At 36.1% G+C, this 234,491-nt stretch overlaps 12 protein-coding genes, 2 long non-coding RNA genes and 1 other non-coding gene across 22 annotated transcripts; 6 read left to right on the top strand and 9 right to left on the bottom strand.

Annotated features, from left to right (window-relative positions):
* The first annotated feature begins 9,826 nt into the window (after positions 1 to 9,826).
* On the top strand, positions 9,827 to 14,914 carry LOC127808094 (rop guanine nucleotide exchange factor 1). The gene is made up of 5 exons (XM_052346459.1): positions 9,827 to 10,401; positions 10,741 to 10,857; positions 10,962 to 11,500; positions 13,223 to 13,576; positions 14,185 to 14,914. The coding sequence occupies exons 1-5, from the start codon at positions 10,113 to 10,115 to the stop codon at positions 14,587 to 14,589; spliced, it is 1,704 nt and encodes a 567-aa protein (XP_052202419.1). The 5' UTR covers positions 9,827 to 10,112; the 3' UTR covers positions 14,590 to 14,914.
* A 1,512-nt stretch (positions 14,915 to 16,426) lies between these two features.
* LOC127808095 (uncharacterized) lies at positions 16,427 to 18,242 on the bottom strand. Its single transcript, XR_008024860.1, has 2 exons — positions 17,773 to 18,242; positions 16,427 to 17,074 (listed from the first exon to the last, which is right to left on the bottom strand). It is a non-coding gene; the product is annotated as an uncharacterized LOC127808095 (long non-coding RNA).
* Positions 18,243 to 26,062: 7,820 nt separating this feature from the next.
* LOC127807538 (probable alpha-amylase 2) lies at positions 26,063 to 39,543 on the bottom strand. Of its 3 annotated transcripts, none has more exons than XM_052345470.1 (14): positions 39,353 to 39,543; positions 39,084 to 39,242; positions 35,208 to 35,282; positions 35,019 to 35,052; positions 32,506 to 32,543; positions 32,169 to 32,295; positions 31,842 to 32,068; positions 29,877 to 30,022; positions 29,475 to 29,587; positions 28,365 to 28,453; positions 27,934 to 28,056; positions 27,420 to 27,455; positions 26,532 to 26,630; positions 26,063 to 26,452 (listed from the first exon to the last, which is right to left on the bottom strand). In XM_052345470.1, exons 3-14 carry the CDS (start codon positions 35,223 to 35,225, stop codon positions 26,258 to 26,260), a joined length of 1,245 nt encoding a protein of 414 aa, XP_052201430.1. In that variant the 5' UTR covers positions 35,226 to 35,282; positions 39,084 to 39,242; positions 39,353 to 39,543; the 3' UTR covers positions 26,063 to 26,257. The 3 variants fall into 3 exon arrangements, with proteins under 3 accessions (XP_052201430.1, XP_052201428.1, XP_052201429.1); XM_052345468.1 differs by having other exon boundaries at positions 39,120 to 39,242; positions 39,353 to 39,542; XM_052345469.1 differs by having other exon boundaries at positions 39,120 to 39,237; positions 39,353 to 39,542.
* A 1,492-nt stretch (positions 39,544 to 41,035) lies between these two features.
* Positions 41,036 to 43,514, top strand: LOC127807537 (uncharacterized). Its single transcript, XM_052345467.1, has 2 exons — positions 41,036 to 42,566; positions 42,658 to 43,514. The coding sequence occupies exons 1-2, from the start codon at positions 41,140 to 41,142 to the stop codon at positions 42,974 to 42,976; spliced, it is 1,746 nt and encodes a 581-aa protein (XP_052201427.1). The 5' UTR covers positions 41,036 to 41,139; the 3' UTR covers positions 42,977 to 43,514.
* Positions 43,515 to 48,235: 4,721 nt separating this feature from the next.
* On the top strand, positions 48,236 to 49,782 carry LOC127807214 (F-box protein SKIP23-like). Its single transcript, XM_052344892.1, has one exon. It carries the CDS (start codon positions 48,337 to 48,339, stop codon positions 49,510 to 49,512), a length of 1,176 nt encoding a protein of 391 aa, XP_052200852.1. The 5' UTR covers positions 48,236 to 48,336; the 3' UTR covers positions 49,513 to 49,782.
* A 9,080-nt stretch (positions 49,783 to 58,862) lies between these two features.
* Positions 58,863 to 60,146, bottom strand: LOC127808971 (uncharacterized). Its single transcript, XM_052347734.1, has 3 exons — positions 59,863 to 60,146; positions 59,456 to 59,720; positions 58,863 to 59,328 (listed from the first exon to the last, which is right to left on the bottom strand). Exons 1-3 carry the CDS (start codon positions 59,996 to 59,998, stop codon positions 59,109 to 59,111), a joined length of 621 nt encoding a protein of 206 aa, XP_052203694.1. The 5' UTR covers positions 59,999 to 60,146; the 3' UTR covers positions 58,863 to 59,108.
* Positions 60,147 to 62,872: 2,726 nt separating this feature from the next.
* On the top strand, positions 62,873 to 66,763 carry LOC127807303 (high mobility group B protein 9). The gene is made up of 6 exons (XM_052345020.1): positions 62,873 to 63,721; positions 63,979 to 64,057; positions 64,163 to 64,325; positions 65,526 to 65,881; positions 66,047 to 66,251; positions 66,475 to 66,763. Exons 1-5 carry the CDS (start codon positions 63,570 to 63,572, stop codon positions 66,206 to 66,208), a joined length of 912 nt encoding a protein of 303 aa, XP_052200980.1. The 5' UTR covers positions 62,873 to 63,569; the 3' UTR covers positions 66,209 to 66,251; positions 66,475 to 66,763.
* Positions 66,605 to 66,757, top strand: LOC127809052 (U4 spliceosomal RNA). The gene has a single exon (XR_008025058.1). It is a non-coding gene; the product is annotated as a U4 spliceosomal RNA (small nuclear RNA).
* Positions 66,764 to 70,085: 3,322 nt separating the features above from the next.
* LOC127808466 (mechanosensitive ion channel protein 8-like) lies at positions 70,086 to 71,456 on the bottom strand. Of its 2 annotated transcripts, none has more exons than XM_052347029.1 (3): positions 70,962 to 71,448; positions 70,456 to 70,529; positions 70,086 to 70,220 (listed from the first exon to the last, which is right to left on the bottom strand). In XM_052347029.1, exons 1-3 carry the CDS (start codon positions 71,111 to 71,113, stop codon positions 70,216 to 70,218), a joined length of 231 nt encoding a protein of 76 aa, XP_052202989.1. In that variant the 5' UTR covers positions 71,114 to 71,448; the 3' UTR covers positions 70,086 to 70,215. The 2 variants fall into 2 exon arrangements, with proteins under 2 accessions (XP_052202989.1, XP_052202988.1); XM_052347028.1 differs by having other exon boundaries at positions 70,110 to 70,220; positions 70,431 to 70,529; positions 70,962 to 71,456.
* A 3,908-nt stretch (positions 71,457 to 75,364) lies between these two features.
* Positions 75,365 to 114,414, bottom strand: LOC127808459 (mechanosensitive ion channel protein 6-like). Its single transcript, XM_052347013.1, has 6 exons — positions 114,015 to 114,414; positions 78,125 to 79,305; positions 77,521 to 77,644; positions 76,477 to 76,770; positions 76,152 to 76,354; positions 75,365 to 75,952 (listed from the first exon to the last, which is right to left on the bottom strand). The coding sequence occupies exons 1-6, from the start codon at positions 114,363 to 114,365 to the stop codon at positions 75,664 to 75,666; spliced, it is 2,442 nt and encodes an 813-aa protein (XP_052202973.1). The 5' UTR covers positions 114,366 to 114,414; the 3' UTR covers positions 75,365 to 75,663.
* Positions 98,608 to 107,536, top strand: LOC127808467 (uncharacterized). 3 transcript variants are annotated; one of them, XR_008024951.1, is made up of 6 exons: positions 98,608 to 98,933; positions 102,861 to 102,930; positions 103,769 to 103,866; positions 104,768 to 106,122; positions 106,367 to 106,428; positions 107,332 to 107,536. It is a non-coding gene; the product is annotated as an uncharacterized LOC127808467 (long non-coding RNA). The 3 variants fall into 3 exon arrangements; XR_008024950.1 differs by having other exon boundaries at positions 102,861 to 103,866; XR_008024949.1 differs by having other exon boundaries at positions 98,608 to 98,939; positions 102,861 to 103,866.
* LOC127808458 (mechanosensitive ion channel protein 8-like) lies at positions 110,059 to 192,010 on the bottom strand. Of its 3 annotated transcripts, none has more exons than XR_008024946.1 (6): positions 190,137 to 191,933; positions 189,534 to 189,657; positions 188,498 to 188,791; positions 188,181 to 188,383; positions 187,424 to 187,983; positions 110,059 to 110,117 (listed from the first exon to the last, which is right to left on the bottom strand). XR_008024946.1 is itself a non-coding variant. In XM_052347012.1 (6 exons), the coding sequence occupies exons 1-6, from the start codon at positions 191,777 to 191,779 to the stop codon at positions 110,382 to 110,384; spliced, it is 2,553 nt and encodes an 850-aa protein (XP_052202972.1). In that variant the 5' UTR covers positions 191,780 to 192,010; the 3' UTR covers positions 110,059 to 110,381. The 3 variants fall into 3 exon arrangements, 2 of the variants coding, with proteins under 2 accessions (XP_052202972.1, XP_052202971.1); XM_052347012.1 differs by lacking the exons at positions 187,424 to 187,983; positions 188,181 to 188,383; positions 188,498 to 188,791; positions 189,534 to 189,657 and adding exons at positions 110,866 to 111,068; positions 111,189 to 111,482; positions 112,230 to 112,353; positions 112,834 to 114,014 and having other exon boundaries at positions 110,059 to 110,670; positions 191,318 to 192,010; XM_052347011.1 differs by lacking the exon at positions 110,059 to 110,117 and having other exon boundaries at positions 187,388 to 187,983.
* LOC127807596 (mechanosensitive ion channel protein 5-like) lies at positions 164,787 to 179,003 on the bottom strand. Its single transcript, XM_052345592.1, has 6 exons — positions 178,913 to 179,003; positions 167,263 to 168,289; positions 166,707 to 166,830; positions 166,204 to 166,497; positions 165,881 to 166,083; positions 164,787 to 165,502 (listed from the first exon to the last, which is right to left on the bottom strand). Exons 1-6 carry the CDS (start codon positions 179,001 to 179,003, stop codon positions 165,214 to 165,216), a joined length of 2,028 nt encoding a protein of 675 aa, XP_052201552.1. The 3' UTR covers positions 164,787 to 165,213.
* LOC127808460 (mechanosensitive ion channel protein 5-like) lies at positions 181,262 to 185,409 on the bottom strand. The gene is made up of 5 exons (XM_052347014.1): positions 183,744 to 185,409; positions 183,188 to 183,311; positions 182,685 to 182,978; positions 182,362 to 182,564; positions 181,262 to 181,983 (listed from the first exon to the last, which is right to left on the bottom strand). The coding sequence occupies exons 1-5, from the start codon at positions 184,967 to 184,969 to the stop codon at positions 181,695 to 181,697; spliced, it is 2,136 nt and encodes a 711-aa protein (XP_052202974.1). The 5' UTR covers positions 184,970 to 185,409; the 3' UTR covers positions 181,262 to 181,694.
* A 5,341-nt stretch (positions 192,011 to 197,351) lies between the features above and the next one.
* Positions 197,352 to 231,103, bottom strand: LOC127808604 (serine/threonine-protein kinase STY46-like). Its single transcript, XM_052347176.1, has 14 exons — positions 230,534 to 231,103; positions 229,901 to 230,015; positions 228,568 to 228,665; positions 228,354 to 228,461; positions 219,153 to 219,207; positions 204,533 to 204,643; positions 203,058 to 203,108; positions 202,796 to 202,968; positions 202,476 to 202,671; positions 199,224 to 199,319; positions 198,955 to 199,035; positions 198,744 to 198,797; positions 197,785 to 197,919; positions 197,352 to 197,704 (listed from the first exon to the last, which is right to left on the bottom strand). The coding sequence occupies exons 1-14, from the start codon at positions 230,719 to 230,721 to the stop codon at positions 197,624 to 197,626; spliced, it is 1,542 nt and encodes a 513-aa protein (XP_052203136.1). The 5' UTR covers positions 230,722 to 231,103; the 3' UTR covers positions 197,352 to 197,623.
* Between the last annotated feature and the right edge of the window lie 3,388 nt (positions 231,104 to 234,491).

Here is a 234,491-nt window from a genome sequence, read left to right as displayed (position 1 = left end):
ATATCCACTCGATAATTACTAAATATAAACTTAACTCACAAATAGCATAAACAACGATAATTACTTATTTCTCTACCATGAATATGCAAAAAGCTTTTGAGAGAGAAAGATGGAGACAATAAGAACTAAATTGATCTTGTTCTTATATATTGATAAACTTTTATTAATTGTTAATATATTTGTATATATAAACTGTATTATTTCACACTAATGCTAATGGTATTACTATAATAGTTACTAAATTCACTTGTTTCATTTTTTTTTCTTACTCATCAGAAGAAAAAAAATATTATTTTTTACTCATTTAGTTTTTATTACTACTTAACAAAATATTTATGTTTGATAGAAGGAGATTATCTTATTTTGATAAATTTAAATAAAATATGACTCATGTTATGTACGTACAAATAAAATGATAGAATTTTTTTAAATATAAATTAGTTTTGACTTTTTACAGACAATATTTTATAAAACTAAGACTTTTGATGTAGTGATAAAATTATTTTTTATTAAAAATTAAAGGTCATGAGTTAAAATCGATCTTGTTGTTAGTATTAAGTTTAATTTTTTTTAATTAAAATATATAAAAATTATTTTAATAAATCACTCTATTGATAGGGTTTTGGACACCAAATGCAATGTTAACTTATATTATAGAATAAATATAAAAATTATGTTTAAATTGATATGTTTTTTAGTGAAGAAAAACTGAAGATGCATCCCAATCTCTTCTTAAATAGTTCTTTTGTTGAATAGGCATGGAAGAACCAAGGACTAAGTATGGGGTCTTTTGACCTGCATATATTGTTAAATAAATTTTATTATTTGTTATATACACATAATCTTGTATTTCTATTTAGATGTATGATTTTTGCCTAAAATATAAATCTTTTCAATGTTTGGACCTTCTTGTTCTTATTATTAAATTTGATAATATAATACTTTATACACGAGAAATAGCATAATTAAGGATATAAATAATTTTAGGAATAAATTAATTTAAGATTGTTATATAAATTTAATCAAATAAAATACTAACAAGAATACATAAGAAAAAAAAAAGGGCCAAAAACATATTTATGCCCATGAACTTTTTTTTTCTTTTCTTGTGAAACCCTAAATTTTTTGTAGTTTCAAATGTGCTCATGAACTTAGGTTAAAAGTATATTTATGCCTTCAAATTTTTCACAGTTCCAAATATGACATTGAACTATGTTAAATCACTAATTTAAATACCTGACCAGCAAATTATATGCACATGCATTGATGTTGCAGTTTTCTAACGTCTCTTCAACTATATTTCTCTCTCCGATTGAGTCTCTTCTCTTTCTAATATCTCTTATGTCTCATTCGATTGAGCTATGTGGGCCAATTGGGTTAGACAAGTCACTGACATGCTTGAGTCGATGATCATCTTACTATCTAGGGGGATTAAAGATAGGGCTAGTTTGGGGATAGCTAAAGAGATGTCGTCAAATAGAGAGAGGGAGCTAAGACAAAGTTGGAGAAAGTAGAAAAAGAAGAGATGTCGAAGACAAATAGAGAAAGTTGAGAAAATGCTTAAAAATGATTACGTTAGTGCACATACTTACCAGTTGCTGACCAAGTATTTAAATGAGTAATTTTACACAATTTATGGGCACATTTAGAATCATGAAAAATTTAGGGTGTAGGATTATAAATATGTTTTTGATCTGAGTTTAAGAATGATAGTAATTTTTCGCAAATGTACGGATCGCACAAGTAATAAAATGATGAGTAGAAGTATTAACAAATATTGATATTGTTATGTTGCTGTTTGTTTTTTTCTTCTTCTTCTTTTCTTCAGCTGCGGGCATTCTCTGATGCTGATTGGGGATCTTGTTTAGACTCACGGAAGTCTACTACTGGTTTCTGTATCTTCCTTGGTGACTCTTTGGTTTCTTGGAAGGTCAAGAAGCAGAACACTATTTCCCGTTCTTCAGCTGAAGCTGAATACAGGGCTCTTGCCATGATTGCCAGTGAACTTACCCGGCTTACCCAATTGTTATCAGATTTTCAGCTCAAGGCTTCCATCCTTGCTCTCATCTTCTGTGACAACCAAGCAACAGTTCATATTGCCACCAATCCGGTGTTTCATGAACGCACGAAACACATTGAATTGGATTGTCATTTTGTTTGTGAGAAGATTGTTGCTGGATTTATTCGGTTGCTTCCTATTCGCACTCAGCACCAGCTAGCTGGTGTGCTTACTAAGCCTCTGCAAGCAGCCCAGCTTTCATCAATGTCATCCAAGATGGCTATCCTTGACATCCATGGTCCATCCTGAGGGGGAGTAACAAATATTGATATTGTTATGTTGCTGGTTGTTTTCTTTCTGTATTTCTTTCCATTGTACAGTTAGAGTACGTAGGGTTATTTTCGTCTTTTCATTCCTATTGTATTTAAGTTTGTTGTAAGGCAGCTTTGTAAACATGGAGAATATTTCTTTCTCCTGAGTTTCTTTCTCTGTTCTTAATAAGTATCGTTCTCACAAAGATCGATTGATAATTATCAAAATTATATTAACTCAAATGTTATTTAAACAATTGATTAAATGATGGATTAATTAATTTAAGAAAATAAAATAAAATAATAACACTGAAATTAAATATAAAGAAGTTTAAGTTTTAGAGAGCCTTGTGATATTTCAATTTCATCAAAATAATCTAATTTAATTTAAATGGTTGACAATCCAAATTTAATTATTCATGCAATGATAATTAACCACACAAGTCAAATTTTTACTTCCATTCCAATTATATTCTTATGGTGTTTATTATCTAGTTCAAGTTGTAGATTTTTCCTTCCGTCTAAATCTATATCAACATATCAATCAAATATTGGTCAAATATTTAATAGTATTAAACACAATAATAAATGCTTGTATGAATAAAGAAAATCAATCTATAAAAATTAAATTATCATATTTAAGTTATATCAAAACACCCTAGTTATAAAATTTAGTTCATACCACAAATGATAAAATTCATAACAAAACAAATGAACATAAATATATAATTTAAAGAAAAGAATAAAAACTCTTTTGATGTATAAAATTTATTCTCTAAAAATATTATCACAAATTCTTGAAGAAAATACAAGAAATCCTTCATCAAGAATGCTCAAATTCTCCAATCCTTCAAGCTCTCTCACCTCAAACTCTCTCAATTTTTCAGCATTATTTCTCTTTTTATACTCATCACTTTATTCTTTTTTTTAATTTCCTCTTTAAAACATGAATCAAACCATATCCTACCTCCATAATTTCATCTTCATGTTTTTCTCTCCATGTTTCATGCCACCCATACTCACTCAAACTTTTAAGTCTCACACTCAATGAAAAATACAAAATAATCCATCAAAATATCAAAAATTACAATTTAGAGATTTTGTAATATATGGGCATGATTTGATTAGACTTTTGGGCTATACTTCTTTGGTCAATTTGGACCTAATTCTTTTTGAGATAGACAGCTCTAATAACCCTTAAAAAGACCCTTTAATTTATCTACAAACCAGGACAATTTGGAGAAAATTGAATGAAAAATTAGTAGATAATGTTGATTTTTTACAATTTTGACATTCTCTCACTCCAACAGTTATAATTTTCTATAAAAAATTTAGATTTACGTACCGTTTGAAGGGTAAAAAAATAAGCATATAGAGTTTTCACATATATTTTTTTCAAATTTTTTTAAAATTTCAATTGATCCAATTTTTATTTTTAATTGAATGCTTAAACAGTAGAAATCCATAATTTTTACTTTTTTTTTTTTACTTTTCCTTCAAATTCTATCATCATGAAAAGTTATCTAAAATTAATATAAAAAATATATATGTTGTTTCCAAAATACAACAATTAAAATTTTGTGATGTGGGGTCCACTCGAGCTCGGTGTCGGGTGAAGTTAGATTGCCGTAAGAGATGTTACTTTAAGGGAGGTTGCCGTTAGGATGCTTGCCGCAAGGATTTGCCGCTAGTTCTCACCACTAGCTTTCGCCATAAACTTCGCCACGAGCTTTGCCACAAGCTTCGCCACAGGGTCTTGTCACTAGCTTTGCCACAAGCTTTGCCGCTAGCTTCGCCACGAGGTTCGTCACAAGGCTTCGCCGCTAGCTTCGCCACAAGCTTCTCCGCTAGCTTCGCCACAAGCCTTGCCGCTAGCTTCGCCACTAGCTTCGCCACGAGCTTTGCCACAAGCTTCGCCGCTAGGTCTTGCCACTAGCTTTGCCACTAGGCTTCACCACAAGGTTCGCCACAAGGCTTCGCCGCTAGCTTCGCCACAAACTTTGCCCCAAGCTTCGCCGCTGGCTTCACCACAAGGCTTCGCCGCTAGCTTCGCCACAAGCTTTGCCGCAAGCTTCGCCACAAGCTTTGCTACTAGCTTCGCCACTAGCTTCGCCACGAGTTTTGCCACAAGCTTCGCCGCTAGGTCTTGCCACTAGGCTTCGCCACAAGGCTTCACCGCTAACTTCGCCACAAGCTTTGCGCAAAGCTTCGCCGCAAGTTTCGCCGCTAGCTTCACCACAAGCTTTGCCGCTAGCTTTGCCCTGTTAATGCTGAGAAAATAGGTTAGAAGGCTCGCGAGAATCTTCCCCGCGAAGGCCCTCCGATGCCAAAGTCAGTCTCGAATCCTAATGAATATTCACGAAAAAATAGTCAAAGTATATTCAAAGTGATAATATTTATCGAAGTTGGAGGTCCCCATTAATGTCCTGTGGCTGGGTATTTATAGGGCACGATTCTCAAGGGTGTTTGGTGTCGACACGTGGCAGTTGCTGAATAGGTCAAAAATAAAAGAATGGGGAGGTTGCCACCAAAACCGCCGCGGGCTAGCCCTCGTGGCGAGCCTTGGCTCGCGACAGGCTGCCGCGAGCCTACCCAGCCTTGGCTTACGGCAAGCTGCCGCGAGCTTGCCTTGCGGCCAGGCAGGCTGTAAGGCCATGCGGCCTTGGCTCGATGCAGGTTGCCGCGAGTCGCGAGCCTGCCTTGCGGCCAGGCTGGCCGCAAGGCCATGCTGCCTTGGCTCGCGGCAAGATGCCGCGAGCTTGCCTTGCTGCCAAGCTGGCCGCAAGGCCATGCGGCCTTGGCTCGCGGTAGGCTGCCGCGAGCTAGCCCTTGCGGCCAGCTTCGGCTTGCGCCCCTTCCTGCCGTGGGGCTGGCCCTCGCGGCTAAAAACTTTTTTTAAAAAAGTCTCTCATTTTTTCTACCAATAATTCTTGGCACAACAATTGCCCCCAACTCTTTTGTTTTGTCTTTAGACGAAATTGAAGAGTAAAAATATTTAACCAAGGAGTCGGGTCTGGCACTTTGACTCAACCAAGTGTTTCAGAATGCCCAAAAAGATCTTACCTCGACCAGGGGTTGAAGTACCAAATTATCTCTGGGCAACCATACCCCTGGTAGATAGACTTCACTATGGAATTCTAGTCGGGTGTCCGAGCTTGCCGAGAGGTTTAGGCGTCGGATCAGCTAAGGAGTCGGGTCTAGCTCGGGAGCACAGCACCGGACTTAGTCAGTGGATCCCGACAAGCCCACGGGCACAGTTTTCGGAGCATCCGATGATACCATGATGGGTCATAGCGCTCTGGCTATTGTGTTCTCCATGTCTGTCTTTCAGGGTTAGCCTATTTCAGGGAATCCGGGTTTGGCCAGTTGTTCGGCACGAGATTCCGGCCAGACATCCAAGTTTGCCGGGAGACCTAGGCACCAGATCTACCAAGGAGTTGGGTCTAGCCAAAAAGGCGTAGCACCTAACTCAAGCGAGGGATCTGGGTGAGTCTGCGGGCATAGGCATCAGATGTTTTGGTGATCCCGGGCCAACTCATGGTCATAGGCACCAGATTCCACTTGGATGGATCAACTCTTATAAGCGGGGTCATGACAGAGTTGTTTTCTTTTCATGCCTTCCTTGGGCCAGTCTACCTCAGGGGATCTGGATTTGGCCAATGTCCAGGCGCGGGATTCCTACTAGGTATCCGAGTTTGCCGGGAGACCTAGGCGCCAGATCAACCAAGGAGTCAGGTCTAGCCAAAAAGGCATAGCACCGAACTCAAACGAGGGATCCGGGTGAGTCTGCAGGCATAGGCATCGGATCCTCTAGTGATCCCGGGCCAGCTCGTGGTCATCGGCACTAGATTGCCACTGGGCGACTTGACCTTCGGGAGCGGTCTTATGCTGGAGCTATCAGGTGATCACTTCACTTCTTTTTCGCCTTCCTAGGGCCAGTCTACCTCAAGGAATCTGGGTTTGACCAGCGGTCCAGCAAGGGATTCCTATCAGACATCCGAGTTTGCCGGGAGACCTAGGCGCCAGATCTACCAAGGAGTCGGGTGTAGCCAAAAAGGCATAGCACCGAACTCAAACGAGGGATCTGGGTGAGTCTGCGGGCATAGGCGTCGGATGTTCTGGTAATCCCGAGCCATCCCCTGGTCATCGGCACCAGATTGCAGCTAGGCGACTTGACCTATTGGAAGCGAGCTGTGCTTGGGCCGCTATACCTGCAAGACACATACAAATAATCTGGGCTCCTGTAGATTTTACGTGGTTCGGCTTATAGTTTTGCCTACTCCACGGGAATACATGGGATATATTCTTTTATTTATCGGGGGATGTCATTACAATGGAAAATTCAAAGATAATTCCGGCCTCTAACCAGGTCGAGGAACGCTTCTGACGATAGGCTTGACTCTATGTCTCGTGCTTCGTCCTTTCCCCTGGGGCTAAAGCCGGGAAGTACCTCTCGAGGTGCACGGTGTTCTGAGCTTTTCCTATCGCCTTGCTTTGTGGTGTCGGTAGTGTGTACCTGTTGGTGTTTACCATCTTCTGGATTTCGTAAGGTCCTTCGCACTCCGGGCTGGGTTTGCCTTCCTCTTCTATTACCTTCCCCTGCGTCCAAAATTTCTATTTGGATGACAAACTGTTCTGCTTGGTCGAACAACTCAGTCACTGAATTTGGCTCGGAGAAGGCTAAGGATCTTCTAAGTGGGGCATAGGTAGTTCCGTTTAGCAGGGCTGACACTGCCAATCCGATTGGGAGATCCCTTACTTCTTGTGTCGCAACTCTAAATAGCTCGATGTATTGCTTTAGCGATTCGTCCGACTTCTACTGTAAACTCATTAGATATATTGCACTCTTCTTCTTTGGAAGATAGATAGAGAATGCATCTAGAAATTCTTTCTTCAACTGTTCGAATGATCGTATATGTCCTGCCAGTAATTCAGTGAACCACTGCTGAGCTTGTCCTGCCAGGGAGAGTGGGAAAGCCTTGCACCTAGTGACCTCATTCCATCCATGTAACACGGCCACTGCGACAAAATGTTGTAAGTGTTTTTCGGGGTCCTCCCTTCCTGAGTATACCGAGAGTTGTGGTAGTTCAAACCCTGGTTGCACCGGTCGCCTCTGGAGTTCCTCAGATAGAGGGAACCCTTTCGAGGGAGTTACTTTTGGTATCATCATTACCTGTTTCTGTTCTAGCACCTCTTTTATGAGGCGTTTAATATCGGACACGCTAAGTGTTTCTTGCTTCTTTTTATTTTGGAAAATAGATGGGTCTTGGGGCACTCCCGAGTAGGTGTTTTCTGCTGTCTATCTATACTTGGGAGCTTTTCTCACCCTCCTGTAATTTTTCCTTCTTGAGTTCGTTACTTCCGAAACTTTACTATTCAGCCATGGAGTTCTGATTCTTGTCCCCTACCGAGGGGTTCTTGAAGGGTTGTCCTGGAATCTCCGATGTTCTACCCTTGTATTGATTTGTCCCATGCGGGGAATATGAATGTCCGGCCCTAGTTCACGTAACAAAGCAGTGACCTCCTGTAGTCTTCTCATATTCTCCTCATTGTTCACCCTGAGCTCATTATTCTGCTGCTTCAACTCCTCAAAGTTCTTCCGCAATAGTTCATAATCTGAGAGTAAGACTGTGGGTGGAGCTATTCTTGAAGTTTCCACGAGGTTTCTATTTGGAATTGAAGACTGTCCAAATGAGTGTTGTTCCTGGTTAGCGGGCGCTGTATGTGGGACTTGTTCCCCTCGCCCTGTCGCGTATCCGTCTACGTGTGCTTTTTCTTGCTCCAAACGCTCCATGCCCCCCAGTCCGGCGATATGGTTGCATTTGAGCACAGGAAAGTTCTTGGAATGCACTTCATTGTTAGGGTGATCTACTGAAAATTCTGGTACTTTAGAGTTCGCTTGGTGGGAGCTTTTCGTGGCTCCCGTCCTGGTATGAGCGCTCCTTCGGGTGGGGTCAGGCGGGCTCGTCCAACTGGCTGATCTTGTCCCTCTCGGCATTTTGTGTTGAAATTGGCTATTTGTTGCGTTTCCCACAGACGACACCAAATTGTTGTTGCCAAAATACAACAATTAAAATTTTATGATGTGGGGTCCACTCGAGCTCAGTGTCGGGTGAAGTTAGGTTGCCGTTAGGATGCTCGCCGCAAGGATTTGCCGCTAGTTCTCGCCACTAGCTTTCGCCACAAGCTTCGCCATGAGCTTTGCCACAAGCTTCGCCACTAGCTTTGCCACAAGCTTTGTCGCTAGCTTCGCCACGAGGTTCGCCACAAGGCTTCGCCGCTAGCTTCGCCACAAGTTTTGCCACAAGCTTCTCCGCTAGCTTCGCCACAAGCCTTGCCGCTAGCTTTGCCACTAGCTTTGCCACAAGCTTCGCTGCTAGGTCTTGCCACTAGATTTGCCACAAGGTTTCGCCGCTAGCTTCGCCACAAGCCTTGCCGCAAGCTTCGCCGCTGGTTTCGCCACAAGACTTCGCCGCTAGCTTCGCCACAAGCTTTGCAGCAAGCTTCACCGCTAGTTTCGCCACAAGCCTTGCCGCTAGCTTCGCCACTAGCTTCACCACGAGCTTTGCCACAAACTTCGCCGCTAGGTCTTGCCACAAGGCTTCGCCCTGTTAATGTTGAGAAAATAGGTTAGAAGGCTCGTGGGAATCTTCCCCGAGAAGGCCCTTCGATGCCAAAGTCAGTCCCGAATCCCGATGAATATTCACGAAAAAATAGTCAAAGTATATTCAAAGTGATAAGATTTACCGAAGTTGGAGGTCCCCATTAATGTCCTGTGGTTGGGTATTTATAAGGCACGATTCTCAAAGGTGTTTGGTGTCGACACGTGACAGTTGCTGAATGGGTCAAAAATAAAAGAATGGGGAGGTTGCCACCAAAACCGCCACGGGCTAGCCCTCGCGGCTAGCCTTGGCTCGCGACAGGCTGCCGCGATCCTACCCAGCCTTGGCTTGCGACAGGCTGCCGCGAGCCGCGAGCCTGCCTTGCGGCCAGGCTGGCTGCAAGGCCATGCTGCCTTGGCTCGCGGCAGGCTGCCGCGAGCTAGCCCTTGCGGCCAGCTTCGGCTCGCGCCCTTTCCTGCCATGGGGCTGGCCCTCGCGGCTAAAAACTTTTTTTAAAAAAGTCTCTCATTTTTTCTACTAATAATTCTTGTCACAACAATATAAAAGTATGAGAATTAAGCATAAAATTAAGTAAGAATAATATAAAAAATATTAGCATGAGGAAACATTTAAAATGATAAAAAATTTAAAATTTTATAAGAAAATATAAAAATTCAAAGACATAAATATATTTTTGGCCAAAAAAATAAAAAAATAAAAGCAAGAGTGTGTACGTGGACGGGTAGGATCGCACTCCTACTTCGGCTGTACCTTACTAGGGTGGAGAAACCGGTTTAGAATATTCTAATTTATTTTTAATTTAATTACTAAAGTTGGAGATGGAGTCATGTTTGTTTTTTACTTTACTCTTTACTCGACGACGGTCTCGGAATCGGTGAACTTAGCATGGAAATCAGTTATAGCGAGCAGAGAGTGATCTCACGCGCCGATTGCACGTAATCATTGCACCACCCGTCAGCACCGCTTCCGCCACAGTGGGGCCACCGTGTGCCATGGAAAGTGGAGACTTCACTTCCCCTGCCAACAGAGAGACAGAGAGAGAAGCGGAAGCGCTGTAGTGTAACAGTACAGTAAGGGAGTGGCTTTATCTTTCCCTATGCTTCCTTTGCCTTTTACTTTTCTTCATCCTTCGCGGTTCGAAAATTCTGATTCGGAGATCGCCGCTTAGTTTCATCAACAATGGGGAGTGTTTCGTCGGAAGAAGATTCCGATCACAAGAGCGAGAGGCTCGACAGTTACAGTCTGAGTGCTGACGTCAGTGAATCGGAGACCGAGAGCTCCAGCTCCTTCTCCTACGATCCTGAAGCCGCTTCGTCTTCCCTCACTGCTTCGCCGCTCGCCGGATCGGACTCGTCCGCCAATTTAGATTTCCTGGTGCCGCCTAGAGTGACCTTGCCGGTTGTCGGTGGGAGACACGTCATCATTCCAGAGGATAAGCCGGAGAAACCTGGTAGAATTGACTTATCAGGCGAGCTTCAATTCCTTGTTTTCTTTTGCAAATTCAGTTGTTGTCACCCTTATTGGCCGCTCTTATTCATAATTATCAATTTATTTGAGGAAGATTTGATGTTGATTCTCTCTGAAATGTAACTCATTTTGCTGCTTCCTATTCCCCCATTTTGTGCCGATATCCTCTGTGTATGTCCGCCATAAAATTCAGACAACAGAGAAAATAAAATATCAAATGAACTTGAATCGGCAAAGGGTTTTATATAAAAACCCCAATTTTAGTTTTCGGTACTGTATGTATGTTTTTTAATTAAATTTATTAATTTGTTTCTGTATGCGCTTGTTCATGTGATTACAGAGGTTGAATTGATGAAAGAACGTTTTGCCAAGCTTCTGCTTGGAGAGGATATGTCAGGGGGTGGGAAGGGAGTTTGCACTGCTCTTGCCATCTCCAACGCCATTACCAATCTCTCTGGTTTGTTTGTTGATTACTCTGTTTTTATTCTTTAACAAGGGGACACTTTTTGTTGCAAATTTAGCAATTAAATATATATTTTCGTTTGAATGGTGAATTGGCAGCTACCGTGTTTGGGGAGCTATGGAAATTGGAGTCATTGCCACCACAGAAGAAGTTGATGTGGCAACGAGAGATGGAATGGCTTTTGTGTGTCAGTGATTCCATTGTTGAACTCATTCCATCATGGCAAGAATTCCCTGGTGGTGGGACTTTTGAGGTCATGGTGACTAAACCTCGCTTGGATCTTCATGTAAATCTTCCTGCATTAAAAAAGCTAGATGCTATGTTGATCAGCATACTTGATGGGTTTGATGATTTTGAATTTTATTATGTCGACCGTGGCATGGTTGTTGGTAATGGCGAGAACTTAGGAGCACATCTTTCATCCCCATCTACGGGAAGGTCCTCTGTTATGATGGAAGAGAAATGGTGGCTGCCTTTTCCAAAGGTCCCACCTGGTGGCTTGTCAAAAGATACAAGGAAGAGATTGCAGAAATGTAGAGAATGCACAAACCAAATATTTAAGGCTGCCATGGCAATCAATAGCAGCATACTGGCTGATATGGAAATCCCAAATATTTACCTGGAGAGCTTGCCTAAGGTATGGGAACTTGCTATCCATGTGACTTCCTGTTAAGATGTATGGTTTTGCTCACCATTGAAAGGCATCAACTATTGCTTATTCTTCATTTGTGACCTATAATATTTCAAATTCTTGGGCTCAAACTAAATCAAAAACTATATTTTAGGATACATGCTAGTCAAGGATCATTAGTTTAGTTGTTTTTGTCATGGTAGATCAAATTTCTCTAGATTTGGTGACTGGCCGATATTCTTTGAAAGACACTAGACACAGATACGTGTTTATCCTAGTTTGTTGTGTTACTGTTGATGATTATACAGCAACAATGCTCCTGAAATGGAACAATTAGTAAAAAAAAGAGGTAGAGTTAGATCCAAAAAGACTTTGGAAGAGACATTAAAGTTTGATATGAAGTGTATGGGCCTAAATGAAGATATGACAAAAGACAGAAATACATGAAAGTCTAGAATTTATGTAGCCGATCCCACATAGTGGGATAAAGGCTGGATATGTTGTTGTTTATATTTGCTATTACTTGTTCATATAGTTTTATTGCTGTTTTGATCCATGAATTATAGTACCAATTGAAGAACCTTAACATGCTCTTTCACAAGAGTACTCTCAAACTCATATAGGAATCTACCACTGTTTTCAGTTGTAACAAGTGGCCCAAATTGCATTCTCCACTTCTTTAGGTTGTGCTATGCATGAGATTTGATATTTAAGACAACCATGTTAATTTGAAGTCTTTTAATTCTTTTGGCTTGTTAATATTTCTATGTTTAATATTGAAATTGTGTCATATATTTTGTTCTTCGTAGATGTTTTCATAACCTAGAAGAGTAAATTGTTTTTTTAGCCTAAATAGCTTATAATACGCACGAAATTTGATATTTAGGATGGTATGGCAACATTCATGTGAAGTATAGGATTCCTTTGGCTTGTGAATTTATCCATGTCTCCGTGTAGCATGTTTTGTTATATATATTAACTTTGTAGTCATAAGTAAGAAAAATATATAAACAGATCATTCTTTTATTGTATCTCATTTGTTTAAATAAGATACAATTTTGTTCAAATTGTCAAATTATGCATCCTTTTCTTATAAATTCACATGACCATAGAGGCACAGATACCATGACATGCATGTCAAATTGAAAGTGAACCTAAATCCATGATGCATGTGAGAGAGTTCTGTTGGTTGCAGCATGGATAATGCTGTAGCTCCTCCAGGCAGATCAGCAGTCAAAGCTTGTAGGTTGATGTTCTAAAGGTGGCACCTTGCTCCACACTCCCATTCAGGTTGTATTGAGGACCTTATTCACATCATATTGCATCTGTTTAGGCACGAACCATTCCTATAGGAATGACCATATATGCTTTAGACCTCATTCACAGAGTCGAGTGGAATGGGGACAATCAAATTAACACTTACGCGTGTGTGAATTCATTTGAGCCATTTCAATCTTTTGCAATTGATGGATTATCAATTTAGGCTTGATTCTTTTAGTTTACCAATATAGCTTTAGAATGATGTCTCACAATTCAATTGCACTGATGCTATTAATTGTGAAGTTCTTTACACCATTTTATTTTGTCATTATAAATCACATGATTTATTCACATTTAGACGTCCTTTTACTTCCAGTGATGGTAATCTCTAATTTTTCATGAATCAAATCTGTTGGTTAATCAAGTCAACTGGATTGACTGTGGTGCTACTGATATGTATTTTTACAGAGTGGGAGATCTTGTTTAGGTGAAATTCTTTACAAATTCATGACTGCTGATCAATTCTCCCCAGAATGTCTTCTTGATTACTTAGATCAATCATCGGAATACACCACATTAGAGATAGCAAACAGGATTGAGGCTGCAATGCACACTTGGATGCAGAAGTGCTCGAAAAAGCATTCCAAACCTGTTAAACCTTTAAGATCCTCATGGGGTGGCAAGGTTAAGGACCTTGTTGCTGATAGTGAAAAGTGTAAACTTTTAGCAGATCGGGCTAAGACCCTCTTACAGAACTTAAAGCTGCACTTTCCAGGTCTCCCACAGACTGCTCTGGATGTGAACAAGATTCAGTATAACAAGGTACAGTCTCAATCAACACTGAAGTTGTGCTTTTCTAAGGCTTTGCTATTTGCTGTAAGATTCATCTTTTACATTTCCAATATTTAAATCGCTTTTATTCAGTCTGACTGAGAACTGGGACTCAAAAGAAGTTTGGCTTACCTTGTCAATAATCAATGTTCCAAACCATTACATAAACTACTTTGGTTTGCTATTTTTATTGTATAAATACATATTCATGAAAAGTAACTTAACAAATCTGGATTAGTGAAAATATGGAAGTTGAGTGAGAAAATTAGGCAGAATATTGTGGAAGGCATCACAAGCAAAAAAAGAATGGACTGCATTACCCATTCTTCTACCCTCTCATCATCATCAACTACAACTTATCCTAACCATGTTAGGGTCAGTGGCACTAGCATGGTTGAATGAACAAGGAAAAGGGTAAACAAAGGGTAACCATGTGAAATTGAATGTCTGAACAGTTATGCCCTCTAATAAATAGCACAAGCATTCAAGCACTAACTGTTATATGGAAAAATAAACTTAGCCATTTTTGCTATCAAGTAGCCCTGCAACTTTTTACATTGTTTCTGAAAATATGAAGAAATAAATTAATTCTTCTACAGGATGTTGGACAGTCAATCCTAGAGAGCTACTCAAGGGTGATGGAAAGCTTAGCCTACAATATAATGGCAAGGATAGATGATCTCCTATACGTTGACGATGCCACAAAACAACGATCTGTTTCAGGGTCAGTGACGATGCTTGACTGTGGAGGGTGTCCGGCTGTTCTTCCAATGCAGACGACGATTTCTCCTAGCCCATTTTCGGTGAAACCAATATCCTACAATTCCCCATTGAAATCAGTGGCATTCACCTCTACGAAACAAAGACTTGGAAGCCCCAGAGCATTCACGTCGTTGAAACAAAACTTCGAATTTGAAAGTCCCGGGAGGGCTTATTGTTCGGCAAGCAACAGCAGCAGTCTAAGTGACTCCCTGAATGAGAATTTGGAGAGACTGACTTTCTAATGATTTGCAAGGAGTATTATTCCATCTAAGAAGAGCTCATCTGCCACAAAAAGTTGGCTCTGATGGCTCTGATTCTTCCAGAGACCAGAGTCTTAGTGCCGAGATTGTTCCATTTAATGTACCCTACAAGCCTGGGCTTGTGGCTCTTATTAGTGAAGTAGTACTAGATATTGAGGCTAGCTGGTAGGAATGGTTTATTGTTTAGTATTTAGTGAATGGTAGCTGAAACCAGACAGATTGTGTGTTCAAGTCTTTGATGAACTTGTATAAACGCAACGCGGGAAGCAGAAAAAGGCAATGGCAACGCTTGTAATGTGATTTTTTCTGCCTCTATTTTTTACTCACCTTTTCTAGTATTGAAATTTGGTGCAAAGGTTTTAAATCCTTTAGGTCGTGGCTCAATTTCTGCTATAATGCAAAATTGTATGTACTTTCATAAATGATTTATATGCATTAAAATATTAAATATACTTGTAAATGCCCCTAGTTTTGATACCGAATGAAAGATCGCCTTGGGATACTTTGGAACCAAAGCTGTTACCCTCCTCAGTCCATCATCTATGCTCTTTATCTTTTTACCAATTTTTTTTTTTTTTTTTTGTATATCCCTTCCCATTCAATTTTTATTGCCTTCTCTCTTTTACAAACTTTGTTGGACATGATTTTTATTTTCTAAATAAAAATATTCTTTGTGTTTTCATTCAGCTTTGTTGCATATGAGCTCCTTTTATTTTGAACGTGGAATGTCCTGGTAAAAATTGGATCAGTTTCATGAAGCATCACATTGGGTCGGCCCGACCAGTACAGCTGGGCCATCTTTGACAGCTACTGGACACTCCTTTTTCTTAGAACGATGTACAAAACTCTTTTTTTTTTTTTTTGGGCCAAATGCATAAATTCATCTCTTTTTAATTTTTATTTTTTTTATTATGTCATCTTCAACTAACTTTGATTGGTCCCAATTTTACCTTGCCAATTTCATGCCATGTGAACATTTGACCAATTATGAAATTTACGTGCCCCTGATAACTTAAGATTCGTTATTTCAAGGTTTAAATAAGTCGTACAATCTATTATCAATGTTAATAAGAACAAAATTTAAACATTCAATTAATACCATTTTTGTTTTAATTTTAAAATTTCTCAATCTAACATATTCAAATAATACTACTTTTGCCAATAGAAGTGCAGTGATTGGATTGGGAGCTTGGTTAAGGATTTGCCTGATTTGTTTGGCTTTAGGAGGTGAATTTTAGTGTTACAAAAAATTTTCATTTAAAAAGAAGAAGAAGTTGATTTTATTTTTTTTGTTATTTAAAATTTTTTAATATAAAAAAAATTCAGATCATCAATGTTAATAAAATATCACTTTTTCTTGAACGAGTGCACATACAACATTGTGAACCACCCTACTAGCTAGACACTCACTCTTTTTATTGAGCGAGTACATATTATACATTGTGAACCCCCCCCGCTGGCCAAGTGTCTTTTATGTAGTGTAAAACTGACTAATTCAAGAATACAATTAGGATTAAATAAAATTGAGGGTGACAAAAAAAAAAAAAAGTTGAAAGGTAAATTCATGCCATATTAGCGGATTAAAAAGTGCAATTAGAATTAAATAAAAGTTAAAGATGGAAGGATAAATATATGCATTTGGCCCTCCTTTTTAATTAAATAAAACTACTACTATTACCTTAAACATCATATAACATACCATGCAGATAGAAAACATTTTCCATCAAAGGAGATCCCCAAGCCATGCAACAAATTCTTACAAAATAAGAACTACAAAAAAAATAAATAAATAAAAAGTACAACAGTAGAAGCCACTAGATTCACGAAGCAAATTTAGCCTCTCATAGAAAAGAAAAAGTTACAACCGAACCGAATTAGAACTACTGATTGATGCATACAACTCGATCCATTTTATTCCTTTCTTTCTTTCTCATCTTCACATAGTGCTCGTTAATGGGGTTACCAGGAAACCACCATGCGCACGACGCATCGCAGTGTCAAAAGTCATGGCGAAGTGAAAGGGCTCACATTGCACTAACAACTATATATGACAATTCCCTATTGCATTTGGGCTCAAAGCCGAGTTGACTTGTGTGTGGTAAATGCTAGCTACTGCAGACTCTCGATCCCTTACATTTAAAGAGATTCATTGTTTCAAAGAAGCCCAACAAACTGCCTCCTTATTCTTCGTATATAAAGTATACATCTTAAAGATAAAAGGTCAGTTCAATTCCCAGTTTGAAGTCAAGCAAAAGCCCACTTCTTATATGACAACACGCGTTACACTCCAGCAGCTTCCCTCACTTGCCCAACTTAGAAATGGTCTCAATTCACCACCAGAAACCTGCAACCGCAGAGCACAAAGAAAAAGGCTTGCAATGCCATCAACATCATCCACAACGAATTATTCAAGGATGGATCTGAATACAAGATAACCGGAATGATATATATGAATGAAAAGGGAAACCTGTGAGAAAATACAAATCCAACAAACGTTTAGTTTTGAAGCCAAACTATCTTCTGTACAAAGATCCACACAAATATATATATATATATATTCAGTATTCAAGATCTGTTACTTCCTGCAGAAAGTAGAATCAATAACCCATTGGTCGTCACAAACCAAGAAACATCTGTAGAAGCAAATATGCATAAAATCTGATGGTTTGGTTTGCGAGTTCTCTGATGGATCAGAATATGAATGCATGCCTACACAAGTGGGTGTTCCATCATTACCCATCCACAAGATATTGGACGTAGCTTTACTTCAGATATCGCAGAGAAAAGAAAACAACAGTGTTTGTGGGTGTGTTTGAGAGAGAGAGAGAAACTAGGGTTGCCAAGTTTTTTTCTTAGGGTTTCTGAATTACAGTAATGAACGTTCAATCAAGCAAAAAGAAACATGAGATCTAGGCACGAGGCCTGCCATCAGGACAAATAAAGATTTCATTGCATGCAATACACCTTACAACACAGATCAAAGAAGAAATTTTTCTTCCAGGAAATAATACAAAAACAAGAAAAAGATACCTAAAAGATACCCAGAAAATAACTGTAAAAGCACCAGGAGCGAGAAAGGGCATGATGATCGCGCATCATGACAGACAAGGAAGCGTGAAAAGAGAATAAAAAGAAGGGTAAAGCTCATAATCATGGAGAACATACGCGGCTGGGTCTTTACTCCTTGGGTAACTGACTGAGTTCGATCTCCACGCGAAAGAACAAACAAGGAAAACATGGTTAGCGTGTTTGGGCCATGGAGATCATATTCATACATCACGAGGGTTTTACAGAGAGAGACCAACAGAGTTCAGTTGGCAGTATGCCCACCTCCATAGGAGAGTGTTCTTAATTGTTATTGGCTTGCTTTTTCTTTCCGATTGGAGGTGGACAGAATGCCAAAAAACTCTGTAGGAAACCCTTTGTTAAACCCACATGAAAGCTGGTAACACCTTCACCATAGAAATTCCACAAAATCTCATCTCGCTCAAAATCAAGAGACAACGAAGGGGGAGGCATAAAAGAGTGAGACCTCATCAGGAACAGATTGGGAGCTGGCTGGAGAGTGGCAGTTGGGTTCTATTTAAGATGCGATGGGGCTACCACAGTAAATGAGAGAGAGGGGGGGGGGGGGGGGGGGGATGGAGGGTTAATTAAGACGCACTGGTGGTGATGGTGAGAGGTGGGCTTGTGAGAGAGAGAGAGAGAGAGGAGATGGGGGTAATAATAATAAGACGGGATGGTTCATTCTTTGGGGCATATTTAGAAGGAATCGATGATCAACAGAATCATCATAGTTATTCTTCTCTCCCTCGTTTCTGATGAACAACAAATCAAATCAAACACTCTCTCTCCATCTTTGCCTAGCTACAAGAACAAGAATAGGGCAAAACTAATTAATTTTCAAATTCTGAAAAGGTAGATATATGTGTGTGTGTGTTGTGGCTTGAAGCTATCTAGTTTGTGTTCAATTTTTGTATGCTTCCACTCTTTTTATCATGTCAGTTAGGGCAACAATCATTACGTGCGAGGGGAAAAATGAATTAAATTATGAACCGGTAGTAAAGAGCAGCAAGGGGCCGTTTACAGGCTGTCTTGACCGTTTGATTGCTTGATGAAGATAATTGGCAGAGAATGCCGAAGCCTGAAACCATACAACCATTAATGTAGCAGCTAAAAAGGCAGCCGAGTTCGTCAGCTACAAGACAAAAGAATGATAAATGAGTCTCCTTAAGAAATTGATTACGAGATTCGAATTATTGCTTCAGCAAACAAAATATATATATATATTTGAACAATAAATCTAACATAATTGCAGATCTTTCTTTGCCATGAATCAAGATCTCCTGCAAAGCTAGAATATAGCAAATTCAAACTGCTGTTTCCTATTGATTCATAAGTTGGGAAAGTTTATTTCGATTTAAATAGTTTTTAATGGATTTTTTTTTTTCATATTTCAGATGTACCCAAATGACCAAACTCAAACAAATTCTTTTTTTTCTTTTAAATTATTAATCTTGAACCTTTCAAGATTTTTGATGAATTAGAATTTAAAAAAATCACCAAGCAAAAGAAGAATTAATATTAAAACATAGTATATATTATTATTTATCATCTTTTTATGTGTATATGTAAGCTTTCAAATTATGATGAATTGGGCAGAGCTGAATCTATAGTTAGAAAAGTGGCATCCGAGGAGCCACTCCTTTTCTTCACCATCTCGAAAAGTAATAGAAATATTTTTCTCTTCTTTTTACCAAGTGGAATTTTCAAAAGATAAAAGTTTTGACTTTTGACCTATATGTATATATAGTATGAGGATAGATCATTAAACAAAGGAAGCAAATTAGAAAGGCGAAAAACATAGATAGATAGATAGGTCAAATCGTTCCAAATTCATTATATATATTATATTACATAATAATAATACTACTCAGCAGCAGCTAGAGTTCTCTCTTGTCATCCCCTTTTCCGAGAAATATTTATTCAGAGAGAGAGAGAGAGAGATAGAACCACGATACGAAAATCCTTCCTTTTGTCGACTGTTACGTCGCCCTCATCATCTTCCCCACAAACCCCTCTCTCTCTCTCTCTCTCTCTCTCTCTCGTGACTCTTGTTTTTTATCCCCGTTAATACATAGCAACAGTCAAACTCGCCCTCACCAAACCCGGAATGCAGAATTTGAATTTCCACAAAGGTATAACAGATGAAAATTATATTATTTATCTAAAAATTACTATTAAGATAAAGGAAACTGATGTTTGCATGAACAATATGTGTGTTTCTCAATAAATAAATACTAAAATTTAAACTAATTTGTAAAAATATTGCACATCATCTCGCATATGAAATTGTACGTCTAAAATGCTTAATTCACCATAATTTTTTTCTACATGGGTAGGTAAAATTTTCAGAAGAAATGTAGAGTTCGTATTTATTGAGTCAAATCTACCCTCCAACTATAACATTTAATTTCTCTGTCACTGGGTTTCAGACACGAAACAACAACAGCAACAACCACCACCACCAAAGATCAGAATCCCACGTAGTGTGAGTGTGATAATACAAAGGAGGAGGAGTGTGATTGACGTTGTTATTCCTTCAAGAGTTTGATCTACTCAATTAATTAACCCCTCTCTCTCTCTCTCTCTCTCTCTCTTGTTATTCATCTCGATCGTATAAGGTACAGCAGAGACCCAGTTGTCTACTGCTGGGTTATGTCAGAGCCATGATTGAATCATTGGAACAATGGAAGACGAAAAGAGAACCAATACAATCCCCATTTAATTACCGCATATATATATATATTACCATTTAATTTCAATAATAATCTCAACTTACTTTATTGACTTTCTTGTTGGATAATGCCACTGTGTTGTTTGTTTATCTGCTTCAGCAGATGCAAGCCACCTTCTGCTCTCGTTAGTTGCTGCTAACTTTGGTTTTGCTTCCCAAATTTATTTGAAAGTTCATTTCTTCTATTTTTTAGCTAAACAAATAACTATTTTCTAAAGTATACTTGTCATTCTAAAGATGTTCATTACTATATTAAATTATGATATTAATCTCATTGCATTTTGCCATTTTCTATATAAAAATTTAATAGAAATATCAATTTTTTCCAACAGCTGATGGGCCTGAGGCAATAGGGGAGGAGGGGGCCATTCGATTTAGCTTTAAATTTTAAACTTACTTTTTAGTCTTGAAACGAGATAATTAGCTGATAAAATAAATACTCTTTTCGTTAATCTTGTTACTAAAAAGCTTAAGTTTTAAAAATAACAATTAGTATTTAGTAGAACTATTTCACTCTGTAAATATTTTCAAAATTCTTAGCTTTCAATTCGATACCGACGAACACAGAAAATCAGAAGATGGAAACCACTTTTGTTTTGCCTTCTCGATCAGAGTTATTTGAATGAAGACGTTAATAGTTTGATAAAACAAACAGAAGAATAGTTCCGCTCTTGCAGGAAAGCTGGTCGGGTCCATTACAGTTACCTCAATTAACAACAATGGAGTCTTCTCTTCTTCCTTCTTTTTCGGCCTTTTTCACGGACCTAATTCAGTAGAGAGTTGCAGGTCAGACTTTCATTCTGCAGCGTAAGAAAGAGTTGAATCAATCGTCTTTAGGACCTACCAGATCAGATGTAGGATTCAGACAGTTTGTGTGTGTGTCTATGTGTCTATATATATATTCACACTAGTATAACTTTTACTACTGACCCATTATTTTAGTAATAATTAAACTTACATATATAAGCTTTGCAAAAGTTGATATGCCCTCTAGGGTCGTGTCCCTCCACTTTATTCTTCTTCCATTCTTCAGCTTCCATTATAGTGAAAGCTTCTAGGGTTGTGGTGCCCAATGATGGGGACCATGCATGCATCGATCTTGACTTCCGAATTAACATGCTAAATTAATTCTTTTTTTAAAAATTTATTTCCTTACTTTTTTTAATCTTATAAATGCTTTAATTTTTACTTAATATTTAACTTGAAATATTTCTCCTTTTTTAACTTGAAATAACAGTAATATTTTTTCTTATGTTAAATTATAGTCATTCATGTTTAATTACTTAACAAAAAATATATAATCATTCAACCCATACTGTTAAATAAAAAAAATTAAAACTGCATTTTATTTATTTATTTTGCTAAATAAAAACCTCGTTTTTATTGAAAAACTTGTGGTAATTTGAATTAAAATTTTGAAATAAAATTATTATTTTATTTAAATAAAGATAAGACATTTTATGATGAGGAAATTTAATTTTGTGATATTAATAACACAAAAATTTAAATTGAAAACATTAAAACAAAAAGATGAATGATAGAGCAAAGCATGACTACTGTTGACTGATCTTTCAGTTTGGCATAGGCATAGCGATCACATCTCTCAATGCATATGCATTATGCAATATTATATATATTATTGCGTCTTTCATGATTGCATTTGGAATTTGCAATTGCTATTAATTAATTAATGGGGCGCGTTGCAGTCCGGATTACTATTGTCTTGACGTCGTACGGTGGTGCCTCAAAGCTACTTTTAAAGCCTTCTCGCCCTCTTCCATGTGCATAAAGACATGCATGCAAACTGCATCATTGGCGATCCTTGTTTTGCCATTTATGCAGTGTCCACCATACATACAAGAGGAAAGAAAAAGTATCAATTGTATATATACATACATATGAATAATATGATGTAATTTAGTTGTTTGTGTGTGTGCGTGTGTGTGTGTTCTCTTTTGTTATCTGTTGGTCTACTGCCATTATAGGTAATGAGAAATTTAATTTGACACGACACGTTCCTTAATGAATGATTAAGGGACAGAAAGCACAATGGAGCGCTTTGACAGAAAACAAACAGATAATAATACACCCATTTGTGTGTTTTGTCAAAAGCAGCAGCTTCCCTCGCCTTTCCCTCCAAACTGAATTATATGTGCCTTCCTAGACGATCTCCAACCCATTCCCAAATTTGGGCGAAATTCTTAAACTCCTAAAACCCCAAATTTGGGGTAATATGTTTAACCCTAAACCAAGCATTTTCTGTCCATATATGGTGAGATGATGAGAGCCCATTTATAGATGGGTTTTATTCTGTTCCTTCCATGGTGCCCTTAAACCCATCTTAGAGGGTGAAATATGGATGGGTTTTACTGTATAAAAAACGAGGGTGCCCATATGATGAATAAATAATATTCTTTTGTTTTGTAATTGTTTTATGCAAAAATTTGTGGAGATAGAAATTAAGGTCCAACTATATATGTTAAATTTCTTATAAATCTTATTTTTCTTTTCTGGTCCAATCTCAACAAATTATAAAGAGATTTTTTATTTTATAGAAGTAGAAATTTTGTATTTCTATGCTATTCTTTTTAATTTTTTGTTTCACAAAGAATCTGTCCTTATATTTAAACACAAAAACCCATATTTTTTTTACGGTAAAAAAATAACTTGATCACTATTACTAATAGTAACGTGTCCTTATTTTGTATAATTTTTATATATGTGGGTACTTGAATAAGAGCTGGCACGTGAGATGGTCAAATCAAATCAGGTAACCCATCTCCCAGGTGCTTATTAGTTTTGTAGGACAATTCATGAGGCGGCATGGGCACAAATAAGAGAGCCACAGCGTCCTGCCATGCTCACTAACCATGTATCTTGACAGTTGACAAAACCTAAGCTTTCTTTGCAAACAAGATTAATTATATGCTTCTTTCTTCCAACTCTTAAGCTTTCTTTTCACTCCCACTCTCTTTCACTTATATTCGTCTCTCATTCTTGAGATGTCGCCTAACTTTTGACGTCAAAGGGCAAAATCCCAAAGAAAGTCTCGAAACATCATTTTATTGAGATTGCCTGCCAAGCACTCTAGCTAGCTACCCACCCAATTCATCTAATTAATTCTTGGGGGGAGAATCTGAGGGCACCATCCATCAGTATAATTGCCTCTTGTCGCTTGTGGATATAAGTTTTCACTGGATCTAATGTGATCAAAGAGAGGGTAATCCATCCATATATGTGTGCGTGTGTGTAGGCGCAGTGGCAGGCAGGCAGGCGTTCGTTGACACAAGAGAAGAATTTTACTAATCGTTAATCATTTACGGTAGGAACTAAGAACGTGTGGCCACTGAATTAATTAGCAGGGATGCAAGTCCACAAGATGACGCCTATACACTTCCTGTGGTCGGTTCCCCAAAGTAGTAACTTTTGTCTCTTGTCACTGACTTACCAGTCCATTAATTTTCTCCCTGGATAATGATGCTAACTATTTGCTGCTTAATATATATATATATATAATGCACTTAATTCCAATTGGCTCGTGCATATAAATTTTCCCCTTTAATTATCGTGTTGACTTTCGATGTTCTATTTTGTTTAAATCAATAAAAAATGAAGCTTTCCAATCACATTATTCGAAGGCATCTCTTAGTTTTTACTTAGCATTTACACTATGGCATGCCACATACATGTGATCATCAAGATTGAAATATTTTTTTCTCAGCAATTGGTTTGAAGGTATATCGTTCATTTATTTTTCTATTATTCTATACAAAATTAATATATTATTCAACGCAATCTCTACCCCACCTTAACACTCCCCCCACCTTACGTGTGTTATCCCACTCTCTTGCACTTCATCCCGTGAAACATTCTTTTTAGAGTTCACATCGGATAACATATCATTTATTTTCTATTGTGTTAGAATATGTAACTTTTTTTTCTTTAAATTAAATAACTCTATTTGTAGTTTAGATGATTAATATCCAAAATATGTAACACAAGGCCATTTCCCATATACTTGTACAAAGCTTGAGAGAGCAGATCATGAAGAATTAATTGCCAGCCCAAATCCATTTGCCAAATTTGTCTAATATTTGCCCCTAGACTAGATATATATATATGTGTGTGTGTGTATATGTATGTATTCCCCCACGAGGCCGGTCGAGGGAACAAATCAAAATAATATTTGATTGAGAGCTTAGAATTATGAATGCATATATATATAAACAAGAAGATAAAAGCTTCCCGTAGAAAATGGAGGGGAGGTGGATTTTAATGATGATGCTGAATCCTGGAGCAGCGTGTGTCAGTCACGTGACACCAATAGAGAGAGAGAGAGAGAGAGAGAGAGAGAGATTGGCTTCGTTCGTTTGGATGGAGGGAAAAAGGGAAGGAATATATATAAGAAAGAAAGAAAGAAAGAAATGTGGTGGTGACAGTAGTGGTGGGGAGAGGAGAGGAGAGGGGCCTTTTTTTTTTTAATTTGGTGGGGGGGGGGGGGTTGTTGTAGTCGTAGTAGTTTCAAGACATGAATCATTGGGTGGACGACGAGGCTCATGATGGCGATCGCTATTGTCATCACACTATCTTTCCATCAGCCTGTCACGTTCTCTCTCTCTCTCTCTCTCCCTCTATACATATCATGGCTTTCCTTTCCTCAGGTCGATTGCAGCAGTTTCTTTTTTTCCATTCTCTTTCAATCAATTTACCTCCAAAATTCTACTTACTAGTTTTATATAAAGATTTAGTCCGACTAACTACAAATACTGCCAACAAATAAAACAAATACATACACACATCCATCCTTTTCTCTAATGACTTGGAGCTTTTTGGATGAAGTTGCATCTACTTTACATAATTATCTTATGATAAAAAAAATAAAAGATAAAACTTTACACTCGCAATTGGTAATCAACAATTTGGCAGAAAGCTAGCCTATTAATTAAATATTTAAAATAGGCTACTTACTAATGTTTTATAGCCTTTTATTATTATTAATTAATCTTCAATAAAGGACAAAAAAGAATTTAAAGTGGGCCAAGTTAATGTGTTTGGGCCAACAAACAGATTACCTACCTAAGAATATAACATAATTTCAACCTCAAATGTTGGACCTTCATCTTATCTCAACCATAGTAGAAACCAGCCCAATACTACTTGCTGATACCTGATAAGACACATTTATTTTATTCTTATTTTCTTCCCTTTTCTATTTTTAGAAGATAGACAAAAGGCTTAAACCAGTGCTAAAAGAACCCTGTTATCTTCAGACGCGAGTTTGACACTTCTACTCACTTTTCCCCGCAAGCGCTGGCTATTTGGACCACTGCAGATAATGACATCATTAATCTTATTGTTCTTAACTCTCACTTCAACAAAGGCTACTATTCACTACAATGGAGAAAACTCTAGTCCCCATCTAGACTTTGATAATGATAGGTGAACTCATTAAATTTACAAATTCTATGAGATGACAATTACGTGTCACTTTTCAATTAATTTAATAAATATTAAATATTAAAATTTACTAAACCCTAATCAGTCTAGTGAGTTTCCCAAACTTTTTTCATCTAGACTCTCCCCCACTGAAAAGCGACTTTGGGGGTGAAAAAGAGGCATGTTTCAAGTGCACAAATTCTTTAACATAAACGGCAGGAATTAGTAAATATGCCTTCACCACTATCTTTTATTCAAATTTCCAGAGGATACATAATACTCAACTAACTCAATCTCCGCAGCAGCCTGGAGAATTGCACGTTTTATTGAAACTAGATTTGTGCTATTATACAACGGAAACATCAACCTAGAACGGAGTGAGTGAGATGGGCAAGAAATAAGGTGAGAGACATACGTTTAGGACTTGTGCCAGACTGCATATCTATGGCCAGAAGTGGCTAGTGTCCACTCCCTGCCGGCAGGGCACCACGAGCCATCTCCAATCTTCATGCACACTTTCTCCCCGATAATTGCGGAGTAGAGATTCGACTGCGCTTCAAGAATCTTAATAGATGACCGGCTGTTGATATCTTGACGCTTCCTAACGTCGATCTGTAAATTTGGCGAAGAATCTTTATACAAAAGTTCAAGAAAAACCAATTGAGTAAATCTTAAAAGGAAAGAAGCATACCAGCTTCACAATTTGGTCGTGAATGGAGTTGCCCCAATCGTAAAAATGGTCATAGAAAACTGATGGCATCCCTGGGTGAGTGAGTACATATGCATATCCCTGGATAGCGATGAAGATGTCAGGATTAGTGAGCCGGGAAATGGAAAGGATTGACATAATGTGAGCGGGCCAGATTAAAGAGATTCTGCGGGTGCATCTAGTACTCACGAAGGACGCTGAATGAATACATAAACTGAGCCCATATACTCGCTATGATGCATGTTTCATAAATTGCTGGGAGACTGATTCATGTAATCATAGAATTCAGATTCTCTTACAGAGAAGTAAACATCTAATGATTTTCTCATTCATCTGAAGTGCTGCAATAAAGCAACATTGCGTATCTCACCATCCATCCAATGTTGCATCTAAAGGAGCTCTTCGTCCCAAAAGCATTACTATCCTATCCCCTCCAATTGAGTCTCATGATTCAATAATCAAAGGTCACAAAAGGACCAGCACATAAATAGCCCATACTAACTACCACCTTGTTCATCGTATCCGTGCTGTTGCTATATGTATGCCATTCTTCCAAAGGTATAACCACAAAATCATATTAACTCGTGAAATATATGACCTAAGAAACCTCACATTCTTTCACAGTGTCCGAGGTATTAGTTCTGAATTAAACATGAAAAATATATGGTCGTGTAATGATGCTGCGTGACACAACCAACGCAAGGCACATAACCTACAATTCAAAAGCTCTGGAGAAATATCATTTCTGGAGAAAAGTAAAGAAATTTAGAAACACCAACATCTTTCAAATATATGTACATAAAACTCATATAGTCATGTGCACTTTCAGTTCTATGTTGGTAGAAACTCCAAAAACGGAGAAATGAATACCTCCATGATATGATGCGAGGGAAAAGGCCAATGAGCCTGCAACAGATGAGCAACCAACGACCATAAGCTTGATTGTAATATGCCAGCATAATAACAAAAATGAATTACGATTTTTATGATAATCAAGCAGAAGGGGACTAGCATCCAGTATCAAAAATTCAAACCTATAAATTATTCAGTGGAATGATTACTAGAGATGATACCCTAATGGTCATTTATTAATTGTTCTGTCCAAATACAACTATATATTTTAAGAAAATAAAACAAGAAATCAATGTCATGGAGACATTTCTCTTTTTTCTACAAATATCTAGACAAAAAAGAAGCTTGTAAAGGTAATGAAATAATGTGGTTATTGAGATATGTTGTCAAACTATTCAACAAGAGACATTAAATTTTAGACGAGTTCATGTGAGCACTGCGCGCATTGTAATTAAGGAAAGTAACTCCTGCTATATAGTCTCAGAACCTTCTGCTCTTAACTTGTCTCACAAAAATCTAGTAAACTTATTACCTGAGTTGAGCCTGTATCATGGTTATCAATGAAAGTGACAGCCCTTGAGGGCCACCATCCTATCACTCCCGGTGGTTTTCCTTGAGGATCACGTAGGCGCCAGAATTCTCCCTTCACAGCTTCCTGCATATTGATATAGGGATGAATAAGAGGAAGGAGTTAGGTCCTTTGAAAGTGCCTATCCATTGATAAAATGAATTATGAGAAACACATAAATTCCACAATCTCTAGATGAATTTGGGAGAGTGAATGAACCTTGATTGATGGAACTAACATGCAGAGATGGGTAGCCAAGGTTAAGTTTTGAATAGAAAATTCATGGGACAACATTATTAACATAATAAGCAAATAATTGCCACATCGAGAATTCAACTATAGGGTTCCTATAGAAAAGACGGATTTATTGCTGCAAACTGCCTCAACGAAATTACCTGAAGAATCCCCTTTGTTGTGAAATCAAATGCAGCTGAAAGCTGCCCAGTGCCATCAATCCAATTGATAATTCGCTGCCTATGACTATCTGCACATGGAATTAATCACCAGAAGGGAATAATATTAATAAATGAATTGAACTTTCTTCTAGATGAAAATGTGTATCTCCGGGGAAGATTAGTACTTTTGGCTTATTTGCAGAATAGGTACTGAGACAACTAATGGAAGTCATTATAGATAAGAAAACTAATCCAGAAAAAAGAAATATATAAATGCATCAAATCTACCCAGCAGGTGAAAATAGTGTCATGGATGCTAATCAACAGGGCAAGCTACTCAATTATGCCTTTTTCCAATTACTTGGGTTCAGCTACATGAATTCACTTTCCCATCCCTCTCCATCAAAGGCCATAGTTTCAATTACATCACGGTTAATGTCTCAACCCATTTTCATTTTGGCCTCTGTTGTCCCATACCTTAATGTGGATAGTACCACCTTATGACAATTGGGGATTTATTGGGCAATCAGCAGAGCTACGCTTGGATGGTTTTAGTCAAAGCATGCCAAGCAATCTCTACTCTGACAGTGAGTGCAATTTAAGTTTTCATGGGTAAATGCTTAATACATAAAATAAAACCATAAATAAGAATGAGGTTTTGAATTCATAGAGGAGAAGTTTATGAAAGAGCATGAGAAATCTAATATGTTGAACTTAAATCATGAAACGGAAGCAAAAGTTCCAAGCAGAAAGGCAGTTAAAGCCAATCCCACTGATGAAGGTAGCTGTTTTCATTTGCTCTAAAAGGAAGGTATGGAGTGGAGGTCAATTCCATATCTGCAAATACAAAATTTAGTATTTCACGCACAATGTCCTTTAAGGACAAAATTACAAGAAAGAACTATCTGTTATGAGAAGTTGAGATAATTCCAAAATCATGAGAAGCCTGGCACTGCTTCCTTCTCTTATACCTTTGTTTGAAAAGAATATAGTTTCAAATTGTTCTGAAGCATTATCAAAGTTATCAACTCAATGTTCAGCTTATTTTTTTCCCTCATAATAATGCTATCCTTGGTATTTTACATAATGAGAATAGTAAAAATACAATACCTTGGTTATAATCCAAGCGGTGACCATTGTAATTGCACGAATCCCAATATTCACCAACAGAAAACAAAGGCTTTGTGCCTTCAATATATTCCTTGACATATTTTGCTGAATAACTGATGAACAAAAGGTTGACCAATGATGTAAGTAAAACTTTACAAAGACCAAAGTTATAAATAAATAGAACAGAGGACATTTGTTGTGACATAGTTAAGTTAGGGCTGTCAAAAATAATATATTGGCAACTTGGTGTCTACTACAGATGCTCATGACCAAATAATGCCTCTAGTTACATCCAATAGCACCTGGCCTTCGTGGGACCAAGTCATATTGCTCCCCTACCAATAAAGTGGGAGGGGGGAGATAGGAAATAGAATAAAAGATAACTCATTGATAAAAAGTTACCCTCTTGCAAAATCAAAACGGAAATCTTGGAAGCCAACTGTATTCCGTAGCCATTTTAGCCATCCAATTATGTCTTTTCGAACAAAGAGCTGGGTATGATCAATATTTGGAACCCCATGGAAGTTGTCCCCAGTGCTGTGACTACCCTGAAGGTGGCATTAACATGTATAAAATCAATGGCAGTAGCAGATTATATTTTATGGCCAAGTCATGCATAGGAATAACTTGACCACCTAAGTAATGTGTTCATTCAGCCTAAGTTACACATGCAGAAGTTCATGGAAGGGGGTAGGGAAGGTTGGGAATGGTTGCTTAAGAGATCAAATGATTTCACTGAATGGATAAGGATGCTAAGCCAGGCTCTTCGGAAAAACAGTAGTTCATATGTTTTAGCATCAATCTATAGGTAAAATGGTGTTCACCTGATATCAATCAACCTGCTTATCCTATGGATCAAAGCAAAGAATGTTAAATTAAAATGGCTTAACTAGTAGGGGAAAAAAAGTAAAGACACTCAGCTCCAAGCTCAAACAACTTGGATCCTGGAACCTGGTCAAAATCTTAATTTCCAAAGAAAAAACTTCTTTGATCATTGCATATTTAAAATCAAGAAAATTAATAAGTCCTGCACATGATTAGTGTCCAGACAACCAGCTCCACTAACTGCATAAATGCATCCCTCTTCACGCCCTTCCCAGGGGGGAAAAAACAAACAAATATATCATTTCACAACAAACTTTTTCATCTTTTACTTCCTATTTGATATTGAGAAAGAAATTATAGAATGCAACAACCTCAACCTGTTACTGAATTCCAGAGCATCCCAGCAGTTAAAACTCTATGGTAAAACCAGATGGCTATACTGAAGCCAGGATGCAAAATATTGTTATGTTCATACTGCCCATTATTGATTAATCAATATCAGTGGTGATGGAAAACTCTCCAAGATCCTCCTTATTAAAAAAAAAAAAAAAATGAGAAAAATTCAAGTGGACTACTTGGCAGTCTCTTTCTAACAAGTAAACATTCAATATCATTCTTCCAGGTATTAAAAACCAAAAGTTTTTTAAGCATTGCAATGAGCACACAGAAAAAAAGTATTTGACTAATAGACAATTAGAGTGCAATAGCGACAAGCCAGGATTCTAAGATTCATCTAGAGCTCCAAGATAAATTAAGTGAAATCAGTTTAAGCCAAGGGGCAATATTTATCAAACATCCATTAAAAAGTAAACGACAGTATATAAAAAAAATCAATTTGATGTGTGCACATGTGCACATATTATTTTCACTATAAAAGTTCGGGAAAAATTACAAGTAATTTGTCAATAGGTTCTATTCTGTGGGGAAAAAGTGACCACTAGCTCATGTGTCTGTGGGTGACTATGTCACAAAAAGTTCTGAGTGAATCCCTCCTGTTTTAAGACCCATAATAAGCGATTCGTTGGCTTTCTTACATTACATCCTTGTCCAAATTTTCTAATAGATTTCTACCATCTATGAGGGGTCATTGTCACAACTTGGGTAGTATTGCCTGTGCTATTGCTATCATCAAATCTAATCGATGTTTGTACAGGTGGCATGGATTATTAAAGATGCTTACACATAGCTGATGGTAAGTAAACCTGCACCTAAGAGAGGACATTGCAGCATTTCTATTCCAATTTGGGGAATAAGTAAATGATGTTATATAAGAAAGTTCCTTGAATAGGGTGTCTTTGGATCCAATAAACCAACTTTCTTCCAAATTTAAGAGGACGATAAAAGGGCATCCCCAATAAACAAGGCTCCCCACTTGTCAGAGTTGGGGGAGGGTTGTATTTGTATGCAACCTTTCCCTTGCCTTTTTACAAAGAGCATGTTTCCAAAATCTAAACCCATAACCTTTTTGTTGCTACCAAGACTCGCCTTCTAAATTCAAAAGGATGAAAAACATAAATATTTTGCCTACAAAACTGCCCTTACCAATCCACCAGTACAATGTGTCACAGCACGTTCATCCCACGATAATGGAATCCCATCATAACGGTTGTACATGCCACCATGGCCAATGGTAGTCCCAATGCGATGATTGATGACTATGTCAGCCATTGCTCTAACTTTGTGTTGCTTCATTTTTGAAAGTAAAACTTTCAACTGATGTTTAGAGCCATATGAAGAATCGAGAGAATATAGATTTTGAGGAAGGTACCCTGAAATGGAAAAGTGGGTCCAAGAAGTGAGGCACTTTACCTAAGCATGAGTAGAGAAATAAGACACCAATTCAAGTTCAAAAGTAAACTTTCATCCGACCTTCAGGTGAAAAGGAATGAGTTGCTGGTGGTAACCATGCTGATGTAAATCCAGACTTCGCAATATCAGGAACCTTGTTCTCTAGATTTCTCCACCAATCATGTTTATGAGCCTCCCAGTTGAAGGCCTGTTAAGAAAATCATCAGTCAGTTTTGACAATTGAGAAACTGAATCTGCTAGGGTGGAAAACTGAGTATAAGAAAACCATTCCTCAGCTCTCATAGAAACCACACCTAGACCACTTCGATTCAGTTCGTCATAAATATAACTGGATGTTGAGTTAGTAGATTTCTACATTTCCTCTTGTAAAACTACAATACCCAACCATTGGACTCACCTGCAATAAAATTTCTCTCCCACCGCGTATCACTGCTCCTGAAATTGAATCCAAATCATATGTTAACCAGCATTAGTAAGACTAATATTTTCTCTTTCACCAAAAAATAGCAGAAAGAGAAATTGAACATCAATGTGAAGATGTTACAGCTGACAATTTCTTTCTATATCATAAACAGATAGTCACATGTAAAAGAGGTTACAGTGTCCATTCACTTTTTGATGTACAGACGTCATAGCACTAAAAGGCCATTCCCCAAGCCCCAAGGATGGTTCCCCAAAATCAAGAGAACTGTGGCAGACAGAACAGTTGAAGATATAATGTTTTACAAAATAGGACGTAATCAGCCTCTCTTTCTCTGTGCACATTAATTTCTAAAAAGCTTGTCATAAAAGGAAAAAATATATTTCTTGGGGGTTAAATGACATTAACAAACTAATTAAAATCAAAGATTTTCAGCTATTGTCTACTGGTAGTCTGCTATTACTTCTTTAACATGTATCCAAAGCATTTCCTTCACCTCATAAGTCCCCATTGGTTTTGCATAATTTAGCATGATATAAAGTCAAAGCAATGTATTGTCATTAGTTTTGGGTGTGTGTCCACATCATTTATATCTATGTAACAAGAAAGGGCAACAGGAACCTAAGTTGGTTATCTTCAGCAGCAGTGGTCTTGTCAGTTCGCTCTGAAAAGCCCATTCGAAATTTCTTGGGGCTCAGAGAATAAGGCACAATGAGTGTGATTTTGTTGGGTTTAATTTGATGTTCTTTGAAGCGTAAATACACGGACATTTATAGAAACTTAGTATCAAATTCATGCATCCTACAAAAAATTATGTAGTTACCGTTCAATATGTTGACTTCTACAGTTTTTTTAGTAATGGATATAGAGAAGTAATCCTTACAAATAAATTAACCAATCCATTCTTTTTCCACATATCACTACTTTTTGCTGAGCATAGTTGCCAAAACAGAAGGGGGAAGTGGGAAACTTAGGGAAACTGAAAGCAGGAAAAGCACCTAAGAAACATAGGGAAAAAGAGAAATAGGAAATGATCAACAATCCAATAATGCACTCAATAGTAATTTTAATGGGAAGTTTTACTGTACTTAAAGGAAACTTTTAGTGATGTTATTAAAACTTACATTAATACTCTAGAAAATACTTCCATAAAGCATGATAGCAGGGTAATAGAAACCTAAAGAAAAATAACATGGAAAGTCAATAAAATTTTCAAAATTACTTTAATGAGTTTTTTACAATTTTTCTTGGCTTTCTACAACTTCTCTTAGTATCCTAACTGCATCCTAAACATTTATCCCAAGTTTTCTAAATGTTTCTCCACAAGTTTAAAAGAATATAATCCTACACCACAATTACAATTTCACAGAAGCATGTCTGAAAAAGGGTTTCCTACTAATTATGCTTCTTAACACTTCTTAGCATATCATGATGTGCAATTTGATAACTTAGGATGAGGTCCAACCGAAAAGGATAACACGTTGGAACTTCTTTTCTTTTCTTTTTGGCTAAAATATTGAGACTTCTTTTCAGTTCAAGGAAGTTATATAAGCTTATAAAAAAAAATAACAAAAAAAACTATCATTCCTATAATGCTATGAAATATTTTCGCTTACCAAGAAATTATGATATCAAGACCACAAAATATTAAATGTCTTTGCTTTAGGAATATGATGTAATACAGTCCCCAAAAAATAAATAAACAAATGACACAATATCCACTGGGAATGTATTTAATTCAAGACTTGAACACTAATACACAAAGTGAAATTGAACAAACCATAGAAGTAGAGCTATGCTTTGCTTCTAGCCAGATGGTTCTGACAAATCAGGCTTTAATTGAATGCGATTTTTACAAGTATATCAATCAAAGTCCATTGGAAACTTACACACGTGGCTTTTATAAGTTGATTTATCTTAAGATCCAGATTGCAAGTAATGATAAATAGATTTTTGCTATATAGTAATGGAAAAAACAACACAATAGTACTAATCATTAAAGCTAGGCAGATGCCATGTTTGTCATTATGTTCCAAATAACTGAAAACATTGAGTGAACCTTAAAGTAGCATAAAGGAAAAAATTATAATTTTTTATGCATATAATCATATGATTTATAATTTGTAATTTTACATGAGTATGAGTTGCTCCCTACCTAAAATCACACCAGCTTTCTAGTATAAGAAAACACAAAATCATATCTTTCAAATTGTCTATTTGGTTATTTTCTAAATTAAGTAGAAGAAGAAGAGGGAGGGAGGGAGGGAAGGCATTAGTTTAAAATTTAAATCCATATGCTTAGCCTTTATAAAGAAATTCCAACTGCCAACTGCTGGTATTAGAGTATAGAGAGTCAGTAAAGCAGATGGCTAGATGCTACCATCTAAAAGGGCAAAGTCAAGAAGAGTAAAATATTGCTCTTTTTGTATTGCTGAAAATTAGAAGGTTGTCAAAGAAATAATGGACGCATAGGAAAAAGAAAAACATACCAACATCAGTCTGCTCAACATTCTCCTTGAATCCCTGCATTTGAAAGATATGGTTAGACAAATGAACCCAACAAGCAGGTTATCATTGCAAAATGCATAAGTATCAGAAACAAATGAATAATTCATAGCAAAGTTTCCCAACTCTGTAACTGCTAAATGGAAAGAGGAGAAATTTAAGTAGGACCGTACATCACCCACGAAACCCATAATGGATTAGAAGTTGTTGAAACTCTGACACTGGATCGTAAAAGATGCGGAAAAACCCTGCACCCATAACAAACTAATTTATGCCTTGAACCAACAGTTCCATTAAAAGAGTATTTTAGCCATGTAAACAGGAGCGATGAGTTCAACTTTGAAACAACTAGAACAGTTAAAAACACATATTGGCACATAAATCTAGGGGATCAAAACAGTCAAATCCAGACTAATTGACCAATAGATTGCCAAAGCTAGGCAAGAATTACATATTTTTATAAGCAAATGTTAAAAAAGAAACAGACTCTTCACAACAATCTAATTCCAAAGGCAACAACTTTTTTCCCAAGAAAATATTAATCCTCTTGTATTTTCTGAGAAGTATGATCACTTATAAACAAAGTACTTCACTTATAATTGTTTCTAAGCAAAGGAACATCTTCATCCTGTTGCACATCCCTTTTAATTGCCGTGTGGAAAATAAAGTCCCATTGAAGAGCATTTTTGAAGTAGCATAATGAGAACACATATCAAAGAACACTGTTTTAGCAATGCAATTTCCAAGAAACATGCCATAAATTTGAAAAGAAAAGAAAAAAATTTGCTGTTAGAAGATGAATATTCCCCATCCCTTGAAAATAATCACCCCATGTAAAAGCCATGCTAATGTGTTCATTTTTGGACTCATATAGGAAACTGGAATGCTAAAATCCTATACAAAAATATGTAACCTAATTTGCTTTCTATTTGAAAACATGCAGAAACCCACAAAATACAATCACCTCAACCCAATAATAGTAATGTTGGTTGTAGTAGTAGTAGTAACATCATTCTCAACTGTTAAAGAGTACAAAACAAGAAAAAAAAAATAATGTATGGAATGAATATGGTATAAATCTTCTCCATCTGTAATGAACAAAGTGATGTAGGACAGATCTGGTATTATAAGAATTCCTACTGATTAGAGGCTTATTTTGGGTTAGAAGACTAGGGAAAATTGTTGAAAGGGTTAGGGTGAAGATATGTAATGAGATTGTGACAATTTAGGGGTGAAATAAGGCTAAAAAGATGAATTTCAGGGGTTGAAAACAGGATAACCTGAAACTGAAAATTTGGGGTAGGCATCACAACTACTGCTCCATAAGTATCACACTTGGAGTTAGAATTGAACATTCATGCAACTTCATCCATAATAAGCTTCTTACCTTGATCTCTGGAATGAACCAGGATATGAAAAATTGAAGTGAGTCTCCAGTCTCTTTTTTCTACTTTAGGGGCTACAAGTATTCTTCACAAAACAGATCACAGTGACAAATCTTTCTTATCTTCTTCCAAATAATCAGTAGCATATATCCCATGATCAATTTCACCACCATCTTCTTCTTGTTTCTATTGTTTCAACATCCAACATATAACTCTTCAAACTTCCAATTCAACCTCACCTTGAACCATTCAAAATGCTTGGATTGACAAAACTATAATTCCAATAACTCAAAGGTGCCTTCTTATGCATTTCAAGTAGCTCTTGATATGTAAGAGTACTTGAAATTCCCTATTAGAAGACAGCTTATCAAGCTGGGGAGACTGCCAACCATGCATCATGGCCCTAGGGTTATAACAGTAATCACAATTTATTGCAACTACTGCATTGTACCTTGCTGTAATATTTTTGCTGCTGTTACAACCTGTACCTTTCAGTTACAGTTACAACTGAAAGCTGGAAGGCCAATAAATAGGCTACTACTTGGAGGATGGGAATTCATTGTGAAAGAGCAGAATTCTTTCCCTCTACAAACTTCTCTCTTCTCTCTCCCTCTCTCCCTCTCTCTCCCTCCCTCTCGATTTCTTCCTAAATACCTAAAGAAACCCTAGGTCAGGTCTAGGAACCTGACACTACGCAACAGAATCCATCTTGTTACAATCTAGCAGTCATCCCACAAGCTCTAAATCTGCTCCCTATAGATCTGGTCCTAAAGGCAAAGTTGTAATGACAAACCAACCAAATGAAAAGGACAAACTACATGTTTCAAATGTGAAGAACCTAGTCATATGGGATATCAATATCCAAGAAAGAAGAGCTTACATTTTGGGGTTGAACAACATTTCATCTTTTCAGCATTGTTTCACCTTTAAATTCCCACCAAACCATTACACACCCAAACCCTAGCCCTTTCAACAATTTTCCCTAGCCTCATGACCCCATGTAATCCTCCAATCCATAGGTATTCTCATAATACCATTTCTATCCTAAATCAGTTTGGTATCAGAACCTTAGTTTGCAATATGTCAACTCATACGGGAAAGCCCTTTAGGGGAAATTGGCTGACTATCAACACAATGAGATGTTTTATTCAAGATCATGGAGCAACTTGATGCAATAACTGTTTGTTTGGATGATGTGGAAAACTAAATTTCTCACCCTACTTGCAATCAAGCAGCTAGGACTCAAAGCGAAGCATATGAAAGCAACAATAATGCTGGAGAAAAAGCATGTCTATTATGTGATTAACAAAAGCCAACTTATTTATAAGAGAATGTGGCAAAACAATATGGATGGGAATATAATCATTTATTAATGAGAATAAAATTTGAAGGATTTACTTACAAATAGTAGATAAAATTATATGATAAAGGAGTACCAGAGGGTCCTAGAATATTTGAGGGAGTTGCAAAGGATTATACAATATCAGAGGGAGATAATCTAACATCCCCTGAAACTCAAAATAGCCAATGTGATACCAGCTTAAGTTTGAAAAAAGAAGTCAATAAGGAGTAGATGGATTTGGCCAAAACTGACTTGAATGATGACAGATGAGGACGCATACAGAAGTTAACAAAGCAAACCAAATCTATGCCAAGACTAGATAACAACAGCTGTGAGCATACAGAAGAGTAGTGGCATATGATCTTGTAGAACAGGACAGGATCATAGAATAAGAGAGTAAAAAATAATATTATAAAAGATAAACTAACTCTCTATCTACAAGCTTAAGCTTTTATATGAGATGATGATTAACAATTCAACAAAGACACATTGGAAAAAGAAAACTGACTCTTTGTTGAAGAATAGAGAAGAAGAAGAATGTGTATCGAATGGTTATCTATAAACTTCTTTATATGTTTATCTGTTATGAAGAAGGATAAAGAAACACGAAAATAATCTTAAAACAAAAGGCCATATATTATATTCAATGAGAGGGCTAGCTTTGTAGCGACAATAAGGTTGGTCCTTCGTGATCAGAAGGTCATGGGTTCAAACTGTAGAAACCACCTTTTTGCAAAAATATATAGGAAATGTTTCATACAAATTGGACCCTCTCCAACACTTGTGAAGCATGTAGCCTCATACACTATTATCAATGGAACTGGATAAAAAAGTAACGTAATTTTAGGAGAAGGTGACAAGTTAATAGGACCATAATCCTACACTAACAAGAAAATACTAGAGTATATAGTGGAGATGACAGAAGATTCTAAATTTTTTTTCAGAGAGATTTTAAATTCACCACCTCCACCACAATCCACCAGCAACCGCAACCGCAACCAGCAGACAGCTGTGTCCATGGGCGGAACTGGAGGGAGCCGGTGGACAGGCGGGATTCAGGTCCCTCCAAAATTTCCAAAAGTTTAGCGTTAACGTTAAATATCTTGAACTTTTCAAATATAATTACGTTTTAACCCCCCTAAAATTTGTAAAAATACGTCTTAACCTCTTCAAAATGGTAAAAATGAACTTTATCCTGTAATAAAGTTCGGTGTAAAAATTTGTCTTCCGTCAACACGAAGCTGAGAGGCATAAACACGGGAAATAAAACAAGAGACATAACAAACACGATCAGTTAAAAGAAAATAAATACGGAAGCAAACCCTAGAGAAATTCAATTTGCGAGGAGAGACACCAACCGTACTCCGACTCTTGCACATGCGATCGCAGCGTGGTTAGCCTCTAGCGCCTCGGGCACTTATATAGTGACGAAAAGCCAATAATTCGATGCAAAAGCCGAACATTCGACAGATAAAGCTGAACTGGAACCACAATTTTCCGTCCATAAGAAGAGAAATGGCAAAAGCGAACTAGAACTCGAATTTGTCCGGGGGAAAATTTTTTTTAAAAAAAGAAAAGATTCGATCATCACCAAGTGTAGCACATGCACTGGCTCTGAATTCCGCCGCTGCTGCACAGAATGGAAATGAGATTCGAGACTTTGCAAAAGGGAAATCGCTTTTCAGATTCCTTCTTTCTGGTTTTCGTGGGAGGGAATGTTCTTATTCAACGGCAACCGGCAGATAGGAACACGGCTTCACTTAGGCGTGGAAATTGGAGAGTGACATCAAAGATGCGAGAGACACCTATTCATAAGGGCGTGACCGACGGTTGAAATTCACGACGGTGATTGGTGGGGCATACACATTGTATGTACAACTTTTTAATGACAATAATTGACCATTGTATATTATTTTTAAAAAAAATTAAGTCTTTTTAATTTTTAAAAATTATGAACACTTTTATAAAATAAAAATATTAATTTTACATTTTTCGCTTCAGAGCATATAAGTTTGCGATCGCATCTAATTTACTCTAAGGCCAAATTAAAAGAAAGGTCAATCTTCTCTAGAATGAGGCGAGCAAAGTATGAAAAAAATTATTTTTAAAAATTGAATGATAATTTATGAAGAAATGCTAATATTTGAAAAAATATTTATAATTTTATAAATATCAAAATTAATATATAGATTATATTATAAAACATAATATTATTTTTTATTCTTTTATCATTACAAATTTTAAAATTTAACCAAATCAAATTACCTAAAAAACTAACAAATTTTTTAATTTCTAATTAGAGCCAGGTTCAGAAAACATTTTTAAGTTTTTTAATTCTAATTTGTATTAAATGAATTAATTTCTAAAAAAAATTAATTTTTTAATTCTAATCTTTATACTGTGAACTAAAAAAATATCAACAGACATTTTTCCAAATTCTTTAAAAAAGTATGTTTAGTTATAAGATTAGAATTAAAAAATAAAAAATGTGTTTCAAAATGGAACGGTTCCTTACATTTCAGGTCCTTTTATTTCTTTAGTTTAAATTCGGATTTAGATTTAAATCCAAATGTTACTAACAATTATGTAACTAAATAATAAATTAAAAAATTCAAATTCTAAATAAGACTCAACCTAAATTTATTATTTTTGGTTGAGAGTAGAATTTTTATAGAATGACACTTCACCGTTACAAATATTTATGTTGGGCCCCAAATTAAGAAGAGGCGGGAATTAAGGCCCAAATACTTGGCACCTGAAACCCAATATGGGACCCAAAAGGCCACTAGGAAGCTAGGGCTTTGTCAGCCCAATCTCCATAATACTACAAGAGACCGACCCACACTCTGAAGTTCAAAGTAGATTATTATAAGAGGGCGTCTGTTAAGAATTTTTTTAAAGAATCATGTCACATGTATAATTATTTTGTACATCTTTGATTACATAAGAAAGGGTATTATGACCAAAATATCCTCATCTCACATGTGCCTCACGCATTTCTAAGCGACTTATAAGAGATTTTTTTGTCATTAATACAGCTTTATATAGTCCAAAGAGTACACAAAGATGTATCAATAATATATATATTTTTTTAAAATTTCCTATGTTCAGTTAAAATTCCCTCGAGATTAACTAATAAAACTCATTTTGTCACATATTAAATCTTTTTTAAAACTCATCTAAAATCAAATTAAAAGCAAAGAAATCAAGTTTAAAATTAGGGGGTGGGAGGGGAAGAAAGAGTTATAACCTTTGAGTCTTCGGGAACCCAGTATTGGGCTGGGGCAGTTCAGTTTACAGCCCAAGCGCAACAAGTACTGTAAAACCCGAGGACTTCGTCGCTGGAATCAGAAACTCCTTTTTCCCCTAGCCTCAAACATGGAAAACCCTGGATCACCCCCCAAAGAGCAAGAGCCCGAAGCGAAGAAGCTCAAAATGTCAGCCACCGCCTCCGACGACGACGACGACGCCACCTGCCCACCAGCAGAAAGAAAGCAAAGGTTCAAGCGCCGCAAGATCGCCATATTCTTCGCCTACTGCGGCGTCGGCTACCAAGGCATGCAAAAGAACCCGGGGGCCAAGACCATCGAGGGCGACCTCGAAGAAGCCCTCTTCTTCTCCGGCGCCGTCCCCGAGCAGGACCGCGGCTGCCCCAAACGGTTCGACTGGGCTCGGTCCGCTCGGACGGATAAGGGCGTCAGCGCCGTCGGCCAGGTGGTCTCAGGCCGCTTCTACGTCGACCCGCCCGGTCTAGTCGATCGGCTCAACTCGAACCTCCCTTCCCAGATTCGGATTTTCGGGTACAAGCGAGTGACGGCGTCTTTTAATGCCAAGAAGTTCTGCGATCGGCGTAGGTATGCCTATCTTATACCCATTTTTGCGCTTGATCCTTCCTCACATCCCAATAGAGAGACTGTTTTGGCTAGTTTGGGTTCTGAGAATGAGCTTCCTAAGTGCTTGGAGTGCTCAGAAAGAGGCCGTAAAGTTGTAGGAGTAACGGGTAAACGCAACTTCGGATCCAGTGCAGTTGATTCCGAAAATGCGATTCCTGAATCCGTTATTGATTCAGGCATTTCGTCGAGCAATGGGAGTGCAATAGTGAAAAGTGAACTTCAACACCTGAATGAGAAACTTTTGGATAAAGATGTGATTTCTGAATCCGTTATTGATTCAGGCATTTCATCGAGCAGTGGGAGTGCAGTAGTGAAATGCGAAGTTCAAGAGGTAAATGAGCAGCCTTTGGAGAAAGATGACAGTAGCAATAGAGATTCTGATGAACACAAGATGTGTTTGGGCAATGGAGCTGGAGCAAATGAGGGTGGCTATTTATCTGGGGAAAAGAAAGCTGAAGCCAAGCAGTTGGATGAGTGTGTAAACAATGAGAAGAGGCCCGAAGATGAAGTCCAGCAGTTGAATGACTCTGGAAATTATGAGAAGAGACCTGAAAATGAAGCCCAGCAGTTGGACGAGTGCGGAAATGGTGAGAAGAGACCTGAAAATGAGAGTCAATTTTGTTACGGGGAGAAGGAGAAAGAAAGATTTAACAGAATTCTGAAGTGTTACGAGGGGACCCACAACTTCCATAACTTCACAACCAGAACCAAAGCTGAAGATCCCTCGGCGAGGCGCTACATTGTCTCCTTCAACGCAAACACCACCATTAATGTTCAAGGAATTGAATTCGTCAAGTGTGAGGTTGTTGGGCAGAGCTTCATGCTTCATCAGATTCGGAAGATGATTGGTCTTGCGGTTGCAATCATGAGGAACTGTGCTCCTGAGTCATTGATCGAAACAGCTCTACAACGGTAAGTGTTTCCTTACTTCTTGTTGATTCCATCATCATCTGAAACCGGAAAAGAAATTTCTTTTCTCTAACCGTAGCTTTAAAATCTTTAGGGATGTTAACATAAATGTGCCAACAGCTCCGGAGGTTGGTTTGTATTTGGAGGAATGCCTGTTTGCGTCCTATAATCAGAAATGGAAAGACAGTCATGAAGAGTTGTCTATGAAAACTTACGCAGAGGAGGCCCAAGACTTCAAAATGAATCACATATACTCGCACATAGCATCGACAGAACACAAGGAAGGCGTCGTGGGCCTCTGGTTGCATTCGCTGAACCATCGCAACTATCCTGATTTACTCCTTAATAATGGAGAAGCCTCTTACTTAAACGAGTCGGCAGGGCAGCAAATACCATTATCTAGCAGCCAGTAGATTTTCAGAACTCCAATCTGCTTTTACATAACTATATATTTAACCTGCAGAAACATTTTGTCCGATTACTTGTGGTGTAGCAGAAAAATGTGCTTTCTGCTTATCCATCTAATGCCTATAGAGCTCTAGCCTATCTGTCTCTTCTTTCTTTCCTGTATCAGGGCTCTGTTATGTTGCCCAATGTTACCCGACGCAGGCTTCCAAGGGGGGGGGTGGGTGTGTGGGTCTGACTCGCCCCCCTCCCCCCTCTCAATTTATGTTGCCCGCCCGAGTAACTTTGAAGGCATTCTTAAAGACATTATCTGGGTTTGTAATTTTGTCAAGTTTTGGGGGTATTATTGCAGTTTTCCTAAATTTTAATAAGCTAGCAGAGGAGATCTTCCTTTGCTTTTTCTTGTGTTATTATTACTATTATTATATCAAGTGATTCCTCAGAATAGAATAAAACTGTGGACTCCGAAGAAAAATCCATGCCACCACCTTATGGCTATGGGTTCGAATGTGATATAATCTCAGCATTACGATTCTATGAAATTTATCTTCTCTTTTCCATAATTATATATTTGGTGTCGGTCTGTTCACGCCATCTCTCATTTCACAATTTTATGCTTAATTTGTTCAAGGGTGGATGAGTTTAGGCTCGTAAATTTATTTGAAATTTGAGTACATTTTTATTTAAATTATTTAGGTATTGGTCTAAATTCAGCTTGAATTTGAAAATAAGACTACATTTACAGTTGTTGTTCTTTTTAATTTTTAAGTTTTGAATTTATTTTTTATTTTTAATATTTATTTTGAGATTGTTGAAAATGCTATTTTTTTTGTCCATAACGTTTTTCTTATTTTAAAATTTTTTACTATGTTTGTAATAAAAACATGTCAGAGTACTTTTTATTGTTTTTTATTTTTTTATAAAATTTATTCTTATTTTTAAAATTATAAAAATAAATACGTTTTTACTATTTTTAAAAATTGAAAACAAATTGAAAGAGTAAAGAGAATAGGAACTTAGATTCTAATTCTATTGAGAAGGTGAGGAAATATTAAATCTGTGAATAACATATTTGTTCATTTAAATAATTATTTAAAATTAACAAGAAATTTGTTCTTATTATAAATTTTTAATTTTATTTTTATCTAAAATTAATAACATATTTAAAAAAATTCATAAAACTTCTACTCAAAATTAACAACAGATTAGATTATATTAAAAGAAATTCACAATACTTCCAAAACTAACAACAAACCAGCTTATATGAAGAAAAATTAAAAATAGTTATGCTAATTAATAATAAATTTATTTATATAAAAAATCATAATAATTCTATCTAAAATTAGCCATAAATTTACTTATTTAGGGTGCTTGTTAATCAAAATAAGAGAGAGAAAATGTCAAATATGATAAGCATTTCAGATATTTGATTTTTTCAACGTATTTGTTAAACTTATTTATCCATTTTCGAAAAAACCTCACGTGATCTCTTATCTTCATATTTTAAGATAAATTTATTCGACCTCTCCCATCAGATAAATTTATCTGGCTCTTTCAAGATAAGGTTCAATTACTTATATACCCATTGTATGATAATTAATATCATTTAATGTATTTTAAATATTTAATAATAGGAATATTTTGATAAAAAAAACTCTTATCTTGGTACTTATCATATGTATTAACAAACACATAAAAAGACAAAATACAATTATCAGTGGATTCTAAAAAATTTAACAAATATTTTGATAGAAATCTTGAAATACTTTTCAGTCTTATCTTAATCATTTCATCTCTTGATCTGGAATACATTTTAACTTTATCTTGATACTTCTTGTGTTACTCATTTTAACAAACGCCCCGTTAAAAAAAAATACACAAAATTGTCAAACGGGTTGAGCTGGCCTAGGCATGAGCTAGCTTGCTTTTTACAACCCTAGGGGCCAGCTCTACTCACGAGCCTACCTAGGGCAAGCTAAAAGCCCATTGAGCTGAGCAATTTTAAATTTGTATTAAAATTGAATAAAAATATGTATTTTTATTTAATAAAAACACTTCTTTAAAAGAATTACACTTGTAATTGTAATTTTCAAAGTAGCTAGATAAAAAGTTGAAATGATAATGGTCATATATTTTTTATTGTTATTGTTGGACCGTCCAGGCTTAATCTCAGTCTTTTTCTTAAGCCCAATCTCGATCTTCTCTTTAGGTCCAATATTGGGTTAATCTGGTCTTCCTTCTGGACTCCACCTTGGCTAAGTACCAACTTGCCACAACATCATTAAAATTTCACTGGATATTTGTGCGGTAGTCTCAAATCATGTTCTCATTAATGGCGAATCCCATCTACATTCCGTCGCCACCATGCTATCACTTGGGAACCTCCACTTGAGCTGGATACCCAGTCTCATTACCTGCAAACGCACAACTCATGTATGTAGGAAGATATCTCCTCCTTCTATATCAACTAGCTCTCTTCAGAACCAATGTATGTTCTAAACTCTGATCTACTAATACATTGCCACTCTTTATTCTCTTACTCACTCGATCGTTCAAGTGCTACCACCTCCTCGGGATAGACTCAGTTGTCGGAGCCTGCACCCCACCTCCAATCGTCCTCTTTTGGGTCAGGAATGAACAATTGTATTGTGGTTTTTTATAATTTATAAATTTTAAAATATTAAAATTATTAAATTATATATCAAAAATTTAAAATAAAAGTTATAATGTAAAAGATTATAACTTTTTTATTTTTAAATATAATTTATTAGGGTTGGACTTGCCAAAGTACTGAGTTAGTGGAGTTAACTCGAGTTGGGTCATACCTGAATTGTCCTACCTAAGGAGGTGAGATTAGACAATTTATTTAACAATCTTAAAAATACATAACAATTCTCCTTAAAATTAGTAATAGATTTACTCATATAAAAAAAAATTATACTGCCTCTAAATTAACATCTTGAACTCATATAAAAAAAAATCATAATAATCTTACATAAAAAAATTTATCCAACCCATAATAATAATACTCTAAACATATGATTATCCGATGCCTCTATTTCATTCTCCAGTTTTTGTGTTGGTTATTTCGTCATTGTCTTGTCAAGCATTCTGTATCTTCTCCAGTCTCATTCGTCTTCCTTTGTCTCAAATTGCTGTGGAGTTTTAGTATTTATTAATTAAGATATAAATAAAAAAAATAAGATACATAAAATATTTTAAATTTTTATACTTTTTAATGTGTTTGTTAAATTTATACGGTGACCTTTGAAAAAGAAGACACTTAACTTCTTATTTGACATTTTTCAGTTATATTTATCTCTTTCTTTAGATAAACATATTTTGAATCTTATAGATAAAAAAAAAAAAAACGCATATATCATTTAATGTATTTAAAAAAAATTAATAAAATTTTGAAATATTTTTCAATTTTATTTTGATCATTTCATATTATAGTTCAAAAAATATTCAAATTTTATTTTAATAAAACTGTATCTTACTCATCTTAATAAATGCTGCTCAATAAAAAACAAAAAGAAAGTAAGGTTTGGCCATCTCCAACCAATTGCTATCTCCGATCATCAAGCCATTTGTAGTGATCCAAATCCAAATTCATCACTCCAATGCTGGTCACCGTTGCTAAGATGCTAGTCACCATCGCTAAAATGCTTCCCAAAAAAATTGTCAAAGCTCAAAATCATTGTCAAGCCCACCACAATGACCATCTATGTAACATTCTGCATTAAGTGATAGGAAATACTAGAATAACTTATCCTGATGGATTTGTGTGAACTTCCCAGGGATTACCCATTCTTAAGCTTTCTCAGCTTAAATACGCTTAACTCAGGAGTTCTTTACCAACATTCAGTCCAAAATATATCTAGTTAATGTTGTTTCATTTCTTACTTATACTCAATATATACTTTCATTTTCTGGGCTCTTGGGGTATTACATTTTCATCCTCTTAAGCAAATGACGACCTCGTCATGCGACCTTACAACTGATCCCAGCTCTCCATTGTCTAGTGTTCTTGGTCTAGTACCCATAGCCTAAAGCTAGTACACAGTCCTAACACATCGCCCGGGTTACTCTAATACCATCTGTAACATCCCACATCAAGCGATAGGAATGACCGAAATAACTTATCCTGATGGGCGTATGTAAACTTTTTAGGAATCATCCATCCTTAAGCTTCCTTAGTTCAAACACGTTTAACTTGATAATTTTTTAGCTATATTCAATCAAAAAAAGTATCCAGTTAGTGTTATTGCATTTCTTACATATTCTCAATATATACTACTATTCTCTGACCTCTTTGAGTATTACAATTTAATTAGAAAAATGGCCGATGCATGCGGGGAAGGCAAAATTGGCAGTCGACAAAAGTTGCAAATGTGGCTGAAGACAGCTTCGACCACCAGATCCAACAATTGAGATGACCAATAGAAGTAGAACGGTGACAACATCTTGTTCGAGTAGATGGAGCAGAGTTTTTTGTGATCTTGAATTTATTTATTTATTTTTTTTTGTATTGGATGATTGATATTGTTTATTTGATTATTGATTTGTGTATTTAATTATTGATTTTGTATATGTGTGTATTTGATGATTTTTTATATTTAATTATTAATTTTATTTATACATGTATATGATTATTTTGTGAATTTAATTATTAATTTTTTGTATTAGTAAAAAATATAAGTAAGGTAAAATAAATAGAATTGAAGTTTATTAATAAATAAATAAAATATAAAGTGAAATAGAGAAGAGAATATGGACTCTAGTTGGAACATGTATAATTTTTAAAATAAAATAAAAATAAAAATAAAAAATAAAGAATTTATAATATAATAGAAATAGAAGTAGAAGGAAGAACTAAGTTGGATAACTTAGCGTTGTGTATGGGCAGACTTGCCTGACTGGGGATTCCCAATTTCTCATCTTTTTCTTTTACCCCAGCCTATTATGAAGTTAAATTTTGAATTCAAAACATTTTTATTTGTTGTATATATATCACTATTTATAAAAATAAAATTTAAAATGATTTGTGTTTTATTAATTTTAAAAATAAAAACTAAAAATAATGTTTAATAAGAAAAAGTTATGTATTCTGTCAAATAATTGAATTAAAAGTAATTTTATTACAGAAAAAGAATCTCTACGAAAAATAATCGATGGACCATTAGACACGAGCCGATGAAAAAGGTGTGATTACGAGCCTATGTATATTATCAAAAATTATTTGTAGGCTTGCTGTTGCTGCCCGGCCCTGCCCTTTCAAATTCAATCCCACTCCCTATCTACACGAATCTTTCTGTTTCGGACACAGAAACAGGATTTGATTTGACCTCAAACAAAGTCCAGAGAAATGGCGGCGGACTGGGCCGGACTTCCGCCGGACTTGCTCCGGAGCATCGCCGATAAACTCACACTGCTCATCGATTACGTCCGATTCCGAGCCGTATGCTCCAATTGGCGATCTTCAGCCCCAACTACTCCTTCCCGCCTCCCTTTTCAGCTGCCCTGGCTGATGCTCCCCCACCACCACCACCACCGCCGCCGTCGCGGCTTCTTCAGCCTTGCCGCTAACAAGGTCTACTTTCTCTACCTCCCGGAAACAGCTAACAGACGCCGCAGCCGCGGCTCCTCTCTCGGCTGGCTCCTCATCCTCGACGAGTGTCCGGACATCTTGCTTCTCAATCCGCTCACCCGAGCCAAGCTCCATCTCCCTCCTCTCTCGGCGTTCCCAAATGTTGTCAATTTCAGCTTCAGGGACATCGGCCGCGAGTACACAGTCCGGGCCCGCAACGGCGATATTTTTAGTCATAATTTGGCCTATATGCGTGATTATTTCGTCAAGAAAGTAGTTCTCTCTTCGAGTCCTAGTAATCAGAATTTTATTGCTCTGGCGATTCTGAACCAAACAGGTGATCTCGCTTTCTGCAAGAAGGGAGATCAATCGTGGAAATTCATAGAAGACGCCCAATCTTATGGCGAAGACGCTATATATCATAATGGATTGTTCTACGCTGTAAATAAATTTGGGCAAATTGCTGTTTGTGATGTTCATGGTGAATCCCCTAGGGTTTCGCTTATTGAAACGCCAACACAAGTCGGGGGAGATATGCAATACCTGGTGAGTTCCTCGAAGGGATTCTTACTGGTTACGCGATATTTAGACTTCGACCTCAATGATCATCAAATTGATATTGTGTATAAAACTGCGCAATTTCGAGTGTATAAGCTGGATTTGAGCGGCCCTAACTGGGAGAGGGTGACGAGCTTGGATGATGAAATGTTGTTCTTAGGGGAAAATTCTTCATTGGCTTTGTCCGCTCTTGATTTTCCAGGTTGTAAAGGGAATTGCATTTACTACACTGATGACTATTCTGAATCCGACTACGATGGCATTTCTGGAGGTCATGATTTGGGTGTTTACAATCTAGAAGATGGTAGTATTGAACCGTTACCATGTTATCCCCGCAACTTTCCTTCTCCTCCTCGATGGCCACCACCAATTTGGATTACCCCCAATCCGTGTTAATGTTGTAAGTGCACTTTTTATCCTGTTGGTTTCTCATTCTACGCTATGAAATTGCTCCTAGTCTAAAAGTGTTACAATAAGATTATTCCATCTGCTATCTGATGGAAAGAGTTTGTGCATTATTTATGCAATGTACGTTGTATAGTGGATGGTGTTGTAATCTTTATAGGACCTTATATTTGTTTGTTGTTCATTATGTGACTGATACTGTTAATTTGTAAAACATAATTGTCATTTTGCAATAGTAATTTGGATGTGATTTTTCAATAACTTTCTGCGATTTAAATCATAATTTGCAAGTCCCTGTTAAAACACTTATATTCACCACGTTGGTTGAGAACTGTTGTATCTGCGTGTATGTGCATTTTTAAGTGCTTCATGTTTGGAGCTCCACAGCATAGAGTATTAACCTTACCTCGGTAACCATTAGCCAGACCTGATTGACCAGTGAAAGAATTGGAATTTGCAGGGAAAACTATATTTGTGATGTACTTGTTCTTTTTGAGTGAAATGATCTTACTGATCTTGTTGCTCAACTCTTTGAGGACTTTCAAGCTGTTTGTATAAAAAATAATGATTCTCTGCATTGATAAGAAAATGGTAGATTTTCTTCTTGTAATTGTTGTGTCATTTGTATTAGATTAGGATATATGTGTAATCAGAACATTGTATTGCAGCATTTGTATTTCTCATGTCATAATGTTTGTCTTCTAGAGGGTTTGGTTTTAAGGAGAATGACTGACCGGTTGTGTTAGTTATCTTCCGGTCAGTCGGGCAGTTGGTTTTTTCTGTGTAATCCTCAGCTCTATGGTTTATAAATAGAGATCGTGGGATAGGGATAGAGATCAGTATTAGTGCGCCTCATTCCAAGAAGGGTTTGTTCCGGTTTCTGTCTTGTGTTTGGGATTGAGAGAGAGAGGAAGAGAAAGGCTGGGTATAGCTCGTAATCTCAGAATTCTGCTAAGCTTTCAGGGCATATGGACTGGGTAGAATTAAGGCTCTCATTGTAATCATCCTAAGGGTTATCAAGATAGTGGATTGGTGGTGCTCTGGCAGTCTGGACGTAGGTCTCATTTTGAGACCAAACCAGGATAAATCCTTGCGTTTTCTTGCTGTGTTTGTTATTCTCTTATGTGTTTCAAATATCGTTGTGTTCTTGAGTGTGGTAGTGCCTAGGGTGAGCTATTTGACTTGAGAGAATCTAAGGGAGTGCTACGAAATACTCTAACAGTAATATCTATGTTTCAATGGATTTAATATTGAGTTTGAAGGCTGAGTTCTTTGTTGCATTAGCTTCTAGGAATTCAACTCATGAGTGGGTGGCTTTGTTTGAGCTTCAGCAGGTGCACTTGAAGGGTATCCATGTTTTTATGAATTTCATGTTATTGAAAATTTGAAATATTTCCTTCGTGTTGTTTGAGAGCTGATGCATTTTTGACCCATTCTTGGAGTCCAGAATAATCAATATAAGGTTCTGAGTTGTTTTCTCAATGTGAATTTCTCGGTATGTTTTGGTTATTGTTATTGTTGCACCTCTTCTTTTGCTGATACCACACGTATCATATTATGATGCTTGTGAAAATAGATGTAAAAATAGATGGCACTGGAGGCATGCCTCAGAAGAGGTGAAAATTTTAAAAATTTGACAACTATAAAAAGTTGAAGATTAAAGGAACTACTTTATTGCTGTTCTAATAGAAGTTGCATACATGGAAAACATGTCGAGCATCATATACAACATTATTCATGCAATATATAACATTTTTTTTTTGGGCAATATATTGGATCATAGGTGAGGTGCTCGCTCACTACTTGAGCAATTCTTATTTGTTGGGCCCCTACTTCCTGGCTTCATTATAGAGACCCCCGGGGGGGGGGGGGGGGGGGGCAGGGTGTTAAAAATTTAACACATTTTAATTTCTTTTATTTATTTGTTTGTTTGTTTGTATGTTTACTTGAACAAAGATATCAATTTAAACAACCAAATTACAACAATGAGCACAAAGCAATTTATAGTGGTTAAGTGTCAGGCTCACCTAAGTCCACAACACAAGGCTAACTTGCCTTGTGTTCCGTTAATCAATCTACCGAGGTTTTACACTCCAAGTTCACCTTAGAAACTTGATCATTACATCCATAGATTTAATCAGGCTAGGTAACCAAACAACACAATGAGAGTTTTGAAACAAATGGTTAAAACTTGTGCATACTTTGACGGTTGGACCAAATAATAACATAGAGCTTTTAAAGCACAAAACAACAATACAAAAGAGATAGAATAATTACTTTACAGAGTTGTACAAGAAGATTTAAGGATGAAGACTTTATGGCACTCAACAATGTTGTTTCTTTAAGCTTCATGAGACTTTTTTTTTTAATATATATGTACGTATATGCTTCATGAGACTTTATTGCTTTTCTTCAATGTAAAGGGCTATAAGCTTTAGAGCATTCAGATAAATCTTCCTTTGTCCTTATGAAGGCTGAAGGCTTGTTTATAGCCCGGCACCCTTTTGAAGCTTCTCCAATGGCTATTTGCATTTAAGAGATTGATAGAGACAAACTTGCAAAAATCAAAATGTACAAAAAACTAGTCCTCGTAACTCGATAGATGACTATAAAATTGATTGCTGTCAGGGATAGTTTATTCCTAGTTCAACTAGGTAGGTGATTCTAAATAGAGCTAAGTCAGGATCTCAAGGAGATTGACATGGTCATCTTGGACAATTGACTCTTGAGTTGATTCCTGAAGCCTGAGTGAAAAACAGATCTCTTGGAAGGTTGGTCGAACCTTAATATCTTATCTATGTTTAGAAAAATGGGAAGAAAAATAAATAATTAATACATTAAAAGAGTATTAAGTTATTTATGTTTTAACAGTGTTGTAGAATTGATACAAGATTGAAAGTTCCAGTGTAAAATTGATAAGTTTTAAAGTTTGTTGTAAAATTGATGCACTGGCCAAAGTTTGGTAAACTTTTAGTTATTGACCCATTAATTTAAGTGGCGAAACAAATTTGAAATGACCTGAAATTTGGGTTAATTGTACCTCTTTCAAAGTGGATTCCAGTGAGATATAATTCATAATTATTGGGTAAGATTTGACTGGTCAAATAATTAAATTAATTAAGAGGGAGTGTCGGTATGGTACTACATGATGAGTATTAAGTAACAAGTGACTTGTACTATGAAGTTTAGTGATGCCACACCAAGGGAAGGTTTTTATACACTGAAGGGGATATTTCTATTTTCTAAACATAGATAACATATTAAGGTACAATCCAACAGTCAAAAATTTCTTTTATCACCCTTTTAAACCAATTTGGGATAATTATGAGGATTTTCATTGAGGGTGCCACCTACTAATGGATTGGAGATCAATTTAAAGACCAAGCTGACCCCTAAAGGCTAAGACAGCTTGGGTGGGTTAAATTACCTCTAGTCAGATAAGAGAGAAATTAAATTTAAAAAATTCCTATTTTTTGGAATAGTAATGTGCCTGGGAAACAAGGGTGTTACAACATCAAATGAATGATCGGAAGGCTTTATGCTAAAACAACTATGTCATGTCATGATTGGAATGGATTACCTATTATAGGTATTATTGAGGGGTAGGATCAATTAGATGAATGATCAGAATAAGCTACATGGATGCCACTTGGCAACATGTGATGAATAACTAGAAGGCTCATACTGTAGTTCTAAGCATACCAAAACACGCGTTGGGGTTACAAAATCTATCACAACACAATATGAACACCACACTAATGATTGAATATACCTCTTATGCATATCATATGAATTGCTCAACTGTATATATAATACTGTGTGCAAATGTGGGGCCAATGTACAGTAACGTGATGTATGTGTCCTATAATATATACATCCTGAAACGTGCTTACAAAATACTGGATGAATGGGTAGGACCATTACATACATCCTACCAGTCAGCATTGCTAGTAGGAGGACTGACTATCTCCCACAAGACAAAGATCTGAAAAGATAAACAAGGTACATGGTATGAGTCACATAGACACAGTGAGTACACCCTACTACTCAACATTACTACTAGGAAGATAAACAAGTAACATGGTATAAGTCACAGACATAGTGATTAGAGTATGCTGTGAAACTTGGAGACAAGATGCAAGGAAAGAGTTAAAATGCTTACAAAAATGATTTTACATGATTAAAAAGAGTTACAATTAAAAGATCACATTTAACGCAATACATATTTATATAGGAAAAACAGTGAAAAAACACGAGTAGACAAGTAATCTATATCATATATGCAGGCATACACCTATGCTATGAAGGCTCAAACACGGACACAGGACACATGGACATATGACATTTCTAAAAAGTAAGACACGACATGGTCGAGATATGTTAATCAATAAAATATTTTTTTATTTTTAAAGCATAATAAAGTATCAAAACTATATTCCAAATTCACATATATGCACTTAAACTTCATAAGCCAAAATTCTAAATGAATAACTCTAATCTAATTAGCAATCAAGTCACAATCTAGTTGTCGTCATCCCTCACAATCTAGTTAATGTTTAAAGAGTTAGAGAATAGAAGCTTGAATAGTATGAAACTATACCGTCGTGCAATCAAAACATGGAAAAACAAAAGAAAAGCATGCAATTACCAAGTTGTAAAACTAAAGTGTAAAAAAGAAAACCTTTACTTTTTAGTCTTCGAAGTGTTTGCACACCATATCCTTTTAACAAATTTTAAGCAAGTATTGGACATGCTATGTAGACATGTCGAAAAACAAGAAGATTGTAGTTTGAGTAGAGTTTTAGTTTTACCTTGATTGGATGGATCACCTCTTATTTATAGAGGTCGAAGTTGACAAGTGGATGAGCATCCAAGCCTTTTGAATAATCTATTTTAGATTTCTAGGCAAAGATGTTGAAGGTGGGTTTGACACATTTTTGGACTTGGGAGAGGCCTCTGGGAGAGTCTCTTGGGGGCAATTCTATCGGGAGGGCCTCTCGGGCTTCCCTTTTTTGGGCTTTTTCCTCTTGGGCCTATCTTGGGTTTGGGCCCACTTTCTTGGACACAACAGGTATGATAACCCCTAGGAAGTGTTTGTGCTTTATAGCACCTATGTGATAGTGTCGTTCAATTGTTTATGTATAAACATCATGGCACATGCCCTAACCCACATTTGGGTTAACAACTCCCTGTTAGCTAGGGTAAACATTGTATGCCACAACTAACAATCCTATTGTTAGCACCATGTTGTACCTAGCCAAACTCCTAAGTACATGCCAAACAATCTCAAGTTAACAAATACAAGCACATGGATCCATACTATAGTAACATGTCATGCCAAAATTGCATCACAAACGTAAATCATATATCAACGTATATATGACTATATCTCAATGTAAATGCATCATATCAAGATACCATCATCAAGTAACATGTTCATCCCTAGAGTTTTAAGATAAGTTTGTGTATGCACCAAAAAGAATGTGTTCATGACAGTTCCAGTACAATAATAGATAAAAATGTGAACTTGCAAGAAAGGAAGTGCATGCAGAAAAACTCATAATATAAACCATCTACAACAATGCTGACTGGGAAAGGACTGACTTAACTGAAACCTTTCCTGGGCATCTTGGACATGCCTAACCACCAAATAACTATACAAGTCCAACTTTGTCATGCATATAAATGAACTTAAAATAAACCCTAAGTGTCCTAACCTAAAATATGAGCTAATATGTCGTGCATTAACCAGAGTGGAAAAAACTGCTTGAAACACATAGTGAATGTACCTTGGAAATCATGTTGAGCAGTTGTTGTTGTCAATAACATCAATTGTTGATGTCATTACACCGACATCATAGTCAACAATCAAAGGCCAACTTTCATAGAGTTAGTGTTGATCTCCGCATAATGTCATGATTGGTTACCAGATGTAGGTTAACTTGGTTAATGAGTCGACTAATTAATCTAGTCAGCTATAGTCAACTTGAGTTAGGTTCGGATTGGATTGAGTTGATAGATCTAGACTTCGTCCTGGAATAGTCTATACGTTGACTAATTTGGGCTTGGGCCTAGACTTGAATTATCCTAATTGGGCTTAGGCATGGCCCCCAAGGCTGGCCCAATTGGGCCTGGCTTTTTTTTATATAGATTGGGGTTTAGGGTTTTAATTAGCCTAAATTGGGGCCTATCCCCAATTAGGCCATAATTCAGGTTGGGACCAATTAGCCTAAATTGAGGCCCATCCCCAATTAGGCCATAATTCAAGTTATGGGTGTCCAAAATAGGAACAGGGGTAAGCTATCCTTATAGCCAAACAAGAGTGGGAGAATATGTTATCCTCGCCACCAAATAACCCCTTTCTGGAATGTTCAATTGACATTAGGGATTGTTGCACATTGTTAGGGTTCCCTCGATTCTTGTGAGGGTTTCTTAGGGTTCACAAGCAACTAAAAATCAGCTTTTTCAACCATTTTGTTGGCCATATCACCTCCTCCCATGACTAATATTCCAAAACCAGACATGGACACATAGTGGAGGGTTGGGAATCTACATGTATTCATGTCTAGGGTTTTTGGTCAGAGTGTAAACATGCACACATGGTCACAAGGTTCATGCTAGGAATGCTCATTGGTTCAGGTAGACCAGAGAACTAAATCAAATTAATGTGATTGGTTCGGTTTTTTGCTCTCAATTCATTTTATTTCTTGGCCACGTTGTTTTTTTGCATTAATTTATATAACCAATGTGACTTTTAGAAATCGATTGATATTATGAATGTCATGCCATCAACCCTAACTTGGTTAGGATAAGGTGCAGTTCATAATGATGGTGGTGATGGTTTGGTTCCAGTTCTAATTATCTATAACTTATTGACAATGGGTTTGGTCCAGGTTAGTCTATCGGGTCTAGAGACCTGACAGGTTCCAATGTTTATTAACAAAATAAATCATAAAAGGAGCGTTTTTTTTTTTTTTTAATTTCTTTGCTTTATGACATGGTTTATTTATATGTAGTTTAAGGAGCATTTTGCTTTCTTTTTAACTTTTTTCCCAATGTTATTATTTTTCATTTTATTCCCAATGTTTCCCCCAAAGTGCCAACTGCTGAAGCTAAAGTTTGCACTTGGTGAAGCTAAAGCTGAAACAACTACAACAGTTTGCTGAAGCTAATTTTGCTAACAGAACAACAATATTTAGTTGCTAAGTTAAAAGTTGTATTTTATTTTTTTTATTCTATTTTATTGTGTTAAACTCTATTTTCAGGAATGTTAATTTCAGTCTTATTGAATTTATGTAATCAAATTTTGATATCTCAACCTGAATTGGATTGGGCTGGCTTGGGTTGGTTTAGTTTTACTTTGTGATTAGGTCGGTTTTGATTACAATTTCACAGACCCGTTTAGGATTGTTTTGGGTCTGGGTTTAAATGCTATTTAACCACTTAAGTTTGACACTTTGAATAACATTCTGCATTGATGTCTTGTAATTTTGTATTGATATGACACAAAGTACAAAACATCAATACAGAATGTCACTCAAAGTGTAAAACTTGAGTGTCCAAATAGCATTTCCATAATATAAAACCTAGAGCAACACAACCCATGGCACCCCTAATTCATAAACCAGTAGACCTGACTTTGGCCTTGGTTTAGGGAGGTCTAAGCATGACAGTGAAAGGAGTCCTGGTTTCATAGATTTATTTTATATTTGGATGTGGATGCTGGAATAGCATCCACATTTGATCATAGACTAGGAAGACCAATTTCTCTCAATCTATCTTCTCAGAATTTGTAAAGTTGCCTTTACCAAATCTTTTCTGTTTTCTTTTAATTTTTCTATGCAAATGCTGTGAATCTGCAAGTTGGACACGCCCGCCCGCGCACACACATTCATTTGTACTAAAGTGTTTGCTTGTTTATCTGCAAGAAACAAGAAGATTAACCATAGGGATTAGTTGCCAACTAACAGCATCTGTTATAGCAAATAGAGTATCACCAAAGATGTAAAGGTAGGTACAAAAGTTTATTTTTATTTTTTGGGCCTTTTTGTATTGTTGACCTTTGACTAATAGATAAGTAGCCAGCACGTTAGGCAGGGAATAACATGGCAGTTGTCAGGGATGATTCATCTTGCAAATGATCAGTTGTGAAATTCCTTTCTCAGGCTAACTTCAGTGACTGGGCACATATCTACACGCCACCACCCACAAATCTTAAAAAGATCCTCTATTGAAATGCAATATGGTCCCTATCTACACAATGATGGTTCTCTTCTCTACTCATTTTTGGTTGGGGCAGAGTATGGCATTTGCTTGCTTGATTCTAATGCACTCATTTTTGGTTTACTTTTTAGGCACTTGAAGGTGATGAACTTGTTTCTCTCCCTGGAAGAATATTATAACTCTAAAATATTTAAATGTTGTTCAAAACAGACGAGATGGAAAATTTGCTTGAATCCAGGCCGGTCCTAATCACACGTCTTTTTGTGTGGTTGGTGGCTGGTTAAGCTAGATCATTGTTTGATTATAAATGTGTAGGTGTTAGTTGGAATTCAACCTGGTTGCTTCATCAATCGTCCTCTATATGATTTAAACGCGACTAAGTTGATCATGTTGGCTAGCGCTTGAATTCGTAATACTCTTTGTTGTAGCAACACATCAACTTTTATTCACACCGCCACCTGGGCTCGACACTCAACCGAATTGAGCCGATTTTGTGCATTGTATGTTTTCTTATGACACGACGGGGAACTCAATTCAAGAGGCTCGGAGTTCACCTTCTACCCCCAAATTAAATGCCGTGAGTCTTGGTAGACTTGGGAGTCAGTTTGAACCAAGGTGGTTTGAGTCAGTTTTGCCCATCCATTATCCTACTTTGTTCGCATATAAAAGTTTTACCAGTTCCTTTCTCGTCACTCCTCGTCAGTGAGGGGGGTTTTGGGTTTCTTTAGTTAGCATAACATTTTGCTATTTTGTTAATTGTTATTTTCCAAAATTCAAACAGGGAAACTCACACGTATTTCTTGGATTTCCTCCTTTGTCGTCTTTGCCCCACCACCTTAATCATTCATTACTCCCCCACGTATTCGTCATTTGTCCCACCACCTTAATCATTCAATTCAATGATCAATTTTAATATTCCATGAAGATTCAAAATTGCACTTCATTCAATTCTAAAGGACCACATTTCATTTTTATTTTTACCTATCTATCAATTGTAGCATTCGGTTGCTTTTTTTTTTTTTTTTCCTTTTTTTGTTGTGTCCTCCTCTCTACGTGCCTTTGATGGACCAATTATTGATCTTCACTGTCGACCATTATACTGGCCGTCACAATAATCGTTATTCCAATTCCATTTTTTTTTTTTATCAAACTCCATTTCTATCGTCACTGTATCCAACCATAAAATTTTGAACATCATCGTTCCAAGCTGGCTTTGGCAAACCCTTTTGTACAGTATGAAACAGATTCCATGAAAAATTTACAGAAACGAAGCCAGACGAGGCTATTCATCAATTTCAAGGGAAAGAGGATTTGGAGAGATGAACAAGCCCTCCCGGCGCAACCTGGAGAGAAACAGAGTATATCTATGCGAGACCCCTCATGGAGTAAGTGGAAACCGGATAGTCCGCCTCTAGCGCACAATAGCCTCTGGCATGATCGCTCTCCAGCCCGTAGTCCATCATCGGACGGTGCTCCATCTCCTCGTCGTGATCGTAAACGTACTCCGGCATCTCCATCTCGTTCCTCCTCACGTGCTCCCACAGAAACTCCAACCTGCTCACGTACTTGAGCTTCCCGTACAACCTGCGCACTTTTAACGGTCAATGTTACTAACGGACGCCATCCATAGCCAAAACCAAACCCAGAAGCCAAGTTGGTTACTATTCACATGCTTGTGGCGTAATTTAGGTTTTTGGGATGGAACGTTTACCCTCCCGTGAAGAGGAAACGGCCAAACGTGGCGAGGAAGAGCCGCGACTGTAGGCCCGGGTGTAGGAAATAGACAGCCTCGAGACGGTTTCTGACATCGATCGGAATGAACTCGGAGATTGATCGGAGAGCCAAGATTCCGGGAAAGTTCTCGCTCCTCTGAACACCGGTGTGCACGTAGACCACAGAGAACGGGCGTTGATCTAAAAGGGGGAAAATCTTCGCCTCCAAGTACTTCTTCAACACATCAACAGTCACAAGCTTCGCTGCTCGACACAACAAAATCGATACAAAATCAAGACTGACTTGAAATCAAAACCAAAATCCAAAACCGATGATCAAGACGGCAAACAAGATGACAAAGAAACGTGGATGTATATAGAAGTATTATATATATATATATATTACCCGGGAAGCATTTTCCGATAATTCGGAGAACTTTACGGCCGCGCCTGTCTCGGCCTTGAATCTTGAAGATTCCAAGCTTTTCAATGAGGTGTTCTTGCTCAGATTGGGAGAGGCCAGTGGAAGAGTTCATGGTCATAGGTTTCAGCGCAAATTTCTGCAGGTGTTGGTGTATAGGCAAGGAAATTCAGTTTGCTGCTTCCTTTTATGGGAAGATTTTTGAGATGAAGGAAGAAACGGCGGGGCGCGGAAGGCTTACACGGGTCCAAATCCGGAGGGTCCACAAGTATGGGGGTCGTTTCATTTTGGTCGGGGAGGGGGAGGGGGACAATGATTAAAGGGTATATTCTGAAGAATATTTCTCCGTGGGCTGGGCCGGACCGGACCGGGTCTGAGTACTGACTACTGAATCTATCTAACTACATGCTGTAAGTCTGTAACTGCCATGCCTGGGCCCATTTAGTCCTTATCATGATTGACGCCTTTGTAGTGGGAGATGACTGGGGATTCAAGTTAACTTCCCCATCGGTGAGTTATATAACTCTACTGCTCATTCGTTATTTCCTTACAACGTTGGACCAATAAACTCCCGGACACCAAAAATTAATTAATTAATAAGAAAGTGACGTAAATTCTTGCTTATTGGACTTGGTGAAAGTAATTTCACATATTACTTTGTGCGTTTGAAATTAATTAATTATTATGCTATTTAATAAAGATAATTAAGGTACCACATCAAGCAAGATGACCGAGGGACACGTGGATTTGTGTTCAGTGTTGATCTCGTGGTTGGAATAAAAAAAGAGGGCGGACCATGTCATAATTCACATTTTATGCTAAAGTATAAGGTTGTAAGTTTGATTTTTTTTTTTTTTTTTGGGTACCTTTTTTGGTGTAGGTTTTTTTTTTTATTCACTAAAAAAATAAAAGAATTAAATTAAATAACTAACAAATAATTGCATAGAGTAAGAAGATAAAGACTTAAGTCTATAGTTGTTTTATGTTTAAAATTTGGATCCCTTGTGCTAATAAATATGGGGGTTGAGTGCACGAAAGAAAATGTAAAAAATAAAATAAAAGAAGTGGTGGAGGATAAGATTAAGATAACCATTACATTAGGGTAGGATTCAATGAACCATTATTTTATTTGGGATGATTGTGGGGCATAGGATTATTAGCCTAAATTATGCTTTGATGATCTATTTCAGTTGTTGATTTTTAACGTGGGACAAAGCTATAAAGTGTTCCCCTACTTTAGCAAAGACTGGTTCTTCCTTTTGACGAAGATGAAAGAGAAAACCACGACACAAAAAATAAAATATATAGTACCAAACAACATTAGCATTAATTAATTAATTAATTAATTAATAATATTAAGATAATATAGGCAGCACAGTTGATGATTGGATGGGAAAGTGGATTGGATCAATTTTGAAGGTGACGTACGGAACGCTTCCTGGACAATCCTTTTGTCACCCATTGGACCGTATATCCCATCCAATAATTCATGGAGAGAGAGAGAGAGAGAGAGAGAGAGGCACAAATTTGAAGATTCAGTGTGATCGGGCATCCTCATCCTGGTGCTCCTGCTCCATTCAGTGAGCCACGTGGCTCCATGTCAGCAGATCCACCCCGATGAGAGAGAGAGAGAGAGAGAGAGGAAACAATTTTTTTTTGAATAAGACATGAATATGATTTTACTCAAAAAGATTGTAAATTGAGCCAGCCAATAAGAAAGTAACATCTTACATTGTCATCATAATTTACAAGAGCTGAATGAATTCTATCAACAGCCGCAGCCACCACATCGGGAGGCGTGGGAATTATTGAATGGGATTATTAATGCATGCTCTGCTCTTACAGTCAAATACAATAAAATCTCAAGATGTTTAAAATATCCTCAAAATAACCCTTCTCTTCTCTCTACACCCTTGCGATTATATATACAGGTGCATAGCAGTAGCCGGGGGGGGGCGGGGGGAATAAAAATGGTGGATTTATTTTATTTTGATTAATTACTAAAATATAATAAACTTTGATGCGTGTATCAGTTTTACAATACCACTTTAAAACTTATCAATTTTATATTTAAAATTTTAATTTGTATGAATTTTATAATAATAGTATTAAAGTTTACATAATTAATGCTCCTTTGGTGTATTAATTAATGATTTTTGTTTTTCAATTCTTCATATTGACCACGTATATAATTAGAGTTTATCATTATATACATATAGTTCATTTTAAGATAAATGAAACTGGCAATTATAATTTTGATGGGTATATACTTTGCTTTAAGTTGCATTTAATTAAAGAGATTTCATGCTTCTGGTGGAAAAGAAGTTTTGGAAATCCAATAGCCTTCTTGAGAAGAAGCCCCACAGGCCTGGATTGGGCTCCACGGGCCTCCTCTTTTATAGAAAATATATAAGCATCTTCCAGAAGCCCATTAATGCCCCCAAAAGACCAAAAGTCCGTGAATGAATAATAATCCCAATCTGGGCCCAACAAGCCCAGGGCCAGAATGAAAGTCCTTCAATTTTGTAGAATTTTTGGATTGGAGTTATGGTGAGAGAAAGAGAATAGGGATGTGATATTTGCTTCCAATTCGAACAAACCAGATTTTAGGGGCCGAATGAGATGAAATTCCCATTGAGCCCTTTCATTTTAATGATTTTTCATCCTATTTCGGGAACTAAAAAAAAAAAATCATTGTCCGAGAAAATGGTTAATAGAGAAGGTGGGACCCGGTTTTTGAAAACCACTGGGCCCACGAGTGCCGTCTGATTACAGATGATGGAAATGGAAGGGATTTTAAGCACAAGAAGGCATTCGTCCGCAAGTTTAAACCACGCAATAAAGCTCACATACGATAGGCTGAACACTACACTACTTGTCTAAATACAGACAAAAATAATCCCCTTGGTTTGCCTTTGCCAAGACCGATGCCGCCGCCAGAATCACATCCCTTTTGGATTTGGTTTGGGTTATCCAAAATCCAAATCTTTTAAACAGTGGGCGGTCCAGATCCCATTGCCAGATCAAGCTCATCCTGTAAAGCTACAACCACACACACTAGAGCCTACCTCTCCCCTGGCCTTCCTTCAGGTATCTAGCCACAGATGTACGTCGAGATATGATCAGATACTACTCTGCAATTGCATGTCAAACCTCTGCAAAGGAACGAGAATCGCAGAAGTAGCAGTTCTTCTTCACGACGTTGCTTCATACCCACATTATTATTATTATAATAGCCTTTGTAGTTTGTCAGACTTTGAAGGACACTTTGAACTGCGCCAGAGAGACATTAAGTACCGGAGAGCAGAGAGAAAGAGAGGGGCAAAGAAAAACAAAGGGTGGGAAGTTAAAAGTAATTATGAAGCATCGCCGGTGGAAATTAAATGACCATTCAGGAGAGGTCCAGTGCTTTTCTTCCTAGGCCAATGCACAATTGAGACTCTGAGCGAGAGAGAGAGAGAGAGAGAGAGAGAGATTTCAGAAAAAGCCAAACTTTGTGTAACCGCTGGCTTCACCTTCACGCGGCTCAACCCCTTCGTTTGTGATATATCCGCCTTGGCCTTCCCTTAGATTATAATCTTATTTATCTTCAATACTCTCTCGTTATCTCCTCTCTCTGTTTACTCTCTCTCTCTCTCTCTCTCTGTGGCTTGTTGGTTCTCCGCCGAGCTGTGGAAGTTGCCGGTTACTCAATGTCGTCGACGGCCATAATCACCGCCGAGAATGAAGCGGAGGGTTGGCGCTACCCTCCGCCGCTCGCCGCTCACGACGACGTCGTCGGAGACCCCACTCTTTTCTGGGACACTCTCCGTAACTTCCACTTCGAGTTGGGTACCAAATATATGTAAGCCCCTTCTTTCTTCTGTTGTATCTGATATCTATAGACAATAAGTCTACTTTTTTCCGTTCTTTATTATTCATTTTTTTTTTATCTTCTCCACTACGTCTTTGATTATTATTATTTCTTTTGTTGTGTGAATCCATTAATTAATTAGATTAACAAATTAGTTTGAGAGTTTTTGGTGGTTTTTGGAATATGGGTGTGTGTTTAAGTTTGTATTCTTAATATTTTTGAGATGTTGACGTTGATGATGTTGTAAGGGTTCCTGTGATTGGAGGGAAGGAGCTAAACTTGCACGTTCTGTATGTGGAGGTGACCAAAAGGGGTGGCTATGACAAGGTTCAGATCCTAAAACTAACTTTGTTCATGAAATGATTTCTTGTCTAGTTATATTTACTCGTGGCATCGAGAACAATGATGGAATATATATATGTATATATATAGGTTGTATCAGAGAAGAAATGGAGAGAGATCAGTTCAGTATTCATGTTTTCTCCAACAACTACTAGTGCTTCGTATGCGCTTAGGAAACACTACTTTAGCCTTCTCTATCACTACGAACAGGTTTACTTCTTTAAGCTGCAAGCTCCCTTCATTGCCTCAACTGGTAAAACACTCTCTCTCTCTCTCTCTCGGCCTTCTTTGCATGGCTTCTCTGCTACTTTTTCACTTTTTGACTTTATCTTGCAAAAGCTTTCTTCTCAGATATCGGAGTGCCTGTCTTAATTTATTTATTTTGTTTAATCTTTAGTTTTCTTTCTTGCGGGTTTTCAATTTCATTGCGGCTGCATATCCTGTTAGTACTTTTTGATGCGTACCGGAAGCTGGCCCATCTCAAGAATATTCCTCTAAAATAGTAAGAGGCTAGTATGCCTTTGTTGTTCTGCCAATGGTGCATCGATCCTATTGTGATGTGATGAGTCCAAAGTTCACTGTTCGGTTCCTGATCTAGTAATACCGGGTGGTCCCACGCCTTACGATCCACTAGTTTAATCGCTAGGCAATGAGGTGCCTTATAGCAGGAAACACCATGTTTCTTAATCCATCTATAAATTCCTTCACAAGGTGACCTTAAGTTGTATTCTTAACGCCTTTTTAGAAGCTCCTTTATTCCACTAATTGCTCTGTTTGATCATAGTCCACAACAGTACAGTTTAATTTATCAATAGAAAATTGCGAGCTGATCTCTCTCTCTCTCCCTCTCATCTACTACAGCTGTTTCAGTTAATTTCATTTGTGTGTGATAAACCCAAATCAGCTGATAACGTATTGCTCGTGGGGCAACTCAATAAATTAAGACAATTTTGAGTGCTTCAGGTTAATCGCAACTAATCTTTTGGATGGGGTCCAGTCCATCAATTCGTGATCTTTATTGTTGTGGCTGTTGTTTAGGTTTCTTTTCTGTGGCATGTGTTAGTTTGAATTGTTTCTCTGTTTTTTTCTTTTTAATTAAAACTTTGAATAGTTTCTTAGCAGTTCTTATATATGAGTTAATAATCAGTAGGAAATTGTTGAATAAACCCATGACATGTAAAACAAATAAACTGTTTTATGGGGTAAGGCTATACAAGTTAAACAATATTATGTCTCTATATTCAGTCGAATTAATTCTAAAAGAATAGTAGATGTCCAGAGAAAAGAGTTGATCGATGCTTTTAATGAAAACTTGAGAGAATCCTTTGATCTTCTGTAAAATTCAGTGGATATAGAATCAATCAACTTGAGCCCACAATGATGAGAAAATTTTAATAGATATTTCACTGGATTTGTTGTGATTTATCTTTTTTCTTCTTCCCTTGTTGAGCAGCCATTGGGACAATTGATGGAAAGTTTGATTGTGGTTATTTGGTGTCTGTGAATGTGGGCTCTGAGAGTCTGAATGGAGTTCTTTACTATCCGGACCACCCCGGCTCTTCCGTGTCCATTAGCCCGCCATGTACTGCCATTGTTCCGTACCATCCGAAACCTCGTCATCATTCGGGAAGGAGGAACAGACGAAGAAGGGGAGGAGACCCTAACCGCCCCAAGCCAAACAGGAGCGGATACAACTTCTTCTTTGCCGAAAAACATTCCGAGCTTAAATCTCTCTACCCAGACAGAGAGAGGGAGTTCACAAAAATGATAGGAGAGTCCTGGAGCAGTCTCAACCAAGAGGAAAGGATGGTAAAATTTAAGTGTTGCAAGAATATTTATCAAAAAAATCTCATTTTTAGTTATAAATTGCTGATATGTATGTATATATATATATTGATGAATTGCTGGCTTTTTAAGCAGAAACATACATACACGAAAGTAAGAGTGGAATGTTGATGGGTATTGTGTATCCAGGTTTATCAGAGCTATGGGTTGAAGGACAAGGAAAGGTACCAGAGGGAAATGAAAGAATACCGAGAGAGGGTTACGATCCAGCAGCAAAAAGAAACCCAGCCAGCCTGCTATTATGCGCAAGTAGCAGCAGCAGCAGCAATGCAAAGAACTCAAACTACATAGTTTTCTATGGGCGTGTAAATATGTCGGAAGACTGAATCAGATGGTATGAATTACAAACTATTTTGGATCTATAGAAAGATTACAAGTGGATGTTTAATTACCCCTCATTGCTCCTGTTAATTTCTGGTGATTTGCTTGAGAATTTTAAACTTTTATTTCAATCTGATTGTGAAGTGGGGACCCATTCACATGAATTTTACCCTCTTTTTTGGGGAATTGATTAGACTGGGAAAGTAACATTGGTGGATCGATTTCCCTTGTTTTAGATCAGAATCCATTGGGAATTGTGAAAGAAGTTAAAGTAGGTGATAGTTCAAGAATCCCACATCGGTTGCGGAAGATGAAGAGAGGGGGATGAGATACTGATAAAATGCGCGGAAGAGAGAAGGAGAAGGTATCTTTGCGCTTGGGGCAATGACGCAGCTAGTGAGGTTCTAACCGAGGCGCGTCAATTGCTGGTTGAAAACTATTTCCAAACCCCCTCTTAGGCCTGGGTTTGGCCCTGGCCTTCGAGAATTTCTGGAAGGGCTCCCTCTCCTGGGTAAAGCCCTACAACTCTTTAGCCCAAAGCTTTCAGCTCCATACATGGCCTCGTCTGTAGTACTAAATATACATGTTTCAAAGTTAATGTAGTATGGCATTATTTTATCGAGCAAAACTTGGCCTACGCCTGCTGCCACTGGATCTTTTCCTGATGCCGCCTTTTGTGTTTTTATTTATTCCTTCCATTATAGGGAGGTCAAGATCCCTTGCAAACGTAGAATTAAATTTAACTCTCTACCCAAACCTAATTTAAAATTTTCTTACAAATTTTCTGTTTTAAATTTTCTTATAAACTTGAACCCATTTTAATTTAAAATTAAACTGAATTATACTATATGCAATTCTGACAACTTGGGGGGGGGGGGGGGGGTTGTTCAGAAACAAAAATATGGATACTTTTTATAAATCGTAACTAATGGTTCCTTCTAACAAAAAATAAGTAACAAACAGATAAAAAGGAACAAATTGAATGTGCTTAAAGAAAGCAACCAGAAAAAATATATATAATGGAATAATGAAAAAGGTAAGAAATGAAAGTAATAGCCAATATTGAATCCTCTCTATACTGGCGAGCGGGGTTGTCCTACTCTTGCAAACTTTTGCACAACATAATGGGTTTGTATGGTTTGGGTTAACAGCAGAAATTCAACATGAACTAATTGCATCAGGTCTATCATTTTGGGCCTTGGCCCTGAGCAACCTGACCCAAAAAAAAAAAAAATAATAATAATCGAACAAACCCAACCCAATCATCTTTGGTAGGATAGGTTTTCGAATCTACCAGAATATGAGCACCCTTTTGCCTTTTCGCACTAAAATCCATATGGGCCAATTTATGCACTTCTTACCGGAAGAAATAAATCAAGTGTGTCATTTCACACTAATGATCGTCGACAAACTAAGCATTGCATGCAATAGCATAGCTGATTGTCAATTTCCATTACACACATTGTTATAAGCAAATACCAGGGCATATTATCTACATAATCCTGGGAAACCCTTGTGGGACTTCTTATCTCTTCATGCAAGTGCATAATTATCTCTCTTCTCTCTGTATCAAACTCAATGCCATAGCCTCAGCAATGACTTATTTTTGCCATCTATGAGAAGATTGCCAGCATTGCCCTCTTCTACACCTTGGGCATTGGGCAACCATTGCCTGTTACTGGGCGTATGATCAGCTAGAACAGGCCGCCCAATTAGAGGGAAGCCTGCTTGAATCCGCTGGTGGCATGTACCGGACATTCATGTCGAGGGGCAGCATTGGATACTCAATATTAAGGTCCCGGAACACTTTGATCATCTTCTCCACCAGTAAAGCTCTCCTTGCGCACCTCTCACCCGCATGCTGACCGTTGATGCGGTGTTTAACAGCCACCACCATCTTCAGCCTGTTCATGTCCTCCAGATCTGTCATCACCGCAGCTGGACTCTGGTGCCAGTAGTCACTCCTACTCTCTACAAACCTGCAAGCACAACCACGAGCCAAAAAAACAAGTATGGGTATGATCAAGAAGTAGATGAATAGCACAACATAACAATTTACAGCACACACAACATGACATGCTTTTATCCCTCTATGTGGGGCTTGCTAGATCCATTTTAACTCACTAGTCATTTCTATATATGACCTTTATCTGTAAAGCTCATATAACTCATATCAATTAACATGTTGCATTTTTTATTTATGAAAGGTGCCCAATTTTTACTAGCAACTGCCAATCCTGAAGCTCTTAATTTGGAATTATATTTTTCTTTTATAGTTGAACAAAAGATAGGAAAATGGTCTCGGCAAAAAAAAAAAAAAAAAAAAGGAGAATGGAAAATAGTGGTAAAGAATTCAGATGCATTTTCAGTAAGCACCTTATAATTCTTTTCTTCATTTCAGCAATCCTTTCCATTGGAGTCGAGATGTGAATAGAGAAATCAACTGTATCTGCTATCTCCGGACTAATAGTTAACAATGGGCTTTGAAGCTAGAACACTATTTGGGTATATATACTTCTGGTTGTCAAGTCTTAGAAACACGGTTGTTAATATGTTCATCTCTTCATCTCTTTATAAACACGTTTTATTTTTTATTTTTAACCCCCAGAGCATAACTGGATGGCAAATGAGGAGGTTGTAAAATCATGCTGGAGACCGCCAGTGTGGGATCGATTCTTGGGAAAAGCAAAAATTTACATCCTTTTGGGAGTGGTTATTGATAAGTGTCAGTGGACGCAGTTTAAAAAAAAAAAAAAAATCATAGTTATCCATATACATTCCTGATTTACCTCTCTCGTGATGATCGTGGGACGAGTTCGATCGGGGCTCGAGTGATAGCACGTAATCTAAAAAAGAAATAAAAGTTTTTAAGTCTACTTTCTCATGAAATAGCATGATATCTAAGAAAAAGATGAAAATTGTTGGGAGGAGTCAAATAGCAGCGATCAACCCCCTTAATACTCAAATAGCAGCGATCAAAAACATATACAAAAGAATGGACAGAAAACCATAAACAAGCATAAAATAATAAACACAATATAAACACAAGAGATTTACCGTGGTTCACCCATTAAAGAGGGCTACGTCCACGTTGAGCTCCGATAAAGAGAGTTCATTGTACTATAGGGATAAAAATTTACAGCTAGCGAGCCACCGATTACAAAACCAAAACAACAACTCTCTGATCTCACCGTACAAAGAAAAACCCTCTGAAAATTAGCTCGACCCCATAATCACAATTTAAGGTTAGAGGCTTACAACTTAGAGAATAGAGCAAAAACAGAGAACATCCAAAAACTAAGAGAATGAGAATAGAAGAATAATCAGAACAAACCCTAATGCAGCAGATAATCGGAGGCCGTCACTCTCCTGATCCCGAGGAGACTATAGCTGATATAAAGGTGACTCAAGCGGTGGAGATCGAGTCGTATAAAGGAAAGAGCAGAGCATTGACGATCGGGAAAAAGGCAGGCTAAAAGACAAGAACCAGCACGCCAAATGAAATGACAGGGAGGTTGCCATTTTGGCCCTCCACCTTGGGCCCAAAACGCTACCGTTTTGGGCAGCCATAGGGGTTGCCAAAAAGACCCTCCTGCCCCTGCCAGAAACGGTGCTGTTTTTGAAGCTTCACTTACAACAATAATTTTCATAGAAAATGAGATATATCTGCAATTCTGTATTTGCTTACCTGCATTCCATCAATTTCACAACGATCACCCACATGAAATGGGTGTGTTACAAACAAGAAAATCATTGCTTCAAATATTCTCTTGCAGGTGTCCCCGAAGATGAACGCTGCCAATAGAAGCAGGGAACTTACCAGCACAAGGAAATGCGATATTGGAAAATTAAATATGAAGAGCCATATTATCACGATAACAATGGTTACAAGGACGCTCAGTATTGTGTGGAGTTCGTCTGCTGCTGTTTTTGTATCATCAAGAGACAATGCAAGAGACCTTCTTTCTTTAAATGCATCAACCTTTAAGAGGAAGCAAGGATAGATGAATGAGAGAAAAGAAAAAGATGTAGCTAGAGTATTTTTGGAAGATACGGACAGCAACACCACGATAGAGCCCACTCTAAATGTTGGACTTTTCACTTGTCATGGGAAAAAGTTAGGGGTGTCTAAATATCATTTTTGAGCTCTTAATAAAGAAAAAGGTAAAAGAAAAACGAGGATATCATTTACCATCCATTTAGTGAGATAATTGCACCTTTAATGAGCTGCATGGTCTTCAGAACACTTTCATCCTTCATAAAGCGCTTCAGATCCACTAAGTAGATGTATCTTTTGCAGAGAAAGACAAGCAGATAAGGCATACAATGGCAGTAGAAAGCAAAAGAACAGGATGAACGATTTCAGTATTAAGAAGACACAAGAAACAAGAACTCTTCATTCCACATTGCAAGTAGATTGTTTCTTAACATCCAATAAAAAGTCTTCTGTATCAAAACCTAGCAAAATAGAAGAACTCTACCAAGTTTATGTGATCTACAACACTATATTGTGAAAGAAGTACAGAAGAATGAACAAAATTACAACATGGTCGCAGTATGTCTGCAACAGGATAAATTCATCGTTTGGAAGGAAAAAGATCTTGAAATCATGCGTGTTATGATGGGAGCGTAACTACATCAATAAAACAAGAAAACAAAATTAATTTACCACGAGGGTGATGAATAAAATTTGATGTGATTATAAGACAAGATAAGGACTCACTTGGACCCTTCCCCAGCCACATTCAGGAATATCTTCTTGGCTGAAGACTTTGCCTCGCATTCATCTCTTATTTGAAGGGTCGTAGCCTCATCCTCATCAGTAGAGGTAGGCAGTTTCTCATCCAAAGTGGACAAAAACCCATTTTGAACCATACTTTATCAACCTCTTCATGCTCAAAGCCGAGATATTCTTCTAATTGAGCTTCTGTAGGTGTTCCATCGTGATCCTCTGACCTTTTGTTGATTAAGTGATTTATATCTTTACCCTTCTAAAACTCTAATTTTTCCTTCTCTACTCTTAAACATTATCGCCTCCATTGACACCTCTTTCCTATCTCTTTCTTGTCCCCACCTCCATCAACCCCATGTCGGCTACCGCCTCCAACCCCATCACTATCTGTTAGGTTGTGTTTCCGAATAAGACCAAAGGTGATGACAATGTTTCGGCTGGGTATGATCTTTCATAGTTTTTGACCCATGATTGAAGTATAACCCAAATATCTACACTTATTGGTAGCTCAATTAGAAGTTGGGCCATAAGCTCATTTATCATCTCTTTGGATCGAGAAATGAATCTTAACTCATTTGCTCAAGAGATGGAGAAGCCCAACCCATTTCCTTTGTGCAAGCCCATTTTTTGTATAGCCTATTTGCTTTGAGCGACCCATTACTTTGATGCCCTAGTTGCCTCATATATATGCCCTTTTTTGGAGACTATCTCTTTCTCTCCTATTCTTAGTCGGCGATTGATTTTCTCTCTCTCCCTCGGATTAGTCCTGAATATGCTCATATTCGATCTTTCCTTATCGCTTTGTGCGACATTTCCTTGTTGATTCATGCGATGATCTCTTCTCTTTATTGGGCCGTGCTTAATCGATTTCCCTCTATATATATTCGGTATGGTCAATCCGTGGATGTAAGCTTTTGACGATTGATTCATTCTTACTTCTCACTCTATCTTCGTGATTTTTATTCCTTTGTGGACTCTATTTTGTGTAAAACATTCTGTTGGCAAGAGGTTTTCATTTTTTGGCCAAGAGAGAGGGGCAATTTGGACAATTCGGGGCTGAGTTTTGTTGGGACTTGTTGGCTCTATTTTTAGTGTTGCCTTAGTGGTGATTCTATAGCCTAGATCTGAGTTTTGAATGTGTTCATCACGATTGCCAGGGAATTTTTTTTATTAATACTTTGTGTATTTTCGTTTGATTATGTTTTCGATGATATTGTACTAACTTTTTGTTTTGTAAATCTTCCGCTCACATTGTTGCCTCCAGCCCATCGCCGTGTTTTCTCCATCGTCTTTGCTTGCATCACGATCGCCACTTGTGATTGTCGTCTCTATTGTCGTCTTGCCCTTCTCTACAAAATATGTTATCAAGTTAATTATTAATTACCTTAAAAGCTTTATACCGTCTTTTTAGTAGGACGACTTAAAAGTCATATCAAAAAAGGGCAAGCCAAACAGCCTCTGGGCAGTGAAGACGAATCAAAGACGCTTGTTTTTTGGTTGTGAAATTCTTCTTCAAACTACGAGAATTGGCATTTTCCGGGTAGATGGCCATTAATGATCAAGTCGTAGAAAAAGAAGGAAGCATACTACGTCTCATCAGCGCTAGGGAAAAGGTTTACTGCTGGGAGTGGGAAGATTGATTCAGAACTCATCAGAAGTCTCAACAGATGATGAGTTTCGGTTTTGGAAGCTCGCTGCAATGGCACTCCAATTAATAACTTTAGGCACTCCAATTAAAACCAAATGAAAAGAAAAAAAAGAAAAAGAAGAAGAAGATAACCATGCCTTTCTCCTTAATCTTCTTCCCTTCATTACTATCCGTCTATTGGCTTCCATAGGTAAGTTCCAAACGCGGCTTTAATAAGGTCCCTGACCCTGTCATTTCTTTTTTTGGTAATTTCAAATTGCACTAACGTTGCAGATGGGTTTATAAAAAACAAGCTTTCACATGTGACGTGACCATTCAAAGTTGTCCATGATAAGTATTAGCAACGCTTTCAGATTTGTCCATACTAATAATAATTTATAAATTATACGTGGCCTGGCCGTCCTTAATGGCAGGTGCCGCGGTGGTGGTCGTTGGGTGGGTAGAGAGAAAAGGGCATTAAGGTGGAGAGCCAGAGCCGTGCGGGGGATGGGTTGACATGTGTCCTTTCTTTTTGTCTTTAGTTATTGTCTTTTGGCGCGCTTCCCACTGCCGGATGCCCAGTAGCGGCACCCAATTAAGCTGACAAGGTTGATGGCAACATATCTTAATTTTCTTTTTTTTAACAAATCTTAATCTTTGGTTGCCCTTCCAAACACAGCACAAAGGATTAGGTACAACCGTACGAGCATTTCGTTACTTTCTTTCAAAATGCCTTTTGCTATGTATATGTATCTATATATATATATATGATATGATTTCCGTACATCCAGCTAGCTAGCGACTATTTTATATATATATATGTATATATATATTTATACACAAACACACACATGTTCGATACGTTTGGGGCTGTGACTTGACCCGAATCATCCAACGGCTGGATGTCACCAATTTGAATCGATGGCAATCGGCATCGCATGCCATTAACTCCATAAACATGACAAAAGATCCGATCCTGATTAATAATGGATTCAAATCAAGAGATAATTGAACGTTAATTAAAAAAGTAATGTTATCTATCTTCACTAAAGATAGATGATTAGTAGTAATATGTAAAAATATTTAATTGGGAAACATAAAATGATACTTAATAAATTTTATTATTTATATTCTTTAAATAAATATATAATATCAATAAAATATTTTTACATAAGTTGTTACATCACTATTGGTCGTATTTAAAAATGAATAGCATTATTCTTAATAAAATGACAAAAATCTGTTCCAGTTCATGCTGTTTTTACTTTTCCAAAGGAAATTAAAGATTTTATGCTTTTAAAGCATACAAATGAAAAAATGCTTTACTTGGTTACACATATTTAACGCACCATATAAACAAAGGCTCTGTTTGGTTACTCGTAAAATTTTTCTTTCATTGGGAAGATGTTTTCTACTTTCTTTCTTTATTAAAATAGTTTGAATGAGAATGCTGCTTTTGCTCTTCATTTTCCTCTGTGTGGCTTAGATGTTGGATGTTAGGGAAAGAAAAACCCTTTCTTTAAGTTATTTGGTTAACAAAATTTTAGGAAGCTCTTTTTATACTTAGGATGCATCAATGGGAGGGAAGGGGATCTACACATGAGCTGCCCTGCTGGCAGCTCACAATTAAAATTATTTTTTAATATAAAAAAATAATTTTTAATAATAAATTAATTAAAAAAATTACAACTCACTCTAAAATTTGTGACGTATAATTTTATATCTAAAAAAAAATTTCAGTCTTCTCCGACATAAATTTCTCAACTCCCACCAATAAACCCTCAATCTCACCAAAACAAATACTCAAAAAATCCAAAAAGCTTAATAGAACAATCATGCAAAAGGAGAAAAGAAATGACGAGAGACTTAAAAGTCTATCGAGACTCTCTCGCATGGTATTTTCTAACACCAAAAATCCTTCTAGTAATCTCGCCATGATAATCTCGTGAAGGATAAGAAAATGAATCCTAATCAATTTTGAACTATCAGAAATACTTATCACAAACTTTCAACTCCCGTAAATAAGAGAGCCCTTATTCCTAAAAAAATAAATCATTGCTATCCAAAAATAAATTATGCTATCTCTTTTAGATATGAAAATCTAACTTAAGTATCAAAGTGTTTACATGAAAAATGTTCTGATTGCCTTATTTTTTACAAAATTTTGACTACTCAAAAATGATTTCTCAATATTTGAATTTATTATTGTATCTAAATAATATCAATACTCTTCAATTAACACAACTTAGACTTGCAATAAATGCTTTCTTTTGATCAAAATATTTATAAATTAAAAATAATTTTTTTGTTTGACTGTATTTACAAAAAAAAATTGCTAAGAAATAAAATTTTTACATATTGATGGGAAAAGTTTATGCTACATAAAATATTTTGTAACCTTAATTTTACAGAAAAAATTCATATTACAAAAAAAGAGTTAAATAAACATTTTATGTGATCGTAACTCTCAAATCTCAATATCAAAAAAGGTTTACCCTCTGACTAAGTGGTAAATAATTGAGTGGCCAGGTAATTTGGTTAACTTGGAAGAGCTAAACTATAAACATGGAGGTGAGGCAATAGGAATCAAGAAACATCAATTAGTGCCGCCTATTCATGAAAGTGTTCTATTGTCAATGAATGCTTATTTGACATATAGTTTAGGTGGTGGTGCCCCTCCACCTCCAGACACCTGTTCCATTATTTATTCAAATCTTTTTCAACCATATCTGAGACTTAGATCAACAACAAACAGCCAAGACCAAGATCATCAAATCAAGCATACTTTTTAGTTTTATACACCTTAACTGTCACATCCATCTGTTCTAATATATATTAATGTTGCAAAGTCAATATGCAACATTAATATATATTAGCCCTTTTTCACATTATATCAAGGGGACATTATAATATGCAACTTCACCTGTGTCCACATTTTAAAATCCCAGGCAATTAATTGTGGGTTGCTCTTTTCTGTTCCAGCATTTGTTTTCCATGGCAGAGTGAGCTTTGCCACAGGTGAAGAGCTTGACAGGGAGCCATAATAAGCTCTTTCTTCATGTCTGATCAGGTGGCAGAAATGGCCCATGTTGAGGGAACTCTGTTTGTATTTACCGCCGGCATGTTGCGGACGTTTACGTCGAGAGGCAACATCCGGTACTCGATATCGAGATCTCGGAATATTTTGATCATCTCCTCCAGCAGAAGAGCTCTCCTCGTGAACCTCTCACCCATGTCCTGAAAGTTCATCCGGTGAGAAAGCCAAACTGATATTGTCAGCCGATTCATGTCCTCCACGTCCCTCAGGACTATCATTGGCGCAGGGTACCAGTGGTCGCCCTTGCTGTCGACATACCTGCATTGGCAGCAGCCACAACAAAGAGACCAAATATTTAACAAATTAGGATATGTTTAGGTAATGGAATCTCAAGTTAATTGGCAATGCCTTTGTGTATGCTGTCAAGTAAAGATGAAAGCTACACTTAGTGCCATTTTTACCTAGAATGAGGAGGAGAAAAATTATTTTCTAAGAAGAGATTCATCTCCAAACTTACTTGGTGATTCGGTTTTTCATGGTAGTGATCTTTTCTAAAGGAGTTGCAACATGAACACAGAAATCAATGGCATCTCCCATATCTGGGCTGCGGTAGTAGTTGGCAATGGGTTTGGTCGCTAGAACACTGTTGGGGTATATGATCTTTTGGTTATCGTACCTCAGGAAAACTGTAGTAAGTATATTCGTCTCTTCAACCACCATCTGAGACCAAAAAAAAAAAAAAAAAAAAAGAAAGAAAGAAGCCAGAATTATAACCTCATCCAAACAACATATGTTTACATGCAGTATATGAAAGAACACAACGAGACAAATATTTTGATTACCTGAACTTCATCCACTTCACAACGATCGCCCACATCAAACGGGTGCATTACAAATAAGAAGATAATGGCCTCGAATGTTGTCTTGCATGTGTTTCCAAACGCAAAAACCACCAAGAGAAGCTGGGAGCCTAGGAAGACAAAGAAATGGGTGGTTGCTATCTTCAGTATAAGAAGCCAGATCACCAATATGATAATGCACAAAACTGCATTCAGCATCTGGTGGAGTTTGTTCACAGCTGTTTTTGTATCATTGAGGGACAATGCCAGCGCCCTCCGTTCTCTGAATGCTTTTATCTGGTAAAAAAACAAAAAGCATTTGTAGTAGATGATGTTGGTGGATTCTGGCTTCTAAGTTTAAATCCTATGATAAAACTGACCTTGTTCATTTCTGATTTGGCCATTAAAAACAACAATAGAGGTTGATGAAAACTAACATTTCGGAAGGAGCAGTTATCTTGTAATTCATCAAAGACTCGGCAATTTTTTTTTTTTAAAATAGTGTGGTCAACTCCTGCAAATTATGCAACGGGTGTCGGGCAAATAATGGCTAATCAAATGAAATGGCCTACGCTAAGCTGATATCACGTTCCGTATTAGGTAGGCTAATAGCAACTAATCAAAATTCAATCTCGAGGCAGGATGAAATGGCTAACCACTGTCCATTCACAGTGTAATTGTAACAAGATAGTTAACAAATAAAAGTGTGGGAATGGTATCATGTTACCTAGGGACAGAAGTACCAAACTCTTCTGTGTTCTTAACTACTGCTGGTACAATCTGCATTCCTATCTCCAAGATCGTAACCGTGCTCTGTTATTTCACAAGTTTAGTTTCTCAAGACCATATTCAATCCAATCTTTGTGCTATGAAATTTTTAAATATTCCATCTCATAAATCCAACAATATTAGGCACGAACTGACTTGTTCAAGAAAGGTTATTTGGTCCATCTGAATTCTGTTCTGGAATGACACAGAACTGTAGCAAATATAATCACAGATGACCAAATCAAGAAAAAATAAGGGAAGAAACATAGACTACATTACCACCCAATTCTTCAGAACTCGTTTGCTGATTCCCTTTGCTTCACTTGGTCCTTCAAAGAGGCACATAGTCTTCGAAGCCTCATCCTCCCTCAGAAAGCGCATTAGATCCTCCAGGAAGATATATCTGATCAGAAAGGGCACCATATTCAGATTTTCGAACAAATGTGAACCAATGAAACATCACAGTTTATCAGAAGACGCGCTTATAGATGTGGTGCTCCAATTTTGGCAATAAGATCAGGTGACATATTAGTAAAACACTAACTACCACGACTAGTAAATTCTATTAGCCGTATCTCCTTCCAAGCTGTGGCTTGAGTTGCATTGATAGTACCAACTCCAAAGATGTCACTTCAACTTCCTAGTAGTAAGGCAGCAACAATGATATTTCTAACTTCCATCACTTGGCTCTGTTCAAGCCTGATAAACTAAGACAAAGGCATAAACTACCTAACAATTGAATTATGTTTTTGAGTCGATAATCGCCAGATCTAAGCAAATTCAGTCCACAAATGATTGAAAAACAAGAACCCACAATTCTATCATTCATGGACATAAAGTCCTGAGGAATCACGTGCATTGAGCAATGATATAAAAAGCTTACTTGGACCCTGTCTTCGCCACATTGTAGAATATCTTCTTGGCTGCAGCTTTTGCCTGGTATTCAGTTGTGATCTGAACCGCAGACTCGTCCTCGCCAGTTGAATCTTGGATTTGCTCATCCAAAGTGTACAGGGCTCCTTTCCGGACAATATTAATCAACCTCTTCATATTCCAAGCGGAGACATTCTTCTGGTTCAGTCTGTGCAAGTGGTCGATGGTGATGGCTTCTTCGTCCGCCTCCTGCGACATAGCCCTAGAAAACTGAGGACTCTTTGTAAGCTTGGGGCTCGTCTGATGTCTCCCACTGCCAATCAGTTTACCACCTTTCGGGAAAATATTCGCCCTCAGTTCGGGAGGCATCGTAGCCCCGGCACTCTGAAGTTTGTCAACTTCAGCCATGATACTCTCTTCCTCTTCTCGCTCTTGCTGAATCTCGATCAAGGGAGGGCCAGACACGGTCTCGATCACATATTGATTGAACAAAGACTCCTGAATTCGATCGAAAAACGTGCTAACATGGAAGGACGAAGCCAAAACCTTAACTAGAAGAGTCTTCAGAAGCCATATGAATACACCCACCAAAAGACAAACCCAAATCCGGGTCACATAAGGCAAAACTCTCGCACTAGTCACTCTCTCAACTCTCTTATCAAAGATCGAATGCCAAGCAACCAAGACCAAGCACAACCATAGGCAATTTTGAACGGCATTTCTCACCCCATAGAGAAAATACAAGACTCGCTTTCTTAGTAGAAAATTACGCTCGACGAAGAAGACAACGATTCGGATAACCCAACCGGAGACTAATCGGCCGGAAATTAGAACCAAAACCATAATCTCCCATTTCCAGAGTTCGAGGTCGAACAATGTTTTCCTTCGCAGGATCGGAATCGCGAGGCTACACAATAAACCCGCGATAATCAAAATCAAACTCACTAATTGAACCACTGACAATGTGCTGAACTTCATCTTCTTGTACTCTTCCGGCAAATCTTCCTCCAGGAACGGGTCGTCCTCGTCGATTTCGCTCCCATTGCCCAACATTCCGGACTTCATCAACCTCTGGGTCTGAGTCTGAGATCTCTGATCGTGCTCCGGCGGGTCCAAAAGCCGCGACTTCGTCTTCACCCTCAATAAACTCGACTTCCGCCGGAACGAAGCGTTGGAGCTACAAACCAGAACCTCATCTTCAACACCATTCGATCGGCGCTGAGCCGGCTCCGCGTCCGTCGCCTCGTTGAACGAAACCTTAACCTCCCTCGGCATCAACTGGCCGTGTCCGGGGCTCTCTCCTATCTTCGACAACCCGCCGGCGGACAGAGAGTCGGCAGGGATATCGAACTCCCTCCCGGGCTTCATCAAGTCGTTGGAGAAATCGTAGCTGGAATCTCTCCACATTAGATTGCCACTGGGGCCGTTGCCGCCGCGCTGCGGCGGAGGCGGAGAGGAAGACAGCGAGCGGGAGGCCAACTCGGCCTCGGAGATACGATCTTGGGAGTTGATGTTGAGGACGACGTCTCGACGATCAGTCTGGGGCATGATGGGTGGTCGAGTTGGTGCAAGAGGACGCGGCGCTCTTCAGGTTGGTGATAGATTTCAAGGATTTTCTTTCTGAGCTTGTCCGTCTAAGGAAACTAAAAACCAGAGGAGGAAAAATAGCGCGCAACATAAAATTTGTCCACCGTGGACAAATATTACGGGGACCCACTGTGACACCTTAGCCCCACTCTCGAGTGCTACAGCGTAACCCAAAGTAATAGTCTCGGCTTATCTCAAAGTCGGCGATGTCTCAATAAATAATATAATATAAACCTCTTGGGTGAGGTCCACGTTTTACCCCCTTTGATTATCGAGAACTTGAGTCCCAGGCTCAACCAGACCTTGGAATAGAATTCAATTTTTAGTAATTAAAAATAATTTCTGACAAACACACATAAAATTTCATTGATATGGGTCTCAATCGTCTCCCACAAATTTAACACAAATAGTTAAATAATATAAATAAAATATCATCTCAATCCAAATTCTCTCACAATCTATAATCCTCGTCAACCAGCGATTCGTCTACTAATATCACTTTTCCTTTCCTAAACCTTGAGTCCTTTATATAATTAGTGAGAAAAAAAAGAATAAGTTCTGGAACTCAATAAAAATAGTATTAATGCGATAAATTTAAACTTATGGCAAACATAAAAAAAAGATACGAAGCAATGATGCATGCAAGCTTGTTTATTGCACCTAAAAGATTTTGGTGGTCCCAAGCGATTTTTTCTAAAACCCTGCCTGGAGACTCACATAATTAGAAATTCACACTCTCATGTTTAGACACTCTCCCATTCTTGTATGTAATTCATGATAGAATAATTAAATTTTTATCAAAAAAATAAAATTAACCGTCTATTCTGTTAGACCATCAAGCGGACCGATATTATGTCCCAAATTCCCTTAATAAGTAAGTTAATTAACATAAAATTAAAGAATTAATTAAACATAACTATTATCACTTATTTTTTTGTATTTCGTTTAAGAACTGCCGTCCACGGAAGTCTTTATTTCCTCCTATTCTACCGCCACTTGTCTTCAATTTAACAGCTTCTCCTTTAAAATTTCACTCACCTATTTATACTCCAATTCGTAATCATTCTCCCTTATACTGTCGTGCCCAAAACCCATCATCACTTTTACAATTTCATCAAGCTGTAACATGAATTTACGGCTGAAATTGGAGCTAAAAAGAGGTGAATTTCAGAGCTTTGGTAACCTCTTCCAAGGCATGCTGGCATGCTCTGAGCATGACACGTGGCCATAACAAGTAAGGGTGGCAATACTAGTTGACGAGTCATACTCGTGTCGTATTGAGACACACGTATAACACGTATCAGGCTAACTCGAATACGACCCGTTTAATAATCGTGTCAAATTTCTTAAACTCGAATACGACACGTTTATTAAATGTATAACACGACGCGATCCGTTTAACTAAACGTGTCGTGTCACCTATTAACCTGTTTAATTTAAACGAGTCGTGCTGTGTCACCTGTTAAACGTATTATTTTGTGTATAATCATGTTAACGTGTTCACATCAATCCACTAACCATTTTAATTAAACGTGTTATTTCGTATATAATCGTGTTAACGTGTTCGATTTAATCCATTAACACATTTAATTAAATAAATTATTACGTATCTAAACAAATTAACCTACCTAAAATATGAAAATAATCGTGTCACAAATAAATTAACTTGTTTATGAACTAAACCCTAATCTACTTAATTTGGTGTCGTGTCCAAAAATTGCCAGCCATAGGTTGACAAGGCTTGATGGCAATTCCTTCTTTTCCCTTATGCGCGTGCACACTGCGTTCAAGCTTTGATCCCATGACCCATAAACCGCAAGTTCCCATGCGCGTGAGCGAGGCCGTTCCACCTAGAAACATCCTTATTGTTATTCATGCATAACTTAATTCTAATCTTAGATTTCTTTGTTGAAAATAAAATCCAATATTTTCCTTGCAGGATTAAACTCAAAACGTCTTCTTATATTTTTGCACACACAATCACTAGGCCACTAGCTTCCTTGTTGCATAATCTTAACAAATTAGGTTACGTTCTCTTTATTATTTTTAAGTCATTTTTAATTTTTAATTTTTTAAAATAATAAAAATATATTCTCTTTACTGTTTTTAAAAATGTATTTTTGAAAACAAAAAAAAAAAAAAAATTGTAAAGAAAACTCAAAATAACAAAAAGTTATTTTGAATGTTTTCATTTAAAACAAATTCTAAACTCAAAACACATTTATTTATTTATATTTTATTATTGTAATGAAAAAAAATATTACAAAATTCATTAATTTTAAAATGTATATTTATTTTTAATAATATATTAACATTAAATATTTCTAATTTACTGAATATTCAAATTTATTGAATAAAATATTATTAAAAATTTATTTTCAAAATTTCAAAGAGAACGCGTTTTCTAATTTTCTGTTTTGAGAAATAGTTTTTCAAAATGACAAAAAGAACATGTTTTTAATTTTCTAAAAACAGATTATCAAAACAGAAAACTAAAAATAAATTCAAAACTCAAAATTAAAAATTAAAAAGTAAAGGGAACGCAACCTTAATTTTTATACCAACTTCAAATTATATTTTAAATCCAAAAAATTCCATAATCTTTTCCCCCAATTCCCTTCAACTTAGAAACACAATAAATTAAATATTTTTCATAAATTACCTCTTGATTAAACCATGATAGTCCTCCTTAATTGTCCCAATTAAGCTCTCAACCCCACAGGTTGCCAATTAATCTCCAAGGAATCATTTCAATCACAAGAATAAATTCTTTCCCAAAATACTGGGATGTTACACCCACGCCTCTTCCCCACCTCCTAATGCAACTCGGTCCAACAAAACAAATAACAAATTGTCGTAACATTGAAGACTTCGATAATAAAGAAAGAAGAACTTTGTTACATGTACAAATTGGGTTCCCGAAAGGATGATCAAAATGAGGAAATGGCCATTTTGCCCTCACCATTACAAAGACCAAAATGCTCTCACTATTACAAAACAAAACAACCCCCAACACAATTTACTTCCACCACCATGAAGCCTGACCAAATCTCTCTCCCATAAGACCTGAAGTGCGACCGTCGCGAGCCGCCACCACACAGTTAGCTGCTAGATTGTCGCGAGCCACCACACCGTCGTGACGTGACTATGACTCGTAGACCAAGTAGGTAAGATCGACTATCTGCTCCTCCTTTTGAGTGTGTGTGTGTGTGTGTTTTTAAGATTTTCCATTTACATGTAGTTGGGATGAGATTTAAGCATTTGAGCAAAAGTTTTTGAAACCCAAATGGAATTGGACTTCATCCCATGATAAAGTCTGATTGAACTTAGAAGATTTGACTTCATCATCGTGTCATGAAGTCCAATCAGACTTCATCCCACGATAAAGTTCGATCGGACTTCACATGAATGAGTTGATGAAGCCCAATCACGCATTTATTTTTTAAATACTAAAAAAAAATGTATTATTTTTTATTTTTTGTACATATGGATGACCAGCAGCAAACCACCATGCAATTTACTTATGTTCACGATAGCTGGGTACTACCGCTCGGAACACAGGCTACTACTCACTGTGGGATCCACTAGCTTGGGCCAGTTCATGAGAATTTCACCCATTATGGGGTGTTGGATAGATTCGTGAAAGGTCCACTAGGACATTTCATACAGATCTCACTGTCCCTCCAAATGAGTGCACCATAATTGATCTATCAAGTTCTGCTTATGGAGGTGACATTTTCTGGTGCCTGCGATAATGAAATGTGGTTTGAGATTGGCAGCGCAACATACAACTATGGGAAGCAAGAGTTCATCCTTATTACTGGACTCCATTTTGACCCCATTGATAAGCAAATCTTACAAGTGAGGCTCGTTGGTGATGATAGTTTATGGGGCCAACTATTTCCACAGCAACAAGGGGTCATGTTTGGGGACGACATCGGGGTACTATTGAAATCCAGACATGATCTGATTGCAGATGATGTATTGAAGCTGGGTTACCTTGCCGTGGTAAACATGATATTACTGGGCCACAATGAACGAGCTCATATGGAAGATTTCCTTTGGATTTTGATAGAGGATTTACAAGCGTTTATGTCGTTCCCTTGGGGAACGCACACCTATAGTTAGGGTCTACATTACATCCGTTTGGCTACCAGCAATAGGAAGATGACTGGTCAGGTTGGGAATAAAGTTAACCTGTATGGTTTTGTTTGGGTGTTTTAGGTATAATCAATAATTATTTTTTAAATGTAAAACTTTTTTCTCTATATAGTGGTGGTTGATTGAGACATTCCAATTGGTCGAGAGTAAGTGGGTTATAAGACTACCCGACCTAGCCACGATTCCTAGGTGCAGGAAGTGGTTATCTAAAAAATGTCCAAAACAAATAAATTATGCTAAATACCTTATGAATGTAAGTGTATAACGTAACCTTATTTTTTTCAACATTTTATTATATACTATCTGTCTAAATAATACAATATTTTATAGGCATAAGGTTCGAGTATGATACTCGAGCCCATTGATGGGGAGTGATACATAGATTTTTGGAGGTCCTTTAACCCTCTGCACTCGGTTGGAGTAGACGTCCACAAGCATGAGAGTGGAGGGGGGGACGATGATGAGAAGGCGGGTGAAGGCAGGGATGGTGGGGAGGACGGGGAGGTAAGTGGGATGGATAAGGATGTGGACCTAGGTAGGGCAGGTGGGGAGAAGGAGGAGTTAGGTAGTTTGGATAGGGAGTGTAATACCCAAAACTTTTGGGTTACTTTTAAAATAAGTATATGGAAAGAAATACGAAGTTTCAAAAGAATTGGTATCTGAATAACTTGATAAAATGACCGAATCAATCGGAGGGAATGCCTGAGAGCTTAGATACCTAAGGAAATAGGTATGTCCCTAACGAATATATCGAGATATGATTTATGACATTAAAAGAAATCAGATCAGAGATAGTTTTCGGTACAACTTCGGATCAGGTTACTTTTAAAATAAGTATATGGAAAGAAATACGAAGTTTCAAAAGAATTGGTATTTGAATAACTTGATAAAATGACCGAATCAATCGGAGGGATTGCCTGAGAGCTTAGATACCTAAGGAAATAGGTATGTCCCTAACGAATATATCGATATATGATTTATGACATTAAAAGAAATCAGATCAGAGATAGTTTTCGGTACAACTTCAGATCAGGTTGAAAAATCGAATTATCGTAAGGGATTTCTGAAAAGTCAATGGAACCCTTAAAAGAGTCAAATTCGACTTGATAAATAACCTTTAAGTGATTTTGGGATAAAACAAAGAGGTTTCGCAATCAAGGCATAATTATGGGCCAAAGTGTAATTTTTAAAAATTCCCGATGGAGGTCAAAATGACATTATTTCTGAAACTTCTAGAGTCAAATGAGAATTTTAGAACGTGAGGGTCTCAATGAAAGTGATGAGAAGATCAGGGGCTTAGTGGAAAGGGCTGAAATAAAATTTCTAAAGTTGAGAGGGAGCAAAAGTGAAAATTAGCAAAAAACCTCCAAGAGCCATGACCGACCAACCTATCCTATCACCGCTTTTGGCCACGGGAGACTAGAGGAAATGGGCTAAGGGGTCTTAGGGCTTGGCTTAGACTGATCTATGGCCGATAAAAGGGAGCAAAATGGCCAAAATTACGATCGAAAGTGGTCGATTGGCCATTATAATCGAGTTTTGGGGGCCATTTTCAGGGGGTTTTGGACTGATCTAGGGAAAGAAAATATGTTAGTGGCCTTGGATTCCATAGGGATGGTTGTTTAGAGGCTCAATTTTGGCTATAAATAGAGGTCGATTGGCCAAGAATTCTTCAAATTTAAAGCTCGAAATCGAGCACGTTAGAGGGAAATCGAGCAACAAGGATAAGGGGCTTTTAATCCTTGAGAGTGGTAGAGTAATTCTGAGAATTTTGGAGAGTTTTCGTGTAGGTTTGATGGGGTTTTGAGAGAAATCGGCCGAGACTTTAAAACTCCGGTTGAGGTACCTCCAATCGTCCTTTCGAGCTTCAAGATAGTGCATTGGGATCAACTTGAAGGGAGTTTCAAGGCTATGTGGATGGTTTCATCGCCGGTGATCGCTGGTGCCGGAGAAGACAATCGACGCATGGGTTACATGCGCCAGTCATCACGTGCAGCCCACTCGGTTAGGCGCATGAGGGCGCGTGGCCTATCAAGTAATTTTATTTTAGAAATTATTATGGAAAAATATTTGGGAAAATGTTTAAATAGGTATTTATTTAGGAATATTAATGAAGAAAAATTGGAGAAAAATAGAAACAAATTGGGAAAAAATATGGTTTAATATTTATTTAAATAAATATGATGAATATAGTGCTTTGTGGCTCAAAACTGAGTGATTGTGCGACTTCAAGGCTTAACACGCAAATCGAGGTAATGCGCATTTTTTGAAATATTTTGAATCTTAATTTGAAGGTGAGTGATTTTTACATTTCCATTATTTTGGGTAATCAAAAGTCTCATATCATCATCATGTCGGTCCAAGGATTTGTAGGGAAAAAAACAAATAAAATTAAACAGACTAAGAATTGGGTTTATTCGGCCAATTAAACTCGGCCATGCTATTGCTATTAAATCAATCAATATTTTACACGTTGGGTAGTTGATGAAGCTCGGCCATTCGTCTCCTGGGCTTTATTTTGTGAGAAAGCCCAGGTGACCTTTCTCGTGTTAGGAAGGCTGGCTTACCAGGCTTTATAGGGCGATAAAGCCTAGTTATTTGCTACCCGAGCTTTCTTGCCCTATGAAGCTCGGGAGGCTTCGTGCGACCACAACCTTTCTCTCTTTCTTATGCGGCCATCGGGTTTAAATGGCTAATTAAACCCAGCCATGCTCTTAAACCACTTAATCCATTTTTTTTTTTTTTTGGGGGGGGGTGTTCCTAATGACTCAAGAGGCATAAAGTTAAATTATTGTTGTTTAATAATTACATTTCCATGGGTAATATTGTCATCTTAGTCCAATGTAGTTAAATAGTGTATTGTTCATGTGTGTATTGATCAAGAGGTTTGTGTGATACTTATGATTCTTCTCTTCTCTTCTCTTATGGGAGTAGTAAATTTATATTTATATATTTAGGGCTATTAGCATCAAAAAGTCAAAATTTTTTGAGTTTTGGCAATTTTATCCAATCTTTCTAATTTTGGCAATTAAGATCGAATTTGTAAAGTTAGTAGCAATTTTTTCCAAATTGAAAAAACGAGCTGCCCGACTTATTATTTCATTTTTTTATAATAAAATATTAAATACATTTTTTTGAGTGTTTGAGTTTAATTTTTTTGTTGCAAGAAGACCAGCTAAATAAACCAACCTCACTTTCTTTTTAAATAGCTCCAAACAAACAGTTCCTTCCATCTTAGACCAATTTTTTAGATAGCTTCACAACAAATCACCCTCACTCTCATTTTATTTTTAAACAGTCCCTAAAATCTGATGAAAGTTTAAATACATTCGGTGCAATGGCAATAGGAAATAAGAGTTAAATACTTTCAACTGTCGTCACTGTTATTGATTACGATGGTGGTCCAAGTAGGACAAAAAAAAAAAAAATTTGTCCTACTTAGAAAGTACAAACATAAATTTATGCAAAAAAAAAAAAATCAACAAATAACAAAGTCATTTTATAAGCAATAATGAATAATTATTTCATGAATGCAACTAAAGTAATATACACATATACATTCACTAGAATTTTTTGAAATACAAAATAGAATATTATACTCCCTTAAAAAGGTACAAAAAAAAAAAAAAAACATAAACTCTTTTGCTATATTACACATAAATGTTAAAACAATCCATTTCTTTATAGAATCACACAACAAATATATTACATTTGAATGGTATATTTTTTTTATAATAAAATATTAAACTGTTATACAAAACTGTATTTAACAAAATTGTACGGCCATGACTGGCCAGCCCGTGAGGGTAATTTATTTAGCTAATCTTCCTACAAAAAAAAAAAAAAAATTAAACTCACACACTCAAAAAAATGTATTTAACATTTTATTATAAAAAAAATTATAAAAAAATGAAATAACAGGACGGGTAGCCCATTTTTCAATTTGGATAAAATTACTACTAACTTTACAAATTCGGCCTTAATTGTCAAAATTAAAAGAATTGGATAAAATCAACACAACTCAAAAAGGTTTGGCTTTTTGGTGCTAATAGCCCATATATTTATAGATGTCCTTTTTTTTTTTCTATGAAAGGGTTAATTTAAATTTCATTTATTTTTTATCCTTATGTTAATTACGATCCCATTCTCTTTCTCTCGTTCACGCTCGCTCTCATTCTTTTCCAACACAACTTCTGTAAATCAATGATTTTGTGAAATCCAATCGTCTGATCTTGAATTCGACTGTATTTTCACTGTGAAAGCACCCTAATCTACAGAAAGGTAAGTCTTGAGGTTTTATCAGTGGTTTTTTTTGCATTGATCCATGATATATGTAATATCTTAGTATTTTGAGAATAATAATAATTAATTTTTTAATATTTAAAATATTTTTTGACATCTATTAGAGATTATAATTGAGAAAACTAATGCCCTTAGAGGTAGTGGACTAAGTTGAAAAAAGAAAAGTTAAGTAAATGGGCTTAGAGTTAGTGGGTTAAGTTGAAAAAAAATGAAAGGCTAAGTAAATGGACTTAAAATTAGTAGGTTAAGAAAGTTGGCTTAAAATTAATGAACTAAATAAAAGAATAATCTATTCAAAAGAAGATTTAGTGGAAAATAATTAGGGTGACAAAATAATTAAAGATAGTGGGTGAAATAATTGAGAAATTTGGGAGACAAAGTAAGGTGTGGACAAATAATTAAAGATTATGGGTAAGATTTAGTAAAAAATAATTAAAAAATGTGACAAAATAATTAAAGATAATGAGTGAAATAATTGAGAAATGTGGGAGACAAAGTAGGTTGTGGACAAATAATAAAAAATAATGGGTGAAATAATTGAGAAATGTGGGAGACAAAGTAGGGTGTGGATATATAATTAAAGATTATGAGAGAGATTTAATGGAAAATAATTAAAAAATGTGATAAAATAATTAAAGATAGGAGTTGAAATAATTGAGAAATGTGAGAGACAAAGTAGGGTGTGGACAAATAATCAAAGATAATGGGTGAAATAATAGAGAAATGTGGGAGATAAAGTAGGGTGTGGACAAATAATTAAAGATTATAGGAGAGATTTAGTGAAGAATAATTAAAAAAGGTGACAAAATAATTAAAGATAGTGGGTTACTACAATTATGATAAGCTTAATTCAACCTTCTATAAATAGAGGAAACTTGAAAGGTTTGAGAACTTAAATTAGAAAGAGAAAGATTGTAAGAAAAAATATTTAAAAGTGAGAGAGGGATTTGAAAAAGAGAAAGAAAAAAAATAAGAAAAATAAAATATAGAGAAAAAATAAAAAATTCCTAAAAAAATCCTATAGGCTGAGTTTAGTAGTTCATGTGAAAATTTGTGACAGAAGACATCGTTGGATACGCAAATCAAGACTTCGTCGTAGTATAGAAGAATACCAAATTATTTCGCGGGAAGGTGAATTATCTTCAAAAAACATTTCAAAAATTTCAAAAATATGAGAATGATATTTTAGAATTTTTGATGATGAAATTGGAAGAGAAATGCATGATTGGTATTTACTATGGATTTTTGAGATAATAAATGCTTGAAATTCAAAGAGAAAATGAGAAATAAATAGAACATGGATTCTGAAAATTATAAGAAAATTTCTGGGGCTTAGGAATATTGTTTTAGGAATTATTGTGAAGATAAATTAAGAAAATTTTATAAGAAAGTATTTATTTCATAATCTTGAGGAAATAATAGAAGGAAATGAGAGAAAATTAGAAATCTGATTTTTTTAAGTAATTATGATGCCCAGGGTATGTCAAAGTTCATAATTGATTACGATTGAAAGTTCGACACGAATTTGAGGCAAAATTATGCTAAGGACAAAATTATCTTTTTGCAAGGTAAGTGATACTTTCCAACTAGATTTAGTTTTATGAAAATGCTTGTTTGTAAGTGGTTCTACCCAAAACCTGATTTTATGTAAATGATTTTATCATGTTGTCATGTCTTGATATGAATATGTCATGTAAGTTACATTTACATGTATTGATGATAAAATATATATATGTACACGATGATATCATTGATCATGCATTCGCATAAGGGTTTGAGAGTACGGGCTGGGACTACTGCTCTTCCAAGGTGACTGTACTCTCACCCTGCAATTAAAACACAATAAAAACAAATCATAATAAAACTTTTATATTTTTTTTATTTTAGTGAGAGGTTTATACTCGCCAGTGTACGAGTGTAGTTGTAGTCCAAATTTATATTTATATTTTCTGGATGAATCCAGATCGTCCACTGAGAGATTTATTTATGGCAAAAGAAAAAGAATGTCACACACACGCACACGCATTTGGACAAATTGACAACAAGATTTTTTATGGTTTTGTTTTTAGACAACAGATACTAGAAAATAAAGTAAGGCAAAAATTAAAATAAACATTAAACGTAAAAATATGAATTTGGATAGTGCTTGAGTTAAGACAATTTCAGTACCAACCCGTTGATTCCCAAATTTTAGCATAAAAGATTAGCAACATTAATTTAATTTCAGATATGAGGGTTTGTTATTAAATGCAATTAGAGATGATGATAGTTCTAGGTTAAGCAATCCCCATACATGATATGCGGGATTCTAATTTAAGCAATCACCATAAATCCAATTGCAATTAATACACAAAACAACTAAATTAATCATCCGGATTTGGGTATGATAGCGTTTCCAGTTCTAGTAACTCTCATACATGGCATGAAAGCTCTAAGTTAGGCTTACGCTCCAATCCAAACCTAGTGATTTTTTAATAATTAATACACACTCATACTGAAATTTAAATTAATGTTACTTATTTAAAGCGCAGCTTTCTTTGGGAATCATTGGCGTTGGACACTGTCCTTGCCTTAACCCAAGATTAGATTTAGCTACTCATTTTTATTTGAAAGTTAATTGACAGAAATTTAAATGACGTAATTTAAATAACAGAATTTAAATGACAAGAAATTTAAAAGCATAAACTAACCGGCCATTTAGGCGGTGGATAATTAAATGACAAGAATTAAAATTACAGAAATTTAAAGGCATAAACTAACCGGCCATTTAGGCGGTGAATAATTAAATGACAAGAATTAAAATTACAGAAATTTAACGGCACAAATTAACCGGCCATTTAGGCGGTGAATAATAAAGTAATAATAAATGACATAAGAATTTAAAAGAAGAAAGAAAAAAAAGTAAGATTATAAGAGAAAGTACTAAAGAAAATAAGAAAGAACAAGAACAATTCTCAAAGAGAGAATTATAAGGAAACAACTAAACTTTTATTCAAGAATAATAATCACACTTACAAATGCAATCAAATGATCTATTTATAGGCCACAAGATGCAATACAAACCACACAATTTCAATTATTCAACTAGACATAATTATATCTAATGGGCACTCACACACTTAAAGTTAAATGGATTTTAGCTATAATACACACCTAATATTAAATGGATTTTAGCTAAAATACATACCTAATAAAGCATTCATAAAGTTAAATGGATTTTAGCTATAATATCCACCTAATAGTTAAATAGATTTTAACTAAAAAACACACATAATAAAGCTCTCACATAAAAAATAAAAATAGATTTCTATAAATTGGTTTTTAATCTTCATTAGGATTAAAAATAATGCTTGGGCCTTCTCCAAATAATATTTTCCATGGGTTGCTCAAATTGGGCCTTAATTCTTCATGGGCTTGAATTCTTCATGGACTTTAATTTTTCATGGGTTTGATTTCTTCATGGACTTGATTTCTCCATGGCTTTGATTTCTTCATGGACTTGAATTCTTCATGGACTTTAAGTCTTCATGGGCTTGAATTCTTCATGCCTAAAAAAAATAAAAATAATTTAATGTTATTAATAAATTATATATTATATATATGTATTACACATGGCACATATATATATTAGATTATATTATATATATATTACATGCATGCATATAATGATATATATGTATTATATATAATTTTATATATTATTATTATTTACTTTAGAACTTCATTTCATTCATCTTTCAATTTAAACTTGCATATAACCATAAAATATATATTAATATCTAATTTAAACCATATTTAAGATCGAAAGAAGGGTATAATTATAACAAAATTTTTACAAAATTAACCACTAATCACAAGGGTGCACCTATACACCTCGGCCTAGTAAGGAGACTGTGAAAATGGGGAGTAGCAATAAGGTATGGTTAACTCAAACCGACATAAAATGGAAAATGACATTTTACATAATTGCATCTATGCACGATATATGTTTATTGTTCCCTTACTTAGATGATTCATCATCTAACTTAGGCTTTGCCCCTAGAATATTCAAACGTTCCAAATGAAGATTGTAGCAGAAACGAGGATGAATGATTCATGAAATGACACTTAGCAAAGTGTATGATGAGTTGAATGTATGTTATATAGCCCATGTATTTAAGTTCTGTTACTTTAAATTCTGAACATTTTGAGAAATGATGATATATAATCTTAATTATGGTTAATGAGGATGTAAGAATTGATTTATGATTAGTGTTAAGATGTTATGTTCGATTCTAGTTTCCGTATTTAATGTTATGATGATTCTCTTTCGAGATAAATGTATGGAGATTTTGAGATAGATATGAGGAGTGATATGATTTAACAATAGTTTTTAAATAGAAAAAAATTATTATCTCAGAATTGTCCCAAGTTATAACGAGCTCAGAAAATGGGGTGTTACAATATATATACGCATATACGCGAGGTTGGATTTGGCCGAAAGTTTAGACTTAGATTTATGGGGATTCGACCATTGGATCTTGCTAGTTTTGGGGTATGGTGATCGATGGGGATAAGGGTGTAATATTCCATATTTTTTAAAGGGCTAAAGAGTAATTTTAACTTGGGTCATAGGTGAAATTATCAAAAGATTAAGGACTAAAGTATAATTTCTTACAGTTATCAATACCGAATTGATTGTAGGGAATGCCCTAGAACATAGATGTCTAAGGAAATTGATAAGTACTGACGAGCATTTCAAGATGTGATTTATGAAACTGAAAGCGGTCAAATTAGAGACGATTTTCGGTACAGTTAAAATATAACTATGATTTGGGCTGAAAAATCGAATTGTTATAAGCTACTTTTGGGAAGTCAGCGAAACCCTAAGGGGGGCTTCAGTTAGCTTAAGGTTTATGTTATTTAGATGTTGATGAGAAAATTGATTTTTATATTTAAGTTCAATGTTTAGATGTTTATGTTGATGAGAAAAGTGTTTTGATATATTCAAAACAATATATAATGATAGTCGACTAAGGCATAAAATAAATCGAATATGTTTTGAGCATCGCTCGAGTAAAAATATCAATCTATGCTATTAAGTCTTTGTTCTCATTATATTAGTCGAGTATTTATTTCAAGAGAAATGTCAAGTTTCATTTCTTGTGCATTAGTCGACTAAGAGATAATCTTAATCGAGTAAAATTTTATATTAATTTAAGTATTTCAATGCCATAGTCGAGTGATTTTGATTGGACAATGATGATGAGGCTTTAATCGAGTATTTTTTATGAGCAATCGAGTATAAGTTAATGTATAATTGACTATCAGTGAGTGATAGTCTAGTATCTTATGCAACTCTCTGTAAATCTATTAGTAGTCTATAAAATGAATAAGAGCTTCAAGAAGAGATGATGATGCTGAGCTAATTTCTTCTATAGTTATTCTCAAGTAAAGTGTCCTCACAAGCATTCATCTTTTATAAGAAAGAGAGAGAGAGAGAGAGAGAGAGAATATTTTTACTTTCACATTATTTATATCTCTCTTTCATTAGGAGAAGCTATTTTCATTATTTGAATCTTATTTTGTAAAAGCTTTTCAAAGTGTTTATATTATAAACCTCATTTCTATTTTTGTGACTAGTGCTTGAGCTTTTTAAAAAGCACCGTGTAAGAGGTTTTAGTTGATTCTTCTAAAAGTTATGTATTTGATTACTATTGAACTTGTGAAAAGTAGAGATTACAATTGTAATTGTAAAAAAACTAAAGTTATAGCTGAGCCTACAAAGGTATAGTGGTTTGTTAAATTTTTGGTGATGAGTCAAGAGCGTGGAGTATGCTAGTTGGGTTAAATCACTATAAAAATCTTTGTGTACTGCATTGTTATTTTTTTTTTTCTTTCATTTGAGCCCTTTCATTCTTCTTTTGTAAGTGTTTTCTTTGAGCAAAATTGTTACCAGCTTTAATACTCTCAGCAAACAGATTTTTAAAACTCTAAATGGATATTTTGTGTGTGTTTGTGTGTTAAATTTAGTCAATACTTGTCATTTTTAATTAATGATATATTTAAAGCATTAGTTTGAAAAATGTTAAAACTGTTTTATTTAAAAATTCTTTAAAAAAAGAAAAGTCTTTGTAAACCCAATTCAGCCCCTCTTTAGTGTTTATCATTTCTCACAAGATGAGAAAAATAAAACAAAAGCCTCAACTTGCATTTTTTTTTAAATATAGAAAAAATAATCACATATCTTAATGTTAATTAGTAATTAACATATCTTAATTGTAGAAAAATATCACATAAAAGATTTGAGTGTTATTTACACTTCTATTTTGTTTTATTCTTTTATAGTAATATTCACACACATCCGAAATTATTATTTAGAAATGCATGATTAGAAAAACTATATTGTAGATAATCTTTTGGATTCACTTAAAAGTATTTGTTTTTTTTGTTTAGCATATAACAATGTAAATAATTGTTTAAATGTGTCAACATCACCACTCTTATGTATGAAAACTTTCACTTAGTGGTAACGCAGAAGTCTAAGACATAGGTTTAACACTTGTTAGGTGCAAAATTTTCTTAGAACTTTTTTTTTTTCAATTTGTTATTGTCTTATTTAATTTGTGTTAATATACTTTATTGACTACCATCAAATTTTCATCTTGTTAATTTAATTTATTACATACAATATATCTACCCGTGTTCCTTTCATATGAATCTTTTATCTTTTTTAGAAATGTATCATATGCCCGGGGAGCCCTCATGTGCATGGTTGTAACTTGCCACATAGGCATTATAATAAGCCCGCGTGTGCCTGCACCGCTGCACCACCACCCAGCCCCGCACGTTCGCCCGCACAACCCCTCGTGTGCTCGTGCCCACACCCTCTGAGTGACCCTCACCTGGGGATGGCCCGCACGTACCCCCAAGTGACCCTTATCCAGTGACCCCTACTTGAGGGTAGGGGTGTGCAATCGGTTATAACTGAATCGAACCGAGCCGTACAAAAATTACTAACCAAATCGAATCAAATTATCCCTAATAATCAAACCGAATCGACTGATAATCCTAGTATAACTAAACTAATCGAAATCGAAATAACTGAACAATAAAATGCAATAATCGAACCGAACTGACAATAGCTAGAGAGTTTCCAATCCCCAATCAAAATCGATAATCCTAGTATAACTAAACATGAAACCAAAACAATTTTCTAGTCCCCAATCAGAATTTCCAAAACAAATGAATAAGAATTGGAAATAGTTAGAGAGTTTTCCAATCGGAATTTTCTAGAACAAGTGAATAAGAATCACTGAATCAGAAATACGTGTACTTTCGAGTCTTTGATGCAAGAGTTGAGGTCGCTGGGGATCTTGTAGCGCTTGGGAAGAAAAAAAATCTGGTCGACGAGCTTTGAAGCGCATGTCGTTATTGTCGATTGCCCCTCTGCCACTTCGACAGCCGCTACTGCTAGCGTCGCCACCATGACCCAGATCTTGGAATAGCCCTCGTTGATCGTCCAAGCACAAGGAAAAGATAAAACGAAGGCGAGGGATGGTGGGGTTAGGGTTAGGGTTCGATTCGATCGGGTGTGGGCTCCGTGTTTTGGGGCCGTCGGAATCAATCTCCCAGTCTCGCCTACGAGTGGGAGGGTGGGGAGAGAGAGAGAGAGAGATAGAGAGAGAGAGAGAATGGGGGAGTGTGAGTGTCAGTCGGTGGGTCGGGAATGGGTTCCATGTTTTGGGGGAGGGGGGGCAGTTATGCTAAACTCATAAAAAATTTAAAGTATTGCAAACCAAACCAAACCGTCTCATAAAAAAAAAAACTAATCGAATTAACCGAACTAAATTATTTCATCAAAAACACTGAACCGAACCAATCAATTTGGTCGGTTCGGTTCGGTTAGTTCGATTTATCCGAACTTCTGCTCACCCCCTACTCGAGGGTGCCATGGGTTCGCTTGCGATTTGCGCACCATCACTTTCGCAAAACCCTATCAAAACCACATCCGAGTTACTCGTCGAAGAAATTAGGTCACCCGACACTTGGTTGCCTCTTCCATCACTATAAATAGGGGAGTCCTCCCCCTTCCTTATTCGATATGCAATCTCTAACACTTTTCCTTCTTACATTCAACTATCTCATACTTTTGAGAGGCTAACTTAGGGATCAGAAGTCTGAGCAGGGATCCATACTCGTGCCCCTAATCGATTCTATTTCCAAATAGGTCATCCATCGCTTGGAGTGGTCATCCATCACTATCATTCTCCCCCGGGTAAGTCATCCATCACTTGGAGGGGTCATCCATCACTATTACACTCCCCTAAGTGAGTCACCCATCATTGTCACTCTTTCTCGTGTGAGTCATCCATCGTCTGGACAAGCCATCATTTTGCCAATTTAAGATAGTCTCACATATATAAATTTATTATTGTAGTCGTGCAACAACAATTAGAGTAAACAAAATTCTCAAGTTTGAATCTCACTACAACGACAATGAGGTCAACGAGGTCTTAATCAGTTGTTATGGAATATTTCGAGTAAAAAAATAATATAAAAAATAAAAAATAAAAATATTTAATATTTTATTTTAATTTTTAAACTATTAAATGAAATAATAATTCATAATTAAACATGTATTAATAGCTTTCAACTTTTTGAACAAGATGTCAGAGCTTTTAACTTCATATAAGATGTATAAAAATTGGGGTTGAGGGCCGTCTATAAATAAATAAAGTTAAAAGGCATAAATATACCTTAAAATTTTGTCTTTCAAGTCATTTGACTCCTTCAACTTTAAATTTTAAACTTTAAACTAAATCTATCATGCCTCTCAATTCTTGATTTTGAAATAAACACACCCCTCACTTTATAATTTTTTTACAATTTCAATCATGCACCTCCTGTTCTTGTTAGCATGGTGCGTAAAAACATGCACATATGAGCAGGGTGATGGGTGAACGACAGTCCCCAATGGCTAAGGTTGCGTTTATTTTTTATTTTTTTTTTAATTTTTAAATTATTTTTAATTTTTTAAAATAATAAAAATACGTTCTCTTTGATATTTTAAAAATATATTTTTGAAAAAAAAAATTATAAAGAAAACTTAAAACAACAAAAAGTTATTTTGAGTGTTTTTATTCAAAACAAACTCTAAATTCAAAATATATTTATTTATTTATTTATATTTTATTATTATAATAGAAAAAATATTATAAAATTCATTAATATATTTTTTAAATAATATATTAATATTAAATATTTCTAATTTACTGAATAATCAAATTTATTGAATATAATATTATTAATTTTTTTTTAAAAAAGTGTTTTCTAATTTTTTATTTTAAAAAATAGTTTTTCAAAATAATAAAGAATACGTTTTCAATTTTTTAAAAATAGACTATCAAAACAAAAAATTGAAAATTGAAAAGTAAAGAGAACGCAGCCTAATTTTTGTGCTTAAAGCATGTTATTTCCTCCTTATGCAGATGATCGCCAACGAACGAGGAAGGTGACAAAAAAATGGAAAAGTTGATTCTGTTTATAAATCATAACTAATGGTTCCTTCTATAAAAAATAAGTGACAAATAGATAAAAAGTAATAAATTGATTATGCTTAAAAAATGCAACCAGAAAAAATATATATAATGGAATAATGAAAAAGGTAAGAAAAGAAAGTAATAGCCAATATTGAATCCTCTCTATACTGGTGAGAGGGGTTGTCCTCCTCTTGCAAATTAAGGGAAAGCCTAGATAAACTTTTGTACAACTTAGTGGGTTAGTATGGTTTGGGTTTCCAGACTCGTACGGCAGAATTTCAACGTGAACTAATTGCATCAGGTCTATCATTCTGGGCCTTGGCCCTGACCAACCTGACCAAAAAAAAAAATCAAACAAACCCAACCCAATCAACTTTGGTAGGATAGGTTTTCGAATCTACCAGAATATGAGCACCCTTTTCTCACCAAAATCCATATGGACCAATTTATGCACTTCTTACCGGAATAAGTAAATCAAGTGTGTCATTGACACTAATGATCGTCGACAAACTAAGCATTGCATGCAATGGCATAGCTGATTGTCAATTTCCATTACACACATTGTTATAAGCAAATACCAGTCTTATTATCTACATAATCCTGGGAAACCCTTGTGGGACTTCTTATCTCTTCATGCCAGTGCATAATTATCTCTCTTCTCTTTCTGTATCAAACTCAATGCCATAGCCTCAGCAATGACTTATTTTTGCCATCTATGAGAAGATAGCCAGCATTGCCCTCTTCTACACCTTGGGCATTGGGCAACTGTTGCCTGTTACTGGTAGGGGCGGATCTAGGCACATGGATTGGGGTGGGCTGGGCAAAATGAATAATGGGCTACTACTAAAAAATTAGAACATTTACACTATAAATTTTAATTTTTTTATGAGCTGCACTAGGCTTCACCACTAGATCCGCCACTGGTTACTGGGCGTATGATCAGCTAGAACACGCCGCCCAATTAGAGGGAAGCCTGCTTGAATCCGCTGGTGGCATGTACCGGACATTCATATCGAGGGGCAGCATTCGATACTCAATATTAAGGTCCCGAAACACTTTGATCATCTTCTCCACCAGTAAAGCTCTCCTTGCGCACCTCTCACCCGCATGCTGACCGTCGATGCGGTGTTTAACAGCCACCACCATCTTCAGCCTGTTCATGTCCCCAGATCTGTTATCACCACAGCTGGACTCTGGTGCTCCTACTCTCAACAAACCTGCAAGCACAGCCACGAGCAAAGCAAACAAGTATGGGTATGATCAATAAGTAGATGAATAGCACAACATAACAATTTACAACACAAACAGCATGACGAGCTTTTATCCCTCTATGTGGGGTTTGCTAGATCCATTTTAACTCACTAGTCATTTCTACCTATGGCTTTTATTTTCTGTAAAGCTCATATAACTCATTTCAATTAACATGTTGCATTTTTTCTTTATGAAAGGTGCCCAATTTTCACTAGCAACTCCCTATCGTGTAGCTCTTTGCAATTATATTTTTCTTTAATAGTTGAACAAAAGATAGGAAGATCGTCTCAGCAAAAAAAAAAAAAAAGAATGGAAAATAGTGGTAAAGAAGTCAGATGCATTTTCAGTAAGCACCTTATAATTCTTTTCTTCATTTCAGCAATCCTTTCCATTGGAGTTGAGATGTAGATAGAGAAATCAACTGTATCTGTCATCTCCGGACTACGGAAATAGTTAACTATTGGCTTTGTAGCTAGAATATATACTATTTGGGTATATATACTTCTGGTTGTCATGTCTCAGGAACACAATAGTTAATATGTTCATCTCCGATGATACTGGATCGATCACTAAGATGATACTAGACCGATCACTAAAGTTTGCCTCGAACCAAGTACCTATAAGAGGGGGACTTTATTCCTCCGGGGGGACTCCAATGCTCAAGTCAGTAGGAGAAAATATCCGAAATGAAAAGTCATTTAGTAGTCAAATGCCCATACTTATAGAAGTTGACTTTTATTTATAGATGACGTAATCTTACTCTAAAGAGATAAGATCATTTTTGAAAGAGAATGTTGGAGAGAATCTCGATTGACCGGGTCTCTCTCGTTAAAATTAAATCTGGGATGGAGATTTGGAGGACACATGGCGCTTCCTGAGATAAACATGTGGCGACTGTGTATTAGCACACGCGTCCCCAAGTTGGTAGTCTCTGGGGGTAGTGGAGTAAAATTGCCCTTGTGTAAAATATCCCTTCACCACTTGCCCCTCCCAATTCCTTGAGCTATGCGGGTGAGGAGCTCAGGTAGCTGAAGGAGTAATCGTCCAAATTTTTTTGATTTCTAGCAAAAAAGAGCTCTGCAAAAAAAAAAAAATAATGTTAGTTATCTCAAATATTGGGCTCGTTTCCCAATGTCCTCTCACATTTCCTATACCTCCCATAAAATTCTATAAAAGGGGATGGATATGGTCCCCTCATTGTAAGCATTCTTGGAGCAGAGTGAGAGGTAATAGGGATCTGATATCTCCCATTTTTTTTTTTTTTTTTGGGGGGGGGGGGGGGGGGGGGAGGGGGGAGGGGTTGAGACCAATGGTCTCGGCCTTATTGGCTGAGGCCGCGCGCCCTAGCCGTGCTTGGCTGAGGCTGAGCCCATGCGCTGGCCAAGGCCGCGTACCTAGACCCAGCGCCTTAGCCCCTTGGGGACTGGTTGACCCCTCCTTTTTTTTACCTCTCATTCCTCTAATTGGTTTGTCTTTGTGTGTAGGCTTCTCACAGGGTACGAGAGACTCCAGATAGCGTCTTCAGGTTCAACAGGGGATAGACCGGCTCCTTCCTTAAGTGTTCTCCCGTGCGTTTTTCCTATCATCTCTGGAATTCTTCTAATCTGTCGGTATTTTCTTGCCTCTTTTATCTTATTTTTATGGTTTTTCATCGTCTCTTTTCCCTATGTCTTGTTGTTTTAGTAAGTTGATCCCCATGACCTACTTTAACAACTCGGACGGGAATAGTTCGAACTCTTCTAGCTCCTCTAATTCTTCCTCTTCTCAGTCCGGTATGCGAATAAGAGATGCCGAGACTTCCCAGCCCCATCTTGATGCCTTCTCCTTTGATAATGACATTGACATAGAGCCAGAGGTCGATTGTAGCGTTCTCCCTCAGGACCTAAATCAAGTCTGTTCTACTTTAACCGTGGATGAGATCTTTGAACTTGTCAAAAAATATCATCTCCTCGTCAAGGGCTTTTGGTATGTTGTGCTTCCTAACCTTAGAGTCCATCAGTCTCCTTCGGGTGGATTAGCTATCTATGAGGCATCTCTTAAAGCTGAGTGTCGATTTCCCTTTGAAGATAACTTAGCTGAGATCTTTCGCCTCGTAGAGTTATGTCCCTCTCAAATAGTGTCCAATGGGTGGAGGAGCTTAGTCGCGTTTGTCATATGTTGTCGTGAAAAATGTATCGTCCCTAAGGTTGAGTTCTTCTCGAAACTATTTCACCTTGTATGCATTAACAAATCTGAATTTTGCTATTCCTCCATAGCTTATGCTGATTGTAAGTTTCTCGTACATACCCCGTCTTTCTTAAAGGGTTGGAAGAACCGATTTTTCTTTATGGATTTTTTCTCTATTTCTATAGGTGTGCCATCCGCTTGACGTTGATCTCCCTTCACGAGTTTCTCGCGCGAAATGTCCCCATTAGAGAAGAGGAATGCTGAGCTTTTAATGGGTCTGGAACACGCCAGCACCGCCAGATTAATTAATGAACAAACTTTATTTCTTGGGGGTGTGTGTTGATACCCATGCCCAGCAACCGACATTCCCTTAGGTTGATTTTTTCAATCATTTTGTTTCGCTTTATGTCTCTAATTTATGTGCTCCCTCATCTTGACACTCGTTTCATTTTGTCATGCTTTTTAGCCAAGATGATTGACGATGCAGAACTATGAGAGACTAATAAGTAAGCCGCTGAAGAGGTTAAACGGGCTAGAAAAAATGCGAAGAGACATACCAAAGACTCTCGTTTCCTAACTCGACATAAAAAATTGAAGGCCTCTGAGTTCTGCTTTGCTGAGCTTTTGCCCAGACCCGAGACAGGGGATTCTCAAGGCACTAAGTACCTTTCTGACATGATCCGAAAAGAGGAGGCCTCCATCCCTAAAAAGTCTTATGTATCAAAACTATAAACCTAGCAAAATAGAAGAACTCTACCAGTTTATGTGATCTAGAACACTATATTGTGAAAGAAGTCCTGAAGAATGAACAAAATTACAACATGGTCGCAGTATGTCAGCAACAGGATAAATTTATCTTTTGGAAGGAAAAAGATCTGGAAATCATGCGTGTTATGATGGACATCAATAAATCAAGAAAAAAAAAAAATTTACCACGAGGGTGATGAATAAAATTTGATGTGATTGTAAGACAAGATAAGGACTCACTTGGACCCTTCCCCAGCCACATTCAGGAATATCTTCTTGGCTGAAGACTTTGCCTCGCATTCATCTCTTATTTGAAGGGTAGCCTCATCCTCATCAGTAGAGGTAGGCAATTCCTCATCCAAAGTGGACAAAAACCCATTTTGCACCATACTTATTCAACCACACTACTTGTTGGTGTTTAACAGGTCCCGTCCCTTTAAAGCTTATACAATTGATAATCATTGAATCTTTCAATTTTTACTGCTTATATTTTTACTCACTCAAACCAAAATAATAGTCCAAGTTTCTATTTTTTTATTTTGACATTCCAAAATAGTGTCCAATTTATCAAATTCAAAGAATATTCAATTTTATACTTCCCATTCTACCCTTAGTTCACTGTATACACATTTAAATGATCTAAACTAATTAAATAATCAATTTACTCTTGTTTTTTTTGTGTATATGGGTTGTAAAGTAATTGTGTGTACTAGGGGAAATTTAGTATACCAGAAAGGGTAGTTAGCCCTAGTATTAATTATGTTTCATTAATTTGTGTGTTTTGTCTAACTAAACTATCTTTTTAGGATGGACTGAATATTTATTTTTTATTTGTATCTTGAACTTATTGCATGGGATTTTTCTTTAATTCTCAATTTATGTGAGGTATTCACAATCTACTTCTATTCCCTATTATATTCAACATTTAGTTTTCTTTTTTTTTCTAAAAACACATATTTGTATCCAAAAGTCACCAATTTCTAAGTTGCAGTCTTCTTTATGCCTGTGCAGGGGAATCAACGATGAAGAGAAAATACATTTGAGACAAAAACTAATGTCATACTTGAGAGGGGAGAACTAGGTGTGCCTAATTAAATTTTGTTGAAAGTTAAATTGTTCTTATTCATGCTGACACCTTGGCAGAGTAGGAAGGAGATAACTATTTGTTGGCTTTGGTCAACAAATATGACTATTGTCTGATGGAATTGGTGGAAATGGGTCAATTTTCATTATATTCCACCCAAAATGAGGGCATTAATCAACCTACTTAAGCCTTGAAGTTAGATTGGCTAATTTCCTGTATCTTGCACTTTCTCTGAATATATATTACACTTTGGCTGTGCTCATCTCAAAAATTTCTCGAATTGATTATCCCAGAGAATGGTATGCTTTCACTTTCTCTATCATTGTTGTTAATTTGCAAATAGAAAGGATATGAAGTGTATATGCTTCCATACTTGGTCAATATGGTAAACTTGCACTTTTTGGTTTGCATATGATCAACACACCTTTGTAGCTTAAATTGAGATTAAGTTCTTTTGTTGGGGAAACTTCTGTTGCATTTTAGGCTTGTGAGCAAACATTCTAGTGATCTATCAATCTTTCTTTTGTCAACATTTCATCTTTCTCAAATTGGGGTAGCATTAATTGTTAGTTCCCGAAGAATTATCAAAGAAGTCACGCTGGTCAAAGAACTTAAGCACAATAATTGTGCCAAACTGTTAATCCGTTTCTTTTCCTGTCTAGAGGGGGTGACTCCAGTAATGGGCTCAAAATTCTATTCTTGGGAGAGAGTTTAGTACACTGGAAGTAGATTTCCGTGTCCGGGAGGGGTTAAGTGGGTTGTTCTAACTTCAGTTTCTAGCATAAACCTAAGTATCATATTTATAGGTAAGTAATTCGGTAATAATGAATGCCAGGCATTGGCAGGTGGTGAGGATATATGCTTATTTTATTGCTGGGCAGAACTGGTTGGGTGTGGCTGATGGAGTTGGTCAGTGGTCACTGGAAGTGGAAGGTAATCCTTCTTGACATATATTGTTCTGGATGTACCATATAAATTTGCACTCTTCTACTTTTTTACAGTGAAAGTTTGTAATCATGATTTTTTTTTTTATTAATTCAATCCCTTGACAGTACATCTATTCATCTATTCCATCATCTATTCCATCTGAAGCCCTATTCTACCTTAATCGAGGATGAGATCTTCAAATTTATCAAAAAATATCATCTCCTCATCAAGGGCTTTTGGTATGTTGCGGCTTCCAACCTTAAAGCCCATCAGTCTCTTTCGGGTGGATTAGCTATCTATGAGGCATCTCTTAAAGCCGGGTGCCAATTTCCCTTTGAAGATAACTTAGCTGAGATCTTTCACCTCGTAAGGTTATGTTCCTCTCAACTAGTGCCCAATGGGTGGAGGAGCTTAGTCGCATTTGTCATATGTTGTTGGGAAAAATGTATCGTCCTTAAGGTTGGGCTCTTCTTGAAACTATTTCGCCTTGTATGCGTTGACAAATCTGAATTTCGCTATTCCTTTATAATCTACCTTGGTTGTAAGTTTCTCGTAGATACCCCGTCTTTTTTGAAGGGTTAGAAGAACCGATTTTTCTTAATGGGTTCTTCCTCTATTTCTATGGGTGTGCCATCCGCCTGACGTCGATCTCCCTTCACGAGTTTCTCACGCGAAATGTCCCCATTAGAGAAGAGGGATGCTGAGCTTTTGATGGGTTTGGAACACGTTAGCACAGCCAGATTAATTAATGAGTAAACTTTGTTTCTTGGGGGGTGTGTGTTGATATCCATGCCTAGTAACCGACATTCCTTGAGGTTGATTTTTTCAATCATTTTGTTTCGCTTCATGTCTCTAATTTATGTGCTCCCTCATCCTGACATCCATTTCATTTTGTCATACTTTTTAGCCAAGATGATTGACGATGCAGAGCTATGGGGGACTGATAAGTAAGCCACTGAAGAGGCTAAATGGGCCAAGAAGAATGCGAAGAGACATACCAAAGACTCTCGTTTCCTACCTCGACATAAAAAATTGAAGGCCTCTGAGTTCCGCTTTGCTGAGCTTTTGCCCAGACCTGAGACAGGGGGCTCTCAAGGCACTAAGCACCTTTCTGATATGATCCGAAAGGAGGCGGCCTCCATCCCTAAAAAGTTTTCTGTATCAAAACCTAGCAAAATAGAAGAACTCTACCAAGTTTTTGTGATCTAGAACACTATATTGTGAAAGAAGTCCTGAAGAATGAACAAAATTACAACATGGTCGCAGGATGTCAGCAACAGGATAAATTTATCTTTTGGAAGGAAAAAGATCTGGAAATCATGCGTGTTATGATGGACATCAATAAATCAAGAAAAAAAAAAATTTACCACGAGGGTGATGAATAAAATTTGATGTGATTGTAAGACAAGATAAGGACTCACTTGGACCCTTCCCCAGCCACATTCAGGAATATCTTCTTGGCTGAAGACTTTGCCTCGCATTCATCTCTTATTTGAAGGGTAGCCTCATCCTCATCAGTAGAGGTAGGCAATTCCTCATCCAAAGTGGACAAAAACCCATTTTGCACCATACTTATTCAACCACATTACTTGTTGGTGTTTAACAGATCGCGTCCCTTTAAAGCTTATACAATTGATAATCATTGAATCTTTCAATTTTTACTGCTTATATTTTTACTCACTCAAACCAAAATAATAGTCCAAGTTTCTATTTTTTTATTTTGACGTTCCAAAATAGCGTCCAATTTATCAAATTCAAAGAATATTCAATTTTATACTACCCATTCTACCCTTAGTTAACTGTATACACATTTAAATGATCTAAACTAATTAAATAATCAATTTACTCTTGTTTTTTTTGTATATGGGTTGTAAAGTAATTGTGTGTACTAGGGGAAATTTAGTATACTAGAAAGGGTAGTTAGCCCTAGTATTAATTATGTTTTATTAATTTGTGTGTTTTGTCTAACTAAACTATCTTTTCTGGATGGATCGAGTATTTATTTTTTATCTGTATCTTGAACTTATTGCATGGGATTTTTCTTTAATTCTCAATTTATGCGGGATATTCACAATCTACTTCTATTCCCTATTATATTCAACATTTAGTTTTCTTTTTTTTCTAAAAACACATCTTGGCATCCAAAAGTCATCAATTTCTAAGTTGCAGTCTTCTTTATGCCTGTGCAAGGGAATCAACAATGAAGAGAAAATACATTTGAGACAAAAACTTATGTCACACTTGAGAGAGGAGAACTATCAGGTGTGCCTAATTAAATTTTGTTGAAAGTTAAATTGTTCTTATTCATGCTGGCACCTTGGCAGAGTAAGAAGGAGAAAACTATTTGTTGGCTTTGGTCAACAAATATGATTATTGTCTGATGGAATTGGTGGGAATGGGTCAATTTTCATTATATTCCACCTAAAATGAGGGCATTAATCAACCTACTTAAGCCTGGAAGTTAGATTGGCTAATTTCCTGTATCTTGCACTTTCTCTGAATACAGATCACACTTACATTGGCTGTGCTCATCTCAAAAATTGCTCGAATTGATTATCCCAGAGAATGGTATGCTTTCACTTTCTCTGTCGTTGCTGTTAATTTGCAAATAGAAAGGATATGAAGTGTATATGCTTCCATACTTGGTCAATATTGTAAACTTGCACTTTTTGGTTTGCATATGATCAACACACCTTTGTAGCTTAAATTGAGATTAAGTTCATTTGTTAGGAAAACTTCTGTTGCATTTTAGGCTTGTGAGCAAACATTCTAGGGATCTATCAATCTTTCTTTTGTCAACATTTCATCTTTCTCAAATTGGGGTAGCATTAATTGTTGGTTCCCGAAGGATTATCAAAGAAGTCACGCTGGTCAAAGAACTTAAGCACAATAACTGTGCCAAACTGTTAATCCGTTTCTTTTCCTGTCTAGAGGGGGTGACTCCAGTAATGGGCTCAAAATTCTATTCTTGGGAGAGAGTTTAGTACACTGGAAGTAGATTTCCGTGTCCGGGAGGGGTTAAGTGGGTTGTTCTAACTTCAGTTTCTAACATAAACCTAAGTATCATATTTATAGGTAAGTAATTCGGTAATAATGAATGTCAGGCATTGGCAGGTGGTGAGGATATATGCTTATTTTATTGCTGGGAAGAACTGGTTGGGTGTGGCTGATGGAGTTGGTCAGTGGTCACTGGAAGTGGAAGATAATCCTTCTTGACATATATTGTTCTGGATGTACCATATAAATTTGCACTCTTCTACTTGTTTTACAGTGAAAGTTTGTAATCATGATTTTTTTTATTAATTCAATCCCTTGACAGTACATCTATTCATCTATCCTATCAACAAATGTTAAAAGCAGCTTTTAGAAAATGCATGTTCTCCCTTTTCCTTTCAAATCTGAAAGATACAACTTTGGCATTTCTTAAATTTGTCTAGATATATTTGTTTAAATCTAATTGTCATTATCCAGGGATTAATGCAGGAATTTATGCCCGTGAACTGATGGAGAACTGTCAAAAGATTCTCTCAAATTTTAGTAGCAATTTGCTAACTGTTCCTAAGGAAGTTCTCTCTCGAAGTGCTCTTGCGTCAAATGAAATTCTTTTTGTACGAAATAAGAGTTGAATGAAATTCATGCATCATGTAGGTATACTTTTAACAAATGATACTATGCATCATTGTTGACGACTTGAACATTGAGACGTTGAAATGGTTATTGGTGTGTTTTAATGACTTGAACCTTTGTAAATATTAATATGTTTATATTTTTCTTATTTTGTACTTTTTTGTTTAAATTTCAATGAAATTTATATTTATATTAATACAGGTTAAATATAATGACGAAAATATAGAATCGTTACAAAATAAGTAGGGATATTGCCAAATTTTTACTAAAATAAATTAACTACTATTCCAAAAAAGCATAACTAAAAGGTTTTTCATGTCACAAGAAAAGGAAATATAGTAAAAAGATTTATTAGCAACATTTGCTACATTTTTTACTGAAACATAAATAAACATATTCATTTCATGATGATTTTGAAAATATAACAAAAATTTAAAAAAAATCGTAGCTAAATATTAATGTAATGCGACTGGATTGTTGCTACATTTTTGTGACATTTCAAAGATGTAGCTAAAAGTTCAGATTTTGAAAACATAACTAAAATTTTTGCTACGTTCCAAAAAATCGTAATTAAAAGTTATAGTTACATTTCCAAAATCGTAACGAAAAGATTATGTAAGGCGACGTTTTACGAAAACATAATTAATAACTTTTTGTAACGAGCTTTTTGCTACGTTTCTGGTAACGTTTTAAAAAGATAACTAAAATCTTTTAGTGAAGTTTCTTAAACTTTTAGCTATGAAAATTTTTGTAACAAAAATTAGATTGAATTTATTATAATATTTTAATATTAAAATATCACAATAAATTTGAGTTGTCAAAAAAATTATCACTTGAATGGTTGGTCTAGCTAGTAGCATCATCCAGGCGTGGGTAGAGAAAAGGGAATTAAGGTGGAGAGCGGTAGTGGAGGCGCGGGGGGATGAGTTGATTTGTGTCCTTTTTTTTTCTTTAGTTATTGTCTCTTGGTGCGCTTCCCACTGCCCGATGCCCAACGGCCGCACCGTACGAGCACTTCGTTAGTTTCTTTCTTTCAAAATGTCTTTTATTATATATATATATATATTTAATGGTCGCTAGCTTGGGGCTGTGACTTGATCCAAATCATCCAACGGCTGGATGCCGCCAATTTGAATTGATGGCAATCGGCATCGCATGCCATTAACTCCATAAGCATGACCCAAGATCCCATCCAATCCAATGGAATGGATTCAAATCAAGACATAATTGAAAGTTATTTAAAGACTAAAGTTATTCATCTTATTTAAAAATAATGAATAATAATGTGACAGATCATGTAAAAATATTTAATTAAGAAAGTTGAAATGATATTTAATAAATTTTATTATTTATATTTTTTAAATAAATATATAATGTCAATCAAATAATTTTATATAAATTATCAGATCAATACTGATCATCTTTAAAAATGAATAAAATTACTCTTAATAAAATTACAAAAATCAGCTCTAGTAAATTATTTGGTAAACAAAACTTTAGATATTGGATGTTAGGGAAAGAAAAACCCTTTCTAAGTTATTTGGTGAACAAAACTTTAAGAATCTTTATATGTATCATGCATCAACTCTCCTAGAACATACCTCCTTCTCACCAAAGCAAATACTCAAAAAGTCCAAAGTGTTTGATAGAACAATCCTACAAAAAGAGAAAAGAAGTGGCAAGAGACCTAGAGGTCTATCGGAGACTCTTTCGCATGATATTTTCTAATATTAAAAATTCATCTGGTAATCTCATTAAAGATGAGACTCTAAATTCTAATTAATTTTGAACTATTATAATTACTTATCATAAACTTTCAACCTCTTTTATCAATAAGAGAGTCCTTATTTCTAAAAAATAAATCATTGTTATTCAAAAAAGAATTATGCTAACTCTTTTAAATACGAAAATCTAACTTAAACATCAAAATATTTTTATAAAAAATGTTTATACAAAATTATTATTGTATCTAAATAATAATAATAATACTCTTCAATTACCATGACTTAAGACTTGACATTCAATGCTTTATTTTGATCAAAATATTTACAAATTAAAAAAATTACGTTTGACTGTATTTACAAAAAATTGCAAGGAAATAAATTTTTTACATATTGTAGGGAAAAGTTTATGCTACATAAAATATATTTTAACCTTATTTTTACACCAAAAAAATCATATTACAAAAAAAGAGTTAAATAAACATTTTATGTGATCGTAAAAAGTAAAAAATAATGAAATTTTAGTTTTACTCTCAAATCTCAATATCAAAAATGGTTTACCCTCTGACTAAGTGGTAAATAATTGAGTGGCCAGGTAATTTGGTTAACTTGGAAGAGCTAAACTAAACATGGAGGTGAGGCAATAGGAATCAAGAAACATCAATCCCCCATGTTTGTTTAAGTTGGAAATTCAGATGGTGGGTCCAACTAGTGCCGCCTATTCATGAAAGTGTTCTATTGTCAATGAATGCTTATTTGATACATACTTTAGGTGGTGGTGCCCCTCCACCTCCAGACACCTGTTCCATTATTTATTCAATCTTCTTCAACCATATCTCAGACTTAGATCAACAACAAACAACCAAGACCGAGATGATCAAATCAAGCATACTTTTTAGTTTTATATACCTTAACTGTCACATCCATCTGTTCTAATATATATTAATGTTGCAAAGTCAATATGCAACATTAATATATATTAGCCCTTTTTCATATTATATCAAGGGAACATTATTATTTGCAACTTCACATGTGTCCACATTTTAAAATCCCAGGCAATTAATTGTGGGTTGCTCTTTTCTGTTCCAGCATTTGTTTTCCATGGTAGAGTGCGCTTTGCCACAGGTGAAGAGCTTTACAGGGAGCCATAATAAGCTCTTTCTTCAAGTCTGATCAGGTGGCAGAAATGGCCCATGTTGAGGGAACTCTGTTTGTATTTACCGCCGGCATGTTGCGGACGTTTACGTCGAGAGGCAACATCCGGTACTCGATATCGAGATCTCGGAATATTTTGATCATCTCCTCCACCAGAAGAGCTCTCCTCGTGAACCTCTCACCCATGTCCTGAAAGTTCATCCGGTGAGAAAGCCAAACTGATATTTTCAGCCGATTCATGTCCTCCACGTCCCTCAGGACTATCATTGGCGCAGGGTACCAGTGGTCGCTCTTGCTGTCGACATACCTGTATTGGCAGCAGCCACAACAAACAGACCAAATATTTAACAAATTAGGATGTGTTTAGGTAACGGAATCTCAAGTTAATTGGCAATGCCTTTGTGTATATATTGTCAAGTAAAGATGAAAGCTACACTTAGTGCCATTTTTACCTAGAATGAGGAGGAGAAAATTTTTCCAAGAGATTCATCCCCATACTTACTTGGTGATTCTCTCTTTCATGGTAGTGATCTTTTCTAAAGGAGTTGCAACATGAACACAGAAATCAATGGCATCTCCCATATCTGGACTGCGGTAGTAGTTGGCAATGGGTTTGGTCGCTAGAACACTGTTGGGGTATATGATCTTTTGGTTATCGTACCTCAGGAAAACTGTAGTAAGTATATTCGTCTCTTCAACCACCATCTGAGACCCAAAAAAAAAAAAAAAAGAAGCCAGAATTACAACCTCATCCTTAATCATCCAAACAACATATGTTTACAAGCAGTATATGAAAGAACACAATGAGACAAATATTTTGATTACCTGAACTTCATCCACTTCACAACGATCGCCCACATCAAACGGGTGCATTACAAATAAGAAGATAATGGCCTCGAATGTCGTCTTGCATGTGTTTCCAAACATAAAAGCCACCAAGAGAAGCTGGGAGCCTAGGAAGACAAAGAAATGGGTAGTTGCTATCTTCAGTATAAGAAGCCAGATCACCAATATGATAATGCACACAGCTGCATTCAGCATGTGGTGGAGTTTGTTCACAGCTGTTTTTGTATCATTGAGGGACAATGCCAGCGCCCTCCGTTCTCTGAATGCTTTTATCTGGTAAAAAAACAAAAAGCATTTGTAGTAGATGGTGTTGGTGGATTCTGGCTTCTAAGTTTAAATCCCATTATAAAACTGACTTTGTTCATTTCTGATTTGGCCATTAAAAACAACAATAGAGGTTGATGAAAACTAACATTTCGGAAGGAACAGTTATCTTGCAATTCATCAAAGACGCGGCAATTTCTTTTTAAATAGTGTGGTCAACTCCTGCAAATTATGCAACGGGTGTCGGGCAAACAATGGCTAATCAAATGAAATGGCCCACGCTAAGCTGATATCACGTTCCACATTAGGTAGGCTAACAGCGACTAATCAAAATTCAATCTTGAGGCAGGATGAAATGGCTAACCACTGTCCATTCACAGTGTAATTGTAACAAGATGGTTAACAAATAAAAGTGTGGGAATGGCACCATATTACCTAGGAACAGAAGCACCAAACTCTTTTTGTGTTCTTAACAACTGCTGGTACAATCTGCATTCCTATCTCCAAGATCGTAACCATGCTCTGTTATTTCACAAGTATAGTTTCTCAAGACCATATTCAATCCAATCTTTGTGCTATGAAATTTTTAAATATTCCATCTCATAAATCCAACAATATTAGGCACGAACTGACTAGTTCAAGAAAGGTTATTTGGTCCATCTGAATTCTGTTCAAGAATGACACAGGACTGTAGCAAATATAATCACAGAAGACCAAATCAAGAAAAAAGAAGGGAAGAAACATAGACTACATTACCACCCAATTCTTCAGAACTCGTTTGCTGATTCCCTTTCCTTCACTTGCTCCTTCAAAGAGGCGCATAGTCTTCAAAGCCTCATCCTCCCTCAGAAAGCGCATTAGATCCTCCAGGAAGATATATCTGATCAGAAAGGGCACCATATTCAGATTTTCGAACAAATGTGAACCAATGAAACATCACAGTTTATCAGATGACGCGCTTATAGATGTGGTGCTCCAATTTTGGCAATAAGATCAGGTGACATATTAGTAAAACACTAACTACCACGACTTGTAAATTCTCTTAGCCGTATCTCCTTCCAAGCAGTGGCTTGAGTTGCATTGATAGTACCAACTCCAAAGATGCCACTTCAACTTCCTAGTAGTAAGGTAGCAACATTGATATTTCTAATTTCCATCACTTGGCTCTGTTCAAGCCTGATAAACTAAGACAAAGGCATAAACTACATAACAATTGAATTATCTTTTTGAGTCGATAATCGCCAGATCTAAACAAATTCAGTCCACAAATGATTGAAAAACAAGAACCCACAATTCTATCATTCATGGACACAAAGTCCTGAGGAATCACGTGCATTGAGCAATGAGATAAAAAGCTTACTTGGACCCTGCCTTAGCCACATTGTAGAATATCTTCTTGGCTGCAGCTTTTGCCTGGTATTCACTTGTGATCTGAACTGCAGACTCGTCCGCATCCGTTGAATCTTGGATTTGCTCAGCCAAAGTGGACAGGGCTCCTTTCCTGACAATATTAATCAACCTCTTCATATTCCAAGCCGAGACATTTTTCTGGTTCAGTCTGTGCAAGTGGTCTATGGTAATGGCTTCTTCGTCCGCCTCCTGCGACATAGCCCTTGAAAACCCAGGATTCTTTATAAGCTTGGGGCTCTTCTGATGTCTCCCACTGCCAATCAGTTTACCACCTTTCGGAAAAATATTCGCCCTCAGGTCGGGAGGCATAGTAGCCCCGGCACTCTGAAGTTTGTCAACTTCAGCCATGATCCTCTCTTCCTCTTCTCGCTCTTGCTGAATCTCGATCAAGGGAGGGCCAGACAGGGTCTCGATCACATATTGATTGAACAAAGACTCCTGAATTCGATCGAAAAACGTGCTAACATGGAAGGACGAAGCCAAAACCTTAACTAGAAGAGTCTTAAGAAGCCATATGAATACACCCACCAAAAGACAAACCCAAATCCGGGTCACATAAGGCAAAATTTTCGCATTAGTCACTCTCTCAACTCTCTTATCAAAGATCGAATGCGAAGCAATCAAAACCAAGCTCAACCATATGCAATTTTGAACGGCATTTCTCACCACATAGACAAAATACAAGACTCGCTTTCTTAGCAGAAAATTACGTTCGATGAAGAAGACAACGATTCGGATAACCCAACCGGAGACTAATCGGCCGGAAATTAAAACCAAAACCATAATCTCCCATTTCCAGAGTTCCAGTTCGAACAATGTTTTCCTTCGCAGGATAGGAATCGCGAGGCTACACAATAAACCCGTGATAATCAAAATCAAACTCACTAATTGAACCACTGACAATGTGCTGAACTTCATTTTCTTGTACTCTTCCGGCAAATCTTCCCCCAGGAACGGGTCGTCCTCGTCGATTTCGATCCCTTTGCCCAACATTCCGGACTTCATCAACCTTTGGGTCTGAGTCTGAGATCTCTGACCGTGCTCCGGCGGGTCCAAAAGCCTCGACTTCGTCTTCACCCTCAATAAACTCGACTTCCGCCGGAACGAAGCGTTGGAGCTACAAACCAGAACCTCGTCTTCAACACCATTCGATAGGCGCTGAGCCGGCTCCGCCTCCGTCGCCTCGTTGAACGAAACGTTAACCTCCCTCGGCGTCAACTGGCCGTGTCCGGGGCTCTCCGCTATCTTTGAAAACCCACCGGCGGATGGAGAGTCGATGGCGATATCGAACTCCCTCCCGGGCTTCATCAACTCGTTGGAGACATCGTAGCTGGAATCTCTCCACATTCGACTGCCACTGGGGCCGTCGCCGCAGCGCTGCGGCGGAGAGGTAGACAGCGAGTGGGAGGCCAGCTCGGCCTCGGAGATACGATCTTGGGAGTTGATCTTGAGGACGACGTCTCGACGACCGGTCTGGGGCATGATGGGGTGGTCGAGTTGGTGCAAGAGGACGCGGCGCTTTCGGGGTGGTGATAGATTTGAATGATTTTGTAAGCTTGTCCAATGAGCTTTGTTAAAATGTGTTAAATAAAGTTATATTAAAATAATTTATTTATAAAATTTAAGATAAATTATTTAAAAAAAAGAAAAGAAAAAATTTATCTTAAAAATTTAAAAAAAGAAGTTATATAATTTTTTTTAAAAAAAATTAACAAATACAATAGAAAGTATTTTGTGCAGAATATTTTTTATATTTCATATTTTTTAATCTACATCTTGATTAACAAATGTTACTTAATAAACTAAAAATTAGAGAAAAAATAGTGGGCAACATAAAATTTGCCCACTTTGGGCAATTTTTGGGGGGGACCCATGCCTCTCTCCCCCACCTCTTAGTGTAACTAGGTTGATAACATAAAATTTGTTAGATAAACATAATAATTCTCAAATTGAAAAACTTAAACAAATAACAAATTATTGTAACATTAAAGACTTCGACGATAAAGAAACAGGAGGAGATTCTAGATGATATATAAAAATATTAGATTTCTTTCTTTATATTTATCTTTTTTTTTGTTAAATTGAATAAAATAAAGTTGTTGTTAAGTTCAATGGTAGATAAATAAGATTTGATAATAATACAAATATTTTTATGATATAAATACATTTCATAAATTTTTTGTGATGAAAAATATATTTTTTTCATGTCTATTTATCTTAACTCAAGGGGATGCCTACTTCCCCCACCCTTTAGTGCATGCGCGTCGAGTAATATAACCTTCCCCAAACTAGAGAGCTTAAACAAATAACAAATTGTCATAACTTTGAAAGCTTTGATAATAAAGAAATAAAGGGGAGGAGATTCTAGATGATATACAAAAATATTAGATTTCTTTTCTTATATTTACACTTTCTTTTGTTAATTTGTTAAATTGAGTATGTTAGAACGGGAGGTGCTATGGCACACATTAAGAGGGGGGTGAATTAGATATTTTAAAAATCTTGATAGAATTTGAAAACTTTTTGACCTAATTGAGGTTTTAGTGATTTAAAACATAGAACATATGGAATGATAAATGTAAAGCAAGAAGAATAAATGACACAAAGAATTTATAGTGGTTCGGTTTAAACCAAGCTTGATCCACTACTTTAGCTCCCACTAAGGATTTAAACCAATTCACTAAAACCTTCTACTTACACAAGTAGACTCTCTAACTACACAGGTAAGAAATACAATCTCCTACTTAAATCAAGTAGGCCCTCTAGCTACACAAGTTAGGAAATACAAAAAGTGTACAATTGGAAAGAATCTAAGAGATGAATCTCTTAATTACAATGTCTCTCAAAAATGATACAAGGCTTGAAGAGAATAGTTACAAGTGAAGATCAAAGCCTTGAAGAGAGAAAATTAAAACACAGACGATTTTAAATACAAATGAGAATAATAGTAGGCTCAAATCATTTTATTTCCATCCATTAGTCTTATCTTGATCATCCTTGAGTTGTATTTATAGGCTTCCCAAAAGATTGAAGAGAAATGTAGCTGTTTGTGACCGTTGGAGTTTGAAAAACTAGCAGTTGGAAGCTTTCTGCAAAAGATATAGTCGACAGAAGAAAATGCATAGTTGACTATTTTTACATGTAAAACAAGACATAGTTGACAGACAAAAAAGCATAGTCGACTATCTTATAACACAAATTTTTCATAGTCAATAGACACATAAACATAGTCGACAGATGCAAAAATATGAAGAGAATTTTGAAAATCATGAACAAAAATAGTCGATAGATGAAAAATCATAGTCGACTATCCTTACATGATAGTCGATAGATCCAAAAATAGTCGACAGAAACCTCAAATAGTCAATAGATCAAACTAGCATAGTCGACTATCCTTATGCATAGTCGACTATTTTCAGGCATAGTCAACAACATTAAATCACATAGTCGACTATCCATTTGAAAACATTGAAAACTTAATAAATCCTCATTTTGATTTTTTTGAAAGCAAGTTGAGATTATCAAAACTATATTTTGAAACAAACCACACTCAACCATACTCAACATATCTCCTATATAAATTTTCATAACTTTGCTTCAAGGAGATTTAAAGATTGTTTTTCACATTCATATAAATTGATTAAAAATAAACTTATCCATAAATATTTACTCATAAAGATTTAGAGATTGATTTTCATATAGTTATTATCAAAATCACTATTTTATTATCCAAGAGTAAAATATCAGAGTAAAATAAGGTTGTTGGTAAACTAAGAGTAGGTAAATAAGATTTCGATGATAACAAAAATATTTTTATGATACAAATATATTTCATAAATCTCTTGTGATAAAAAAAATGTATCTTTTTGTGTCTATTTATCTTAGCTCAAGCGAAAAGGAGGGACCATGGGAGAATGGGACCCATGCCCCTCTCACCCCACCCCTCTTGTGCAAGCTCGCATCAGACAACATAAAATTTTTATGATGCGAGCAATGTAACAATCCCCAAAAAGACTCCGATAAAAAATAAAAAAAGGGGGAAGAGATTCTAGATGATAAATAAAAATATTAGATTTATTTCCTATATTTACCGTTTCCTTTGTTAGTTTGATAAATTGAGTAAAATAAGGTTGTTATTAAGTTCAACGGTAGATAAATAAGATTTTGATAATTATAAAAATATTTTTATAATATAAATGTATTTCATAAATCTCTTGTGATGAAAAATGTATATTTTTTGTGTTTATTTATCTTAGTTCAAGGGGGGACCATGGGGGAGTGGGACCTATGCCCCTACCCTCCTAGTGCAAGTCCGCGTTGGGCAACATAAAATTTGCCTGATGCGGACAACATAACAATCCCCAAACTAGAAATCTTAAACAAACAACAAATCGCATAATGTTGAAGATTCAACTCCGATAAGAAAGAAAGAAAGAGGAGGAGATTCTAGATGATATATAAAAATATTAGATTTCTTTCCTTATATTTACCCTTTCCTTTGTTAATTTGTTAAATTGAGTAAAATAAGGTTGTTGTTAAGCTCAAAAGTAGGTAAATAAGATTTTAATGATAACAAAAAAAAAATAAAATTATGATACAAATGTATTTCATAAATCTCTTGTGATGAAAAATGTATGTTTTCGTGTCTATTTATCTTAACTCAAGGGGGGGAGTGGGACCCACGCCTCCCTCTCTTGACCCTCCTAGTGCAAGCTCGCGTTAGGCAACATAAAATTTGCCCGATGTGGACAATATAATAATCCCTAAACCAGAAAGCTTAAACAAAAAATCGCATAATGTTAAAGACTCCAATAAGAAAGAAAGTAAGGGAGGAGTGTAACGACCCGTAACTCGTAATTTAATTTAATTATTAGTTATTAAGTAATTTAATTTATATTAAAAATAATAATTTTGTATGTTTTAAGGAAATAAGAAATTAGGTTAATTAATTATTTTATTTTGGAATATTTAAGGAAATAGGAAAAATTGAAATAAATTAAATTGTGATATTTTTGGAAGGTTTGGATGTTAATGTAAATATTAAAGGGGGCTAGAGTGTGAATTTTAAAAGATGGGGGGGGGGGGGGCGCTGGTGCGATTTCTGTAAAAGGGATCAGGGGTCCCTTTAAATTTAATGGGTCGCGCTATATGTATGAAGGCAGCGGTTGGGTCGGGTGGTTCGCGCGCGAGACGGGAGAGGTCGGTTGAGGCGGTGCCTTCCCAGCACCTGCCACGTGGCTTCCTCTCATCCGCTTCTTTTTACACGAATTTAAGCCCGATTTCAGGCGTTTTTGCTGTATCAGAAGCAACAAACAAATTAGAAAAAAGGAGCAGCGAGTGCGGGCGAAAATTGGGAGATTTTGGGGTTGAAATCAAGATTAAATCAAGTTTAATCAAAGATTTAATTAGCCAGGTATGTAGAGAAGTTAGTAATAATTATTTTGTGCGGTTGGAATTTCGTTTAGAATCCAATTTTATTAATTTTGGCAAATTATTGGGGTGTTGCAGTTTGTATAATTTTTACTACTTTGAGACAGAACAAGCCTAAGGATATTTTCGTTAAGGCAAGTTCTTTATACCCTCCACAACGTTTCTTTCGTTGTCAATTTATTTAACCTCCCTTCGTTTGTTTCGGCCGTTAATTAATTATGGAATTTTGAATGGTTTGCTTTAAATTTAATTTATTAAAATGGCCTCGTAGATTTTATTTGTTGGTTGCCTACGGGGGGTTTGTGCCACCCCCCATGCCTGTGGGAATGATGTCGTACTCGCTCGAGGATAGGTTCTTAGTTGTTCAGGTATCATTATGGATTTTTGGTTGTTCATAGACTAGAGCGGTTGGGCAGTGGGGGCAAGGGTCGGCTGTTTGGTGACGTTGGAGTGACTGTTGTACGGTCTTTCTTAGGCTGTCGGGTGGACACTCCTAGTCACTAACCGTTGACCGGTGCCAGGCACTGCTGATCAGCTCTATCGTTACGTGGTTATAGCATGACTGGTTACATTTTATTCTTGTTGCATTGTTTGGTGTGCATATGGGTACGAGTTGCATGTTGGGGTTTTCATGATTTGGTTGTGTTTGGCCACAGACATCCTAGTGTTGTTAGTTGCATCTAGCACGGGCATATGCATCGCATGTGATTTACTATGTGGGCGAAGCATCTGCCTGATGCCTGGATGTATGGGCACCAGTGTATCTAGTTGATGCTTACTACGCCTTGCATTTTATATGCGCATTGCACGGTTACTTTATGTATAGTGGTCTCGAACGGGAGTACCATTCCAAGGGAGCCTAGGGCTTAGTTATTCAGAGGCTCAGGTCTCGGGAGTACCGACCCGATGAGTGCGCATAGGTTTGTTGAAGACATTTGTTGCCTTTCAGGGCAGCGACAGGTTGGTATGGGACTTGGGTGTCGGGTGTCTTGTGTGGGCCCCAAGGACCGGTAGGTGTTTTCTTTATGCTATACTTTTGTGTTGTAGTGTCACATGGCTTGTGTGTATGTGTGGGACTGTGTTTGGGGTGATCTCTTCTTCTATTTACTTTATACCCTTCATTTCCTTATAACTTGATGAGTCTTGCGACTCACCTTGCTTTCCATCATTCCAGGTAAGGGTAAAGCGAAGTTCGAGGGTGAGGATCATACCACCTAGTAGCCAGCCGTGTCGGTAGGATGTATAGTTAGCTTGCCCCCGTTGTCTCTAATGTTTGGCAGGATTTTTGTCTCTCATTTTTTACTATGCCGGGTGTTTCCTATACCTTCTATTTGTTGGCACAAGTGTCTGTATATATATTCTGTGACCGCTGTTCTAGCGGGGTACTCGTGGGCGTGCATGTGTATAGCCTTGCTTTCGCTGTTTTATTCCTTGAATATGCATGCCAGGGTAATTTCCTCGTCTTGTGTTTTATTCCTTTCCCTTCCATAAGCGCTCTCGTTCGGGTAGACTGAGTGGTTGGGATATCCGAGCGGGGGTGCTTACAAGGAGATTTTATATGATATATAAAAATATTATATTTCTTTCCTTATATTTACCCTTCCTTTGTTAATTTGTTAAATTGAGTAAAATAAGGTTGTTATTAAGCTCAATGGTAGGTAAATAAGATTTTGATGATAACAAAAATATTTTTATGATATAAATTTATTTCATAAATCTCTTGTGATGAAAAATGTATGTTTTTCATGTCTATTTATCTTAGGTTGACTAATATTTAGTCTAAATCGACTGAAGTGAGGTATAATGTTTAAATCTTTTCACGTGCCATTTAGGTCAACTGAAATTAAATTTCGGTCAATCGAAGTTGGCCAATAAGTTTGGCCTTGCGTCTTGGGTCGACCTAGCTTTCGACCAAAATTATGCGAATGGCTACTGGATAACTTTGGTTGATCAAAGTTGTGCCTTAGGTTGATCGAAGTTCAACGGTCGTTTCTATTGCTCTGTGTTTTTAACACCTCTTTTTGTTGCACGCTAAGGATATATTTTTCTAATACATTTTTAACTTATACTTCAAAATCATGGCCTAATTTTTTCATGCAAAAAAGTAAAATCTCTTTTGAAGAAAAGGTATTTTGACTTCTTTTTTTGCATATTCTTATCACTAACTTGAATTTTTTGTCTCAAAAAATTTATGGCTAATTTTGTTTTCAGGGTGTTTACACAACTTTTCCATATTGTCTTTTTGTATAATGATTTTTCTCTAATGTATGGTGTTCGCCAAGATCCTTACAGCTATTGTTGGACACTGAAAAAGGTTAAAAAGTTTTTGAATTTCAAAATCATTTTTTGTCCCTCTATGTAACAGCTAGTTACCTGAAGATGCCTATATATAAAGAGCGAGTATAAATGCTTCAACATAACTAAAGAACAAATTATTAATAGAGCATTTAAACAAGAGTGAGAAGGCTTAAGTGCTAGAAGTGTGTTAACTGGAATTCTCAATTGTTGGTGACTTATTTGGTTTGTCTCTGGTTGTAAGTTTGTTATTTTTGCTCACTTGTTGTGTGAAGAAATTGTATTTGCTAGCAATGTTCTAGTGATTCTTGATTAGATAAGGGATTGTATATTGGTTTTAGTTTCAATTAAAAATTAGTGTTAATTCTTCTTAGTGAAATCTTAAGCTTAGTCTTGAGAGAGGGGATTAGGCTCTTTAAAAAGATCAACCTCTATAAAATTCTCTTGTTCTTTGTAATTAATTGATTTCAATTTTCATATATTTGCTCAATCACATTATATTAAGATCACAAAAATTAAAAGTTTTCAACAAGAGCTAAAATTATTAATTTTTAAAAAACTCAATTCACCACTCTCTTGTGTATTTTTCTGGATAACAGTTGTATTAAGGTAAAATTAGAATATTTTTTAGAGCAAAATATAGAATAGTTAAGATAAAACTGAAAAGTATTCAAAGATTTTTATCAAACTATTTGTTAAATTTTTTGAAATGCTACGGAGGATACAAGCATCATTTTTTTTTTTTTTTATCTATAAGAACTAAAATAAATTTATCCAAAAAGGAGAGTGATAAATTTATTTGAAAAAACTTAGATAAGAAATCATGTCACTTCTTTTCTAAGAGTTATTAGATAAATTATACAAATATAATAAAAAAATATCTAAAATATTTTTAATATCTTACTTTTTTTTATTAATATCTTGTGAATAAACACTAATTAAGAGAGAGAAAGAAAACTAGAAAAGAAAAGAAAGTCAAGAACTAAAATGCCACAGTTAGACACAGATATATATATATATATATATAGAGAGAGAGAGAGAGAGAGAGAGATGTTCGAAATTGAAGCCGTTAAGGTGTCAAGAGAAGAAACGTCTGCCTTTGTTGATCGATGTGTTTGGGCAATCCAATGTTGTGTCAATCCACTCCCCAGCCTTAGTTCTGTTCACGCGTGCCATTGCCATTTGCCATTCATTCGAGATACTTCCTTCCCAAGTTTAGAGAGAGAGAGAGAGAGCAAAACCATAACCCGATAACCCTTTTCCGAACCTCGACAGTCCCAGTTGCCGCTGTCCATCGCCCTCGGTTCCTTTGTCGCCTCCATCATTCTTCACCTTTCCCTTTGTTATTATTGTTGGACATTGACATAGTCACACAGATGAGTCTCATCGCGTCTCTCTCTCTCTCTCTAGTATTTAACTTTGTTTTTGGTTATGCAGATATCAACGCCGAGTCTTCGACCGTCCGATGTTCATCCATCATCTATCCGCCTTCCGACCATCGTCCATCCACTCCTAGGTATTTTTTGATTTATTTTGGTTTTGATATGCTACTCAACTTTGTGTACATTGTTGGCATCAATCCTTTAGTTAAATGATTTCTTCTTGGCATCAATCCATTTTTTTTCTACTGCTAGCTAACTTATGGTTTGTTCCAAGGCCCCAAAATAGAGGATTTGAACATGGTGAGTTTTTTTTTTTAATTTTATATTTTACTTTATTGTTTTATACTTTTTTATTCATGTCTATTCTATTTCTCATTTTAATAGTTTTCTTTTGAACGTAGTCAAATGGATCTTTAAGACCTGAGTTGTGATAGGACCCGTGAACAGGTTCATTTTGTTCAAAGTCATACTTAAAAAATGCATGACAAAAAATATATATTTTTCAAAATCACGTGCAAAACCAAAACATATCTTCTCATATATGAGAAATTGCTTTTAACATAAGTATATTAGCAACATTACAAAAGGGACGAAAACGTTTGACTTTGATCTATACATACTATAAATACTGCATTTCTAATTTCTTCTCTCATTCTGCTTCCAAACTAGGGTTTAGCTTCCAACTTCATTTATAATCAACCATTATGCTTACACAGTTGCACAAAACAATCCTTATGAAAATAGGTTTCTTTGGATACTAATGGTGGTATTATTTAAATCCCACTAAGGTTATCCTTCCAAGGCCATTCAAATAATAGTAATGACAAACTAATTTTGATAATATTATTGTAATGTAATAAGGAGTATAAGTGTTATTACATTGGTACTTCATTTGAAATGGCAGCCTTAACGTCCTCATCTTGCAATGTACGTAAAGTCATACTATTGCTATATGGTATTTTTGTAATTGATCATTGTTTTCATGTGTTGGGTTTCCTAATTTATGTACACAGACGCCCTTTCCAACTATAGTCTTTAGTCTTTAAAAATATTTAAATTAAATTAAAATTACTCTTTAATCTTTAGTCTTTAAATACATTTAAATTAAAATTACAATTGTCAATTGTATTAATAATCTAATTTTAGATGTCAAGAGAAGAATACATGACTCACACCACAAATATCCCCAGTGTGGATGATAGTTCAAAGCCTGCACCAATAGCACCAACCCAAGATAGCCAACAAGAAAATGATATAGGTGCAACATCACTTGAGAAGGCAAAGAGAAAACCAATAAGAGCTAGGTTAGAGGTTTGGGATCATTTTACCAAGTTTACAAATTCAGAGAGTGAGATTAAAGGGACATGCAATTATTGTTCTAAGGAGTTTCACTGTGATCCCAAAAAAAATGGGACTACAGTTTTAAGGAATCATATGGGAACTTGTAAGAAACACCCTCATGTTATAGAATCTCATCAAATGGAATTACATTTTCAATTAACTATAATAGGGGGTGAGAGAAAGGGTGGTGATAATGTTGCTGCAATGGTTAATTGAAAATTTAATCAAGTGCTCGCAAGAAAGGCTTTAAGTCGTATGCTGATGGTAGATGAGCTACCTTTCAAGTTTGTTGAGCGTGAGGAGTTTAGACACTTCGCGAATGTTATTTGTCCAAAATTTTGGTTTCCTTCACGTTGGACTATGGTGCGTGATTGTTTTGAATTATTCAATGAAGAGAGGTTGAACATAATGAATGAATAAAAAAATTCTCGTAAAAGAGTTTGCTTAACCACTAACACTTGGACTTCAATTCAAAGGATGAATTATATGTGCTTGACAATGCACTATATTGACAATACTTGGATTTTGAAGAAAAGAATCTTAAACTTTTGTCCAATATCTAGTCACAAGGGTGATGTCATTGCTATGGCAATTGAGAAATGTCTCATGGGATGGGAACTTGATAAAGTTTTTACTTTGACAATAGATAATGCTAGTTCAAATGATGTTGTTGTGGCTAATTTCAAGAAAAAAAATGACAAAATAGGATACTAACATTATGAATGGGCGATATTTGCATATGAGGTGTGTGGCCCACACTATAAATCTAGTTGTACAAAATGGGTTGAAAGACCTAAATGAATCGGTAACAAGAGTTAGGGATGCAATGAGATATGTTAGACAATCCCCAGCAAGATTGAGAAAATTCAAACAATGTGCTGAAATGAAAAAAAAATTGAATGTAAGGGCTTGTTTTATTGTTGGATGTTGCAACTACATGGAACTCTACCTACTTAATGTTAGAGACCGCTCAAAAGTTTGAGAGGGCTTTTGAGAGATTTGATGAAGAAGATCCTTGTTTTAAACTTGATCTTAGTACAAGTAATTAGAATACTGATTTGAACCAAGTTATTACTATAGATAGGAGACCGAAGCCAGAGGATTGGAATAAGATCAGACTTTTTGCCAAAGTGTTGAAACATTTTTATGAGTTAACTTTGCTAGTATCTAGTTCATCATATGTCACCTTAAACACATTTTTTCATGAGCTTGGTAAGATGCATTGTGTCTTACAGGGGTGGTTGGAGAGTGATGATTTTGAAATGGTGGAAATAGCGATAAAAATGAAAGAAAAGTTTGATAAATATTTGGGGGATCCGCATAAAACAAATCACTTAATTTATATTGTTGTTGTGCTTGATCCGAGGTACAAGTTAGAATATATGGAATATGTACTGAAAGAGATGTATCAGAGAGAGAGAGGAGTTGGTGTAGTTTTGTTATTAAAAAATTCCCTACATGCTTTATACAAGGAATATAAGAAAAAGTTGGGACCTCGAGGTGACGCTAGAGAGCCATCTGAAGTGTCTACTCCAACTGTTGTGGCAAATGACGAGGACGACTCTGAAAACTCATTTTTTTCTCGCTTCAAAAACATAAGTGTGGCGATGGTAGTAGACCTACAATTGTGCCCTTAGAATTGGATAAGTATTTCAATGAAGTGTGTGAGCCTCCAGCTAAAGAATTCAACATTTTGAAATGGTGGAAAGCAAATTGTCATAGGTTTCCCATTCTGTCTTCGATGGCTCGAGATGTATTGGCAATTCTAGTTTTTACTGTTGCGTCTAAGTCTGCATTCAGTACTAGGGGTCAAGTACTTGATCCATTTAGGAGCTCTCTATCTCCTAAAGTGGTTGAAATATTGATTTGTACACAAGATTGGCTTCAGTCATTTACCACCCCAATTAGTGTTGAAGAAGATTTGGAGCATGTTGAACAACTTGAAGAAGGTAAAACTCAGTTTTACTTTTTTTTAAATTTACTCAAAAGTTAGTTCAATATATGTTACTTTGATATTAACTAATTCATTTTGCTTATTGATTTTAGAATTGTCAAAGATTATCATAAACAGCAGCAACTCAATGTCAAATATGGAAATTTAGATTTTTGATTTTGAAGATCTTGTGTATTTGTAAGTATATATGTTTTATACTTTTTAGTTGTATATATTTTATATTCTGTAAATCAATATATATGTCCGTTCAATATATGTATTTTGTGTTTTGCATATTGATTTGATTTTGTGTTTTTTGTTTTAGTATATATGTTCCTTTGCTTTCTTTTCCTTCTCTTGGCTCAATCTTGTGTATTGCTTGATATTAGGTGTCTTTTATTCATTGGTGGTTTAAACTGGTTCCTGCGAACTTAACCCTGAGTTGTTGCTTTTAGGTTCTGTTTAATTAATCTATTCTATTTAGGGTTTATGTTTCTGATAGATGAGCTTGTGTTGTTAATTATGATTGATCCTGCTAAATCAGGTTGACAAGGCTTTGCAAGTTTAAGTCAAAACCTACCTAACAACAGGCATGAAATTTCCATTCTTTAACCCATAGTTCTTTTTTACTTGAATGATGGGCATAATTAAGAATGGAAACATAGTGGTAACATGTTTGCTTCTTAGATTCATGCAACATCGAAATGTGGTGCAAAACTTAGCTGATTGGTGATTAGAAATGAGCAAAGTTAGGAGTCAAAATACCTCCATGATATATAGTGATCCTCACAAAAAAATTGTGGCTCTAACCCTTGCATCATTTTGAAATAGGAAGTGGTAATTTTCCTTCATTTCCTGCTGCTTAACATTCCAATGCTATTTGAGTTATGTTAACTGAATGACAATCATGCTTTCTGTTGGTCAGTTTTTTTCTGAAAATTACTAATGTGGAATTTGGTTTCTAAATTTTGTTGACATTTTTAGAAACTGATATAAACTAGGATGGAAAGTGTAATATCCAATGTTCAATATTATAAGTATTTTTAGAAAATTACAGGGTCAAAATGGAATTTACAATAGTTTCGGGCCAAAGTGCAATACTCAAAACATAAACAAAAGGAGAGGGACTATGTCAAGCAAGCCAATAAAGGTCAAATTGTCCAAATAAGCAATATTAGACACAATTAAGGGATTTTCGAAGGTTTGAAGTCAAAAACACGCAAATAGGGCATTCGGGCAAAAGTGTAGATTTTGTAAAGTATCCGAGAGAGGTCCAAATGAAGAATTTTTTAAAAATTTCTTGAGGAAATGAAAAATATAGAACTTATGGGCAGTAGTGAAAGTGTTAGATAATCTAGGGGTATCTAAGAATGGGAGAAACTGCAATTAAAAGTTGGTTAGGGGCTAAAATGCAATTTTTCAAAAATTACAAAGTGTGAATCCGATCGGCCGCATTGTGGCCGCCGGCTAGCCTCCTGGGAGCATCGGGAAGGTCACTTGGAAGGGCTAGGGAGGTCTCCAGGTGATGATAGGGTGGTTTGTGGCTACCATTGGCCAAAAAATGGTATTGACGTGATCGAAAATAATGGAGGAAAGATTTCTGATTTGGCCGAATTTTTTGAGGGTTCTAGCTCTCGATTTGGTTCTTCTTAATTGGTTTGGAGGCTAGATCTAGGGTTAAAGGGATAAGAGTAACCGATTTGTGGTGGAAAATCAGGTCGAGAAGGGGTATAAATAGACACCCGAGGCCAAGGGTTTTTCAAAAAAATCGAGTGAAATTAAGGGCATTTTGGCTTGAATCGAGGCTCAGGGATAAGGGGTTTTTGTTCTACGAGTTGTGAGGGTGATTTCTGGAGAATTTCAAGTGGTTTCGAGTGCGTTTGATGGGTTTTTAGTGAGTTGGCCTGAAAAATGACTGTCGCCGAACCGAGACCTGCAACCGCCTTTTAAGGCATTTTTCGGTGACTTTTTCGGCCGTGCAAGGGTGCCATTGAGGTCACCTCTCCAAGAGCTTCAAGGCCTTGCAATTAAATTGAGCATCGGAGGTGGTTGCAAAGTGTCAGAGCCGGAGAAGAAGGCCGGAGAAGACAACGCGCGTGGTTGCACGCGCGGACCCCAGCCGCACCCACGCGCCAGCGCGTAAGGGCGCGTGAAGCCCAGGTTTTTCTTGATTTTAATTTTATAATTCTTATAAAATTATTTTAGGATGGTTTATGTAAAAATATTTGGGAAAACTAGGTGTTTGGTATTTATTATGATTTTTTAAAAGAGAAAAATGTTTGCAAAATAGGAGAAAATAGGAAAAATTAAGGAAAAATAGAAATATTGATTTATAAGGTCCTAATGGTGAATAGGAGACGATTGGTGTGTTGAAAAGAAGGATTGCAAGTTTTTCGAGACGCGACACGTTTTTCGAGATGAAAATAGGACTTTTCCAAATTGAGGTGAGTGGTTTGATTCTAGCTTTATCTTGTCTTGAATGTGTTTTGAAGTGTGTGCAGAGGGTTCTGGTGAGTGGTTTTACCCTCCCGAGCTTAGGATTCACGTGATCGAACCGGTTCTAGTGAGCGATTATACCCTTCTGAACCCGGGTTGTTTTACAAAGGCGTTACACTTATGTACATTGTGGCATCATTTGCATATTTAACATGTGATATATTGCATCAACTGTTTTTACTTTTAAAACGAGTCGGTGCATGGCGTGTATTTTCATATCTTCGGGGTGTCAATTTTCGTGTCGTTGTTGGGTCCATATGGGACGGGATGGGGTCTTCTTGAGGATGAGACAAGGTTAATCTTGATGAACGGGTGACACGGTAGGGCACCCGAGGGATTAAGTATGTCGCGGCAAGGTCAACCCCAACGGTGTGTGGAATGGATCTTCCATGGGAGGTTGAGTATGTCAGGGAAATTTCTCAAGTTAGACATGTTGCAGGTTGTTATTGTCTGTATATGCCATGCTCATATGTTGTTCATGCATTGTATAAACTGTTTCATGCCATCACTTAGATGTTTTATCATCTAACATGGGTTATGCCCCTGGAACATTCAACGTTCCAGTCAGGGATTGCTGCGAGGTCGAAGAAATGGCCGGTGGGGCCAACGGTGTTTAGTTGATAGTCATTGTTACCATTTTGAAGTTGTCAGAAGTTATTTTGATATATGTACGAACGGTTATATGATACTGCTGATATCATTTTGTAATATTGTAACTTGTATTTCGAAATAGGATTGACTGGTATGAAAATCGTGGTAGGCCACGACATTTTATTGTATTTATTCCGCTGTGTCGTTTCGTTTAGTTTTAAGTCCTTGATCTTGTTAGTTAAACGAGTAAGTCTGGAATTCTTGGGGTTTTCATCTGCATGTGAAGATTGCTCTTGGAACCACCGCGGGTGTCGGCCATTGTATGCGACGAGTGTTTCATCTGCATGTGAAGAATGTATCCATGGCGCCGCGTGTGACAGACTTTTTTAAAAAAAAAAAAAAAAAGGGATTCCCGAGAATTTCCTTATAGTGACGCGCCTATGTAAGGCGGGGTGTTACAGAAAGATAGATAAATCTGAGTGGCATAATTTTGTTAGCTGAAATCCTTCATTGTTGAAGATAATGACACTTCCATACCTGAGGTAGGATCACATCTTATTAACTTGGATCATGTATAAGTCGATCAGTTTCAAGCCTGAGAACTGTAAGATTTTTGCAGGGATATAACCACCACCTTTCCAAGTTTTGTGTTTCATTCCGAGGTTGATGAGATAGTTACGTAACAAAGATGGTACTACTACCTTTGACTAGATTAAAATGTTCTATTTTTTTCGTTCTTTCTTATTACTTAGAAGAAAAAGGTTTGAAGCTATTTTGTAGTTGGAAACAGCTGGCCACTGTTCTAGAATTGTAATGTTTCGATTCAGGCATTTCCAAGCTACATTTTACCCCATGAATGGTTGTAGTTGTAGATATAATGTGCCACCATTCTGACCATATGCTAGGATTTTTTATTTTTTTTTAACATCACTTAGATCCTCAACATACCCATAATAGAATAACATTCCTAATATGAAGTTAAGGAATGGTTATCTAAATTATAAACAGAAGCAGAATAAGAACCTAATCATCTCACGACTTAATATGAAAATGCATCCATACATATAATCCATCCAACGAATATTACAACAACAATTATAAACTAAATACAAAATCATCCAAATGATTGGTCCTAGCCCTGGCATAGGACCCATACTTCCACCATGCTCACGCCTCGATCACCCCCTTGCCCTTCCAGTTGCTCATCTCGCCTGGAACATGGAATATTCTAGGGATACAGTCCAAATATTAGAAGATGAATCTTTCTAAGAGAGTGTTAAAATGACATGAATGAATGATGCACAAACATGTATAAATAGATACCCTAGTGTAACTTCCATGGCAAACTAGCCTAGTACGGAACCTTAGGCAGTAGTCCTGACTTGCACACAAGGCAACGAGGTACCCCAAATGTTATTCCAACAGTACCTTTGGGGAATTATGTTTACACTATCAAGGTGGCATCCCAATCCCATGCATAGGTTACAATATGCCAATAACATCATGCCATGGGAAAATTACGATTATCAATGCAGTTGTACATGTACAGATATGACAAAAATGCTCACAACTTACATAATACATAACAACCATCGAAGATAGCATGCATAATATGGAAAATCTTATCAAGTATAAACTTTTGGGGCAAAACCACTCACCTTTTGAACAAGATTCAGATCACCTCAAAAATCGTGCACTATCTCGAATTACGTGCTGAGTCTCAAAAGTCGCACCAACACTCAACTTTAGGCCTTAAGGCACCTTAAAAACCACATTCATTCAATAAATACCAATACCTAATTTTTTTCTTATTTTGCTTCACATTTGTCTTTAATTTCTTCCTATTTTTTACCATGAAAAATCTAAAATAAATACCTATACCAACATTTTCTCAAATATTTCTTTACAATAAATCCTAAAATAATTTTCTCAACATTTTTAAAAAAATTTCGAAAAAAACTTGATGGCCACATGCCCTCACGCACTTAGTGCGTGGATTGAGAGTGAGAGAAAGCGCATGAGCTTCACGCTCCCGTCGTCTTCTTTGGCTCCGGCATACTAGAGATGCTGGTTCTCACTCCAAACTTGCTCTTCTCCTTTAGTCGATCAAGATGGCACCAAGATTGACCTAAAAGGAACACCGAAAAAGGTTCAACTAACCTATTGAAGTCTCGACCAACTTGACCGTCTAAGTTTCTGGCGAGACTTCGATTCTCGCTCAAACCTATAGGAATGCTCTCCAAACTTTCTAGAAACACTCTATAGCCTTCAAGGAACAAAAGTCCCTTATCCCTTGCTCTCGATTTGCCCTTTAATGCCTTCAGTTTAAGCCTCAAACTTGCAAAAACTCTAGGCCACTTCGAACCCTATTTATAGCCAAAATCGAGCCCCAACATGTCCAATCCTATCTAATCCAAGACTTTAATGAAGCCCCGGAAATGTCCCCTCAAGCCCTCAATTTTCTAGCCAACACACAGTTGGAATTTCGATCACATCATCTACTGACGTAGCCAATTCTCGACCGTGGACGACCCCTATGGCAGCTAGGCCTAGCCCTACCCCTTCTAGCGACCCTCTTAAACCACTCATCGACGATGGGAGAAGCGGCCAGCTGCTGGCAGTGTTCAAACTGCCAACTTTTTTGAAATTTTTGATTTTGCCTCTCTCAAACTTTGAAATTCCTTTTTTTATCCATTCACTTAGCCCCTGACCTTTCCAAAATTTTCATTAAGGCCCTCAAGCTTTAAAATCTTCATTTTTACCCCCCCAAAATCTAGAAATTTCATCATTTTGACCTCTCTCAAATAATTTTATGAAACTACACTTTGTCCCGAATAACCAATTGGACCATAAATCCTTTTGTTTTAACCCAAAACCACTTAAGGGTTGTTTCTTATGATAATTTTGACTCTTTTAAAGGGTTTTGTTGACTTTTCAAAAGTCTCTTACAACAATTCGACTTTTCAACCTGAACCGAAGCTATATCAAAAACTATCTCTGACCCGATTTCTTTCAATGCTAAAAATCATGCCTCGAGATGCTTGTCAGGAACATACTTATTTCCTTAGGTATCTAAGCTCCGAAGCCTTCCCTCCAATTGATTTGGTCATTCTCTTGGGCTATTTTGATCCCGATTCTCATGAAACTTTGCATTTTCTTCCCAAAACCTATTTAAAAGATAACCCAAAGTTTTTGCGTATTACATGTCTCTTGTATGTGAATTTAATATTTATTTAATTACATACTGATGTTGATAGTGTGTGTCGGGATGTGGGAATTACATCAATTAAGAGGTCATATCCTATGAGTGCTTGAGCACGAGCATCTTAGGGTGTTTAAGGTGTGTCTTGCACGAGCATTACATTGAATGCGTGTTACTATGCGGGCAAAGCATGGCCTGATACATGTTGGTCCCTTAATGAATAGCCACTCAAGAAAGGGGGTGAATTGAGTGGTTAAAAACTTTTCTTTTTAAACTTCACTTATTTTATTTGATTTCTGAGGAGAATTATTAATGAAAGATTTTTATTAAATCTGTATATTATTACACCTTATTGATTAGATCAAATGAATTATTAATTAATCAACCTTAAATTATTGCAATCGATTTATTTAATGAGTCTTGTAAAATTGAAATCAACATAATAATTAACAAAGCAGTAAAGGAAGATGAACACCACGATATGTGACACCTCGGCCCCTACTACCGGGTGTCACCATAATCCACGGTTACAACCCCGGCCAATCTCGAAGGACAACTATGCCCTGCTAACATAAAGTATTAAAATAATATAAGCGCCCTGGGAGGGTGATAAGGGTCAATATTTCCTATATCCTAATGAATTATATCCCTATTTTGGCTTTATATTTATTCTTAAAGTAAATAATTATTCGTATTACATATTATTTCAGGATGAAGCAAGGAAGTTGGCTTCTACAATTAATTAGGGGCATAATCGAAGACATTGGATTACCCATTTTTTATTGCTCAAATTCAAAGGCCAATTATGGAGTCTAGAGGATGTTTCAAGTGCACTTACCCCAACTATCAAATGGAATCCAACCAAAGGCCCAAGACCAATCAAAGGCCCAACAAAGCCCAATTTGTAGAAGACTTTTCTTTGTTTTGTATTTTTTTTATAAGTGATTTACCACCTAAAGTCTTTTGTATTCTTATGAGAAGTCTACCACCTAAAGTCTTTGGTATTTTTTGTCTTTTACCTAATTTTCTTTCATTAGTTAGGTGAATGTTTTGTGAGTGCCCATTAGATATAATTATGTTTAGTTGAATAATTGTGTGGTTTGTATTGCATCTTGTGGGCTATAAATAGCTCACTTGGGTGCATTTGTGATGAGGTGATTATTACTTGAATCAAATTTTAGTTTTGTTCTTAAAGTTTCTCTTAGAGAATTGCTCTTATTCTCTCTCTTGTTTTCTCTTGTAATCTTACTTCATTTATTTCTTCTTTTAAATTCTTATGTCATTTATTGTTACTTTATTATCCACAGCCTAAATGGCCGGTTAATTTCTGTCTTTAAATTTTTGCAATTTTAATTTTTGTCTTTTAATTATCCACCGCTTAAATGGACGGTTAGTTTATGCTATTTTAATTCTTGTCATTTAAATTACGCCATTTAAATTCTTGTTAATTAACTTTTAAATAGAAATGAGTAGCTAAATCTAATCTTGGGTTAAGGCAAGGACAGTGTCCAACGCCAATGATTCCCAAAGAAAACTGTACTTTAAATGAGTAACATTAATTTAAATTTCAGTATGAGTGTGTTTTAATTATTGAAAAATCACTAGATTTGGATTGGAGCGTAAGCCTAACTTAGAGCTTTCATGTCACACATGGGAGTTACTAGAACTGGAAACGCTATTATACCCAAATCCGGATGATTAATTTAGTTGTTTTGTATATTAATTGTAATTGGATTTATGGTAGTTGTTTAAATTAGAATCTCACATATCATGTATGGGGATTGCTTAAACTAGAACTATCATCATCTCTAATTGCATTTAGTAACAAACCCTCATATCTGAAATTAAATTAATGTTACTACCTTTATCTGCTAAAATTTGGGAATCAACGGGTTGGTACTGAAATTGTCTTAACTCAAATGCTATCCAATTTTATTCTCATGTCCAGTATTTATTTCTACCTCTGTCTTGCTTTATTTCCTAATATCTATTGTTTAAAAAAAAACCATAAAACAATCTTGTTACCAATCCATCTAAATGCGTGTGCGACATTTTTTTTCTTTTGTCATAAATAAATCTCTCAATGGACGATCTGGACTCATCCAGAAAATATAAATTTAAATTTGGACTACAACTGCACTCGTACACTAATGAGTATAAACCTCTCACCAAAATAAAGAAAAAAAATATAAAAGTTTTAATGTGTTTTTATTGCAGGGTAAGAGTGCAGTCAGTGGGGTCCAGGCTTCGGCGCCTTTGACTGTCGAGAACTCGAGTTTAAAATACATAGGCAGCAAAAATTCACCCAGATCTCGTGCTCGATTAGGCCTTTAAAATATAAATCTAATTTTCGTAAACAAATAAAATAATTATCAACATGCCCAATAAAATACTCTAACAATCAAACATATTTAAACAAGTTTTATATCCTAACTACAACCGATCAGTTAGAATACACACTGAATTACTCATAGCGGGAACCTTAACTTGACTTTAAACAAGTCCATTTAAACCATATTCGTCCCTCCATTAGTCCCACATAGAACAAATATATTACATGAATACACTAAAACTCGACGCACGCTATTATTGTTCGCAATTATTGTCAACTGGCGACTCCTCCACCAACATTACTTTCCTTTTCTTAGACCTCGAGCCATCTGTTGGGTTAATGCAGGTAAAGGGGTGAGTCTAGGGACTCAGTAAAGGCAATATGAAATGCAGTAAATTAATGAGCATGATATCATAAATAAAAATGAAGTGCAGCGTGCATGCAACCCCATCCACCACACCTATCTCAGGCTCTAGGTGGCCCCTAGTGGTTCATTTTATAACCCCGTCCTAGGACTCTCACGATTAACAATCCACTACCCCATGTCTAGGCACTTCCTGTAACACCCCAATTTTTTCTGAGCGTGTTATAACTTAGGATTTCGGGAATATAAAAATTCTTCCATATCACAATCGCTGTCATACATCACACAAATTCTCAAAAACCCTATTTTTTACCTTCTCAGCTTAACAAACCCAATAATCGAATAGCTAAGATAGGTGTTAAAATTTCAAATGCGAAAACTAGATTGAACCTAATATAGTTCACAACCATAATGCTTTATTTATCATAAATGAAATCGTTCGAGACGTCTACAAAATACATTACATGGACATCATCTCTCACAAGTGATAACTGAATGTCTTAAACATATCCAAAACATACATAGGTTTTCACATAAACAAAGATATGTTAAACATGCTACAAGCAGCAAATTAAGCTTAGTCTTCAGCCAACTCCTTTCCCTTAGAACTGCTTGTCGAACCTAGAACGTTTGAATATTCCAAGAACATAGTCCAATTAAAAGATGAATCTTCTAGTGAGAAACTTCAAAACAATTTATATCAATGCATGAACAAGTATATAACGTGTGAGGAAAATAACGAGGACTATTCTGAAGTGCTTCGTGAACATGTCAGCGCCTCCAACGAGAGCTTTCTCAATGGCACACACATAGTGCCTCTCGGGAGGTCCCTTACCATGTCACCTCGGACTAACCTCATAGAACTCATGCAAACACCACATCCATTGTCCCTTAAACTCACGGTCTTCCCCACTAAAGCTTTATCGATGACGCAAGCATAGCGCTTCTCAGGGGATATCCGATTTTTACCCTCGGCCAACAATAAATAGGTGCAACAATATGGTCACATGGATTTTACAGATGCAACAATTAAAAATCCAACAAAATATATTTTCAAAAAAACATATTTTATATATGCAACATGATTTTACGTAAGAGAACAATAAGAGTTTACGTACAAGAACTTCACAAAATACGTTTCATGCAATTGAAGTCTCTCATAAGAGAACCAAAAATAGGATTTGGAGTATAGGAGTCTCACCTTGAAGGTTTATCTCTTGGAAGTTATAGTTTCACATCAAACGGCCTAGGTTTCTGTAGAAAACACAGATTTTAGTAAATCTAACCTTCAGTACTTTTATACAGAGTTGAAGGGCATTAAATTAGGGACAAGATTGGAAAATTTGAAGAAAAATGGGCCCCTCACGCTTCTTCATACGCAGCCACTTCCCGGCGCATGTATCTCACGCGCGACCCCCCAGTTTCGGATGCTTCGCCTTTTTTTGATTTTTTGGCCATAACTTCCTCATTTTAACTCCGATTTGACCCCCGTTTGAACCTACACGACCCTCTCCCCCCCTATACAGGATTATCAAAAACAATGGGACTTACCTTGCTTTTTTCTGACTATTTGGGATGAACTTTAGCGGATCCCCAAAACTCTGACGATGCTTATTCTCCTCCACTTCTCCTCCAATTTCTTCCCGTCTTTTTGCAGAATTTCCTCCCCTCTCTGAAGAGCAAGCTCCTCAACTTAGAATGCCTCGATCCTCAAACTCCCTTGAATGATTTGAGAACAACCCATGGCCTTTATTTATAGATTCTTTGAACTAATCATATTGTGCCACTTGTCTCAAGATAAGCTTTGGACTCCAAAGACTCAAAGCTATAATTGAATGGGTTTTCAAATCCAAATCTAGAATGGATTTAATTTTGAAATCCAAACCTAATACCCCAAACTTCTTCCAAATTTCATTTTGGCTCTTATTTCAAGTTCTCAAGTTTTGATATTTTACCACATAAACTCCTAATTTCATCATTATTTCGTTTGGATAATTCTCTAATTACAATTACACCCTCAAACATTAAATTAATTTTCATCGAGATATTTAAAATCCAAAATTAATAATTCAAAGTTAATTGATAAGTACGATTTCATCCCAACGCCCTCACAAGACCTTAGTTTCATCCTAAAACCATCTCAGGGTTTCGTTGATTTTTCAGAAGCCCCTTACCATCATTTGGTCTTTTAGGCTACAACTTAGCTAAACCGAAAATCGTATTTGATTTGATTTGATTTCTTTTAGCGTCATAAATCTTGCCTTTAGACACTTGTTAAAGATATACTTTTGTCCTTAAATATCTAAGCTCCATAGCACTCAGTGTAGCTGATTCGGTCACTTATTGCCATTTCAAGCATATTTTTCAATATTTTAAACTCACTAAAAATATGTGGCAACTTCATTAAAATATGGGGTATTACACTTCCTCAATATTTTCTGCAAGCCATGACAAAAGTAAGTTATACACAAAGCATATTAAAGCCTTACCGTGTATTAATTGCTCGCTTCATACTGGTTTTGCGTCCCAATTCTCTATGTTGAGCCAACTTGCTTATATTAATTAAGTTTTAATGATTAACAAAAAAAAAAATTATGATATAAATGTATTTCTTTCTCATATAAAAAAATAAATTTATTTTGAATTAAAAGTGGGTACAGAGAGTAAATTTATTTTGAATTAAAAGTGGATTGTCTTTAGACATGTTTCCTTCTTTTGATCATTTATGTCTCAAAAGTTTATGATTGAATTTTCATTTATTGATAAATACTTTTATTACTTATGCAAAAAGTATATTTATATTGAATTAAAGGATATTGCTTTTAGATATGTTTTCTTGTCTTAATCATTTATGTCTCAAAAGTTTATATTTGAATTTTTAAATCTTGATTTCTCATGTAAAAAGTAAATTTATTTTGAATTAAAGTTGAGACATGTTTTCTTATTATTTGAGAAAGTATGAATATTTTTTTAATTTCAAAATTTATATTAACCATTTATTTAGTGGCTAAAATGCTTATAAATACCTCCTCAAACTCATTTTTTGAGCATCCAAGTACATCAATTGCACATATTGCACATCCAAAGCTCCCAAAAGCTCTCAAGCTAATTTTCAAGTATTTCCATACTCTTAAAAATTCATTGTTCATCTATTGAAGAGCCACAAGGCAAGAGGAGAAAAGTTCTTCAAGTCTTCTACGATAAATCCAAACTTCTCCATTTGAGGTTACAAATTTATTTATTTATTTAAATATTATTGCCTTGTATAATTTATTCTTAATTGTTTATTTGTGTCCAAGTGTGGATAAATTATTTGTAACAATTAAATTATCATCGTGGATTGTATAGGTTTCCTAGAACCGTTAAAATCTAGGTGAATCTAGTTTCCAATGTAAGATAGGGAGAAAACCTTAGTATTGGTGGTTTTTCTAGAACCTGTTGTAATCTAGGTATATATCTAGTTTTCAATGTGAGCTAGTGTGAAAATCTTGGTGAAATTATTTCAGTGGAACCCCAAGGGTGGTTAAACCTTGTGTAAGGGCCCACTCTCGAATATTCTCGCTAACATAGGATATTCGAAAGGAGGTCATCACAGAGATAATATAGAACAAACCATAAATAAATAGACATCTCATTTAATTACTAGCAATGGAAACTAAATTAAGGTTCAGTTACATTCCTAATATCTCATGAGTTTGGGCTCGAAGGCCATACAAATAAATAAGAGGCTCTATTGTTAACTAACAAAATAAAAATCATTTTATCTCAAGCCTCACCTAAACACCAATCAGGATTTTCAAGATAGGACGCGTCTCCGTACACAACTATCCTTGGACCTTAGTCCCATTGGACTCGCCCCCGAAAAAGGTCTTTCCTTTACCTGGAATGGCAAGGAAGATCAAGTGAGCCACAAGGCTTAGCAAGTTCGAAAAGCAATGAATAGCGAATAGGAATCAAGAATATGGTGACACCAAAAAGAGTAATCAAGAACTCGACAGCTTTATACAAGATTCAAAATTTATAACTTTATAAATTTCAATTTAAATGCATCATGTCACTATATATTACTATGCAAATGTGCATATGAAATTAAGTGTCAGAATCAAATCTCGTAGGCTCGTAAGCCATCAATTCACATATGCCGACGTGCATTCATGTAAATAAAAATTCACAAATAATATGGAGTCAACCTGCCGGGCTATGGCCACCTCGTCCCGCGCTAGGTGCTCTAGGGTACCCTTTCCTTCCACGCAAAATAATAGGTGTACAAAGATAAATAATACAAAGTATCATAACATGCACATACTGAACGTGTACGGAACATATCATGCATTTTTTTTTCCATATATATAGATATTACGGATTTTCATCGCATAAATTTTTTTTTCCATGCTTATACAAATGTTTTCTGCCCATCCCACAATCCTGGGTAGCTTTTCACTCACATCAAATATGTACATACTATAGTAATTTATTCAAGAACTTATTACATCAATTACTAAGATTTACAATTCATTGGGTGCGTAACAAGTATTCATATATATATATATATGTGTGTATATGTTTATACATGTACCTTAAGTTATTAAAATTTAGGACATCACCTATCATATAATATACTTTCTATTATAAATATATATATATAAATATATATGAACATGTGGTAAGGATAAGGTGTAACGCAGGGCGTTCAAATGGACTTTGAATATATATATAATTGGACCTTGAATATTTATTAAGTGGGCTTTGAATATATATGTATATATATACGTGTGTGTGGGTTTCCAACTATATACAGCAGCTGGGCATGCGTGAGTAGGCTTTGAAATATATATATATATATATATATGTGGGTTTCCAACTATGTACAGGGGCAGGGGTTGGGCATGCGTACTATGCTTGTGTGTATATATATATTTTTGGGTGGTTCAATTAATTATATGTATATATATATATATATAAATGCTTCCAAATATGAATAGGGCTGAGCATGCGAACTGGGTGTGTGCGTATGTATATATACATATATATGTGTGTGTAGATATATAAGTAAATATTATTAAAGAAAAATAAGAAGAGACTTTTGTATCAAAAATTTTCCTTTACAATGAGAGGGAATTATTCTATTTTTGAACATAAAATAAGCTGAGATCATATTTTTCCCTTGAGTTTTAATGCATTCACTTTCTCTCTCTACTGGTGTGCATATATATATATATATATACAAGTGGGTTTGACACATTTTTAAGGACTGTTAGCATATAGAAGAGAGAAAGCTTCCACAACCCCTTTACTAAGCATTTATATACGTATATATATATATATAAGTGTATATGGAAGTGGGTCAGCTGGAACAACAATGAGACTGTTATATATATATATATATGATATATATATACGGGTGGGTCAAGTAGAACAGGGGCATGCAAATGAAGTGAATATATATATATATATATACTTATAAATGGGTCACGTTTGCTCCCTGGTTCAAGGCAAGGCAACCGAACATAGTGCATACATAAATGAGTTAGTGAGTGTAGCTGCATATATATATATACTAACTCATGAACAGAGAGCCGTGAAATTAAGTAAAACTTCATTGTAATAGGAAGAAAATGCCATTCACAGAAAAAGGATGGGGTGAAGCTGTGCCTTCAATAAGACTGTGTGTATGTATAGATTTATATATATATATAAAGCTTCCTTATGCGACAGAACAGAGCAGACAAATGCACATATATATATATATATATATAGACTCACAATCGAGGGGGGGCTAAGGAAACTTGCCTTAGGAGCTGTCCCAATAGAGAAGAAGTAGCTAGACTCTTCCACTAAGCTCAGGTCGCAGCAGCAAAATGGGTGGAGAAGAAGAATGAGATAAGAGCCGAAGAAACACACGGAGAAAAATGAGGTTATGAAGCGGCTGAGGAACGAAAGTGATGGCTAAAGAAACAAGAGACAGAATCAAGCACCAAATCATCCAAATGGTACAAAATTGGTATACAGAGAGAATAAAGAATCAAAAAGGAGAGGACGAGAGAGCTGCAGGCGCCTGCTACAACAAGCAGGCAGCCTGCTGCTTTCTATTTTTATTTTATTTGATTTTTTTCACATAATAAAATTTAAATCCTATTACCTTTGGGCCTAGGCCCAAACCAGAATTTACATTACCCACTTGATAGACCCATAAACTCATTAACTAATTTAATTGTGGCCTATTACATTATCTCTAAATTTCTTAAAAAGTTAGACCCATATACTTATTTTCTGATCACATGAACCATAAAATAAAATTGTACAATCTAAAACTATTTCTACGCCCTCAAAGAAATTTATCATTAAATATTAAAATACTTAGACCCACATTAAAATACCATTAAATTAATGTTAAGTGTTAAAACATCTAGACCCACTTTAGGGTCGTTACACCTTGGGAGAGTGGACTAGGTTTTATGTGAAGATACCGAACCACTATAAATTGTCTTATACCTCATTGTATTTATTTTTGTAATATCTTGTGGCTTACATTTATTATTAATCTCAAATATATATTTTTTAATAAAATCATTAATCAAGAATATTTATTAAAATTGAGAAAAATCTTAATCACTCAATTCACACCCCCTCTTGAGTTATCATACCCTAAGGGACCAACACTCTATATAATTATAAAGTAAAATAATATAGTTAGGCACACGGTTAGTTTTAATTATTGCTATTACACTACAAAATAATATAACTAAACATATAATCAATTTCAATTAACACTATTAAATAAATTTAAAATATTTTTATATCTCGCGTATACACACGGGTAGAGTTCCAGTGCGTCCAAATTTCACAGCATGTTATAGCGGTGAAAACACCGCTATTTATAGGCGAAATGGACTTAGGTGAAGGGGGGGCAAGGCTTGGGGCCAAAGGAAATCCTCCAGAAGGTTGCCACATGGCGCGGTCGTGTCCCTCTGCCAGCCACCATCTCCACCTTGTAACGCCCCGGCCCCCACTACCAAGTGTCACCGTAATCTACGGTTACTTCCACAACCTGTCGCGAAGGACGGCTATGCCATGTTGGCAAGTATTAAAATAATATGGGAACCCTGGGTGGAGTCCAGGCTTCATCGCCTTCGACTGTTGACAACTCGAGTTTAAAATACATAGGTAACGAAAATTCACCCAGATCTCATGCTCAATTAGGTCTTTAAAATATAAATTCAATTTTCATAAACAAACAAAATAATTATCAACACGCCCAAGGTTTTAAACAAGTTTTAATCCATATTTAAATAGGTTTTATGTCCTGACTATAACCGATCGGTTCAAATACACACTGAATTACTCATAGTAGGAACCTTAACTTGACTTTTAAAATGTAATACCCCGAGAGCCCAAGATCAAGTCTAACAATGGACTCTAGAGAAGATAGTATATATATCGAGGATAGTAAGAAATGAAACAACACTAGTAAGATACCTTTTGGACTGAATGTGGATAAAGAACTCATAAGTTAAGCATGCTTGATCTAGTATAGCTCAATGATGGGTGACCCCTGGGAAGTTAGCATAGGCCCATCAGGATAAGTTGATCTGGTCCTTTCTATAACCAAATGCAGGATGTTATAGGTAGTATCAGAGCTAACCCTTGGAGAAGGCAGTCTGATAATTATTATTTGATTTCTAAGGAGAATTATTAATGAAATATTTTTATTAAATCTTTATCTTATTACACCTTATTAATTAGATCAAATGAATTATTAATTAATCAACCTTAAATTATTGTAATCGATTTATTTAATGAGTCTTGCAAAATTAAAATCAACACAATAATTAACAAAATAGTAAAGGAAGATGAACACCACGGTATATAGTGGTTCAATGTATCTCAAACACCTAATCCACTCTCTTAAGGTCTAACCACTCTTGGGCTTCCACTAAATCCAATCAATGCCAGGTTTTTCCTTAGCTTACGTTGGAAACTAGATCAAACACACAATACACGCTTAGATATAAATCCAGATCTAGGCAATCGATACAAGTCACAATTGAGTTTAAGGATTACAATACTTGACCACACTTGGACTTTAAAACAAATAATGAATATTAGCAATTACAGAACAATATCAAATATAATAGATATACCCTCAGATCAAAAGCAGACAGAGTGACGAATATTCAGCACTTCAATTTCCAACAGTAATAGGCTCTTCGTTTGATACGGAATCAAAAGCGTAAGCCTTTGAGAAGCAATAGATCTTTTTGAAAGTTCTTCCGATTGCTTTGAGTTTTCAAAACGGCATGAGTGCCTTCCTTAACATGCATATGTTGTATTTATAGGGGCTAGGGCGACCTGCATAACGTTTAAAAAATTTTGGCCGCAAAACAAATTAAGTCGACTTGGTTGAAAATGCCTCTTTGTAGAGTTGACTTAGCTACAACCTGCTTAAAATAAACTCTTTGCCGAGTCGACTTATCTACGATTAAGTTGACTTATTAGTCCAATTTTTGAAAAATAATTTTTAACTTATTTAAAAACTCCTTTCAAGATGAATTTCATAAAAATATTAATTTTTGATAATATGAAATATATAAGAAATATGTTGAAAAACATTTAGGGGTCTTAATTTTCATATTCAACCATTGAGTGTTTTTGTAATTCATCAAAACACCAAAATAAATTTAGGTTACACTAAGTTGGCTCAACATTCTCCCTTTTTCTAATGATGACAAAAACGTGATTTATTCTAAAAAAATATTATGATCTCCCCCTTAATCATATAAAATAAACTCCCCTTAACCACAAACACTTGAAACATGGAAGCCTTGATATATAATAAATATTTTGAATAAAAGACGCAGACCAAGCAGAGAAAAAAATAATAACATTTTAACTTGTAGAACTTACAAAGATTGCTTATGTTGCATATCCTTCTCCCCTTTTTTGTCAAAATCAAAAAGCATTAGGTAAACAGAGAAAGCATAGTATCATTAAGAAAGAATATCAAATTAAGAGTATTTGTACCAATAGCATGATGATCAAAAGATATAAGAAATATATAGTATCATGAGAAAGTATGTGAAAAAAATGATATGAGTACGATCAAGACTGCATATAAACCATATCAAAAAGACGTCAAAAGAACCTAGGCATCCCTAGGTGGTGATTGCATCCACAACAATGTATAATCAGGCTACTCGGGGTGACATGGAATGTGACTATCCAACACCTAAAAGAGATCGTGAAACATCCCGGTCATCAGTTTGGTCATCCTATGCTCCGTGGAGGCTACAGAAGCCTGAATGTCTGAGAACTCATCATGAAGAGTGGCGTGATCGGTGGCCAACTACTCCAAACTATCTTGAAAAGAGGGACAGGTAGATGGATGGGGAGCAGAGGATGAGCCAGTAGAATCAGAAGGCTAGTCCGGGTGAATCGGGGTACTCGAAGCAGCATCGGCAGGAACTAGGGTAGGTTAGGTAGGTTGATACACCTAGTGGTCTTTAGCCCATTTGTAGTGCATGCGAGTGACGGTTGATTCATTGATGGTGTGATAGATGGAAAAGGGTTCAAATTCCTCATATGCCAGATCAATGTTTAGGGATGTGAAGAGATGAGTGAAGATGCGACCATAGGGGAGTGGAAAGGTCTTACGGCTAGCAACGTGGTGAATGTGTTCAATGATAAGGGAAATGATATTGATGGGGCGCTTATTCATGAGTGTCCAAAGCAAATGGGCCTCTGATGGTGAGAAAGTGCTATGAGTACCGTGTCGGGGTAGGAGAATATGGGTAATGACATTAAGTCAAGTGACTTGAGGTGAGTATGTAACGCCCCGTCTTCTCAGAACGCACATTACCTCGAGATTTCGGGAATATATATATATATTTTTTTTTCAACATCATACACACAACATAAGTCTCTTGATATACATGCCCTCATCATATTCATTTCCCGACAATCCCGATTATACCTTCTCAGCATATCAAAATTTAAAACTTAATAGACTAAGACAGGTATTATCAATCACATCAGTGGAAGCAAGATCGAAACCTCAATGATATATAACCAACAAATTCCTTTTACAGATAAATAACCAAATCGATGTTTCACATGAAAATATCAAAATATTACATGACCTCTGAACATCGTAATCATAGACAAAGACCTATGAAAACTAAACATATCAGCTACATCTTGACGACATCCTTTCTCTTAGCGCCGCTGCTTTCATGTGGAACGTTTGAATATTCCAGGGACATAGTCCAAATTAAATGCTGAATCATCTAAGTGAGAGTTCAAAAATATTTTCCTGAATATATGCAAAATCATATATAAATCCAACAAATCATGACATGCCCCAGCCTAAGAGAATCACACACAGCATTTAACCCTAACTGGGGAAAATGCAATCTCTCTAAAGGCGACACGACCATACTGACCCATTGGCAAACCAATCTTGCTTAAGAGGGACAACCTCAACATATGAACCCGGGAACCACCCCATTGTCATTGTTAGGCATTACGCTCTAGCTCAAAAGCATTCCAAAACCCAACACAACCCTAGCCCCAAGAGCATCACATCAGCATTATTCCCAGAATCAACGACACCTCGGTATTAATGCTATTGGTCAAATGAACCTGGGGTGGTGTCCACTCTCAGCCCCGCCACTTGAGTACCGTAGGGTGAAGTCCGTCTCAGCCCTGTCCCAAGTGGGTCACATAGCATTAATCCTCGGCACGCATCTCGAGTGCTGTCACTCGACAACCACATCACAGGATTACAACCCACGTCCCACATAGGCAACACATAACATGCCAATGCCAAAGATCATAACATGCATCACATAAAATCAACATCTCAATGTATGCAATTTACCGTACAAAATTTAATACGTGTGTACGAAATTTGATGTGGATTAAACAACTCACAGTAAACCATTCACATGCCACAAACAAGTTTTTTTTTTTCGGTAGAACCACTCACAATAAACCAAGCCATAGGGATAAACACTCACCTTTAGACGCAACTCAATTTCCGCGAAAAGCGTGCTAAACCTTCATTCTCGTGTCAGGCGCTCTATAGTTCAACCTCGAGCTTCACGATACCCTAGACATCATATGCATTCAAAGGAAAATAAATATCTATTTTTTCAATTTTCTCATAATTTTTCTCTAATTTCATCCTATTTTTCTCTCGATAATTCCAAATAAATACCTATTCAAGCATTTTTCAAACATTTTCTCCATAATAATTCATAAAAAAATATTTATAAGCCTCTTTAATTTTCTGGAAATTTTCCAGAATTTTCTCCTATTTTCTCAAATTTCCATAATTACTTTTCCTTGAGAAAATTTATTTCTCCTTGATTTACTTATAATATCCTTCATGAAAAATCACCAAAACTCATAAAATAAATTCTTTATCCTTATGGAATTTTCTCAGAATTTTATAAAAATCCCTAATATTTATTTTCCATTTACATTTCCTTTCAAAAATCCAAAATAATTATCTCCTCAAGAAATTTTCAAGATAAAAATTCATCAAAATAAAATATTCCTATTTCTTGAATTTATGGATATTTTTCCAGAATTTTATTTCCCTTAATTATATTTTTCTCGAATTTACTATATTTTTAGCATTTAAAAAATATAAAAAATACCTCCGATCATCTTCTCCGGCGAAGGCACACCGGAAAATCGAAGCGACGACACCAGGCTACTCCTCTCCCTTAGTTGATCCAAATGGTACCCTTCTTTGTCGGAAAAACCCACCGGAAGCCTTCCGATTTGGCCGAAAATACACCGCCGAAGCCACCCGCCACCGAACTCCAGCGAACCAAATTGACCTTTGATTCAAACTCCGATTGACACGAAACTTTTCAGATTAGCTGCCCATAGTCTCGCGACCAAAATCCCCTTATTAGATCCTTCGATCGATCACTTTACAACCCGATTTAACCATTCCCGCAATATGTATATATATATATAGGCGGCCGAATATATATATATATGCGAAAACACCGTCTATACTACTCCAAAAACTCTCAAATTCCCAGAATTGCTTCTCACAACCTGGGGAACAAAATCCCCTTATCCCCGACCTCTGATTCTCTCTCAAATGTGAGAAATCCAAAGTAAAATCTTTGATGCAAACTTTCACCAAAACTCGACTATTTATAGCTAAATTCATCCGTTTTTCGACCAATCAGAGGCCGTTGCTTCGCCCTTATGCAACCTTGGCCATGCCCTGTCAAAGAACATCTGCCAATCTCTGGATTTTTCGGCCACAAATCGCGGCCAGATCTGCCATTTCTAAGTAGATTTTTTGAAAATTACAATTTGGCCCTCTTGAAATTTTCTTTTGCATTTTGGTCCTTATCCTCAAGCCCTTGATCTTTCTAGCACCATCACTAAGACCCTCAAGATTAGTACTTCTCATTTCTCCCTTGAAACTTTCAAAAAATTACCCTTTTGACCTCTTTCGGGCAAATTTAAAAAATTACACTTAGGCCCGATTGATCGTTTTGACCCTAAATCCACTCGATTCAACCCGAAATCACTTAAGGGTTGTTCTATACATAAAATATTAGTCCTTGACACGCTCCGTTGACTTTTTGGATGTCTCTTACGTCGATTTGGTTTTCTTAGCCTGGTCGGCAGCTGTACCGAAAACTGTTCCCAATCTAATTTCTTTCATCACCAAAAATCATAACTTATATTACTTGATGATGATATACCATTTTTCGTAATTATCTAGGGTCCAAGGTACTCCCTTCGGTCGATTCGACGATTTATTTTACTTTTAAACCCACTTTTTGGTATTTTAAATTCATCTAAATTACACGGTGACCTCACACAGATATGGGGTATTACAGAGTAACTAAGTATGGTGTTTGGAAAATACAATTTGGATTGCTTGTAATGTCAAGAATTATTGTTTGCCAAGGAACTTGATCATACGGGGTTTCAGAAGTGTCAGAAACAAATGCCGAGAGCTAATGGCAAGGACTCGGGAGTGACAGTGAAGTCAACACCCTTGATGAACGTGTGAGACAGGTCATCAAGATTGTTATAGAATGTACGCACAAGAAATGGATAAACTTGGCAGTATTGGCTAAGTAAGACACCCCAGGGTCAGTCAACATAAAGCCAGTTACAAAAGTCTAAACGATGTTCGTCAAAATATTCTTGAGATATGTTCTTTCCATGGATGACTGAACAGGAATGGAACATTTTGTAAAAATGGGCTTTGAGGTGAAGGTTAGGAAAGTGGGTGGCTTAAGCGGCAGGAGGTGGTGAAGGGGAACGGGCTAGTGATAAGGTCAAGGTACGCAAACCTTTTTTAGAGGAGGATATTTTTGGATAGGGTCTGGGTGAGTGCTATTGAGTAGACTTAGGCAGAGACCGAGTCGACTTAACTGCACATGGACAGACAAGATTGATAAAAAGGATAAATGCAAGGCAACGACCACAAATGAACACAGTCAAATGAACACACAATCAATGGAACTTGATTTAGGCATTAAAATAGGATGTTATACAAACATAATGAACAACAAACAAACATCGACATACATGAACAATAATCAACACAGGGAAACAAGGTCTTACCGTTTTGATGACAGAGGAGCGAACCCACGAGTCGTGCGAAGGTTTATCTAAACCAAAAGAGATAGGATTTGAGAGTATGAAAGAAATAAAAAAAATAAAGAAAAAAGGTTATACATGTTACCTTCAGAGAAGAGGGTAGCAATGGCTATAGACGGAAAAGACACTGGCGGTAATGACAATGAGAGAGAGAAAGAGAGAGATGGGTTTCAGGAGACAAAGAGTGAGAGAGAAAATAGAGAGAGGTTTAAAAGGAAGAAGAAGGCCGATGATCGCTCTAGATCGTGCTTAAACGAGTTGACTTATTTTAAAATGAGTAGACTTAGATCAAGTTGACTTATTGAAACACAGAATCGACTTAAGCTAACAAGTCGACTTAAAATATATCGAGTCAACTTAGGTCGAGTCGACTTAACTTAGCTCCTAGTCGACTTAATTTACGCAGATAGAATCAAACACAAACAAATTGATGGCCTTAGACAAACAAGCTATCCAAAAGGATTAATAATTCCCAATTCTCTTCTAATATAATTAAAACGGTCCTCGGGAAGTGGTTTGGTGAATATATCAGCTAACTGAAAATCGGACAGGACAAATTCGAGAATGATTTCTTGATTTTGAACATGGTCCCTAAGAAAGTAATGTCTAACCTCTATGTGTTTTGATCGAGAATGTAGTACTGGATTTTTCGAAAGGCTAATGGCACTTGTATTATCACACTTAATAGGGGTTTGATTAAACGATATTCAAAATCGGTTAACTCTTGGCAAATCCAAAGCACTTGAGCACAACAACTACCGGCAGTTATATATTCAGCTTCGACAGTGGATAATGCCATTGAATTTTACTTCTTTGAAAACCACGATATTAACTTATTCCCAAGCAATTGACATGTGCCGGAGGTACTTTTTCGATCTACTTTACAACCGAAAAAATCTGCATTCGAATATCCTATTAACTCAAAATCATCTGCATTAGGGTACCATAAGCCTACATCTTGAGTTCCAATTAGGTATCTAAAGATCCTCTTAACAGCTAAAACATGAGACTATTTAGGATTTGATTGAAAACCTGTGCATAGGCATACGCTAAACATAATATTGGGCCTACTCGTCATTAAGTACAGTAAGGCACCTATCATACTCCTATATAATTTCTGATCCACGCTTTTACCTCGCTCATTTTTGTCTAACTTAGTGGATATGCTCATAGGGGTGCCTATTTCTTTAGCATTTAGCATCCCAAATTTCTTTAACATTTCTTTTAAATATTTGGCTTGATGAACAAAAATTCCTTCCTAAAAAATATGTAAGTTCTCCCATGAAACTCATTTCAAATTCACTTTTCATTAGGGTTGCAAAGTCTTTACAAAGATTTTCACTTGTTCCTCTAAATACTATATCGTCTACGTACACTTGAATTATCAATATGTTGGGTCCATCAATTTTTTATGAAAAGTGTTGTGTCCACTTTACCCCTTGAGAATCCTTTCTCAATAAGAAACTTACTTAGTCTTTCATACCAAGCTCTAGGGGTTTGTTTAGGCCATATTGCATTTTTCTTAACTTATACACATGATCATGTAAGTATGGGTCCTCAAAACTAGGGGGTTGACCTACATATACTTTTTCGTTTATATAACCATTTAGAAATGCGCTCTTCACGTCCATTTGATATAGCATGAAATTCTTGTGAGAGGCAAAAGCTAACAACATTCTTATTGCTTCTAACCTAGCTACAGGGGCATATGATTCTTCAAAATCTATTCCTTCTTTTTGACAATACCCTTTGGCTACAAGTCTCGCTTTATTTCTAGATATATTTCCATTCTCATCTAGCTTATCTTTTAACACCCATTTTGTTCCAATTACTGATTTATCCTTGGGCCTAGGAACTAACTCCCATACCTCATTTCTTTTGAATTGATATAATTCTTCTTACATGGCCTTGATCCAAAATTCTTCTTCTAGGGCTTGTTCTACACAAGTTGGCTCAACTTTTGATATGAAAGCCACATTATTACAATATTGATGTAAAGATGTTCTAGTCATTATTCCTTGGTTTGGATCTCCTACGACTTGATCTTTAGGATGACTTGATGCATGCTTGAAACTCCTAGGAAGCCTATCTAGATCTTTCTTTTGCAAAGGTTGTTCTTGAGATTGAAAAAGAGAACTTGAAGGTACTTCTCTTAATTCCTCTTGGGCTTTAGATTGAGACATTTCAAATTAATTTTTTTCTTCTCCTTGAGTATTTAACTTTTCCATTTCCTTAGATACACCTATAGAATTTGTTTTTTCATCTTCATTTTTTCTTTTTTACTCAAAGGTTTCATTGAATTTGACATGAATTGATTCTTCTAGAGTATTTGTTCTAATATTGTATACTCTATAAGCCTTGCTAGTGTTTGAATATCCAAGAAATATGCCTTGGTCACTTTTAGCTTGAAATTTTCCTACATTGTCTTTTGTGTTCAAAATGTAACATTTACATCCAAAAGCCCTAAAATAGGAAACATTGGGTTTTCTATTATAATATAATTCAAATGGACTTTTCTTAATACCTTGCGTTAAATTAAATCTCTTTAGAATATAACATGTTGTATTGACCGCTTCTGCCCAAAAATAGGTAGGCAAACTATTCTCCAAAAGCATAGTCCTAGCCATCTCTTGTAGGGTTCTATTTCTCCTTTTGACGATCCCATTTTGCTGAGGTCTTCTAGGTGTGGAAAATTGATGATGAATCTCATTCTCTTCACAAAACTCCATAAATAACCTATTCTCAAATTCTTCTCCATGATCACTTCTTATAGAAACTATTTTATCATATAATTCTCTTTGAATTCTCTTAGCTAGTTTAACGAAATTTTGAAAGACTTCATCTTTTGATGATAAGAACATAACCCATGTAAGCCTAGAAAAGTCATCCACTACAACATATGCATAAGATTTTCCACCCATACTCCTAGTTTGTGTGGGTCCAAAAATAGGTCCATGTGCAAGAGTTGAAGAGGTTTACTAGTTGATATTTCATTTTTAGACTTAAACGATGCTCTAGTTTGTTTCTCTTGACAGCAAACATCACAAAAAAATTCTTCATTGAATTTCATCTTAGAAGCCCATGAACTAAGTCTTTGTTAGAAATTTTTCTAATTAAATCGGGATTAACGTATCCTAGTTTTCTATGCCATAAAAGAATGTCTTCAGTTTTAACCATTAAGCATTTTGCATTAATTTCCTCAATGTTGGCAATGTACACATTACCTTGTCTTTTAGCACAAATAATAAAAGTTTTATCTCTATCAACAACGAGGCAATATTCTTGTCTAAAGATAATCTCATAACCATCATCACAAAATTAACTAATGCTAAGTAGGTTGTGTTTTAAACCATCTACTAACAAAACATTTCTAATGGCGGTGTGTTGAGGTTGACCAACTATGCCGATACCAACCACCTTACCTTTAGTATTATCTCCAAAAGTGACAAATCTACCATCCTTGGGAGTGAGATCTAAAAATATACCTCTCTCATCGGTCATGTGATGCGAGCATCCACTATCCATATACCACTTGTTGCCCATTGTAGTCCTCACGCACATCTACACATATAGATGATATTTTACTCTTGGAAAATAAAGTAGTTTTGATAATGACTATATGAAAATCAATCTTTTAAATATAAATTAGTTTGAAAGCAAAGTTTATAAAAATTAATCTTGAATTCTATAAGGAGTAAGGTTGAGTGTGTTTAAATTCAAAATGAGTATCTTTTTTAATAATCTCAACTTGCTTTCAAAAGAATCAAAGTTAGGAAATGTCAAGTGTTCAAATTTTCAAAATGGATAGTCGATTGTGTGTATTAGTGTTGTCGACTATGTCTGTGAATAGTCAACTATGTGCTTGCGGATAGTCGACGGGTCGACTATGCTTACATGTTCTGTCGACTATATTCTATTCTGTCGACTATGAATTTTCTTCTGTCAACTATGTGTGTGCATGATGTTTGAAATTCTCTTCATATTTTAAAGGTGTCGAATATGTGAATGTGTTTGTCGACTATCAGTAGATTTTGTTGGACAATAGTCGACTATGCTTTCTTATCTATCGACTATGCCTTAGTTTATTTGAAAATATGGTCGACTAACCTCTTTTGTCTGTCGATAGCTTATTTTTCAGAAACTTGTAATGGCTATTTTTGGCGCATTTGATGCTCGCCTAACCACCCATAATGGTCCAAATTTAAACTTATCCACCATTAACTATAAATAGGTGGTTGAAGATGCATTGAAGGCTGTTGAAAAAATTTATTATCAACGTCCGAGCATTCAACTTTACTTTGAGCATTGAATTTTTCTTTCTCTCTCTGTTTTTAATTTTTTAGGCTTTGTATCTACACTGTTCTATTCATTTTAAGCCTCGACACTTCATTTAGAGAGAGGTTGTAACTAAGAGTTGTACTCTTAGATTCTCATACTCACGATTTCTGTAATTTTCCTAGCGTAAGCTAGAGGGCCCATTAGATTGGGAGGATTGTACATTTCCTAGTTAAGAACTAGAGAACCTACTCGTGTTGAGTAGGGGGTTGATAGTCAAGGTTCTTTAAAATCCTTAGTAGGTAGCTAAGGTAGTGGACTAGGCTTGAAAAATTGAAACACTATAAATTCTTGTCTCTTATGCTTCCTACTTTTCTTTGTTCCTGTTAGCTTTTTTATCCCTACTTAATTCGTTTATTCATTCATAAGATTTCATATTTATTTTTCACCAAACCAAATTCTCTTTACACGATTGATATCTCATCGTGCCATTTCAAGGTCTTGAGGTTTAACGAATCCATGGTCTTAACAGACGACATCTCTATTTCTCAAAAGAAATTTTTTAAATATACCAATTCACCCCCCTCTTGGTGTGTGCCATAACATTTCAATTCTATCAATAGAATCATATCTTAGCTTTGGGCACCCATCTAGAGACGGGTCCCTTGTGTCTAACTTCATCAAAACCAGATGTTCAAACTACACTTGATGTGCTTGCTTGAGATACATTAATAACATTAGGAATTTCATGATCTATGACTCTCATAGTTTGGGCTACCTCTTTTGGTATTCACACTTGAACTTATCTAGTCTTTTTAGATTGAGTTGCCACCTAAATTATCTCCATTCTCTCTTAGAAACATTATATTTTGGTCTAGGTTTAGAATTCTTTCTAGAAATTAGTGTGGCTAGGGATTTTTCAACGGCATTCTTTTCAACTAGTATTTTATTGTTTTGAATTTTTAGAGACTTATTCTCTTCTTGAAGCTTGATTAATTTTTCATCTAGCTCATTCTCATTCTCATTCTTTATATCTTTAGATTTTTCTTCTAAGTCCTTTATTTGACTTTTTAACTTCTCATTCTCTTCCTTGTGATATTTCTTTGAATTTCTCAATTCTTTCTTGACTCCTTGATATTCTTTAAATAGTTGTTTGTATGCTTCTTGTAATTCTTCTAAGTCCATATTATCTTCTTCTTTTTCATCTTCTATTGTCATAAAACATACATGTGCTTATTCTTCTTCGGATTCGGACAATCCACTTGTGGTATCCTCATCCCATGCCCCAAAGGCTTGTTTCTTTGCTTTCTTAAATCTTTTCTTTTTCCTTTCCTTCTTATCTTTCTTTTCTTCCGGACAATCATATTGCATGTGCCCTACCTTTTTACATTTATAGCAAGTTGGTGGTACTCTCATACATTCTATTCCTTTCTTTTTCATAAGTCTTGCGAAAGTTCTTATTAAAAGAGCAGTTTCGTCATCATTTTCTTCTTCATTGGTTTCAATTTCTTCATTGGCTTTTAGAACTAATGTCTTCTTGCTTTTAGTGTCTTCATTTGATTTGTTTAGAATCAGTTCATGAGTAAGAATCGAAGTGTTCCTATTAATTCTTCCATTCTTAATACTTTTAGATTCTTGGCTTGAGATATTACACTCACTAATGGTTGTCATTCTAATGACAAAGACCTAAGTATTTTTTTTACTTGATCCTCTTCGGAAATGATTTTTTTCAACATCTTGAGGTTGTTTATTATCTTTTGGAACCTACCATTCATATCACTAATATTCTCATTTTGAAGTAACTTAAATTCTTCATATTGTGACGTTAATAGATTTTGTAATATTCTAGTATTTTGAGAATAAAAATAATTAATTTTGTTGTGTTTAAAATATTTTTGACATTCATTAGATATTATAATTGAGAAAACTAATGGGCTTAGAGTTAGTGGGTTAAGTTGAAAAATGAAAGGCTAAGTAAATGGATTTAGAGTCAGTGAGCTAAGTTGAAAAGAGAAAGGTTAAGTAAATGGGCTTAGAGCTAGTGGGCTAAGTTGAAAAATGAAATGTTGAGTAAATGGGCTTCGAGTTAGTGGGAGGAAAGGCTAAGTAAATGGGCTTGGAAAGTGGGCTTAAAATTAATGAACTAAATGAAAGAATAATTTATTCAAAAGAAGATTTAGTGGAAAATAATTAAAGATAGTGGGTGAAATAATTGAGAAATGTGGGAGACAAAGTAGGGTGTGGACAAATAATTAAAGATTATGAGTGAGATTTAGTGGAAAATAATTAAAAATATGACAAAATAATTAAAGATAGTGGGTCACTACAATCATGCTAAGTTTAATTCAATCGTCTATAAATAGAGAAAACTTGTAAGGTTGGAGAACTTAAATTAGAAAGAAAAAGGTTGTAAAAAAGAAAGATTTGAGAGTGAAAGAGAGATTTGAAAAAAGAAAGAAACAAAATAGGAAAATATATATATATATATATATAGAGAGAGAGAGAGAGAGAAATATCAAAAATTCCTAGAAAAATCCTATAGGCTGGGTTTAATAGTTCGTGTGAAGATTTGTGGTAGAAGTCATTATTGAATACGCAAACCGAGACTTTGTCGCAGTATAGAAGAATACCGAATCGCTCCGCGGGAAGGTGAGTTATCTTCGAAAATTTCTTCAAAAATTCCAGAAATATGAGAATGATACTTTAGAATTTTTTATGATAAAATTGGAAGATAAATGCATGATTGGAATTTATTATGGATTTTTTAGGCAATAGATGCTTGAAAATCAAAGAGAAAATGAGAAATAAATAAAATATGGATTTTAAAAATTATGAGGAAATTTTTGGGGCTTAGGAATATTTTTTTAGGAATTATTGTGAAGATAAATTGAAATTTTTTTATGAGAAGTATTTATTTCATAATCTGGAGGAAATAATAGGAGGAAATGGGAGAAATTAGGAAAATTAGAGAAAATTAGAAATCTGATTTTCTTAAATAATTATGATGCACAGGGTACGTCAAGGTTCATAATTGAGTACGATTGGAAGTCTGACACGAATTTTGAGATAAAATTATGCTAATGGCAAAATTATCTTTTTACAAGATAAGTGGTACTTCCCAACTGGATTTAGTTTTATGAAAATGTTTGGTTTATAAGTGGTATTTCTCAACTGGATTTAGTTTTATGAAAATGCTTGGTTTGTAAGTGGTATTTCCCAACTAGATTTAGTTTTATGAAAATGTTTGGTTTGTAAGTGGTACTTCCCAACTAGATTTAGTTTTATGAAAATACTTGGTTTGTAAGTGGTTCGATCCAAAATCTGATTTTATGTAAATGATTTTGTCATGTTGTCATGTTTTGATGTGAGTATGTCATGTAGATTGCATTTACATGTATTGATAATGAAATATGCATATAAGCATGATGAGATTCACGGTGATACGTTGCATGGGTTTGGCATTAGGTCCTAATACCCTTGCTTTGCCAAGAGTTCACCCATACACCTTGGTCTGGCAAGGAGACTGTAAAAATGACGGGTAATCATAAGCTGCGGTCGACCCAAACAGAGAGTTACGATGTTATGTGCATTGCATACATACATGAGCATTAAATGTTTTATTCCATTACTAATTAGATTATTCATCATCTAACTTAGGATTTTTCCCTAAAATATTTAAACGTTCCAGATGGAGATTGTAGTAGAAACAAGGATGAATGAGACATGAAATGACACTTAGCAAAGTGTATGATAAGTTGTATGATGAGTTGAATGTACGTTATGTAGCCCATGTATTTAAGTTTTGCTACTTTGAATTATGAACGTTTTGAGAAATGATGATATATAACCTTAATTATGGTTAATGAGAATGTAAGAATTGATTTATGATTAATGTTAAGATGTTAGGTTCGATTCTAGCTTCCGCATTTGATGTTTATGATAATTCTCTTTCGAGATAGATGCATGAAAATTTTGGGATGGATATGAGAAATGGTATGGTTTAGCAATAGTTTTTTTTTTAAAAAAAATTATTATCCTAGAATTGTCCTAAGTTATAACGCACTCGAAAAACAAGGCATTACAGATTAATCTTGGTATCCTTCACTTGATCGGTTTCTTCATGGACAACTTCTAATTTCCTCTAAATTTCATGTGATGTAGAGCAAGCAGAAAGTTTTTCATACTCACTAGGTAAAATCGAACAAAAAATTATGTATTTAGCTTTATGGTCCATTTGATGCTTCTTAATGCCTTCCTCGGTCCATTCTATTTCTTTGATTAAGGTTGTAGTAAAACCGTCTCTAACTATTTTCCATAATTGATAGTTTATAGAGAACAAATAGGACTCCATCCACATTTTCCAATAAGTATAATTAGTTCCATCAAAGAAAGGTGGTCTAGAGGGTGATAGTCCTTCGATTATGGCTTGGTTGGAAAATGATGTCATTTTCGAATCTCTTCTAAAAGTCTGCTCTGATATCAATTGTTGGTCCCTTAATGACCAACCACTCAAGAGGGAGGTGAATTGAGTGGTTAAAAAATTTTCTTTTTAAACTTCATTTGTTTTATTTGATTTCTGAGGAGAATTATTAATGAAAGATTTTTATTAAATTTTTATCTTATTACACCTTATTGATTAGATCAAATGAATTATTAATTAATCAAGCTTAAATTATTATAATTGAATTATTTAATGAGTCTTGTAAAATTGAAATCAACACAATAATTAACAAAGCAGTAAAGAAAGATGAACACCACGATATATAGTGGTTCAGTGTATCTCAAACACCTAATCCACTCTCTCAATGTCTAACCACTCTTGGGGTTCCACTAAATCCAATCAATGCCAAGGTTTTTCCATAGCTTACCTTGGAAACTAGATCAAACACACATACACGCCTAGATATAAATCCAAATCTAAGCAACCGATACAAGTCACAATCGAGTTTAAGGATTATAATACTTGTCCACACTTGGACTTTTAAACAAACAATGAATATTAGCAGTTATAGAACAATATCAAATATAATAGATACACCCTCAAATCAAACGTAGATAGAGTAACAGATATTCAGCACTTCAATTTCCAACAGTAGTAGGCTCTTCGTTTGATACGGAATCGAAAGCATAAGCCTTTGAGAAGCAATAGATCTTTTTGAAAGTTCTTCCGGTTGCTTTGAGTTTTCAGAATTGCATGAGTGCCTTCCTTGACATGCATATGTTGTATATTGTTGTACCCCAATAATCGGAGAAAAGGAGACCAAGCGATGCAAAGAAGGTTTGAAGCTGCTTGGGAAAGGTCCTTTGGAAGGATGCTTTGGAATGAGCCTTCGGAAGGGTCCTTCGGAAGAGGCCTTCAGAAATGGCACATGTCCTTGAAGCTTAAGCCCTATAAAATTCCAACTACAGTTCTAAAAAAGGGAATCCAGACATCGATATACCACTTTCATTTTCCTTCAGAAATTTAGCCTATTCTCCTTCCTGTAAGACTATTTTCCTTTCGTTACTGACTTAAGCATCGGAAGGTCTTCGCGGGAGGAAATTCTCGCCAGCCTTCTAACCCTTGTTTGACCTCTACAGTTCCTTCAGAAGCATCACACTCATTCCTTCAGGAGGATAGCTTGCAGGTTGTCCCATTGGAAGCCCAGCTCTTTCGAAAGACCTTGTTGAGGTCGAGTTCTTACAGAAGACCCTGCTCATTTCTTTGGGAATACCATCTAAAGTGCATCCTCAATACCCTTCGAAAGAAACTCTTCGAAAAGAGATCCTAGAGCATCCACACTTCCTTCGGAAGGAACTCTTCAGAAGCAGTAGAACCGCAAGACTGTTGCTCGCTCAACCTTTGCCTATCACAAGCTAGACTGTTGCGAGCCAGCTTTCGAGAGGACCTTTCGGAAGACCCTTCTTCAGAAGCATTCCTTCGGAAGCCCACCTAAACCTTGAGACCGAGCTTCGATTGAATCCCAAGGCCGTCGACATCCACAGGCATCCCACTCCTAAAAATTCTAATTGTTGTATTTTGGCAACAACATATATATAGGGGCTAGGGCGACTTGCATAACGTTTAAAAAATTTAGCCATGGAACAAATTAAGTCGACTTAGCCTTACCGCCAATCAACTTATTTTTGGGTCTGAGTCAACTTAATTTAGAATAAGTCGACTTATTTTTAATTAAGTCAACTTGGCTAAAAATGCCTCTCTGCCGAGTTGACTTAGCTACAACCTTCTTAAAACAAACTCTCTATTGAGTCGACTTATCTATGATTAAGTCGACTTATTGGTCCAATTTTTGAAAAATAATTTTTGACTTATTTAAAAACTCCTTACAAGATGAATTTCATAAAAATATTAATTTTTGATAATATGAAATATATAAGAAATATTTTGAAAAACATTTAGGGGCCTTAATTTGTATATTCAACCATTAAGCGTTTTTGTAATTCATCAAAACACCAAAATAAATTTAGGTTACACTAAATTGGCTCGACAATGCATGGCTTATGGGGGCCTTTGTATCACGTTTATGCTTACTACACCATTGCATTTTTATTTGTGCATTGCATGGCTCTATTGCGCGCGATTATTATTTATTGTTGCTATTGTTACTTTAATGCAGGACGGGAGTACCGAGCTGGGTCGGGAAGGGTGACGGGAGTACCAACCCAAGAGAGCTTCGGCTCAATTTTTAAACTAGTTTGAGGGAAGTCCAAAGGAAGACTTGATTTTAGATTAACTTAGGAAGGGCCCGAGGGAAGATCTAATTTGATATGGGATCTACACACATGATTCATGGGCAGAAAGGCCGACCTGGGCAAGCTTGGGATTTAGCACTAGAGCGTTGAGTATTTATGCTTGCCAGTTCATGGCAGCGACAGGCTTGTTACGGATTTGGGTGCCAGTGCCTTTTATGTGGGCCCCAAGGATCATTATGTGCATGTCTATTTCTTTTCTTGCTATATGGTTCATGTTGTGGATGCTTTTGTCTTGGGCACGTGGTGTATGGTTCGCACTGAGTTATTCTCCTAAAACCTTCTAGCCTTTGTTTCTTGTACACACTTGCTAAGTCTTGTGACTCACCCTTGCTTTTAATCATTTCAGGTAAAGGGGCGCTTGAGTTGGTGGGTCTACTCAGTGGTGTTGGATCTCGTTCTTGAGTCCTAGGCTTGTGTATAGAGCTACCCTGAAAAAACGGTCCTAGATGTCATTTTTTTTTACAGTTCATGGAGCTTATGTAATTTGTTGTCAACCTCATGTTTTGTGGTCACGGGTTATGGAGTATGGTATATGGTAGAATGGGAACCTCGTCTGTGTAACTCATTTGTTAGTTGTGTGAAAGGAAAGCCATGGTTTCTATCGAATTGGGTTTGGTGCGATTTTTTTTTTTTTTTTTTTTACTGGTGTTACTGTTCTATATCATCCTATTGATAACCCTCTCATGGATCATCTATGCTAGCGAGGCTCCGGGAGGCGGGCCGTTACAGTGTCAATTATCCTTACTCTTGAATAAATAAATATATATATATATATGCTTAGGCAAGTGATTTTAAGTTCAAATTCATAAAGCCTAAGTTATCTTTTTAATATTTGATATCATACTCTTAAGGCTCTCAATGTTTTGAAATTTAATAGAAGAACATTTGAGATTTTATTAGTTGAATGTTTATTGCTTTAATTCAAGTATTTATAGGTTCGTTGATTTCAAGCAACATTTGATTAAGCCATCTAGATATAATCAATATTCTTCTTGAAAGAATTTATATGTGTATATTTTCTAATCAATACTTCCCAATGTTGTTTGTCTAGTCTCTACTGAAGTTTAGGTTCAATAAATTTGAGTAATATAATTCTAAAGTGTCTATCTTTCAAGAATTACTCAAATATGCATTAGTAGAAAATGTGTATAGTGTTTTAGAGCTTATAGAATATATATCATAAATATGTTTTATTCATCTTATGTGTGCTCTTATTTTGAGAAATCACGATGTGCAAGTTAAGTATCTTTATGCTAAATGATGTACTTTATTGTTGAGTAACATATTTTTTGATCAACATATTTGCAATGATCTATGTGTTTTATTTCAGTTAAGTAAATGTAAGTTACTTGACTTATGTGTGTTTCATGTATATACTTGTTATGAATAGTTATTATACATCCTTATGATACATGTTGTGTATTAATGCATGATCCTAATAGAATTATTCTTATTTGAATCTAGAAAAATGATGCTTTTAGTTGAGTAACATATATTGTTCTCAACTTGTGCCTTAAGAATATCTCATTTATCTTCTAAGCCTTTCTATGTAACCAAGTGAATATATTTGGAAAATTAGTTTTAACCAACTTTCAAATGTCACTTGTGCTTTAAGCATCCTATTTCTTTGAGCTTAAGCTTTATGTTATTTAAATGTTGATGAGAAAATTGAGTTTTATATTTAAGCTCAATGTTTAGATGTTTATGTTGATGAGAAAAGTGTTTTAATATATTCAAAACAATATAAGATGATAGTCGAGTAAGACATAGAATAAATTAAGTATGTTTTTAGCATCACTCGAGTAAAAATATCGATCTATGCTATTAAGTCTTTGTTCTCATTGTATTAGTTGAGTATTTATTTCAAGAGAAATGTTAAGTTTCATTTCTTGTGCATTAGTCGATTAAGAGTTAAGCTTAATCAAGTAAAATCTTGTATTAGTTGAGTATTTCAATGCCATAGTCGAGTGATTTTGATTGGATAATAATTATAAGGTTTTAATTAAATATTTTTTATGACAATCGAGTATAAGTTGATATATAATCGACTATTAGTGAGTGATATTTTTTGAGTATCTCATGCAACTCTTCGTAAATCTGTGAGTAGTCAAGTATAATCGAGTATCTGTTGAGATCAAGTACAGTCAAATGCTTACTCGAGTAGAGACAAATGTTAGTCGAGTAAAAGCTAAATTTACTCGAGTAAAAAATGTGCTGAAACTTAAAAACTAGTTGTTATAGACATCCAAAAAGCGTCAAATTCAATTCTAGTCGTTACAAAAAAGATTTCAAAACATCCCTTGAGCATAAATTAAATATCTAACCATCGGAATCAAATAGAATGGAATACATCTTAATTATCTTTTCAAGTTTTACCCATTGGTCAAGAAAGCTAATGATTATGAGGAAAAAAATCGATAAAAGGCATAAGAGCTTCAAGAAGATATGATGATATTGAGCTAATTTCTTCTATAATCATTTTCAAGCAAAGTGTCCTCAAAAGCATTAATCCTTTATAAACAAAAAGAGAGAGAGAGTTTTTACTTTCACATTCTTTTTATCTCCTTTTCATTATGAGAAGCTACTTTTATTCTTTGAATCTTATCTTGTAAAAACTTCTCAAAGTGTTTATATTGTAAACCTCATTTCTATTTTTGTGGTTAGTGCTTGAGCCCTTTAAAAGATATCATATAAGAGGTTTTGGCTAATTCTTGTAAAAGTTATGTATTTGGATTTGGGTTACTGTTGAGTCTGTGAAAAGCAGAGGTTGTTAGAAACTGCCGACCATGAAGGTTTCGATTTTGACTAGTTCCAATTCGTAGAAACGCAAGTGCAATCTCCTCTAAGTTGGTCCGCACGATCGACCCTTCCACGAACGCCTTGAGTAGTGCTAGCAACCCTAGGTGCTTCTTGAGAGAATACGAATTTTCTTCTTGTTTTTCCAGCTTTTTAAGTGGCATATAAATAGAGTTCAAAACCCTAATCGTGCCTTGGAAAAACCCTAAACAATTTAGGCTCAGCTCTTAATTACATTGGGCTGACCCTCTCTTTTAAATAGTGGAATGGGCTCGACCTAAGTGTGTGACCCCTTAAGTCACCCATTAGACTAGATGTAGGGCTAATTCTATTGGGCTATATCAATGCCCAACTTATTAGATTAATTAAACTATTTAATTAAATTCATGGGCCTTTTATTTAACCCATTTCATGGGCTTCTTAATTAAACTCTTTAATTAATAGTTTTAGAATTAATCAAATTAATTCTAAAGCCCTACATATCATGGTTAACGTCTAGCAACATGCCATGAATACCTAGCCAACGATGAAAAACACAGATCTTTTCAATTGCAATTACCGTGTAGTAAAATCCTTTCATCAATCTATGTCCCGATTGAATTTAGAGTATGGTTTTATGACGAAACCCTAATCATTCAATAATTATGTATCTATTCTAGATTTATGACTTGATAGGTGAAATCAAAACACCTTTTTGATTTCCACCTCACCTTGACCAAGGATTTTCTCAGTCATGAAATCATCGGAATACATAGGATATATTCTCATCTTGTCAATAAGTGATGAATCATATTTCAACATTCACCAGCCTTCATATGTGATAAGGTCACACCCAGTGATAGTTTGTTAACGACTCCATTAGAATCCAAAAAAGTACCAAAACGTAACCAATCAAATATAAAACTATCATGATGTCTCAAGTCTAAGAATCAATCTGCACTATTGCAACACAAAAATTTCAATTCGATATTAAACAATAACCATTAGGAATTCTGTAGTGGGTCAGTTCAGTGTACTTATTCTTATAATAAGCACCCACATATATGTATTAGTGTCCACACACACCAATATCCATGAAATAAGACATTCTTCTGATTGAGTATGCATCATATGTGCTAGTTTATCCGAGTTATTAGTGTCCAATCCTAATAACTCTATGACTAGGAACATTTAAAATCAAGACTTATAAAGAATATATTTCATGAACGTCATCATATGCACGACCATATTTCCTCAACATGAGCCTATTTAACACTTGTAAGGCAAAAGTAGAAGTCATAGGTTTAACACTTGTGTGTGCAAATTTTTCTTAGAACTTTTTTTCTTTCAATTTGTTATTGCCTTATTTAATTTGTGTTAATATACTTTATTAACTACCATCACATTTTTACTTTGTTAATTTAATTTATTTTAGACAATATATCTACCGGTATTTTTTTCATACAAATCTTTATCTTATTTACAAATGTATCGAAATTTTTAATTTAATTTAACAAAATATTAGAACGGACAAAGTTCATAAGTTTGAATCTCACTCATTGTGATGAAATATGTTGAGAGTAAAAATAATAATATAAAAATAAATAATTTATTATTTATTATTTTAATTTAATTTTTAAATTATTAAATGAAATAATACTTCATAATTAAGCATGTATAATAGCTTTCGACTTTTTTGAACAAGATGTCGGAGCTTTTAGCTTCATAGAAGATGTATAAAAATTGAGCTTTGAGTATACTGTCTATAAATAAATAAAGTCAAATCGCATAAATATACCATCAAATTTTACCTTTTGAGTCATTTAATTTTTCGGAATTATCGTCTTTACGCAATCTTCCATTGTCCGTATTCTCAATTTCGATAGAGAAGGTAAATCATAAGTTAGGGGTGTGCGCTGTACGGTTTGGCCAGTCTGAATCATTTTCAACACGCCAAACAGCTAGTGCGGTTTTCCAACTAAATCAGACTGCGGTCTGGTTTGGGTTCGGCCAAACCGCACTGTATTTACGGTCTGGTTTGGTGCGATTTCCTGCGGTTTGAAATGCTACTTAAAACCACTAAAAATGATATTTAAAAATGGTAAATAAAGACACAAATATTGATAAATAAAGACAATTAAATGTAAATAAATAGAGAAAAAATAAAAACAAAATAGTGTAAAAAATAAATAGGATGGGATTGTCAATTATTAGATTTTTATAATAATAATTTTTTTATTATTTTCTTGGACGGTTCGGTTTAAAATCGAACCGCCAACTGTCCAAACCGCAAACCGCGCAGTTTGAACAGGATCCAAACCTTTTTTGACCAGCAAAAAAAAAAAAATCAATCGATTCGGTTTGGTTCGGTTCGATTTGGCTGATTTTCGCGGTGCATCGATTTTTTTGAACACTCCTATCGTAAGTGAAGGTTTTGTCTCATTGTGTAAGATAAGGAATCAATTCAACGATCTATTGATATGAATTCTAATTTATTGTGATTCAACCACTTAATGTATGCGTTAAGAGTCATTTAACTCTTTCAACTTTGAAATGAATTTATCGTGACTTTTTAACTCTTGATTTTGAAACAAGAACACACCTGGCATATGAGAAGGGCAGCCTCCAACGGCTAATTTTTGTGCTTAAAGCATGGTGTTTCCTCCTTATGCATACGGTTGCCAACAGACGAGGAAGACGACAAAAAAAGAATAAATTGATTCCTTTTAAAAATCATAACTAACGGTTTCTTCTAACAAAAAATAAGTAACAAATAGATAAAAAAGAATAAATTGATTATGCTTAAAAAATGCGATCAGAAAAAATATATATAATGGAATAATGAAAAAGGTAAGAAAAGAAAGTAATAGCCATTATTGAATCCTCTCCATACTGGTGAGAGGGGTTGTCCTCCTCTTGCAAATTAAGGGAAAGTCTAGCTAAACTTTTGTACAACTAATGGGTTAGTATGGTTTGGGTTCCCAGACTTGGAGGGCAGAAATTCAACATGAACTAATTGCATCAGGTCTATCATTCTGGCCCTTGGCCCTGACCAACCTGACCACAAAAAAAAAAAAAAAACAAACAAACCCAACCCAATCAACTTTGGTAGGATAGGTTTTATCGAATGTGAGCACCCTTTTCTCACCAAAATCCATATGGGCCAATTTATGCACTTCTTACCGGAATAAGTAAATCGAGTGTGTCATTTGACACTAATGATCGCCGACAAACTAAGCATTGCATGCAATAGCATACCTGATTGTCAATTTCCATTACACATATTGTTATAAGCAAATACCAGTGCTTATTATCTACATAATCCTGGGAAACCCTTGTGGGACTTCTTATCTCTTCATGCAAGTGCATAATTATCTCTCTTCTCTTTCTGTATCAAACTCAATGCCGTAGCCTCAGCAATGACTTATTTTTTCCATCTATGAGAAGATAGCCAGCATTGCCCTCGTCTACATCTTGGGCATTGGGCAACCGTTGCCTGTTACTGGGCGTATGATCAGCTAGAACAGGCCGCCCAATTAGAGGGAAGCCTGCTTGAATCCGCTGGTGGCATGTACCGGACATTCATATCGAGGGGCAGCATTCGATACTCAATATTAAGGTCCCGGAACACTTTGATCATCTTCTCCACCAGTAAAGCTCTCCTTGCGCACCTCTCACCCGCATGCTGACCGTTGATGCGGTGTTTAACAGCCACCACCATCTTCAGCCTGTTCATGTCCTCCAGATCTGTTATCACCACAGCTGGACTCTGGTGCCAGTAGTCACTCCTACTCTCAACAAACCTGCAATCACAGCCACGAGCAAAGCAAACAAGTATGGGTATGATCAATAATAGCACAACATAACAATTTACAACACACACAGCATGACAAGCTTTTATCCCTCTATGTGGGGTTTGCTAGATCCATTTTAACTCATTAGTCATTTCTACCTATGGCTTTTATTTTCTGTAAAGCTCATATTACTCATTTCAATTAACATGTTGCATTTTTTCTTTATGAAAGGTGCCCAATTTTCACTAGCAACTGCCTATCCTGAAGCTCTTTGCAATTATATTTTTCTTTAATAGTTGAACAAAAGATAGGAAGACCGTCTAGGCAAAAAAAAAAAAGAGAATGGAAAATAGTGGTAAAGAATTCAGATGCATTTTCAGTAAGCACCTTATAATTCTTTTCTTCATTTCAGCAATCCTTTCCATTGGAGTCGAGATGTGGATAGAGAAATCAACTGTATCTGTCATCTCCGGACTACGGAAATAGTTAACTATGGGCTTTGTAGCTAGAATACTATTTGGGTATATATACTTCTGGTTGTCGTGTCGCAGAAACACAGTAGTTAATATGTTCATCTCTTCAACTACCAGCTGCAATCCAAAGAAATAAAAGTTTTAAGTCTACTTTCTTAAAAAATAGCATGATATCTAAGAAAAAGAAAAAAATTTCCATAGACGATTAGATATATCTGCAATTCTGTATTTGTTTACCTGCATTCCATCAATTTCACAACGATCACCCACATGAAATGGGTGTGTTACAAACAAGAAAATGATTGCTTCAAATATTCTCTTGCAGGTGTCCCCAAAGATGAACGCTGCCAATAGAAGCTGGGAGCCTACCAGCACAAGGAAATGCGATATTGGGAAATTAAATATGAAGAGCCATATTATCACTATAATAATCGTTACAAGGACGCTCAGTATTGTGTGGAGTTCGTCTGCTGCTGTTTTTGTATCATCAAGAGACAATGCAAGAGACCTTCTTTCTTTAAATGCATCAACCTTTAAGAGGAAGCAAGGATAGATGAATGAGACACAAGAAAAAGATGTAGCTAGAGTATTTTTGGAAGATAAGGACAGCAACACCATGATAGAGCCCACTCTAAATGTTGGACTTTTCACTTGTCATGGGAAGAAGTTAGGGGTGTCTAAAGATCATTTTGAGCTCTTAATAAAGAAAAATGTAAAAGAAAAACGAGCATATCATTTACCATCCATTTCGTGAGAGTTTGCTTATTGATTCCCTGGTCGATATGTGAACCTTTAATGAGATGCATGGTCTTCTGAGCACTTTCATCCTTCATAAAGCGCTGCAGATCCTCTAAGGAGATGTATCTTTTGCAGAGAAAGACAAGCAGATAAGGCATATAATGGCAGTAGCAAGCAAAAGAACAGGATGAACGATTTCAGTATTAAGAAGACACAAGAAACCAAAACTCTTCATTCCACATTGCAAGTAGATTTTTTCCTAACATCCAATAAAAAGTCTTCTGTATCAGAACCTAGCAAAATAGAAGAACTCTACCAAGTTTATGTGATCTACAACACTATATTGTGAAAGAAGTCCAGAAGAATGAACAAAATTACAACATGGTCGCAGTATGTCTGCAACGGGATAAATTCATCTTCTGGAAGGAAAAAGATCTTGAAATCATGCGTGTTATGATGGGAGGGTAGCACATCAATAAACGAAGAAAAAAAAAATTAATTTACCATGAGAGTGATGAATAAAATTTGATGTGATTATAAGACAAGATAAGGACTCACTTGGACCCTTCTACAGCCACATTCTGGAATATCTTCTTGGCTGCAGACTTTGCCTCGCATTCATCTCTTATTTGAAGGGTAGCCTCATCCTCATCATTAGAGGTGGGCAATTCCTCATCCAAAGTGGACAAATACCCACTTTGCACCATACTTATCAACCTCTTCATGCTCAAAGCCGAGATATTCTTCCGATTGAGCTTCTGAAGGTGTTCGATCGTGATCCTCGGACCTTTCTGCTTGAGCACCCTTCTTGACTTGGGATTTCTCAACTCTTGTATGCTTTTTTTATCGCACTCCCCTTCACTGTGTTCATCATTTATCGGACACCCAGATAGCTTCTTAATCACATATTGCTTGAACAAAGAGTCCTGAACTCGATCGAAGAATGCAGTAACATGAAAGCACAAAGCAAGTACCTTAAGAACAAGTGTTTTCAAGAGCCAAATCAATGTGCCCACCCAGAGGCATATTAAGATCTTGGTCACAATCCTCACACCTCCATGCTTGGTGACCCTCCCAATCTCTTTAGCCAAAATGAAATGCCAAACCAACAAGACCTGTCCCAGCCACAAGCAACTCTGAATTGATTTCCTCAACCCATACACAAAATACAAAACCCGGGATTTTCGAATAAAATTGCGTTCTATAACCAACACAACAATCTTGATTATCCAACCAGAAACCAAATGGCCACAAATAAGCACCAGGACCAGTATTTCCCATTTCCATATGCTAAGTTCCCAAAACTTATGCTTCTTCAAATCAGAAACTGTTAGTGTACAAATCAGTAGCACCAGAATTAGCAACAGACTTACCCACTGGACAACTTTTACAGTGTCTTTGAGATCAAAATCTTCAAAGACACCTTCATCAATGAATGAGTGGTGTTCATCTTTTACTTCCTCGTCAGTTATGGCCAATCTTTGGTATCTCCAGTTTGGATCCTCAAGCCTCGACGTGGTCCGGGCCCTGAATGTTCTTGGATTTGTAGGAAGGGGCGTGTAGATTTCACCCTCATCATCTTCTTCTTCTCATTCATGAACACAAATTAAATAAACACAATTAAAACAATTATATATATATATATTTTAATATATGGTTATAATTTTCTTGATTGAAAATTAATTTTTTATAAAAATTAAAAGTTATTAATCCTTGCTTTTGCCAAGCATGGGTAGTAGATTCAAGGCAGGAAAGACAAATTGAGACAGACGACATGGTTAAGCAGCTGGGGAGCATCTGCCAAACATGAGTCATATACTATATTCAAGGCACGAAGAACAAATTGAAACAGCCAGACATATTCAAAGGCAAGCAAGGCAATTTATTATATAATATGATTACCCCCATAAAAAAAAAAATATGACTTCTTGAATAACACCCTTTTTAGATTCATCTTTTGAGCATAAATTCAAATTAATATTCATAATTTGAATTTTTAAACCTCAAATCAGAAGGCCAAGTGATCATTTTCAAATGATCTCCTCTTACTATACAAATATATATGTGGAGGAATAGAGGGAGAGGGCCTCCAGAATATAAATTGAGTAGTCGGATAAATGATATGTTGGTATCAATTCAGTAAATTATGAGTTTGATTTTCATTTTATGGGATGAAACAAAATCTTATACATAATCATCATTCATTAGAGTAGGGGGTTGATAGTCAAGGTTCTTTAAAATCCTTAGTAGGTAGCTAAGGTAGTGGACTAGGCTTGAAAAATTGAAACACTATAAATTCTTGTCTCTTATGCTTCCTACTTTTCTTTGTTCCTGTTAGCTTTTTTATCCCTACTTAATTCGTTTATTCATTCATAAGATTTCATATTTATTTTTCACCAAACCAAATTCTCTTTACACGATTGATATCTCATCGTGCCATTTCAAGGTCTTGAGGTTTAACGAATCCATGGTCTTAACAGACGACATCTCTATTTCTCAAAAGAAATTTTTTAAATATACCAATTCACCCCCCTCTTGGTGTGTGCCATAACATTTCAATTCTATCAATAGAATCATATCTTAGCTTTGGGCACCCATCTAGAGACGGGTCCCTTGTGTCTAACTTCATCAAAACCAGATGTTCAAACTACACTTGATGTGCTTGCTTGAGATACATTAATAACATTAGGAATTTCATGATCTATGACTCTCATAGTTTGGGCTACCTCTTTTGGTATTCACACTTGAACTTATCTAGTCTTTTTAGATTGAGTTGCCACCTAAATTATCTCCATTCTCTCTTAGAAACATTATATTTTGGTCTAGGTTTAGAATTCTTTCTAGAAATTAGTGTGGCTAGGGATTTTTCAACGGCATTCTTTTCAACTAGTATTTTATTGTTTTGAATTTTTAGAGACTTATTCTCTTCTTGAAGCTTGATTAATTTTTCATCTAGCTCATTCTCATTCTCATTCTTTATATCTTTAGATTTTTCTTCTAAGTCCTTTATTTGACTTTTTAACTTCTCATTCTCTTCCTTGTGATATTTCTTTGAATTTCTCAATTCTTTCTTGACTCCTTGATATTCTTTAAATAGTTGTTTGTATGCTTCTTGTAATTCTTCTAAGTCCATATTATCTTCTTCTTTTTCATCTTCTATTGTCATAAAACATACATGTGCTTATTCTTCTTCGGATTCGGACAATCCACTTGTGGTATCCTCATCCCATGCCCCAAAGGCTTGTTTCTTTGCTTTCTTAAATCTTTTCTTTTTCCTTTCCTTCTTATCTTTCTTTTCTTCCGGACAATCATATTGCATGTGCCCTACCTTTTTACATTTATAGCAAGTTGGTGGTACTCTCATACATTCTATTCCTTTCTTTTTCATAAGTCTTGCGAAAGTTCTTATTAAAAGAGCAGTTTCGTCATCATTTTCTTCTTCATTGGTTTCAATTTCTTCATTGGCTTTTAGAACTAATGTCTTCTTGCTTTTAGTGTCTTCATTTGATTTGTTTAGAATCAGTTCATGAGTAAGAATCGAAGTGTTCCTATTAATTCTTCCATTCTTAATACTTTTAGATTCTTGGCTTGAGATATTACACTCACTAATGGTTGTCATTCTAATGACAAAGACCTAAGTATTTTTTTTACTTGATCCTCTTCGGAAATGATTTTTTTCAACATCTTGAGGTTGTTTATTATCTTTTGGAACCTACCATTCATATCACTAATATTCTCATTTTGAAGTAACTTAAATTCTTCATATTGTGACGTTAATAGATTTTGTAATATTCTAGTATTTTGAGAATAAAAATAATTAATTTTGTTGTGTTTAAAATATTTTTGACATTCATTAGATATTATAATTGAGAAAACTAATGGGCTTAGAGTTAGTGGGTTAAGTTGAAAAATGAAAGGCTAAGTAAATGGATTTAGAGTCAGTGAGCTAAGTTGAAAAGAGAAAGGTTAAGTAAATGGGCTTAGAGCTAGTGGGCTAAGTTGAAAAATGAAATGTTGAGTAAATGGGCTTCGAGTTAGTGGGAGGAAAGGCTAAGTAAATGGGCTTGGAAAGTGGGCTTAAAATTAATGAACTAAATGAAAGAATAATTTATTCAAAAGAAGATTTAGTGGAAAATAATTAAAGATAGTGGGTGAAATAATTGAGAAATGTGGGAGACAAAGTAGGGTGTGGACAAATAATTAAAGATTATGAGTGAGATTTAGTGGAAAATAATTAAAAATATGACAAAATAATTAAAGATAGTGGGTCACTACAATCATGCTAAGTTTAATTCAATCGTCTATAAATAGAGAAAACTTGTAAGGTTGGAGAACTTAAATTAGAAAGAAAAAGGTTGTAAAAAAGAAAGATTTGAGAGTGAAAGAGAGATTTGAAAAAAGAAAGAAACAAAATAGGAAAATATATATATATATATATATAGAGAGAGAGAGAGAGAGAAATATCAAAAATTCCTAGAAAAATCCTATAGGCTGGGTTTAATAGTTCGTGTGAAGATTTGTGGTAGAAGTCATTATTGAATACGCAAACCGAGACTTTGTCGCAGTATAGAAGAATACCGAATCGCTCCGCGGGAAGGTGAGTTATCTTCGAAAATTTCTTCAAAAATTCCAGAAATATGAGAATGATACTTTAGAATTTTTTATGATAAAATTGGAAGATAAATGCATGATTGGAATTTATTATGGATTTTTTAGGCAATAGATGCTTGAAAATCAAAGAGAAAATGAGAAATAAATAAAATATGGATTTTAAAAATTATGAGGAAATTTTTGGGGCTTAGGAATATTTTTTTAGGAATTATTGTGAAGATAAATTGAAATTTTTTTATGAGAAGTATTTATTTCATAATCTGGAGGAAATAATAGGAGGAAATGGGAGAAATTAGGAAAATTAGAGAAAATTAGAAATCTGATTTTCTTAAATAATTATGATGCACAGGGTACGTCAAGGTTCATAATTGAGTACGATTGGAAGTCTGACACGAATTTTGAGATAAAATTATGCTAATGGCAAAATTATCTTTTTACAAGATAAGTGGTACTTCCCAACTGGATTTAGTTTTATGAAAATGTTTGGTTTATAAGTGGTATTTCTCAACTGGATTTAGTTTTATGAAAATGCTTGGTTTGTAAGTGGTATTTCCCAACTAGATTTAGTTTTATGAAAATGTTTGGTTTGTAAGTGGTACTTCCCAACTAGATTTAGTTTTATGAAAATACTTGGTTTGTAAGTGGTTCGATCCAAAATCTGATTTTATGTAAATGATTTTGTCATGTTGTCATGTTTTGATGTGAGTATGTCATGTAGATTGCATTTACATGTATTGATAATGAAATATGCATATAAGCATGATGAGATTCACGGTGATACGTTGCATGGGTTTGGCATTAGGTCCTAATACCCTTGCTTTGCCAAGAGTTCACCCATACACCTTGGTCTGGCAAGGAGACTGTAAAAATGACGGGTAATCATAAGCTGCGGTCGACCCAAACAGAGAGTTACGATGTTATGTGCATTGCATACATACATGAGCATTAAATGTTTTATTCCATTACTAATTAGATTATTCATCATCTAACTTAGGATTTTTCCCTAAAATATTTAAACGTTCCAGATGGAGATTGTAGTAGAAACAAGGATGAATGAGACATGAAATGACACTTAGCAAAGTGTATGATAAGTTGTATGATGAGTTGAATGTACGTTATGTAGCCCATGTATTTAAGTTTTGCTACTTTGAATTATGAACGTTTTGAGAAATGATGATATATAACCTTAATTATGGTTAATGAGAATGTAAGAATTGATTTATGATTAATGTTAAGATGTTAGGTTCGATTCTAGCTTCCGCATTTGATGTTTATGATAATTCTCTTTCGAGATAGATGCATGAAAATTTTGGGATGGATATGAGAAATGGTATGGTTTAGCAATAGTTTTTTTTTTAAAAAAAATTATTATCCTAGAATTGTCCTAAGTTATAACGCACTCGAAAAACAAGGCATTACAGATTAATCTTGGTATCCTTCACTTGATCGGTTTCTTCATGGACAACTTCTAATTTCCTCTAAATTTCATGTGATGTAGAGCAAGCAGAAAGTTTTTCATACTCACTAGGTAAAATCGAACAAAAAATTATGTATTTAGCTTTATGGTCCATTTGATGCTTCTTAATGCCTTCCTCGGTCCATTCTATTTCTTTGATTAAGGTTGTAGTAAAACCGTCTCTAACTATTTTCCATAATTGATAGTTTATAGAGAACAAATAGGACTCCATCCACATTTTCCAATAAGTATAATTAGTTCCATCAAAGAAAGGTGGTCTAGAGGGTGATAGTCCTTCGATTATGGCTTGGTTGGAAAATGATGTCATTTTCGAATCTCTTCTAAAAGTCTGCTCTGATATCAATTGTTGGTCCCTTAATGACCAACCACTCAAGAGGGAGGTGAATTGAGTGGTTAAAAAATTTTCTTTTTAAACTTCATTTGTTTTATTTGATTTCTGAGGAGAATTATTAATGAAAGATTTTTATTAAATTTTTATCTTATTACACCTTATTGATTAGATCAAATGAATTATTAATTAATCAAGCTTAAATTATTATAATTGAATTATTTAATGAGTCTTGTAAAATTGAAATCAACACAATAATTAACAAAGCAGTAAAGAAAGATGAACACCACGATATATAGTGGTTCAGTGTATCTCAAACACCTAATCCACTCTCTCAATGTCTAACCACTCTTGGGGTTCCACTAAATCCAATCAATGCCAAGGTTTTTCCATAGCTTACCTTGGAAACTAGATCAAACACACATACACGCCTAGATATAAATCCAAATCTAAGCAACCGATACAAGTCACAATCGAGTTTAAGGATTATAATACTTGTCCACACTTGGACTTTTAAACAAACAATGAATATTAGCAGTTATAGAACAATATCAAATATAATAGATACACCCTCAAATCAAACGTAGATAGAGTAACAGATATTCAGCACTTCAATTTCCAACAGTAGTAGGCTCTTCGTTTGATACGGAATCGAAAGCATAAGCCTTTGAGAAGCAATAGATCTTTTTGAAAGTTCTTCCGGTTGCTTTGAGTTTTCAGAATTGCATGAGTGCCTTCCTTGACATGCATATGTTGTATATTGTTGTACCCCAATAATCGGAGAAAAGGAGACCAAGCGATGCAAAGAAGGTTTGAAGCTGCTTGGGAAAGGTCCTTTGGAAGGATGCTTTGGAATGAGCCTTCGGAAGGGTCCTTCGGAAGAGGCCTTCAGAAATGGCACATGTCCTTGAAGCTTAAGCCCTATAAAATTCCAACTACAGTTCTAAAAAAGGGAATCCAGACATCGATATACCACTTTCATTTTCCTTCAGAAATTTAGCCTATTCTCCTTCCTGTAAGACTATTTTCCTTTCGTTACTGACTTAAGCATCGGAAGGTCTTCGCGGGAGGAAATTCTCGCCAGCCTTCTAACCCTTGTTTGACCTCTACAGTTCCTTCAGAAGCATCACACTCATTCCTTCAGGAGGATAGCTTGCAGGTTGTCCCATTGGAAGCCCAGCTCTTTCGAAAGACCTTGTTGAGGTCGAGTTCTTACAGAAGACCCTGCTCATTTCTTTGGGAATACCATCTAAAGTGCATCCTCAATACCCTTCGAAAGAAACTCTTCGAAAAGAGATCCTAGAGCATCCACACTTCCTTCGGAAGGAACTCTTCAGAAGCAGTAGAACCGCAAGACTGTTGCTCGCTCAACCTTTGCCTATCACAAGCTAGACTGTTGCGAGCCAGCTTTCGAGAGGACCTTTCGGAAGACCCTTCTTCAGAAGCATTCCTTCGGAAGCCCACCTAAACCTTGAGACCGAGCTTCGATTGAATCCCAAGGCCGTCGACATCCACAGGCATCCCACTCCTAAAAATTCTAATTGTTGTATTTTGGCAACAACATATATATAGGGGCTAGGGCGACTTGCATAACGTTTAAAAAATTTAGCCATGGAACAAATTAAGTCGACTTAGCCTTACCGCCAATCAACTTATTTTTGGGTCTGAGTCAACTTAATTTAGAATAAGTCGACTTATTTTTAATTAAGTCAACTTGGCTAAAAATGCCTCTCTGCCGAGTTGACTTAGCTACAACCTTCTTAAAACAAACTCTCTATTGAGTCGACTTATCTATGATTAAGTCGACTTATTGGTCCAATTTTTGAAAAATAATTTTTGACTTATTTAAAAACTCCTTACAAGATGAATTTCATAAAAATATTAATTTTTGATAATATGAAATATATAAGAAATATTTTGAAAAACATTTAGGGGCCTTAATTTGTATATTCAACCATTAAGCGTTTTTGTAATTCATCAAAACACCAAAATAAATTTAGGTTACACTAAATTGGCTCGACAATGCATGGCTTATGGGGGCCTTTGTATCACGTTTATGCTTACTACACCATTGCATTTTTATTTGTGCATTGCATGGCTCTATTGCGCGCGATTATTATTTATTGTTGCTATTGTTACTTTAATGCAGGACGGGAGTACCGAGCTGGGTCGGGAAGGGTGACGGGAGTACCAACCCAAGAGAGCTTCGGCTCAATTTTTAAACTAGTTTGAGGGAAGTCCAAAGGAAGACTTGATTTTAGATTAACTTAGGAAGGGCCCGAGGGAAGATCTAATTTGATATGGGATCTACACACATGATTCATGGGCAGAAAGGCCGACCTGGGCAAGCTTGGGATTTAGCACTAGAGCGTTGAGTATTTATGCTTGCCAGTTCATGGCAGCGACAGGCTTGTTACGGATTTGGGTGCCAGTGCCTTTTATGTGGGCCCCAAGGATCATTATGTGCATGTCTATTTCTTTTCTTGCTATATGGTTCATGTTGTGGATGCTTTTGTCTTGGGCACGTGGTGTATGGTTCGCACTGAGTTATTCTCCTAAAACCTTCTAGCCTTTGTTTCTTGTACACACTTGCTAAGTCTTGTGACTCACCCTTGCTTTTAATCATTTCAGGTAAAGGGGCGCTTGAGTTGGTGGGTCTACTCAGTGGTGTTGGATCTCGTTCTTGAGTCCTAGGCTTGTGTATAGAGCTACCCTGAAAAAACGGTCCTAGATGTCATTTTTTTTTACAGTTCATGGAGCTTATGTAATTTGTTGTCAACCTCATGTTTTGTGGTCACGGGTTATGGAGTATGGTATATGGTAGAATGGGAACCTCGTCTGTGTAACTCATTTGTTAGTTGTGTGAAAGGAAAGCCATGGTTTCTATCGAATTGGGTTTGGTGCGATTTTTTTTTTTTTTTTTTTTTACTGGTGTTACTGTTCTATATCATCCTATTGATAACCCTCTCATGGATCATCTATGCTAGCGAGGCTCCGGGAGGCGGGCCGTTACAGTGTCAATTATCCTTACTCTTGAATAAATAAATATATATATATATATGCTTAGGCAAGTGATTTTAAGTTCAAATTCATAAAGCCTAAGTTATCTTTTTAATATTTGATATCATACTCTTAAGGCTCTCAATGTTTTGAAATTTAATAGAAGAACATTTGAGATTTTATTAGTTGAATGTTTATTGCTTTAATTCAAGTATTTATAGGTTCGTTGATTTCAAGCAACATTTGATTAAGCCATCTAGATATAATCAATATTCTTCTTGAAAGAATTTATATGTGTATATTTTCTAATCAATACTTCCCAATGTTGTTTGTCTAGTCTCTACTGAAGTTTAGGTTCAATAAATTTGAGTAATATAATTCTAAAGTGTCTATCTTTCAAGAATTACTCAAATATGCATTAGTAGAAAATGTGTATAGTGTTTTAGAGCTTATAGAATATATATCATAAATATGTTTTATTCATCTTATGTGTGCTCTTATTTTGAGAAATCACGATGTGCAAGTTAAGTATCTTTATGCTAAATGATGTACTTTATTGTTGAGTAACATATTTTTTGATCAACATATTTGCAATGATCTATGTGTTTTATTTCAGTTAAGTAAATGTAAGTTACTTGACTTATGTGTGTTTCATGTATATACTTGTTATGAATAGTTATTATACATCCTTATGATACATGTTGTGTATTAATGCATGATCCTAATAGAATTATTCTTATTTGAATCTAGAAAAATGATGCTTTTAGTTGAGTAACATATATTGTTCTCAACTTGTGCCTTAAGAATATCTCATTTATCTTCTAAGCCTTTCTATGTAACCAAGTGAATATATTTGGAAAATTAGTTTTAACCAACTTTCAAATGTCACTTGTGCTTTAAGCATCCTATTTCTTTGAGCTTAAGCTTTATGTTATTTAAATGTTGATGAGAAAATTGAGTTTTATATTTAAGCTCAATGTTTAGATGTTTATGTTGATGAGAAAAGTGTTTTAATATATTCAAAACAATATAAGATGATAGTCGAGTAAGACATAGAATAAATTAAGTATGTTTTTAGCATCACTCGAGTAAAAATATCGATCTATGCTATTAAGTCTTTGTTCTCATTGTATTAGTTGAGTATTTATTTCAAGAGAAATGTTAAGTTTCATTTCTTGTGCATTAGTCGATTAAGAGTTAAGCTTAATCAAGTAAAATCTTGTATTAGTTGAGTATTTCAATGCCATAGTCGAGTGATTTTGATTGGATAATAATTATAAGGTTTTAATTAAATATTTTTTATGACAATCGAGTATAAGTTGATATATAATCGACTATTAGTGAGTGATATTTTTTGAGTATCTCATGCAACTCTTCGTAAATCTGTGAGTAGTCAAGTATAATCGAGTATCTGTTGAGATCAAGTACAGTCAAATGCTTACTCGAGTAGAGACAAATGTTAGTCGAGTAAAAGCTAAATTTACTCGAGTAAAAAATGTGCTGAAACTTAAAAACTAGTTGTTATAGACATCCAAAAAGCGTCAAATTCAATTCTAGTCGTTACAAAAAAGATTTCAAAACATCCCTTGAGCATAAATTAAATATCTAACCATCGGAATCAAATAGAATGGAATACATCTTAATTATCTTTTCAAGTTTTACCCATTGGTCAAGAAAGCTAATGATTATGAGGAAAAAAATCGATAAAAGGCATAAGAGCTTCAAGAAGATATGATGATATTGAGCTAATTTCTTCTATAATCATTTTCAAGCAAAGTGTCCTCAAAAGCATTAATCCTTTATAAACAAAAAGAGAGAGAGAGTTTTTACTTTCACATTCTTTTTATCTCCTTTTCATTATGAGAAGCTACTTTTATTCTTTGAATCTTATCTTGTAAAAACTTCTCAAAGTGTTTATATTGTAAACCTCATTTCTATTTTTGTGGTTAGTGCTTGAGCCCTTTAAAAGATATCATATAAGAGGTTTTGGCTAATTCTTGTAAAAGTTATGTATTTGGATTTGGGTTACTGTTGAGTCTGTGAAAAGCAGAGGTTGTTAGAAACTGCCGACCATGAAGGTTTCGATTTTGACTAGTTCCAATTCGTAGAAACGCAAGTGCAATCTCCTCTAAGTTGGTCCGCACGATCGACCCTTCCACGAACGCCTTGAGTAGTGCTAGCAACCCTAGGTGCTTCTTGAGAGAATACGAATTTTCTTCTTGTTTTTCCAGCTTTTTAAGTGGCATATAAATAGAGTTCAAAACCCTAATCGTGCCTTGGAAAAACCCTAAACAATTTAGGCTCAGCTCTTAATTACATTGGGCTGACCCTCTCTTTTAAATAGTGGAATGGGCTCGACCTAAGTGTGTGACCCCTTAAGTCACCCATTAGACTAGATGTAGGGCTAATTCTATTGGGCTATATCAATGCCCAACTTATTAGATTAATTAAACTATTTAATTAAATTCATGGGCCTTTTATTTAACCCATTTCATGGGCTTCTTAATTAAACTCTTTAATTAATAGTTTTAGAATTAATCAAATTAATTCTAAAGCCCTACATATCATGGTTAACGTCTAGCAACATGCCATGAATACCTAGCCAACGATGAAAAACACAGATCTTTTCAATTGCAATTACCGTGTAGTAAAATCCTTTCATCAATCTATGTCCCGATTGAATTTAGAGTATGGTTTTATGACGAAACCCTAATCATTCAATAATTATGTATCTATTCTAGATTTATGACTTGATAGGTGAAATCAAAACACCTTTTTGATTTCCACCTCACCTTGACCAAGGATTTTCTCAGTCATGAAATCATCGGAATACATAGGATATATTCTCATCTTGTCAATAAGTGATGAATCATATTTCAACATTCACCAGCCTTCATATGTGATAAGGTCACACCCAGTGATAGTTTGTTAACGACTCCATTAGAATCCAAAAAAGTACCAAAACGTAACCAATCAAATATAAAACTATCATGATGTCTCAAGTCTAAGAATCAATCTGCACTATTGCAACACAAAAATTTCAATTCGATATTAAACAATAACCATTAGGAATTCTGTAGTGGGTCAGTTCAGTGTACTTATTCTTATAATAAGCACCCACATATATGTATTAGTGTCCACACACACCAATATCCATGAAATAAGACATTCTTCTGATTGAGTATGCATCATATGTGCTAGTTTATCCGAGTTATTAGTGTCCAATCCTAATAACTCTATGACTAGGAACATTTAAAATCAAGACTTATAAAGAATATATTTCATGAACGTCATCATATGCACGACCATATTTCCTCAACATGAGCCTATTTAACACTTGTAAGGCAAAAGTAGAAGTCATAGGTTTAACACTTGTGTGTGCAAATTTTTCTTAGAACTTTTTTTCTTTCAATTTGTTATTGCCTTATTTAATTTGTGTTAATATACTTTATTAACTACCATCACATTTTTACTTTGTTAATTTAATTTATTTTAGACAATATATCTACCGGTATTTTTTTCATACAAATCTTTATCTTATTTACAAATGTATCGAAATTTTTAATTTAATTTAACAAAATATTAGAACGGACAAAGTTCATAAGTTTGAATCTCACTCATTGTGATGAAATATGTTGAGAGTAAAAATAATAATATAAAAATAAATAATTTATTATTTATTATTTTAATTTAATTTTTAAATTATTAAATGAAATAATACTTCATAATTAAGCATGTATAATAGCTTTCGACTTTTTTGAACAAGATGTCGGAGCTTTTAGCTTCATAGAAGATGTATAAAAATTGAGCTTTGAGTATACTGTCTATAAATAAATAAAGTCAAATCGCATAAATATACCATCAAATTTTACCTTTTGAGTCATTTAATTTTTCGGAATTATCGTCTTTACGCAATCTTCCATTGTCCGTATTCTCAATTTCGATAGAGAAGGTAAATCATAAGTTAGGGGTGTGCGCTGTACGGTTTGGCCAGTCTGAATCATTTTCAACACGCCAAACAGCTAGTGCGGTTTTCCAACTAAATCAGACTGCGGTCTGGTTTGGGTTCGGCCAAACCGCACTGTATTTACGGTCTGGTTTGGTGCGATTTCCTGCGGTTTGAAATGCTACTTAAAACCACTAAAAATGATATTTAAAAATGGTAAATAAAGACACAAATATTGATAAATAAAGACAATTAAATGTAAATAAATAGAGAAAAAATAAAAACAAAATAGTGTAAAAAATAAATAGGATGGGATTGTCAATTATTAGATTTTTATAATAATAATTTTTTTATTATTTTCTTGGACGGTTCGGTTTAAAATCGAACCGCCAACTGTCCAAACCGCAAACCGCGCAGTTTGAACAGGATCCAAACCTTTTTTGACCAGCAAAAAAAAAAAAATCAATCGATTCGGTTTGGTTCGGTTCGATTTGGCTGATTTTCGCGGTGCATCGATTTTTTTGAACACTCCTATCGTAAGTGAAGGTTTTGTCTCATTGTGTAAGATAAGGAATCAATTCAACGATCTATTGATATGAATTCTAATTTATTGTGATTCAACCACTTAATGTATGCGTTAAGAGTCATTTAACTCTTTCAACTTTGAAATGAATTTATCGTGACTTTTTAACTCTTGATTTTGAAACAAGAACACACCTGGCATATGAGAAGGGCAGCCTCCAACGGCTAATTTTTGTGCTTAAAGCATGGTGTTTCCTCCTTATGCATACGGTTGCCAACAGACGAGGAAGACGACAAAAAAAGAATAAATTGATTCCTTTTAAAAATCATAACTAACGGTTTCTTCTAACAAAAAATAAGTAACAAATAGATAAAAAAGAATAAATTGATTATGCTTAAAAAATGCGATCAGAAAAAATATATATAATGGAATAATGAAAAAGGTAAGAAAAGAAAGTAATAGCCATTATTGAATCCTCTCCATACTGGTGAGAGGGGTTGTCCTCCTCTTGCAAATTAAGGGAAAGTCTAGCTAAACTTTTGTACAACTAATGGGTTAGTATGGTTTGGGTTCCCAGACTTGGAGGGCAGAAATTCAACATGAACTAATTGCATCAGGTCTATCATTCTGGCCCTTGGCCCTGACCAACCTGACCACAAAAAAAAAAAAAAACAAACAAACCCAACCCAATCAACTTTGGTAGGATAGGTTTTATCGAATGTGAGCACCCTTTTCTCACCAAAATCCATATGGGCCAATTTATGCACTTCTTACCGGAATAAGTAAATCGAGTGTGTCATTTGACACTAATGATCGCCGACAAACTAAGCATTGCATGCAATAGCATACCTGATTGTCAATTTCCATTACACATATTGTTATAAGCAAATACCAGTGCTTATTATCTACATAATCCTGGGAAACCCTTGTGGGACTTCTTATCTCTTCATGCAAGTGCATAATTATCTCTCTTCTCTTTCTGTATCAAACTCAATGCCGTAGCCTCAGCAATGACTTATTTTTTCCATCTATGAGAAGATAGCCAGCATTGCCCTCGTCTACATCTTGGGCATTGGGCAACCGTTGCCTGTTACTGGGCGTATGATCAGCTAGAACAGGCCGCCCAATTAGAGGGAAGCCTGCTTGAATCCGCTGGTGGCATGTACCGGACATTCATATCGAGGGGCAGCATTCGATACTCAATATTAAGGTCCCGGAACACTTTGATCATCTTCTCCACCAGTAAAGCTCTCCTTGCGCACCTCTCACCCGCATGCTGACCGTTGATGCGGTGTTTAACAGCCACCACCATCTTCAGCCTGTTCATGTCCTCCAGATCTGTTATCACCACAGCTGGACTCTGGTGCCAGTAGTCACTCCTACTCTCAACAAACCTGCAATCACAGCCACGAGCAAAGCAAACAAGTATGGGTATGATCAATAATAGCACAACATAACAATTTACAACACACACAGCATGACAAGCTTTTATCCCTCTATGTGGGGTTTGCTAGATCCATTTTAACTCATTAGTCATTTCTACCTATGGCTTTTATTTTCTGTAAAGCTCATATTACTCATTTCAATTAACATGTTGCATTTTTTCTTTATGAAAGGTGCCCAATTTTCACTAGCAACTGCCTATCCTGAAGCTCTTTGCAATTATATTTTTCTTTAATAGTTGAACAAAAGATAGGAAGACCGTCTAGGCAAAAAAAAAAAAGAGAATGGAAAATAGTGGTAAAGAATTCAGATGCATTTTCAGTAAGCACCTTATAATTCTTTTCTTCATTTCAGCAATCCTTTCCATTGGAGTCGAGATGTGGATAGAGAAATCAACTGTATCTGTCATCTCCGGACTACGGAAATAGTTAACTATGGGCTTTGTAGCTAGAATACTATTTGGGTATATATACTTCTGGTTGTCGTGTCGCAGAAACACAGTAGTTAATATGTTCATCTCTTCAACTACCAGCTGCAATCCAAAGAAATAAAAGTTTTAAGTCTACTTTCTTAAAAAATAGCATGATATCTAAGAAAAAGAAAAAAATTTCCATAGACGATTAGATATATCTGCAATTCTGTATTTGTTTACCTGCATTCCATCAATTTCACAACGATCACCCACATGAAATGGGTGTGTTACAAACAAGAAAATGATTGCTTCAAATATTCTCTTGCAGGTGTCCCCAAAGATGAACGCTGCCAATAGAAGCTGGGAGCCTACCAGCACAAGGAAATGCGATATTGGGAAATTAAATATGAAGAGCCATATTATCACTATAATAATCGTTACAAGGACGCTCAGTATTGTGTGGAGTTCGTCTGCTGCTGTTTTTGTATCATCAAGAGACAATGCAAGAGACCTTCTTTCTTTAAATGCATCAACCTTTAAGAGGAAGCAAGGATAGATGAATGAGACACAAGAAAAAGATGTAGCTAGAGTATTTTTGGAAGATAAGGACAGCAACACCATGATAGAGCCCACTCTAAATGTTGGACTTTTCACTTGTCATGGGAAGAAGTTAGGGGTGTCTAAAGATCATTTTGAGCTCTTAATAAAGAAAAATGTAAAAGAAAAACGAGCATATCATTTACCATCCATTTCGTGAGAGTTTGCTTATTGATTCCCTGGTCGATATGTGAACCTTTAATGAGATGCATGGTCTTCTGAGCACTTTCATCCTTCATAAAGCGCTGCAGATCCTCTAAGGAGATGTATCTTTTGCAGAGAAAGACAAGCAGATAAGGCATATAATGGCAGTAGCAAGCAAAAGAACAGGATGAACGATTTCAGTATTAAGAAGACACAAGAAACCAAAACTCTTCATTCCACATTGCAAGTAGATTTTTTCCTAACATCCAATAAAAAGTCTTCTGTATCAGAACCTAGCAAAATAGAAGAACTCTACCAAGTTTATGTGATCTACAACACTATATTGTGAAAGAAGTCCAGAAGAATGAACAAAATTACAACATGGTCGCAGTATGTCTGCAACGGGATAAATTCATCTTCTGGAAGGAAAAAGATCTTGAAATCATGCGTGTTATGATGGGAGGGTAGCACATCAATAAACGAAGAAAAAAAAAATTAATTTACCATGAGAGTGATGAATAAAATTTGATGTGATTATAAGACAAGATAAGGACTCACTTGGACCCTTCTACAGCCACATTCTGGAATATCTTCTTGGCTGCAGACTTTGCCTCGCATTCATCTCTTATTTGAAGGGTAGCCTCATCCTCATCATTAGAGGTGGGCAATTCCTCATCCAAAGTGGACAAATACCCACTTTGCACCATACTTATCAACCTCTTCATGCTCAAAGCCGAGATATTCTTCCGATTGAGCTTCTGAAGGTGTTCGATCGTGATCCTCGGACCTTTCTGCTTGAGCACCCTTCTTGACTTGGGATTTCTCAACTCTTGTATGCTTTTTTTATCGCACTCCCCTTCACTGTGTTCATCATTTATCGGACACCCAGATAGCTTCTTAATCACATATTGCTTGAACAAAGAGTCCTGAACTCGATCGAAGAATGCAGTAACATGAAAGCACAAAGCAAGTACCTTAAGAACAAGTGTTTTCAAGAGCCAAATCAATGTGCCCACCCAGAGGCATATTAAGATCTTGGTCACAATCCTCACACCTCCATGCTTGGTGACCCTCCCAATCTCTTTAGCCAAAATGAAATGCCAAACCAACAAGACCTGTCCCAGCCACAAGCAACTCTGAATTGATTTCCTCAACCCATACACAAAATACAAAACCCGGGATTTTCGAATAAAATTGCGTTCTATAACCAACACAACAATCTTGATTATCCAACCAGAAACCAAATGGCCACAAATAAGCACCAGGACCAGTATTTCCCATTTCCATATGCTAAGTTCCCAAAACTTATGCTTCTTCAAATCAGAAACTGTTAGTGTACAAATCAGTAGCACCAGAATTAGCAACAGACTTACCCACTGGACAACTTTTACAGTGTCTTTGAGATCAAAATCTTCAAAGACACCTTCATCAATGAATGAGTGGTGTTCATCTTTTACTTCCTCGTCAGTTATGGCCAATCTTTGGTATCTCCAGTTTGGATCCTCAAGCCTCGACGTGGTCCGGGCCCTGAATGTTCTTGGATTTGTAGGAAGGGGCGTGTAGATTTCACCCTCATCATCTTCTTCTTCTTCTTCATCTGAAAAATCACGAGCGCTCTTGGCACGAGATGACTGCCCAAATTCTCTGCTTTTTCGTCGATTTGATTCGTCAGTTGGCGGTTCTAAATGGAAGCAACATCCAGATTCCTCGCCAATTTTGAGCACCACTTCATCTTGGGACTCTCGAGCCATGTGATTTTCTCTGTTGCCCTGAGGAACTTGCATTGTTGATGGCGAAATATATAGCGATCCAAAAGCCAGGCAACAAGCATCGCCATTCCGAGCACTCTCGAGATTGATTACTTCTTTCAATCGGCAAGACTATGGAATATGTTGCTTTATGTTTTCTGGAATCGGGTTCAACAGAAGCAGTGAAGACGAATCAAAGACGCTTGTTTTATGATTGTGAAATTCTTCAAAGAGAATGGGCATTTTCCGGGTAGATGGCCATTAATGAGCAAGTTGTAGAAAAAGAAAGAAGCGTACTACGTCCGATCAGCGTTAGGGAAAAGGTATACTGCTGGGAGTGGGAAGATTGATTCAGAACTCATCAGAAGTCTCAACGGATGATGGGCTTTGGTTTTGGAAGCCCGCTGCGATGTGGCACTCCAATTCATAGCTTTAGGCCGCGTTCGGAGTCTAATGGCAAGGAGAGAGGTAAAAGGGTAATTAAAAAAATAATAATAATATAATTTCAAATCACACCTTAATAAAAAATAATTTAATTTAAAATGACATTATTTTAATTAATTACGTTTCCCTTTATTTCTTCTTTTTTCTATTTTCTTCCTAAAAATATTTTCTTTTTTTTATTTTTTTAACAAAACCAAATGAAAAAGAATTAAAAAAAAAAAAAAGATAACCATGCCCTTTCTCCTTAATCTTCTTCCCTTCCATTACTTTCTCTGCCTATTGGCTTATTTATGCAAGTTCCAAACGCAGCTTTAATATGGTCACGGTCCTTTCTTTTTTTTTTGGTAATTTCAAATTGCACTAACAACATTATAGATGGGTTTATAAAAAACAAGCTTTCACGCGTGACGTGACCATTCAAAGTTGTCCATAACAAGTATTAGCAACGCTTTCAGATTTGTCCATACTAATAATAATTTATAAATTAAAAGGTGTGGCTACTGTAGTATTGTATGTTTTATTAATACTTTCTTTTTTATCCCTCTTTTTTCAGATGGGATCATGGTTTGATTTGGCTGACACAGCCAAAAGCTTCTTCTTCTTCTTTTTTTATCTTTAGTTATTGTCTCTTGGTGCACTTCAGATTCTCAGAAGCAAGCAGGTGCTTCCCAATGCCCGATGCCCAATGGAGGCACCCAATTAAGTTGAGAAAAGTTGATGGCAACATATCTTAATTTTTAGGTACCAGCAGCACTTCGTTACTTTCTTTTAAAATGTCTTTTACTATGTATATGTATATATATATATATATGATGTTCCATACAGCTGGCTGTGACTTGACCCGAATCATACACACTAACGTCGGATCCGTTTCTGGGCTGTGACTTGACTCGAATCATCCAACGGCTGGATGCCACCAATTTGAATTGAAGACAATCAGCATCCAATCCAATGTAATAATGGATTCAAATCAAAAGATAATTCAACGTTAATTAAATGACAAATAGAAATCAGCTCTAGTAAATGTTATTTTTACTCTTCTAAAGGAAAGTAAAGATTTTTGCTTTTAAAGCATATAGAGATGGAAAAAATATTTTGCTTGATTACATATATCTAACACACCATGTAAGTAAGATTCTGTTTGGTTACTTGTAAAACCTTTCTTTCATTGGAAAGATGTTTTCTATTTTCTTTCTTTGTAATAATAATTTCAATGAGAATGTTACTTTTGCACGGTCTTCATTTTTTGGTGTGTTGGCTTAAATGTTGGATATTAAGAAAAGAAAAACCCTTTTTAAGTTATTTGGTGAACAAAATTTTAGAAAAGCTCTTTTTTATATTTAGAAAAGCTCTTACTAATCTCGCAAACAATGAGATTATGAATCCTAATTAATTTTAAATTATTAGAGATGTTTATCACAAATTTTCAACAACCCTTATTCTTAAAAGATAAATCATTATTACTTTAAAAAAAAAATTCTACTAAATCTCTTAAATACAAAAATTTAATTTAAATATCAAAATATTTTTGCATAAAAAATACTCTGCATCCTGACTTCTTTTTTACAAAATTTTGACTACTTAGAAATAATTTTTTAATATTTAAATTTATTATTGTATCTAAATAATAGCAATACTATTAGTTAACATGACTTAAACTTGACATTCAGATGCTTTATTTTGATCTCAATATTCATAAATTAAAAATAATCGAGTGAGCGGGTAATTTGGTTAAATTGGAAGAGCTAAACTAAACAGAAAACGCGACATGGAGGTGAGGCAATAGCATTAGCAACCAAGAAACATCAGTCCCACGTGTTTGTTTAAGTTGGAAATTCAGATGGTGGGTCCAATTAGTGTCACCTATTCATCCAATTGTTTTATTGTCAACGAATGCTTATTTGATATATAGTTTAGTTGGTGGTGCCCCCTCCACCTCCGGACACCTGTTCCATTATTTATTCAACCATATCTGAGACTTAGATCAACAACAAACAACCAAGACCAAGATGATCAAATCAAGCATACTTTTTAAGTTTTATATACCTTGACTGTCACATCCATCTGTTCTATCAGAATTGAAACTACATGATCTGCAAGCCAATATGCAACATTAATATATATTAGCCCTTTTTCATATTATATCAAGGGGACATTATAATATGCAACTTCACCTGTGCCCACATTTTAAAATCCCAGGCAATTAATTGTGGGTTGCTCTTTCCTGATCCAGCATTTGTTTTCCATGGCAGAGTGAGCTTTGCCCCAGGTGAAGAGCTTGACAGTGGGCCACAATAAGCTCTTTCTTCATGTCTGATCAGGTGGCAGAAATGGCCCATGTTGAGGGAACTCTGTTTGTATTCACCGCCGGCATGTTGCGGACGTTTACGTCGAGAGGCAACATCCGGTACTCGATATCGAGATCTCGGAATATTTTGATCATCTCCTCCACCAGAAGAGCTCTCCTCGTGAACCTCTCACCCATGTCCTGAAAGTTCATCCGGTGAGAAAGCCAAACTGATATTTTCAGCCGATTCATGTCCTCCACGTCCCTCAGGACTATCATTGGCGCAGGGTACCAGTGGTCGCTCTTGCTGTCGACATACCTGTATTGGCAGCAGCCACAACAAACAGACCAAATAGTTAACAAATTAGGATGTGTTTAGGTAACGGAATCTCAAGTTAATTGGCAATGCCTTTGTGTATACTGTTCAAGAAAAGATGAAAGCTACCCTTAGTGCCATTTTTACCTAGAATGACGAGGAGAAAAATTTTCTAAGAAGAGATTCATCTCCATACTTACTTGGTGATTCTCTCTTTCATGGTAGTGATCTTTTCTAAAGGAGTTGCAACATGAACACAGAAATCAATGGCATCTCCCATATCTGGACTGCGGTAGTAGTTGGCAATGGGTTTGGTCGCTAGAACACTGTTGGGGTATATGATCTTTTGGTTATCGTACCTCAGGAAAACTGTAGTAAGTATATTCATCTCTTCAACCACCATCTGACACCCAAAAAAAAAAAAGCCAGAATTACAACCTCATCCTCAATCATCCAAACAACATATGTTTACGTGCAGTATATGAAAGAACACAATGAGACAAATATTTTTGATTACCTGAACTCCATCCACTTCACAACGATCGCCAACATCAAACGGGTGCATTACAAATAAGAAGATAATGGCCTCGAATGTCGTCTTGCATGTGTTTCCAAACATAAAAGCCACCAAGAGAAGCTGGGAGCCTAGGAAGACAAAGAAATGGGTAGTTGCTATCTTCAGTATAAGAAGCCAGATCACCAATATGATAATGCCCACAGCTGCATTCAGCATGTGGTGGAGTTTGTTCACAGCTGTTTTTGTATCATTGAGGGACAATGCCAGCGCCCTCCGTTCTCTGAATACATTTACCTGGTAAAAAAACAAAAAGTATTTGTAGTAGATGGTATTGGTGGATTCTGGCTTCTATGTTTAAATCCTATGATCAAACTGACTTTGTTCATTTTTTATTTGGCCATTAAAAACAGCAGTAGAGGTTGATGAAAACTAACATTTCGAAAGGAGCAGTTATCTTGTAATTCATCAAAGACTCAGTAATTTTTTTTTTAAAATAGTGTGGTCAATTCCTGCAAATTATGCAACAGGTGTCGGCAAATAATGGCTAATCGAATGAAATGGCCAACGCTAAGCTGATATCACGTTCCATATTAGGTAGGCTAATAGCAACTAATCAAAATTCAATCATGAGGCAGGATGAAATGGCTAACCACTGTCCATTCACAGTGTAATCGTAACAAGATGGTTAACAAATAAAAGTGTGTAGGGACAGAAGTACCAAACTCTTTTTGTGTTCTTAACTACTGCTGGTACAATCTGCATTCCTATCTCCAAGATCGTAACCAGGCTTTGTAACCGTGCCTTGCTATTTCACAAGTTTAGTTTCTGAAGACCATATTCAATCCAATCTCTGTGCTATGAAATTTTTAAATATTCCATCTCATAATTCCAACAATATTAGGCACGAACTGACTAGTTCAAGAAAGATTATTTGGTCCATCTGAATTCTGTTCAAGAATGACACAGAACTGTAGCAAATATAATCACAGATGACCAAATCAAGAAAAAATAAGGGAAGAAACATAGACTACATTACCACCCAATTCTTCAGAACTCGTTTGCTGATTCCCTTTCCTTCACTTGCTCCTTCAAAGAGGCGCATAGTCTTCAAAGCCTCATCCTCCCTCAGAAAGCGCATTAGATCCTCCAGGAAGATATATCTGATCAGAAAGGGCACCATATTCAGATCTTCGAACAAATGTGAACCACTGAAACATCACAGTTTATCAGAAGACGCGCTTATAGATGTGGTGCTCCAATTTTGGCAATAAGATCAGGTGACATATTAGTAAAACACTAACTACCACGACTAGTAAATTCTCTTAGCCGTATCTCCTTCCAAGCAGTGGCTTGAGTTGCATTGATGGTACCAACTCCAAAGATGCCACTTCAACTTCCTAGTAGTAAGGTAGCAACAATGATATTTCTAACTTCCATCACTTGGCTCTGTTCAAGCCTGATAAACTAAGACAAAGGCATAAACTACCTAACAATTGAATTATCTTTTGAGTCGATAATCGCCAGATCTAAACAAATTCAGTCCACAAATGATTGAAAAACAAGAACCCACAATTCTATCATTCATGGACAGAAAATCCTGAGGAATCACGTGCATTGAGCAATGAGATAAAAAGCTTACTTGGACCCTGTCTTAGCCACATTGTAGAATATCTTCTTGGCTGCAGCTTTTGCCTGGCATTCACTTGTGATCTGAACCGCAGACTCGTCCTCGCCAGTTGAATCTTGGATTTGCTCATCCAAAGTGGACAGGGCTCCTTTCCTGACAATATTAATCAACCTCTTCATATTCCAAGCCGATATATTCTTCTGGTTCAGTCTGTGCAAGTGGTCGATGGTGATGGCTTCTTGGTCCGCCTCCTGCGACATAGCCCTAGAAAACCGAGGACTCTTTGTAAGCTTGGGGCTCTTCTGATGTCTCCCACTGCCAATCAGTTTACCACCTTTCGGAAAAATATTCGCCCTCAGGTCGGGAGGCATAGTAGCCCCGGCACTCTGAAGTTTGTCAACTTCAGCCATGATCCTCTCTTCCTCTTCTCGCTCTTGCTGAATCTCGATCAAGGGAGGGCCAGACAGGGTCTCGATCACATATTGATTGAACAAAGACTCCTGAATTCGATCGAAAAACGTGCTAACATGGAAGGACGAAGCCAAAACCTTAACTAGAAGAGTCTTCAGAAGCCATATGAATACACCCACCAAAAGACAAACCCAAATCCGGGTCACATAAGGCAAAACTTTCGCATTAGTCACTCTCTCAACTCTCTTATCAAAGATCGAATGCCAAGCAATCAAAACCAAGCTCAACCATATGCAATTTTGAACGGCATTTCTCACCCCATAGACAAAATACAAGACTCGCTTTCTTAGCAGAAAATTACGCTCGATGAAGAAGACAGCGATTCGGATAACCCAACCAGAGACTAATCGGCCGGAAATTAAAACCAAAACCATAAGCTCCCATTTCCAGAGTTCCAGTTCGAACAATGTTTTCCTTCGCAGGATCTGAATCGCGAGGGTACACGATAAAGCCGCGATAATCAAAATCAAACTCACCAGTTGAACCACTGACAATGTGTTGAACTTCATCTTCTTGTACTCTTCCGGCAAATCTTCCTCCAGGAACGGGTCGTCCTCGTCGATTTCGCTCCCTTTGCCCAACATTCCGGACCTCATCAACCTCTGGGTCTGAGTCTGAGATCTCTGATCGTGCTCCGGCGGGTCCAAAAGCCGCGACTTCGCCTTCACCCTCAATAAACTCGACTTCCGCCGGAACGAAGCGTTGGAGCTGCAAACCAGAACCTCGTCTTCAACACCATTCGATCGGCGCTGAGCCGGCTCCGCCTCCGTCGCCTCGTTGAACGAAACCTTAACCCCCCTCGGCGTCAACTGGCCGTGTCCGGGGCTCTCCGCTATCTTTGACAACTCGCCGGCGGACGGAGAGTCGGCGGGGAAATCGAACTCCCTCCCGGGCTTCATCAAGTCGTTGGAGAAATCGTAGCTGGAGTCCCTCCACATTCGATTGCCACTGGAGCCGTCGCCGCCGCGCTGAGGCGGAGGCGGAGGCGGAGAGGAAGAAGGCGAGCGGGAGGCCAGCTCGGCCTCGGAGATACGATCTTGGGAGTTGATGTTGAGGACGACGTCTCGACGATCAGTCTGGGGCATGATGGGGTGGTCGAGTTGGTGCAAGAGGACGCGGCGCTCTTCTGAGTTGTGGTTGGCTTGGTCGGTGATAGATTTGAAGGATTTTCTGAGCTTGTCCATCTAAGGAAACTAAAAAGCAGACAGCTTAAACAAACAACAAATCGCTACAACGTTGAAGACTCCGATAATAAAGAAAGAAAGGGGAGGAGATTCTAGACGATTTATATATATATATATATATATAAATATTTAGATTTCTTTCCTTATATTTTTCTTTGTTTTCCTTCCTTACTGAGAGAGTGAGGGAAAGAAAACCCAGAAAAGAAAAGAAAAGAAAGGAAAAGCAAAGAAAGTCGAGAACTGAAACGCCGCCGTTAGAGACGGATAGATAGAGACAGAGAGAGATGTCAGAAATCGAAGCCGTCAAGGTGTCAACAAATGGAGAAACGTCTGCCTTTGCTGGCCTCCTCCGTGTTTGCGTGTGTGTCCATGCAATCCAGTGCCGTCCGCTCCCAAGTCCCCAACCTACCCACCACTCTCTGCACTCTCCACTTCCTATTTCTAAAAAAAAATAATAATAATAATAAATACGATATAAAATAAAAATGAAGAAATATTATTTTTTAAGAAAATAAAAAATATAAACACAAAAAAATGCATATATAACAAATTTTAAAAAAATATATAAATATAATTTTTAATATAAAAATAATTATTTTGTTATGGGTATTTTCCTGACCACCTTTTTGATGACTTGGACTCGATCCAGCAAATCGGATCAATCTCCCGAAATTCAATAGGCCTAAGGTCGAGATCGTCAGAGAAAGGTTTCACATCGTCGAAACTCGAACTCAGACCACGAAACTAAGCGAGCTCCCAACGATGCTTCCAACTCGCTAGCCTAACTGTTCACCTCGCATAACAACAAGACCGCTGAATAAATGGAGACGGGACTCACCTATTTTACCTGAGGCAAACTAGATATTTGGTAATGAGAAATTCACTCCCGATTTTATGAAATTAATAAGGATGTATTATTTCTATAATATAATCATATTATTTTAAATTTTATGAAAATTATAAACACCTCACATTATAAATAGGGGATCAAAAACTATTATATAAAGAGAATGAATAATAATAATATATTATTACTTTGTTGGAATAAGTAGAGAATAGTCGTGAACTAGGCATTATTCTTACTGAACCACATAAAAAATTATCAGTGTGTGATGTCTTATGTATATGGATTTTATAGTCATCATAAAATTTCAACTTTTCAGCATATCATACTATTTACAATTATATGTATATCAATTTGGGCACATCACTAACAACCCAATAAAGTAAAGTTTTTTTTTTTTTTTTTAAGATAAGAGGATGAGAATAAAATAAAACAAAAGCCTATACTAACATATTTTAAATATAGAAAAAATAATCACATATCTTAATGTTAATTAGTAATTAACATATCTTAATTGTAGAAAAAAAAAATCACATAAAAGATTTGAGTATTCTCGCTCGGCCTTGTCTTCTTCTCCATTACACTTCTATTTTATTTTATTTTTTTATAGTTATATTCAAACACATCCAAAATTATTATTTAGAAATGCATCATTAGAAAAATTATATTGTAGATAATCTTTTGGATACACTTAAAAGTATTTGTGATTTTTGTTTAGCATATAACAATGTAAATAATTGTTTAAATTTGTTAACATCACCATTCTAAGTACTAAAACTTTCACTTATGATGCATTTGATTGGTCACATTTTTTACTCAAATTCTACTTTTTGAAGTGTTTGAGTGGTTAAATTTTTTAAGCAAATTGTTTTCTCACTTTTGATCATGTGATGTCATTTTTTCACTTTTGCTAGAAAAAGTTTTCTCACAAGGGTAGATCAAAATTTTCATAAAATTTGAAAGTAACCCACTTCTCCAAAAACCAAAGAGCGAAGAAAAGTAACGAGTCCTTGCAATTGCCGGTCACGAGGAGGAGGAGCACAGTCAACGATTGCAAGGAGAAGGAGAGTGATCGCCAGTCACAAGAAATAGTGCAACCGACAATCACGAGGATGAGAAGGATAGTTGACAACGAAACTTCAAGAAATTTGGAAGACGTGGAGAGAGATGGGGAAGGCAGGGAGAATGAGGTAGCTTGGTAGGTTCATACATGGCACATTATTTTCATAAAAAATAGCGGCAATCAAACATTCAAAATTAAAAAAAATATAACAATTTATAAGTAAAAAATTAAGTCAATCAAACACTCTTAATAGATAATTTTTATGCAAATTATTTTTAGGCAATTAAATTACCTATAACTTCTTTTATTTCCATACAAGTTCCATGATTGTAATCAAACGCACCTTTAGTAATAAATCAAAAGTCTTAAGTCATAGGTTGACGGTTTGTCATGTGAGAAATTATCTTAGAATTTCTTTTTTATTTTTTTCAATTTATTATTGCCTTATTTAATCGGTGTTAATATACTTTAGTACCTACCATCACATTTTCACCTTGTTGATTTAATTTATTACAGACAATATATCTATTATAATTTTTTTATCATAATGTAAAACCCATAAATGGGTCTTTTATCCTTTTTAGAAATGTATCAAAGTTGTTAAACTTAATTATAAATGAGTCTATCTGTGTTAATATTTCCAGTTATTAGCAGATTGTTTGCCTTTTCGATTGACAGACAACGTAAGAACGGGTGGACAGACCGCACTAAGCAAAGCAGGGTGGGTCTATAATATAATATAATATATAATAATAATATAAATAGACCGCACTTAGCGAGCGACGACGGAAGCAATCGCCTGTTAAGGTGTTGACAGCGATATGTTCCCACAGTGCAGTGCCAGACTGCCATCACCCATGCCCATGCCCATGCCCATGCCCATGCATTTGGAAGAAAGTGATGATGATATTGACGCGTTATCATCTCATCTGCTTTGCTTTGCTCTACTCTACTGTATTGTATATGTTGATTTGTGCCGATGAGTGCGGTCTATAAATAAATAAATAAATTTTTATTTAAGTTCCCAGAGATTGCAGGCACCTTTGAATTTTGAGTTTTGTGAGCGTTTTTTGTTTACCGTCCGTCACCATCAGCGTTTGATAACAAAGTTTTAAGAATGAAATATAATTTTTGTAAACATGTCCCCAATATTCGACATTAAAAAAAATAAAATATAATCATTTCATAAAGATAAAATTCAAAACTAATGATAAAAAGAATTAAATGGAGAAATTAATATTATAATAAAATATATCATGTTGTCATATCTTAATGATCGGAATTCTCAAAAAAAAATTCGAGAATTTTAAAAAATAGAACAGAGGGAAAGACTGAATTAGGGAATGAGAATGATAGAATTAAAAAAAAAAAAGATAATAGAGAATTTGAGAGAAAGAATTCCAAAATGGAATTGAATTCATTCATATCTTCATTGGGTGAAATCAATCTTCCCACAATCAAATGGAAATTCTCTTGCCCAACAACTTGCATCCTGATTGCCCAAGATCACTTACAGCAAGCATATGCACGTTAGTTATTCTCTTTTTCTTCTAAATTTTTGAATTACAATAAGTTATTTAGGTGATACATGACACACACATATTTATATATTAATTCTTCGACTCTCCAATAATAAATGTCACCCTCTACACTTATCTTATCAAATTCTAATTTTATAGCTGAGAGGAGAGTGAAAATATGCTCCTTCTATATGCATGTCCTCTTCTTGATTTTTAGAATCACCCATTTATCAAGTAAATAAATGATAATTATAAAAATATTTATAAAAATTTTTTACAAAAAAAAATTAAAAAGTTCTATAAAGGAACAAATAAACAAACAAACAATATATGTCACTGTAACTTGCTCTTGTAAAAGAAAGGTGAACGACATTTCAACCACAACAATCTTCATGATAAAATTATCCCTCGCCACACGTTTTGATAAAAACCATCCCTTTTTAAGACATACCATATAATTGATTTGATACTTTGATTCAACATATCTACTGTTTGAGTAGCTTTTAAGAGGAGAATTAGAACTATGTGTGTGTGTGTTTTTTTTTATAAAAGGTGAGAATGTTATTATTAATAAACTACAACCTCATAACAGAGAAGGGCATTAGAGAGGGTTGGAGAGTAGTAACCCCCAAGTCATGAAATCCACAGAATCACACACCCAACCAACACTTGCTGCTAAAGCTTTTAGCCTTACACGAGAAAAAAGCACACGCCCCAAAGGATTGAAAACAGAAAGCAAAGCAATCTGGATTGATGGATGTCACGCAAACTCCAATCAAGATCCAAAAAACCCAGTCACCAACTGAGACCACACCGGCCCCCAGCAGATTTCATTTCACACGCTCAATCTTATACATATAAAAATTAATTTGCACTTTAAATATAACTGTTGCATTACATAGAATACTGCTTTATATATACAAACATGTTATATAAATGCTATTTTTCCTAGCACCTCCACTATATTTCATTTTGCATTTCCATTACCATGTGTTATATATAGGTTTGTGAAAAATCAATTGCTTTCTTGTCTTTCAAGAAACATGTCTTACTCTTACATTGGATTTTTTCTCTCTTTGTATTTGCAGAAAATAAGAATATGAAAGAAGTTACTTGTGTAGTTCACTCTGTTTGAACACGAAAGTAACTCCAATTCTCTATTAGTTTAAGTGTTCAATTATACATCGGACTTTATTTAACGAAAGATTTAGGCAAAGGTGAATGAATAAGATAACATCCACTAGAAAATTCAAGGCCATGCACTGGCAGGTGTAGGTGAATGGAGAAGATTAAAATAAAAAAGGTTGTATAAAATTCTAGGACTAACACTGGCCTCATGTGCTAGGTACACGTAATAGTAATGGTGGGTTTGATCAGACGGCATGTTTATTCAATAGTAATATAGAAATAGTTGTAATCAAGGATGGGCGTAAAGCATGCCAATATAATACCCAATTTCGCTTTCATTTGGCCATACGTGTCCCTAATATTCTCCAAGGCGCCACCGCTTTCGGCGAAAAGTACGACTACAAGACAAAAAATAGACAACAAAGAGCGAGCCCTGATCTTTCTGTATCGTCAAACCACCGAAGCTCGCGCTGCAGCTAAGTTGACAACTAAAACGTGACTCCACTCACGAAAATATTATATAAATATTTAAATATGATATTTAAAGTAATACTTATATATTAATATATTATATTATATGTTATATAAATATATAATAAACTACTATAAAATATTATCTTAAATGCTAAAAATTCTATATTGCTTACCTAAAACTACTACTAAAATCGGAAAAGGGCAAAGCCCTGACTACGACAGCTTCTTACTCTCTGAATTGACCAACTAAATTATTCCTCATGATTTGTCTTGCTCCTTCCTATGTCCATCACACGTGTCAGACCTATGAAAATAGAACGGCAGATCACCCAAGACGAGGACGTCTACCAGCTTTTTGCCACTATCTCATAAATTGTGACCATATTAGCATCTCGGAAGAAAGAATGGAAAATTAAGGTATCGTACCGACCAAAAGGGAGTCTCCGTCTCGTTTCCTATATTTTGAGTTCAGCTTCAGCCTTTTCACTCTCTTTCTTCAACCCTACTGTGGAACCCGGCCTGGCAAATTCCTTCCGTCAAGTATAATAAACAAAACAATTGGCACATCAAATACAAGTCTCCTGATGAAGAAGCAGAGGGATGGATGGGGCTGAAAGTTGACCATTATTTACTCATAAATATAACGTTCCTCCGCCACACCCCACACCCAACCAGCCCGCCGCCGCCCGGGGCGCCCAAGGGACAGTTAGGACAGACATTATGGTCTAGGAACCGAGTCCAAATTGACGCTACGTACGGAACGTACTGGCCATTTATGTTAAAACATTACAAAACATTCTTGTTCTCTTGCTTCTTCACTGGCCACCTCTATCCACTTGTTCAGGAATTTCTCCTACCTGGATCATCTTTTTATCAGTCCTCTCTTCTTCTGCAAACTGTCCCAGAATTAAGATTTTCATATCAGGCTTCCTGGAAAACAGTGCAAGTGGGAAAATACGTTGCAATCTTTCCATACCTTCTTTGAAATTTGTTGCAAGATCTCTATTATCTCGGAGAATTCTGGCCTCAATGATGGGTCTTGTTGCCAACATCTTTCAAGCAATTCCACCATCACTGGATGAGTGTGCTTTGGTACTATAGGCCTCAGACCCTAAAAACCAATGCTCAAACAAAGATATTTACTCATATTCAAGGAATTTTGATATAACCATCTCAAGAAAAAGAAATAAAAAGTTTCATCTGCGGTTAAGTAAAAGTATTGCATATTGCATATGCTAATTGTTGGTCTACTTATGCAGGTTTTCAACAATTAAGTGCAACGCAGTGTTTCCTGAATGATAGCCTGGCCAAACAACCAGCAGACTTTTGATTGATTTGAGATTCCAAAAACTAAATTTGCTTACCTGATGCATGGACATTCAGGAAACACATTATTAAGTGCAATCAGCCAGCTTATGTTTCCAGAATGTAAAACACCTAACTTTTGACCTTAACAACCCGCCTAATGGTTGACTAGAAATTCCAATAACCAAAATCTGTTTACTGATCAAACAGTCAACTTGTGTTTGACTGTTGGACTCCAACTCGTCTGAGTCATGACTGACCTACGATCAGTTGACTTCTCATCTGGTGGTTCTGCAGAGTGTGCACTACTAAAACACGTTTGATTCATTTCATAACATGTTGAAACCTTGTCTTGAAATATTTTACAATAAATTTGTCACTCATCAAAACATATTTAAAGAGTATACAAAGCACAACACGTCTAAGTTCGCTCAACACTAACTATTCTTTAAAACTCAAGCAGTTCAAGGTACCCTCAAGTCAACTACATACTATCAATTTGGTAACACAAGCACTACATTAGTCCAGAAGATCAGGCCATTTCCATCAAGCAGGTAAAGTTAAGTAAGGTACTCTATTTCATGTCATTTAAATCCAGATTTCAGATAATGCAATCATTTATGGAAATACCTTCTGAACCACACCAATGGCTGCTTGTAACGGGGTCAAATATTCATAGGGAAGCTGGCACAGTACAAGATACAGAAGGTTATTGGCATTGTGTAGCATATAGTAAAAACCTATAAAGCAATACTGCATTAAATAAATTAGAATCAGTTATTTAGTTTTATAAAAATAAAATAATAACAGGGAAAAAGTGATGCATCAACATGGCCCTAACCTTTCCTGTTAGCAGCTCCCATAGTACAATTCCAAAGCTGAAAACATCAGCCTTGCGACCATAAGGCTTGTGTTCGATAACCTTCAAGTATCCAACAAATTAGCAAATGTTAGATGTGGAGTTAAACTGGTCAAGACACCCAGTAGGGAATACGCCATTCCATGATGCAATTCATATGGGTTAACTGAGATTCATAACATTGGGCAGCTGTTAAATCAGATGGCCTTGAAATCAAAATTACGGTCATAAATCAAATATAGAAAGTCAACCTCTGGAGCCATCCACCGGTAAGTTCCAGTTTCAGCAGTCATCACTCCAGATGTTGTTTGCACTCTGGCAACACCAAAATCAGCTACTTTGACAACCTATGAGACAGAACTTTGGAAATATCAGATTGATGATCAGATAAAGCATGATGATGCTCTATCTATTACCATATGCACTGCATAATGCACCTATCAGTTACACAAGATAGCTTGAACAGACATCAATTGGAAAAATTAACGTGCATTTGAACTTAATATGCAACCACAAGTCCCTCCCAACCCAATCTGTTACTTTGTCCGTTATTAGGGTTAAAATTAAGATGATCCTACAGGAAAGATTATTTACTTCAACCAAGATAACTCCCTTAACACCTAACAGGAAGTCAGACTCAGATGGGTGATCTGAGGGATTTGGGGAATTGGAAGAATAGAGAGAAAGGGGAATAAGGAATGGGAGAATAGAGAGAGAGAGAAGAGAATATGAGAGAGAGAGAAAGGTATTCAAGAGATGCCCCAAGGGAGGAGATCAGTTTATTTTACAATGATCCTTCGTTGGGGAAAAGGATCATAAGCTCCCAAATTCAAATATTACAACTGCCTGTTGCAACTACCATTAAGAGGCTATAAATTCACGCCACAAATAGTTATTTACTATTATTATAAACAGAGGCATATAATGCATTCACGCCTAACTAAGCATTATCATTTTTATATACAAGATAAGAAGATAATCCAAGCAGTAAAAGAAAAGTATGTAATAGAAAAGTAATTCTTTTGTCTACCTCTGTCTGAATGGTGGAGGTTAAGATAGGGCATAATAAAAGGGCAAGTTTAACACACAAAGAATTTATGTGTAGGCTTGTTAGGATTGGAATCAATTTTTCATTTAAACATGAGGATACGATGGCATTGTCAATCTTAACAAATTTCAGAGTAAAACATTTTCCAAATCTCTTTGGATTTAAGTGTCTATGAAAGAAAAGCAGTCTCTGAATTAAATGGCTAAAGATATCCAATCAGGATGAGTGATTTTCAGCCATGTGTGACAATGATATTCATAAATGTTTGTTCTACAGAGCTTCTAAACAGGCTAATGATAAATATAATGTAAGAATACAAAGTCACAATGGATGTATTACATAAATGTTATTATATAACAACAGTAAATTTACAACACTAGTGAATAGTGTATGTAGTTAACAAGTCAGTAGGGCATACTATGACAAAGTAGTAGTAACCAATGCAGGAAAGAGATAATCTTTAATGATTAAGTATTTTCTTGTCAAAGTAGATTAGCTGTTGTCTCTGTGAATTGATACTTTGTTCTGGTGCAAGTAGTAATATTAAATCTTCTTGTATTATTAGTATGGTAAGCTGGTAACTTGAGTATATTGCTCTGTGTTATATGTATAGTGTATACATCACCGAAAAGAGAAATGTAAGGGAATAAAAAAAAAAAGAAAAGGAAGCAAAGAAGAAATAAAATAATATACAAAAGAAAAAAAATCAAATAAGTCAAAAAGAAAAAAAGTATCAAAGAATTCAGAAGTACTGTACAAATTGAATGCCACTTGAAATGCCTTGAAATGCACAATAAATGCTGTTATTGTCGAACAGTTTGCAAGGTTAAAGGTTTAAAAGATGAACGATACAATGACTATTCAAGAACAAAATAAAGTTGCAAATTGCAGAACATTCTTGCATCATACTCTCCGAGCATTTTTAAGAAATAATCTGAGAGGCAACGTAAGGTGGTGTGCAATTAATTATTCAAGAATTAATCAAGTTAAATGCTTGTTTTACCCATTTCAAATTCACTTATATGTGCAGCTAAAAAAGAAAAGCCAACATAAGAATTCTTTGAATTCCCAGGGTCATGTATTACACTACAGTCAAATTGGTTTAATGGTATCAGTTTGATCTTTAACTGAAAAACTTTTAGCGTAAAATGCACTAACCTCCCCTTAGGTAAGAGGAAATTCAAGGAACCTTACAAAGACCTCTCCTGAGGTTTATAAAGCAGAACAATTTAACCTTACCGTTAGCAAACCATCATTATTTTTAAATACCTAAAATGCCCTAAACTCTCTCTCCCTCCCCTCTCCTCCCCCCCCCCCCCCCCCCCCCCAAAAAAAAAAAAAAAAAACTCTTTCTTTCGCTCCCTTCTCTCCTCCGATGACAGCAATAGAAGCACGTAGCAGCAGCAGTGACTCCCTTCCTCCTCCCAACCTCTCTACCAAACCCAGCCACGGGCTCTCACTCCCTCCCTCTCTCTTTCTGGGTTCACTGACAATGAATCCAGGCGATTAATCTCAAGATGAAGATGAACCTCAGTGGCTGCTAGGAGGTCGTCACCATCACTATTTTCTTTTTTCTTTTTTCAATTTTTATGAAATGTGAAAGAGAGGAGATGGGGAGAGGAGAGAGAAAAACACGGATAAAATGTTCATTTTACCTTTTTTAATAGCGTTGGAGGTCATTGTAATTTCTCAAAATGAAGGAGAGGTCCTCTGAATTTAGTCTTATCTCAAGGGAGGTTTGTGTAATTTACCCAAACTTCTATTTATTCAATTATGGAGTTATTTGGAATGCAGTAAAAACTAAAATGTATCTTTACAAGTTATTATACTTACCAGTAAAATACTTGACCACGTAATCATGATGATCTCTACTTACATGTCTCTCTTCCCACCACAAGTGTTCGTATTCCATCTTCTCTTGAAGCTCTTTTAACAGACAAAATAACTTGAGGAGTACCATAACCTAGCTTACACGCTAATGGTTACAATATTTTAATGCTCCTATGTGCATTTTAAGTTGAGTTCCAGCAAGGAGAGAAAGGCGAACACAGTATTCTGATTTATAAAGACAAATGTCTGGAGCTTGAATTATATTGATGAACATGGTACTCTTATTCATATAAATGCCTGCAGTCTAGAATCCAGATGATATGATGGTACCAGTGATCCTAGAATTAAATCAAGCAAACAGTGTCCACTGCTTTAGTAATAAAATTTGACAAGAACATTGTTGCAAGGACACACGCTATCTCAAAGAACAAAACTATTCTAGTTCATGAAAGAAACGCCCTAATTACAACATAAATATTAGGCAAGCTTAAAATCAAAATAAATCATCTCATCTTTGAGAGAGCAGACAAAATTACTCAGTTGTCTTGTGAAATGAAAGAAAACGAATTCAAAAGGTATATCATGGTGAAATTGAACTATTAGCATATCTTAACAAATATCTCTAAAGACCATTATTCAAGATGTTGTGAAAAATTACCAACTTTAGCAAGTAAATCATAGACAGGTGTTTCACGAGAATATAAGTAATAAACCTCAATATATATACTTCCTGAGCAAAGTCCCTTCTCACATCTTCATTTAGATACTCAGCATTAAGAACTTTGATGGCTACATCCTGGCTGTGGAAAGTACCTTTATACCTGTGTACATGAACATACACAGTTACTGAGCAAAAAAAAAAAAAAAAGAAGAATGAATGTCTACTGTTAAAAACATGCAATAAAAGAAAATCAAACCAATGGCAAAACATATGGCGAAACTCACAAATCTCCATATAATCCCGAAGCAATTTTCCGTTCAAATTTCAACCGCTTGGGATCAATTTCCCATACATCAATGCCATCAGTTGGTATGTTCACATGGTCAAGATAAAGCTCACTACCCGTTTGCCACAAATCCCCAGCAGGAGATATTTGATTTTTTGACCTAGATAGCTTCTGCAATGCACTTCAAAATACACCATTTAAGTGTATGCTCACATATATAGTTCATGATAACTGACAATTGGTACTTATATAGAGGCTACCTCAATTTTTGGAATTTCCTTCAACAATACAGTTCTAAGTTGCTCTGTTTCCTAGAATTTTCAGCAGACAAATGAGTCAAACAGTTATTAATGAATAACATAGAGAGAATAATTTTAGAATTTCCTTTTCATTCTTTAAAATTCAAATGTGTTAAAAGAGTTCGAAAATTTCAGATTAAAACCTAGCGGCAAAATTATGATGTGGAGAAAAGATTAAAATCTAAGAAACTAGTGTTAAGAAAGAAAACAGTTAGGGAAAGTAAAACAAGGTCTGATGTCTAGCATAACATTGGAGATGACTAAATAACATTATTGGTACCTAAGAATACAAAAATGCAGCAAGTGGATGGGATTTTCCAATAACCAGAGAGCAAAATAAACAACAATGCATGCTCCAATTCTTTTTTTTTTTTTTTTTTCTTTACTTACCTATATGGTAGACAGCTAATTTTTTCCAGGCTTCCAGCAACAAAAGTGTTTACAGACCAATACCTAAATGAAGATCATATCCGCAACCATAATAAAAATTAAGCCACACCTGAATTTGGCACATTCCTACTAGGACATGTGAACAGAAAGTTTAATAACTTTGGACACCTTGTATTGCCCTTGTAACGTGGCACTAGAGGTAATACTGGTAATTCACCATATGCAATTATCTGAGAGTAACAGCTACAACAGTAAGACAATATTTCACCTTTGGCATTTTGACTTTGGTTTTACAACTATTTCCTTCCCTAAAAATATTTAATTATACAACCATAGAGCAAGATCTCAAAGGCTCAGGACTTCACCATTCATTGAAAGAAACAGTTACACATTCTAATGATAGAAAATGCAGCTTTTACAGTCCACATTCCTTTTCCTTCTAGGATATTAAGCTGCATTGCATTGTGAACAACCATTTATGAGAACTTGTCTAAATAATGTGTCAACATCAACAACTTATCAGTCATTAGGTTTTACATTCTTACCAACAGCAAATGGAATTTTGTACTGCACAATCTTCCTTTGAAATACCAATTTTATGCATTGTGAACTACAATTTACAATAAGTTGTCAGATAATAATTATCAATAAAATGTAACTTCTAAAACATTTTGAGGATGACAACAGCTAATCTGATGAAAAATGAAGGTTCTTACTCATCCAAAGTAGAACGCAAGATGGAGATTATTGCACTCTGCGTTGCAAAGAGGGTAAAATCAACATGTAATGAAGGATACATGATCTTCCATTTTGAGTTAAAATTATCAAGCACGTGAAAATTCAAAAGAAGTTGCAAATAATATTAAAATACCTGCTTAAGAAAACATATCTATGATTATAACAAATTGCAGCTTTATCTACCAAAAGGATAAAATGACAACGAAGCAGCACTCCAACAAATAGTTCTGTTCCAAGTGGTTCGCACATGCATTTCTTGTTGAATACTAACAAATATTGGTTAAGTACAAACACAAAGAGCAAAGTACCTCGGGCCCCCAGCCATCGACAACAAAAACATCCAACGAGTAACCATCTGAAGTAGAAAAAGCATGTGCTTCTTGGATATTCAGCCCAATCTCAGAAAGCAATGAAGTTAACTGAAAAGCAAGCATACAATAAATTAAGATTAAATGAGGAACAACAACAAACAGTCAATGAAAAAGATTGATAGATAGTGCCAATCAATTAAACTGAGGGTTGTTGGTTAAGTGTGAAATGTTGTTGGACAGGTGATTCAATATGTTCTTACTGTCATGTTCTCCCCTTCTCTCCTCTCTTCCTTTTCTTTCTTTCTTACCGACTCTGTCTTACCTTCTTTTGTATCTTCTTCTCCCTCTCTCTCTCTCTCTCTCAGTTCAAGTCCTTCATCAATCATCCAATCAACATAAAACAGATAACAATTGCCCATGAATAATATGGCAATTATCAATGGTAAAACAAAAATCTGCTATCCATTTGGGTGCAGAAACAAGTCCAATAGGCTCAGGCTTGACGCTATATATTCCTCATACATTTCATTCAGTTTTTCTGTGGGTTGAGGCTATGAGAAGAGTAGATATCAACATTATTCTGTAAGCCACTGGATTTTTGAGGGGCATTTTGCATCTTCATTATTCAATCTTGATCTTACAAATCTTTCAAAATGTTATAAAACTAAACCTTTAATTGAAGAACAATCCTGAAGCCGCCTAAATAGGGTCTTCCACATATTTTCTATAGGTAATGCAAGTGCTATAACTACACCCAAAAAAAAAAATTGCAAGCAATTTTAGCCAATGAAGGATTCTGCAACAAATAGTTGATGCAGGTTTTAGTTCCATAACATCAATACAAGTTTTTACAAAGAAAAAAAAAAGGATTGTCAGATCAGATGCAGCATAATTGCTAGGAGTGTACACATCATAGAATGTGTGTCATACGACCACATGAAAACTCCGATTCTGTTGATGCTCTGCTGCAGAGGTCTTACCCACAAAGAAGACCATAGTACCAAGGGAAAGAAGAAAACTTTTAAGAGCAATGGAAAAGATGTAATGACCCATGTTAAACACCTTAATTTAGAACTTAATGAATAATAATTAAGGATGACATGGCCTTGTCATTAAAAGGGAAAATAAATTAAAAATGGTATAGAGTTGGAAAATTGTTTGTGAGAGACCAGTAGGATTATTGTAGAGTGTAAATTGGACCTTTTTGTTGTCCTACACGTGCAGGGCCATGTGCATAAGTATATATACTTGTATGTTAGGGGAAAATATTCAATTGTGAGATCAAGTCATCATGCTAACATAGTATCACAATCCACCATGCATTTAAATTGTGAAGGCGTGGCAATTGGTGAAAATAAACTCTATTTTAAATTTAGTAAAAGTTACCGACTTCCATGTACTCAGATTGTGTATACAAAGCAGGATATTATTGGATTGTAATACCATGGCAGCACAATGACAAAATATCATAGTTACATCAAATATATTCTCATAGGTTACATGCCTCAATTGAAGACACGTGAAGGCCTGAGGGCATGGAAGCATGAGGTAGAGTAGATATGGCTTCCAATGTAGGTGCAAGAGTCTGAGGGGGAGAGGGGGAGAGAATCTGACATAACAATTAGTACACATGGCCTGAAGTAATATTTATGAGGTATGCTAGTATGCTTCATTAAATGCATGCCTGACCTTAGGAAAGGGTAAGTAAGAAAGCATGTAGGAAGCATTAAGTGCTCATAGCTATAGGCCCTGTTTGTTGCAGCTTAATTAAAGAAATTATAGCTTCTAGCTTCTTAGATTATAGCTTCTAAAACTTAGAATAAGTTATGAACCTGTTTGTTGCACCTTCTTAGAAGTTGTAGTTAAATAGTTGTGGTGTTTGATATCATAAGCTGTAAAATAACTTATTTTTGTATAATTGTCCATAATACCCTTAGTAGTTATAGAATGATAATTTAAAAATTAATTAGTGTATATGTATAAGTTTCAAGTGTTATAAAAAATTAATTACAGTATAGAGAGAGAGGAAGATGGCGAGAGAGAGGAAGAGATCAGAAAATGGAGATGGCGGTGGAAGAGAAAAACCCATGATTGCGTAGACAAGAGGGTAATTCTTTGTTAACAATAAGGGCAAAATTGTCACAAAAATATAATCATTTAAGCAGAAGTTGTAAAAGCTGGGGTACCCCAACTTTGAAAAAGCCAGCTTCTACCCCTTCTAAAAGCTAGTAGAAGCTATAAGTTAGAATTCTAAAAGTTAAAACAAACACTACATCCCAACTTTTTTGAACCTAGAAGCTAAAAGTTGCAGCTTTTAAGCTGCAACAAACAGGCCCATAGTAGACACCCCTGAAGTTCACTGAACATCTGTCTGTTCAAAGAATGTGAGCTGGAAGAATACATGGGCAAGTGGCCCATGCAAAGGAGACACCCTACATGTCATATAGAACCTGGAGGAGCAGTAAAGGTATGGAGTGTACTAATGAGTGATTTTTTTGACTTTCTGTACTCCACCCTAGTTGTTGCCTACAAAGCTACACATGAGAGTAAAGAGAGTTTCCAGCTTGGTGTGTGTGTGTGTGTGGTTGTGTGTGTGTTGAGGTGCTAGTGCTTTGGTGAGGGTGAAAGGTGTTTTATGAGGGTAAGGTGGTATGTTTTCTACACAGTGCAGGTAGGTGCATAGCCTTGCTTGAGTACTAGCAAGAGAGGAGTCTTGTTGGGGTGGTAGTGAGCTGTAACACCCAAATTTTATAAGGAGAAAAATCCAAGAGGAAATAGGATTTCTGAAGCCATTGTAGATTAGGATAATTAATCATAATTTCAAAGAAATTGGAAATTGGAATTGAGTTCAGATTCTAAATGGAGATTGAGATGAGAGGGATTATGATAATTGTGGAGGGATTTAGATGGGGCTGGAAGTTTGACTTGATGATAAACTTGATTAAGTCTATCATAAATAAATAAAAAAATCATAATGATACATATATTATACCTTATTGGAAGAGAATTCAAGGATTTGGGTTGACTCTAAGGGATAATAGAGAGATAAATCAGAAACATGTATGGATATTATCTTAATATGATTTGAGAAGAATAAGGATTAAGATTAATTAAGGAATTGGAAACAAATCAATTCCTTGTTGAAATTTGAATAACAACATTATTCACCTAAGTTTGGAGGCAAATTGATTCCTTGTTGAAGAGGGATTAGGATTAGAGATGTAGATTTTGAGGATAAATTAGAAGAAAGACATACTTATTATTTGACTAGGATTTGATAAGGATTATGATTAATTGGTTAGAAATAACAGGAGAAATTGAATCCAAAACCAAAGGGGAATTGAATGAATCCTAAGAGGCTTATAAGTACACGCTTAGAGGAGGATTAAATTATCAAACTTTGATCCATGGGAATCAGTGAGAAGCAACGTCACTGGATATTTGTGGATTTTCTCTACAATGGGGTTACGTGAGTGGTTATTCTAGCACTAGTATGGTTTGAAAATCATTCCCATGCATGTTGAAAAATTATTTTGACAAATATATGTTCTTAATTTTGTTACTTGATATATATTCTTGAACTATTGATTTATGGTGACCATCATGGGATTGTGTGTGCATGGCAGTGTCTTGGTGGCTTTCCATATGGGTTTTAGTGTTGGCAGCAACAGCAAGTCAAGGCACCCACCTCCTTGATAGATTAAGAAGTTTCCTAAGTTACACTTAGGAAACTTTCTTAATCCCCAGCTTTCCTAATTATTTAGCATTCTTAAAAATTGTATATATGTTCTTTTGGTAATGTTTGTTGATAGAATGTTTATCAATCTTTGGTTTCTAAAAGTGTATAGTTTGGTTTCCTTTTTGAGCCTCTCCTATTCTCTATACGAGGACAGCTCGTGTACAATGTTTTGGGTAATGAAGAAGAAGTATCATTTTCTAAAATTTAAAAACAAATTGAGCACGGGGATTTATCAAATCATTTTAAAAAGATTATAAATGGTGTTAGCATGTTGTTATAAATTGTTGTGGAACCATTGGGGAAGTCCAAGTGTTACTCTGGCAATTGAAATTTGGGTACCCATGTGGTGCCATAGGAATTTTAGGCCCTATTCTCTTTGCTGTTTTCAGCTCATTTTGAGTTTTTAGTTTTTTAAAACACTAAAAATGCGTTTACTTTGTTATTTTCAAAAACGCATTTTCGAAAGCAAGAGAAAATTTTGTAAAGAAAACCCGAAATAACATTTTCATCCAAAACTAACTGAAAACACCCAAAATGTTAAAAACGCGAAAAACACCCAACAGCCACCCCTACCCCACCCCAATCTCGCACAGACCCACATCTCTCCTCTCTCTTTGCTCTTCTCTCCTTTCTCCTCTCTTCTCTTCTGGCCGTCGACCGCCACCGCCATCACTGCCGTCAACCGCAACCGCCACCACCACCGCGCATGCCACCGGCGGTGCAATCCGCCTTCGACCGCCCCCTGGCTGGTTGTTGGTTTTGTCTCCTCTCTCCTCTCTTCTCTTGCTGGTTTATGGGTATGTTGGTCGATGGGCCATTGGGTGTCGGGTGGTTGCCTCTGATCACTGGAAACTACCAACCACGGTGGCTGATGACGACTATCAATGCATATATAAGCGGGTGAGTAGAACGTTTAAGCTTAGATCTAAGGAGATTTAGCTGTTGGATCTTGCTGGTTTTTGAGTATGTTGGTCGATGGGCTATTGGGTGTCAGGTGGTTGCCTCTGATCGCCGGAAACCACCGGCCACGGTGGCGACTGGTAGTGCGTATATAGATATTGGCCGAAAATTAAAAATTAGATCTACGAAAATCCAACCGTTAAATCTGACTTACTTTTGTGTATGTTAATTCCCTTGGCTTAGAGTTTCTAATGATAGGCTTTGATCGTGTGAATCTACAGCCAACGGTGGTCACCGCCCCAGAGAAGATGCAGGGCACCGGAGAAGAAGAAAAGAGAAAAAAAGAAAAAGAAAAAAAGAATTAAAATTTTATTATTAAATTTTGAAAATAAAATTATATATTTACTTAAAATTTAAAAAATGTAATATATCTATATTATAATTAAAAATAAAAGATAACATAAATTATATTATTAAGTGTATAATTTAATATAAATTATTATTAAGATGTATGTTAGTAATTTATTAATCAAATTTATTGTTTTATTTTAATTGTAGAATTTTATTAAAAAAAGTTAATTTTATTATTTAATAATTAAATTCATTGAATAAAATATCATAATAACAAAAAAAAACAGTTTTTCAAAATTCTAAAGTAAACACATTTTCTAGTTTTCTATTTTAAGAAACAGTTTTTCATAATAATAAAAAGAACACGTTTTCAAAAATCTCAAAACATAAAATTAAAAATGAATTCAAAACTCAAAATTAAAACACGAAGAGAACACCACCTTAGTTTCTCAATGGGAAGAGATGGTCTAAATGTATTTTTATTATGCTCCATTAGATACTTGGGGTAAGATCCCAAGGAAATTATCAGGTCCCTTTGTGCATTGATTGGATTCAGGGTTATACTGCCCATTGAGATATTTATTGGGGTTTGAATTGATTATTGAATATTATGGTTCCCTTAATTAAATGATGTTTATTGCATCGTAAAAATTGATAACTACACCATATGACATGATGTGATTTTATTAGTGATACTTGTTGCATGGGAAATCTTTGTGAATCTTTGAAACTAGAATTTTGTTTATTATATGTATTAGAATCTTTATATTGAGTATTGATCTATTATGTGAGATAACCTGTAATATCTCGAAATTTTGGAGAAAAATAATAAATATTAATTCCAGCATTTGAGGATTTAAGGAAAATAATAATAAAAGTTTATATTGTTTTGAGAAAATAGGTAATAAAGGTAATTAATTATTTTGTTTAGGAGTATTTATGAAAATAAGAAAAGATTAAAATAAATCGATTTGGGTGAATTTCTAGAAATTCGGGGTGTAAGTGGAATAAGAGGAAAATCGAATGTGGGGTGTATGTGGGATTTTCGGAAGCTTTGGGGCGCTGGTGCAAATCCTAGAAATTGGCCGGAAGTCACCTTAAAATTAATTAAGGGTGTATTAGTTGAAGGCGAGTGGCAGCCAAGTGGTCGCACGCAAGAAAGGCTGTGGGCGAGACGCGAGTTCAAGGTTGCGGGGGGGCAAGCACGCGCGAGGATTTTTGGCTGAATTTATTCAACCATAAGGTGCCCAAAATAGCGCCGTTTTGGGAGGGGGGGGGGGGGGCGACGCGGCAACAGCTGGCGGCGCCACGTGGTGCGGCCTGGGCCGTTTATTTTGCCTTGGCCGCTAAGTAGCTACGCTATGTGATATTTAAGGCCAATTTTGGCGATTCTGATGTCCAAAAAGAGAGCAAAAAGAGGGGAAAATTGAGAGAGAATAAGGGGAACTCGGCCAACTGCAAGAATGAGGGAAGAAATAGAAGTAGGAAGAAAAATAAGAGAAACTTGGGTTATTCGGTGTCTAAAATGTGCCAATAAGTGGGTTAAATTACTGGAAGTGTTATATATTTAAATTATCAGTTTTCGCAGTTAGATTATGTAGATTACGCGGTTAGATTTAATTAATTTAAGCTATGGTTTTATTATTCGTAGTAAACGTTTTACCTCGTAGCGAGAGTGCGAGAAAGGCAAGAATCGGCCAAATAAATGCAAGCTCATAACCCTCACCTTACATTTTTTAATTTCCTGTGAAAGTCTTTGTGGTTTCTCATACTTTATTCCCTCTCTCACCGTGACTCGGTTCTACATATTAATAATGATCATCCGCGTGGCAACCCTCCCATGACTTATATATTATTAATGAGTTTATTGGTGATGAAAATAGTTAAGTAAAGGGTTTCCTTGTGTCATTGATTTCATCCGTCACGGGGCCTTGTATTGCTCCGCTTCCTTTGAGAATGATGCTGAACTCGTTGGGGCTAGGTTCTTAGAAGAGTGGACTATGGTTTAATTGGGTTATGTTAAGAGTCTTACTGGAAAAAGTGTAACGTATGGTAACATGTATATGGAGATGGACGGAATGAAACGAGATCGAGAAGGGTATATTGATGTTTATGTTGCCAAGTGTACGAAGGGTCATGAAAAAGAGGTTGCAAAATGAAAAGTATAAAAGTTTAGTGTTATCTGTATGTGTGTCTAAGAGTATGGGGTACAAAGCCTCTGACTGTCGACCGTGGGTCGTGGCAACTGATGGCTAGATGTATGGGCGCCAGTCATCAACTGTGACGATAAGCGCTAGACGGGTCAGAAGAACTGGTACTGTAAGATTCCCGCCTTAACTTTGTGCATATCTTGATGTGTGTGCTGTAGGGGGTTGGGTTGCATTCATTTGGGGGACATGTTTTGTGTGTGAGGGGATGTGTGAACATTTGCACGACCCGGTTGGTCTAAGAGCCAACTTAGGTTCTCTAAGTGAACCGGTGCATTTAGAGCATATCGCATGTGTAAATTCCTATGTGGGCCTTGTCATCACGTTTATACTACACAAGCCATTGCATTTCTTATTTGTTGCATTGCACGATGAGGATGTGTTGGCTATGAGTGATGGGGATGGGTGGCGCCCACCACAGAGCATATGCCGTGGAAGTGGCCCACGATGGAAAGTGGGGTACGACCCACAGTGTGAGTGATTATGGTAAGTGGGATACGACCCACAATGTGAGTGATTATGGGAAGTGGGACACAACCCATAGTGTGAGTAGTTATGGGAAGTGGGATACGACCCATAGTGGATTAATGATAAAGTAGCCTATATTGGGCTGCTAACAGGTTTGTCTGTTGGACTTGGGCGCCAGTGTGTGTTTTATGTGGGCCCTAAGGACCGTTTATGTGAAGTTTCTTATATGTTTATGCATCTAGAAATAAGGCAGGTATTAGATATGGCATGGTATAACGTTGCATTGACATAAACTGCATGGGGTGTTATGGGAAGAGTTATGTCTTTAACCTACAGTGATGCGGTCACCAATCAAGACTCGGCCCAAGGCTGACCCAACCAAACTGGAACAGTATCACCAAAATAGTAGTGCCATAATGTTATTTTAATACTTCTTAAGTTTTAGAATTCTACTTGATTTAGGATTCTACTTTATATTTCTACTTGATTTAGGATTCTATTTCATGTTTCTACTTGATTTAGGATTCTACTTCATGTTTGATTAGGGTTTTATTTTTATTAGGATTCTAGTTGACTTTTATTTAGGATTTATTTCTATTAGGATTCTAATTAAATTTTGTTTACAAATATTAGATGGATTTGGATTAGCCAAATACTATAAATATGCCTAGGATCTAGAGTTTGTAATCAAGTTTTTCTTAATCAAATTTTAGCAACTTATTTGGGTTTTCTTAGCAAAACAGTCTTGTTTTTGCGTCTTTTTGAAAACCAAGCTTCGGCCATTGAAGTTTGCTTTTTCAAGGGTTTATTTTGGTGTGTTTTTTTACACACACGCTACACGTTGCGTCAGGTGGTATCAGAGCAGTTCATCAACCAATCAGATGGCCAATCTTGAAGGTAACGGTAACAACCAGCCTCAACCAGCCTCGTGACAGTGATCGGGGGCTGCCCGCGATTTGGAGAGCAATCGAAGAACAACGAGAAATAACTCGTATAATGGAGCAGCAATTGGAGCGAATCCGCAACCAATTGGGCATTTTACAACGAGTTAAGGATAATCGAAACCGGACTAATGGCATGAATCAAGTCGGCTATGTTAAACCGGGAAGACCAGCCATTAATCCTGTCCTCATTAATCCGAGAAGACCAATGATGGATGATAGCGACGATGAAGATGATCTTGGTCGTATGATAACCAACCCTAGTGGTAAAGGGGTTAAGAGGAATGCGCAACAACACAACCATTGGGGAAACGATGAGTATAAACTAAAGAACAGTTTTTCGGTGAGTTTGGAGCTTGATCTCGAAGATTATGTTGTCCCGGCAACCTCAACATTTGCAAACTCAGGTCTGGTTTATGCTGCTAACATGACAGAAACTCCAAGGTTGTTGACTCATACTAGGGTATTTTCCAGTCTCGAGGGCTCAGGCATTGCTTCGCTATCCAAGGATGGTGGTGTTTCTTCTTATCGATGTGCGACTGTAAAGGAGATGGGAGGCCATGGTAGTAGATCCTTCTACAATTTATTCAAGTTCTGGCATGGTTGAATCGAAGGCAATAGGAACATATTCACCTTCGCGATTGCAAAAGCAAGATGATCACATGGGTCTCTTTGTGAATAGGGGTGTTGGATCCCCCAAGCTAGTTAACTCGGGTAGCGCAACTGTTTTCGATATTAATCTAAAATTAGATTCTGAAACTAAGAATGTTGTAGCAGCTACCACTATAGTTGATCAAGTGCCTGGACCAAAAGATGATACAAGCATCAATATTTTACGTGATGGAGAGACTGCTGGTAGTTATGGAATAAGCCTCTATTCGAAACAGTTACAAAAGAATACTTCTCCAGGCAAGAAAAATTTATGGATGAATTCGGATGCTGTTGAGGAGTCAAAATCAAGAAAGCTGATGAGAGGAGAAGGACCTATGATAAGATCTACCAAATTAGAGAAGCGCTCAAAATGGAAGGTTCAACGTCCTCAATCTAACAGTAATAATACAATGGAGGCGGAGGGTAACAAACATGGTGATGGTTGGACCCATGCCAACGAAGATAGGGCTAAGAGGGGAAGGAATGTCTTTGCTTATGTTCCCTTAGCAGAAAAGTTCAAGCAGTTTAAGAAGATGTCAAACAAAAGTTGCACAAATAAGAAGTACAAGACGACAGCTGACAAGCATAGGAAGCACAAGGTATTTGAGGTTGGAGATGAAGTCATGATATCCTTGAAAAAGGAACGGATTCTAGCAGAAAAGCAGAACAAGTTCAAGCCAAAGAAGTATAGTCCTTACAAGATTCCAAAGACTAATGACAATGCTTATGTTGTGGATTTGCCTAATCATATGGGTATTTCTAAACATTCAAAGTGGCTAATCTCTCTTCGTACTTATCGGATGTGGATTTGTCCAAACAGGATCAAAATTCGAGGTCCAATTTTTTCTCAAGTGAAGGTGAATGATGCGGTCACCAATCAAGACTCGGCCCAAGGCCGACCCAACCAAATCGGAACAGTATCACCAAAATAGTAGTGCCATAATGTTATTTTAACACTTCTTAAGTTTTAGAATTCTACTTGATTTAGAATTCTACTTTACATTTCTACTTGATTTAGGATTCTATTTCATGTTTCTACTTGATTTAGGATTCTACTTCATGTTTGATTAGGGTTTTATTTTTATTAGGATTCTAGTTGACTTTTATTTAGGATTTATTTCTATTAGGATTCTAATTGAATTTTGTTTACAAATATTAGATGGATTTGGATTAGCCAAATACTATAAATATGCTTAAGATCTAGAGTTTGTAATCAAGTTTTTCCTAATCAAATTTCAGCAACCTATTTGGGTTTTCTTAGCAAAACAGTCTTGTTTTTACGTCTTCTTGAAAACCAAGTTTCGGCCATTGAAGTTTGCTCTTTCAAGGGTTTATTTTGGTGTGTTTTTTCACACACACACACTACACGTTGCGTCATACAGCCTTTCTTTCTAGAGCTTGCTGAGTCTTATAACTCATATTTGCTTTCCATCATTCCAAGTAAGAGAATCGCCTGAGATATCTAGTACATTCAACGAGGTTGGGTCCAAGTCAACGAGCCATGATAGTAAGTGCAGAGTTCTCCCGAAACTAAATCTTGGGTGTCGTTGTGTTTGGTCAAGATAATGCTTTTATGTTCTTGGGATAAGGGTGTGTTATGTAAGCTTATGTGGGCTCATGTTGTGAAAGGTTATGCATGAATGATTATTAAATGTTATGTGATAGAAAGGTTATGGTTTAATAAGAGTTGTGTGTGAGTTTAGTTTGTGTTGTTATTCTATATCAATCAAATAACGATCCTCTCACGGATCCTCTTTGTGCACAGGAAGGCTCCAGGAGGCAGGCCGTTACATAACCTTTACTGGGCTTTAAGTTCACCACTCTCCCTAACATATTTTTCAAGTAAGCAAGATTAGTGGGGCTAGACTTAGACTTGGATCGGGGGATTATCAGTGTACTTAATTTGAGATAGTTTAATTTTCAATTATCTTTTGTTAATTCAATTATGTAAATCTAGAGGATTTTAGTGGATTATTGTTTTAGTTATTTCAATTATGAAGATTTGTTATTTTTTTTGGAAATAATATGGATGGATTTTTAGGCCTCATGAACTTTATGTCTTAGCTTAAGGTTTATAGCCAGTTACACAACTTGTAGAGGGGGGACTTTGACCATGTTCCAACATAGTTCACTACAAGATCACTATCTCATTTAAAACAAGCATGATGATAGTTTGCATGGGCTATGAATGCATTCATATGATATGCATGTATTATCTTTTTGCAGCATATTAAATGTGAGGATATAAATTGGTTTGGTCATGCATAAGGAACAAAGGCTAGTGTAGTGCATGTTGTTGGACTTAAGGCCATGAGATCACTTGAAAATTATATGTCAACAATGGGGATGGAGTTGAGCACAGTATTTGCCCTGTGGCAATATGGGTACCTAGTTGTTGAAAGTGGTTTTTGTTGCATGGCATGACTTGTGTGTGCATGTGGTCTTACTGAGCTCCCACAGCTCATTATATATTATATATTATCCTTACTAGTGAAGTGAGAGGGGAGGGTTAGCCAAAAAGAGTTGGCAAAGGATAACAGCAAGTAGGCAGTATAAAGGCCTACTCATGTGGGAGGCATGGTCGCATAGTTTTGTTTATTTTGGTATCATGCAACTTTTGTATATATATTTTGTGAGTGGACTATGTAGTGAATATTTTGTATAAACCATACAGGAAGTGGCGTAGAAATTAACAAGAATCATGTAAACATTTTCTGTTTAGTTTGACATAGTAGTACTGAGAATGTTTCACATGGAATTTGTGTATAATTTCTATAGTGTAAGAGAGGAGAGTAATGAGTAAAGGTTGATAGTGGTTAAGTGTTTTAATAATAGAACTTCCATTGGCTTGGGTGGTGATGACTAGAAAAGGGATTGGAGTAGGAACATAAATTCCTAGAGAAGTTAGAAAGTAAGATGCGAGAAAGAGAAAAAAATAAAGTTGAAAGTGCATATATGAAAGGAAAAAATTTGCATGACCCCACCTTGCGCCCCCGCCGGGGGGTGGGGGTTTGCATTTGAGGCCCAGCAACCCTGTAGGGTGCTAGAGGTCCCAAGAAAAACAGATACAATATATGTGATAGAAACAAACTTTTCTAATGCCTAGGTGGCCAGAGGGCCGAGTACCCCCTGACTGAGTAGCTATAACGGGAGCTAAATCTAAGAAAATAGATGAATAAAAGTGACTCATCTTGTTGGCTAAGGTACCCATGGTCAAGTAGGTACCCAAGGATGAGTACATACATAGGCAAGTAGGAAAATAGAGTTAAGTAGGTATCTGGGGCAAGTAGGTACCCTAGGTCAAGTAGGTACTAGGGGTCGATATAGGTACATGGGGTGAGCACACACACGAGGCTAAGGAGCCAAAGGCACTGTTAGAATAGTGTATATATACTGTAGTTTAGCTATTGTACTACATTAGTACTAATTATACTACACTTGTAGTACACAACCCATGACTTGTTACTCTCTGTATATAACGGACTCAGTATTACCAATAAGAAATAACAAATCATTCACCTATAGGGTTTTTCATGGTATTAGCCAAAACCCTAGAGTGTCAGTGTGTTTATTTCTCCAGCGGTGTCTACACCCGATTTTCTCACTTCCCACACCTATACGGGCTTGTTCACCCACTTCCTAGTGTCGTTTGAGAAATCCAACCACACCATCATGCTCAACAAGGTCTAATCGGCCTGACTGCAGAAGCTTGTCGCCAGAATCGCCGCCACGCACCACCTCTTCCGATGCCGACATTGCAATGTCCAACCCCCAAATCTGATGAGGCTAACCTCCGATCTCGCTTTTTGGTGGTCGTTTCACAACATTGACCACACCACCGAAACCAAATCCGGCATCGGCATCCCTCATCCATTGCAACATTCACTAAATGCAACGTCAGTGCCCCTCTTCCATCGCTGATCGATGTCCCTCTTCAATCACTAACCCAGATCAACCCTCTTCCATCGCTGACCAACATCCCCCTTCATTCACTAGCCCAGATCGATAGGCTGCTCTAGTGACTGTTCATTGGTCCATTTGCCTTCCCTCTCCGGCATTGAAGCGTTCCTGCTTCTGTGACACTGCTGCGACCATCGATTTACAGTCCTTTGATGCTCCAGCACTAATTCCTCTGTTGATTCGGGCTCCAAATCTAGTATTTTCTCTCAAATTATCATTCCTCCAGCCATTACCTCAAGAAAACTGATTGATAGTGCCAAGTATACATCTTGGGCTACATCTGTTGAATTATGGTTTTTGGGTCAAGGATATGAAGATCATTTGACTACAAAGGTAGATGATATTCCTACAGCTGAATTAGCTACTTGGAGGAAAGTTTATGCTCTCCTTTGCAATTTACTATGGCAATCTATTGCTCCTAAACTTTATGTTATTTATAAAGCTTACAAGACTTGCTATCGGTTACGGAACGAAGCAAAAACTCTTTACACTAATGATATCCAACGGCTTTATAATGTTGTGTTCAACATGGTTCACTTAAAGCAGCATGATCTCGACATGTTTGAGTTTATTGGCAAAATTGAATCACTTAAAGAATTAAACTAATTCTCTCATGCTCGTTGGGACTAAAGACGCATTTAATGTTGAGGAACAGCTGCAACAGAGACAAATTCTTTATGGTATTGGGGTTGGCAGGCCTTAGACCTTAACTCTCTCCAGTTCGAGATCAGATCCTAGCCAGTCCCATCGTTCCCTCTCTAGAGTATGTGCATATGACCTATATGTTCCAGCTTGAGGGGGATTATTAGAATAGTGTATATATATTGTAGTTTAGCTATTGTACTACATTAGTATTGATTGTACTACACTTCTGTAGTACACGACCCATGGTCCGTTACTCACTGTATATAATTGACTCAGTAGTATTAATAAGAAATAACACGAATTATTCACCCATAGGATTTTTCAGTCACAAGGAGTAGCCACATTTTTGGTAGGGAACTGGGAAAAGAGAATTGAGGTATGGAACCAAGAGAAGACCCAATGAATAAAAGAAATAACAAGTAGAATCTAGGATCACCCCTACTCGACTCAACTGTGCCAAATAAGAGTCCACCCTTATCTTTGGTACACACTAAAGGCTAAAAAATAGGGACCATGGGCTCCCAACTTCAACATTCCTTGTGCAATCATCCATGGGGATGACTTTCAGCCCAAAATAAAAATGATAAAATATGGGGTGCAAGTAGCCAATAGAGTTAAAGAATTATAAAATAAAAACATTATATTGACAAAAAAACAACCATGTATTTTTAGAAGAAATTTGTTTAATTAATTGTAACGGGGAAGAGACCCCTACACAAGAAATTCATGATCAACTATAAACAAAAATTAGCTACCTGACTGAGGAGTTTTGGCTTGTCAACCGTCGAAATTGTGATCTCGTATAAATGCCTGGAAAAGTTTGAAGCTTTTAAAATGTCGGTCAGTTAATTGAAACATTTACTTCTATCAGACATCTAGGTGAAAAATTAATTTTCACAATACCGCATACACATGGCACACATACTGCATTGAGAAAACTAACCAAAAGAAAGTGTGAAATCAGCAAAGCATTTAGCTGGGATAAAACCCATTTATAAGTTCTAGATAAAATGGCATATCGAGATTTTTAGCATAATCTAACACCACTAGCAGTTGAAAATTCTAGTGGTTATGAGTAATTGTAATAGTGGTGTAAGAATAAACTAGGCAAGAGTTTTGGAAAAAGTAATATGAAAAATAATATCTGTAGTTTAGCTAGCACCAAATGCAGTTGAAAATTCTGGGTAAACAAAGTGTGCCTTCTCACAGTAAGAACAATCTTGGCAGAGTTTACAAAAAGTACTCTGCTAACACAGCACTTCACGTGTATGACAAAATGAATTTTTCCATAGAAAATAAAAAAAAGAATGCTCATTTCTAATAGATTAGTAACTAGTTGCATTTATGGTTAGAAAAATGAAATCTATGACCCACATCAACATATCAGCCAAGCTGCAAAAACAAATACCAACTTCTTTGCTAAATTACAATATATGAAGAAGCACCAGTAGGAAAGGACAAACACGGAACAAGAAAAACTATCAGGGCAACAAAATACAACTCATCCGGAAAATGAACAACAAAGGAAAAGAACCAAAGCACCAAGAAGAAAAGAAGCCAAAAAAGAATAGAACTCTGGGAACAAAATGCCCCGGCAGACTCAGGCTACTGTTCCTTTCTTGCAAAATATTGACTAACCCTCCTCCTTACACATTTCTAAAGCAAGTAAAATGTTGACTAATAACACTCCTTACACACTTAGCACCAATCCATAAAAAAACTAACCCCTCCTTAGGATAATTGTCACACTCCTAGGGACAGTACAGAAATTGTGTTTCTTTCTTACGCTTGTTACTTGTACTCAGTTGTTAAGGCGGTTGTGCTTTACTGGATTGTACACTCCGGATACTTGTATTGCTGAGGCTATAAATAAGTTACAGCTAGAGGATGGGGATCATCATGTGCAATGAATTGAATCCTTGCCCTCCACTTTTCTGTTATCTCTGTCTCAAGCATTCTGCCTCCTTCCTTTCTTGCTATTTTCCCTCCCTTTCAATCTGAGTCTCCCTCCAAATTCTCTCTAATTCTCAATTATACCTAAATCAACCCCTTGTCAAATCCTTGGTATCAAAGCCAAGCAATCCCCAGCCATCTGATTTCGATCAAGTCGACAACGAGCAGCAAATCCGAGCGATCAAAGCTCAGAGCAACTGCAATTGAATACCTCCACTGATCAGATCTGGTGAACTGTGGTAGTCATTTGATCGAAGGCGTGACTCGTGAATTGAGTGATGGCGAAAGGAACTAGAATGAAGCAGCTAGAAACTCTATTGGATGCCATGGAGATTAGCCTTCAACAGAATCAGGAGCAACTGGAGGAGAGTTTGGAGGCAATGGAACTCGGCCTTCGCCAGACTCAAGGAGGTGAGTCTAAGCAAAGCCGAGATGATGGTTGGAGAAAAATATGAGAGAAGAATTCTCTAGTTTTGGTCAGCTATTAAGCACCGTCTTAAGCTTGGTCTCTAGAATGCCTAACGCGAGCTTGCTGGCGAACTTCCCTCCGAGGACCAACACAACTTCCATTCTTGTTGGATCTAGAGGTAGACAACGTACTCCTGGTCCTATAGAAACAAAGGAGTGGCCGGAGTTAGTGCCGGAATCGTCAACAAGAGGAGCCAATACAAATCCATACCATACTCCAATGCCGAGATTGGACATTTCGGTATTCAAAGGAGACAAACCAAGATGGTGGATACAGTGATGTGAACGATTCTTCTACCATTATAGAGTGGCGGAAGGATAGAAGGTGAATTTGGCAGCCGCTTATCTCAATGACATAGTGGATGTATGGTTCCAAGGGTGAAGTAGGAAGACGACGGAATTGAGTTGGCCAGAGTTTGTGGAAGATAAGATTTTTGTATGCGATTCAAGGAAAGAACTATGACAGACATCATTGGAGAATTCAATAAGCTAAAGTAGGAAGGTTTAGTGGATGAGTATCAAATCAGATTTGAGGAACTAAAGTCATTATTGATCATCTCTCATCCAACCTTAGACAAATCATATTTTGTGTCTAACTTCATCAGTGGTTTAAATGATGAGCTAAGACCAATAGTCAAAATGATGCAACCCATCACTGTTAAACAGGCTGCAGAGAAATCCAAACTTAAAGAATTAGCCCTAGAGGCAATTTTCAGGAAGCATAGGGTGATACCTAAAGGCTTAACTGCAAGCAGTCCACAAGTAGGAGGTGAAGGAGTGTCCAAGATAATCAATCAAGTTTTGCAAAAAGGAAATGTGCTACCAAAGACTTCACCAAATCCAACTCTGGTGAAGTCCCTTTCCATGGAACAAAGGAGCATTGTTGTTAAAATCCCGATTTTATACGTACGATTTTACGATTCGAAGACCCCCAAACGATTCAAATCCCATGTAAAATCCAATTTGGGATAAAATCCTATAAAATCTCGATTTTACATATACGATTTTACGATTTTACGCTTCAGAGATCCCCAAACGATTTTACGATTCAAAGACCTCCATTGATTTAAGTTGTAATTTAGAGGATGCTTCCAACGTCTCAATGTCACATAGCATCTGACATTGAAACTTATGCAATGAATTGTTATATTTTGCCTCTAAATTGGAACTTGATTTAACATTGATTGCATAAGTTCCAATGTCACATAGCATCTAACATTAATTGCATAAGTTCCAATTTACTTGATTTAAATTATAATTTTTACTTGATTTAACATTGATTACATAAGTAAATCAAGACAAAAAAGTAATTAATTAATGGACCACCCAACTCCAAATCGGGATATTACTTGATTTAATCAATGTTAAATCAAGAAAAAATTGCAATCTAAATCTAATGGAAGACGTTGGAAGCATCCTCTACAGAATTTTAAGCTATATTTTACCTCTAAATTACCTATATTTTGCCTTTAAATTGCCTATACCAACCTGCTAGTTTTTGAGCTATATTTTGGAAATATCATCTTTTGAATTATAATAAGGAATAATTAGGTTATTAAATGATATTAATTCATTTTCTACAAAATTATGTTATTATAAACATATATTTACAAAAATTAAAGGGTATTTTTAATTATCTCTAAAATCTTACGATTTTACGATTCGATTTTACGATACGATTTTATGGACTCTTTGTCGATCCCACTTAAAATCCCGATTTTAACAACCTTGCAAAGGAGACAACTCGGGTTATGTTTTTGGTGTGGGGAGAAATATCGCCTCGGCCACCAATGCTGGAGACAACTGTTGCAAATGTAAGGGCTAGAAAAAGTAGAAGAAGAAGTAGATGTTGCTGGAGAGATGGAGGTTACTAGAGATAGAATGACTAGAGAGGAAGATGGTGAGATTTCTTTGCATGCCCTACAGGGCAGCCCATCCGAAAAAATAATTAAGGTGAAGGGTTCAATGGGGAAGAAGAAGTTGAAGGTTCTCATTGATAGTGGGAGCACACATAGCTTCCTAGATGAGGCTACTACTTTAGATTTGCAATGCCCAACACAGGCTACATTCCCTTTCTCAGTTACAGTAGCCAATGGTAGTAAAAGGATGAGTTGATTGAAGTGCCAAGGTTTTAAGTGGATAATGCAAGGGCAAGAGTTCACCACAGATCTGCAAATCTTGAAGTTAGGAGGCTGCAATATTGTTCTTGGGGTGGACTGGATGAAAACGGTAAGCCCTCTAGTCTTTGATTTCAATGAAAAAGAGGTAACCTTTGAAATGGAAGGCAAGAGGTTAAAATTGACAGGAAGTTTGGAGGCTGGAGAGTGCAAAATGATCACAGGCCGAAGGTTGCAGAAATTAATTCAACAAAGAGGAGCTTTAGTAGCTCAATTACACTCCATATATGCAGTGGGAGGTGGAAGCTGGGGTAGGAGAGGAAGGAAGTAAGGCAGCAGCAGAAGTAAAAGACCATTCATGGCCTGCACTTACTTCCACTCTGCATTCGCTCACTGAGGTATATCCTTGTGATCCTTTACACTTACTATTGACTGAGTTCGAGGATTTATTTGCTGAGCCCTCAACCCCACCCCCCCAAACCGCTTTCTTGACCACACCATACACATAAAGCCCAATGCAGAACCTGATAACATTCGATCTTACAGGTATCCACCCTTACAGAAAGCTGAAATAGAGAAATTAGTCAAGGAAATGTTGACTAAATCTATAATTCAGCAAAGCCAAAGCCCTTTTGCCTCCCCTGTCCTATTAGTCAAAAAGAAGGATGGGATTTGGCGGATTTGTGTTGACTACTGCCAACTGAATTCCATCACAATTAAAAACAAATTCCCCATTCCAATCATTGAGGACCTACTAGATGAACTGACCGGAGCCACTATCTTTTCAGAACCTGACCTAAGAGCTGAACATCATCAAATTCGGATCAGTCCTGAAAACATTCCCAAGACAGCCTTCAAGACTCATCAAGGGCTTTATGAATTCCTAGTTATGCCATTTGGCTTAACTAATGCCCCTGCCACATTTCAAGCTTTGATAAACCACATCTTTTACCCTTACTTGAGGAAATACATCCTTTTTTTTTTTCAATGTTATCCTCATATACAACCCATCTTTTGATCAACACTTAAACCACTTGAGGGTAGCATTTGAAATACTCAAATCCAATCAATTGTTTGTGAATAGGTCCAAATGTACCTTTGCTGAGAAAAAAGTGGAATATTTAGGCCACATAATCACTGGAGAAGGGGTGAGTATAGATCCTAAAAAGATTACAGCTATGTTGGAGTAGCCGAGGCTACAAACTGTCAAAAAGTTGAGGGGCTTCCTAGGCCTAACTGGGTATTGCAGGAGTTTCATCAAGAATTATGGAATTATAAGCAGGACAATGACTGATCTACTTAAGAAGAACAGTTTCTGTTGCAACACAAATGCAGAGGAAGCATTTCAAGCCTTAAAAGGGGTCATGACCCAGGCTCCTATATTGGCCTTACATGACTTTTCAAAGCCTTTCATTTTGGAGACAGATGCATGTGAAATTGGGGTAGGTGCTGTGTTGGTACAGGATGGTAAACCCTTGGCCTTTCTAAGACAAGCCTTAGCCCCAAAACACTTGGGACTAAGCATCTATGACAAAGAGTTAATATCAGAGTTGATGGTTGTTGAGAAATGGATGTATTACCTAGAGGGAAACCAGTTCGTGATCAGAACTGACCATGAAAGCCTCAAATTCTTGATGCAACAGAGGCTGCACACAGTTGCAAAGAAAAGGAGTGACTAAGTTGCTGGGGCTTGACCATACAACACAATACCGAAAAGGAAAAGAAAACACAGTGGCAGATGCACTGTCAAGGAAAGAGGAAAAGGGGAGCTATCAGGCTATCTCAGTAGTAGTGCCTGACAGGGTGAAGGAAATTACAGCAAGCTATGAGCAAACCACTTGGGCAAAAGATCTCATGACTCAGTTAGCAATTCAGCCTGCTAATCAGAAGGGTTATACCTTGACAGCTGGATTACTCAGGTAAAAAGGAAGGTTGGTGATAGGAGAAGATGACCAGATTAAGAAGAGAATCCTGCAATCATTGCACAACTCACCAATAGGAGGGCATTCCGGGTTAAATGTCACCACAAAGTGAGGCAATTGTTTTACTGGCCAGGACTCAAACGTGATGTGACCACATATGTGCTAGGGTGCCCTACCTGTCAGCGCTGCAAGCATGAGCAGGTGCTTTACCCTGGCCTGCTGCAGCCTCTTGACATACCAGCACAAGCCTGGAGCAGATTTCAATAGACTTCATGGAAGGATTACCTAAGTCAAGAGGGAAGGGATGTTATACCGGTAGTCGTGGACAAATTGACAAAATTTAGCCATTTCTTAAGTTTGGCCCATCCCTTCACAGCCCCTCAGGTAGCTAGACTGCTGCTGGACTCAGTTGTTAAGATTCATAGATTGCCACTATCCATTATCTTGGACAGGGACAGAATATTCACTAGTAACTTCAAGAATTTGGGGGTGGGATTGCATATGTCAACGGCCTACTATCCAGAGATTGATGGACAAACAGAACGAGTAAACCAATGTCTAGAAACTTACCTCCGGTGCCTTTGTTTTTCTAGACCAAAAAGTTGGAACAAGTGGCTATCACTAGCCCAATGGTGGTATAACTCTAATTTTCACAGCTCTTTGAAGAGAACCCCATTTGAGGCCCTCTTTCTTTATAAACCACCCCCTAATACCTGCTGTCATGCAATATTTGAGTGTTGAAATGGCAGTGGATCAATACTTACAGAAGAGGCAAGAGGCACTGCAGGTGATTAAAAAGGAACTAAACCTAGCACATAACAGGATAAAACAGATGGCAGATAGAAGGAGCGAGAGATCTTTTGAGGTGGGTGAAATGGTTTATTTGAAGGTCAAAAGGTTCCAACTACAGATGTTCTCAATGAGCCCTGCAACCAAATTAAGCCCAAAGCACTACGATCCATTTTCTATAGTGGCCAAGGTAGGGAAGGTGGCATACAGATTGTAGTTATCGGATGGAGTGATGATTCACCCAGTTTTTCATGTCTCTGTTGAAGAAATCTGTGGGACTGGGAACTATTAACCTCACTAGCTTGGATCTTCCTCCTATGGCAGAATACTTAATAGTGAATGTAGAGCCCCCTAGCGATGCTGGAGAAGAGGGTTATCTACCAAAATTCCCTACCCCTAAAAGAAGGGGGGGGGGGGGTAATTGTCACATTCCTTGGGGCGAGACAGTAATTGTGTTTATTTCTTATGCTTGTTGCTTGGACTTAGTTGTTAAGGCAGTTGTGCTTCACCAGATTGTACACTCCAGATACTTGTATTGCTGAGGCTATAAATAAGCCACAGCTAGAGGATGGGGATCATCATGTGTAATGAATTGAATCCTTGCCCTCCACTTTTCTGTTATCTCTCTCTCTCGAACATTCTGCCTCCTTCCTTTCTTGCTATTTTCCCTCCCTTTCATTTTGAGTCTCCCTCCAAATTCTCTCTAATAACCCCTTGTCAGATCCTGCAAGGATAGCACTAAGAAAAGTTAACCAGATAGAACAAGCAATCTTGAGGAGAATGAGAACCCTTTGATCTCCAAATAACTCTACAAAGGAATGAATTGTCATGATCACAGAGGTAAAAATATACTCATTCAGAGAGTTTGCTCTTAGAGATAGGGGATCAACCTCTGCCTTCTAAAGATATAAAAATATACTCATTCATCAAGGCCTCAATGTTTATAGCCAAACTAAAAAAAATTGAAAAAGTGACATATAAATGACTATGACCACACCAACTAAAGGGTGTTCCCCCTGCATGATGCTCACACTTTGTGAGGGCTAGTAAAGGATTGTTTTTGTACATAGCCTTATCTTTATTTTCTAAAGAGGTTTTTTCCACAACTCCAATATATGAGTTCTAGTCACAAAACAACAACCTTATTGCTGCTACCAAGGCCTACCTTCTACATATCCAAAATATAGCCCTCACATATGGGAACAACAAAAGATTGCAGAAAATCAAATAGGAAGGGAAGAGATTAAGAAGAATATTACAAAAGAAAAATAATGGAGGACTTGAAGACTAGAGATTTTAGGAAAGCCTATTGTAAGTTTAAAGTTAGGATTTAGCTAGTCTAGTTTAGCATGATCTAAACAGGCCAACGGTTTGTTAGCACCTTATATAAACCTCTCACAGTGTATTTTGGAGGGAGGCTACATTATTCAATTGATAAACATATCTAAGAATTTTTTTTTTGATGTTCTTGTGTCTTTTAAGATGATTTTATTCCTGGTTCTACATCAAAAGTATTCCAAACAGTCAAAATTCCTTTACACCCACTACCTCAAGTAAAAGATTGCAGCCAAAGGGCCAATCAAGCCATCAAGTACCAAATTTTTAGGAGATGACTCTCCTTCCAAGATTGTCTCTCTCACGAGTAAACCTCTAAAGCCTCTTTCTAAGAAGGGTTTGTTAAGAAGCCAAAGGTTTCTGATACCTAAACCCACATGTTCTAGCTACAACTAACAAGATGATATTTGAAATCATTTTAAGACCATTCCAAAAGAAATTTCTTTGGAGCATTTTCAATCTCTTAGAGACCAAGAAGGAGCATAAAACAAAGACAAATAATAGGAAGGAATATTTGACAAGGTATACCATCTCTGGAGAGGTATTGTCTTTTACACAAGGCAAGCCTTTATTAGCACCTCTTAGTAAGATCATTGCAAGTCATGTTTGGCTTTAAAGTTTGTATCTATAGGAAGACCCAAATAAGAAAGCAAGAGAGAGTGAATCCTACACTGAAAAAAGGAGCTAACTTCAATTTTCTCAACCAGAAACAGAGGAATAATCTCATTCTTAGCTAGAAAACTTGTACGAAGAAGCAAAATAGCTTAAAAATACCACACACATCTCAAGAATCTTGAATCTCCAATAGTTTGATTACAAAGAGAAAAGAACATTTGCAAAAAGGTGAGACATCATCACAAAATTTTATCATGCTAAGAAGCATTTTGTGTAGCACAAGATTAAGCACAAAGCTTTACAAAAAAAGCATCCAAAATGAATCAAGAGGAACATCCTATGTCATATTAAGAATGAAGGATGAAATATTCAAAGGAATACAATGCTTTATTGCTGTACTAGGACTAACCTATCTCAAGTTGCAATACTCAACTATTTCTTTTCTGTCTCCACCTTCTGGGGACGGGGGTGCTAAGCCATTTTCCAGCCTTCTTAAGAAATAACACATTGCTGGGCAGGAACATTGTTCAAATTTTTTTTTTAAAATTTCCACTACTCAGCTTGTAAGTCAAGGTACTGTTATTAAATGTACAAATTTTCATACAAATAACTGTAGGATATAAAGCATGAAAAACTGAGTGCTAAAAAAATTTAATACAAACCTTTACCTAGCAAAAACACACACACACACACAAAAAAAAAGAAGAATCAACACAAAAAACAGCTCAATCAGGAGCAAACCTTTCAAAGTATTTACCGAAAAATGTGCAGATTACCATCAACTCCAACTTGACTGCTTGATTTGTTTGCTTCCAGCACAGCTTCAAGGTTTGGTAGCAAGCCAAAAGCAAATGGTGGATGGATGCTGAAAAACAAGGAAAGGTAAGTACAGGAAAGAGTTGTTGCACAGTTGCAGATATTAAGTATCTTTTTAGGAAAAGAGTAGTTCAGATAAGAATAGTTTATCATGCCTCCACCCGCAGGGAAAATCAGAACTATGTGCTTCCTCTTTCTTTATGAAGTTTGAATGAACAGAGTCACTGCAACTTACTTCAGAAACAGGATGAACCTGCATAGGAGAGAAATAATCCAGGTTCATTTGGCCAAGTGAAGATATTATGGGCCTACTTCAAAAAGCAATGAAGAAAACATAAAATCATAACAAAAAGACAAATATGTACAAGACATGTGAAAGTTAAGCAAATGTTAACAAAAAAAGATATACCAAAAATATGAATTTGGCAAAGATAAGTAAATAAATAACTTATTCCATACAAAATTTTGAACATAGTGTCTCACTTTTAGAAAATATATATATATATATATATATCAGCTACTCATTCAATTTTACAAGAAATTGAAATTTTGGAAAAGCTTATTGTCAAACTAGAGCAAACAAAATAGCAGGAACGCATTGTGCATACATTACAAGGACTTGACCAGGGTAAGACTTAAAACCATTTGTCTTTAACCTAAATAAGCAGTTGTAAATAATGTCAAGGTTTGTCTTTTTCTACCTTGAACTGATTCTCCACCTTGTAATCCTTCCCCCAACACAAAAATAATGAGAACAAATCAGTAGAAAATTAGGCTTTCTAAAGTTAATTTTCTTTAAACTACTTGTACCATTTTGTTTAATAGATAGTAGAAGTTTTACACACATGGTGTGTCCAGTTACAACTTTTGAAGTAATGAACGAAGTGCGCAATTACAACTTTGGTTGTTATGAACGAAGTATGAAGTTATAGCTTTGTAGAACATTAAATGACTGTCATGTAGCACATTTACCCTCCGGTTTAAAAAAGTTGAATATCTTCTATCATGTAAATATGCGATTGAAAAAGACATTTTTGTGAACATAAAAATAGATAAGAGCTTCAGAGTTTTGGAGACACCAAATTAGTGTTCTCCCCTTAAATAATGATATAATAAATACGTTTGGTATTATTTAAGAAATACAATCAACCCTGATGCATCTTATAACTCAACAACAAATGGTGTTTCCCACCTCACAATTGGTCCATTGAGTCCTAACCAGGCAACCCAAGTTCCATGCACTAGATGCTTCCCGAATTCAGAAGGGGAAAAAATAAAAAAGGCCCGGGCTGGAGAGCCTCAAGCAGCTGTTCAGAAATATATGATTGCCAATTTCATGATTCTTCAGTCAGTTGATGCACCAACCACATGACAATAATCCAGATAAAAACCATGAAGAATTACAATATACAAAGTTAAATGATGAATTTAATTAAAGACAACTTTCTTATTAGTAAATGAGATTCTCGAATAATTTAACAATTTTACCTGCACAAGGCGGACTTCAAATGCAGGTCTAGTGGCAGAGTCATATGCCAGATGCAATAATTTCTTGTGCATAAGAACATCTTCAGGCCTCTCTACGTTAACATCCATGGCATATCTGCAACAAGGTCAAACCAGACTCAGCAGTGAAACCTAAGCCACGTTGTGGATTGATTAGAAAAAATGAAGCCTTGCCAATTTACTCAACACTTCATGGAGATGGACACAAGAATATACTAATTGCCTAGAACTCTATGGAAATCTCAAGACTCTTATGATTATTTTTGCAACATATAAAATCGGTGAATGGTACAAGTAAGAGTTTCTTGTTATGTTTCCTTTCCTTAATTCTCTTGGACGTCATACAAACGGTGAACCAGACAATAGTAATGAAATAAAAGAACTGCAAGTCTACTCTGTATTCTTAATCAAATCTTTTGTAGGCAATAAGAGGAAAAAGTATAAATACTAATAAAATTAACAGATTTTCAACAGATTTTGAGTTCATCACTTTTCCTCAGTTTCCCCGCCAAATTTAAACAACACCGACATAATTATCAAGTTACTGTACTCTTTTTTTTTTTTTCTCGGTCAAAGGAGAAAATTGGAGAACTGACAGGATGATACTTTCAGTACCTAATCGGAAGCCGATTAAAGTGAGCCCAAAGCTCGTCCTCGAAACCAGGCTGACTAGCCTCTTCGTGATCCGAATCTCTGAGCCTCCGAACAATCTCGTGATAAACCTCAACCTTCTGTCTCCGCTTCCGGCTCTGAGCCGAAACCGATTCCGACGCTCTGCTACTACAGCTCTCCGTGTCTTCCATCGCCGGTTAAACAGGTCAAAATCAATACCTCAAATAAACAAACAAGCCAGAGAAAACGACGATCGTCTCGATTCCGATTCCGCAACTACATTCTAAAGCAAACGAGCAAACTCGATCGCTCGAAGTTGAAGTGAGCCGAAGATTCGACGCACAAAGCGAAAACAACTGCTAAGACGAGGCGAAACCGACTTCAAATTCAACGCCTCTAACTAACAATTTCGGGGCCCCGGGGAGAGAGAGAGAGAGAGAGAGAGAGAGAGAGCGCAAACAAAAAGCGAAGTCAGTCTTCCGCGGAACGCCTCGTCTGGACTCGTCCTTGCTTTCCTCTTCCCTTTTGTTTCTCTGTCTCCGTGGCTCCGTTCCGTATGTATACAGGTATGTAAACGTGAATAGTGAGATGGGCTTGGTTTGGATTTGGCGGAACGTTAACGGCGTAATGCGCACCCATTAGCGCGTATCGACGTGGATTCAAACGAAGTTCGTTTGCCTTGCTTGTATCACCCTTTTGGTGCCTTGCTTTATCCACGCTAATATAATATTATTATTTACTTCACTTCCTTATCGCTCGCGAGGGAGGGTTCTCAATTAATTAAAAAAATTCCTCGGTGTTATCTACTCCCCTCCCTCGCCGTCCAATCAGCTTCCCCTTTCACCTCACATCCCACTCAACCCTCCCCATTCCATGCTCTACAATAATAATGACTCCCCCTTAAATTATTATTTTGTACCCTTTTAATTAGACAATTGTGCGTCCGCTCTCGTTGGATCTGAGGGATATACTTTGGGTCTGGCTGTTGGAAATTTTGGATTCCAAGTCAAATGTTTTCTTTTCTTTCTGTATATTTTACTTCCAGTTGGGCGCACCTTTGCTGAACCCACCCACTCAACTTGCTATACATATAATAATTATTATTAACTACTTAAATATCCCATTAGCAATTGAAGTTTTGATGACTTCAACATGTTATTTTGAACTGTTCTAATGCTAGGCTAAACTGGTGATTAGCAAGACTAGGCAATTTTTGGAAGCCATTTGGTTAATCATGCATGTTTAGGCATTTTGGGTGGAATCATTTTTAACACGTGCATTCATTTGTATAGGTTTACTTTATACAAATGAATACACTACTATGGTTGGATCATAAATTTGTCAAGGCTTAAGAAATGAAAATAAATTAACATTCAACTATACCTATTCAATTTTCTAAAATAATCTAGCAAAAAACGTGTTCTCACTCCTCTCTAACTTCCTATTTAAAGTATTATTCACTTTTAACTAATTCATCGATAAACACACAAGAAATTTATCAATAGTATATTTTCTTATTTATATTTAAATAAAAAATATTACTAAAATAGCAATTTTAACTAAAAATATTTCCAAAAAATTAACAGAAGTTAATTAAAATAATATCATAAATATTATTAAATTTAAAATCTTAAAAAAAGGATAAGAGAATATTCAAATAATTTTTAAACATCACACTTTGGCATAAAAGCTCCAACGTAAGCACGGGAGACGTAGCAACGGAACAAGATAAATTATAATAATTTCATACAGTATTAAAATTTTGAATATGGGACGTTAATAATTGATTATGGTTGAACTATACTTAAAAATTGCGTCATAGAGAGATCCCATGATCTGATGATGAGATAAAAAGATACATCGAGCACTCAAAGAGGAGACTAGGCAAACCAATAGGGAGATGAGACGGTGACCCTGTACATATTGCAGTCCAATGCGGGATCGCCTTTCTACTTTCCACGTAGGCATTGTTTTTTGCAACGCAAAATTCTATTTCCAGTGACATCTTTAGTATTTAAATTCACTTTTTATTAAAATTTTATACTTAACTCTTTACAGTTATCCTTATTATTCTTTGCACCTATTATTTTTTAAAAATACTCTTTACCATCACACGCACACATAGCAAATGGGCGCCAACAACTCACACAGAGAAGAAATGGCCATGGCAAGGAGAAAAGGCTGCAACGAACGCGATCACCATCATCGCACATAAACCCTAGAGTTCAAGTGTGTTCAGGTACTCCTAAACATCAAGGTTCGACTATAAACACCATGTTCTCCGACACGGTCGTCGACCTTTTTCTCCGATTGCTTCCCCTACAATCTCCAATTCTCCAATTGTGTGTGTGTGTGTCTGTGTATCATTGCCAGTGGCCACGAGGAACGCAATCACCCATCACCGACAATTGTGTTGTTTCCATCGACGAACGTGGCCCCTATTATTGCACTCGAATCCTTGGGTTTGGGTTCAAAGGCGCTTGAACACACTCGAACAGAGATGATGGCGATGATGGATGTGTGTCGTTCCTACCGGGGATGACAACATAAAAGATGGGACGACCGGTGATGATAAATAGAGATGATGGCAGTAGAGTCTAAACGCACCCAAACAGAAATGATAGCAGTTATGGCGATCGCATCATCATTAATGAAGTAAGTCAGCAGCAATGATAAACGAATAAGAGGATGGGGGCGGGCAGCGACTAAATAAGAAGAGGCGTGGCTGCAAACAGAAGGTAAAAATGAATTTTTACTTAAAGTTATTTTAGTCATACTTAAATGTGGTTGTGGGAAGCAAAAAGCTAGGCTCTGAATAGAATTTCTCTTTGCAGAATTATGGCACCACACACTCAATATGAGTGAATTAAGTTATTTAAAAATTATTTTAATTTTAAAAATCTTTACTTGAAATAAGATTTTAGTAAGTTCAAACAGAAATAATAAAATGTCAAATGTAATGCTTGAAAAATATAAAGCAATAATGATAAATGACGTAAGAGATTTATAGTGGTTCTGGTTCAGCTAAACCTAATCTTGTGTTTCAGTTTTGAGTTTAAATTCATTTTCAATTTTATGTTTTAAATGTTTATTTTGAGATTTTTGAACACACGTTTTTTTGTTATTCTGAAAAACTGTTTTTTAAAATATCTTTATATATATAAAAATATGATAGTCTTGAAAAAAGAAATTTTCTTCCAAAACTTGTATTAATGATTTACAATTAATACTTATTGCATTAATAATTTGTATTTTGTAATTTACATTAATAATTTAAATCTTTCAATTGCTTTGAAATAATAAGTAGTAATAAAAATTTTCCAAAAAACTTGCATCAATGATTTGCATTTAGTACTTATTGCATTAATAATTTACATTTTGTAATTTACATTAATAATTTAAATCTTTCAATTGTTTTGAAATAATATGTACCAATTATTGTAAAATTAATAATAGATTTTAAATACACGAATTTTTCAATAATAATCATAAGTTTTCCAATACATTATCATGTGAATATTAAATATTTAATTAATCCGTCAATCAATCAAAAATAAATACTATTTATGAGTAATATGAATAAACACTTAAACTATTAATTAAGTCACAGAAAATTATTCATTTATATAAAATTCTATAATATAAATATTATATATTATATATGTTGTGTCATGAAAAATAGATTGAGAAAAAATGAGAATTTTTAAAGAAGAAATAAAAACGCTCGCGACAATGTGTCACAAGCCCACTTGCGACAAAGGCTTTGCGGCAGTGTTCTGCGAGCCCCTTTTGCGGCAGCAGCTTTCCGGAAGTGTGCTGTGAGCCCTCTTGTGGCAAAGGCAAAACCTTGCGACGAGACCTTGTGGCGGAAGTAAAACTTTGTGGTAGAGGTAGAATCTTGCGGTGAAACCTTGTGGCAAAGGCAAACCTCGCGACGAGACCTTGTGGCGGAGGTAAAACT

Source organism: Diospyros lotus, chromosome 8, assembly GCF_014633365.1.
Source record: "Diospyros lotus cultivar Yz01 chromosome 8, ASM1463336v1, whole genome shotgun sequence".
NCBI classification, from domain to species: Eukaryota; Viridiplantae; Streptophyta; class Magnoliopsida; order Ericales; family Ebenaceae; genus Diospyros; species Diospyros lotus.
This window is presented reverse-complemented; position numbering and strand designations above follow the sequence as displayed.

Coding starts and splice junctions, on each gene's coding strand:
- LOC127807303 (XM_052345020.1), top strand. CDS start 63,570: ATGTCGTCGACGGCCATAATCACCGCCGAGAATGAAGCGGAGGGTTGG. Junction 64,326..65,525: donor TCCCTTCATTGCCTCAACTG/GTAAAACACTCT, acceptor CTTGTTGAGCAG/CCATTGGGACAATTGATGGA. Junction 65,882..66,046: donor TCAACCAAGAGGAAAGGATG/GTAAAATTTAAG, acceptor TTGTGTATCCAG/GTTTATCAGAGCTATGGGTT.
- LOC127808459 (XM_052347013.1), bottom strand. CDS start 114,365: ATGCCCCAGACCGGTCGTCGAGACGTCGTCCTCAAGATCAACTCCCAA. Junction 79,306..114,014: donor CGAATGGTGTTGAAGACGAG/GTTCTGGTTTGT, acceptor GTTGAAGATGAG/GTTCTGGTTTGTAGCTCCAA. Junction 76,355..76,476: donor GTGAAGTGGATGAAGTTCAG/GTAATCAAAATA, acceptor TTTTGGTCTCAG/ATGGTGGTTGAAGAGACGAA.
- LOC127807596 (XM_052345592.1), bottom strand. CDS start 179,003: ATGTTGAAATATGATTCATCACTTATTGACAAGATGAGAATATATCCT. Junction 168,290..178,912: donor TGAGAAAATCCTTGGTCAAG/GTGAGGTGGAAA, acceptor ATGAATGAGAAG/AAGAAGATGATGAGGGTGAA. Junction 166,498..166,706: donor AAACTCTCACGAAATGGATG/GTAAATGATATG, acceptor TTCCTCTTAAAG/GTTGATGCATTTAAAGAAAG.
- LOC127807214 (XM_052344892.1), top strand. CDS start 48,337: ATGGCGGCGGACTGGGCCGGACTTCCGCCGGACTTGCTCCGGAGCATC.
- LOC127808458 (XM_052347012.1), bottom strand. CDS start 191,779: ATGGACAAGCTCAGAAAATCCTTCAAATCTATCACCGACCAAGCCAAC. Junction 112,354..112,833: donor GTGGCTAAGGCAGGGTCCAA/GTAAGCTTTTTA, acceptor CTTTCTGATCAG/ATATATCTTCCTGGAGGATC. Junction 111,069..111,188: donor GTGAAGTGGATGAAGTTCAG/GTAATCAAAATA, acceptor TTTGGGTCTCAG/ATGGTGGTTGAAGAGACGAA.
- LOC127807537 (XM_052345467.1), top strand. CDS start 41,140: ATGGAAAACCCTGGATCACCCCCCAAAGAGCAAGAGCCCGAAGCGAAG. Junction 42,567..42,657: donor ATCGAAACAGCTCTACAACG/GTAAGTGTTTCC, acceptor TAAAATCTTTAG/GGATGTTAACATAAATGTGC.
- LOC127808466 (XM_052347028.1), bottom strand. CDS start 71,113: ATGGTTCAAAATGGGTTTTTGTCCACTTTGGATGAGAAACTGCCTACC. Junction 70,530..70,961: donor GTGGCTGGGGAAGGGTCCAA/GTGAGTCCTTAT, acceptor TCTCTGCAAAAG/ATACATCTACTTAGTGGATC. Junction 70,221..70,430: donor ATTATCTCACTAAATGGATG/GTAAATGATATC, acceptor TTCCTCTTAAAG/GTTGATGCATTTAAAGAAAG.
- LOC127808971 (XM_052347734.1), bottom strand. CDS start 59,998: ATGACCATGAACTCTTCCACTGGCCTCTCCCAATCTGAGCAAGAACAC. Junction 59,721..59,862: donor TATCGGAAAATGCTTCCCGG/GTAATATATATA, acceptor TGTGTCGAGCAG/CGAAGCTTGTGACTGTTGAT. Junction 59,329..59,455: donor CGTTTCCTCTTCACGGGAGG/GTAAACGTTCCA, acceptor AAAAGTGCGCAG/GTTGTACGGGAAGCTCAAGT.
- LOC127808460 (XM_052347014.1), bottom strand. CDS start 184,969: ATGCAAGTTCCTCAGGGCAACAGAGAAAATCACATGGCTCGAGAGTCC. Junction 182,979..183,187: donor AAACTCTCACGAAATGGATG/GTAAATGATATG, acceptor TTCCTCTTAAAG/GTTGATGCATTTAAAGAAAG. Junction 182,565..182,684: donor GTGAAATTGATGGAATGCAG/GTAAACAAATAC, acceptor TTTGGATTGCAG/CTGGTAGTTGAAGAGATGAA.
- LOC127808604 (XM_052347176.1), bottom strand. CDS start 230,721: ATGGAAGACACGGAGAGCTGTAGTAGCAGAGCGTCGGAATCGGTTTCG. Junction 204,644..219,152: donor AGCCAAAACTCCTCAGTCAG/GTAGCTAATTTT, acceptor CTTGCTTTTCAG/TTAACTTCATTGCTTTCTGA. Junction 199,036..199,223: donor ACCGGTGGATGGCTCCAGAG/GTTGACTTTCTA, acceptor GGATACTTGAAG/GTTATCGAACACAAGCCTTA.
- LOC127807538 (XM_052345470.1), bottom strand. Junction 32,069..32,168: donor TCATTCCTTTTCACCTGAAG/GTCGGATGAAAG, acceptor TTTCCATTTCAG/GGTACCTTCCTCAAAATCTA. Junction 30,023..31,841: donor CACATTGTACTGGTGGATTG/GTAAGGGCAGTT, acceptor TGCCACCTTCAG/GGTAGTCACAGCACTGGGGA.
- LOC127808094 (XM_052346459.1), top strand. CDS start 10,113: ATGGGGAGTGTTTCGTCGGAAGAAGATTCCGATCACAAGAGCGAGAGG. Junction 10,402..10,740: donor TGGTAGAATTGACTTATCAG/GCGAGCTTCAAT, acceptor ATGTGATTACAG/AGGTTGAATTGATGAAAGAA. Junction 11,501..13,222: donor ACCTGGAGAGCTTGCCTAAG/GTATGGGAACTT, acceptor GTATTTTTACAG/AGTGGGAGATCTTGTTTAGG.